This window comes from Argopecten irradians, chromosome 11 (genome assembly GCF_041381155.1).
Source record: "Argopecten irradians isolate NY chromosome 11, Ai_NY, whole genome shotgun sequence".
NCBI lineage: Eukaryota > Metazoa > Mollusca > Bivalvia > Pectinida > Pectinidae > Argopecten > Argopecten irradians.
Window position 1 is genome coordinate 20,959,788 of NC_091144.1, and position 207,714 is coordinate 21,167,501.

At 35.4% G+C, this 207,714-nt stretch overlaps 8 protein-coding genes and 2 long non-coding RNA genes across 22 annotated transcripts; 5 read left to right on the top strand and 5 right to left on the bottom strand.

Annotated features, from left to right (window-relative positions):
• The first annotated feature begins 3,836 nt into the window (after positions 1 to 3,836).
• LOC138335752 (uncharacterized) lies at positions 3,837 to 6,155 on the top strand. Its single transcript, XR_011210323.1, has 3 exons — positions 3,837 to 5,349; positions 5,726 to 5,876; positions 5,985 to 6,155. It is a non-coding gene; the product is annotated as an uncharacterized lncRNA (long non-coding RNA).
• A 7,438-nt stretch (positions 6,156 to 13,593) lies between these two features.
• On the top strand, positions 13,594 to 47,064 carry LOC138334983 (equilibrative nucleoside transporter 1-like). Of its 4 annotated transcripts, none has more exons than XM_069283865.1 (15): positions 13,594 to 13,742; positions 28,789 to 28,926; positions 30,191 to 30,311; positions 31,456 to 31,537; positions 32,313 to 32,452; positions 32,915 to 33,009; positions 33,300 to 33,350; positions 39,445 to 39,530; positions 39,741 to 39,789; positions 40,646 to 40,743; positions 41,108 to 41,221; positions 41,373 to 41,475; positions 43,628 to 43,713; positions 43,889 to 44,088; positions 44,588 to 47,064. In XM_069283865.1, the coding sequence occupies exons 2-15, from the start codon at positions 28,866 to 28,868 to the stop codon at positions 44,703 to 44,705; spliced, it is 1,404 nt and encodes a 467-aa protein (XP_069139966.1). In that variant the 5' UTR covers positions 13,594 to 13,742; positions 28,789 to 28,865; the 3' UTR covers positions 44,706 to 47,064. The 4 variants fall into 4 exon arrangements, with proteins under 4 accessions (XP_069139966.1, XP_069139967.1, XP_069139968.1 ...); XM_069283866.1 differs by lacking the exon at positions 13,594 to 13,742 and adding an exon at positions 17,280 to 17,539; XM_069283867.1 differs by lacking the exon at positions 13,594 to 13,742 and adding an exon at positions 18,201 to 18,221.
• LOC138334984 (uncharacterized) lies at positions 36,181 to 36,814 on the bottom strand. The gene is made up of 2 exons (XM_069283868.1): positions 36,513 to 36,814; positions 36,181 to 36,306 (listed from the first exon to the last, which is right to left on the bottom strand). Exons 1-2 carry the CDS (start codon positions 36,753 to 36,755, stop codon positions 36,181 to 36,183), a joined length of 369 nt encoding a protein of 122 aa, XP_069139969.1. The 5' UTR covers positions 36,756 to 36,814.
• Positions 47,065 to 48,055: 991 nt separating the features above from the next.
• Positions 48,056 to 48,608, bottom strand: LOC138334985 (uncharacterized). Its single transcript, XR_011210216.1, has 3 exons — positions 48,508 to 48,608; positions 48,227 to 48,403; positions 48,056 to 48,163 (listed from the first exon to the last, which is right to left on the bottom strand). It is a non-coding gene; the product is annotated as an uncharacterized lncRNA (long non-coding RNA).
• Positions 48,609 to 55,794: 7,186 nt separating this feature from the next.
• On the bottom strand, positions 55,795 to 66,317 carry LOC138334988 (CREB3 regulatory factor-like). Of its 2 annotated transcripts, none has more exons than XM_069283872.1 (7): positions 65,986 to 66,317; positions 61,195 to 61,369; positions 59,676 to 60,744; positions 59,192 to 59,281; positions 58,275 to 58,683; positions 57,592 to 57,782; positions 55,795 to 57,157 (listed from the first exon to the last, which is right to left on the bottom strand). In XM_069283872.1, the coding sequence occupies exons 2-7, from the start codon at positions 61,225 to 61,227 to the stop codon at positions 57,066 to 57,068; spliced, it is 1,884 nt and encodes a 627-aa protein (XP_069139973.1). In that variant the 5' UTR covers positions 61,228 to 61,369; positions 65,986 to 66,317; the 3' UTR covers positions 55,795 to 57,065. The 2 variants fall into 2 exon arrangements, with proteins under 2 accessions (XP_069139973.1, XP_069139972.1); XM_069283871.1 differs by lacking the exon at positions 65,986 to 66,317 and adding an exon at positions 65,166 to 65,719.
• Positions 66,318 to 68,178: 1,861 nt separating this feature from the next.
• LOC138334989 (phosphatidylinositol 4-kinase type 2-beta-like) lies at positions 68,179 to 88,657 on the bottom strand. Of its 4 annotated transcripts, none has more exons than XM_069283875.1 (10): positions 81,831 to 81,982; positions 79,007 to 79,558; positions 76,677 to 76,877; positions 76,066 to 76,197; positions 75,542 to 75,695; positions 75,231 to 75,295; positions 74,468 to 74,567; positions 73,257 to 73,390; positions 72,757 to 72,816; positions 68,179 to 72,135 (listed from the first exon to the last, which is right to left on the bottom strand). In XM_069283875.1, exons 2-10 carry the CDS (start codon positions 79,250 to 79,252, stop codon positions 71,965 to 71,967), a joined length of 1,263 nt encoding a protein of 420 aa, XP_069139976.1. In that variant the 5' UTR covers positions 79,253 to 79,558; positions 81,831 to 81,982; the 3' UTR covers positions 68,179 to 71,964. The 4 variants fall into 4 exon arrangements, with proteins under 4 accessions (XP_069139976.1, XP_069139977.1, XP_069139974.1 ...); XM_069283876.1 differs by having other exon boundaries at positions 81,820 to 81,978; XM_069283873.1 differs by lacking the exons at positions 79,007 to 79,558; positions 81,831 to 81,982 and adding an exon at positions 88,171 to 88,657.
• A 166-nt stretch (positions 88,658 to 88,823) lies between these two features.
• On the top strand, positions 88,824 to 112,707 carry LOC138334986 (transcription elongation regulator 1-like). 3 transcript variants are annotated; one of them, XR_011210217.1, is made up of 22 exons: positions 88,824 to 89,032; positions 89,589 to 89,904; positions 92,745 to 92,903; positions 93,241 to 93,409; positions 93,793 to 93,846; positions 94,154 to 94,287; positions 94,608 to 94,737; positions 95,226 to 95,395; positions 95,955 to 96,049; positions 96,560 to 96,699; positions 96,991 to 97,036; positions 97,410 to 97,569; positions 99,308 to 99,516; positions 100,849 to 100,999; positions 105,827 to 105,994; positions 106,311 to 106,520; positions 106,925 to 107,101; positions 107,562 to 107,645; positions 107,945 to 108,045; positions 108,501 to 108,561; positions 110,191 to 111,298; positions 111,563 to 112,707. XR_011210217.1 is itself a non-coding variant. In XM_069283870.1 (21 exons), the coding sequence occupies exons 1-21, from the start codon at positions 88,839 to 88,841 to the stop codon at positions 110,329 to 110,331; spliced, it is 3,069 nt and encodes a 1,022-aa protein (XP_069139971.1). In that variant the 5' UTR covers positions 88,824 to 88,838; the 3' UTR covers positions 110,332 to 112,707. The 3 variants fall into 3 exon arrangements, 2 of the variants coding, with proteins under 2 accessions (XP_069139971.1, XP_069139970.1); XM_069283870.1 differs by having other exon boundaries at positions 110,191 to 112,707; XM_069283869.1 differs by lacking the exons at positions 110,191 to 111,298; positions 111,563 to 112,707 and adding an exon at positions 108,895 to 109,567.
• A 9,445-nt stretch (positions 112,708 to 122,152) lies between these two features.
• On the bottom strand, positions 122,153 to 137,205 carry LOC138334990 (uncharacterized). Its single transcript, XM_069283877.1, has 3 exons — positions 136,883 to 137,205; positions 129,612 to 130,699; positions 122,153 to 129,102 (listed from the first exon to the last, which is right to left on the bottom strand). Exons 2-3 carry the CDS (start codon positions 130,680 to 130,682, stop codon positions 127,237 to 127,239), a joined length of 2,937 nt encoding a protein of 978 aa, XP_069139978.1. The 5' UTR covers positions 130,683 to 130,699; positions 136,883 to 137,205; the 3' UTR covers positions 122,153 to 127,236.
• Positions 137,206 to 137,217: 12 nt separating this feature from the next.
• Positions 137,218 to 154,898, top strand: LOC138334991 (serine-rich adhesin for platelets-like). The gene is made up of 6 exons (XM_069283878.1): positions 137,218 to 137,318; positions 139,300 to 139,514; positions 139,934 to 140,010; positions 140,843 to 141,625; positions 142,560 to 143,604; positions 144,440 to 154,898. Exons 2-6 carry the CDS (start codon positions 139,349 to 139,351, stop codon positions 145,450 to 145,452), a joined length of 3,084 nt encoding a protein of 1,027 aa, XP_069139979.1. The 5' UTR covers positions 137,218 to 137,318; positions 139,300 to 139,348; the 3' UTR covers positions 145,453 to 154,898.
• Positions 154,899 to 163,531: 8,633 nt separating this feature from the next.
• Positions 163,532 to 171,359, top strand: LOC138334993 (uncharacterized). 4 transcript variants are annotated; one of them, XM_069283881.1, is made up of 2 exons: positions 163,532 to 163,817; positions 169,316 to 171,359. In XM_069283881.1, the coding sequence occupies exon 2, from the start codon at positions 169,376 to 169,378 to the stop codon at positions 170,363 to 170,365; it is 990 nt and encodes a 329-aa protein (XP_069139982.1). In that variant the 5' UTR covers positions 163,532 to 163,817; positions 169,316 to 169,375; the 3' UTR covers positions 170,366 to 171,359. The 4 variants fall into 4 exon arrangements, with proteins under 4 accessions (XP_069139982.1, XP_069139983.1, XP_069139980.1 ...); XM_069283882.1 differs by lacking the exon at positions 163,532 to 163,817 and adding an exon at positions 164,073 to 164,412; XM_069283879.1 differs by lacking the exon at positions 163,532 to 163,817 and adding an exon at positions 164,074 to 164,326 and having other exon boundaries at positions 169,316 to 171,358.
• Positions 171,360 to 207,714: the final 36,355 nt, after the last annotated feature.

Here is a 207,714-nt window from a genome sequence, read left to right on the forward strand (position 1 = left end):
ACATGGTTTGCCTCTACTTTTTCGCCGATGGCCTTGTACAGTTCTTGGTGTGTAAGCCAGTCTTTTTTTCTGCGGCTGGATTAAACCAAATATGTCTTTTTCCATTAAGAAGATTGGTTTTGCTGAGCCATATCCTTCAGCTGTATTTGGCGTATCATTCGTTGATGCCACAATATTGGCGAAAAATGTTTCTCTCGGTCCGTTTCCCGCCATATTGTCTTCCATTGTCTGTGGGAGACTTTGTTTAGAATCCATTTTCCTCGCAAAAGGAGCACAGTTTTTCACTATTTTTCAGAAATCAGTATTTCTGAACAATGTATATAGTTAATACTTCACATATATCCAAGAAATATTGCAGTATTCTCAATATTTTCAGTGAAATTCCAAAACACGTTGGAGCGGAGAGCAAAAACCCGTCACCTTGGTTCAAGGGCGTTAACTCTCCTTCGTTAATACTAAGTGTTACAATGTTTGTGGTTTGGTCGACAAGTCACACGGTGTCATTTAAATGATGAGAGGGGTTAGTGTCGGTCAGTACGTTACCGACAGATACGTTATGGAAAAAAAAAAACCATACCGACAGAAATTATCACGCTTGTCATAAAACATTCTAAATTAGCTTAACCACGTGGCAAGTGTCCGAGAGTTTGTCATATTTACAAGCGGGAAGATTCGTTGCGTTCCCAGCGTTGGGAAATAAAGACAAGTTGCTTTCGAGACGGACAAATGGCTTTGAATAGAAAGAAAAGTCCAAAACCAAAGCAAAAATTCAGTTAAAGTGTATATTTTGTGGCATTTCTAATGACAAACCTCAATTTAGTTCATTTTAACAAAGTCACTTATCTGTTATTTCCCAAAATATGATGGTTGACTGTAACAATTATAACTTTTCTATGAGGAAAGATAGGAGCCAGCCCTTTTGGATTTAAAAAGTAGAGATATTTGCCAAACAAATGACAATACATATGAAGTTTGCTTTCAATTTTCATATTTTATGTTTTTATTTCTGGAAACATGCAAATTAGTGGAGAATGAACGTGAAAACTGATGCTGTATCCGTCCAGAGCGGGTAAGGAACGACAACTCTAGTCTAAATCGTTTTGCTGACTCTGATGCTGAAAATAGGAACCAGTCTAACGATCACCCTTGTCAGCGCCGGTAGCTGGGATGATTTTGTGTAAATCAGTTTCGTATTTGTAGGTATGCGATTCCCTGTGTGTCAATATACGAAAAATATAATTTAATGTTATCATTAAATTAAGCAAGAAATAATAATTGCCAACAATATGACAATTTATATATATAAAAGAATATAAGAATTCGTGTAAGTTTTACAATGGAAGAGTGCCGAGTTTTCCGAAGGAACGTCAATTCTTCCGAATGTCTCAGACTTCCTTTCGCGCTGCCAGTTTAGAAGCACGTGTTTGAGGGTAAGGTTATCATTGAAGTGTTCGCTGTTTTTTGCTATTTAGGCCCTTTTTCTTATTTAAACTATGCTAAGAGTTGCCATTTTAGGATCTTCGCACGTAAGGCGCATGGATCAATCCATTCCGTTCTTCTACGGAGCCACAATCTCCCGTTTTTTCTGGAGAAGTGGCGGGTTAGTGGAACACATGTATGGGTTCATGTCCGACTTACAGGCGTTTGGTCCGCAGGTCATTTTCCTACAAATCGGAGGGAATGACATTAAGGGGAATACATGTCCAGAGCATTTGGCTATGGACATTTTTTCTCTTTGTCGTGAACTCGACAGTAGGATAAGTGGCCTGAAATGTGTAATTATCGGTTCATTGTTTGTTAGACTTCGTCCACGTGGTGTGCCATCAGCTCAATATGAGTTAATGCGACAACACGTCAACGAAAGTCTGAATCGATTGGTGTACAATCGCTTTGTCTTCTGGAAGCACAAGAGGCTCGCACCTTCTTGTCTCAGTGATGATCAGGTGCACCTCAATGCTGAAGGGAACAGGCGTTTGCACCAGTCGATTAAAGGTGCTATATGTACCTTTTTAAGGGGTAATTTTAATTTTCAAAAGAATTAAGGTAAATTTAGGGGGTGTAATGTCATTTTAAATATCATGAATCTACTAGAGATTAGATCATGAATTTTAGTTTTAACACGAGGCAATACTGACTAACTGAGCAGCACATGGTATGTTACCCCACTAGTCACATTATACTGACAAATGTTGATGAACCAATAAAAAAGTTGATAGCTGAGAGTTAAGCTAGGACTCTGAGCAGTACATAGTTACCTTACGCCACTAGTCACATTATACTGACAAATGGTGATGAACCAATAATTAAGTTGATATCTGAGAGTTAAGCTTTAATTGCCATGATTATTTACTTTTGGTAATACAGAGATGGAAGTAAAACTAATTTTAAGAAATATATAGTTGTGGACCTGTGAATCGTGCAGACACAACTTGATAAAATGTATTCGTGAGGGAGGGGGAGGCTGAATGGTTAAAACAATGTTACTTCTAAGCCTGCACATCTCATTCAGCTTTAAACTGTGTTCGTATGGATTCTATAGTCTATATAAATGCCAAAGCTTTGTAGACAATCATGTCATAATGCATGCTAGGGCATTATAAAATGATTGTCTGCAAAGCTCACTGCTCTGGCATCTATATAGACCATAGATTCCGTAGGAACTGGAAAATAGCTTAATACTTATATTTACTTTTGTTTTATTAGTTTAACGTCCTATTAACAACCAGGGTCATGTAAGGACATGCCAGGTTTGTTGGTGGTGGAAAGCCAGAGTACCCAGAGAAAAACCACAAACCAATGGTCAGTACCTGTCAACTGCCCCACATGGGATTCTAAACTCGCGACCCAGAGGTGGAGGGCTTGTGGCTTGTTTCGAGACATCTTAACCACTCGGCCACCGCGCCTCCTGATTATAAACTCATTTGATGTTACCATGTCAGCATTAGTGACGTCATAATGGTCACGTTTTGGGTTTCAGTTATACCACCATAGACTTTACTTTGCCTTGTCAACTTAGATTGTCTCTAGACGGAATCATCACATTTGAGCCAGATTTCTACTGTTTTAGTTTATATAGTACAAGTGGCAAGTGAATGTAAATGTAACAAATCAATATTCATGACTATGAGAGAACTTAATTTTGTCTAAAAGTTGGAGAATTTCCTGGCTTTTATTCTTCAACTTGTAATTTTACCAACAAAATTGACAAACATGTAAAACAAAATCTTTTTCACTTGTGTTATCCTAGTACAATACAAATATCTTAACTACACAATAAAATATAATATTCTTAGTTATAGAGTCAGTTACTGTACTTACTGACCCCAAAAAGTTAAGCCATAGAATTTGAGTAAGATGTATAGGGACAAGGGCATATTTGGCAACAACCTGGACCTGTTAGAATCTTACATCAACCCTGAAAGTGATTGTAATGCCATGCAATGTAAGATTTCTGTATTTGGGTACATGATCTTTGAGAATTTTATATCAACTATTATATCAAGGAATTATTTAGTTTGGAATTTTCTGTTGATCCATTTCGTGTACATGTGCATTGTTGATAGAAAATGTAGTTTCAGCCCATTAGAAGTGAGTAAAACACAGCCATATTAGATATAATAAAACAAAGGACTATGTATGGTTTGGGCCCTTTTGGCACTCAAATCCATCAAATTTTCAAAACAGTTATTAAGTTATTAAATTGTTGTATTTGAAATATTTAGTACATCCCTGATTCAACTTTAATCACTGTTTTGTAACTATAGAACATCCTTGTACAAACTTGGTACTTACTGAGAATAACACATATGTTTGTTCAAGGATGTGCTCTATGGTTTCTGAAACAAAAAATGTCCAAAGTTGTCAAATTTTCATATTTTCATGATTCATGCAATTTTTGGATGGTTACCATGGAAACTACATCATGGCAACTACATCTGCAAAATTAAAAAGTAGTTATTATAGTTTAACTTAATCAGGGATGTACTGTGTCAAATTTAATAATTTAAAAACAAAATGACAGTTTTGAAAATTCAAACCATACATAAAGACTTTTTAAAAGTCCTTTATCACATTAACATTATGACAAAACTAGTATCTCAAGCCATATCTTAAGACACAATGTAATAACACTAGTATGACGTCACACTATAAAAATATTTCATGGGTTACTGTGCTCTAGTTCATAATATTTAACCCGAGGTGGTGGTAATCAACTAATGTTACATTGCACGAGGCCGAAGGGTATTATTGTAATCTAGGATTGTCTCTGTAGACGGAAACATCACATTTGAGCCAGATTTCTACTGTTTTGTAGTGACGAGATTAAAAGTTTCACTAAAGTTATTTGATAAATTGAATCTGACGGGCTCGTGGCATATCAAATTATTCAACTCATTTGATAAGTTTCGTATTACAATAGCAACTCATTTGAGTTCCTCTATTTATCACATCTAAGGTAAGAACATTTTCAAGGATATCTGATAAAAGGAACACAAAATTCAGATTATGTCTTTATATAGCTACCAGGTATATATCATTGACATCTTAAAAGCCAGAAGCAGTTTTCACATCTTTCAAATGATAAAACTATTATTTGGATTACTTTAGAAATTTATGTTGCTTTGCAGTCATTCAGGTCAAACTCCTTGCATTAATGTTACTATTGAAATGTATTCAAAGTCAGCGGAATGTAAAGCTTTATGTTTATTTGTATATTCTAGGTCTGCTTACATTACATATCTGCGAAATTGACATATTGATTTTGAAATCATAGTTTGCCATTGTTTCTTACAATAGTGTAATAGATATTGTTTGAAGATAATAATATTAAGATGGTGTGAATACTGCTTAAGGTAAGCTATGAACAATTGTATAAGGATGCCAAATGTTAAAGTATGTTAGAATATTATTATTTAAAAAATTGCCAAATTGAAAAAAAAAAAATTGAGATGAGTTTGCAAAAGAAAAAGTTTTGAATTTTGATTTACTATTTATTCAGTTCATAGCTTACTGCTAGGGGGCACTCTCACAAACCAACATAAAGTGGTGTCATTATGACAATATACATTAAGTGCTTAATATTGCACATTCCTCAGACATCATTTGAAGAGAGTGAATGTTTCAATAAAACCGAAACACACACCTGCTCAGTGATCATTTAGTGTATCTCAACACAAATTTATAGTGTAAACTATGTACAAAATGTACAATGACTTTAGTTTAATTGCACATTTATGTATGAGGACTTGATCATCTAATCCCAGTTTATTTTTGTTCACATTTGCATATTGCTGGTCATCATAATGGTTTTTCAACAGTTCTGAATGCTCTGTCTGGTGTCAGCAAAAGGTAAGGCACTATATATACTATGTACAGAACAAAGATTTGTGTGTACATGTATGTGGATTAACAGTGTAAGGTTCCCTCAGAGCACCTGTGTGTACATGTATATGGATTAAAAATTTATTTAAGGTTCTCTCAGGGCACCTGTGTGTACATGCATGTGGATTAACGAGCCTATGGGGATCTCAACCCTTGGGTTGGGCATTCATTGAATTACCCCTAAGGTTGTGATTTCATTGTAACACCCTGGTTCCCACAAGTAATTGACATGATTTTGAATAAAACCTTATCATTTTATACATACCTTTATCATTAATCAGCTACTTTCATTCATTCATTTTATTCATTTGATTTGTTTAATCATTCATTTATTTTGTTTCAGTCATGCTAATAATTGTACCGTTCGGTCCTGCATTGAGTTGAATTTGACCATATATTATTTCCAACATGTAGACACCATCAAGAGGAGTTAACTACTTTCTCGAAAATACCAGACACAGTTACCTGTCTATAAATGACCATAGTATTAATTGGTGAGCATAATTTGTCTGTTTTCTTTTAATAATTTTTCTTCTTTTTTTTTCAACTTTGGTTAGATAGTCAAGCAGAGTGATGAGTTGTCTCCCTTCCACTGTCTGTAGGTCTCTGATGAAGGGCAGTCATCCTGAACTCATCGTGTATTATCGCGGAAATAACCAATTCCCCCTATTCCCAGAGGAGTTCCGGATGATTTAGCAATCAGATGACCTAAGATGGTAGACCACAATTACATGCTTCCCGTTCCATTACCCACGAATGAAGTTCCTTCAGAAATGTATGTATTTTATGAAGACATGCAGCATGTCTCTGTGAACTTAGTATTTGTCAACTTTAATATAGTATAGATGTCTCCTATGCATGTTAATATTAGTAGTGTGAGATCACAGGCGTTTGGCTCTATATATAAGTTTCTTTTCTACCTAACTTTTTGAAGCTGAAGTATTGACATGCAGTGGTTTTCGAGCTACCCATTAGAACCCTGACGTGTTCATCGGAGGACAACACAGTATCCGACCAGATGAAATCTGACTGTTTTACGATGTTTCTGGATACCTAGTGACATTTATATGGCATGATATATTTTTATATATTATTGCCTTCTTTTGAGCGCACTATGGCCTCATAGTGACTGTGTTCTCGAGGTATGGCATAGTGCCCGAGCCGGTGTCATATAAAATTTTGACCCCCTCCCCCCCCCCCCATTAAATACAATATTTTATGCATAAAATATTAATACAATATTTTATGCATAAAATATTGACCCCCCCCCCCCCCCCCCCCTATAAAATATTGATCCCCCCTAATGCAGTATAATCATTGATAAACTGCACCCTAGATATATACATTGTAGTCCTGAGAAGTAAAATCATCAGTACCTATGGATTTGCTCAGGTAATACACAAGGTGTCACACTTACCTCTAAGTGTGGGGATGGCCCCCTGGGGCTACATGTACATACTTATCTATATACATATATAGGCCTGCCCCATGTATCATTAAAGGTGACAAGTTGAATGTATGGATTAATTATAGTGTTATCATGGGACTATTAATACAGTTTTTGTTGAATTATTATGTCGTTTTTAAAAGAAAGTTATTTATAAATATACATATTATATACAAAGCATATACATTTTCAGTATATATATAAATAACTGGGATTTACATGTACACTATGTATTTAACATTGCAGTATAAATGAAATGTGATATTAGGGAAGAAATAATTTTACATGTTATTATTTATATAAATGATCATAATAATTACGAAAATGTAAAGCAAAAAACAAAGATTAAATAAAGGTGTTAATTTGTTAAAGATGCTCCACCGCCGACAGAGCATAAATGATATTCATCATTTTAACAATAATAGGTGTTTAATCGTGTATATATATGCCTATCTATATCTCCTATATCTCCACCCATAAGATATTGACCTACCCTATCTATATCGCCTATATCTCTACCCATAAAATATTGACCCACCCTATCTATATCTCCTATATCTCTACCCATAAAATATTGACCCACCCTGTATTGTAATTGTATAAATTATCCATATAATAATCATCTACTCTATAACTCCAATCATAAAATACTCATCCACCCCATATAAATAAATGTATATCGATGATCAGTATAATGCTTCCATACATGTATCAATTGCCATTTATTTATTTCTTTTACATGTACTGACTAACTTATCAAAATCTATAATTAATTCTTGTTTTTTCCTTTTCCTCGTCTTCATAAGATAATTTGATTACATGTCTCCCTCAGGTATCATACGTACATTGCATCATTTATGTACTGTACGTATTTAATATATATTTGATACATTGTATAATAGATATACATAACTTTATTTGTAACATGTAATAATTCAACAGAAAAAAGTAGTAGAAGTTGCATGACCACACTAATAATTATTTTACACATTTAACTTGTCACCTTTAATGATACATGGGGTAACAGGGGTATACATATATAGATAAACAGTGTCAAGTCATATAGGTATATATATACATATGTGGCTAATTATATAGCCCCAGGGGGCCATCCCCACACTTAGAGGTAAGTGTGACACCTTGTGTATTATCTGAGCAAACCCATAGGTACTGATGATTTTACTTCTCAGGACTACAAATGTATATATTTTGTGTATAATATGAATTATTATACTGCTTTAGCTAGGGGGGTCAATATTTTATGCATAAAATATTGATACGAAGTCAATATTTTATGCATAAAATATTCATCCGGGTAAGTATTCTATGGGGATCAAAATTTTATAGGACACCAGATCATATAATTGACTATAATACATTAATATGCGAATGTCACAGGGGGAAATTGGATTAGGATAACTGCAGTTACCAAGATGTAATGTGGTGACTTAAGAAATCAATCACACTGTCTGTAAAAAAGTGTTCCCAGAATAGACAGCCATTTTTACGTCATCTGACCTGAAGGGTCAGGGTTGTTTTAGCACACCATCATCACGTGGTCGGGCTATTCAATCTCAAAGGTTATAATCTACACTTGTTGTAAAATTAATTTATCTCTTTGTTTTCTTCAATTTATGATAACATGGTTCGAAATAGACTGGATTGTATATATGATTATAAAATGTTCTGGTATTGAAATGAAATTTGAAAGTTATAGAAAAATCATAATTTACAGGAATGTGATTCTTCCTCTTTTGAGAAGCTTTTCTTTAATTGAAGGGTATGAGAAAAAATCATGTCAGATGTGATCTGAAAAAGGGGGAAGAGTTTCCTCTTATTAACCAAGAGTTTCCTCCCTTTTCTATATGATCAATCACATCCCTGTGGATACCTCTTGATAATGGATAGGTAAAAGCGAAGAAATTAAATAATAAACTACATTTGCTAGACACACTAGAAATTCATGATTCGTGCAAAGGATGAACAAGGATTTCGAGTTATTGTGGAATGTGATTTCTGTTTAATTCATCATTAGTATTACTAGCATCATGTTGGTTAACAAAATTAACAGTGCATTCTTTGGATTATTATTGAAAATAAAATTTGGTTATTTTGTGATTTATCATGCTTAATATTTAATACTTACTTTCAAACTGAAGGTAAATTGAAAGAATGTTTGAAATTATGTGATGTCCTGATTTTGAATTGAAGCACTAGCACTGTGCTTATAGAGCGACAGTTTTGTTGAAAGTTAAGGGATGTATGTCAAAACCATTTTAAAAAAAAACGTGTGGACGCCATCCAAACAGAAACTGTGATATCAGTTGTAAATTGATGTATAGGTTAGGTAGGAAAGTAGACCAAGGTCTAGTCTCTAAATATGGAAGAAATTACCAGATGGGCTGAACACAAAGTGAACCATGTCACAGTTAGTATGTAAGTGTTACTGATCATTGATTGGTTAGTGTTAACCGACATAAGATTGGCTGGTATTTGGTTAGTGTTAACCGTAAGTTGATTGGCTGGTGTTAATTATCATTGATGGGTGTTAACCATCATATTATAGGTATATGTTATACTGTTTTAATAGATACATGAAACTATGGTCGATGGTTGAATTTCTCTTGCTCTACAAGTGTTTAGCAGTTCTGTATCTCGAATGAAAGTGCTGAAACAATAAATCCTTTCAATTATATTAGATGTTTGTTGTCATTTGAAGGGCCAGATTCGCCATTAGCAGGATAAACAAAGGAAAGAAAAGGCATCCATGTCTTTCAGGACTAACCACCGAATTGCATTCCATCAAGCTGAAGATAGCTGTAAATAATTTTCATTGGATGCAGATGACTTGAATCTAAAGTCTAGCAACTTATTTCAAATACTGATGACGATTTCCTGAAGTCAACTGAAGATAGCAACAGTCATGAACTAAAACTAGTCGAATAGCTTCTCTAAAAAATGAATTCTTGACATGATCCACAATTTACAAGTGTAAGCAGAAGATGACGATTTCTTTCAAGCGGAAGTCAATGCCTTCCCAAATTTGGAATACATGTTGCTAACCCTATAACCCTCCATAGATGATGCCGATCCATCAAGCTGCACTTTGTGTAACCATGTGTACGATGGTCTGCTAGGTGGTGGTAGCCAAGGAGGTAGGGACCCCTAGCACCAATTTCTAACCAGCAGTATATAGTCTGATACCAAATACTATTGTTCAGAAAAAATTGCCAAGCCCCTGTGGCCGAGGATGCACCTTAAGCTTCGTTTGGCTAGCCTAGGATGAGTCGAAGAGCTTACCAACACGGACGAACGTTTTTGCGCCATTAGAGGAAGCATTGTATTGATAAAATGACTTAAAATTAGCAAGGAATACTGCTGATATTTTAAGTCGAAGAAATAGCCGATACCATTTTCAAATACATACACTATAGTGTAATATTTGTAAGAGTTTGATTGGTTTCGTTATATAATATCGACTAATTGAATGAACTATAAAACTGTTCGTCAGATTAACAAAATTGGCAAGATCTTTGCATGTCCGTCCAAATCTATTAATTGTTATCTAACTAAATGAGCTCATTAAACGGTTCATAGAACGCCATTATGCATTTAATGTTATTGATTCCCAGCTTTGTGCAGGCCACCGACCGCTATTAACCCCAATCTAATCCTAGCAATATTGGTAATAAAAACTTTCCCATCAGTGGTGAGACTCGGGACGCTCGACCTCTTGTTTGGTATACCATAGGGATACAAGCCTTGGGAAGGTCACCGCTTCCAATGCTTGATTTTTACAGGTAAACTACGGAACCACTTCGGAGAAATAAGACTATTGTTTTCGATAAATCTCGTTCCTTATGAGTTTTCCCTCTCATTGCGGCATTGTCTCGTTTTCGGAGGGTTTTTTTGTTGTTCTTGGAACCGGGATCATAGGGATTTGGCACAAACTTCTAACTAATATATATACACGTATATTGGTCTATTAAAGTGCTATATATTCATTGGCTGGATATTTGCGCCAAGTCCCCTGTGAACGAGAAGCGTTGATGAACTCGTTACTGTAGAGTAAGTGGTAATCATAATGTTTGCTAATGGATAGGCAGTAATAAAATGTACAATATATGGATTCATTCATTATTGGAAAGTCATATTTTATTCAACATTCAGGGAATAATTCAGCAACAAAAACGCCCGTGGGTTTGTTCTGCTACTCTGGTGGACATATATTGCTTTAACAACTAGGCCAACGTTCCCTCGTGTCCAAGGTTTTCACCACGCATCTTTTCCCAACACCTCCTTCCTTCCCTTATTACGTACCTGTATTTGTCTATTATGTCTCGGTGATTATCGCACCTATTCGTGAATTCCGACACCGCCAAATTATCGCCACGGATCGATATTGTGTTACTCGGAAAAGACGAAACAAAAAGAAGGGCAATAGTAGCACTCCTTTCCGAAAAAAGAAAATATAGCAATCTTGAAGAAAAAAAATGACTTCGGATTCATGCAAGTGGGATAGGCCTATACGTCCATGTAAAGGTGAAAATTAACAACCAGTCTTCATTATCATCTATTTTAACTGTTTGCTTGTTTTTTATTTGTCGAAAAGACGCCAATAAAAAGATCATGAAAATAAAACAAATCCATGATAACGCTCCTTTCCGAAAAGGAAAACATATAGTAATCTTATAGACAAAATTAATTCGGCCGATTTATAAATCGAAAAATATTTGAAGCCAATAATTAATATGGGAGATGTTTTAAAAGCCCACTACCTCTTCGAAATGAATTTTTAAAACGGGAATGTAAAATGGATTGATATTTTATAGTCGCAAGAGTTATTAGGTGACTGTTTTTACTGCAGTTATCATCTCCTTCTGAACAATTTAATTAAATTTATCAAATGTTAACTTTCAGAACGCGGGTCGTCTTATGTTTCCCGCCATCGTCTTATGTTTCCCGCCATCGTCTTATGTTTCCCGCCATCGTCTTATGTTTCCCGCCATCGTCTTATGTTTCCTGCCAGGTTAGAACTTTGACTACCGAGTATATCGCCGCGCTTTGAATTTTTTTAAATGACATTTAATGGGCCTTAAAGGCTTTGCATTTATGTCACTTCAAACAAATATTGATAAAATTCTGTTGGTATTACCATAATTTGAAGTGAACAAGTAGATCTATATAGGCCTACCAAAACATATATTAGAGCTATATATGTTGGTTGAAATTTGTCCCATATTTACAATTTCCTACAGACATACGTTTGATCGGATCCCGTGTCATCTGGAAAATCCTTGTGATATTAACGTTAGGCCTACTTCTTTCTGTATACCAGCTGGTACAGGTTTATTAATTTAAAAAAAAAATCATGCGCTTTAAAACTCCGAAATACAGGACTGCATAAAAGAAATAAAGGAAATTGTACTGTGTTTAAATTTGCATTTCTGTTGACGTGTAATTAAGTTATTGAGTTTGTCCTCATTGGTGAAACCGGAGACTGTCCGACGTTCATTCTCCACTAAATGTACCAATTCCATTATTAAGTGTCCTCTATCAATATCGAGACTTAAAAATCATGTTTGTTTCACACGTGAAATGTATTGATTGATCTTCGAAAATAATCAAGTGTGGTTCCTCAGACCAATTAAGATTTTTCTCATCATCACATTAAATATGGCTCTCGTGACGAATTTCGACTGTCCTCTTAAGCTATAATGTATTTCATAAATCATTTGTGACTAAGTAAAAGGGCAAATGTTTCATTTTTTTTCTATCATATCATAGATGTTAGCATACGCAATGAGAATAGACAAGTATTGACACACAAAATGCTTAGATATTTTTTATATAACTCATTTTATCATTGTCACAAATTATGCTGGCAGATACGTTACCAGCAAATAAAATCATGTACACAATTGATATATTATCAAATATCCACGTTTTTTTCGTGATAATTAACTTTAATATGTATACTAACTTTAACCTTTATGACATGGACACATCCATTAACAATTAAATGGACAGGTGCGATCTAATCTTGAAAATATACATGTTACGCAACAACATCAACAGATACGTTACTACTATGTACTTGATTACATAAGATGACACTTTCCCACAGAGATAAATTCACATCACAGTTTGAAAAGTATATAATACTAAGTGTTACAATGTTTGTGGTTTGGTCGACAAGTCACACGGTGTCATTTAAATGATGAGAGGGGTTAGTGTCGGTCAGTACGTTACCGACAGATACGTTATGGAAAAAAAACCCATACCGACAGAAATTATCACGCTTGTCATAAAACATTCTAAATTAGCTTAACCACGTGGCAAGTGTCCGAGAGTTTGTCAATAGTTTACAAGCGGGAAGATTCGTTGCGTTCCCAGCGTTGGGGAATAAAGACAAGTTGCTTTCGAGACGGACAAATGGCTTTGAATAGAAAGAAAAGTCCAAAACCAAAGCAAAAATTCAGTTAAAGTGTATATTTTGTGGCATTTCTAATGAAAAACCTCAATTTAGTTCATTTTAACAAAGTCACGTATCTGTAATTTCCCAAAATATGATGGTTGACTGTAACAATTATAACTTTTCTATGAGGAAAGATAGGAGCCAGCCCTTTTGGATTTAAAAAGTAGAGATATTTGCCAAACAAATGACAATACATATGAACTTTGCTTTCAATTTTCATATTTTATGTTTTTATTTCTGGAAACATGCAAATTAGTGGAGAATGAACGTGAAAACTGATGCTGTATCCGTCCAGAGCGGGTAAGGAACGACAACTCTAGTCTAAATCGTTTTGCTGACTCTGATGCCCCATGCGATTATTAGTGACGTCGACTGCATGTGACGGAGCCTATCTGTCCGCCAAAACCACGAGGACTGTGTTGGATCAAAGGAAAGGTAAATCAAACATTTCTTTGTTATATATATCATTATAGTGAGCGTGTGGCTGTTTTTCTACCGCTATTCATCGTTTGTTGTTGATTCGTGACGTTTATATCTTGTATTTACACGAAACATGAATATGTAAATGAATTATGCTCAGTTAGGCTTTAGTCGTGTAGTAAACAAACATCCCGCCAAATATGTATAATATTGCATTATTTGATAAAACAACAGACAGAGTCAAAATAAAATGCTGCGTTGTTGTCAGTATGTAGGTCTATGGTCGAACTCTCCTTAACAGGTCACGAGATACCGTTACACCGTGAACAATGAAACCTAACGGTAACTAGCCAGTGTTGTTTGTTATGTAATGGCTCTTGAGGCATGTGCCCGCAGGGCTAAAATTACCGTAACCGAAATGTTTTCTCGCAGTCCGGGACGTACACATGTTTTGGCTTTGTTTCAATAAATGTTTAATCAATTTAATGTTACTTTACCTTGTACTTCTTACAACGACAGGAAGTCCATTGTTTACAGTTTTAGCGCCAAGATTGTGATTGAGTGTATTGTTTTTTTAAATTTTAAATTATATCGTATATAAAGGTAATACTGTACATATCTAAATGAAAAGGCGACATGTTATTGTAGATATTATTGATATGAGTCTAATGAGAAAATAAAAGTAAGACAGTAATACTTCAACTGTATACATTTGACCTCATGCATGATAGAGTTGCTTTCTAGCTTCATGCTAGGGAGAATTTCCCTTTAGCTCAGCCAGTAGAGCCGGACTGGTAAGTCAAGGGTCAAGGATTCAAACCTGGCTGGCGACACACTTTTCTCGTCCTGTTACATTTGGTGCTGTAGATCACTCCAAGACCAATTATAGCTAACGGAGATTGAGAGGGTATGTTGAATATAAAATCTGGGTCGCCTTCTAGTTCTGTGCCAGGAGAAATTCCCTTTAGATCAGTTTGTTTAGCAACGGACCAGCTAGTCCGGGATTACGGGTTCGAGCTCTGCTGACAGCATACTACTCTCACCCTGTTACACATGTTGTAATTGAACTTGTCATGAATGTATATTTGCTTGCTAAGTTACTGTAGTACTAGAAGTTTCTTTGAGTGATAAATATCTAGTTTAAAGTTGACACCAGACGTTATACAGTGATGAGCTGTTTACTAAAAGATGCTCCACCGCTGACAAATCTAAAACAGGAGCAGACGATTAAGTATTTTTCTTCAGTTACAAAAGTTACTTACTTTACACCATTATCACCAGTGACAAGTTTGAGCTTCTAATTTTAGTAATAAAAGTATGAAAAATAATTAATTGCATCCCGAAAAAAATCTGTGGCACTATATACTATATTAAATGAAGTACTGATTGCGCATGCACCAAAGGCAAAACAAATTATTTCATATTATTTTCTGTGTTAATTAGACATATATATACATGATCAAACACCAATTATTGTTCATTTGATCATTTGTGCTCTGTTGGCGGTGGAGCATCTTTAAGGTGCTGCACAAATTAGAAAGTAATAATTTTGTGAATACTGGCAGACACTGCAACAAAGGCCATTAGAATGAGCTTTTTATCAATTAATTAGAAAGGATGAGCCTTTTACCTCATTTCAGGAAGATAATTGACCAGAAGTTCCAAGAGTGTTTGATCAAAACAGTATACCCAGTATGTAGTTAATTTCACGTTAAAGTTTGAAATCATTTTCATTGTGAATTTACTTCATTATTGGCCCCCAACAAAGCTACTAGAAAGAATTTATCTGCACAGGTTTTACAATGTATCAACACAGTTAAGCCAAGGTTAACATTAGCAACAAGTAACATTTGAATATACACTATAGCAGGGTATTAACTAAGATAAATACAGAGATGTTCACACCATACTCATCTTATTGTCATTGGACATCAGCCGTACATGTTTCGATTGAGTCAGTTCTCATATAAAGACATTGTTTACATATTTCCCAGTTTGTTTACATTTTCTTCCTCTGAAATTTCATGTGTTTCTCTGTTGTGGTGTTGCCAAGTATGTAAGGGGCATTAATTAGAAACAGACATCAACTTTATAGTCTCACCATCACCATCATCAGATGATGGCCCATCCAAATTGATCTTAAATGTCTCATCATCGCCCATAAACAATTTTAGTTATAAATGTTATTTCTCTATATATCATAATGACAATCATGTAAGGCTGTTTCTGAAACTTAATTTATATGTTTTAGCTCCTAGTTGTGCAAATGGCAATTTTGGTCTTATCCAAAACGAGATCACCAACAGATGGTCATCGTTTAATTTTTGCAATTGATGTTTGTTATAGCTATTTCACAGAGAGTAGTGAAGACATTTCATTTCAGCAAATAAATTTTTCCTCATTGTTTCTTTATCGGAATGATCTTTATCAACAATTTGACCCTGTTATCAGTTTGTAACCAAACACTATGTAACACTGTGATTAGTGACATGTTTGTTCAAGGAGAGCCCATAGTAAACATTCATTATTTCCTCTGTAAATATTGGAAGACTAGAGTGTAAAAAGAGTGATCGTGGATGAGTGTACAGACTATACAGGTTTAATGCCCTATTAACAGCCAAGGTCGTTTAAGGACATGCCAGGTTAAGTAGGTGGTGCAAAGCTGGAGTACCTTGAGAAAAATCACCGACCATTTGGTGATCAGTACCTGATAACTGCCCCATGTACACTTGAAACCCAATGGTTGAGGGTTTGTGGTAATATGTTAGGACATCTTTACCACGGCACTTGGTCCCTGGTGATGCCAGGGTTGCTTTTCACTACAATAGTATTAGTCATGTACTGGTAATATGAACAATGTTATAATATGAACTGGTAATATCAACAATAAAGCTGGCTGTTGAAGTCTAAAGATGGAAAAAAAATCTGAAAGCTCGCTGTTGGTGATCTGGAAATGCCACAAGTAATTCAGTGTTAAAGAAAAAAAATTTAAAATTAAAAAAAAAAAAAAAAATATGATGCTGAGAAGCAATTTGTGCCTCTTGAAACATGATATATCGTCTCGCAGGTTTTTGCTGCAGTCTAACGGAGTAGGTCAGTTGCCAGTGCACCAGTATAATGCGATTATGTGAATGTAAAGCTTGCTCGCTCTATCGGGGTAATGCATAGGGTAATGTATAGACATCAGGAGCCCAATATTGTAACTACTTTGTACCAGAAGCTGTGTTTGATATTATCTTGAATGAATTAAAGCAGGTTTCAGGTTTGCAAACATCGGCCTACAGGCAGAGAGGTCATCAAATGATATACGACATATATACATCCAGGCAATGCACATGCCTAGTTGACAGTGCATACTGTATCTTCATTACAATCTTCATATTACAAAATTTTGCTAAATTTACACCCAATGGTAATCCACAAAAATAAGTAATATGAACTTTAAAGTATAAATATAGTACATGTATCATGTGCCTGTTGCACTTTAAAACACCTTATATTGGGCCAAAGTCCATGACATGGGTTGGTGTGACTGAATCATAACACGTTGTTACTATTGATTGTATATGTACCACTGCTCAACAATTCATCATGGAACTCTGGTGTGCTAGTCAACCCGACTTATCTCATCGTGATACATTGATTTTGTCGTCTGTCATTTATTGACCGATGTTGGCTTTGTGTGGAGAGTGGCTAGCCAGTGGTCAACCTAGGCCTTGTTTGTGTGTACACAACTCGTTTATTTCTAGTGATATACCACACTATAGCTTGACCTGGAAAGCACATGGCAGGGTGGTTTTAGCTGAATGCTGGTATAATATAATTTCTATATTTGTAGAGTTTAATGCATGTGAATTACACATATAATAGTATATTAATTCTGAATTGTGTGGAAGCAGTGTTTCAGACTGTTTTCAAATTTTTTGGACATTTTTGGGGTTTTACAAAATTTTGTAAGGACTTCTTTATTGGAATGATTAAGGATTTTAAAAAACTTAAGTACATTTGGAAGAGTAGTGGCCTTAATTTAGCCCCAATCTCAATTACTGGAAATTGATGGTGATTTGATCAAGATGTCAGCTTCATTGCAGCATGAAATTACCTTTAGATTATCAATAGTCTAGCATATTCATTTACAACCTGCATGCTTGTTCTACTGAAAGAAGAATTGACAGCGATGAAAATCATACTGTCTGTAAATGGTTTCAAACGATCACCAGCTGGATCTGAGGGAAAATGACCAACCAAAAGTCCATTAGCATATAGAGAGAAATTCTGTACGGCATTATATCAAAATGAAATGTACTTGAAGGTCACCTCAGGCTCAATTGGCAGAAAATGTATTAAGGTACAAAATAATTTGTTTAGTAGGCCGGCTGTGTTGGTAGGCTTGGTATAAAAGGCATGTAATCGTATATAACTAAGCTAGTTATCTACTGCTGATAACCGGGACTATAACAGCCATATCGCAGATCAAGGTGAACAACCTACCAGGTACGTAGAAATCTGTATCCAATAGCTGTAGAGTATTTACCTTCCTGTTGGCATCAGTGGTCAGTTGAAGGTATCCCATTCAATGCCAGACAACTGTCCCTTGTTGGTTGGTCCTAAAACCTTGACCAAGAGTTGGAGTAAACTTGTTATTGAATACCTTGACACCTCAACCATTTGACCTCTTCAACAGCCTTGATTTGATAATTCCCATGTGTTATTTTAAGATAGTGAACAAATATCATATTGATACTTTATTCATGATAGTTGTAATGATTTTGAAAAAATGAAAATACATGTGTATGTAACTGTAATCCATCAAAGAAATTAAAATATAAACCAATCAATGTATGAACTGTATTCTAAAAATCACTATGTTTACATTATATATTATTGATGTCTTTAATTAATGACATATTTGTAATGGAAAGGGAGAAACTGAAGCTGTTAATCCTGTCTGGGGTTCTGTTACACAGAACCTCCTAACACATAAGCCATATGCTTTACTCATTGAGCTACCTGGTCACTGATCATGATTATCACTCGAGTTCAGTCCCACAACACTCCTCTCTGCTATATTAAAGTCTTTGTCTTCTAAGATACTGGATCCTATACCACCACCTTGGTTCGGCCCAAATTCTATATCAAGACAGGAGAAAATGTAGCAGTCAGACCAGGGCTCAAACCCAGGACCTCTGAACACTAGCCAGATGTTCTACTGATTGAATTACCTGCATGGTCACTGATGATCAATCCAGTTCAATTGCTCTACAGAGCTATACACAGATCTGAAATAAAGTTGGATGTTATTTGTTCAATCATTTTCTATATTACTACAGTATTTAATAAGTATTCACTGTTGAATACTTTTGACTTGGTTTCATAACTTAGGTAAAGTTGGCAAAAGTTCCAGGTTCGCGGTTATTTAGAAGAGTTATGGCCCATTGATTAACTAAAAATTATGTTGCTTTCAATGATGAAAAACATTTAACTTGAAATCTTATTTTAATGATTATTTATTCACGAACTAACAAATAGTATTGTAAACTATTTCTTCGGAACAAATATTATTGTTATTGTATAACTAGTACCAGTATGAACTCCTTTACCCCTGAAGATACATTTAAAATCGAAGACTACACCAGTCCATTATGAAATTTCAGGGGTGAATGAAATCAATATTGGCCAACCACAGTTACAGAGACCGGACAGAAGTATTCGGACAAAATGGCCGCCGTAACGTCATGTGTACATCTCGCTAGGAAAATAAAACTCTTTATAAAAAATATATGTGCTTTGATACTGACCTAATATTTGGTGATCTGACCCTTGGACTTTCGTACTTCCTTCAGACGATCGGGAATCGATTGTTATAAACCTTGAATGTATTCTACATCAATGCCTTGCCAGATGATTTGTATTGCGTCAAAAAGTTCTGTTTGATTAGTGATGTTGTTGACCACTGTTTTTAGTCGTATTTTAAGTTTTAACCACACATTTTCGATGATATTTAAATCAGGACTTTGTGGGGGCCATTCTAAAACGGGAATACCATGGTTTGTAAAATATTCAGACACAACACGAGCCTTGTGAACCGGAGCATTGTCCTGTTGAAAAATGTAGTTTTGGTTTGCGAAGTGTCTCGCTAAAACTGGCCACAAATTCTCTTCCAAAATTTCAACATATTTTAGTGAATTGATGGTTCCATTTACACTGCAAACAGTACCAACTCCATGATGGGTAATACACCCCCAAATCATCAAGGAAAGTTTCTGGTGTGACCGCGGACAGATGCAGGCTGGCCGGTATGCCTCGTCTTTTCGCCTCCATATAAAAATTCTGTTGTCATTACCGATCACGATTTGACTTTTATCAGAAAAAATAACATCTTTCCAATAGTTTTCTACAGTCAGATTTCTTTTATCAAAGCAAAATTGTCACACGTTTCCTCAAATTGACTTCACGCACGACCATGGTTTTCTTCACTACCATTCTACAGTATCCCTGATTTTTAGCCCACCATCATCAGATGGTGGGCTATTCAAATCGCCTTTCGTCCGTGGTCCGTCGTCCGTCCGTCCTTCCGTCCGTCCGTCCGTCCGTCCGTCGTCCGTTAACAATTCTTGTTACCCGCTATTTCTCTAAAAGTACTGAAGGGATCTTTCTCAAATTTCATATGTAGGTTCCCCTAGGACCCTAGTTGTGCATATTGCATTTTGGGACTGATCGGTCAACAAGATGGCCGCCAGGCAGCCATCTTGGATTTTGATAGTTAAAGTTTGTTACCGCTATTTCTCAGAAAGCACTGAAGGGATCTTTCTCAAATTTCATATGTAGGTTCCCCTAGGACCCTAGTTGTGCATATTGCATTTTGGGACTGATCAGTCAACAAGATGGCCGCCAGGCAGCCATCTTGGATTTTGATAGTTAAAGTTTGTTACCGCTATTTCTCAGAAAGTACTGAAGGGATCTTTCTCAAATTTCATATGTAGGTTCCCCTAGGACCCTAGTAGTGCATATTGCATTTTGGGACTGATCGGTCAACAAGATGGCCGCCAGGTAGCCATCTTGGATTTTGATAGTTAAAGTTTGTTACCGCTATTTCTCAGAAAGCACTGAAGGGATTGTTCTCAAATTTCATATGTAGGTTCCCCTAGGACCCTAGTTGTGCATATTGCATTTTGGGACTGATCGGTCAACAAGATGGCCGGCCAGCCGCCATCTTGGATTTTGATAGTTAAAGTTTGTTACGGCTAATTCTCAGAAAGTACTGAAGGGATCTTTCTCAAATTTCATATGTAGGTTCCCCTAGGACCCTAGTAGTGCATATTGCATTTTGGGACTGATCGGTCAACAAGATGGCCGCCAGGTAGCCATCTTGGATTTTGATAGTTAAAGTTTGTTACCGCTATTTCTCAGAAAGCACTGAAGGGATCTTTCTCAAATTTCATATGTAGGTTCCCCTAGGACCCTAGTTGTGCATATTGTATTTTGGGACTGATCGGTCAACAAGATGGCCGCCAGGCAGCCATCTTGGATTTTGATAGTTAAAGTTTGTTACCGCTATTTCTCATAAAGTATTGAAGGGATCTTTCTCAAATTTCATATGTAGGTTCCCGTAGGACCCTAGTTGTGCATATTGCATTTTGGGACTGATCGGTCAACAAGATGGCCGAACAAGCCGCCATCTTGGATTTTGATAGTTAAAGTTTGTTACCGCTAATTCTCAGAAAGTACTGAAGGGATCTTTCTCAAATTTCATATGTAGGTTCCCCTAGGACCCTAGTTGTGCATATTGCATTTTGGGACTGATCGGTCAACAAGATGGCCGACCGGTGGCCATCTTGGATTTTGATAGTTAAAGTTTGTTACGGCTATATCTCAGAAAGTATTGAAGGGATTGTTCTCAAATTTCATATGTAGGTTCCCCTAGGACCCTAGTAGTGCATATTGCATTTTGGGACTGATCAGTCAACAAGATGGCCGCCAGGTAGCCATCTTGTATTTTGATAGTTAAAGTTTGTTACCGCTATTTCTCAAAAAGCACTAAAGGGATCTTTCTCAAATTTCATATGTAGGTTCCCCTAGGACCCCAGTTGTGCATATTGCATTTTGGGACTGATCGGTCAACAAGATGGCCGCCAGGTAGCCATCTTGGATTTTGATAGTTAAAGTTTGTTACCGCTATTTCTCAGAAAGCACTGAAAGGATCTTTCTCAAATTTCATATGTAGGTTCCCCTAGGACCCCAGTTGTGCATATTGCATTTTGGGACTGATCGGTCAACAAGATGGCCGACGGGTGGCCATCTTGGATTTTGATAGTTAAAGTTTGTTACCGCTATTTCTCAGAAAGTATTGAAGGGATTGTTCTCAAATATCATATGTAGGTTCCTCTAGGACCCTAGTTCTGCCTATTGCATTTTGCGACCACCATCTTGGATTTTGATAGTTTAAAGTTTGAAAAGCAGAAAAAAGAATTGTAAGTTTGAAAAGCAGAGAAAAGATCCCTCTTTCATTTGTCAGACATAGATCAATCTTTGGTGGGCGCCAAGATCCCTCTGGGATCTCTTGTTTAAATTCCGGTCAATCGTTTTACTACTAACCTGTACATCATTTACAGTGTTCCTGTAGTCATTTAATTCGGCTGTTACTTCATCCAACGTTTTTCTCCTATTTCCGCGCACAACTTTTAAGAGCCTTCTCTGGTCCCGATCTGTCAAATATGGCGCCCTTCCACATCGATGTGTATTTTCAATGTTTCCTCGTCTCACATATCGTTTCCAAATATCAGAAATTGTAGATTTTGGTATGCCTAACCTATCTGCAACAATTGTTTGTTTTATCCCACCTTCTATCATTGCTACGACCGCTTTTCTTAAGCCTGATGTCACTTCTTTACCACGACGACCCATGTTATTTCCGTGAATTCCTGCGATTCCGTCAGCAGACGTAATTTATTTTTACCGCCACAACATTACGCATGACGTCATCTTTCCGATGACGTATACGATGACGCGAACCAAGCCGCCAAAATGGATTTATTTCGATTTTGACGCGCCGCGCGAAATTTAGCGGTATATATCACGACTCGTTTGTCCGAATACTTCTGTCCGGTCTCTGTATGTTTAACTACAGTACAAAGTACCTTTTATAAATATCTTTAGCAGCAGGGATATTATTACTATGTATATATCTGCTTGTTTATTTATAATCATTCAAAGCCATGACATGATGAAGTATCAAGTGGAAAAAAAACAACATTCCATTGGTCAGTAACAGGCCACTAAACTCTGTGGATGTTGAAGCTGTGGCCTAGAGGTTCTGGTGGAGGCCAAGTCAAAGGTCAAGTCATAGGGTGTGGCATATTGTTTATATTTAGCCTACTGTTGCTCCCTTTCCTGGATTGGCTATGTTTTTGTCATGTAATTAATAGTCAGGTTTATATCAGTTAATATTAATAGGTACATATGTCCACATTCATTCATAGGAATGTATGAATACTAGCCCAAGGCCAAGCAACATCAGAACTAGACGGTTTTAGGTTAAAACATCTAAAAAAAGATCGGTGTCAGACCTGTCAGTCTGAGAGTAAACTCAAAGCCAGCTCCTCGTTTCCCATGTTTATTCATGTTGAAAACAAAGAGTGTTTTGTCATTGTTTTGTTTACCCTGTTCCAAGTCTTGAATTTCCACAATTATCTGCAGATTTTCCATACCAATCTAATACTGTAACAATCAGTTAAAATTAGTTCAAAGGCTGTATATCATGGCTTGCTAAAACAGGCAGTATTTCATGGCTTGTTAAGACTAGATAAATCAAATCTGAAACCTTAGATCGATGATATATGTCCACGATATATGATGAGGTCTGGGAAGCCAGGACTGTCGCCATGGACAGAGGATCAGAACTCAAGCCTACATATGCCTCAGTTGTGGGCATGACATTTCCATAATGGATATAGACTTGCATAATATGAGAATATTATTTATAAAATGATGTCTATATTCTGTCAGAGCCACTGCAATTTGTTCAGTATGATATGCATACCTCTCAGTCTGATTGATTTACACAAAGTATCGTCAAGTGACTTCATTCTATAAATGGTTGAATGTTGTCAAAATATATGTTATATATATATTCTGGTATTTCATTCATGTACTGGTGTAAAATGTGTGGTATGTGTCAGGGCTTTTTTTCAGCATGATTTGGGGCCGAAAATCGGCCCCATTCCCCATGGCAAAACCTCTAAATTTTTCCCAATTCAACCCTAATATTTCTCAAAATCAAAGTTTCTTGAAAACTATCCAAAAATAAAGCATGAACTTAGTTGGTTAAGGCTAAATATTTGTGAATTGGCTTCAAAAAAGAATATAAACTACACTGGAAATAAAAAATCTTAATTGTTATGCTTTATTTCATATTTCATAATTTTCCCAAATCTTGGTTTTGGCGCTCCATTTTCCCAAATTCAAATCCACAGGCCCCATTCCCAAAGCAGTGAGAAAAAGCCCTGTGTGTTTTTGAAATTGAAATCTGCTTTTAGAACCAGAATGGTATTATTATTTTGGTTGATTCCAAATGTGTTTACTTTTTGAGTATAGTAGACTATAAGGTTACATGCAGGGCAGTTCTATATAAAGGACTTCTTAACCAAATATTATTTATTTGTTTTATGTCACCATATTAATGAAATTCTTGACTAAAAGCCAAAATACAAGTTTGAATAACTGACACAGTGGTATAAATTAGATCAGAATGCTAGAGGTGAAGAAATGAATTAGTTCAATATCTCTGTTTCAAACTATTTCTTTCAAAACACGTAGATAAGTTGGATTACCAGCGTTTTTACTCGGCCTATAGACCTGTATAGTACTGTCTATAGCCTATATAGTACTGAAAGTTAACAGATAGATTAGACAGCTTGGCCTGGGTCCAACACACTTGATTGATTGGTAAATTTATGCTTGTCTGCTAGTGGTGTTGTGTGGGTTGCATACTGTGCAGTTGTGTCATTTTGCATCATAGGTTTCTCACTGCGCTGTTCACAGAACGTTTAACCTAATAAACCAAACCAAAAATTAACATATTATTACATTTATATCTGCTAGACAAAAAAATGTGATATATATACTCAGGGTAGATAACTCACCACTATGATAAGCCTATCATGGTAACTGGTTGTAGAAAGGTATCAGATTTTCAATTTTCACTAGTGCATGTAGTTGCTGTATATCAGATATACCAGTATCATGTATTTAATGTAAATAATATATATGGCCTATTTCTCAAACAAATGGTTTATATATATGCATCTCTGCTTTGTGCTGACAAGTCTGAAAAGGACCATATATTGTATTACATACAATAGTTAAACATACAAATAAAAAGATTACATGATTGAAGACTCACAATGATGTTCTGTTAGATTTAATTCATGTGCAATGTATCATCTTTGTTGGTAGAATATTAAAATTCTACAATATCATTATCCCGGACGATCAGGCTACCATTGGGAAGCATTTTGTTGGATCTGGGCAATTTATTTATAATACATTCCTTTTCATTGCACACTATTATCGTTGTTTGTGTGGCATCTGTGTACTTTGGCTATGCGCAAATTCCAAATGCACACACAGCATATCATACAAATGCATGTACCGGTCACAGTATTCTTTTTAGGGCCGTGTTGGCCGAGTGGTTAAGGTGTCCCGACATATTACCACAAGCCCTCCACCTTTAAGATGCGGGTTTGAATTCCATGTGGGACATGCGCAGGTGCCAGGCACTGACTGCTGGCTGGTGGTTTTTCTCTGGGTACTCCGGCTTTCCTCCACCACCAAACCTGGAACTTCCTTACATGTCCCTGACTGTTGGACATTAAACTAATAAAACCAAAACTTTGGATACCTTCGGAACAATTCAATGCAACTCAGCCTTATATAGTCGATAAATGACAGATATATATAATTAAATACATAGTCAACAAATGAAAGGGATGAAACAGATATATATAATGATCAGTACCAGCAAAAGGCATTTACCTGCGATCTTGATTATATTTTAATTATTTCATATAGGCTTGTGGGTATATCTGCAGGTCATTATGTGCTGTTTATTCAACAAAGCTGTAGACTAAAACATAATTGATATACAATGATGACTAGAGAGTTCTAATTTCTGGTTTAAATCGTATAGGTGTGAATAACTTAAGTATTCATGCAAATTATCTCAAAGAATGGCCTTTAGATGCATGTACAGGAAATTAGGGTTCTAGGAAGTAGTTTGATCGTGAACATTTAATGTCTTACAGACACATTTCAACTTAATTTTTTTGTCTATTTTTTCTTAAAATGTTTGTTACACTGTTATAGTTGTATATAAAAACAAGGAAAAAATAACACAATAAGCTGACTTATTGCATTGAGTTTCTGGCATACAACCAATACAGTCAGTTCTCATTACCGGCTCATTAACTTGAGGTCCACCTGACCAAAGTAAAACTTTGAATGATGCAAATATTCTAGTTTAGTATTGTAAAAGGTGCATGTAGGTCAATGTACACTGGTGATCGACCCAGTCCAATTCCAATACACTGCTATCTTATGTCGCCCTAAGACCTTTGTAAAAGGAGCGGGTCATTGTGGTTTATACATAGTGTTATATACAATCTCTGTCACTTATCTGATGGAGCATGCTTCTTTGGCCCAGTTTGTATTGACAGAATTTTCAATTTCATGCCAGAGAATCAGTCGATTCCTGGTCAGGGCACTCAGCAGGAATGTGTATTTTTAGGTTGCCTTAGACGAAGTCTCATGTTGATCTATTCTAATCACCTTTTGTTCGTCGTCGTCCGTCATGCGACAATAAACTGTTTACATTTTCGACTTCTTCTCCAAAACCACTGAAGCAATTTCAATGAAATTTTGCACAAACCTTCTAAGGCATAAAGCCAATCAAAATTGATGACCTATAGTCGTCATGTTTCGTCCGTTGTCGTCCGCCGTCTGCAGTGCGCCGTCCGCTGTGTGTTAACTTTTCACATTTTGAACTTTTTCTCAAGTTCTACCAGTGCGATTTGGCTGAAACTTGCATGAAATGATCCTGATATGGTCCCAACAAAGTGTTGTTATTTTTCGGGTCAATCCGAAATCCAAGATGGCCGCCACAGCCGCCATCTTGAAAACACATTTTGAACTTCTTCTCAAGTTCTACCGGTGCGATTTGGCTGAAACTTGCATGAAATGATCCTGACATGGTCCCGACAAAGTGTTGTTATTTTTCGGGTCGATCCGAAAATCCAAGAATGGCCGCCACAGCCACCATCTGCCACCATCCTTGCGAAAACTTGCATGCGCCTGAAACTTCATTTGAAAATGATCTAACATTACTTTGTTGGCTGCATTGCTCTGCATGTGAAACTTGCATGAATATCTGATATGGTCCCAACAAAGTGTTGTTATTTTTCGGGTCAATCCGAAATCCAAGATGGCCGCCACAGCCGCCATCTTGAAAACACATTTTGAAATTCTTCTAAGTTCTACCGGTGCGATTTGGCTGAAACTTGCATGAAATGATCCTGACATGGTCCCGACAAAGTTTTGTTATTTTTCGGGTCGATCCGAAATCCAAGATGGCCGCCACAGCCACCATCTTGAAAACACATTTTGAACTTCTTTTCAAGTTCTACCATTGCGATTTGGTTGAAACTTGCATGAAATGATCCTGACATGGTCCCGACAAAGTGTTGTTATTTTTTGGGTCGATCCGAAATCCAAGATGGCCGCCACAGCCGCCATCTTGAAAACACATTTTGAACTTCTTTTCAAGTTCTACCATTGCGATTTGGTTGAAACTTGCATGAAATGATCCTGACATGGTCCCGACAAAGTGTTGTTTTCGGGTCGATCCGAAAACCAAGATGGCCGCCACAGCCACCATCTTGGAAACATATTTTGAACTTCTTCTCAGGTTCTACTGGTGCAATTTGGCTGAAACTTGTATGATATTATACTGACATTGTCCTTACAAAATGTTGTTATTTTTTGGGTTGATCTGAAATCCAAGATGGCCGCCACAGCCACCATCTTGAAAACATATTTTGAACTTCCTCTCAAGTTCTACCGGTGCAATTTGGCTGAAACTTGTATGATATTATACTGACATTGTCCCAACAAAATGTTGTTATTTTTCGGGTCAATCCGAAATCCAAGATGGCTGCCACAGCCGCCATCTTGAAAACACATTTTGAACTTCTTCTCAAGTTCGACCGGTGCGATTTAGCTGAAACTTGCATGAAATGAACCTGACATGGTCCCGACAAAGTGTTGTTATTTTTCGGGTCAATCCGAAATCCAAGATGGCCGCCACAGCTGCCATCTTTAAAACACATTTTGAACTTCTTCTCAAGTTCTACCAGGGCGATTTGGCTGAAACTTGCATGAAATGATCCTGACATGGTCCCAACAAAGTGTTGTTACATCACTGGTTGATACCAAATTGAAGATGGCTACCATAACACTATATCTAATTAATTTCCTACATATAAAAGGCCCTTTGGCCTCTTGTTTGAAATAAAATTTGTTGAAAGAAATTGAAAATGATCCTGACATGGTCCTGACAAAGTGACACCATATAAATTAATTTTACTATTGCCAAGGTAGTCAGATGACCGTTAAGGCCCTTTGGGCCTCTTGTTTGCTTAGTTTTTATAGGAAATTTATCAAACTGGGTTAGAATTATTTGCCTGAGATATTATGATTAGAAATTCAAATCTGATAGAGAGATGAAACTTTCTAGTCAGACCAATATTATGACTAGAAATTCAAATTAGATTCTTCTAGAAACACATGTTTCACTAAGAAATCAATAAATATCAGGTGTTAATCTTACTCAGCATTTACATTTCTGTGATACTGGTTTAGTGGATGTTTGAATTAAGGAACATTATGTACAAGCTAGGATATTGAATAGATTATCGCAGCATGTTACCATATACTGGCAGGTGATAAGCAGGTCTATCCTTGTGTAATGATATAACTTTATTGATATTTGTATCTCTGTCTTTTACAGGTATATGTTGTCAGTGTAGCTGAAGGGTGACCGTGTCTAAACCGTAACAACTGAACGTTTCCAATTATACTGACAAAATGACGAAAAACAGCTACGACGTCACTGATGCCAAACACAATAATGGTAACACTGTGAATGGTAAGTTGGTTGTGTTTTGTAACTTCCATAATCCAGAGTGTTAAACAATGTCACAAAGCAGAAAATGAATCCTTCAACTTAGTTAGTAACTTAAGAAGGCACAACATGAATATATCGCAGTCTCCCAAAACACACACCTCCCGCAACATACACGTAACACACCGCATACATGGGAGGCCGTCCTTACATGACCATAGCTGTTAATAGGACGATAATTAATCAAACAAACAAACAAATTAGTAAATGAACAATAAAATAAGCCCACCTACTTCAACTTTGCTAGCCAAGGGTATTCAGTCCGATGCTCTCCCTACAACGCAAGAGCAGCAGACTGAATTCCCTTGGCTTGCGAAGTTGCACCATCTTGAATAAACACTGAATATTAAATTCGAACAGCTGTGAGTAATTCTATTCCGTCATTGCATATTACAGAGTTAGCTCCCTTGTCACTTGTAGGTAAGTATTGATTGTTACGTCATTATTTTGTGAGTGCTATTCACGTCGTTTTCTCCAAAAAGTATGACGTGACGCTCACAAACACATGACATCACAAGCAATACCTACCCGCAAGGGCAGATAACTCTGTAATATGCAAATACAGAGTAACGTTTGATTGGTTATGCATCATGTCCTACTAACATCTAATTCATTTAAGGAAGGTTTCTCCTGTGTGCAATGTGTTGTATATGGTGCTGGATTGTATTGTTTCATTGTTTTGGGAGGCTGTGGTATGTTTGTTGTGTCTCTTTGTAATGGTGGAACTCTCAACCATTCTATAGTGGTGTCTCCTTTGTAATGGTTGAACTCTCAACCATTCTATAGTGCTATCTCACTGAGAGCAAACTGACAAAAAAAATCTCCAAATAGTGTACTACACCCAGTCACATTATACTGACAACAGGCAAAGTAGTTGTCCCAATCTTGTTCTTCTGATAGCCAAACAGGAGCAAAAATTACCACTTAGTCTGTGTTGTTCAGGGGATAATTCAATGTCTTCTCTATAGAGGTGAATACTTCACTCAATACCAAAAGTAAAGCAATATATAAATTCACAAAACAGCAGAAGTAGCCAATGAAATGAGTGTCATATTTACAAAACAGCAAAAATAGCCAATGAAATCTGTGTAAAATTAACAAAACAACAGAAGTAGCCAATGAAATCTGTAAAATTAACAAAACAGCAAAAATAGCCAATGAAATCTGTGTAAAATTAACAAAACAACAGAAGCAGCCAATGAAATTGTGTGATTTTCTACCGTTACAGGCCAGTATGATGAGAAGGATAAGTTTCTACCTCCGGTTATGGTGGAGCCAGGACTGGACAGTATGAACAAGAACCCAGACGACCTTGAACTTAATAAGGAGGGCATAGCACCAAAGGATAGGTCAGTACTACACATTGGTCAATATAGCACCATATCTTAAAATATCTCAGAAATAATGAATTAGTGTGAAACCGAGGTTGTGGCTATCAGATTACTGTAAACAAACTTTCATTTGTGTGAGATTTATCTTCGCAAATTTCACAAGTAAGGTAACTTGGTGACGATTTATTTCTGCAAATTAAAAACTACCTACAGTCAAACCTGGCTAAGTGTCACCCTGTTTATTAAGTCATCTGTCTAATGCATCACATCTAAAGTCCTCCCATGAGATTTTCTATATATCTCACCTGTTTAATTCGTCAATCTGTCTGACTCGTCTACGTCACTCATTTCTTGCGTATATTTTGTACAAATGACTTGTGTAATGCATCACTTAAATTACCTTTCCTAGACTTACCTTAATACCAGGCAGTTGGGAACTGGCTTGATAATTAATCAAACAAAAAAGGTGTGAACACTCCTTGACCAGTACCCCACTGGTCCTAATTAATTTGCAGTCTGGTGCTGTATTTTCCACCTTGGCTTTGTTGTGTCACTTTCGTTCTTCAGCTTTAACGAAAATTCAGTTCATTATTAATAATTTGGAATCATGTTTCACTTATTTATCAGTCCAGTGATAAGTCCAGTATTTTTATTTCAATATTCATGATGCACATAATAAAGTGTATATTGCTGTGCCGTGATCATTTGGTAACCTGTATATCTGTCTAATTAGACACATTTTTGTCTGTCCCTTGGGGTGTCTCATTACACAGGTCTAACTGTACGTGTTATTGAAACAATTTAAGTTCAATAATGTTATTCACAAAAATTAATCTCCATAAACTTGCTTTGAAACAGAAATTACAAAACCTAGTTGTCATGAAATAAAGTTGATTTACAGTCACGAAAGAAAATTGATTTAAAGAAAATGGGGTTTATTGACCAGTTCAGACTCACTAATTTCTATAGACAATATATAAAGTCATAGCAGTTAATGTGAATTTGATACATTCTATATTATTAGGTGCTGGAGTTTGATCTTTGTTATCGCATAACTCATATTTATGAGAATATAAAAGAACCATTTACTTTCAAGAGAAGTTAGTGGTCCAGAACTATTCGGCCTTTTGAAATGTACTGATAGAATCATTTCTTGTTGCAGATACCGAATTGTCTTCTTCATCATGTTGATTCATGGAATTGGTATTCTCATGCCTTGGAACATGCTTATTAATGCTAAATCGGTGAGTTTATCTTCAAATCTACATCAAGAGACACTAGTTCTTTTAATTAGCTATTGAACTTGTGCAGTATAATAGCTCTTTAGTCTAAACATTTTTGAATGCTAATGTTAAAAACTAGATAAAATGATAGGAGACAGTTTAATGACTTGTACCCTAATTATGACTAGTCTTAAATTTACAATATTTCTACAGTTCTTTCGACCTCCCCATAGAGACTTAAATTTGATTCAAATCAAAATAAGTATATATGCATACTGGGTATTTAGATTCAGTAGAACTCCTATAACTCGAACAGTAGGGTACCAGATCAATAGTTAGAGGAATACAGGATATTCGACTCATCCAAGGTTGGTCACGATCGATCATCAACAGTCAAAATGTCTGGTATCAAACTATAACAAACAATGCAAGTCAATGACATTTTAATTACTCTCATTTTCCGCATTTTGAAATTTTATTAAAGTGGTTTTTGACAGCAATATCAAGTTGAATGTTTGAAAATTTTGCAATGGCCCAACACCTGTTCAAAGAATACATGGTTTAATACTATGTAATTGATAAAATGGGGATATATTTCTGTTCGAGGATTAAGGGGTGTTCGACAGATAGCTGTTCAAGCCATCCTGGGTTTGGGTAGAGGAAATATATAGGGACATGGACCATGCAATCAGTTAAATGAATGAGGGGTACTGGTATTTGAGGAATGCAGGTTCAAGTTAGAGTTAGATTCTCTGTTATTTTGGCAATATTCTATTATCATTCATTATTTTGGCAGTATTTTGAGGACTACAAACTTTCCAAGAATACAACAGATGTCACGGCGCTGAGAAGTAACTTCATGTTTTACCTGGGAATCGCGTCACAAGTCCCCAACTTTATCATGAGTGGTATCAACACATTTTGTCACTGCGGAGGGTAGGTATAATGTGTTCTATTGTGTCCAAATTTCATTGTAATCATTTGATAATTTTATCTTTTGCATTAAAAAATTGTACCCTTGAAGGGATGAATAGGAGGAAGGATAAAAGAAAAAATAATTTCAATACATTGATATATATTTATGTTACTGTAAGTGCATTAGCATTTATCATGTGTTAATGTTGATATCAGTGTACTATTTCGATACCCTTATAATCAAACATATTTTTACATAGTAAAGATTTCGGCATGTCATAAGAAATAGCAAAGAAGCATTTTCAATTAGTTTTAGAGACTGTAAATTAAATCATGAATCTAAATTTTCATGAAAAAGTTAGGAAGGCATGAAAGGACAGAATTGCGTTGCCGAGATAATTGGTATGAATGTAACTAAAGAAGTGTTTTCACTGTAATGATTGCTAAAAGCACCATCAATTATTATTTGTATTTCTATTGCAGTATGCCGTCGTCACGGAGAATCGTGATTGCTATTGCAGTGGAGGTTGTTCTATTTATAGCTACAGTGATCCTAGCCATGGTGGACAGTACAGATTGTAAGTTAGCCATACAAGGTCTTATCTGTAAATGTGTGTAATTCAACCCAGGATTGTATGTATAAATGATATATACCAGTAGATACAAAGCTTGTACAAGTCAACTCTGTTGGAACTGCTTTTGCCCTATCTGGTATATACTGTATGTAAACTCTTGGAAAGAAAGTGACGTAGAGAAAGTCAAAAACTAATGAGAATGCCTAAAATACCATGGTAAATAGCCCTTCAAACCAAGATCATTTGTTCTTAAATAAGTATATGTATGATATAAACGTTGAATTCTGTTTTAGGGTCAAAGGAATTTTTCTACATCACGATGTTAACAGCTGTCCTCCTCAACAGTAAGTGTCCCTAATGCTCCAAATCTATGTCACAGAAAATCATGGTTGGTTCCACATCACTGGTCATCTTTAACTCAACAGCTGTGGAATAGTAATAGAGATCTTGGGCTGGTTGCTCGAACGTTCATTAAAAGTTAATGATGGATTAAATCTTCATTAAACCATCATTAAATATAATGACGTCATTACGAAATTTATGACGTTGCTCAAACGTTCATTAACGTTAATGAATGATTAAAGCTTCATTAAACCTTTATTAAGTCGTCAGTATTTAATGATGGTAGGTAGCATCATTAAACCTTCATTATACAACTGATGCAATGGCCGCGATGAATGTCATGTTTGACGTTCTTGGAAAACAGCGCATTCAGCGAGTCCATCAAGATTTCGGGGAGCTGGATTCACTTAACGACAGTCAAATTCGGGCAATATACCGGTTTAGCATAGAAAATATTGTGTACATCGCAGACTTAATAAGGGAACATGTAGAGAGACCAACCAAAAGGAGCAATGCTCTCTCTGTTGAAATGCAGGTAAGAAAATAATAATCTTGGCCTAGGATACACGCAACTCATTTCCAGCATACTCTTAATACAGTAATCGATATATTTGAAGAAAACATTGGATGTGTAATGTTTGTACTTGAACCGCCAACTTAAAATGCATGGCTAATACATATATAGATTATCGAATACATGATTAAATAAAATTACACTTTGTGCGTATTAACGAAAATTCTGTCTTGTACTATCTTCACCTCCAACAGAATATGTTACACAAACAGATATTACGCTTTGTTTCACTATAAAATGTCCTATGTGGAATTACTAAGTTTCTAAAACTTTTAAACAGAAACCGTTTAAATGTATATGCGCACATTTCCATTCATAGTCCGCATTATCTTACGATTATACATACATGTATACATGTACACACTGTATGTGCATATTATGGAAAGTAAAAACATATTACTTGCAATACGGAAATATTTTGACGATTCAGGTTTTGAAAGCTCTACGCTTTTATGCAAGTGGATCTTTCCAGCAAGTGCTTGGAGATGTGATTTGTGCAGACAAATCTACAGTATCGAGGGTTGTCCGGGACGTGTCGAATGCACTGACATCATTGGAATCTGTTTTTATCAAATTGCCAACAACTAGGGCGAAGAAAGAAAAGATTCGTTCTGCTTTCTACCAGCAAGGTGGATTTCCCAGTGTGATTGGCTGCATTGATGGAACACAGATACGTATACAGGCCCCATCTGAGGACGAACCCTTATTCGTCAATCACAAAGGATACTATTCTATAAACGTCCAGGCAATATGTGACGATGAAGGTAATTAATGAAACATGGTGATCATATTTCGATAAAATCTTTTTTTTTTTTCTCAAATGTTTATTAACCTATTAAATCAATAAAATATCAGCATAGAGGAAAAAGAAACATATTTCTTCTTGTTATCTACAGACGTATACAAGCACACTTCAAATATCAAAATACATATCTGCAGAACTTTTTATTACTCGAGTCCATCGATATGTTATTGGAAACACAAGGCACGCATGCATCCGATTTTCGCTATTAATCTACCAATTTGTTAATATAAATTTAAAACCAAATGCTCATGATGAAGTTTTCATTGAAGAAATTCCAAAATGTTTGGAATACTAAACTTAATATCTTTCATTATAGTAGCCATTTGCCTATAAAATTACACGTATCTCAAAAGGATTTATACATGTGATATCTTATCAAAACAGCTATGATCAACTTTACATATTTCAGCTTAAGTGTTGTAGTATGTACACTATACAATATATAAAGTCACGTGCGATACCAAGGCGATTTGATTCATTAATAGCTGTCGATCCGTCAATTTTATAGCTATAATCTTGTATATCTCGTGGCATTAATATGCTTCCGCGTTTTCCTTTTTCTGTAATATACAGGTTTTATAATAATGTGAATGATAACGTAATCAGATCAACCAGCGTTGTTTTGCAGGGAAATTTACCAATATAGTTGCTAGATGGCCAGGTTCCGCTCACGATAGTCATGTATTTCGGATGTCGAATATTAAACAATACTTAGATGCTAACCACAGAACGATGGCGGATGGTTTGATATTAGGAGACAGTGGATATGCCTGCTTAAAGTACTTAATGACCCCTTACCTAAGACCAACCTCAGCCCAACAGGAGCGCTTTAATGGATGCCACAAACGAACTAGGGTCATGATTGAGCGGACGTTTGGTGTTTGGAAAAGACGTTTTCACGTTTTACATGGAGAAATCAGAATGAAACCTACAAGAGTATGTGCAATCATAGGTAGGTGAGTTATAAGAACCGACGTCATATTGTGAAAATGAAATTCTTCTTTATCAATTATTAATTATTAACATTGAATAATATGCTTCTTATGTGGCTACAGTAATACATATTATTTTCTTAAACCAACAGGTGCTTGTGCCGTTTTGCACAATTTGGCAATAATGCTGAGGGAACCCAAGATGGATGCTGATGGCGTAATCGAGACCGATGACATCCCAAACAATGCTCTCTACAACGGGCACCAAGATGGTCAGTCTGTAAGGCGCCACATTACAGCAACCTATTTTGGTTAAAACTGAGAGACTTTACTAATGAAGTAAAATACGAAAAAGCGCTTCTAAAACTTGGAAGAAAAAATGATTTTTAGCAAGAGGAAAAAGAATCTATATACAATAAATCAATTCTAATTCTTTATTACAAGTTAACTTAAGTTTCAATCCAATGTTGTTCTCACTCCTGAAGCTCTCGTCTCAGTTTTTTGTTCAACAACTCAAGGTGTTAACATTGCAGGATCAGTTTTCTTTTCTGCTCCTGCAAAACCTCGAACTGCATCCGCTGTAAATCCGACGTCTTGATCGCCCTTCTGTGCAGTTGCGGCATGACTTGAAGCTCCTTTGCACGTTTCTAAATGCATGAAAAATTAGTGTCATGATTTACATTTCTCTATATAAAAGCGAACAAAATTATTGTTATCTCAATTGTTAGAAAACTACCACATTTACATACATATTTGATGGTAACTACAGTCTGAAAATGCCTATCGGAGGACGTCATATGTCACATATATATACAGTTACATATATAACAAATTGCCCTTTTGTCAAACTTACGTTTTGTGAGTAGCTGGGCCTTGGTATAGGACTAGGATCTGGAGAGACATGAGACAGGTCAGCTTCTACAGCTTCTGAACAGTTACCAGGCTGTATAGACGGAACTGATGCGTCTGTAATCGCCGCCGCCGCCGTCGCTTCCATGGTGTCAGCAGTCGTTGGAGAAGCCAGGAGTGAATCGAGCACCTGAACATCGCAAAATGATGTCGCTAGAAGATCAGATTCGCTGTTATACACCTCCATTACGCATGTTTGATCAGGGTCTGATAGGAAAAAAACGACATGTGTTAAGCATATATAAACTAAACATACACTTACAGGAATATAAAACTATAAAAACAAATCTATTAGACGAGTGAATATGGGTTTTATTATGCTGTATTAAAACAAAGAATGACTGAAAGTGACATATCAAAACTTTCGTTTCAGACTGACCACCGTACCAGTTGTATCGATACGAATCTGTTGTATCTCAAATGGAACGCGCCGTACCAGCAGAATTGTACCGGTAGGCTACAAGTGGTTCGTTTTCAGAAGCGTGCCACTTGGATCCAAGATGGCAAGACCGAGAGTTTCCATTTGTGATCTGAATGTTTTCTTCATTGAAAACCAGACAGAGATTATGTATATCCGATAAAACTATATGGATGATTTATTTCAGTGTATTCCGAAACTATGTATGTTTTACTTTTATATCAATTTTATTGTTAACACCGAAAATACTTTTAAATTCGAAGCGTATCTTTCATATGGGTGCCGCCATCATGGAAAAATCCAAACGCGTTCCATTTTGCGATGCCGTTATCACTTAAGTACAACTGGCACGAATCAGCAAATGGAACGCACGGTGAGTTATTCAATCATTTCTTCATGTAAAGAACCATACATGCAAATCGTACCGAAGTAGCAGAAAAATAGGGGTAAAAGACCGAACTGTTTGAAATCAGGCAGTGCCCTTAGCAATCATACAAGATCTGTCAGTATCTGTCTGATTTAAATTTTAAAACGTTTCAAGGCTGCAATCAAGGGTATGTTGAAATATATATAACATCTCCTGGTGAGCAGCGGATTTGGCCAAGGACACTGACAAAAATTGGAAAAACATACAATGTTTTGGATTGACCGAGATATATCAACACTTCGGATTTCCTTTCCAACGGTTAGTTTCATAAACTGTTGCTTAGTCTAGTTTTGTTATTTGTTCTGATAAACGATAGTTTGTTAGCCTAAGTGATACTAATGCATGGCTTTTTGTTTATAGGATTATGATTTGTTAGGACTTTTTCTCTGGTCATGACATCAGCGTGCGTATTTCTACTGTATTCATTATTCAGTAGTGTTTGAAATTCGTGAAATGTTTAGCCTACTTCGCTTAGGCCTCATTGAGCTATAAATAGAATCGCACTCCCATTGATCAGTAGAGGAGTACAGAGGTCAAAACTATCGCTGTGTAAACAGACGACAAATGTGTTTTAGTTGAAAGTTTGGCCTAGTGGCATTTTTATTCTATAAGTTAGGCTTCCCTTCTCTTTTTTGAAAAAGAAATGGAACATATAGATGTCTAAGTATCTCTTTTGTTTTTGAGCATTATCAGTAGGCTTTCTTAACTTTAAAATGTAACTTCCAAATGAGTGCTAGTCTAGGCTACGAGGAGATAGGCCTTATGGTATTTACATTTAGGCCTACTGCTCAGTATCATGGTATTCACACTCATAGATGGCGCTGGGTATTGACTTTGTAGACGTTTTAAACCCTTTTTAATAAAAAAAAAACAAACAAACAAAATCTTGCCAATCATTTTCATTTTCTAACATACATTGTGCCACACGCTGGCTTACCTTCTTGGACAGGTGTTGGCATTGATGATTCCATGCCTCCTAAACCGATGAAGTTTGGTGAATCCTTGAATAGTTCTACCACTCTCTCTGTAGTTGCGTCCATCGGTTTAGGTGCAGGTCCACCGCCAGTCCACTTGCTACAAGTTTTGTGCACCGAAAACTCCTTTTTAGCAGAAGTGGTCATGTTTGACCATTTTGTTTTCACATCTTTGACTGTTCTTACACTTTTTCCAAGGGAACTTACTTGGGCAGCAATGCTAATCCATACTGTTTGTTTCCGTTGGTTCGTGATGGTGTTGGTCAGTTTTGAGTTTAACAGCCCAATATTTTTTTCAACTAATTCCGTCAAAAGCATTGTCTCTTCGGCATCAAAATGTTTGCCTCTTTGGCATTTGATGCTGGCCATCTTGCTCCAGGAACTACACGTGCATTATGGGAAGAGGGAATCCCCACACTTAATGAAGCTCTAATTGCTCATTAACCATTAACCTTCATTAAACCTTCATTTATTAATGATCATTTAAATGACGTTTTGAACAACACCATTTTAATGATAGATTAACTAAATGTTCATTAGTGATTTAATGAATCATTAAGACTTAATTATGCTTTATTTAATGATTACTTTAATGAACGTTCGAGCAACAGGCCCCTGGATTTGATTTTTGTTGGATATTTTTATGGAATTGACGTTCATAAAGATGTACTATGTTATTAATGTTAATTAATATAACAGACATTGTTATCCAATATTTTTCACAATTTTTCACTACTACTAACTTTTTCATAACATACAATATTTTACCTCCTTGTTATTTTGACATATTCACAAATTTTGCGATCAAGTGCTTTTACTTACATGCATTAGTGCATTCATATATTATTCTTGTAACATTATAATTTGCGTTCAAGCTCTCTTGCAAAGGTACCAAGTCAGGTATGCAAAGACTTATATCTAGTGTGAATAAAGTGGTTAACAGTGCGCAATTAATTAAAACAAACAGTCATAGGTCATATTTTATATGGTCACTCTTTAAACTTTTTAACATTTAAGTTAGAATAGAGTTGCTAACCACTGTTATTGTAACCTTTAGTGGCGACGGGAGTCTATCAGAACAGTGCGTTTGGTTTGGCTGCCATTCTTCCTATGAAGTACACAAATGCCATTGTACTGGGAAATGTAAGTACATAGAAAACTTATTTAAATACAAAATGGCCGATGAGATGCCATTTTAAGTTTCTTAAATATGCCCCTTTGTTGAAGATTCTCTTTGTTTGTAAATGCTTTTTGAAAGGCAAGAAAGGTGCGAAAACAATGATGATAAACAAAATTGAGGAAAGAGCTTTGGTATATATCTATTTTATAGCTTTGTTTTCATTCTTTCCACAGAATTTGTCTGGTGTATTTATTGCTGTTATCAACTTGCTGTGTTCTGCTGGTGAGTGAGACCAAAAATCTATTTGAATTGTTACCTACGGTAAACCTCCGGTTAATTTGAACCGCTGGATAGTTCGAACATGTGATGTTTGGAATAAAGATTGTATAAATAATCATTATAATGACCATACGACAGATAAGTAATGAACATTTTAAGTCATAAATAAAAATTATTTATGCAGATATATCGAACAACAAAGCAGCAAGACCAAATGTTTAATCTGAAGGCCCCGACAATGTATATTTAAATTTGCTGTACTTGATGGAAACACTTGGAGGAAATCGCCAATGTTTGTTAAGTCCAATCTAGATACAGATATCGGTTTAAGTCGAAATTAAAATGTGCATTTAGTCTATCTTTAGTCAGCCAATCAAGGTGTTAAATTACCTGTAAACAGATGCCTCACGCTGGCATATGAGAAAATGATTAAATATATTATCTTCAGAAACAAAATACTCTTCCTATAGATTGTGTGCCTTACATTGCTTATACCAGGTAGGCCTACACCGCCAAAACTGATTTCACCGATTTCAACTCGGATTTTTTCCAGATGCTTAATTTTGGATAATTCGAACTGGTCCAACATTGAACAATATTTATTTAATTTTGTTCAAACTAACCGAAGGTTTAACATATATATATATATAAATATGTAAATTTGGAGGAGAGAGGAGCCAGTTATAGTTCAAAGAATTTCAGGAATCAATTAACTGTGGAATTTAACCGCTGCTAATATCTCCCTGTAATAAGCAATGAAAAATGACCCCGCAAATTTAAAGGGATTTACAGTATTGCATCTTCCAATTCCTTTTCCATTGTTACACTGGAGATAATGTGTGATTTGTTTCGTTTCCAGGGGCCCCTGACCCGAAGGTGCAGGCCATCTATTACTTTGTTGTTGCTATAGTGATTCTTCTGGTGGCCCTAGATGCTTACTTCCTCCTGCCAAACATGGTAAGCTGATTGGGTTATAATTCACACCTATTATTTGTCTGATTCATGTGGAATAACCAATCATCAGGTACACTGAAGATCAAACAAAATTTACCTTCATCAAAAATGGAAGAAACTCTTTTAAGTCACTTGTGTTAGCAAAAGTACAACTTTGAATGACAAAAAAGGTTGGGAAACAGACATTTCACTCAAGAGGTTCTGTTAATAAGAAGGGAAAAGGAGAGTTTATAATTATATGAACTCCCATTGGTTGTATTGTACATTTTGCTGTGCCTTTACATACATGCATTGGAAATTAGTATATTGAGTGTAATTTTCAAAGTAAGAAATAAATTAACTTACTTTTCTCTTTTCATGTTTACAGAAGTTTTACAAGTACTATGAGAGCCAGGTAGCATTGGCTATGACAAACAGTGAGTCACCAAGCTCCACATCCTTTGGTCAGACCATGGGACAGTTCAAAGATGTTTTCCTTAAGGTAATAACAAAACAAGGTATCACACTTGTTACAAGTTATAGATGTTATAAATACAAGACTTAATAATCAATACCGATATTAAACCCTAGCAGTATATCAGGAACAGGTCTAGGCATTATCATTTCATTATTCATTGCTGTGTTGTTTCCAGATCAAGGTGCAGGCTTTCTGTGTGTGGTTTGTGTTCTTTGTTACACTGGCCATCTTCCCTGGAGTCTGGAGTAACGTCAAGAGGATAGACTTCCCTCTCAGTGGTATGTATCACACAGATATAAATTTCTCCCATATATTACCATTGCAATAGCCTTTGCCTGTGAAAAGAATAAAAAGAACATTGACACCTTTGCTTTTTGAGAAAACTTAAATAATTTTATTTTATAAAATCAAATGTCTTATATAGAGCATCTTACATGAGTGGCTATGTAATATGAAATTTATTATATGGGTTTGATAATTTGATATACAATGTACAACAAGCCTTTATTATACGTGTGACATATCAAATTATTGAACAAAATTATGACAATGATAAACGGGCCAGTTATGTGATAAATATGCCGTGTCAGTGTTTAGGGTGGGGGGGGGGGGGGGGGGGGGGGGGGGCGTAATTTCTAATTTCTGTATTATTAGCTCACCTGGTCCAAAGGACCGAGGTGAGCTTATGGGATACCGCAGCGTCCGGCGTCCGGCGTCCGTCAACAATCGACTTCTTCTCCATAACCGCTGGTCGGATTTAAATAAAATTTGACTGGAAGCATCCTTATGGGCTACTAACTGAAAATTGTACAAATGATGGGGCTGCCCCCCGGGGGCCTGAGGGGCGGGGCCAAAAGGGGTCAATTTGGCTATTTCCATATAAACGACTTCTTCTCTGAAACCAAGCATGGGATAGCACCCATAATGCAATGGTAGTATCCTTATAGGGTGGGGATTAAAGTTGTACAAATGATGGGGCTGACCCCCCGGGGGCCTAAGGGGCGGGGTCAAATGGGGTCAATTTGGCTATTTCCATTTAAACAACTTCTTCTCTGAAACTAAGCATGAGATAGCACTCATAATGCAATTGTAGTATCGTTATAGGGTGGGGATTCAAAATTGTACAAATGATGGGGCTGACTCCCGGGGGGGGCTGAGGGGCGGGGTCAAAAGGGCTCAATTTGGCTATTTCCATATAAACGACTTCTTCTCTGAAACCAAGCATGGGATAGCACCCATAATGCAATGATATCATCCTTATAGGGTGGGGATTCAAAATTGTACAAATAATGGGGCTGACCCCCCGGGGGCCTGAGAGGCGGGGTCAAAAGGGGCCAATTTGGCTATTTCCATATAAACGACTTCTTCTCTGAAATTAAGTACGGTATGGTATAGCACCCATAATGCAATGGTAGCATCCTTATAGGGTGGGAATTCAAAATTGTGCAAATGATAGGGCTGACCCCCCGGGGGCCTGAGAGGCGGGGTCAAAAGGGGCCAATTTGGCTATTTCCATATAAACGACTTCTTCTCTGAAATTAAGTATGGTATAGCACCCATAATGCAATGGTAGCATCCTTATAGGGTGGGGATTCAAAATTGTGCAAATGATAGGGCTGACCCCCGGGGGGCCTGAGGGGCGGGATCAAAAGGGGTCAATTTGGCTATTTCCATATAAATGACTTCTTCTCTGCAACTAAGCATGGTATAGCACCCATAATGCAATGGTAGCATCCTTGTAGGCTGGGGATTCCAAATTGAGCAAATGATAGGGCTGACCCCCGGGGGCCTGAGGGGTGGGGTCAAAAATGGTCAATTTCCATATAAATGACTTTTTCTCTGCAACTTAACATGGGATTGCGCTCATAATGCAATGGTTACATCCTTAAAGGGTTTGGATTCAAAATTTTGCAAATGATGGGGCTGACCCCCCCCAGGAGCCTGAAGGGTGGGGTCAAAAGGGGTCAATTTAGCTATTTCCATATAAACGACTTCTTCTCTGCAACTAAGAATGGAAGAGCACTTATAATGCAATGGTAGCATCCTTATAGGGTTGGGATTTGAAATTGTACAAATGATAGGGCTGACCCCCGGGGCCTTAAACGGCAATAGATGCGAGGTCAAAAAGGTCAATTAGGCTACTATTTTCATATAAATTACTTTGTCTCTGAACCTATGTATTGGATAGCATATTTGTATGGTATCAATAGCATCATTGTATGGTTGTGATTCAAAATTAAACTTTGGGAGTCAATTTTGCTTATTTTTCTAATTGTCAGATTCTTGTGATAATTACTAACAAAAAACCAGGTGAGTGATACAGGCCCTCTGGGCCTCTTGTTAAAATTAGAATTCAATATATTATATGTCTAATATAACGTTAAGGATGATGATATGTCAAAAATCAGAAGAATTATTCACTCGTTACAGATGGAATGTTTGTGGGAATTTTCTGCTTCTTGAGTTTCAACTTATTTGCTGTTTTGGGAAATCTGACATCTGAGTTCATTAAAGTGGTAAGTATTTATACCCTATGTACAAAACACTTTATGATAGTAATTAAATACCACAGTAATACTGTGAGGCATTGCTAGTTTGTGCCTTGTTTTATTTTAAAGTCTGACCCTAAGTATGTGTTGATCAGTAAGTTGTACTAGTATAATACACTAATATTTTCTCTTTGTTTTGCAGCCTGGTCCTAAGTATGTGTGGGTACCCATCCTGCTGCGTGGCCTGCTCATCCCCTATTTCATGTTCTGTAACTTCCAGCCAGGTACAGGGCGAACAGTAGCCGTCCTCATAGAGAGTGACTATGCTGCTATATTTGGTGGAATCATTCTGGCCTTCACCAGTGGTTACTACAGTAGTCTGGTTATGATGTATGGCCCAAAGTAAGTACCATATGTGAATATTACTCGTCTTAGAATGTTCAAACATAACTTGTAATATTGCTTACATTCATTCACATTGTTAAAAACCAGTGTCATTGAAGAATGTATCAGATTTTGCGGGTAAAGTTGAAATAAAACCACCAACCTTGAGTCGGAAAGGGCTACTGGAATATCAAGAATGTCAAGACATCTGTACCACTGAAATTTGGATGATATTTTTGTGTAGTATTGATTGGAAGCATCTAGATTGCTATTTTGAAATGCATGATAAATAAGTGCAGATAAAAGTACAGTTAACCAGCTTATGTTCGCAGTGACATAATTTTGCGTTTTCATACATAACGACTTTTTCATGCATATTTGAATTCACGCTTGAGACCTCTGAAGTTCTACTTTTCCAGAATTTAAAACATTTTCGTATAAAAATAAGTTGATTTACAGTAATCAATGAAATCGATCAAGATAAAATTCAACAATGTTTAACATTTTCTGCTTGTAGGTTGGTGGAACCAGAGGTGGCTGGTAAGGCCGGCATGATTATGGCGTTCTGTCTGGTGACGGGTATCACAACGGGTGTGGCTTTCTCCTTCCTGTTATCAGTCATGGTCAACTGGTAAAACCGATGGAATCTCGGACAGCATAACCTACATGTCCTTAACATAGGTGTTTGTCCAGTGTCAGGGAAAAATGCAAAGCTCATCTGGTAGCTATTACTGCAGGAACACCGCTGGACTTTATCGACCCCCATTTTATTTGTGCAATCATCTCCTACCAATGATGTCGAACTTGCAGGAATCTACCCATGATGAAGTTTCAGCAATTTCTTCAATCCAAAATATTCATGTTGGAATCAAATAGGCCTACATGTACTCGTCTTAGATGAATTGTCTAGGAGTTATGCAAAAGATCAATATGATAGTGTGGCCTGAAGGTTCAGTCAATGAAATATCGGGATGAAGAATGGGTGTTAGTCTTTATAGATTTCTTTACCTGGGATAATCTATAATGTATCATGGGCATACATTCTTCCTTGATGTACTATCTTAAAAGTAAATACAGTTGCTTGAAGGCAATGTATTTAAATGATGATGTTTTAACATAGTCAAGATTTTGTTCCTGGAAAAAAGGAGTTATGAGATCAAATTTGATAATCATTAGCGCTAGTTATAAAATTCAACCTTTTATCTTAAAACTTTGTATAAAATGTTTGTTTGTTTCACCGTTTAAGGATAAAATGTTAAGTGCTCTGTTTACAGCAAACCATAGTTGTTGTATTTTCTAACTATGTACAGAGATGTCGTGTTTGTAGACATGAAACATCCTACTCTTTGTTACATGTTTGTTTTAATGTGTTTTGTTTCTGTTTTTATGTGTGTATGTAAGTGTGTGGCCTAATGAAGGATACTTACATATATCATCCTTCAGAACATTTTTCCTTGAAAGTATATACAAATATGCCAAAGTTGTGAAATACCATATTAGCTCATCTAAAGAAAGCCAAAGCTCCAAGATTAAATCATTATTATATATTAGCACTGTGGTCATCATTCTTGGAAACTCAAGAGTCACAACTCAAATGATAGAGCGGTGACTCAAAGGCTTACCACCATGCACTATGATTAACCCTGCCACATCCAAAGCTTCCAGGGTAAATGCTGGTTATTTTCACATCAATTTGATGTATAATTAATTACATTGCCAATATCTAAGTCTCAGGAGAAAATTTGTGTTCAAATCAAAACGTTTTTGATCCGAAATGAAACTGTTCAGGAATCCTGAACCTCACGGTACAGGGACCATTCAATAATTAATCAGGGTTGTTGGTCGCTCACTGCCGAATATTTTAATGTGTTTATACAAAAACCTTTACTGCCTTCTATCTATTGGTTAAAGGTTAAAAGTGCTCTTCCTGGCCCCATTTTCCATTATTTACCATAAACATACATATTTTGGCAGTAATCTTATATTAGTGATTTTCACGCCAGCATGATTGCACTAAAATGTAATTGTCTTTTGTATTTTATTTCTATATACATTGTCTATCGTTTATGTAGCCATTATGATGATTTCACGAACCTCATCATATTCCTAACTTGTTTATAGCTGTTCTTAAGTTTGATAACGTCAAAATATGTGTGTTTACAGTATCTTAAATAAATTAAATATTTCATTAATAGTACATCTTATTTTATAATGAAATGTATTTACTAGTTTTAAATAATCATTGATGTTTTTTGGTTTTTCCCCCATCTTTTAAACCTAATTAATAAACTACCTTTCTGATAATGCATGATGATGTGCTCCCTGCCTTAACTTTCAATTTACAGAAAGTATTGACAGTGCTATGATAACTAACTCAATGATGCGTAGCTTGCATGACTATTAACTATTTATTTCAAATTAATTCTGATGATACTTACATTAAATTTACTGCTTTTAATTTATTCATGCGCAGTATTGGTCCTATGAGATAGGTGGTGGTGATGCTAAGCTGTACTTAGTCTGTATTAATGTTTTGGTGTCACCAATCTGTACACAGTCTGTGTTTATGTTTTCTATCTATTATTTCATTTCCGATAATTTGTCCTCTCCTGTTCTGCTTTATCTCTAATATTCAGGTTAAGTGTTTTCTAATTTTTCATAGTAAAGTTAAGTGTTTAGGATATATTTGTTTTGTAAATATGGAGTCATTTGATGTGTTCAATTTTATAACTTTTTATTTTTTGGGAAATTCCAGGGTTTTCATGTAATTAACTGAGAAATAGGGAAAGATAACATCCTTGCCAATGAAATGATGTAATATTGAAATTGTTGAATTTTTTTTTTATTTCTGGAAATTTGGCTTTCTCCGAAAGCTTTTCTTTAAAGCAGTTACTGGCATACATGTTTGCTGTATGGATATAATATTATCATATATAATATTTGCCGAGTGTCTTTGTTAATATTATACTTTATCAATGCAATGTTATTCCTGACTGTTGAAGATGTTTGTTTTTATTATTCACCAACCTACATATATGCATGCTGAGTTTCCTATTCTGTGTTTGCATATTACAGAGTTATCTGCCCTTGTGGCTAGGTATTGATTGTGACGTTATCAATTTGAGAGCATGTCATGCAAAATGATGCAAGAATTGCTCAGCAAATAATGACGTCATGATGGATACATACCCGTAAGGGAGGTAACTCTGTAATATGCATAGACAAATTATTTTAGCAATGAATATTCCACATGGTTACCGAGTATATTCAATATTTATGTGTGCTTATCACGAGAGTTGCTATTGAAAGCCGTCTTGTCAACTATATGACACAGTGTACATAAGTTACTGTTTGCTTTAGGAGAAATACCTATAGTCATTTTAATATAGTCCTTTGTTATGATTGTAAGTTCTGTTACTTATACCGATAATACCTGAAACTTGGCCACAATGCTGTTAAAGCTGGTCTTGTAACCTTGTTCAGTCTTCCAAACTTATTACCATTTAGATTAATAATGAATAATTATAGGTTTTAATTAGAAATCCTTTAAGAATTCACTTTAAACCAAGTATAGTATTAGTGTTAGAAGTCACATATTAAATGTAAAGGAAAAGTCACAATTATTCTGAACATGTTAGACTTATAACTAGTTCTACTACTGTAGGAACACTGACATGGATCTGTAGATCTATGTTAGACTTATAACTGGTTCTACTGATGTAGGAACACTGACATGGACCTATAGATCAATGTTAGACTTATAAATGGTTCTACTGATGTAGGGACACTGGCATGGACCTATAGATCAATGTTAGACTTATAAATGGTTCTACTAATGTAGGAACACTGACATGGATCTATAGATCAATGTTAGACTTATAAATGGTTCTACTACTGTAGGAACACTGACATGGACCTATAGATCTATGTTAGACTTATAAATGGTTCTACTACTGTAGGAACACTGACATGGACCTATAGATCTATGTTAGACTTATAAATGGTTCTACTAATGTAGGAACACTGACATGGACCTATAGATCAATGTTAGACTTATAAATGGTTCTACTACTGTAGGAACACTGACATGGACCTATAGATCTATGTTAGACTTATAAATAAATGGTTCTACTACTGTAGGAACACTGACATGGACCTATAGATCTATGTTAGACTTATAAATGGTTCTACTACTGTAGGAACACTGACATGGACCTATAGATCTATGTTAGACTTATAAATGGTTCTACTACTGTAGGAACACTGACATGGACCTATAGATCTATGTTAGACTTATAAATGGTTCTACTAATGTAGGAACACTGACATGGACCTATAGATCAATGTTAGACTTATAAATGGTTCTACTACGTAGAAAGATATAGATCATGTTAGACTTATAAATGGTTCTACTACTGTAGGAACACTGACATGGACCTATAGATCAATGTTAGACTTATAAATGGTTCTACTAATGTAGGAACACTGACATGGACCTATAGATCTATGTTAGACTTATAAATGGTTCTACTAATGTAGGAACACTGACATGGACCTATAGATCTATGTTAGACTTATAAATGGTTCTACTAATGTAGGAACACTGACATGGACCTATAGATCTATGTTAGACTTATAAATGGTTCTACTACTGTAGGAACACTGACATGGACCTATAGATCAATGTTAGACTTATAAATGGTTCTACTAATGTAGGAACACTGACATGGACCTATAGATCAATGTTAGACTTATAAATGGTTCTACTAATGTAGGGACACTGACATGGACCTATAGATCAATGTTAGACTTATAAATGGTTCTACTAATGTAGGAACACTGACATGGACCTATAGATCAATGTTATTGAAATTTCATAATATAGCTGTAAAAGAAAATATTATTTACCTATTACCAGTACTTATGATTTTGCTCATGAAATTTTTGCAGCTATACCAACATCATGCAAAATGGTGAAAATATTATCCCCACGAAAATAATTCCCTACATTCAGCCAAAGATTTTTTTTCTCCTTCGACATGCAGCTTAACTTATTGGGCCTTAGTCCTTCACATTCCTGTCACTAACTTTTGATATTTAAGAGTATTAATCAAAACCTGAGAGCATAGCAGAGAAAACTTCAGTCCCATGTGCTCTGATATGATCTCTTAAAAAAAGTATTAAAAAACCTATACTGCTGTCAGCTATTGTGTTCAAGATATAAAAAACAAACCTTATATTTTAAATATTTTAAAAATGATTTTTGATTTTGTGCATTATATGTATATATTTCATATTACACCATCATTGTTTCATCCAACTGCTTTCACTTTCATGCCATCTTACTTAATGTACAGTCAGTATTTTTATTGTTGATTTTATGAGATATCACTGATATAAAGACTTCTACTTGAAGACATCTCATATTGTTCAAATAATGTTTTTTCTGTGTCGTTTGTCACGTGCATACACCAGTCCTGCCCAATCAAACAAAATCTTCATCACTGCCTATTCACATTTTACTGATGTTTGTTTTTATTGTTGCCTTAGACAGCTATTCTGCTATTGTCTATTACAGAGTTATATGCCCTTGTTACTAGTGATGGTGATGTAATTAGTTTTTGACCATAAATGATGCTGTTTCCTGTGAGAAATATGAGGTTATTCTCATAAACACATAATCCATTGTGACGTCATTATTTTTTAGCATAAATCATGACATTTCTTGTGCGGAATATGACGTCACAAACACATGACATAATAATCAGTACTTAATGCAAGGGTAGATAACTCTGTAGTACGTAAATGTAATAATGTACAGACCTAGCACTGATACATAGGCATTAGTTAGGTGTTAATTGATTAAGGAATGTTGATTAAAACGTTAAAAATTTATCATTAATTCTGATCAAATGATTTCATCGGCAAAGGACTTTTCCACTTGTAAATTTGCCAGAGATGAAATCAGTGATAATGATTAAAGTGGATTTTTACCTAATCTTGATATTATAAGAAAGGGGAATAACTCAATGCTAGGTTTTCTGTTAGCAAACCTAGCAATAATTACCTTTCACTGTTGATTTGAACATTTGTGGCCATCTGTTCAATGGCATCGGTTATGTTTGGCTGAACCAGCTTGGTATCACTGTAGGGACTTGGACCCCACCCTACTTGGCAAAAAAGCATGATTTACACAGCAAATGTAGAATTATAAACTTACTCACATAATTAATGTTCAAGCTTACCAAGAGCTTTCAATGGCTAGCTACTGTTATATATTTTTCGACAAAATATTTTACTTCAATAATGTCATTATAGTAGACTTATTATACATTGCTTAAAGCTGTGACTTGAGATGTACAGGACTTTGAATTGTTTGTAGTTTTTGTGCAGATTTTGATCGTTCATCTGTTTTCCTTGAAAGTTGGATGTTTTAATTATGTAATGTAACTAAAACTGTTTCAAGTTCTATCCGACAATTCCAGTTTATACATCAGCTGAAAACTTGCCAGAAAATTGAAAAAAATGAGGAAAGTGTTATTTAAGAATGTTACAATGTATTTTCAATGTATTTTCAAGTTCATTGTTCTCCAATTTGGATTTTTCTTGCAGTGCATTGATATTACAAGCATTAACCAAACCGTTATTAAATAAAGAGAATTCAACTTTATGAGTAATCTTGGATTTAAGAAAGACCACTAGTTGTCCTAATTAAATATCTGTAGTGTTCTTATCTAGTCTAAGATTTCTATGGAAGGATTACCCAAGTTTCTCATTATGTATCTTGTCTCTCTAGATTTTTATTCTGTAATGAAATTATCTCTATCTTTATTATATCCTCACCATACCATGTGTGTTGATGAATGTAATATTTGACATGTATCCATTTTGAAAATATCTGAATAAACTCATGATAAGGACATATGTGTTCTCTTGTGTGTTTATGTATTGTATAACATGTAGTGTATGTAAATTTTCATGACTTTTGATACGTACACACCCACTGTGTTGGCTGTGACTAGTGCCCAGGGCACCTAAAAATGTAATTTGGGGGAGGGGGTTCATGTAATACAGAATTGAAATACAGTTGTAGCTTGGTAATAAAGTATCAGATATATCCTTTGATATTTGCATCATATTGACCTCTGTTAATGAGGAGAATTCTAGGTTCTATTTCCTATTCTATATGCAAGGCATTAGAAATTAATACTTGATATGTGGACCAATCCAAGAAAAATGGTGTGTGTTGCATTCCAAAACCAGGTAACAGTGACCTATATTTTGACTCAATTCCTAAGAAAACTTGTGCAGGCTTTCGTCATTACGAAGGCACTAAAGCATCATATTTTGTATACAAGTTCATCTAGGCGAGGGGAATAAAACCTTAATTCTGACTTGTTAAACAAGAGGCCCATGGGCCTTAACGGTCATCTGACTCATGGCACAAAGCAACAAAGTCACAGTATAAAGTAGTGGTTAACAATTAATAAGCAAAGCTCCCATTTTGGACCCCTGGGCCCAGTTTCATGAACATTCCTTAACTTAAATTTCCCCATAGAAAAGCATTACGAAACTTAAGGAAAAAATCTTAAGTTAAGGAGCCTTCCTTAAAATCTGTAATGCTTTTCTATGGAGAATTTTAAGTTAAGGGATTCCTTACATTTAAGGAATGTTAATGAAACTGGGCCCTGCTGTTCTTTATAAAATATGTTTGTCCTCACCTAAAGTTCCCCCTTTTGAGCCCCGCCCCTCTGTCCCCTAGGGTCCGATGTAACTCGTTTATATTAAATATGATTGTCCTTCCCCAGTGATGTTGCACACAAAATATGGATGCATTATTCCACTCAAGGGTTAAGGAGGAGTAGGCTTATAAAGCAAAATTTAATAAAAATTCCCCCTTCTGAGCCCTGCCCCTCTGTCCCCAGGGGTTGGACTTATCTCATTTATAAAAATTATGATTGTCCTTCCCCAATGATGTTTCACACAAAATATGGATGTAATCCACTCAAGGGTTAAGGATGAGTAGGCTTTTGTATAAATAGTCTTACGCATGACTCACGACGATGGACGAAACACGATGACAATAGGTCATCCTGACCTTCGGTCAGATGACCTAAAAAGTTAATCAAATAAAATATCTTGTGAACAGCTACCCTAGCAAGGGTCACTCTTTGTGATGTTTTGATATAGAGGAAATACAATTGACCTGCCTCCAACACAACGTTTTGAGGTTAAGGCAGTCAAAACTTTTTAGATTACCTAATATCCAGAGGTGGAAGACTCCTAGAAGAACATAGATACCACTTCGGTTTTAAAAGTTCTTGGTAAACCCTTTGTTTTCTATTGTTATCTTTATATCATGTGACCATTTTTGTGTTCTGTGTGTGTCTTGATAAAGTGTATCATCTGAAAAGTATGGCAATCTCTTTGTCCACGTTGTTAAATTACTTCTTTGCCCCATAAAATTAAGAAAATAAAAAAACATAAAATTAGCATAATGTATCAATTTATTTTGAAATGCATTATTATGTTGATGTAGTGGCAATTGATCTTATGCATAAATTAATCATGCATTGTCCAACAAAATTAAACTTTCATATACATATAGAGCTCAAAAATTCTAAACATGCTTTAGATGGTCATAATATAATCAATATGATAATGGTTTACATGTATTAATATAAAATATCACTATGTAATAAGTCAAGTTGATTATGATTTGAAAGACATTAAAACTACCATACATGCACAGAGCTTCTGTTCTATAGGGTAGAACATGCTACTGCTGAAGAGACTTGGTGAAATGCTGGCCTTGATAACTTTAGGAACATAGAGAGATTTCAAACTTAACAGTAACAATAACAATATCAGTACAGTGGTAAATCACTTAATGTCATGTTGGTTAATGTCACATTTCTCTGAATATCACATTTTGTCTGACAAATGGAACATGACATTAAGAGGATTCCGCTGCATGAACCTTATACATGAATTCATTCACATTAGGATTCCAACAGAAATACTTCACTCCAATGGCTTTAACAATTCTCAGTAGCGTCATTGTTCTCCATAGGCATAAATTGTCACTAGTCTCACATCCACCTCCCAGACCAGATGAACCTTCAGCAACAAAAGTCTGGGAATGAAAGACTAGAATTGTTGCCAGTAAAGAAAACCAATTTATTTTCATGTGCAAATAAATTCAACAAATTATTCAAAATCTCGAACACATTTCAAGCACTATATGAACTTGGAAAGAGGAAGTCAATTAATTCAATTTGCAATATCTCGTAATCACTGTACCCTCTAAAGGTGCATTTTTTTCTTACGAAAATACCATGCATGCTTGCAATTTTTTGTGATTTTGTATTTCAAGAAATAATTCAGATTTTGAAACATTGTTTGAAATCATCATTGTGAGAAAAATTTGAAATCATCATTGTGAGAAAAATTTGAAATCATCATTTGAATTTGAAATCATCATTGTGAGAAAATTGGGATTTTTGATGATTTATTTGGATTCTTTGTTCCCATAGTATCTTTGAATATGACTGTTCAGAAAAGTCATGTTTTGCGGTCACCAAGTAGGTTAATTTCCATGAATTTACGGTAAATCTCCCCCCCCCCCCCCCACAATTAGAATCAAAGAAAAGATCACAAAATTTTCTATTTCTATTCAGTATTCTAGCTTGCAAAACTTAAGAAATTAAAAAAACATGAAGATACAAACAAATACTACTAGATATACAGTTGCATTGATTGGCACAAATTAAGTCTCCTTCAGATCCTGCAGACAATAAAATATTAATGAAATTTAATATATTCATTTTGTCAAAAATGCGATAATTGAAAAGGAAGAGATATAATAAGATAACTTTTTTAATGTGTTTAAACAGATCTTTATTTGATAGAATGACTTAGTCGGCAAAAACAAACTACAAGGTATTCTCTAGCTGTACAGAGCTATCCTAACGACTTTGAGGGCATGTTCTCTAGCTGTACAGAGCTATCCTAACGACTTCGAGGGCGTATTCTCTAGCTGTACAGAGCTATCCTAACGACTTCATGGGCGTATTCTCTAGCTGTACAGAGCTATCCTAACGACTTCATGGGCGTATTCTCTAGCTGTACAGAGCTATCCTAACAACTTCATGGGCGTATTCTATAGCTGTACAGAGCTATTCTAACGACTTCATGGGCGTATTCTATAGCTGTACAGAGCTATTCTAACGACTTCGAGGGCGTATTCTCTAGCTGTACAGAGCTATCCTAACGAGTTCATGGGCGTATTCTATAGCTGTACAGAGCTATCCTAACGACTTCGAGGGCGTATTCTCTAGCTGTACAGAGCTATCCTTACATCTTCATTGGCTTATTCTCTAGCTGTACAGAGCTATCGTAACGACTTCGAGGGCATTAGTGTGCTTAAATAAAAGTTTAACAAAGAATAAAACAAAATTATCTTCCATCAACATAAATATCACATCACACAAGAGCTGTTATTGCTTTGTCATCACAGATATTGCCACAAAGTGTTCAGGACGATATTTACAATGTCACAGATGATCAACTTCGCTAGCCTAGGGTAGTCAGTGTGATAATCTCTCGGTTAGCAAAGTTGATAGATGATATACAATCTCCTTAGCTCATCCACACCTCCAATTTCATAATGAACCATTCCTTCTTTATAAAGGGAAGAGTTCATATGTTTTTTCAGGGGTGAACGAGTTAAGTAGAACATGGTACATATCATTACATCCAAAATAAGTATGTTTACAGTATTGTCAGATGAAATAAATAAATACATTTTTTTTGTATTGTCTAAATTCTTGATTATCTAGATCCACACAGAATGAAGGTCAATAGATTGGGACATATATGAAATATCAACTCCTCAAAGATGTTCTTCGATTTCACAAAGCTAATACCATAATAGGTATCTGTCTTTTAAAAAACTCTTTCCTATAAAATGAATTATAAACTTCAAGCTTATCTTGGCTTATGAACATTCAGTGTTAAAGTATTAATCTTGATGGTACATTTGTTACTGAAAAGTAGTTCATTTACACAAAGTCTTTAACTGCTAGAATGAAGTCAACTGTCAACCACAAGTTGCTCCGTTACACTTAGATAAACTGGTGTACAAACTTTAATACTGTTTAGCAGGTAAAATATACAGTATATTTCATGTTCAACACTGATACACTGCTTGGGAGTCAAGTACACATGAGTACAGCTAGTGTAAATTTTCAGTACACACAAACTCGTGTACAATTTAGTTTGTGCACTGTACAACTGGTGAACACATATCTAATGTAACATATTTACACTGTACAATGTGCAACTTACGGTATGTACACTGTACAATGTGCAACTTACGGTATGTACAATGTACAATGAGCAACTGATGTACTCTGTACATGTACAATGTGTAACTATGTACAATATAATGTGTAAATTATGACATATGTACAATGTACAATGTGTAACTGATGTACAATATGTAACCTATGTACACTGTACAATGTGTGAATTATGTACATATGTGTACAATATGTAATGTGTAACACTATTATGATGTACATGTACAATGTGTACAAGTGATGTACACTATGTAACTTATATGTACATTGTACATATGTAACCTATGTACATATGTAACATGTACATGTAATTGTAACTTATGTCATGTATAACTATATGTATGTAAGACTTATGTGTACATTGTACAATATGTAACCTATGTACACTGTACAATGTGTAAACTTATGACATATGTACAATGTACATTGTGTAACTTATGTCATGTATAACTTATGACATGTACAATGTACAATGTGTAACTTATGTCATGTATAACTTATGACATGTACATTGTACAATATGTAACCTATGTACACTGTACAATGTGTAACTTATGACATGTACAATGTACAATGTGTAACTTATGACTTATGCACACTGTATAATGTGTAACTAATGTACACTTCATATAACTCGCGTGCACACTTCATAAACATGTAATGTGTATATTTCACAACTCTGGTACCCAGTTGTATACATTTGTTTACAATTGTACACATTTGTTAACTGTGACCTGTGTAAGAACCAGTTTTCTGGAGCAAATGTCAAGTGTAGTCAGATACAAATTACATTTTAAAGCTATATACCAAGATGATACATGGTAAAATACAGTGGACCTTCAATAATCCAGACACTTATGTTCAAACAGACACTTATGTTCAAAGCCAACACCAGTTGAATTACAAATGTTTCGTTGAGAAGAAATTTGTCTGCAAAAATACATAATCAAAATTGTTCCCTGACATTACCATCCGGTTTGTGAATTTTCCAAACAATCAAAGTCCAGATTACTACCGCTCCACTGTACTCACTTAACAGTCATGATTCATATCTAACTTTATATTGATATGGTAGCAAAACATAACCTTAAACCATGAGGTATATGGAACTACTAGAATGACATCTTTGTGTTGGTAGGTATTTTTCCCAGTTAATGACATCTTTGTGTTGGTAGGTATTTTCCCCAGTTAATGACATCTTTGTGTTGGTAGGTATTTTCCCCAGTTAATGACATCTTTGTGTTGGTAGGTATTTTCCCCAGTTAATGGATGATAAAAGCAATTACAACACAACATTCTGTATTGTAAAACATTGAACCTTACAGTTGTCAAATCATTGTTGAAAACATTTACAGTTATCATATGGTCATATAATCCAAGCCACATGATAACATATAGTCACTGAATGGTTGGACTTAAATCATGTAAACAATAAGATGTCAGTCACACAATCATATGATTAAAGTCATGATGTAACAACCTTGAAGACATGCTCACGGACAAGTCACATGATCACTGTATTGCATCACATAATCACATGATTTATGAACACTTGTATGGATGTGGGGCCGATATCGGTTTTCAGCCGCACCCAATGGGCTGATTCCTCCTGTCATATGTTGACCTTTGACATCAGGTTTCCAGACCACCAGTGGGGTCTCCATCCTCGACCTTTTTAATGACCTTGTTTACGAAGTCTGTGGTGTGACCAGCCACCATAACAGCTGAAAGTAAAGCATAGACAACTTAGTAAAATTTACAATTATTTTTCTTGATTTTATACAATAAATCTATAAATAGCCATAATATTGAGATTAATGACATTGTAACCAACGATTTCAAGGTTAGGCTCATTCATTAAAATTCCCTATTAGAAAAATATTTGCATGTAATTTATTTCATCAGGAAAATAATATTACATAAAGAGTATGGAAGTTTTACATTATCATGATAATTAATGGATCAATCTATTATACTGATTATTTTTGATTTGGCAGACAATTACAATGTTCAGACATTAATTTCTTGAAACAAAAGTGCAGACTTAAGTCAAAACTGAAGTTTTTCTCCTTATGAAACTTACATAAAAATTGAATGACTTAAGTCAGAATTTTACTAAAGTTTCTTTCGGGAAATCAGGGCCTGGCCTAATACATACTGAGGTGTTGTTTGATTAGGTTGTCTAGATGACTGGATAAGTTGCCCTCCTCTTCTTTCTTGTCGAGGACCAGACGTACACGGGACTTGATCTCGTCCATCACCGTCATCAGCTGTTTATGTTCCAGCTCCAATCCGAACAGCTTCACCTTGTATGCCTCATGTTGGGCCTTCTTCTTTAGACGACAAGCTCTGTAACACAAATATAGCAGATAAGTAAGGAGGGATAGCACAACTGTAGATCTACAGTGAAACCTGACTAAACTTACAAGATATGAGAACAAGTCAATTTGTAGTAAAATGTCGAATGACATTGGAACATGTGACTGCAGTCACAGTTCTGTTAATTAGAGCTCATCAGGTGATACTAGAACAGAAAAGTAGTGATGGAATAAGTTATATTTCATCAAAAGTGTGTGCCCTGGTTTTGGAAGAAAGGTTATAGCCTACCCTTTCTATATGAACATCAGTAGGGGTAGGCTATTATGTAAATTACATATTGAACATTCCTCTTGTTGGTTTCATAAGTGGTTTGTTTATATTGAAAGTGATCATGTACTGTAAAAATCTGAGCATATGATTACAACAACAGTGGAATAATTAAGTATTGGTAAGTAACCATAATTAACCATTAAAACATTTCTTATACTATTTAACATAATTCAAACTCAGAAGTGGCCTCACCTTGATGCCAGTTTGTTTTTCTCCTTCTTTGACTTGTTCCGAGTGGAAACAGGCATGTCACATAGAGGAGCAAAAGCATTGATCTGTTTGTTGATCTTTTTTAATTGTAACCCGATTGCCCCTAATTTTTTGGGGTTGGGCTCCACATTGTTTCCGTCTCCCTTGCGAGCCTTTCCACCATGTCTAATTGACTTACACAGACCAAGCTTTCTGCCCTTTTCAAGGTCAAACACAGGATCCTCAAAGTCTTGTAACACATGGGGATTTTTGGGCTCAAGGTCAAAGTTCATGCGTGTGCCTTTTGGCCCTTTTGATTGGATGTTGTACTGCCAGAAATACTGGTCTTTTTTACTCGTGGAGTCCTTCTTCTTTTTAGCCGACCAGGAGGAATCCTGATTGTTGTCTGAATCTGAAATGTGCAAAATAGCTTTAATTAGAAATATTCTATGTACCAAATATGTGTCGATCTGAATCACATGTAATTAGATCTATGTGATATGAAAATGCTAGAAATGGGACGGTGGGTTGTGATCAAAAGGCATTTTGAATGAAAAGTGACAAATGTTAAGGACACGATTCTCACACTTTTTATAATAAGGTGATCATATATTTGTGTATTCTAATAGCAGCTATGGTCATTGTCTAGATATGAGATGAGTTATCAAACATATGACACACAGTCTTACATGTCAAAATGTCTAGTCAGCACATGTTTAGCCCATGCTAAACTTACAAACTCGACCACTTGCATTGAAATAAATCTGTCCATCAACTGGGCCAATCTAATCTAAGTCACTTTCACGTACATTGTACAATTTTTATATTTGAACTCAGTAAAAAGAATCTTTGTTTAGATCCTGTATCCGTTTATAAAGTTAAACTTAACTTCACCAGAGAAATCTACAATAATTATCTACCTGAGTCTGAGTCGTTCCAGTCCTCATCCTCACTGCTGCTTCCAATATCACTGTCTCCCTCGTCTACAGAGGCCACCGACCCAACAGAATCTGTAAACAATCACAAGTTTATAAAGAAATGGTGCATTTGTCATAATCTGAAGACTTGTATAAACAGCATATATGTAAGGAAAAAAATATCAGTGATAGTCTATCTGTAAGCAGATTTTATATTTACTTTCAAGATGGAAATAATCAATAATAAGAGTCGTTTTCTGTCAAATTGCTAATTCCATCACATTTTGTTTTGTTATGCAGTTATGATATAAAATCTGGATATCACTAGTATAAAAGAATAACCTGGTACAGAGTACATCTGTATGTTTATATGGTGTGTTTCAATTGGAATTAATGTGGGCTTTTGAATTTTGACTTGTAAGAGAAATTTGATGATGAAAACACAATCATAACCTCAACAACTCACCGACCCAGTTACATCACTTACCAATGCTCTCTCTCTTTATCTTCGACCGTGTGGGCAGATTATGCATGTCGTCATGTATAAACTGTCGTATTTCCTCCCACTTTTGGTCTACGTCACTGGAGTCAAATGGGGTCGACACAGGACTTCGTCGTTTCCCAAGCGTAGTTGTGGACGTGGTGACGGGCGTTATGCGAGGAGGTGACTGAACTCTTTTGCTTCCAATCAAAGCTTTTAATACCTGGTTACTACACTTTTCAGTGCTCACACTGCCTCTGGTACAAATGTCTGGCAGGGGAGTTAACTCACTTTTCATATCCGTGGAACTTGACACAGTTTCAGATATTTGTCGTAATGGCACAGTGGGTTTATTGCTCATGCTTGAAGTAGAGAGTGTCCGTCTGTTTAAGTAAGTATCTGTTGTCGTGGATGGTTTAGTCAGGCCTCCGATTGGCCAGGTAGCTGTTGATGATGTTGAAAGTCCTGCCAGTGTCCAAGCAGATGACAGTGCAGAGGAGGCAGTAGATTGTGTCCCTTTCTTATCAACATTACTTTGCATGGATTCCCAACTTTTCAAGTAGTCTCTTGTCAAAGAACTTTGCATTGTTGATGTTGAACTTTTACCTCTCACCTCTGACGAGGAACAATTTGGCGCGAGATTCCCAATATCTTCCAACAATGGATGAAAGTTTAATTCAGCCAATGTTGGATCCTCGAACACATCATCACACTTACTCAGCTGTGACTGTAAAGTCTTGTTCTGTCCATCTGAATCCTGTGAGGTAGCACATGTCCCTTCCACTAACAAGTTATCTGACACAAGAGCGATATCCTGGGAGGTCTCATACGTGTCCTCCAGGTCAAAGTCATCCGAGAAAAACATGTTGCTGGAATTTGTACAGTTGGGCACATTCAAGGAGCTCTGCATGTCTGCTTTCTCCTGCTCATACATGTATAAGGAATTTGGACTTGATGCAAATATTGAGGCATCAAATGATCCCAGCTCTCCTCCAGCAAGGGAGTGTTCACCAAGCGTCTGACCAGTAGGCAAGTTGTAGCCATAGAAACTCGAATCCATCTTTCTTTGTTCTGGCTATAATTGATAAAACAATTATATTGATTAATACAATGTTTCATAAATGATATGGAGAATTTGAAATAGAGTTGTAGTCAAAAGGATGCATGGAGCTCACCTTCCCTTGACTTCAAAAATCCTTGCACTATTACTATGTGCATATGTTGACCTGCTTTTAAAATTTACATATTTTATATCTAATGAGAAAAAACTTAAATCAATTATATAAATCATTTTTGATAGCAGGAAATTGAGTGTGCATGTGGTCTAGAGTGAGAGGAAATCAGCTAGCTAAGAGAAAACTCACGTTAGATGACCACTGATGTTCATGCTGGGGATGAAACTCAGCCAGTTTGGTGAAAGGTAAATGCCAAACTCTAGGTAAACTACACCCATTTGATCACCTGCTGCTTTGACCAATTTATCATCTATTCTCAACAATAGACCAATACATTAATCAATACTAACCCTATTCCTGGCCTGCATAGATCCAACGGTCATCTGCCGTGTGGGTAAGGGCAGTTGTGATGACAGGATGCCCTGTTGCCTGGCCCAGCTGATTGGAGGGCGCTGCAAAGGGCCAAGGTTCCCTAAGGACTGGTAGATCTTTGATTGAGGCGCAGATCCTCCTTGCTGCGGTGCACTGTGAAAATTGTAAATATAAACGTTATATAAATATATAGTCAAACCTTATGAACTCAAAACAATGGTAACATTACAAGTTATTAGAGTTAACCATGGTTACACTCAAGTTATATGAGTTTTGAAAATACGCTTAGTTGACTTGATTATACAGAGAGTTACGTCGGGGCAATATTTGAATTAAACAGTATATTCATTATATGATCATGATTTTGAGTTAAAAAGGTTTAACTGTATGTAAGTTGCAATGAATGATCGAGTGTACGTAAAATGAAAACAGGCCATGGACAACAGTGGTTATCCTAAGTGTATTCTTCTATGGTATCATTCATGTTCTAGGTCACAGCCTTGAGGCCTATAAGCTGCCAATACACCTGTAGGTCTGTGGTTTTTCTTTGCATAATCTGACCGACTAATCCATCACCAAAACTACCAGGGAAGTAAACCTAAATGGTCAAAATATTGGTGATAGTGAGCTGCTTATAATATGGTCAAATATAGGTGAGAGTGAGCTGCTATTGATCAAAATATAGGTGAGAGTGAACTGTTATTTGTCAAAAGGTAGGTCAGAGTGAGCTGCAATTTGTCAAAAACGTAGGTCAGAGTAAACTGCTAATGGTCAAAATGTATGTCAAAGTAAGATGCTAATGGTCAAAATGTAGGTCAGAGTGAGTACTAATGGTCAAAATATAGGTCAAAGTAAGATGCTAATGGTCAAAATGTAGGTCAGAGTGAGCTGCTAATGGTCAAAATACAGGTAAGAGTGTGCTCCTAATGGTCAAAATGTAGGTCTGAGTGATTTCCTATTGGGTATCCATCATTGTGATTCTATCAACCAAACATGAAATTTTACAACCTATCAATTTAAAGTAGGAAAAAGTTTTTTTGGCTTGAATACTGTAGGTCAAAGGTCAATAGTAGTTGGAAAGACATTGCCCCACTAAGATCATGAACTATTATTAGACAATCGACAATATATATATCTTTTTTTAATAAAGTAGATTAAAGGTAACGAGATAGAAAATGGCGCTGGCCTGATTTTCGGACATGACACTCGGTTTTGCAGTAATGGAATTCTTATGGTAAAAATTGTTATAAGACTTATAACTAGTGTCAGGACAAGAACATTAACTCATATTTCCGGCCACATTCTGCTTTTGTCAGCTTGCTATCTTAAAAGAGCTAGCTCTCAGACTCTTCATAAATTGCATGTACCTGTTCAACCTTTTTGTTCACTTTGTTACTGGGCAGATCATGTATTAAAATTCATCTTCACCAAATTGATCTACATTTACATCCTTATCTTAACTACCTGATAATCTCGGTTATAAGATTTAAGTCTCCCTTTAAATCATTACAAAGACCTTGATGCTTATCAACGAATGTGAATTTTTCAGACCTTAAATAAACCTATAGAGTACATGTTCAGGTGCCAATACAGCATGTTCATGGGTTTATCCAAAAGATTAATGATAACATATTTTGTTTATGGGTTATATACATATATATTTACTTATCTGAGGCCTATCACTTTATCTAGCCACACCCATTACTTAACATCAAAAAATCTGCATAATTATACACTGCTGACGTAAAACATGTCTATCAAAAGAAAACAAACCAAAGCACCCTAACTATGTGTTGTTTAAAGTAGACAGACATGCACAGTTCTATACAGATCTGGACCTCAAGGTCATTAAATTTTGATAGACATACCCTGACTTAAAGGTCATTAAATTTTAATGCACAAACCCTGACCTCGAAGTAATTAAAGTTAATCTTGATGTGTAATTAAATTTTAATACAAAAACCCACATCTCAAGGTAATGAAACTTAAATGAGTACACTGACCCAAGTATGAAGGTAATTAAATTTTAGTATAAAGACCCTGACCTCAAATTAATTCAATTAAAATACACAGACCCTGACTTAAAGGTCATTAAATTTTAATGCACATCCCTGATCTCAATGTGTAATTAAATTTTAGTACACAAACCCACACCTCAAAGTATTGAAATACCTTTTGAAATTATTAATTAGTACTCACCAATCACAACTAGAGCTTACCTGGCTTGAATTTTTTTTTTTTTTTTTTGTCTGTGACATGTCTTAAGGTGAGATAATCTAGTCCTTAATTCTCAACAAATAAGGGCCAGGTCTAATGGTTTGATAATGCAGTCTATATTACCATAGATACACATATACCCGGATATATGTATCTGTAAATATACATACCAGTACTTTACTACATATAAACCAATACAGACCATTGCCTGTATAAACTGAACACATACTGAGACTCCTAAAATATATTTTCTATACACTTATCTCTATTGCCATATGATATATTCCACTATAATTATCATTCAGTATATAATTATTATAAGATTATACATATTCATATACATGTAACAATTAAAGTTCAAACTTTGAGAAAAAATAAAGATAAATGAACAAAGATTTGTAGACTATTTGCTAATATTGACAAATTATACATATCAGTGTAAATAACACACACATAATTTGCTAATGTATCTAAAAATCCAAATTTAAAAAAATGTAGAAATTGAATTATTCAATCGTAATTCTGATCATGTAAGGATCAAAACAAATCAATTTACTCATTTCAATAAACATGTTTATCTCTATCTGTTGTCAACTTGACCTTAGATGGCACTGCACATGTTTCTGTTTACAATTTCAGAAATCGGTCAATTTCAAGGGAAGCAACTCTTACATCCCACATGTTGCACATTGCATAAGCTAAAATTCAGTGAACAGTTTCAATATTGAGATACTTTTACATTCCTTACTATACAAAAAACTAAAACGTCAGAATATCATCACACATATTTATCTACATTTACCAATTAATAGTAAAAAAAATCCTTATTTAAAAAAAAGTGCAATATTGTATATATTTGTACTATAAACAACTAATGTCCCCTCACTTTCATTATGACAATGCTTCCCTGAGTTTTCTTTTGAATATATAAATTCATGCAGACATGATATATTTTTGGTACTTTATACTATAAATGTATTTTTTGTGCTTACATTCAATTCAGGACTTCCTGGTACTAATTATGCATCCATAATGATAAATTATTCAGTTTTTGTAAGATTAATGTGCCACATAATTAAACATGAAATTTTGTTGTGGATTTTTAATATAATTAGAAATCATAAAATTTTAGTGGTACTTTACACACCTAAACAAGGTTTTAATTCGATATAGAATTAATTCATAATTCACAGAAAACATCATTTAAATGGTTTCTGAGAAATAGTATGCTGGCCTTGTCATATGATTGGCTGTTCTACAAGGAACCATAAACATATGAAACCATCCTCTTCCTAAAATCATTCTCAGGTGACACCTTCCTAAAATCATTCTCAGGGGAATAGAGTACTTTTTTTTATTATTTAATTGTAACAACTTAGCCATTTCTAGATGAGTTCTAGCATAATATTAGAAAAAGCTTTAGAATTTAAAGAATCATTATATCCAATTAACCATGTATATCTAGGCCTAAAGGTATAATATTGATATCAACTTTTATATAAACTAAAGTACAAAAAAACAACTTTTGAAGTTTCAGGGTATCATATCTTTCATATCGCTTATTAAAAATAAAGTTGATAAAACAAACTAATAAAAGTCATAGATCATATTTAGACAAATCAAATAGTATGTATAAACTAGTCATAAATTTCTCTTATTAATTGTATGAGATAGTACACATGTATTATATAAACTCGTGTACTATAGGCCTAACCAAACTTTTTTGTCTTACCCTCGCTGATACAGTGGTAAAGTATTCCATCTCCGTATTAAATTCAATCGTGAAAGGTTAAATCCATGCCAGGGTGGTTTTCCTGAACTTTGAGACTTTTTATCCATGGGACTACACAGAACTGGGAAACACACAGCACTTTTTGATCGGATCACCATTGGTCTAATTACGCTTATATTTTTTTATCGGATGGGGAAAACCCCAAAATGAAACCACGAGATTTTCTTAAGACTAAATTACCACAATTTACAAATGAATAAAAGTAATCCCCATGGCGGCCAGTTCACGTGTGGCGCCGCACCCTTAGTCACAAACTGTACTGTACAGGATCTTTACGTTAGTCATCTGAAGTTACAGCGTGGTGCCTATCCCGTATTTCACTCGCAGCCCCATTCATTGACAGATGGTATCGCTACATACCACTCACTACGACACTGCTTACGTATATCACGTATTTACTGTCACTTAACGAAACAATTAAGGCTAAAAATAAACAATGTCTTTACCCCTGGGCGACCGATTACGTCCCGACCCTCCGACGTAAACAAACCCACCACAAAAGGTCAATAGGTCACGTTCCACTGGCAGATCACTTACTCATTATAACATCGCTAGATTTTGCAAATCAGCAACTTTCAACTATAAAAGATGCATAACAAATATTGGTACAAGCGTATTTTCAATAACTTCCCCTTCAATTATTCATATTAAATGGTTATATTGACGATATTTTCTCTGATCAACGCACAGACAACAGAAAAAAGTTACACAATAGGTCGAAATATTTCGAGTCAGTTTGTGACACTTGTGAACGACTCACCTTTCTAAAACTGACACAGTTTTCTTCCTTGTCTCTTTCTTAACGATATTATCCGAAGAATCCACTTCTTCACCTTGAAAAATCGCCTTAATCACGGAAAAAAGTTTCAATGTTTACATCAGAAGCAATCCAACATGGAGTTTGTTTTGGTTCTGTGGAAAGTACGGGAAATGTCTCGTGATTCTGACGTCAACCTTAACATTGACCAATGAAAGAAGAGTAATCTCCGCCCACTGCAGGTAGTTGACGTTGGGAGAATGCTGTCGTCAAAACATAAAATGTATCCTCTAGTAGTCGATCAAACGATCCTGTCCTTCTCGTGTTAGACTAAATGTATTGTTTCCGTGTGGCTATGTCTAGTGACAACAGAAAATATACGTGTCAAATGGGTCATCGCCCAAAATATTAAAACGAAAAGTCCCGTTTCTTAACATCTATAATTAGAATGATGACGTCTGCGCTATTTTAAGCGAATCAGAAAGGGTGAAGGTAGGATTTCGTCATATGTTTTGGTTCTGAGAAACACGCGTGGAGCACAACGTTGACTCTGCGTAAAGGTTGTTTTCTAGGACGAAAGTTCTGATTGGTCACATAGCGATGCATTACATAAGTTCAAGGAAAGGGCAATGAACTGATAATTTCAACTTTAAATAAAAGTTTAAAACAGACTCATTTTATCTAGACACGAGTGTTAATTTGATTCAGTGACAGACTCAAAATTTGTGCATATAAACTATAGATTTTTGTTATTCATCCCTTTACCACTTTTTTCACACTTCTAATGAAATAAATTCTTCAAATATGTGTTGGCAAGTGCACATTTTCATCAGACTTATTTTATTTGACTAATATGTCTGCACATTTGTTTCGAGGAATATCAGGACCATGATAATTAAACTTATTTAATTAAAGTTATGATATAAATAAATACATGCATATTTTTTTACATTGTGCGAATACTAACTACAATCAGAGATTTAAATGTACTATTTAAATCTCTGCTACAATTTATGTATTTTCACTTAATTTATACATTTTTCTCTAAAAGCAATATACCAGCTAGTAGACTAATGCACTTTGATTAATTTCGTCATTCTGCCTTGAAAATATGTTGGAGACACAATATATTGTGTATGCTATGACATTTTCTTCGACATTGAATTAGATGCACTTACATGTTGAAGACATGCTATAATTTGTATATATAAAAAATATTCAGGACACCGTCTATTGTCAATGTTGTTGATCATAATATGAGTCACTTCATGTGTTGACTGTACATTGTAGGTCAAGGTCATCCATTTGAACTAACTTTGTAGTAGATATTTGTATGGATCATCCCAGGTTGACTATAGCCTATCAGGTCTTTGAGTCTTTTTGTTGTGTTAAAATTAAACTGCTTCAAATAATTTTGAAGCAGATATTCATACAAACATGAATGCCCATTACCAACAAGATTAGCATGTGACCTTACAATTTGTAGAAGCAAATACATGACTTTGTCAATATTAGGAAATGTTAACAGTTCATTACTTTTTTTCCCATTTAATTTGAAAATTTTGTTTTTCTCAAGAAATTCAGTGGCATATGTTAGTGGATAGATATGATGGTTAAATAAAACAAACAAAATGGTAGAACAACCCTGGTGTATCCTGTTTTCCTGACTTATAACTATGTTTTAGCATTTTGTTTTTGGAAAGGCGTAAACATATAATATATATTATAAGGTTATAGCCTATCTAGGGGTTAACAAGTCCATATAAAGCTTGACATTTATCGAGTTTGAAGAAAATATATGCAGACCGGTTCCAGTTATTTCACATAAACTGCATAAAATTGTCATTACTAATTGATAAAGGGGTCAAATACAGTCAGTCAAAATTTTCAATCTTGGCTCATGCAATCCTTAAGCTTGTTGTATTTAATGACAATATGTTCATTTCATGTACAGTTGTAAATGAGGCATGATTAGCAAATGAATAAAAACATTTGAATTGAAGGACAGATAGTCATAGAACAGGTTCTGCATATTACATATATATAATCAAATTAATATTATCCATTTTGCTGAAGCAGGGGATATAAAAATGGATTTGAATATTTATCTGATTAAAAAAAACTAATATCATAAATCATTATAAATCAATGGGAAGTAACTCCGATTGGTCAAGAGAAACAAAATTGCGACACAGCTTTAAGTTTAATTCATAATTTATTCAATACAGTCGTACCATAAGTAACAACATTCACCATGCAGTAAGCATCTCTCTCTATCCTCACATTATAACAATGTACAACATTCACCAAGTTGGGTTTTCTTCCAAATACATGTATAGCAACTAATCAAGTTTAAACTGACACCCTGTTCACAAAGGCAAAAATTGAATGAACCAGAATAAAATATCTGGCATGTTACTAATAATATTATACTGATTCAAAATGTAACATCATTTTACAAATCATATAATCATTGCACAAAGGAAATACTTTTGGTATAACTGAAGAAAAAGAACATGAAATGGTTATGTGATTATGGTAATGTGTTTTTAATGATGCCCTCTTTGGAGAATTTCACCAAGCAATGCAGCTTTCTCAGTAAATTTATGAAGCTTCATAAATATTGTACATGTGAATGTACAGTCTATAGCCATGAAATATCTAGTCAGTGCTCACTTAGACAGCACAGTACCATCAAGTTTGTGTTTTTAGGGGACAGTCTGTCCCACTCATACAGCCATTGTGTCGGAGAAATATTTAGATTTCCTCTAGTGAATGTTCTATAAATCAAAACCCTTTTCAATTTACTTGTACTTGAAATAATTCAGACTTCAATCACTATAATTTGAGTCTGAATTAGTTTAGCAAAAGGAAAACTGCTCAATATAAATTATCTCATGAGCTTGTCATTTGTCTCGCGTATAAATTCTCTATCAAGCTTGGCAAATACCTGACTTCACACAGGTGATCTAACTTCTAACCTGTATAATGAGTAGCAAGTCAGTGATCCGATAATTTTTCAAGCAAAAGCATTTTAGTTACAACAGTAGAATCAAATCATTAAAGTACATGTATTTGCGAGCACAGAGAAAAAGTATACTAACATAAAAAATGGCATCCAGGGTTAAAATCTTACCAACAACTCATTTTCTCATCATAGCACAATTATTGCTACATGATTAGGTAGACCTTACCATACAAATCCAAAATTGTATCAAAATGACAGTTTTTAAGGAATGGCAGGTGTCAGTTTTTGTTTAAGAAAGCCCCACTAAGGCAGATATTCTGTTTAACACTGGTACAATTAGGAAATCAGACAATTTTTGGACACCTAATTTGACATTTGTAAATAGACATGCACATTAAAAATAATACATTCAAACTGATGTTTTCTATATGAATTAATCATAGCACTCTTATCTTTATCAAGCATGCAAGACTGATAAAAAATAAATGATTATCCCAAACACACAAGCCAAGGTACTGGCCTACTTATCAAAGATTACTAGAGTCATTGCAATCTTCCACTACATTGATTGTCCAACAAAAATGGATTTCTTATCCTAATTAATCTAGTATCCAGTCAATGGAACTTGTTGATGACCATATTTGGTGGTTGATGTTTATAATATGCATTGTTAATATACATGTACCTCAGATTTATATACATAACAGCAGCATATTTGTGATACTACATTACTGTAAATAAGTATCTATAACTTATTTATCATCTAGACATCACACATACCAAGAATCACATAGTAATAATTTTCTCTCAAAACATTACCAATATTTGATTGAGAAATGTTATTTTTCAACAAAGAATTTAAAGAGTTAAAGTATCATTTATTCACATTTACACTTCCATTTCAACAATATGATACACAACTTTCATGATTTCATTCCTAGTTTGTAAAACAAATACATTTGCAAGATTGATTTTGGCTTCAACGTAAAGTTGTGATAACTTATGAAAGTACATGCACCCCTTTATTTTGTATTATGTTATAGATATTATGAAATAACATTGTAATATGGGTGTACTACAAAATAGGTTATTTTGGTGATGTTATTTTTAAAAACGTTTGAAAATCAAAATTTGCAAAAAAGTTTCACTCAAATGTACACTTGGAATCTACAGTTAGAAGTGTGCAGATATATACCAGATATAAGACAGATTTAAATTCCTAAGAAAAAAGTCATCAGTCATGAAAAGGCAAAGTCACATGCACTGTGTATAATGTTGGTTTACAGATGTCAACATGTGCACCAAACATGCCAGTGTGCCACCTTCTCGTAGTAACATGTACGTAACCATAACAGGTTAGAAAGCTAATAGTACAAGCAATCAGTTCATCTTATCCATACATAACTTCATGACATCTTTCATTCCTGATTAGCCTAAGCAAACTCCACATTTACATGTATTTAAACAGTTTTACCACAGTTTCGCTGACTTAGAAATAACAAGCTACAAATGAATATTAAACCAGAAATACAGGGACTTGTCAGTTTGATAAGAAATATGAATCATAAATTTTGCTGACAATAAGATCAGCTAAACTGAGATTTCATTTACTAAGGTTGATTTACCTAAGTAATTATCTCCCCTAAATCAAAAATGTCATAGGATATGAATGTTTGGCCAAAACAAACAATAATTTTTTTGATACAATAAATATCATAATTAGACACTCCATCAAAGCTACCTTAAATCACTCACAGAACTGATAGCTGCGAATTTGAAACCTGATGACTCACAACAATATTGATCCAAAACTAATAAAAGGTCACTACTTAAGATAACATGCACTGAATCTTGAAAAGAGTCAGGTGAACAACAATGAAATCAACAAGAAAGATACGGTAACAAGAAAGTTTTCAGCAGTTACAATGTGAATATTCGCTAAGAACACCGTTTGGTATGATTAGCAATAAAATATATAAAGAATAAGTTAGATAAAGAATTTATGCTTTACAATGCAACCCAAACTCTCTGTAAAGACCATCTAGGGGTCATATTGTATTGAAGTTGCCAATTGAGACCGTAGTGGTCACAAAGACAGATTTTTCTGTTGATCATATCTGATTACAGATATGAAACAGGGTATCTGAAAAGTGGAGGGCACTTATAGGCACAGTGGAGCTTATTGGTCCAAATATGGTATATCTTAAACTAAACAGTGAATTCAGTATCTGACATAACTGTGACATGTTAATATTTACAAGTAGGAGGAATGTTCATGAAAATGATTTTTAATCAGAAGTGAAATGAGTTAAATTCTGTTGAAATAAGTGCTTTAACACATATATAATAATCCTGTTTCCTGGCGATCACTGTGATTCATCACAAAATACTTATACCACACATTCACACACAGGCGTGTTGATGTATCTAGTTATGATGATGACATACAAGTATGACCTTCAAGGTCATTATTATTCCATCTCACATTCAGGTATGAAAATAACATGTATTTATACTTTAACACATGGCCATAGAATATTGTAAACTCCCTGTTGTATTACATTATCATGATGATGTTGTCTTCCGCCTTCCAATAGTATTACATTGCGACAAATGCACATATGGCCACTTTAGCTTATTGTCCTGACTCCAAACAAGATAATGTGTCTCTATTTAATGCAAGACTTTTTGTCTTGTCTGTTTTATGTTGAATCAACACAAGACTTTCTGCATCGACTTCAGACTTACTGGCCCTGATTCTAGTCAAAACTAATTTTCCCCGCTTCAAAAATGACTTATTGTCATGACTTTAGACAAAACTTACTGTCATAACGTCTGACAGGGCTTATTGCCCTTACAAGTAAGACCTACGTACTTGTCCAAAAACGGACTTATTTTCCTTACTCCAAACAGGACTTATTGTCTAAACTCAATCCAAGGCTTATTGTCCAGACTTAATCAAAGGTTTATTGTCCAGGTGACATCGCTTATTGTCCATCGGCACTATGGGTAGCTCAGCACCAGGAAAAGAACGGTGCTCTGTGGGCGAAGCTCTGTGTGAAGGTCTCGCTCTCCGTCCGAGAACGTCCGCTGGCAGACTTGTTACGTTCTACTGTAACGACAGGCATCTGTACGAGCTGTACTGGTGACTTCTTGTCCTTCAAGGCTTGTGTAAGGTTAAGTATCTACAACACACAAATCAGCCTCACATTCATTTTACTTGTAAACTCTCTAGTTTAAATAATCTTTATTGATAAACAAACAGAATATCAAAATTTTGACATTATTCTGTACATGTATTTGGAAATTACAGAGTTATCTACCCTTACAGGAAAGGACCGATTGTAACATCATGTGCATTCAAGTGTAACATCATAATTATATAGAGAAAATGGCGTAACTTTTCTCCAAAAATAATGACTCACAATATATCATAAACTGGAAGCAGGGTGAGATAACTCTATAATTTGCAAAGAAAGAATAGAAGGACTGAATTTATCATTTCAATTAATAATTGATTGATTGTGATCTTGCTGAAGACTATCGATTGTGAAAGATAATAATCAACAAATGGGAAAAGTTATTTCAAATGGTTCTGAATCTTTATCATGTAAAATTTATGCAAAAACCATATTTCAAAATGTCTTAGATGTACAATTCATTAAAGTAAACCAAAAATTTATTTCTTTAAATTGCTGTTCAACATTCTAAATTTCTTCAAGGATACTAAAATTTCAAATTCATATAATTTATAAAGCATATGTATTTGGTAGATGAATAAAGAATATCTAAATGATTGATATTACCTGGCCTCGCATCACAGACATCTGGCATTCAAACGTCCTTTTATCAAAACCTTTGTCAGTCTGAAATATACATAAAGATAGGATGTTAGACTGTACCTGGTTGTACACTTGTAATCAACAGTTAATATACTGTGTACATATAAATCTGTGTTTAAGTTTTACACAAGCAAACATTGCTTCATGAGTGATCATGTTACTGTAATATGTCAGGTTGAGAATAGTCATGCTATGTTACAGATAAATCAGTTTTGTGGCATTGATTTGGAATTTACTATTACACATTATGTTTATTATTTAAATACCTGGACAATACAGCAATTTCAAGATCACAAAACGACCCGGGTCAAGTACAAATTACTGATGATTTGATTTTTGTGATGTCATCATCGGCAGAAGGTGGGACTAATTGACGGTATTTTACCCATTCCGTTTCGCGATCTTGAAACTCCCGTGGGTCTTATTAATCTCTATGCATTTTTAATGGTCATGTTTTTACATACCTTAAATAACTCCCAGAGGTCGTCACACAAATCCTGGACAAAGTTCATGTCTGATAATTGTGGCAGGACCAAGTCTCGGATCTCGTCGGAGAACGGTACCTTAGCCTGAGGTAGCCACGCCCAATGGTATGGGTCTGTAACAGAAAGTTTTAACTCTGTTCACAAAAAATATTTTAATGAATACAGAATGTAACAACACAATATATGTGGATATATGGTTAATCAATATTCACTTTCTTAGTCTACAACTTCTATATATATATATATTCTATATATATTCAACTTCTATATATTCTATACATATATATATTGATAGATAACTAGACAGACTCCCAGACTTAAGTTGTTAATTATTCCTTTGCTGAATTTGATTAGGGGATTATATCCCCTAGTTTGAAACTTGAAATCAGGAATCAGAAATGTCTGGAATTAAAGATAACCCAGTCAAAGTTAAGATTTTGATAATCTGACAGGGTAATGTTTAAAACGGTGGTAATTCATAGTTTTATTTCTGACAAGTTTTTTTTATATTTATGTTCTGCAATGAACACTTAAATCCTATGTATAGAAACTGATCCACAGAGGGATCACACTAGTGACCTGGAGGTGGTCAGCTAATGAGAGTATCAGACAACATACCATTTAGTAACTTACTGTTTTGCAGTACTTGATAGAACTGAGAATGTACAGTTTAAAGGCCCACTACCTTTCCGGAGCAAAATATAAAGATTTCTTAAAAACATTAATTACATCAGAGAATATATACCGATGGCCTAAGAAGAGGTTTCAACACCAAACATATGTAAGATTTACCGCGTAATATATGAAAACAATGGAGAGTCATTTCGCTGTTTTACCGTCTGGCATAGTGATATTCAACTACCGCGCCATATTTAGGACGACGGCGGGAAACATAAGACGACCCGCGTTATGAAAATTAACATTTTATTTATTTTGATTAAACTGTTCAGAAGGTGATGATATATGTAGTATTAACAGTAAGTCAATAACTTTTGCGACTCTACAAAATTATCGATCTCGTTTTACATTCCCATTTTAAAAATAAAAAGCCGTTTCGGAAAGGTAGTGGTCCTTTAAAGATAGATTTACCAAGAAGGATGTTCCATTTTTATTCAACATGCCAGTAACATTAAGGTAATACTTGTAAATAAACAATCTGGTAATAAACCATAAATGAGAACATTACTTACATGCTCGCCACTCGTCGGGATGCTTAAAAGGGAAAGCTAATCCATTGTCTATTGCAGCAACTGATATAACTGGGTTATCTACAAAGTTCCACTCACTTTCCTGTCAAAGGCAAAACAGATAATAAACATCATATACAGTCCTTAATACTGTCAAACACCAACAACTCAAGGTCAGAGACATGCTAAAATTTGGAGGTAAGCTAGTTGAAATACCAAGACGAAGTTTAGTAGGGACAACTAGAATTTTAATGTACTACAGAATTATGGTTTTTTTATGTAATTGTTTTACTAGACAATGTTTGGTTTGATATGGAGTGTTCTAATCCTTATTTGGTGAGATTTGAAGACTTTAGTTTTTCATCCTTCATTAGAGGCCCAATACCTTTCCAAAACAAGACAATTATAGCATCAGAAAATATGTATTGATGGCCTAAGATGAAGTTACAACACCAAACAAATGCAAGATTCTTTCTGTTATCTATTGTAACAGTCAAGGTTGCTGTCTGGCGTAGTTATAGTCATCTGACGGACTGTAATTTGGACGACAGCAGGAAACATAAGATGATATGTGTTATGAAATTTTGAAAAAAAACAAATTTCAATCAAATTGTGCAGAATGTGATGATAAGTGTAGTATTAATGGTAAGCTAATACCTCTAACAACAACATTATCAATCTCATTTAACATTCCCATTTTTAAAATTAAAAGCCGTTTTAAGAAACTTTAAGGTAGTCAGCCTTTAAGGAAATTTCACAAACTTACCTCCTCTGACTGTCCATGTGATGAGGCTGGCTCGTATCGGATTAACCAGTTATCATTTCCCCTGTCTAAATCACAATCAAATAAATCACAATGAAGGAGAAGAAGAAGGTTCTTCATAAATAATACATGTCCAACATATATTTGTTGGTAAATATTTGTATTAAAATACACTGTTAAATCACTTCTTAAGTAGATTTATATCTTAAACACATCCTAGTCACATTAATTCAATTAATTAATTTGAATAAGAAATTATCAATTTTAATTACTCAATCATTTATTCTGCCTATATTTTCAGTTGATCAACTAACCTGTGTTTCTGATGATATAATCTAGCACTACAAGTCGTTCAAATAGATGTTGAAGTCGTGTTGCCGTGGATATCGGTAAATCCTCGTTGTCAAATTTCCGTAACCAGAAGTCAGCATCTTTGTAGTTATTGACAAAAAATTGGAATGATCCCGTCTGTAAAATAATTATATTTTTTTTTTAAACATGGGTAGATTACAAAACTAGTGAAACCAGATTCAGTATCACATGTATATAAATATGACTGTTTTAGTCACTCAGATATTAAATTGATTTGAGTATACCAATATTACAGAGCAGCAGACATTCCAGCTATTCCTACTAGCATACTGAATAAACATAATCAAAATACACAAATAAAGAAGGTAAGATCAAGGTATTCAATAATAAAACTTTTAATGAGATGACATATTGCATAAGCAAGATTAATAAAACCCAAATATGAAATTAGTTATGAACCAAATATTCAGCTGATACAGAATGCACTATCATAATTTTTACATTCAACAGTAGTGCATGAACCTACCTTTGGTGGTAAGCCTATTCTATGAAAGTGTCGTCCTACGTTTGGCAGCTTTTCCAGAATATTTTTCTTTGTCCTAGATTTCGCTCTATCTATTGCATTATAATTAAATGTATCACTAGCTAATTTAACTACCTGGAAAAGAATAAAAGTAATTATAAGAAAAATTCAGTAATGATGATATAAGTTAAACCATACATCCATGGGAAAACTAATACACCTTCATAATTTTATAACAGGGATGTGAGAAGTTCATGGTAAATATGAAGGTCAAGGTCAGTCACTTGAACAAAGTTGGTAACCTTTCACTGCAACATAATTCAGGATCAGACTTCTTAGGCTGTTGGTTGTTGAAATAAAAATTTGACCTCTGATGAAAAAATGACCATTGTACACAAGATTGGTCAAAAACAGTAAACAAACCTATATTTACACCAATTATATTCTCTAAACTAATGCTATGATTAACTCTCACTCATAAATACAATACTTTCAACTCTGAAATATATGAAATGTGAGATTCAGTTGGTTTACAGTACAATTTATACAGGTTTACAGAAACAAGTTTTGTATCAAAGTAAACTAAGTTTATAAATGGGCACCCAATTACTTACTTTTGTTTTTGGTACTATATTTAACTGAAGTTTCTGATCAACTACACTGGCCCCGGCTTCTGATAAGTATCCCTGGTTTGGTACGAGACAACTACGTCCAAAACAACACGGACAACAAAGTTTATGCATCCATTTTGTCCATTTAGGATTTAACTGTCCATATGGTTCCTCATCTTTTGGTTTAAACACTCCAATGGTTTTCTGAAAGTAGAAAGGTCAAAGCTAAGCAAGTTAGTTTATATCATACTGTAAAGTGTAAACAGATTTTCTTTCCTGGCTACTAAATTTTGTGACTTTCATTTCAAAATAATTTAGGGAAGATTAATGTCTGCAGGCTACATTATGCCTTACCAGGTAAGTAAATATTTATTTGTAGAGATAAATCTTTGGGAATTTACCTTGATTACAAATATAAAACCTAAACAAGTGTATTATTGCCCCATCTCCATATACAATATCAAAGCATGGCAAAGTAGCTCGTACCCGGAAACAATTCATTAATTAAACCAACTCAAAATGGCAAAGTATGGAGATGAAGGTAGTGACCTTGAATTCCCCTCTCTTTGGTTTTGGTGACTTAAGTATATCTGTGGTATTTTGTTTGAATAATTGACAAAACATGGAGTGACAGTCAGTTTAGGAAGAATTCCCCATTCCCACTCCATCCCTTTCAATTATCTCTGGATCCCACTCTTGAGATGTCCCACGCAATGGAACAAATTAAGACAGAAAAATGGATTCATATAACTTAAGTTCCTTTATTATGAAATACCAGTGAAAGGTAAAGGTATGTACATTGTTTGGAACTTGTAATGAAATCACATGAAATGTTTTTTGATGAAACACACTTTGTGATTCACTGCTTTATTCTGTCTTTCAAATTGGTCGAAATAGAATAAAACACATATAGGGTGAAAAATGAAAACATGTGGTGTGACAATAAATAAACGAGCCCAGATAACTACCAGATATATAGCAGGTATTGATCAGTTTTATTACACACACATATGGTGTCCATACAGGAGCTGTATATATGGAGATGGTTTCAGATTTAAAAGTGGTGATAGATATAGTGTAAGTTGTTGTAGATATATGGATACATATACCAGTATATTGTTTTTCCAAAGCCATATGCATGTCGCATGTTATATTAATTGTTATCTTCTGTATATTTCAGGGGTCTTACGATTTACTGTTTAAACTTATTTTTTCTCAAATCATCATGTAGCTTTTGAAAGTGCCATTTACATGACAGTGTGTGCTATGCAAATCAGTGACTTTTGAAAAATTTTGCAAGGTACAAAATAATGTGTAAGAATATGCAAATTCAGTGGAATCCATAAATTTAGCAAAATTAAAATCCCCACTAAAATATTACAATTATACAGTAGTATGTAAAAGCAAGTGCCTCCTCTGGGTAGGGTTTTATCAAAGTTTAAGTTTTTTTTTCTGATACACCTTAACTCATTCACCACTAGAGACGTTTGAACTAATCAAAGGCTAGACATGAATTTCCAGGGGTGAACAAATTAAAAGTACAATAATGTCATGACGAATCATGTTGATAAATTTCACAAGTCACAATGATGATGATGGCAATTAATGATCTTATATAACCTTGTCTCAAATTGATGTTATGAAAATATGTACCATGTCTATGTACAACACATACACCGGATGATTGCTAATAATTACTTATTCTGGAATGAGACAGTAGATCACAACCCTCAGTATTATTACCATTAATCTGCCAAGCAGTAGCATCAATTTTTTTTTTATTTGGAACTTAAAACCCTTTTCATATAACACTAAATAGAAAATTTGAATGTAAAAGGAAATTTTTTGTCAAGAAAAATAGTTAATATTGACTATTGTCGACAACAGGGAAGAGGGAGGATAAAAAATCCTGTTGACAATAGCCAACAAGAGTATGGAAAAAGTTAACAGAATCTGGTGTGTGAGAGATTCTCTCATCACCAGAGACTCATCCACCCTTCCTATCTCTCACAAAGTAACAGAACCTGGGGTGTGAGAGATTCTATCATCACCAGAGTCTTCCTATCTCTCACAAAGTAACAGAACCTGGGGTGTGAGATATTTTATCATCACCAAAGATTCACACACCCTTCCTATCTCTCACAAAGTAACAGAACCTGGGGTGTGAGAAATTCTATCATCACCAGAGATTCACAAACCCTTCCTATCTCTCACAAAGTAACAGAACCTGGGGTGTGAAAAATTCTATCATTACCAGAGATTCACACACCCTTCCTATCCCACACAAAGAAACAGAACATGGGATATGAGAAACTCTATTACTCCAGACTTACTCCCTTCCTATCCCTCACAAAGTAACAGCCGCTGGTTCCCTTCTGACACAATGTTGGGGTGGTTCCGGCATCAATGGCTAATTCTCCTTCGTAAACTATATTGGCATATTCAGCATCATTAGGAAAAACATTTCCATACACAGATTCGTATCGGCTAAAGTTTGGTCCTTCCAGAGCACCATATCCTTCACCTATTTGTGTTTCTTCATTGGCGATAATCTTCACTTTATCCAAACTTGCTGCCATTATTGGTATCAAAAATCTTGCTTTGATACTTTGATATACACCATATACAACTGCGCAGGGTTTCTTATTTATATCAAAACACGATCACCTGAGGCTGTATACATAGGCAGTTTGATAATAGTATCACAGACTTTGTCACTATTTTATTGCACAGGTATATGATGAAAGCCTCTCTTTGTATAATCAGCCCAAACTTCACTGACTGAAATCTGTTCAGACTCCTTACAAAGGACACCTTGTAATCATCCCATAGTTTAAAGTTTGGTCACAAAGATGAGTAATTATAGAACAAAGCTCCCATTTCACCTGTAAATCAAAAATATTAAAGCTCCTTCATATATCCACAGAAATTTCAAAGACTGAATTTTCAACGCTGAATCATTTCAAGGCAGAAACTTCAAAATTCAATTCCACTTATGTTGAAAAGCTATGTTGAATTCTTATAACACTGAATTACCTAATGATAGAGTCCCTTATTAAATATTAAAATTTGAATTCACTTAAAACATACATTCTTTAATGATTAAACTCAGGTACTTAATTCCTAAATGTAAGAATACTTTTCCTGAACATAAAAGCTGAAACATTCCTTCCACAGTGAATGCACTCCCTAGCCCCACAACAGCACTGAAACTCACAACTCCTTATGTCCATGAAAATTCCAAACACAAATTTTTGTCCAACCCAGCCCTTAGTGCTATGGAGTCCGTTCTGTCTACAGTCCTGATTGTAATGCCATTACACATTAAATTGAATGCAGATATGAATTAAGTACGACTGATGGTCACGTGTCTCCAGGTCTTGGTAGACTAGACTGTCCATTTGTAACGGACACGAGAAAGTAGCAATCTAAACCAATATAATGTGACATAAGTGTGATCTGTACTGTACAGTCCCAGGTATGTTACAGGGCATTAAGAGCCGATAATGTATTGTAACATGTTGGCAGATGACTCACAGTAAACCAGTATAAACCACCTGTTAAGTAGCTGATGTGATGCTCAATGCAGGAATGTGAAGGTATACTGATTTAACTGTCACAGCATACAGGCTGCTTTTACTTTTGAAAATATTCTACTGTCAATTGTCAATTATGGACTTTTGGTGAGGTTAAAATCGTGTTATACTAACCTGATATGTTTTAGCTCAATGCAGGATTATTAATTTGAAGAACTGATTAAGTATATACCACAGCAGACAAGCTGCTTTCATGGTGGAAAATCATACTACCTATATGTACTACTAATTATCGATAGTCAATTATGGACTTTTGTTGAGGTTAGTGTAGTGTCATACTAACCTGAGGTTCATTACTGTAAAGAGGAAGAAGTTAAAGGTGTCAAAATGATATATTGTATAGTTGCTAATATTCGCGGGGTTTTTAATTTCACTAAATTTGCTGGTCCATCGAAAATCATGAAATTTAATACCTCACAAAAGTTATCAAAGTTTTGGTTTCACAGATTAAAGCCTGTCATAAGTATAGGACTTTAAAAGGCTAGAAATATGATTCGCGAAAATAAACCCCCACAAATAAGTATAAACAAGTAAATCACGAAAAATTTTTACACCAGCAAAACTGAACAACTATACAGTATGTAGAAGATAGAAAATAAATAAACTGTATAACTAAATTCAAATAATTAATGACATCAAACAAGGTGAAATATCAGTTAGATCATTAAAATCAATTTTGTTATGTATATAAAGTCATTAAAATCTACTTTCTCAATGTATGATTACCAGTTATCTAATATGGTACAATGTTGATAAAGAACTGACATTAAAATATTAATTATATACACTCAAGCATCATGAATAGACATTTTTTGAAAATGTAACTGTTTGCATATAGGAAAAATTCTCATACAAAGAATGTACTATAGCTATAGGTAACGGTTATATTTCTCTGTTTTATATTTCAATGTTTATGTATAGGGATTTTATTTTTAATTTGAACAGAAATCCGGTCCAAGGATTAGTGGTTTTATGATGCATCACATGAATATTATACCAACAAGCAAACCATGTATTGTATATATACATATGTGTGACGTGTAAACATCATTTCCTGAGGATGTCACTATAGAATTAATATCTAGTGTACAAACAAAGTCCTTGAGTTAACTCCATGTTACAAAATCTCACTCAATTTCAATTCTAATTTAAACTAACAATTTTGTTCTAAATTGATATAGATCTATATATTATATTATATATTGAAATTGTTGACAATGATTCCCGAATTGATAAAAAGGTTTGATTAAATTTAAATCAATCTGTCATCTGACACAACGACTGATGTACCCCTGGGCTGATATGTGAATTCAGTGAACAACTGTCATCATTGAAATATTAAACCACACCAACCGTAACACAGTAAACATGTGTGACCTTTAGCACCACGTGTAGTGTCCACAATCTACACACATACCAACACAATGTCACACATATACCACAACATAAATCAAACGGTATTTAAACCCTTATCAGTTTGACTGACTCTTGTAACCACAGTTGACTTGTATATATAAACATTATAAAATCAATATCAGAATTTTAACTACAAATATCAAACCAGCCTGGGTGTCCATTCCATTATATCCATATTACACTATTGACCCCTGGGATCACATCATGTTTGATCGTTAAAGTCTGGTTGAGATAAGTTTCAAACCAACTTTTGACGTGTACATTTTCTTCCAAGTGTATCTATTTTTAGTGGCATTGAGAGCCACTTAGGCACAAAGGAAGGGAGACTACTCTAGCTAGATTTTTGGATTTGAACAACTTTATTTCATGGAAACTGATATAACAAATACCTTTATATTACTTGGAGCCAGCTTAGAAATTCCTCTAGCGATCTAAATTCTGACCTATTTCGATTCTTCAACATGTTCTTGTGGCCTTAGTGATGAAACAGCAGGACACTATCTTCTTATATGTCCATTATTTAATGAACCAAGATCATCACTCAGAACCAAAGTAAATAACTCTTTTTTTTTTTACACAAAAACTCTACTACATGGCTGTGACAATTGTGATGTAGAAACGAATACATATTTATTGCAATGTGAATAAGAGTATATATCTGAAACTAAAAGGTTTTTTTTTTTTTTTTAGATTTTTCTACAGTGATAGGTTGGGGAGATACACTAATAATATTCATTCATGTTCAAATATTTTGTTCATTATTGTACCATATCGGATTTGTTTGGGGATTGCTAATATAGGCTTTGCCTGACGCCAAATTCATTTGCATATTATTTGCAATAAAATTTGTTTAAATGAAGTGAACAGGTCTTATTAATGATTTTTTTGTGATGATTCATAGACAAACTAACCATAATATTTCCTTCAACTCCGCCAGTTTATTATTCACAATCCATAAAGAACACTAATCAAACTAGTTTACCAAACAGATACATACTGGTACTGATATCAGGTCTCTGCAAATTATTCAGTAAATCAAAACATGGCGATCAAAGTTAAAAGCTTTCACTTAAATCAAATCACATATGTGTTTTTCCTGGAAAAAAATTAAGAATACTATTATTTGTCACCGATGGATTTATTAAAGATGCTCCACCGCCGACAAATGTTATTTTTTCACTATCAAAAACAGGAGCAGACGATTTAGTATTTTTCTTCAGCTACAAAAGATACTTACTTTACACCATTACCGCCGTTGAAAAGTTGAAGCTTTTAATTTTACTTCAAGTTAAAAATATGAAAAATAATTAATTGCATCCCGAAAAAATTCTGTGGCACTATATCCTATATGGAATGAAGTACTGATTGCGCATGCACCAAAGACAAAACAAATTATTTCATATTATTTATGTGTTAATTAGACATATATATATATATGATTAAACACCAATTATCGTTCAAATGATGAATATCATTTATGCTCTGTCGGCGGTGGAGCATCTTTAATAACAGCTAATTATTTTTGATTATCAAGTTGTTGAAAAAATGTTTGTCATAGACCCCTACTGAGTATCCCCTTCCTAATACACAAAAATAGTTTTGTGCATGTAGCTATCATATTCCACCTCATAAATCCCCCCATCCCACACTCCTTTAGTCCTTCCCCATTTTGGGCCTCAAATTCACTTATAATCATCTCGATTTAATTGCAGATTGAAACCAAGAAAACTGTGTGTGAGTTTCTATATCCGTTTTCTTTTGCAAATTGATTAATGGCTTGCTCTGTGCAATAATTTTGTGAAAGGTTAGGGGCCACGGTGGCCAAGTGGTTAAGATTTCTTGACATATTATCACAAGCCCTCCACCTCTGGGTCGTGAGTTCGAATCTGATGTGGGGTTCAGTTGACAGGTACTGACCGCTGTACGGTGGGTTTTTTCCGGGTATTCAAGCTTTCCTCCACCATCAAACCTGGCACATCCTTACATGACCCTGGCTGTTAAAAAGACCTTAAAAGGACATGAACCTTAAATAAGTTGTTCTGTATGCTTAGATATGGTTTTCAGATGTTTATTGAATATTTTATTACAATGATTGGTTATCTAAAACGACAGGAAAACGTGGGGAATACCTATCTCAAAAATGATAAAAATAGACCGTCATATTATATTTTTGGAACACAAAACGAAAGCTGGTTGAAAGCAAGGTTATAATGAACAACAAACTTGCTGACATGACAAGGAATATTAGTTTTCCACATTTTAAAATTATTTTCTAATTTACAATGGTTGACAAATGAAGTTTAAGCCATATTTGTTATAAAACAATTTGTATTTAGCGTAAGAATGATAAGTCAAAAGTCAACCATTCAACAGGGCACCGCAAAGTGAGGTTCCTGACTTATTGCACATATGTACATCACACAAGTATAAAGTGGGGAGTTGCTCCCGTCTCTTGCATTTCAGCGATCCATTTATATTTACATACTTTCCAAATCATGCATGTAACTGACTCATGACATACACTGTTTTCTATCAGAATTTGTTTGTGTTCGCTTCACCCCCGTTTTTGACCCACCATTTTGTTTATATTTGTGCAGTGCATTGTGGGAGGTCACTAAAGTTCAACACTTCTATACTATCGTTACAAAATTTGACCGGGCCAGTTCAAAATACTGAAAGATGAAATCTCCATTATAATTATTTTATTTGACACATTTGCACAATAACTGATATATATTACTTAGTAAGGTATCTGACACATCTTAAATGTGTATTTTACTCAAATTTACATGGTTTATCTAGGTTCATGTCCCTTTAAACTAATAAAACCCAAGTAAAAGGTTATAGCCCAAGGTCTTACTTTTGTGCCATTTCATTTTTATTTCAATTTTTTTAAGTACCCTAGGCAGTCATTGGGTCAAATATGGCATGTGTAGCCGGTAATCCATTCATACAGGCATCTCTAAATCAGACTGTTCAGTGGTATAGCTTTAGCATATTATAGACCAACTGAATGGTACTCAGATAGCTCATATATAGCTATAGAGAGAGACTATAGAGAGACTTTGAAAATAAAATTTATTGTCAACTAAATAGTGATATCAAGAATTTTAAAGAGATGAATGTACAGTGAGACATGACTTTACTGCTCGGGTTTTCTTTCAATCAAAATTATCTTAGACAGTATATATATACATGTACATGTACATATGTGTGTGGTTAATTACCATCAAATCAATAGAATTTCCCTTAAATATGAATCATCAATTTATAAAAAGTAAATTTTCTTTGATGTCAGGTGAAAAAAAAACCTAAACATGCAACTACATCAATTCAACAGACAAAATAAAAATTTATGTAGCTTATGAATAATTCAAGTCTGATATGACTTCGTCATCAACAAAGGAAATTAGATTTGACGTCAGTAGAAAAGAGCTTGATATGAATAAATTGATTGAACACAGACAACTTAGTGAAGAGAAAGTAGCTGGAGAGTAAGTGAACGTCTATATTGAATATCAATGGTCACAGCTGTAGTTGCTACACCTAGACTTTACACATGTCATCTCCTTAGCTTTATATTCTATATCAATCCTACACCTTTTAGTCATTTCAGAAGGCTTTACTGTTATTTTTTTTCTTTTAAAAGGTACACATATAATACATGTAGAAACTTTCATGTGGAATACAAATAAGCTTATTTGCACGAATGAAAAAAGGAGGAGTTTTTTCTTCTTTACATAAGATTCTACGCATACTCAAATTCTGTTTTCTGTGATTGGCAGCTGAGTAAGAAATAAGTAATTTTGTAGCAAACCAATCACAATTGTTTATAATTACAAATATGTTTCTATTTGTGTTTAAATGTTCTTGTTGTGAACCTTGTCTTGAATTCAATAATGAGAGAGGATGACCAGCTACAACTTTATTTACTGAAAATCAATTTTTGAATGATTTTTAGGCAATATACAGTAAGAACTCTAAGAGGAATGTTTTTTTTATTAATTAATCTTTTAAAATACATAGATGTATTCAAATATTTAATGCTAATCAGTGTGTAAGATAAATTGCAAATCATTGCTAACTGTGATAATGAGAGCTTCATAAATTGGTCATTTAAGCTAAGCAAATATCCCTTATCATTTTGATTAAGAATAAATATACCGAGCAGAATTTATTGTTCAAAGCTTCAAGTTAGTATGCCAGTGCATTTCCTTTTATTGACATTTGTTTTATTATATTAAGTTTAACAACCTATAAACAGCCAGAGTCAGGTAAGGATGTGTCAGGTTTGTTGATGGAGGAAAACCTGAGTACCTTGAGAAAAACCACCAACCAGTTGTCAGTACCTGGAAACTGCTCCATATGGGATAAGAACTCGCAATCCAGAGGTTGAGGGATTGTGGTTATATGTTGAGACATCTTAACCACTTGGCCACCATGCACTTCCTCTACCTGTTATTCCTGATTATATCTTAAATATATATATATATACCGACCTATAGGGCCTGGGGCAGGCTGTAAAGCTACTAACATGAGTATGCGGAACTCAACCTATTACTGATTTCTACATCGAATGTCAGTTATCAATTATCAAACAGTGTCACGATCAATGCTCGTGTTTGACACGATAGTGATACATTTTTATCATGTAAATGTCAGTTTTATCAGGAAAATATTGTCTTTTTGTCGAAGTTTAGATAGATCATAGTTTTAGTATTTCCCTGTAAACATTCAAATGAAGCTGCAGCAGTATGGGTCTGTTTTTAAGAGATGGTGGCTACTTTTATTTATGATACAATTGGTCTTGTAAATGTCAGTTTTATCAGGAAAATACTGTCTATTTGTCGAAGTTTAGATAGATCAAAGTTTTTAGTATTTCCCTGTTAACATTCAAATGAAGCAGTATGGGTCTGTTTTTAGGAGATGGTGGCTACTTTTATTTATGATACAATTGGTCTTGTAAATGTCAGTTTTATCAGGAAAACACTGTTTGTTTAATGTTTGATATAATACCGGTAATTGTCCGGATCAGGTCCGTTGATCCTGGCTTTGAAGTTTGGTCAAACCACTAGTGCATTTTTAGTTCCTACTACAAAAATGGATTTTAATTTGATTCCTATCCTTAAACCTTAATTGCTGTAGCCAAAAGACGCATAGATAATTTAAAAACCTGACCAACTAAAAACCACCTGACTAAAATTGTTTTATTTCTTATTATTTTTAATTTCAAATTTACTGGCAGTTTTCTATTTATTCTGGAAAAGAATGGCCAGTCCTTCTTTCATTGATGTAAGATCTTCAGTTGGTTTTTTTTCTATTTTATTGGTATTTGATACATGTATTTGGAAATGTGATAACCAGGAACATGAAGGAATGTGATTCATGACAAGAGAATAAAGTTGTTTTAAAGGAAATAGATGAAACATTAAAAGTAAACTTTGTAAAACAACATAATACACTGTATATTTAAAATAATTAATCTTGGTCTGAGTTGAATACATGTACTTAATAAAAGGAAATCAGAACCAGGGTAGTCAGTAAGCAGAGTCCAGGGTGATCGGGAGTATTAGTGGCTCTGGAACGGGTTAAAGCATCTCATTTGGTAGAGAACCCAGCAAGTGTTCAAATGTTCAGAGATCCAAGACTCAATCAAACCAAAGTCTACTTGCTACAAAATATTACCCAGATATTTCTGATAAGTAATTTTGATCACAAGAGGTTAGTCTCAAGTCTGTCATCTGTTTGAATGATCAGAACGTCAGCTAATAATATAATAATATTATGGTATAGAAAGACAGGGAAAAACACATATTCCTGTCAAGTGCCCAGACCAGGAATCAAACTCCTGTCTCCATGCAGCGTGTGACAAACTATGATTTAACCAACTTACCAAAGCAGCATGCATATGCTTTATCAGCTGAGTGATCAGTGTCAGAGTAAACAGTAAACAATTAAACCACACCAAAACAATAACTTATTGGCGGATCAATCTGCGTGCAATCACAGTAGACCCCATATCTACTGTAGTGGGATGGATGGGTCGATCATCGGTGACCAGTTAAGCTCAATGGTAGAGCATTCGGCTAGTTTTCGGAGGTCCCAGGTTCGAATCCCAGTCTGGCCGCTATATTTTCTCCTCTCCTGTTACAAAATTGGCGCCCTGAAGAATTCCCATGGTGGTAGTGTAAGGGTCTCAATGTCTTTGAGGGTAAAATCTTTGAAAAAGGAGGGTAGAGTGCAGCGGGATTGGACTGGGTCAGTCATCAGTGACCAGGTAGCTCAGCGGTAGAGCATTCGGCTAGTGTTCTGAGGTCCAATATTACTAATAGCATATGTGGGTTTCATATGGATGTCTATGCCATATAGTTACTGACAGAATGTCAATAAAACTCTTCTGCAAAGAATATTTAACTTTAAATTAATGGGTGTGATTACACAGAACCATTTGGTTTATAAAAGTTTGCTTCCATTTTATTTCTTACCCCTTCCTGATTTTTCACAAAGTAGCTGCCACTTGAACCCTGAAAGATCCTTTCTGGTAGAAATCCCTCTTCAATAGCAGATTCAGCAACTCTAATCACTTCTTGATAATCGGGATCATCTGGGAAATTGTTTTCAAATTGTCCGTACTCATGTTCAACTCTTGATGCTAAGAGTGGAGAATGTTCCTCGTGCCCTCGTCCTGTCCTCGTCGGAGAACGGTTCGGGGCAAATGTAACATCAGGTGGTAATGACCGACTCATTTCATCAAGTTCCTTTTCAGAATCACTATCCAGCAAGTCTATCAAGTCGTGCGACTTGGCATTTATATGGTCGCTCATGTACTTTTTGATTTGAGAAGTTTAAACACACTATATTTCAATTAACAAATAGAACAACCTCGCGAATCTTAATTAAACGAAGTATCAAAATTCTACATTTACACACCGGTGTGTTATTTTCACATGACAGGTGATTCCTTGATGACGTCATTTCAGCTTTGTGATCATTAAAGCTAGCAAGTAAGTTTGGCACTTTTTGTTTCTAAGCTACAATTTTGTACAGGAATAAAACATCTTAATGAAAACCTTAATTCATCCGATATGTTTACCATTTTAAGACTTACCTTACATTTACAGCATAATGTAAAATACGAAACTACACTAGAATAATGTTGCTTGATAACGAAAACGAGGCTGGACGAAGCGTGTGGAAAATGGCGGACGAAACAGAGACCACAGAACCAAGAGAACAAGATGAATTTAAGGCCGATCAAGAAAACTTTCACGACAATTACAAGATGCACAGGGGTCCACCATTTCCAGGTGGACCACCACGTGGAAGAGGATTCATGAGAGGACCAAGGTAGTTGCAAATGAAAAGCACTTTGCACGACTCTTTTCTCAGCTTTTGCAACTTTGTGTGTAAAGTACTTGGCTGATAACCTGGGTAAAAATCCCTGGGTGCATACGTACTTGGTGGCATTGAAGTACTTAAAAATATTTAAAAAAACTAAGTTGTAATTTTCCTCGGACCTAGATGTAAATGAAATAATTCAATTAAATTACTGTATTCAAACATAGGTCGACCAAACTTATTTTCTACAAATAAAACAATGTCAAAACCAAATACCGTATCATCACAATTTTCAATATGAAAGAAAATAACCTTTTGGTAGCACAGTTCTTAATAGGAGAGGATAAAATTTAGGAAAGGTCAGAACTTGGGATCACCAAACACCAGATATTCTACCAATCGATCTCTCTGGTCACCATTTCATAGACCCTGTCTAGTCCCACTTCAATTTCGAATTCATTCTCCCTCCTTTGCTTCAAAATCACTTTGAAGAACATAAGTTTTGTGCTACTTACATATATATGTATATTCATGAATGAATTTTAAACATGCGTCTTGTTATTAGGCCACCTTTTGGAAGAGGACCTCCAGGACCTGGACATGGACCTCCCAGATTCCGAGGGCCTCCTGGACCTCCTGGTATGAGAGGACCTCCCCCACCTGGCATGCGAGGTCCACCTCCCCCAGGAATGAGAGGGCCACACAGAGGGCATGGACCTCCACCCCATTTTGGAGGACCAGGTAGACCTCCTTTTGATCCAAACTATGGCCCACCACCACCTGGAATGGGTTCACAGGGAATGGGGCCACCAGGCATGCCCCCTCCCCCCGGTATGCAGCCTCCTGGCATGCCTCCACCGGGCATGCCTCCACCCGGTATGGTAAGTAGGTTAAGATATCCTTGTCAACTATTCTGAAATAATGCTGGATATCAAATAGATATTGTTTGGTCATTTTTTTACAATCAGAAAATATTAATTGGATAAACTAAGTTTGGAGATAGAAAAAAAGTGTGGGACGAAACTGAGCTTGAAATATCCAAAGAGTATAGGAATTGAAAAAGATATTTGAATATTTTGAAGCAAACATGCCCTGGCATTATATCCAAATGGCTTAATTGGAAACCATAATCCATCTGTCAGCTTTGCATACATGCCATATTTTTCTAGGGGTGGTAAGGGAGATTGATAACCATTTTAAGGGATTTTGGTCTCAAAAGAGGGAGGTATACGCGCGACATATATGAATAAATTAAATGTCTGTTTTTTTATGATGAAATTCTGCATTCATATTGAATTTTACTGAAATAAAGGAATGTGTGGTTTTGCAAAAGTAGTCACATCCCTATATACACCCAGTTCTGGAGCAGTTTTATTGTTCGAAATATTAGACTGGGCTTTTTAATAATCTTTCACAATAACGGATAATTAACTTAGATAAAGTTCTTAAATTTACAAGCACTAAATTAAAAAAAAAAACAGAATCGTTACAGTAGTATTCAAAATGTAATTTAATCTGAGAGAAAAAAAAAAGTAAATTTCTTTTTAATTTTATTTATTTAAATTCAGTTACTACTGATATTTTTTTATTATTAATATATTTTTTTGAATAAATTCACACAGAAATTATAAAAAAAATAATACTTATTCCATTTTTAAAAATGTGGTTATTAGGAAATTCGGAAATTCTATAAAATCTGAATCATCTATTACAATTACCCAAAATGGCGGCCATTACGTTTGCAAAGTTTGTGACATCCATCAAATACAGATAGGCCAGGGGTGTACAATTCTGAAAATTTTGCACTAGCCCAAGGGCTAGTAGCATCAATTTTTCACTAGCCCTGATCAGAAGTCTACTAGCCCTATTTTTTGTTAGTTTTTATATGTGCATTTTACTCGATCTGGATTTTTTACAAACCTGTACAGAACAAGTACATGTCTAACAGTGTGTTAAATACCATTCTGCTAATAAAGATATCGCACAGATTGTTTCACAGGTACCAGGTATTCATTTAGTAAAAACATTCTTGATTCAATATTGACAAGGCAACAATGCCATCACATGCAAAATACTTTAGATTTAAAATTATGGTTCTTATTTCACTCAGATATTTCCTTTAAAACTATCAGTAGAAAGAAAACATAATCCGTATATATCTAATAAAGTTTAACTTTGATATTAAAAGCTTAGCAGGAAAATGTAAAGTGAACAATCAGTATTTATTACCTACTGTTTTCATTTTATAGGTATGATGAATTTAGTAAATAGTACAGTTCATGAAAATTCTGTAAAAAAATCTTTAATTGAAACTACTGTTTTACTGAACACTTACCTATTTTCCCTAATTTTCTGAGCATTGAAAAAAACCTTTATCTAGTAACATTTGCATGATACATTCGTATTTGAATCAAATAATGCCAATTTCATATAGATTTATTCCAAGAACTACACAAAATCAATTTTACAATTTACTATGAAATATTTTGTAAATGATTATTAATTAGTACTGCTGATTTTCATTTACAAGTTTTCAATATATCATAAAAATATGCGAAAGATAGATGAAAATATGCAAAAATATTGTACCTATAATTATGAAACCATTATTAAAGTTATTTTGAAAAACATTCAGTGGGTTAATTTGTGTCAACTGTGTTAACTAAGCATACCTATGTATCTGCAAGTGTACATGACAACATTTTACCGTGTATTTTAATCACTTCAAAATGATTCGCTATCCATCTCACAGCAGTAGTACTTTCTGAATCCAACCCTCATATACTCAAATTTATAACACTAAAATGATAATGATGCTAGATAATAAAACTGTCACTTCATAATTGATTCTTATCTAGAGTCAAGAAATCTAGATTTTCCCGTTCCCTGTCTGTCAGCAACATCGGCAAACACATGGCCATCTGGGTCACTCAAGCGCTTAACTTTCATCAATTACATAACAAAACGTTTGATGCACCTAGATGAAGAATGTTATTTACGTTTGGGAACCACCTGTGGTATGCATCGATATCGTTTGCTTCAGTTTTGACGACACATTTACTGCTAGTAGAATTCTAATTGGCAATAAAAAGCTAAACTGCTGATTTACAACTGAAATTTCAATGTGAATATAGGATTTTAACAGAAATTTTCACTAGCCCACGGGCTAGTAATGATCGTGAAGCCACTAGCCCTGACCTGAAATTCACTAGCCCCGGACGTCGGGCTAGTAGAATTGTACACCCCTGTAGGCCTATTTAACATTAAAAACGTGAGTAAATCATTCACAGTTGTAAGCAGTATTTGTTTTGCTGTAATGCTCACTAGCTGTAGTCATAAACTTTATTGAAAGGCCAGCTGATTGTTTTCTAGGCGGCCGATCGGCTGCTTGACTTCAGTTTACGTAATACATAGACGTGAGTGAAAGTGACACCTTAAGCGAAGGTGGAAATAGCCCAAGGCTGCTAATTAGGGCCACTTGGGTGTTGGTCAGGGGGTCAGGGAGTGGTTACTCTCGTGCTAAAATTAACCTAGCATGTACACAAATGTGGCGACGAAAATAAAACGGAGGGGTTTATAGAATACGGGAATTTAGACTCTCCTGCCGGGAGACAATAAAAGGCTTTAAAATACGAGAGGTTTTGTCTCACTCCGGAAGGTATGGCATGTATGGCTTTGTTAAAGTTTTATGTTTAACTTTTGTTTCCTTTACAATCTGCAGCGACCACCTATGATGCCACCTCCAAATATGCCTCCACCAAATTTCTCTATGCCACCTCCAGGATTCATGCCTCCCACCTCAGGTGGAAGTAGTCCAAACGTACCAGGGTCTGATCTGAACCAGGAACTGTGGGTAGAAACTAAAACTGCCGAAGGAAAGGTACATTACCATAACTATTTATTGGGGTAGAAACTCTACCCAGTTGCAGGTGTTTGTGATGAGTTCCAAGGGTCTATATATTCTTCTGATGACTGAAAGATTATGTAAAAAAAAAATTAATTGCTTTTGGTTAAGAATTTTCTCCAATTAAGCATATTGCTCTTTAATTAGATAATATCAGTGCTACTGAAAGCAGTCTCAAAATGTAGAGTACAGTGTAGTCTGAAAGCTTCACCTTGCCCTGCATCCAAAGTTTAATTTCTGACTGTATGTTTACTTATGCTGTGTACGTTTTCACATCGTCTAAAATAAACTGTGAACAAATCTTTTTTCACAGGCATACTTTTACAATGCTCGCACCAGGGAGTCGGCATGGGTAAAACCAGAGAATGTTAAGATCATAACACAGGCTGATGTTGAGGCAATGGCTTCCCAGGCCCTACAAACCAACACCCCATCCACTATAGGTGGTACATCAACAGCCGCTCAGGCTGCTGTGGCCCAGGGTGAGATAACTTTACATAAAATTCTGACACAAAAAGTTATTATAGAGCACAAAGGTTTATATTTGTTTGCACATGTATCTCTATGGGATGAAATTTTAAATTGTTTGTGTTTTTAATTTGAAAATAATTTTCTTATAACTTGTATATTAAAATCTTTTCTATCGTAATTTGAAAATAATTTTCTTGAATTTGTATGAAGTATTTTCTACCATCGGTATGTTATTTTTCTTCAAATTAAATCTTTCCCCAAATGGCATCTTATAAGTCATCTACCAAACTTTTCCTAGTATATATGGGTTTACGCCATATAATAAACCAGAGATGTGACAGGAGTAGAATAAAAACTTATCTTTTCATGATCAATGAATTTTAATTTTTTTCAGCACAAGCAGCTGCTACAAACCAAAACCCTGTCAGTGCTACTGCAGACATGGCTGGTAAGTTCTTCATCAGTTCAGATTAAAATTGAACTGCACTATAAAAAATCCTTCACCTCAAACAATATACAAAGTTGTCTTTTAGGACTAAGCAAAATCTGCTCATGCTTATTTTGCATTTTCTTGTGAGAATCTTGTATTTTTGTACATGTTTATTTTAAGTAACACACTAACCACAGTATATGATTTCAATGTTTCCAACCATTTCCCCATTCCAGAAATTATGTTTCATTTATAGATCAGTAAGCAATTGAACATATATCTCTGATTGTGCTACACAATATTGACTTTAATCACAAAATTTCAGGATTTAATCAGATGGGCCAAGGTTTTGGGGCAGTTCCTATGAGTCAGGCTACAGCACAGCCAGTTGCCAGTCAGCCGGAAACACAGCAGGCTGGTGCTGACGCAGTGGCAGCTCAGAAACCCCCAACTACACAGGTAAGACTGAAAGAATAGCTGTCAGATTGAGAAACTTTTTCTATGAAAAAAAGGAATAGCTGTCAGAAAGGGACACTCAATCATTGGTGGCTTAAATATGTAGTAACATATCATGTAAATTCAGAAATCCTTTGAGATGAATATGTTCAGCTTTAGCTATTTCTTTTTACATTTCTCAACCGACAGTTGCTATTTTGACCTTTTGATGATCACTAACTTCAGACGGTGAGCACGGCAACACTTGAAGATATCAAATAGATTATGAGACGAACTTTTTTTTTTGAACATTTGTTGAGTGATTAACAATCTGTTCCTCTTAGATGCCACCCAAACCTCCAGAGGTTGCTGAATGGTCTGAACATAAGAATGGTGATGGCCGTTCATACTTCTATAACTCCCGCTCTATGGAGTCTACATGGGACAAACCACAAGTGTTGGTGGACTGGGAAGGTATTGAATGCTTCTGATCAAAATTCTATTATATGATATTACGTCTCAGCTGTAGTGAATATTAAGATAAAGCAGTACAAGAAATATTCTTCAAAGAACAATTTACCTATAGATTCAAATCAACTGGATTTCTGTCTTGTCTATCTGGAGAGTTAGAATATATAATGGCTTCATATATAATTGTGAAGTAATTCAGTTAGGGTACAATGGTGCAAAATGATTTTCAGTTTGAAATTGAATATTAATTTTCATTTCAACTTCTACATTATGGTTTAAATTTATGTTTTAGAATGAGGTTGTTCTATTGTACATGTGTACTAACAAGCAGTGATCATGATTAATCAAGTGATTTCTAATCACCAAATCTGTTCACAAAGGATTTCTTACCCCAAAATAACTTGTTTTACTGCATGCAACTTTAAAACAATTAACATTGGTTTTGCTCAATGAGGAAAGCAGTCTTATCATTTTCTGCATGTTTCTTCCAGCTACAATAGCCCAGAAACAGCAACAACAGATGCCAACCCCAGTGGTACCCCAGCAACAACAACAACAGGTACAGCCCATGCAGACCGAGACTTCACAGGTCAATGGCTATAGTGCTGCAGTTGAGGAAACATCTACCGAGGCAGAGGAGAAGGAGGAAGAAAAGGAGGAGGTAAGCAATGGCTTGTCATGAGGGATGAGACAGATTTTACACACATCTGATAAAAACCGAAACTGATTTTTAGTAGCATTAGTAAGAGTAAGCCATCACAGCATTTAGCTTAAAGTGAACAGTCGGGCAAGAATGGCTAAAGTCGGTAAAAATGGTGTGAATGTATCCAGTATAATTTCTTATGGAATAGAAAAATAAACTTTCTCGTCAAAATCTGTCTGCGTATGTAGAAATTAATTTAATGTATAGGAATCCTAAAACGTCCTCCCGACTGACTATGTCCGTGGTTACATTTCCACGCAGCCTCGCTTTCAATGCTTTCAACTTTTCTTTATTTCAATGGTCAGAACTGGGAAACGTAAGCAGACCTTGACCGTCGTATTAATATGTGAGAACTTTTGGAAGGCCAATGAACGCATTTAGACTGGTTTTCTTTGCCCGACTATTCACTTTAATGTTAACAGTTAACTGTTAATATCCTTATGCTATGTTTATCGATTCTCTTAAAATCCAGTTATACATAATTTGATGTACTAAAATTATCACTTCTTTTCATTAGGAGAAAAAAGAGGAGGAAGATGAAAAGACAGAGGAACAGAAGGCAGCAGAGAAAGCACGTCCAGTGTCAAGTACGCCTGTACCGGGTACACCATGGTATGTATGTTATAATCTGTACAACCAACCAAAGTATTTTATTCTCTAAGTAAAGTTATGTAAGAAGGAATCTGTACAACCAACCAAAGTATTTTATTCTCTAAGTAAAGTTATGTAAGAAGGAATCACTAACTTAATACAATGTTTGTGATATAGTGTACAATACAAAATTCGTATTATCTTATGTGGTCTGATGGAGGAGGAAAGCATATTAAATGATGCAATAACCTTCATCAATAATGTCTGGAACTAAACCCATATTATAAATATGGTCTATAGTCAAAAAAAAAAAAAAAGTTTCGACGTTTTCTGTTAAAGTTCAAGAATAAGAGGCTCTGACAGATGTGTGTAGTTAAAATAGCAATAAGTTTTGTTGCAGAGTAGGAGAAAGACTTTAAATCTAATGAGGCTGTCTTGAACGAGTTTTACTTCTGCATGTGAAAATACAAATGGAAACACTTGAAGAAACACTTAACAGGATAATACGAATATACATTTATGTTTTTACAGGTGTGTAGTATGGACTGGAGATGGACGTGTATTCTTCTACAACCCAAGTCAGCGCACTTCCCTGTGGGAAAAACCAGAGGAGATCCAAGGACGTCCGGACGTGGAGAAGATGCTTCAGGCCCCACCTGATGCAGCCAAAGGTAACTAGGACTGTTAAAAATTAATAAAAGGAAAAGTCTCAGATATGTCTGGTAATCTTTATGTGAGGAAGGAGGGATTTAGAGAGATAAAATAGACCTATTTGAACTCAGTCACAGACAAAAATAGTGTTATTTTCCTTTTTCTTCATACTGGATTTAGTTTTGAGTCTACACTGATACTGGTTTTGAAGATTATTATTACACATGTTATCATAAAGATTTTAAAAGGTATCTTGTGTCTGTAAGTAATATTCTGTTATTTTATGCATATGATCTACATAAATGTTGTAGCGGAGAAGAAGGAGGAGGAAGGCGAACCCCAAGCCAAGAAGCAGAAGTAAGTACTAAAGTCCAATTGACAGTGTGAAATAGTCAGTGGTATTTTCTGTATAATCATTAGGAACTTACCATTTAAGATTTTGAATGTTGAGGTGTATCATCTATGAGTGTACATAAACTTACTATACAGATTCAGTTCTTTACTTGATGTTGAATATGTGTATGCTATAAGATAACTATTGATTACCTTACTACATGTGGTGAATTAATATTGGTCAACACACCATAATGAAACTGATGAAAACAAACTATAAAAATTGATACCTCAGCATAACTTACAAGCTCTGTTACAGCAGTTGTATTGTTGTGAAATCATTTGAATGGATTAACTGTATCCAGTTGGAAGTACTAAGTAATGTGTTTGTCTGTAGGATGGATGATATGGCAGAGGACAAGAAGGACGAGGTGAAGAGGATAGATGTAGGTAAGGAAGCGGCCATTGAGGCCGAAGTTCAGGCAGCCAGACAGCGAGCCGTCGTCCCACTGGAGATCCGCATGAAGCAGTTCAGGGACATGTTGGCAGAGAAAGAGGTCAGTGGGCGAGAAATTAGGATTTTCCTTATTAGTTTTCAAGTTTTAAGATTTTCAGTATGTACTGGTAAATATCTTTTTATCCAATTTTAAACACAAGTTAAGTATGCATGTTATCTACACTGTTGTACTGTGAATCATTTATAGCATTAGTAGTGTGTCTGTTGATTCAAATGTCTTTACTGCCGTTCTATCATAAGATTGCACGATTGTGTTACAGTACTAGTGTATCGACTCACTGTAGTAGATTACATCGCTACATGGTACAGGTGAAGTGTCTATGTAACACGCATTGTGATTGGCTGAAGTGTGTATATAAATAAACATTACACAATGCAACCTATTTGTGCAATCGGGACGTTGTAAGTACGTCGAAACAATTACAAATGTTCATAGATAAACATCTGAAAAATTAATATTTGTAAAATAAAAATATTACGCTGTAAAAATAAATAACGCTGATATATAGAATTCGCGCTGTAATATACATGACTGTTGGGTGTTTTTTTCCGTAGTACACCTAGCACATGTGACGAACTTGACTGACAGAGTTTCCTGAAATAGCTGTTGTAAATATATAAATAAGATGATTGAAAAAAAAAATCAAACATGGAAAGAGATAACACACAATCAGGTTATACTAGCTGTAGAAGAATACATAATATTGATTTAAACATGATAATACTGGTACCGTTAATGAATAAATATGAAGGTCAAGAAGAAAGTATCTGCTAAAACAACTGTTCAGTTTCATAATTATGGTAAGGTATATTTAAAATGTCAATTTAACTCTGAATTTGAACTTTATACTGAATAAAAAAGTGTGGAAGTACTAAAAATCGTCGATCGCCAAGCTGCCAACGCGTGCATATTATAAGTTACCGGTAAGATGCATGTGAGTTTGCACATGTGTAACGTTACGTTACTATTTTAATCTCTCGCTAAAATTGCGCCAAAATTAGAAGCGGTTCAACCGATCACAGCCAAAATTAGAAGCAGTCCTCAACCGATCATATGTCGACATGTCAAAGCCACGAACCGATCTAAAAGTACGCGAAAGGGTAGTGAAAATGTACAATGATGGCATGGGGTGTCCTATGGAAATATATCTAAAGCGGCCGACGTTTGTAAATCCACCTGTCGGAAACATCGCAAAGTTGTGCGAGGAACAACATGGTTCTCTGCTTCCACGTGTTCGGTCTATCATGACACCAACAAAGGTCAGTGAAGAAGTTGTTAAATTCGTCGAATATCGGAAGAAAATGAGACCAAGCATGGCAGGCTAAAAAAACCAGCTTTACTGTGCACACACGTTTTTCTCTTCTATTTTTAGATCAACTCAGCCAATCACAATGCGTGTTACATAGGCACTTCACCTGTAACATGTAGCGATGTAATCTACTACAGTGAGTCGATACACTAGTACTGTAACACAATCGTGCAATCTTATGATAGAACGGCAGTAAATCAAATTACCAAATTTTATATCACTGAATTTTTTAAGTGAAAAAAAAAATTATTCACTTAAAAGTTCTTGAAAGATGGATTTAATCTTGATTCATTAAAATTTTGTGAAATTCAGTTACATGATAAATAGAATCTCACTGGTATAGATAAATGGAATTTCAGACTGTTGGACTAGACCAAACTTACAGTACTTAAATCTTGATTAGCAGAGAATTGTAGGCATAGTTTTGTGTTTTTTAACCTCTGGTATAATTAATTGTTGTCTTTCCAGGTGTCTGCATTCTCTACCTGGGAGAAGGAGCTGCACAAGATCGTGTTTGATCCCCGCTACCTGCTGCTGACTTCAAAGGAACGCAAACAGGTATTTGAACAGTATGTAAAGGAGCGAGCAGAGGAAGAGCGGAGAGAAAAACACCGAAAACTACGTGAAAGAAAAGACTCCTTCAGACAACTGCTTGACGAGGCGAGGCTTCATGGAAAGTACGTATTCATATGTCTATATTTAAAACATAAATCACATATGGTATAGCTGGTTATATTTGCAGGATATTTTTCACGGTTTCGTTGGACATTGATTCCCAAAATATTGAGAAATTATTAATATACCTTTAAAGCCAGATCATGAAAATTTAAAACCACTTAATTTAATTTTTCTTAAGTTTAAAAAAAATATTAATTGCCATGTGTAAATAACCGGCTATATAGTATTAGTACATATTGTAATGTTTCTTCCTTAAAAGGATTGTAGAGGTGAATCTATGTCAATACCATCGATTTCTTTTTACTGAAAGAAAAATTTTGAATTCATTGAGTTTATGATACATTTAGAATTTTTATCATGGTGAAAACTTATCTTTTTTTCCATTCTGGATAAAAGTATTAGATTGCTAAAATACTGAAGGCTGTAAATATTTTTCAAGTATGATTGGTAAGATGGAAAAATAATATGCTTTCAGCTGCAACATCAATTTCAAAAAAAAAAAAGTATTCTTGGAGGTCATTTCATTATGAGTTGAAGTTACTGAATCAATTTTTACTGCTGAATGTGTATTGTGCCATATTATGTATGAAAATTTTATGCCAGCACCAAAGTATCTTCTATAAAGACCAAGAGGAGAAGTTAGCTAGCTGGATTACGAAGTGCGACAGGTCTACGGCTACATTAGAAAAGTAACCACAGGAGCTATTGATGCTTAGACTGTGCTAAACGACCTGAACATGTTAACATCAGTGATATTAAAGTCAAATACGGAAAAATTTGAGAATTTTAGTGTCCTATACAGTGTTTTAAAACTTAATGTTGCAGTTTTTCTGTATGAATATATCACATTTGGGAATATTATACATTTGTATAATGCAACAATCAATTACAGATTGTTTTTTTTTAGTGTAATTCTGGTAATGGGAACTTATTTGATCAACTTTCATTATGTTTATTCATAATTTTTATTTTCTCTAATATCTTGCATGATGTCAAATAGGAAATAGGAAGAGTATAAAAAAAATAGTAGAAAATGGTAAATATCGGAATTATTGAAAACATTAATTTGTTTTATTCCAAGCTTTCTTGGTTGTTTGATAACAATGTTAAAAGTATTGGTGATTTTTAGTGTTGGAAATGAAAAAAATATATCAAATGATTCAAAACAAAAAATCACTAATTATGTAATAATAATACATGAGCGAAATTTATTTTTGCGCACAAATTTTATGTTGCCAGCAAAAAATTGAAGCTTAAGTCACTTTTGACTATCATTTAAACATGTATGATGTGTTACAAATATTTGAAGTTTTTGGGTGTGAATTTTGTAGATCCTCCTTCAGTGATTTTGCTGCTAAGTATGGCAAAGATGAGCGCTTCAAAGCTATAGACAAGATGAGGGAAAGGGAGGCCATTTTCAGCGATTACTGTTCTGACCTGAGAAAGAAGGAGAAGGAAGAGAAATCACTCCAAAAAGAAAGGGTATGTTATCAAAACTGTAATTTATTCGACCAATTAATACATTTTCTTGATAAATCCGAGATTTGCACAGAGCTGATAACTTATGCTACATCTGTTTCTCTTGTACACTTCACTCAACTTCTCAAAAGTGTAAGTTTTATTACATAGTCACAGGTGTTTAGTTTTGAATCGGTAAATTATTATTTTCATGATCTTCATACGAGAATTTAAATTTAGTATTTAGTAGATAACTTGTATAGAGACACCTGTGTGTTAGTGCAGCAGTGTTTTATGTACAATTTCAACTTAATACAATTTTCATAGAAAATAAAAAGGAATCAAACTAGTAAAGAAAAGATCAATTTCACCTGAGTATCCTTTCCTAAATATTGACTACCTAATATGATAACAACCAATGTCAAGGTTTTATTCAAAGATCAGATAAAACAAATTAAGTGACTTGCCTGATCATATTAAATATATTCGTTGAAACTTTTTCTTTGCTTTAATAATTAATAATTTAAGGGGAAATGTCTTCTTTTTTTTTGGACATATTTTTTTTACATTGACCACTTAATAATTCATATTAGAAGTGTTTCATTGTCATGTGTTGACTCTAGGTTAGGTTATGTTGGGGGTAAGAGAAACAGATTTAGTGTAAAGCTCTGTACATAGACATCTCTGAATATAAACAATTTGTGATGTCATTGTCTGTGCCCAGTATATTGTGTTTATATTTAATTAAATTCTTTATATTCTTCAACATAATTTAATGATAATGCATACTTAGAAGAATGGTTAAAAATATAAATTGTCTTAATTAAATAAAACAGCATTAACTGTTAAATTGGACACATGATTGAACTTTTGCCTGAAGAATACTTTTTTTTTATATAATATTTATGCAATCAGAAATTCACTATCATGTTCAGTTTATATCACATGCATTTCCTTTTTCAGCTTGATTTGAATTTTTGTTTTCAGATCAGAAAAATTCTGTTGGTTTGATATTTTTGAAACCATCTAATCATTAGCATTACATTTTAAATTGCACAGAAGGCAAACACTATCATTTCTCTGAAAGTCATTATTATATTGTTTATTTTTTGAAATTTGGAGGGGAAAATAATCAAGAAAAAAAAATAAAAAAAACAAATGAATGTACCAGGTAGGTGAAGTCAAGGAATATCTAACCAACAGAATTTCTCTTAATAATATTTCAATTATTTGCAAAGATATGTTGTCATTATATCATTACAATAAAACTTCTGCTTCTTATATTGTGATATTGAAAATATCAGCATTTTTACTTGAATTGGTTCTAAATGGTAATACATTGAATAAAAATGTCTTTTCCTGATAACAAGTACATGATTGATTGATTACGCTATTGTTCTTGTAATTGAAATGTTTTATTTCTTATATCAATCTGCTGATAAATGATGTTATTAAAGACCTTTAAATGCAAATATTTAAATATTTTTCATGTGATATGATCATAATTAATGTCTTAATGGTAAAAGTATATTTTTAAAAATGTTAACGATAACAATGTGAAGATAATAGTCATTGATTATAATTTAAAGCATAATTTTATAATTATAATTTGATCAAAGAGAGCCACAAGGCTATTATCAATAATTATTATCAATATGACATCATGTGCTTTAATTCCTTGATTTGTCCCTTTTATGAAAGTGGCTGAAAACGGCAAGAGAGCCAAGCTCTAAACTTGGAGGTTGAAATGTGAGGAAAATCTCACCCTATGTGTTAAGCGTGGCCGACACTCGACCCAGAACAGCTTTTCGGTGTCTGACACTAAGACTATAAAGCATTATGGTATTTGATTAAGTTTCTATTTAAAGTTTGCCTGTTACATAATGTTGCTATACTATCATATAGGTATCTGAAATCATTATAGATTTGAGACGTTTATTTCTGGATGTTAGGTGATAGGGGATGGTGGTAATTTCTTGTTAGTGATATAATTGCCTGGTTAATTGGTTGTTGAAAGAGAAAGTAGACTCTCTTGTGATATATTGTGAAAGTTTAAGGCTTAAAACTACCCTTAAGTTAAATATGAATTTCCATAGGTTTTCAAGTTCTATTTATACATTTTATATAGAATTAATTTGGATGTTATCATACCCCGAACGTAACGGCAAACAGTTCTGTTATCCTGGGAGGGGATGCAAATATATACATAATCCTTATTGAAGCAAGTTAAAATAATTAAGTTATATTGCAGTCTTTTATAGCAAATGCAAATGTGTAAAGCTGAAATCGGCTGAATATCAAAACTGGAATCTGTGGTAATCCATATTTAACCAAAGGCAAATGGGAATTGAAATAGCACTATCTTGATATGAGATATAAAAGGCAAAAAGAACAAAAGCTGATATTTCTTTCTTGACAAAAGTGTTCTGTAGATTGGTTACGAAATGTCTTAGATATTGATACTTTTCATTACCTGCTCTTGTGAGCAATTATTATAAGGTTAAAATATTCATTAATACCAAGTTAACAATGCTCCTATTTAAAACAAATGACGTGACATATGATTCCTGCTCACAAGAGCAGATAACTCTGCAATGGAATGACAGAACTGGGGACACTCTCTACTGTACTAGGCTAAATGGGGGACAGTTCTCTACTGTACCGGGCTAAAAAGGGGGACACTCTCTACTGTACTGGGCTTAAGTGGGGGACTGTTCTCTACTGTACTGGGCTAAAATTGGGGACAGTTCTCTACTGTACTGGGCTAAAATGGGGGACACTCTCTTCTGTACTTGGCTAAAATAGGGAACACTCTCTACTGCACTGGGCTAAAATGGGGGACCACTCTATGTACCGGGCTAAAATGGGGGACAGTTCTGTACTGGGCTAAAATGGGTAACACTCTCTACTGCAAAATGGGGGACCACTCTCTACTGTACCTGGCTAAAATTGGAGACAATTCTCTACTGTATTGGGCTAAAATTGGGGACAACACTGGGCTAAAATGGGGGACCACTCTCTACTCTACTTGGCTAAAATGGGGGACCATTCTCTACTGTACCGGGCTAAAATGGGGGACAGTTCTCACTGTACTGGGCTGAGTCTGTTGTTAACGAAGTCAGTTTCTGACAAAATAGCATATGTTTGAAATGATGGAAGAATGGTATATTCAATAATTGAATTCTAAGTTGATGAAATGTTCTTTCAATATGTGGAACCAAGGAAGCTAGAGATCAAGTCAGTTGTGTGACAAACTGAACAATCATTTCAGTTTGTTCACCTTTTAGATTTCATTTCTAAAAATTGATAGCAAAGGCTAATAACTGTTGGCAATACAAATTATCAATTTTGTGTGTTTAGGAGAAATGTATTCCACAATCTTATGTTAAATCACACAAGACTATAATGAACATTTTGATAAAGATAAGTGATTAACTTGTGATGTGATATCAACACAAACAGCATAATGTTATTGAGTAGAAATGTTATCTATGTGTGGTAACAATGTAAGTTTTTTCCAACAGAAATCAATCTACTGGGTATGCTATCTCGTACTTTAGTAAATTGAATGAAATATACAGTAACTTTTGCTGTTGTGTGTTGGTATCACATGGAAACATTTCATCATTGTTCAACAAGTTGAATTTGATTAAACTGAAAATCGATGACCAGGGAACAATTTATGGACTTGTTGATAATGAGGAAATATTTCCAGAAGTATTCTTTAAAATAATCTGTTAGCGTTTGACAAGTCAAAGTATGTTAACGGTGCTGATAACTGGTGCCATCTTAATTGTATAATTTTGTTGAAAGTTTTAAGTTTAAACTTCGTTCAAGTACCCTGAACAACTTTGACTTTTCAGACAGCTTATGGATGAGAACAGAATGTATTTGCATATCTTTACTAAAATGTCAAGCTGAAACCATGCTCTGTCTAAGGTCATTTACATAGTCAAAAATTGTTCCACAAATACACATCATGTATAAAGATAATACATAATGTATTTACGAGAACAATTTTGACATGTAAGTGACATTCTATGTCTATTCCTTTGATTTACAAAGTCTTATGTATATTAATTCCTTTGCACTTTTTAGTAGAGGATATTTAACTAAATCACTCGTGTGATTTCACATTGAACTATTCCCGTCAATGAACTAGAAGAGTTCAGGTGTGTCCAGGGGTGAATGAAATGGGGTATCTTTTCTACACATGAAGAATTTATGTAATGAACATTTTATGTTATTTTCATAAAATGTTCAGTATATAATATCTCATGTGTTCAAATGTTACCTTGGAAGATCTAGAGCAGACAAAATGATTAACCTTGATTTAAACATTCATTATTTAAGAGTCACATGTTGTAATGCATTTCTTTCATGGTAATAATTTCTTTTGTAAAAGTAATTTTATAATTCATATTATGCCCTCATGATAACATTGTGCTTTTTTCATAACTTAAATATTATCAACAATTAAAGATGTTCAGTATTAAATGCTGATAAAGAGATTTCTGTCTTTTCACATAAAGGAATGGCTTAAAGCTTTTATATTTATATTGACTTATACATTTAACTTACTGCTAGGTTTAAGTTTGTAATAATATTTTCTTTCAGGTATGATGATTAACCAGATGTTGTGAAAATGCTACACAAAATGCGGACAAAATACACTGTATCCCATTGCAATGTTCAGAGTTTTATTATGGTCTTTAGATTATAGTTATGTTTGATATTATTCAACAAAACAAAGAAATTTTGTGTAGCATTTCAAGTCTTGTATTACTCTATGTAATTTCTCTGTAGAAATATTTTGTGATTTACTCTATATTGTTGTCTTTTTCCTTTCAGCTGAAGTCTGACTTCCTGTCACTCTTGAAAGAAACTACGGAAATTGAGCGACACTCTCGTTGGAGTGAGATCAAACGCAAAATTGACTCTGATCCACGTTACAAAGCAGTGGACAGTAGTTCTCGACGTGAGGATTGGTTTAAAGACTATGCTAGGAAGCTTGAAGATGTAAGTCACTGTACTCCTATTTGTTAAAGAATAATAGAAACAAATTAACTCTCGTCTTTGTAAAGATAATTGGGCATTTTCTAATTGTTCTGTGTACATCTAATGAACTTGTAATTCAGTTTGTTAGCTTAGTTATTTTAGTTTGAAATAAACTGAAAATCGTAGAATATAAAAGTTTATGAAACTTAATTGCCTCGATGACTATAGTTGCCTTAGGTGATTTATGACTAAATTGCCTTTTAAAGTGCATTACTTATTTCTGAAAATGTTTCCATTAAGACGTATTTAATGAGACGGTTTGCATTTATTTGTGTAGCCTGTGTCAGAAGACGATGATGACAAAAAAGACAGAGAGAATGACAAGAAAGAGCGAGAGAAACAAGAGAGAGTGGAAGCCAGCATCCGTAAGCGAGAGGAAGAAGTACAGCGATCATTATCAACATCTCTACGTGAACGTGACAAAGAAAGGGAACAACATAAGAAGGATGAAGCCATGCAGCTCTTTAATGCTCTACTCTCCGACTTGGTACGGAATACAAACATCAAAATACTTGTCATGTCACAGAAATGTAACTTCATTACATGGTGCTATAATTCTACTGTGTTCGTATTGTACCAATAATCAGATGACCTTTAAGACCTACAAGTCCTATTGGTTTTATGTAGGTAATTAGTGGAAGTTCATTAAAATGCTAGATTTGTCAATACCACTTATTTTCAAGTTTCTTCAGGAACAATTTCATATATTATTAATTAAAGGAAAAATTTTAGTCGGCCAGATTGCAATTATAGTCCAATGAAGGCTTTTGTATCACAACTTGATTAATTAGTGTTGGGATGAACCAAAATTGTAATAAATAAGAGAAGTGTATTGGTGCTAGAAATGTTCAAGATTACACTCGTGGAATACAGATGTCTTACCTACTTCAGGTGCGGAACTCTGAGGTAACTTGGAGAGACACTCGTAAACAGCTTAGGAAGGATCATCGCTGGGACTTAGCTGATCTACTGGACCGTGACGAGAAAGAGAAGCTGTTTGAAGAACACATTGATAATCTTAACAAGAAAAACAAGGACATGTTCCACAAGTTGATGGACGATACCATGGTATGGAATTACACTGAAACCTGTCTTTATAACCACCTCTGTTTAAAGACCACCTGCTTAATAAGACCACTTTTTAGTGTCTGAAATGGTCATTTACAACACAATTTGACTTATCTATTAACACCATTTGGCAATGAAGAACATTTTTTCCACTTTTTGACTGAGTCAAATTGCAGGGTAATTAAGTAACAGTGTTAGATTATTAATTTACATAAATCAGTAGAAAGTTTTGACTTAATCAAAATGCAGGGTTATTAAGTAACAGTGTTAAATAATTAGTTTATAGAAATCAGTAGAAAGTTTTGACTTAATCAAAATGCAGGGTTATTAAGTAACAGTGTTAAATAATTAGTTTACAGAAATCAGTAGAAAGTTTTGCCATAGCAATACCCAGAGAATGTCTTCTTTTGTGATGTTTTTATGCTAAAGGTTATACAGGTGTAAAATGTTGAAATTTCAGCCCAGTCTCACTTCTACATGGAAGGAAGTGAAGAAGCAGATAAAGGAAGATCCACGGTACATAAAGTTCTCCTCCAGTGATAGGGTAAGACACTCGTTATTGGTATTGACGAAACTGAATAAACAGCTTCAATTAATTTTGGATAAAAGTAGGAGATAGATGTTCTCTTATGTGAAAGAAAATTGTTTAATGTATCAAAATTAACAGAAGTTGATAATGTTATGGTACCAAGAAGCCAATATACTCAAAAAAGATAAAGATAAAGCCCTAGATTAAAATACTTGTCAATTTGAAATGATATGTTCTTTAATGCAAACATAATTGAATTTTTTTTTCAATTTCCTTGTGATTTTGAATCAAATGATTTATAATTTCTTTTACAGAAACGTGAAAAGGAATTCAATGATTATCTTCATGAGAAATACGTACAAGCAAAGGCAGACTTCCGTGAATTGTTGAAGGAATCCAAACTGATTACCTACAGGTAAGACAAGAGACTGCCAGCAGGAGAATTAATTCATTGATTTATGTTTTGATACTTTAATGCTTTTGCCATAATATACTGTAAACCATCTTATTTCCTTGTGTTCATGCCTGACAATGATATTCACTTCGATTTAATTTCATGATTTAGATTGCAATAGTTCTACTGTACCTCTACTCAGCAAATTTCATAATTTAGATTGCAATAGTTCTTCTCAGGAAATTTTGCAGCTATTTATTTTTTCAGATTCTAACCATCCCAGAAATATGTGAAATTGATTTGCACATGAATAATACTTCATTTATAGTAAAGGGAGAGAACTATTCATACTTATGCCTTCCTGTCCCATGATATACACAAGGCGTGTGCATTTATAAAGTTTTTAGTTTATTTTGATATCTGTAGATTGAAATTTAGCACATAGAATAATTATTAAATTCCTTTCCTCCTGACAGGTCTAAAAAGCTGTTAGAAGAGTCAGATTCCCACATGAAGGATATCATCACTATACTACAGGTACATTAAGTTTGATCTTTTTAAAAAAAATTCATAAAAATATTTTATATTCAAGTCTTAAATTGCTTACATATAAATTCATTTATATATGGCATAGCAACTTCTGAGTTGATGAACAACCTTTCATAAATTGACCTTGTCTAGATATGTCTAATTAGATATTTTGAGTATTTCTTTATGTGGTTTTTAATACAGATTATCTTTAGCAATGTTGGATAACTTTTTCTTTTGTTGCCATAATGTTTATCTGTCCGCACTTCTTTGTAGAAATCTTGGGCAGTTTTGTTTTCTGTCTGTTTAGTGCTCATGTGATTTATATCTTTGTGATTTCAGAACGACAAGCGCTACCTGATCCTGGACTGTGTGGAGGATGAACGTAACAAGATCCTAATGTCCTATATTGATGACCTTGACAGGAAGGGTGTGCCCCCTCCCCCCACAGCCTCAGAACCTTCCCGTAGGTCTACCAAGTGATCAGAATGTTACACACACACACTTGTACTAGTGTTTTAATATGGTTTAGCCAGCATGAGATTGAATAGACAACTACACATCTTCACACGACCTTCAATGTCGACTCGCTGCTGGTGACTCAGAGAATGAATATTGTTTGTCAACTCTACCGCTCATGTTTGTGTGACAAGAAAGACTTCTAAGTCGACTACTTCTTATGTTTGTGGGAAAAGTCTAGTTTTGTTTTGTTCAATAATATACAGTAAAACTGACAATTCATGAGTAGTATGGTACGGTGTTACACCTCATTGTTTTTAGAATTAATTGATGATAAGACAAGATTAGAGGTGTTTTATACTTGGTCAGCTTCATCACTTAGAATGTAAATAACCTTTGTTTCATTCACACACAGAAATGTCAAGTTATTGCTCTAGAGAATACTAATCCTCTCTCTGATAGTACCCAGTATCAAGTGAAGAGTGTTCACCTGCATCACAATCTGGATATAGTGCAACATGCTTTTGTTTAATACATGTAGTTAAAAATTGATAACGATTGAACATGTATCTTTTATTTTTACAGTGATTTTTCGATGTTTAAAACTTTTACAGTGATATTTTCGATGTATAACTTTACTTGCTATTGTGTTGCGCTAGTAAACAAACACGTTTCAGTCGGCGGATTTTCCTTGAATTAAACAATTTTACGAATGAATATGCATCTGATATGTAATCATTTTCATCGTTAATATATTTTCATTGCATATTTTATCTTTTAAACACTTTTACAGTGATTTGTTCGATGTATAACTTTACAAAACTGGCGAGTAAAACTTACGATTTTCACATGTGAATCACGACGTAATAATACCAAAACATCGTCAGATTTTGGTTTTCGTCCACAGATAAGTGGCACTGGTGTATATGCCGCACTCCCGATTTTCAGGGAAAAAAGTCCTGAGTTGATGCACACTTATATAAATTGAAAATGTCTAATATGTCTAATTAGATATTTTGAGTATTTCTTTATGTGGTTTTTAATACAGATTATCTTTAGCAATGTTGGATAACTTTTTCATTTGTTGCCATAATGTTTTGCACTTCTTTGTAGAAATCTTGGGCAGTTTTGTTTTCTGTCTGTTTAGTGCTAATGTGATATATATCTTTGTGATTTCAGAACGACAAGCGCTACCTGATCCTGGACTGTGTGGAAGATGAACGTAACAAGATCCTTATGTCCTATATTGATGACCTTGACAGAAAGGGTGTGCCCCCTCCCCCCACAGCCTCAGAACCTTCCCGTAGGTCTACCAAGTGATCAGAACGTTACACACACACACTTGTACTAGTGTTTTAATATGGTTTAGCCAGCATGAGATTGAATAGACAACTACGGTACACATCTTCACACGACCTTCAATGTCGACTCACTGCTGGTGACTCAGAGAATGAATATTGTTTGTCAACTCTACCGCTCATGTTTGTGTGACAAGAAAGACTTCTAAGTCGACTACTTCTTATGTTTGTGGGAAAAGTCTAGTTTTGTTCAATAATATACAGTAAAACTGACAATTCATGAGTAGTATGGTACGGTGTTACACCTCATTGTTTTTAGAATTAATTGATGATAAGACAAGATTAGAGGTGTTTTATACTTGGTCGGCTTCATCACTTAGAATGTAAATAACCTTTGTTTCATTCAGACACAGAAATGTCAAGTTATTGCTCTAGAGAATACTAATCCTCTCTCTGATAGTACCCAGTATCAAGTGAAGAGTGTTCACCTGCATCACAATCTGGATATAGTGCAACATGCTTTTGTTTAATACAAGTAGTTAAAAATTGATAAAGGTCGTCATATTTATATGAGATAAAATCTCCTTCAATGAGGTCGTAAGTTTACATGCAGAAATTGCTTTATACAGTGTCCTTTACTTATGGAATAGAGAAACTATGTCCAATGCAATTCAAAGCTCTGGCTTACATTTTAACTTTAACACGTTGAAAAACAAATCTTGAAATTTGAGTTTGAATGAGATATATTGTTTGGAATCATAGTGGTATCTATAGCTTGATTTTATTCGTGACCACCACATTGATTTTAAGTGTTATATAAACAGACAAATCCACATTGTGTATAATTGTGAAGATCATTACCATTCATTGTGTGTTAACTTTCACTTTGACTTTGAATCATGATATTGGAATGTTCATTATAATTGTAAAACATTCCTAGTGTAGGAGTAAGGAGGATAAAACAAATGGACCTGGATATTGTTAGTTTGGTAAGAATGTTTTGTTTTAACCTGTAAACAAGGTACCAGAAGATCCAGTGGATTTTAATGTGTATGAAATAGGGCGATATAAGATATTCAATTTATCAAAACATGCTTTTGACTCCTTTCTAAATAATGTATTCATTCTGTTTTCTCATGTTGAAATTTTGTGCCATTATAATAATCCATGGGTTTGAAGTAATTATTGGCTCTGACAATAAATATGTTTTTGAATATCACCACATTCAGTACCTATTTGAAAATTTTCAGTAGACTGTTGATATTAGCCTGTTTTTACCTAAAAATTAGTCAGTGCTTTAGTGAATATACATGTACAATTTAACTGGTATTTTAAAAGACTTAATTAATGCTGATATAATTGTGATACTAATACTACTGATTTGTAACATCTTAAACCGAATCTGTTCCTTTAAATGGAAAATACTGAAATACATTATACACCTTCAGTTTTAGGCAAATTGTTTTTAGTCATTTTAAAGCGATATTACCAAGTACTAGGAAATGAAATCCAGTTGTGTTTTAATACTGATTTTAACAAATTATAGTTGAAATTTGTACATATACTGTGTAAAAATACTGAAAATCGTGTAAATATATGGCTTGATGTTGTCAAGTTGTACATTCAATATGAGACAACCGACAAAAGCTTGATGGCTCGAATAAAGGTGTCTTATTATATATACCTGGTAGTCAACTTTACACATACAATTTCAAAACACAGATTTAATGACACTTTATATATAGGATTTTGGTTGTTGTAATGGACAAGGGGGGAGAGAGAGTGAGAGAAAAATCAGTATCTGTAACTAGTGTAGCATATTGAGGCTCTGTTTTCTATGGTAAGATGTACCAAATAGTCGTTAAAATCAGTGTTTGTTAAATTAGGTTTCATTGTAATGGAGGCACATGTCATGAGAGAGATTGTTCGCCTAAAATGTTGAAAGGCACATCATGTAAGTTGTGAGTGTACTGGTGTTTGTAAAGGATGTGAGTGATATTTCTTTTGGTGAAAGATACTACATGTAGAGTGAATCTTAAGTGCTTCTTTGGCCCAAAATGGCATCATATGCTAACACATCTACCGTGCTACATGGGATCATTGTTGGGAAAGAGATGCATGAGCTAATTCATCAATCATGGAAATATCTGATGCTCAATTAAGTTTTGAGAGCATTATGATAAGGTGTATGACACTTTTCAGAAATCTTAAAAATTTTCATTCATTGATCTTGACCATGTCTGTGTGTGGTATGTATCGTGTAATAGTTGTGCCCTCTCACTTTGAGATGATTTTAGATGGAACCTTTTTGTCACACGAGAACTGTTAGATACTGTTTGTGTACGATTGGAATAACAGTAAATGTTTGGATGGGACACAATAAATGTACTGTCTATAATTTATAGAGTTCAGTTTTCTTTATGCATCTTTCATAGTTGTGCAAGCTGACATTAAAAATTATGTGCGATATTGTTGAAAATGTATGCAATACATATATTTTGAGTGACAACTTGAGCCAATGACCTGTTGTAATCAGTGGCGTAGCGCCCGTGCATGCTTGCATGCTGAAGCATGCAAAAAATAATCTGACTTACATTTTTGTACAGTCAGAAAAAACACAACATTTGAATACACGTAATGCTGCAGAATATAAATTACGTATAAATACATATGATATGTCCAACTGTATGCCTAACATAACTTTGTGCACATTTTTAGCCCACCATCATCAGATGGTGGGCTATTCAAATCGCCTTTCGTCCGTGGTCCGTCCGTCGTCCGTCCGTCCTTCCGTCCGTCCGTCCGTTAACAATTCTTGTTACCGCTAATTCTCAGAAAGTGCTGAAGGGATCTTTCTCAAATTTCATATGTAGGTTCCCCTAGGACTCTAGTTGTGCATATTGCATTTTGGGACCGATCGGTCAACAAGATGGCCGACAGGCGGCCATCTTGGATTTTGATAGTTAAAGTTTGTTACCGCTATTTCTCAAAAAGTACTGCAGGGATCTTTCTCAAATTTCATATATAGGTTCCCCTAGGGCCCTAGTTGTGCATATTGCATTTTGGGACTGATCGGTCAACAAGATGGCCGACAGGCGGCCATCTTGGATTTTGATAGTTAAAGTTTGTTACCGCTATTTCTCAGAAAGTACTGAAGGGATCTTTCTCAAATTTCATATGTAGGTTCCCCTAGGACCCTTGTTGTGCATATTGCATTTTGGGACCGATCGGTCAACAAGATGGCCGACAGGTGGCCATCTTTGATTTTGATAGTTAAAGTTTGTTACCGCTATTTTTCAAAAAGTGCTGAAGGGATCTTTCTCAAATTTCATATACAGGTTCCCCTAGGACCCTAGTTGTGCATATTGCATTTTGGAACCGATCGGTCAACAAGATGGCTTGGATTTTGATAGTTAAAGTTTGTTACCGCTATTTCTCAAAAAGTACTGAAGGTATCGTTTACAAATTTCATATGAAGGTTCCCCAAGGACCCTAGTTGTGCATATTGTTAATTGGGACTGATCGGTAAACAAGATGGGCCGACCGACGGCCATATTGGATTTTGATTGTTAAAGTTTGTTACCGCTATTTCTCAGAAAGTACTGAAGGGATCTTTCTCAAATTTTATGTGTAGGTTCCCCTTGTACCCTAGTTGTGCATAGTACCTTTTAGGACTGATGCATAATGCCTTTCGGGACTGATCGGTAAACAAGATGGCCAACCGGCTGCCATCTTAGATTTCATTGTTGAAGTTTGTTACCACTATTTCTTAGAAAGTACTATAGCGATCTGTCTCAAATTTTGTATGTCATGTGTTTGAAAAAGTTTGAAAAGCAGGGAAAAGATCCCTCTTTCCATTGTCAGACATAGATCTTTCTTTGGTGGGCGTCAAGATCCCTCTGGGATCTCTTGTAAAGACTTTAAATTGGCCATTCTGGAAATTTATTAGAAAAGTCTATAGATATATTTCCGGTTACCAAGTTGTTAAATTTGATTATGTTTGAATCTTGTCAAAGACAATATTAGACATAAACTAAAGAAGAAGACTTCTTCACCAAAATCCCTCAAGCAAATGTGGATTTTGAATCGGGGAAACACTTACGAATAACAAAATAAACAACATTGCATGAAAAGTTAGAAATATTCTAAAACCACATAATTATATTAAAATGATAGCAAAACAACTAAAATAGCAATTGCAACATATTCTTGGCCTTAGTAACGGAAAAGTGGATTTTTCAATTTTGGTTCACTTCCCGTTAAAACGCGTGTTATTCTGTGATTTCCGGTGTCTACTCACGAAAAAGTTGACTTTTATTTTTGTGGAATATGAACAGATTTTTGATTTAGAAAAGAATTTTTGTTGTTGCAATTGTTAGAAATAGAACAGAATAGGTAGAAAAATAGGTCATTAATACAATGTTTAATTTTTTATTGAGGTGGTCGAGTACTGGTCCCTTCTTACACAATTTCTGCCATTTTGACAGTGGTCTTTGACTCGCTGTCATAAACAAACCAACACGTAAACTTAATTTTAATTTTGTTTAAAATATTCGCCATAAGTTTTTCATCAGTTAAAATAACACAAAATTCTCCCATTACTTACTAATCTTATTTTTACAGCCAAAGTCCATGTTTTTTGTTCGAGCACTTGTCAGGAGAGTCTAGTATAGTACGATTATATGTATATAAAAAAATCACCACTGTTCTAATTTTGTGTAAAGTTTTGCATGGTTATCACCTAAATATTGTGACCTCCATTTAACCATTGGTATATACGTTAAAAGTTACCATAGAAGTAAAATGGTTACTACATTGTAATAATTTCCTGTCAGCTTCTGGGGGGCTTCGCCCCCCTTACCCCTTTCGGGGCTTCGCCCCTGGAACATTGATCCCTGGCCAGCTTTAAATTGTGGTTAAAGGCCTAAATATAGGTTACAGTGATCTGTGACATCATATCACCTACTGGTTACCATGTGATTGCTATGGAGCCACAAATGATGTTAGTATTGCTGCATCAGCTAACCATGAAATGAATTGAAAACTCCAAACCACAAAATGAAGTACACACAAATATTTGTGTTATAGATTAGATGGAGCCATAAACCTAGTATGATGTTCTAGTGACTTTATGACATACAAAAGGAGATAAGTCAAGGTCAAAGGTTACAAGAAGCCCATGGGCCTTAACTGTTATCTGACTATTGGCCAATACAACACCTCAAAAATATAATAGCGGTAAACAATTAAGGCAATACAAAAAAACTCTTTTATAGTAGAAGTTCAGGTTCTGATATGTTTGGTGAATTCGACCATGAATGAAGGTCCTTTCATCCACTCCATGTTACAAATCCAATATCCAGTCCCTAGGCCTCTTTTTAAACAAGAAGTTGTTTAAAGATTTTAGCCTGTTTGATCCCTGTGACGTTGAATGAAGGTCAAGGTCATGAATTTGAATAAACTTGGAAGTCCTTTATCCCAGCATGTCACAGGGTTAATATCAAGTCTCTAGGCCTCTTTGTTATTCTCAAGAAGTTGTTTAAAAGAGTTTTTGCTTATTTGACCCTGTGACCTGGAGTGAAGCTTAAGGTCATTTATTTGAACAAACTTGGTAGCCCTTCATTCCAGCATGCTGTAGGCCCAATATGAGTACCCTGGGGCTTTCGATTATTGAGAAGAAGTTGCTTGAATGAAAGTTTAGGCACAGAGCACAACGATGGACGATGCATGATGACCTAAAATTAGAGGTCACAATAATTTTTCGTACACCACACACTGCTTCCCCTGGGTGGAGTCATAAACCTAACACAGTATAACTTATCTGTACCTGTATATTTTGGTATAATTGTATGTCATTCTCCTTACTTTATTGTACATATAATTAAAAGTTAAAACTATGATCGGGAAGAGTGGCTATACCAGCCAAATATACTTCTCTCGGTTTAAAATTAGATAGGTTACACTATGGAGTTTCAGTGGCTTTTTGAGATTGAGACTGAATGAACTTTTTAAAATCAAGGTCAGGGGTCAAAATATACATTGTTATAAACATGTAGGTCACAAACATGTTGTTTTGGTATGGTACACACCACCTCATCTAGATTGAACTATAAACCAGGAGATAATGTGCTGAGAGATGAACATACAAACGCAACAAATCTTCATTAAAGTATGCTAAAATCTTACAATAAAACTACTCACTAACCAATAGCCCCACAGACTTTAATAATATATTGGGTCTGTTGCATATTATTTAAATAATGTATGACCATGACAATGATTTAAAGGGATAACATCCTTCAAATGTATTCTTGTATAAGGAACCTCATATACATGTATATTAAAATGTAATGTGCTGGCATCAATAACACCAAAGTTTATTTAAAATAATTCATTGACAATGATATTGGATCAGAGGTGTGATGTATGCTTGATTTGATTTGATTAATTTAACGTGTTATTTACAGCCAGGGTCATTTACTAACTAAGGACTGTCAGGTTTACAGGTGGAGGAAAGCCGGAGTAACCAAAGAACCAGCGTTCAGTACCTGGCAAATGTCCCACTTGGAATTAAACTGTCAAACCAGAGGTGGAGGGATATGTAATATGTTGAGACATTTTAACTACTAGGATTAGACTATAGTAAATTACTGTCTCTACTAGGAATAGACTATAGTTAATAACTGTCTCAACTAGGAATAGAATATAGTAAATTATTGTCTCTACTAGGAATATGCTATAGTGAATTACTGTCTCTACTAGGAATAGACTATAGTGAATTACTGTCTCTACTAGGAATAGACTATAGTAAATTACTGTCTCTACTAGGAATAGACTATAGTAAATTACTGTCTCAACTAGGAATAGACTATAGTAAATTACTGTCTCTACTAGGAATAGACTATAGTAAATTACTGTCTCTACTAGGAATAGACTATAGTTAATTACTGTCTCTACTAGGAATAGACTATAGTTAATTACTGTCTCAACTAGGAATAGACTATAGTAAATTATTGTCTCAACTAAGAATAGACTATAGTAAATTATTGTCTCTACTAGGAATAGACTATAGTAAATTACTGTCTCTACTAGGAATAGACTATAGTAAATTACTGTCTCTACTAGGAATAGACTATAGTTAATTACTTTCTTCTCAACTAGGAATAGACTATAGTAAATTATTGTCTCTACTAGGAATAGACTATAGTAAATTACTGTCTCTACTAGGAATAGACTATAGTAAATGACTGTCTCTACTAGGAATAGACTATAGTTAATTATGTCTCTCTAGGAAAGACTATAGTAAATTACTGTCTCTACTGAATAGACTATAGTAAATTACTGTCTCTACTAGGAATAGACTATAGTAAATAAATTACTGTCTCTACTAGGAATAGACTATAGTAAATTACTGTCTCTACTAGGAATAGACTATAGTTAATTACTGTCTCTACTAGGAATTTACTATAGTTAATTAATGTCTCTACTAGGAATAGACTATAGTAAATTACTGTCCCTACTAGGAATAGACTATAGTTAATTACTGTCTCTACTAGGAATTTACTAAAGTAAATTACGTCTCTACTAGGAATAGACTATAGTAAATTACTGTCTCTACTAGGAATAGACTATAGTAAATTACTGTCTCTACTAGGAATAGACTATAGTTAATTACTGTCTCTACTAGGAATAGACTATAGTAAATTACTGTCTCTACTAGGAATAGACTATAGTAAATTACTGTCTCTACTAGGAATAGACTATAGTTAATTACTGTCTCTACTAGGAATAGACTATAGTAAATTACTGTCTCTACTAGGAATAGACTATAGTTAGTTAATTACTGTCTCTACTAGGAATAGACTATAGTAAATTACTGTCTCTACTAGGAATAGACTATAGTAAATTACTGTCTCTACTAGGAATAGACTATAGTTAATTATTGTCTCTACTAGGAATAGACTATAGTAAATTACTGTCTCTACTAGGAATAGACTATAGTTAATTACTGTCTCAACTAGGAATAGACTATAGTAAATTATTGTCTCTACTAGGAATAGACTATTATTGTAAATTACTGTCTCTACTAGGAATAGACTATAGTTAAATTACTGTCTGTACTAGGAATAGACTATAGTAAATTACTGTCTCTACTAGGAATAGACTATAGTAAATAACTGTCTCTACTAGGAATAGACTATAGAATTAATTACTGTCTCTACTAGGAATAGACTATAGTAAATTACTGTCTCTACTAGGTATAGACTATAGTAAATTACTGTCTCTACTAGGAATAGACTATAGTAAATTACTGTCTCTACTAGGAAATAGACTATAGTAAATTAACTGTCTCTACTAGGAATAGACTATAGTAAATTAACTGTCTCTACTAGGAATAGACTATAGTAAATTACTGTCTCTACTAGGAATAGACTACATGTATAGTAAATTACTGTCTCTACTAGGAATAGACTATAGTAAATTACTGTCTCTACTAGGAATAGACTATAGTAAATTACTGTCTCTACTAGGAATAGACTATAGTAAATTACTGTCTCTACTAGGAATAGACTATAGTAAATTACTGTCTCTACTAGGAATAGACTATAGTAAATTACTGTCTCTACTAGGAATAGACTATAGTAAATTACTGTCTCTACTAGGAATAGACTATAGTAAATTACTGTCTCTACTAGGAATAGACTATAGTAAATTACTGTCTACTAGGAATAGACTATAGTAAATTACTGTCTCTACTAGGAATTGACTATAATTAATTACTGTCTACTTAATAGACTTTAGTAAATTACTGTCTCTACTAGGGTGACGGCAGGGGCAGAGTGGTTAGATATCTTCATATATTACCACATGGACTCCAACTCTGTATTGCAAGTTTGAATTCCATACCAGGCAGTTGCCCGGTACTGACGGGTGGTCGGTGGATTTTTCTGGGTACTTCGGCTTTCCTCCATCAACAAACATAGCAAGTCCTTACATGACCCAGTCTATTAAACCCTGTCTCTACTAGGGATTATCTCCTGAATTACTAGTCTAGCTAACGCTCACCCAATACCAGCTAAAGAGGAGTTCTTTCTGGTTGAAAGGTATATTACTGCATACTTCCAACCTCTCACAAAGGAAAAGAGTGGCCAATAAATGCCTTGCTACCACAGTTGACTACACAATAATCCTCTTTCATGGCCAATCAAAATTATTTGACCATGAAAGTGGCTGAATCTCCCATTCATGGCCAATCAGGATTATAACCTGACCATGAAAGGGGCTGGACATGTGTGCATTCAACCATGGTAACAAATGCTGTAACCAGGGGAGGATTAATCATTACTCACCTTGTTCTAATGATTAGATTAATCAATAGACCAACTAACCAATGCTGACAAGATTTAAAAAAATACAATGCAATAAGAAAATCACATTTATTTAAATGTACATCAAAAAGCTTCATTAATTATTATTTCAATTAATTATTATATGATAGCAACGTGGTATAGTAAGGAAAAGTTTTGACTCCTGGTGAACCTTTATATCAACAAATGATGCCTTGGTATTAATATACATGCATTTTATCAATGAGAAAGCACTTATGGAATTAATTTTAAATAAAATTTACTTACATTTAAAGTTTCCGACAGTTTCTTTTTTTCATTTACTTATTTTTCTTGCAATCGCTGAACAGAGCTTGATAATAATCCAATTGTTTCATATTGTACTTATCTCCTAAAAACATTTTGATGCAGCATTTTACAGAATCAAAGTTTTTATCTCTACACATGGCAAAACTCCCTGTGCTTCTTGCAATGGACAATGACAAACTGATGTATTATGAGTAACATATTGAGCAAAGAACCTCTAATACTGAAAAGTGTTCACAAGCATAATAAGTACAGGTAATTCAAAACAGAGAACAATGGGAGAGTTGGGGTATAGGGATGGAAAGGTGTGGGTTTTTTTCAATCAAACTGTTGTTTTGTTCGAGGTTAAGAAGCATGCAGTAAGTCAATTATTGCATGATTTCTCATCACTCGGGACTTATTACCCCCTCGCTTCGCTAGGGTGTAATAAATCCCTTATTACTTGAAAGCCATGCAATAACCTCTACTTGCAGCTCATTGCAGTTTTACAAACATTTCTCTAAAGGAAAGCATTACAAAAGTTATGTAAAGTTCCTTAACTTGAGATTTGTTCCTTAGCTTCTGTAATACTTTCCTATAAAGAATTTTAAACCAAAGAATTCCTTAAAGGCCCATTACCTTTCCGAAACGACTTTAAATTTTTAAAATGGGAATGTAAAACAAGATCGATAATTTTGTAGAGTCGCAAAAATTATGAACTTTCCGTTAATACTACATTTATCATCACCTTCTGAACTATTTGATTAAAATAAATGAAATGTTTATTTTCATAACGCGGGTCGTATTATGTTTCCCGCCGTCGTCCTAAATACCGGGCGGTAGTTGACTATCAATGCGCCAGACGGCAAAACAGCGAATTGACTCTCCACTGTTTTCATATATTACATAAGAAATCTTGCATATGTTTGGTGTCGTAACCTTATTTTAGGTCATCGGTACGCATTTTCTGATGTTATTAATGTTTATTAAGAAACCTTTATATTTTGCTCCGGAAGGGGAATGGGCCTTTAAAAGGCTATTCCTTTTCCGAAACAAAAAATAAAGGTTTCTTAAAAATAATGATATCAAAAGAAATTGTATATCGATGGCCGAAGATAAGGTTACAACACCAAACAAATACAATTTTTCCTGCGTAATCTTTGTTTACAGTGAAGATTCATTTCGCTGTTTTGCCGTCTGGTGCCATGATAATCAACTAACACGTGGTATTTAGGATGACTGCGGGAAACATAATACGACCCGTTATGAATATTAACATTTAATTTTTTTTAATTAAATTTTTTAGGGGGTAATAAAAAGTGTAGTATGAGTGTTAAGTTAATAACTTTTGAATCTCTACAAAATGATAAATATTATATTACATTCCCATTTTAAAAATTACAAGCCATTTCAGAAAGGTAGTGGGCCTTTAAAGTTAAGAAATATTTGTGAAACATTTAATCTTATCCTGGTATTCATCAAGATACTTTTTTCACTATTTATACCCATGAACAGCAAAAGACTGATTAATCAACTAAATTTTAATTGCTATTATACTTTGTCGTTTGTTTACTAGGTATGACAGGTATCAATGGTCATTATGAAGGCAATCACAAAAGGTCTACTGAGAAATAGCATACAACTGACATGAGACTAAAATGAGAAAAAAACACCTTTATTAACTTTAAAGAATATTACAAATTCTTCAAAACAACCCTCATTATATTAGGAAAAACAAACAACAATGATATAACAGTTCTTTGAGTGAATGATAATCCTAGAATTTCTTACTCCTAAAACACACACAACCAGTTCATAGCTATAAACCACACAACCAGTTCATAGCTAAAAACCACACAACCAGTTCATAGCTAAAAACCACACAACCAGTTCATAGCTAAAAACCACACAACCAGTTCATAGCTAAAAACCACACAACCAGTTCATAGCTAAAAACCACACAACCAGTTCATAGCTAAAAACCACACAACCAGTTCAAAACAACCAGTTCATAGCTAAAAAACACACAACCAGTTCATAGCTATAAACACACACAACCAGTTCATAGCTAAACAACTCATACTAAAACCACACAACCAGTTCATAGCTAAAAACCACACAACCAGTTCATAGCTCAACCATTCATAGAAAACCAACAACCAGTTCATAGCAAAACCACACAACCAGTTCATAGCTAAAAAACAACACTAGCAAACAACCAGTTCATAGCTAAAAACCACACAACCAGTTCATAGCTAAAAACCACACAACCAGTTCATAGCTAAAAACCACACAACCAGTTCATAGCTAAAAACCACACAACCAGTTCATAGCTAAAAACCACACAACCAGTTCATAGCTAAAAACCACACAAAGTATTGTTTTTAGCATATCAATCTCCAGCACAAGACATTCACACATGTAGGTTCAATGTTTAAATGTAAATCTTACATCAAAAACATGAATGTGCACATGTGTACCAGCAAATATGTACATGTGTACATGCATACAATATACATGTGCAATTGTACATGTACATTATACGTCTATGAAGAAGGCAAATATCTCATCTCAAACTCTTGTGAATTTCATTTTAAACCACAACATCAATAAGAAATTAAAAAAATGAATAAAAATGGTCATATTTGATATGGATTTAGTATAAAACAAATCAAAGCACTCATTAGTATTGCGTATATAATGAAAACTCAAACTAAAACTTCGGTTTATATAAGTTCAGTAGTTGTGGAGAAGATGAAATTGTACTAAACCCAATAACAAATACATGCTGAAGGATGGCAAAGGCAATAAATGAATACATTGTACTTATATACTAAAGAATCAGATATCCACATATATAACAACATAGTATAGAAGCTACATCCCTTATTGTGCCGTACTAAAATATTACAAATAAAATCATATTAAATTTTCATAACATGTATACATATACCAAATATTTCATTTCGCCTACAGGCCACTAGATTATAGGGTGTGGGATTTCAGCATATATAAAATTGCTAAATTACCGGGTATAAAAAATAATCTTTTATTAGGACTACAATACAACAAGAGGCCCAAAGGGCCTTAACGGTCATCTGCCTACCTTGACAATAGTAAAATTAATTATATATGGTGTCACTTTGTCAGGATCATGTCAGGATCATTTTTAATTTCTCTCAACAAATTTTATTTCAAACAAGAGGCCCAAGGGCCTTAACATATAGGAAATTAATTACATATAGTGTCATGGTAGTCATCTTCGATTTGGGATCAACCAGAAATGTAACAATACTTTGTCGGGACCATGTTAGGATCATTTCATGCAAGTTTCAGCCAAATCCCTACGGTAGAACTTGAGAAGAAGTTCAAAATGTGTTTTCAAGATGGCGGCTGTGGCGGCCATCTTGGATTTCGGATCGACCCGAAAAATAACAACACTTTGTCGGGACCTTGTCAGGATCATTTCATGCAAGTTTCAGCCAAATCCCACTGGTAGAACTTGAGAAGAAGTTCAAAATGTGTTTTCAAGACGGCGGCTGTGGCGGCCATCTTGGATTTCCGATCGACCCGAAAAATAACAACACTTTGTCGGGACCATGTCAGGATCATTTCATGCAAGTTTCAGCCAAATCGCACCGGTAGAACTTGAGAAGAAGTTCAAAATGTGTTTTCAAGATGGCGGCTGTGGCGGCCATCTTGGATTTCCGATCGACCCGAAAAATAACAACACTTTGTCGGGACCATGTCAGGATCATTTCATCCAAGTTTCAGCCAAATCGCATCGGTAGAACTTGAGAAGAAGTTCAAAATGTGTTTTCAAGATGGCGGCTGTGGCGGCCATCTTGGATTTCGGATCGACCAGAAAAATAACAACACTTTGTCGGGACCATGTCAGGATCATTTCATGTAAGTTTCAGCTAAATCGCACTGGTAGAACTTGAGAAGAAGTTCAAAATGTGAAAAGTTAACGCACGGCGCACGGCGCACGGCGCACGACGACGGACGAAACATGACGACTATAGGTCATCCTGACCCTTCGGGTCAGATGACCTAAAAACAAAAAACATCAATTCCATGTTCAGTCAAACCTCTATATAATTTTTAGACCACCCACAGAAAAAAATTGGAATTTATAAAGTTGTCTTTAAAAACTGGTCATGTGATGTGGAAATTGGTCATTGAGAGTCTCCAAGAAAGTGGTCTTATTGGGCAGGTGGTCTAAGGAGAGAGATGGTCGCTCAGACAGGTTTTACAGTACATGGTGATATGTATTGTTGATAATTATATTCCTCTAAAATAATCAAAACATACAACAACCTATTTGCATATGTAATATATTCATATAAATATTATATCAAATATAATATAGTTATATATATAATACAAAAAAATAAGCCTCTAAAAAATAAATTTTAATTGAAAATAAAGCACATGTAATTCTTAAGTTCTACATTATTATTGTTATTATATAAAACCCCTTAACAAAAACGTGGAAATTAATTGGATCATAAATATCACAAAATGAAATTTTCGCTATCATAGCAATATGCCGCGAAATCGCGAAAATATCATCCTTGCAAAAATAACCGACTATACAATATTATCTAGGCACGATCTTTTTCATCCAATGTCTCTAAAGTAAAATGTTTTATTTAGGGGAGATACTTTGTTTTTGAATATTATTGCTATCCTATCGTTTACATTAATACAATTTCATTTGTTATTTAATGTTTATACAATGTTTGTTGTAAGAATACAGAGATGAAATACAGAGTGTGTGTTATTTCATTGTATGTATACGACACTTAATAAAACTTCTTGTATCTTTTAAGAGCTCAAATATAAATTCAAATATTTCCCAAATAATTGTACAATTGTGTATAAAACCGACCCTAATTTTTTTTCCACTTTTCTACGTAAAAAAAATTAAAAGTCTGCATTTCGATCACAGACTCTAGTTCTGGCTATAACTTTAGAGTGATTAATGTAACCATAAACAGACATATTTTTTTTGCCAGTTGGAGCCCTTGAACATGAATTGATATGTTCACAAATATGTTTAAAATGATTAAAATGTGAAGTATTGAGTACATGAAAAAATGGTGGTTTAAAACTTATGGCAAGTATAAATTAAGCAAACAAGGAAAATTGATTAGATTATGCAATCAGTATCCCTCTTGAAGAAAAAAAAACCTGAACTTGTAGATTAAATAACAACAAGCAAGTACCCAAGTAAAGACATCAGAAAAAGTTTGCAATCACTTGAAATTCACCCTGGTCTGTCTAATGTACAGGCCAAATAAGTGCACTTTGGAGTGGTTCTTTATACTAAAGTATACAGATATCTTGATCTTAACAATTCTTAGATCATTCGAAACAAAAATTGACAGTATGTTAAAGTAACTGTGTGTTAAGTAATGGAATATTGGGAAAAACAAAAGGTCATAGAAGGCCTGTATTGCTCGGTTGGCATTTAGTTATGGTTACCTGAATGACCTACAACTTTAGACCAAATTTTAGCCAAGGATGTACTAGGTACCAAATTTGTCCAATGATGAAAGCAGTAGTTTATGTAATGATAATGTAAATCATTAGTATACCAGATTTTCAGAAAACTTATAAAGTATATACATAGGACATGCTCTCCGATATCTTGGGAAGCATATTAGCTCGACAAACCTTTGGACAGCTACAATGATATATCCATAGTACTTACATGTATGAACAAGTCAAAATGTGCAGAAGGAAAATTATGAGAATACATTAACAAGTATGTGTCAATCCTATTGCTCCTGTTTCAAAGTTTCTGGATTTCAAAGTGGAAAAAAAAAAGAAAAAAAAGAAAATATCAGAAAACAAAAAATGTTAAATGTCCACAATATTACTAATTTTACACAATGGCACAAAAAATTACAAATCACATTTGATTAATGATCTATGATGAAATATGGTACATATCTAAACACCAGTCATGGCATTGAGCATTAGTGTAACTTATTTATGATCTACATGATTTTGTGACACTTGAAGGTCACTCCTATATAAAGAGTTAATATGGCATGTATTTGTTTTTTAATTATATCATAATTCAAAAACAGAATATACTAGTAAAATACGATAAAAATCATAAGTTAAATTCAGAAATCTCATTATGTTATGAAATTCAAACAAACAAATAAACCAATATATATATTCCATATGTACTACTAAAGCTTTGAAAACGTTGTTAAGGAATGTCTATCCAACAAGGAATGTGTATTTATATATATACAGTATAGTTACAATAACAAAGTCTGTAAAAAATGCCCATCTCATTCATAACTTCCTTCAAGGTGGTTTCAAGAATAACTACATCTACATTAAAAATATGGCTTCACGGTTTTGACTTACACTTATAAAACTATTTTTGAGATTCAAAACAGAAAAATTCATTGTAATTAGGATAACAACTGTAGTTTACAATTTACACCAACATACAAGAATTTCCGGGTAACTACTGTGAAATCATTTACCTGTATTTCTGTTTGGCTAAATTTTCGGGTTCTATAAAATTTTACAACTTTGTTAGCACTTAAATTTGTGGAGAAGGCAAAAGTTACCGGATATTTGTATATATATTCATTAAAAAGATAAGTTTTCATGGAGTTGTAAATTCCTTAATTTTAGTCAAAAAATAATATCCATGAAAATTAAACCCCCATGAAAAAAATTATTTCACAGTAAGCTCCTCTATTGGTGTAAAGTGTATAATAATTTTACTGTAAATATCCTCCAAATACAGGTATAAAACTTAGTATCAAACTTAGTGGACGGCTTCATTGTGCATCATTATTTTTATAACAATCATTTTGAAGAAGGATGATAATTAAAAGGCTTATAATCATATAGCACATTTGACCCAATAAGCGCCCCATCTCTAAGCACCCCTCGTCCTTTTTGAGGCCTCGATTTCACTTACCTTGAAATAAACACAGAGTGAAAATATGTAAACTGTAGGTTTCTTTATTTGATTTCTTTTTCAAATTGATTTATTGCTTCCTTTCTGCAATAATTTCAAGGATAGTTCAAATTTCATTCAATTATGCCCCCCACCCCTTTTTTTCTAGTAGCCTGGCGGCGCTTATTAGAATGGAATATGATACCTGTACTTAATGAAGCACTCTCATCATAAAAAAAAAAAACTTGTGACAAAGGCATAATTCAATTGTTCTCATATATATATTTGATATTATTCCTACACACAGTCACCACACATGTTATTTCCCTCTCACATCTAACATGTTTAAACTATCCTAAATCACCCTTCCATCCACACCTGATGAGCGAGATTTCCCAAACGTTTCCGATGCTTTTCTCTCGATGTTTGCATCCTCTTTTCTTATTCCTTCTTTCACTGCCCCTATACCAGGTTTTCCTTCCATCTGTGACATCTTTCTCCTCATTCCTAAAAGATCTTTATTAATCCCTTCATCAACCGTTTCTCTTTCAACTTTCCTTCCCAATTCTGACATTTTTCTCTCAATGCCTGTACCATCTTTAGTCAACTCTCTATTAACCCCTTCCATGCCTGATTTCCGTTCCATCCCTGTCATTTTTCTCACTCTGTTGGCACTATTTCTATTTATCCCTTCATTAACTGTCCCCATACCAAACTTCCCTGCAGTATCTGACATTATTCTACCCATTTCTGTACCGTCTTGATAAAGCCCCTTATTAACTGTTCCTTTTTCAACTTTTCCTCCCATCTCTGACATTTTTCTCTCGATGCTGGTACCATCTTTAGTCAACACCCTACTAACTCCTTCCATGCCTAATTTCTGTGCCATCCCTGTCATTTTTCTCCCCATATCGCTGCTACCTTCATTAATATCTCTATTGAGCCCTTCCATGACCACTTTCCCTCCTATCTCTGATGTTTTTCTCCCCAAAACACCTCCATCTTTATTCATTCCTCTATTGGCTCCCTCCATGCCAAGTTTCGCTCCCATTTCTTTCATTTTCCTCTCCACATCCATGGCATCTTTATTCTTCCCTGCATCAACTTGTCCTATTCCAGGTTGTCCCATACCTGCCAGCATGTTACTATCTCGATTGGGATTCAGAAACTTTGTAAGCATTTCTTTTTGTTTGCCAGACATATCTCTTTGTTTGGTCTGTTCTAAATTTGCCTGATTAAATCTACTTCTTATCTTCATCATCTGTTGAAGGGGACTTAATTTTCGCATGTATGTTTCCTTTTTCATTCCCTGATCTGGTTGTTTTACAACTTCGGTTTTCTGTTTGTCTGAACCATCAACTTTGACCTTTTGACCTGACACACTGGTATCATACCCGGGACGAGCAGCCCACGTCTTTCTCTTTGAAAATTCTGCAATTTCAGTGATTTCTTGGCTGATTTCCTGTACGGTCTGTTTGATATTGATTTCAACCCATTCATTAGCTGTCATAGAATCAAAATAAGTACTGATCTCATGCCTCATGAAGCCTGCCATGGCACTTAAACTCACATTCAACATCACCAGACTGGCATTGATGCGCTTCAACTCATTAGGATTAAAAAACTGATGTTTGTAGTTAATCTCGCTGGCGAAACTGTTGATGTTTTCCTTGACTGCACTGTAAGTCTGAAGTTTCCCCCACAGCGTACGTAGTTTGTAGTAAACAGAAGATCCAGGAAACATACACCCGTCATTATCCCTGTATTTTTTAAGCAGGTCCAACTTGACAGGTTTTTCACACTGAAGCTGTTTGGATACAAGTCTATGTATGGATTCGTTGAATCCACCAAGCTGCATCACCTTAAGAGAAATAGCTAGTGATGGGATACCAGCCGGGAGGAGTTCACACAACGTACCAAAGTGACTATACCGCTGACGGCCTGTGATCCCAATCCCCAGAATGTTCACAGCTTGTTCCTGGTCCCCGGCCCCCGGGCCAATGGCCTCGATCAAACGGATCCAATTCAGGTGATTTTTCAGATGGTATACAGCATCGGTCATCACACGTCCGCTGCCTGTCGAACCTTTGAATGATGAGGCTACCCACATAAATCTAAATGTTGTCCGATACTTACTCCAGAGGTCACTGGTCAGTGTCTCCGCGGGATTGGTCATGGTACTCAACACCATCGGCTGTACATACTGACCTAACTGTGATTGCTGTGGAAATAAAAAAACGTCAAAAAACTGAATTAAGTTTCAGGTAAAGTCATTTGTTAAATTAGAAGCTTGTTAAAGAGAAATGAATCTATCTAGGTAATTTTCTAATTATTCAGCACCATATTATTTACACTTTAGCCTTACTTTTACCATGGTTACTTTACATTTATGAGACAGTAACTGCCAGCAGCTTATGACTTCATTATCGTTAAGATAAACTGAGATGACACAAATGTCATACATGAGATGGCTGTTGAAATTTACATTAAACTCTGATCTTAGATATGATTATACATTACAGCAGAATTTCGATGTCATCTGTGTGGCCAAACATAGATACAATTTAAGCAATGCATGGCTCCTATAGTTGGTACTGAAAGATTGATGAATACCAACAGGAGGAAAGAATTACTTATTCTGCCTAAAAATTGGCATTCATCAGCCTATATTTGCCAACTGAAACCTGCTGTAATAATATTCCTATGTCAATAATTGTTTGAATTGTTTACCTGAAGTTTCTTTGCATCTATGTTGCGTAACAAATCATCCCAGACAATTGGCTGTTTGTCCAGCTTCTCCTTTACCATTCGACTAACTTTGAGGATGTGCTCCAGAATAATATCTTCCCTGGTCTTTCCTTTGTTCAAAAGAGAAGCAGACAAGCCAACGCCAACCTCTGTGACTCCGCCAGCCCCTATATGGATGTAGGAGGATTTGGGGTGTAACTGCATCACCTGTTTTATCATCTCCATCAGTATAACATATGTAGAATCTAACGCTGGTGTTATGACCAAAGGAGACGAATCCAAGTCACGCATCATTCGGAATTCTTCATGCTTCAGCAGAAACTCGAGATGACCGAAAGTTGGAATGAGTGGTATAACATCAAGTTCACTCATCGCAGCATAACCTAGAATTTCTTTGATATCCTCTTCCGTGTAGGAATTTTTTGCAGCAATACTGACAAATCGGCCTTTATAAGGAAACATATCTTCATATTCAATAATTACACCTGTTGCACCAAATTTTCTAAACAAGGGGAAAAGTTTCTGGAGATAAAGTTTATTCGGAGGAGCACCTTTCAGATCAAGGTGAACAAGACGTTTCATGCCATGGAAATAGTCAGAATAGTCACTCATTGGGCCATAGAAACGCGACTCATTTGTGATTCTCCACACATTTAAACGCTCGTTTTTGGAGGCCTTCCTGGTCATCTCTGTGATTGGGGGAGAATCTGAAAACCCATACATCTTGTCATTAAAAGAGATACCTGGCACATTGTCTTGAACTGGTTCTTTTCTCTGGGGCTTTAAAGTCTCTGATAACCTGTTTGGATAATTCCTTTGTTGTGTCCCGTCTAATTTCAAGTCATTGTTAGAAATGAATTTGTTCTGTTTCCATAGTTTTGCATGTTTTGCTGCTTTCAGGTGCTGCTTAGCTTTGAGAGAGTTCGTGGAGTGGTTATTCGGTGCTATATTCATGAAATAGTAGGACACAACTGCCACAACGATCAGCAGTGCTCCAGCTAAGTACAGTCTGTAGCGAGACACTGTCCTTCTTGCTATCGTAGGGTCCACCATTGTAGTTCTATAGTCAACTGAAAGTAGAAAAGAAAATCTGGTTAATACAGTGTAAATGTAGATTACTAAGCACTATCTTTAAGCATTGATGTTACTATTTTTTAACTTCATTGGGGTATGAATGAAATTTTTTGTTTGCAAACTGTGTGAATCCGCTCTCATAAAAGTTTGCAAATAAAATTTCATTCTTAACTCGATGAAGTTTGGACCTGGGAGCTCTGACCTGAGGGTTTTGACCTAAGAGCTCTGGCCTGAGGGTTTGGACCTGGGAGCTCTGACCTGAGGGTTTGGACCTGAGAGCGACCTGAGAGCTCTCACCTGAGGGTTTGAACCTGGGAGCTCTCACCTGAGGGTTTGAACCTGGGAGCTCTCACCTGAGGGTTTGGACCTGGAAGCTCTGACCTGAGAGTTTGGACCTGAGACCTGAGGGTTTGAACCCGGGAGCTTTGACCTGAGGGTTTGAACCTGGGAGCTCTGCCCTGAGGGTTTGGACCTGGAAGCTCTGACCTGAGGGTTTGGACCTGAGAGCTCTGACCTGAGGGTTTGAACCCGGGAACTCTGACCTGAGGGTTTGGACCTAGGAGCTCTGACCTGAGGGTTTGAACCTGGGAGCTCTGGCCTGAGGATTTAAACACTGAAGCTCTGAACTTTTGCTGGAAGCTACACTAAGAGTCATCTGAGTTATTAATCCAGTCATGCTACTGATACCCAGCTTTATAAAGAGGATATGCCTGGGGGAAGGTTGGTGTGACAAACAGAACATATCTGCCAATTACTCACATCTGCTTAATCAACTTAATTGGTGGCAATTTGATAACATATATATATGAGGTCAACACAATTTGATGGATATGGAAACATGAGAGTTATCAACTATTCCAATAGTCTCTGGTATCCATGTATGTTACTAAAAGCACACATAATTACTCAATATTAGTATTTCTGTTTTTACACACCTATAATCACACAATGGATTCAGCAATTACCAGCGACCTCCTCTGTAATGTCTTTCTTAGGATACCAAATTTCTAAATGATCACATGAATATCTAAGACAATTTTTATGTGTCCCAGACTCCTATAATGGTTGCCATAGACAAGTTGGTGTACAATATATAATGATGGTCGTTATAGACAGGTTGGTGTACAGTACACAGTGATGGTCGTTATAGACAGGTTGATGAACAGAATATATATAAAAATGGTTCTTATAGACAGGAAGGTATACAGTATACAATGATGGTCGTTATAGACAGGTTGTGTACAGTATATACACTGTATAAGTAATGGTCTTAAGACAGGTTTGTGTACAGTATACAATGATGGTCGTTATAGACAGGTGGTTACAGTATATACACTGTATATAGTAATGGTCCTTAAAGACAGGTTTTGTGTATACAGTATACAATGATGGTCGTTATAGACAGGTTTGTGTACATATATACAGTGATTGTCGTTATAGACAGGTTGGTGTACAGTATATACAGTATATAGTAATGGTCTTGTAGACAGGTTGGTGTACAGTATATACACTGTATATAGTAATGGTCCTTAAAGACAGGTTGGTGTACAGTATACAGTGATGGTCGTTATAGACAGGTTGGTGTACAGTATATACACTGTATATAGTAATGGTCCTTTTAGACAGGTTGGTATACAGTATACAATGATGGTCGTTATTGACAGGTTTGTGTACAATATACAGTGATTGTCGTTATAGACAGGTTGGTGTACAGTATATACACTGTATATAGTAATGGTCCTTTTAGACAGGTTGGTATACAGTATACAATGATGGTCGTTATAGACAGGTTGGTGTAGAGTATATACACTGTATATAGTAATGGTCCTTAAAGACAGGTTTGTGTACAGTACACAATGATGGTCGTTATAGACAGGTTGGTGTACAGTATATACACTGTATATAGTAATGGTCCTTAAAGACAGGTTTGTGTACAGTATACAATGATACTCTGCAAGGCAGGTTGGTGTACAGTATACAGTGATGGTTGTTATATACAGGTTGGTGTACAGTACACAGTGATGGTCGTTATAGACAGGTTGGTGTACAGTATATACACTGTATATAGTAATGGTCCTTTTAGACAGGTTGGTGTACAGTATACAGTATACAGTGATGGCCGTTATTGACAGGTTTGTGTACAGTACACAGTGATGGTCGTTATAGACAGGTTGGTGTACAGTATATACAGTGATGGTCGTTATAGACAGGTTGGTGTACAGTATACAGTGATGGTCGTTATATACAGGTTGGTGTACAGTATATACAGTGATGGTCGTTATATACAGGTTGGTGTACAGTATACAGTGATGGTCGTTATAGACAGGTTGGTGTACAGTATACAGTGATGGTTGTTATATACAGGTTGGTGTACAGTATACAGTGATGGTTGTTATATAACAGGTTTGTGTACAGTATACTGTGAATGGTCGTTATAGACAGGTTGTGTACAGTATACTGTGAATGTCGTTATAGACAGGTTGTGTACAGTATACACAGTGATGGTTGTTATATACAGGTTGGTGTACAGTACACAATGATGGTTGTTATATACAGGTTGGTGTACAGTACACAGTGATGGTCGTTATATACAGGTTGGTGTACAGTATACACAGTGATGGTTGTTATAGACAGGTTGGTGTACATTTATACTGTGAATGGTGTTATAGACAGGTTGGTGTACAGTATATACACGTTATAGTGATGGTGTTATAGACAGGTTGGTGTACAGTATACAGTGATGATGGTCGTTATAGACAGGTTGGTGTACAGTATACAGTGATGGTTGTCCTTAAAGACAGGTTTGGTGTACAGTATACAGTGATGGTCGTTATAGACAGGTTGGTGTACAGTATTCAGTGATGGTTGTTATATACAGGTTGGTGTACATTATACTGTGATGTTCGTTATAGACAGGTTGGTGTACAGTATACAGTGATGGTCGTTATAGACAGGTTGGTGTACAGTATAATACACTGTATATGTAATGGTTGTTAAAGACAGGTTGGTGTACAATATACAATGATACTGTTTATAAGGCAGGTTGGTGTACAGTATACAGTGATGGTTGTTATATACAGGTTGGTGTACAGTACACAGTGATGGTCGTTATAGACAGGTTGGTGTACAGTACACTGTATAGTGTAAATGGTCCTTTAAAGACAGGTTTGTGTACAGTATACAGTGATGGTCTGCAAGACAGGTTGGTGTACAGTATACAGTGATGGTTGTTATAATGTACAGGTTGGTGTACAGTACACAGTGATGGTTGTTTTTATAGACAGGTTGGTGTACAGTATATACACTGTATATAGTAATGGTCCTTAAAGACAGGTTTGGTGTACAGTATACAATGATACTCTGCAAGACAGGTTGGTGTACAGTATACAGTGATGGTTGTTATATACAGGTTGGTGTACAGTATACAGTGATGGTCGTTATAGACAGGTTTGTGTACAGTATACAGTGATGGTCGTTATATACAGGTTGGTGTACAGTATACAGTGATGGTTCGTTATAGACAGGTTGGTGTACAGTATACAGTGATGGTTGTTATATACAGGTTGGTGTACAGTATACAGTGATGGTTGTTATATACAGGTTGGTGTACAGTATACAGTGATGGTCCGTTATATACAGGTTGGTGTACAGTACACAGTGATGGTCGTTTATAGACAGGTTGGTGTACAGTACACAGTGATGGTCGTTATAGACAGGTTGGTGTACAGTATACAGTGATGGTTGTTATATACAGGTTGGTGTACAGTACACAGTGATGGTTGTTATATACAGGTTGGTGTACAGTACACAGTGATGGTCGTTATAGACAGGTTGGTGTACAGTACACAGTGATGGTCGTTATAGACAGGTTGGTGTACAGTATACAGTGATGGTTGTTATATACAGGTTGGTGTACAGTATACAGTGATGGTTGTTATATACAGGTTGGTGTACAGTACACAGTGATGGTCGTTATAGACAGGTTGGTGTACAGTATACAGTGATGGTTGTTATATACAGGTTGGTGTACAGTACACAGTGATGGTCGTTATATACAGGTTGGTGTACAGTACAGTGATGGTTGTTATATACAGGTTGGTGTACAGTACACAGTGATGTTCGTATATAGACAGGTTGGTGTACAGTACACAGTGATGGTTGTTATAGACAGGTTGGTGTACAGTATACAGTGATGGTTGTTATATACAGGTTTGTGTACAGTATACAGTGATGGTCGTTATATACAGGTTGGTGTACATTATACAGTGATGGTTGTTATAGACAGGTTGGTGTACAGTATACAGTGATGGTCGTTATTGACAGGTTGGTGTACATTATACAGTGATGGTTGTTATATACAGGTTGGTGTACAGTACACAGTGATGGTTGTTATATACAGGTTGGTGTACAGTATACTGTGAATGTCGTTATAGACAGGTTGGTGTACAGTATACAGTGATGGTTGTTATATACAGGTTGGTGTACAGTATACAGTGATGGTTGTTATATACAGGTTGGTGTACAGTATACAGTGATGGTCGTTATATACAGGTTGGTGTACAGTACACAGTGATGGTTGTTATATACAGGTTGGTGTACAGTATACAGTGATGGTCGTTATAGACAGGTTGGTGTACAGTATACAGTGATGGTCGTTATATACAGGTTGGTGTACAGTATACAGTGATGGTTGTTATATACAGGTTGGTGTACAGTATACAGTGATGGTCGTTATAGACAGGTTGGTGTACAGTATACAGTGATGGTTGTTATATACAGGTTGGTGTACAGTACACAGTGATGGTCGTTATAGACAGGTTGGTGTACAGTATACTGTGAATGTCGTTATAGACAGGAAGGTGTACAGTATATACAGTGATGGTCGTTATAGACAGGTTGGTGTACAGTATATACACTGTATATAGTAATGGTCCTTAAAGACAGGTTGGTGTACAGTATACAATGATGGTTGTTATAGACAGGTTGGTGTACAGTATATATACTGTGTAATGGTCCGTTATAGACAGGTTTTGTACAGTATACAATGATGGTCGTTATTGACAGGTTGTGTACAGTATACAGTGATTGTCGTTATAGACAGGTTGGTGTACAGTATATACACTGTATATAGTAATGGTCCTTATAGACAGGTTGGTATACAGTATACAATGATGGTCGTTATAGACAGGTTGGTGTACAGTATATACACTGTATGAATGGTCCGTTATAGACAGGTTTGGTGTACAGTATACATGATGGTCGTTATAGACAGGTTGGTGTACAGTATATACACTGTATATAGTAATGGTCCTTATATACAGGTTGGTGTACAGTTACACAGTGATGGTCGTTATAGACAGGTTGGTGTACAGTATACAGTGATGGTCGTTATTGACAGGTTGGTGTACAGTATACAGTGATGGTGTTATATACAGGTTGGTGTACAGTACACAGGAGTGATGGTTGTTATATACAGTGGTTGGTTGTACAGTATACAGTGATGGTTCGTTATAGACAGGTTGGTGTACAGTATACAGGACTGTTGTTATAGACAGGTTGGTGTACAGTACACAGTGATGGTTGTTATATACAGGTTGGTGTACAGTATACAGTGATGGTCGTTATAGACAGGTTGGTGTACAGTATACAGTGATGGTTGTTATAGACAGGTTGGTGTACAGTATACAGTGATGGTCGTTATAGACAGGTTGGTGTACAGTATACAGTGATGGTTGTTAAAGACAGGTTGGTGTACAGTATACAGTGATGGTCGTTATTGACAGGTTGTATACAGTATATAGTGATGTTCATTATAGTCAAGTTGGGGGGTATACAGTGATGTGATTATAGTCAGGTTGGTGTTCAGTATATAAATGTATATAGTGATGGTCGTTATAGACGGGTTGGTGCAGTATAGTATATAGTTACAGAATCCTTGAAACATCACGAGACATTATTAAACATTAAATCTAACATCTTATATATTGTTATCCGTTTAAACAACACAGTACCTCTACAGTGCACAACCCCTAGATCAAACACACATTATTTTCAAAAAATGGAACGGGAGATTCGCGGAAGAGAACGATGGAATCTGTACAGTAGGCCTCGTTAACAACACAAAATGTAAGTTTAGACATTAAATTCAGAAAATAAATGACATTTAAAACATAGCATACCTTATTTACAACACTCCAAAATTATGGTATCACAGCAGAAAACGGATGCGTGGGTAATGTAAGTTGACATGCATGTAGTTGTGTATATGTTCCTACACGTAGTACGAACCAGTGCAGTCGACCACGACCGGGTAGCCACTGACAAAGATTAAATATTAATTACTCGAGCTTGTACACTGGGAATACGCTCACAACGTTCTCAAGGACATGTTTATAAATTTCATTTCAATCATCAAAACGAAACATGTACTATATTTGAATTTTAAAATGCGAAGAAAGTATTAAAAATAATGAGTAAGTTTTGCTTCCTTTCCTGTTTTCTTGAGTGTGCAAGGGTTGTCTTTCTTGTTCGAGCTCTTCGATGTTATTTTCTCAATCAATCAACTTTCGTTTTGAAGTTGCTATACGATGCAAACATTCTTCCGTGTTAGTTTGGGTAAGAAATTGTTTTTCGTTATTTCTATATGATAACACGCTTTATAAAGAATACAGTGACATATATTGAAAACAAAGATCAGATCGATTTTTGAAGACTGAAACGGGCACCTGCCAACTGATCCAAGTACAAATCAATCATGATCATCAGATCATTTGTGTTCCTTGTTCAATGTTCACTACTAGCCCACTCCATGTTTACTCACAACTAATAGAGCTTAATTAAAGGGCACAGACAGATACTTTTGTAACCATATACAAATTAACAGAATTCATGCAATGTGAAAAAATGTATTTTATGGAAATGATAGAACCAATTTTTTAAAATTTTGTTTATATTATATGTGTAAAAGAAGCAGGTCGATGTGGTTTGTACTAGGTGTTAGATGAATCTTTGTCACTCAACTGATGGAGCATGCTTCTGTAGCACAGTTGGTTGAGTTGTTCATAGTTTTTCACATCGAGACCTGGGTTCGATTCCTCAGGTCATCAATCGACAGGAAGGTGTATTTTCCTTGTTGCAGTTCATCTACATATGTATTTCACACATTGGTCCCTCATCCCCGTTTGAGAAGAAAGAAATGCTTTGTATTTCTGATTTTCCATAACAGATATTCTGTTTTCAGCTGATTAATAATCATTGAAAATATGCTGGAAGCTGGTACTGAGAAAGTGTATTATTGAACACCACTCTTTTTTTTCATCAAAAGCGTTGAAAAAAATGCGAAAAAAAATATTTCTGATTATTTGAACCACTTGATCAAACATGTAATGAGCTTATTATGAAAGCATTGTATCCATGATAATTTTTAGTCACAATCCTCCATGTACGAATCCAAAATGGCCCAGAAAAATTAAGTTATCAGTGTGCATTCAACTGAGTGTTGAAGATAAGAGTTTTCTTATATTTTCACGTATAAATATATCACCTAGAAGTACTTAACCCTTGCATGAAGGGCTATGGTGTTTTCTTCTATTTTCACATATATATATATGTTACCTGGAAGTGTTTCACCCTTGCATGAAGGGCTATGGTGATTTCCTATATTTAATATGTATATATATTTTACCTAGAAGTGCTTCACGCTGGCATGAAGGCCTATGGTGTTTTCTTATATTTTCACGTATACAATGTATATATTTTTACCTAGAAGTGCTTCACACTGGCATGAAGGCCTATGGTGTTTTCTTATATTTTCACGTATACAATGTATATATTTTTACCTAGAAGTGCTTCACACGCTGGCATGAAGGCCTATGGTGTTTTCTTATATTTTCACGTATACAATGTATATATTTTTACCTAGAAGTGCTTCACACTGGCATGAAGGGCTATGGTGTTACAATTGGTTACATACTGTTCAACATATACTGGTCCCACTACATTAAATCATGTGCACATCTTTGACAAAGCATGATGTCTGTTAGTAACTTGTTTACCCCTGATGACACATTTAGGCTCTTCTAAATCAAAGACTAGACCAGTTCTAACATTATGAAATTTCAGAGGTGAATGAATAAGAAGATAATATACACAAAAAATGTGGCAAATGATAAGATGAAGGGAATGGATGACATTTTTACTAAAAGGTGTTATGAAATTATAAATTAGACTAAAACAACAAGTGCACTTTTAAATGAAAAGACAAGATTAACCTTGAATCATTGGAACCAATCAAATGACTATGGTTTGTGTATGTAATCGTACAATAAACAGTGAAATTGAATGACCTAATTGGTATCATAGGAAATTTGTGTACTGTAGCAAAATTACATGTATATAATACCACAATACAAAATACAGTTCTCTGACTGAAACAGGTTTTGTTTGTCAAGTTTCGTCATTAATTTTCTTCAGATCACCTGATATGATCCCTTTGAAAGTGTTTTAAGTAAAACCAGTAAGAACTGACTGTAACTGGTAATTTATAAGATAACATTGTAATACGTTTTGATTGGAATAATTTTCTTTTCAATCACAGGGTAATATGTTATGTAGTGGGTGCTGACTCATTACAGTGGTGAAACAAAATGGCTGCCCTGTCTGGGATTCGGGTAAAGGGACTGGACAAACACTTAACAGATAATGACCTGAAATTGTACTTTAGAAATCCAAGGCATGGAGGTGGACATATCAGCAAGATATACTACCCTTTGTTGGACAATGATGCAGTCATTTTATTTAAAGATGCTAATAGTAAGTAGTTATTTATGATGTGTTTTGGTAATGGGAGATAATTAATGATTTTGTTTAACAATTAAAATCTATATGTCTCCACATCAAACAACACAATTTTCTTATTTTCATTTGTCATAGTACTGTAAACCAAATATCATGATCCAAGTTAATTCGCAAAAGTTTATCTCCGTGAATTAACATTTACATCATTGATGCAGATAGGAATTCCGGACAATTTTTAAATCCGGGAATGTTTATCTTTGCAAACCTGTTTTTAAAATCACGAAACTTTTTGAGCCACAAAAGAAAATTGATTTACAGTATCAGCTAAAATTTTCTATATCAGAGTTTAAAAAGGAAAGAAGGGGAAAATTTTTTTGAATGACCATGTGTATCATATTGTCACTGTATTTGTAACAGACTTTTGTCTTTTTTAGTTGTACACAACATCCTGTCTATATCTGAGCATTTGTTGCGTGGATCCCACATGGTTTTGTCAAGACTACCTCCAATGGTAAGATTTACCTTTCCTGATCAGATTTACCTCCCCTGGTCAGATTACAATGGTGACTTACCTCCTTTGGGTAATATCTAGAATATAGTTGAATATTATCATCTCTTTTCAATGAAGAATGGACTCTCCCAGTCAACACTGATGAGCATTTGATATGGTTGTTTTACCTTCATCTGAGCTGTAGAACAATTTCACTTTTATTGTTCAGCTAACTTTCAAGACTTATATTTCCTCCCTGTCGGTTCAACCCCCTATTTCACAAAAATGATTTATGATGAAAACATATTTTACACTCTTCTTACGTTGAAGATTTACATTCCCACAAGTATGCAGAATATTTTTAAGAGTTACCTCCCCTAAGCAGTGCCCAATAATGATGTACCTCTCTTTATCAATATGAAATGAAGAGTTATCTCTCCTGCCAATTATACAACCAGAATTGGATAACTCACATGAGCAGTATCAAATGAAGATTATCTCCCCTGAAGAGTATTCAATAAGGAATTGCTTCCTCTGAACAGTGTTCAATGAAGATTACCTCCCCTGAACAGTATTTAATAAAGATTACATCCCCTGAGTAGACATTAGATAAATATTTTCTCCTTTTCAAATAAATATTATCTCCCCTGGGCACTATATAACAAACATTTTACCTGCTTTCTTTCTGTACTACATATATGAATTGATTTCCTTTGTTCAGCATTCATTATGAATTTTACTTGTATTGCATTTACCTTATATTTTATCAAGACACTTTCACAATCTGTAATGTAACAATCTGAAATTTTGAAGAATAACTTTAAATTCAGAATGTTTTGTCTTATGTTTGTAGGTTTTCACATTGATTGAAGCCAAATTAGAACCAGATATAGCCTCAATTGTCCTGGGCAGTGAAATCAGCAATGAACTTCAGTACCTGGCTGATGTGGAGATCTGCTCTCATAAAGGAGACACCTGCTGCAGTCTTAAGGGAGACTGGTATCAAATTGAACGTGCATGGCAGATAATACACAAAGCGATGGGACGGCAGGAGAAAATACAGTATCGCCTTCAGAGACAGTTCTCATCTGACGATGGCAAGTCACGAGCACGTTATCGTCCACAGGGCAAGTCTACTGATCTGGATGATGAGAGTGATGATTCCATTGATGAAACGTCCTCAAAACCAAATCCAATCAAATACTCTTCTGGGAGGAAATTGCAAGACTCGCGTTTTAGTGATGTCAGTGACAATGTTACAGATAGCATTATCTCTGCGACACCTTTTGAGGACGAAATCTTTGAGGAAGTTCGAAGAAAGCAGCAGAATAGCTCGTCAGCAACAACAAAGTCTCATCATTTACAAGATGACAGTGATGATATGTACACATCGCATAGGTACACACAACAGAGAGTTGGCAAGAACAAACTCAAATCAGACTCAAACAAGGGAGGTCACTCTTCATCCAGATCAGGCAGCAACAAGGGAGATCACTCTAACTACAGTTTAGCAGACAGAGAAACTAGTTCCGGACATCGTGATTTACCGTCACCTTCAGATAAATCAATAACTCACGATTACTCTACAAATTATTCATCATTGAGGGGAACAGATTATGACCATCTGTTTCCAAAGGTAAAATTTATGGAAAAGGCTACTACGTGTGAAAATATGTGTATTTTGGTACAAGATTATCAACTTCACTATCTGATATTGATTATATGAAAGTCCTTTGGGAATTGATAGAGTATCAAATTATCCTGATTTTTATATATCTTGGTAACAAGTGGATAGACATTGAAAACATGTGTTCAGGGATTCCATTTAATTTCGATCTGATTTGCGTGGTGGTGTAGTGGTTAGGATGTCTCAACATATTACCACAAGCCCTGCCCTTATTGGTCACAATTCCAAATCTCATGGGTGGTAGTTGTCAGGTAATGGTTCCTTGTCGGTGGTTTGACTTTCCTCAACCATGCATCTAAATTTAGCACATCAGTAAATAACTATCTAATTAATCAAACACAAATCAAATTGGGCCATTGTGTCATGGATATTATGTAATGTTGTTTGGAAAAATATCTTTATGTTCCAGTTCAAAAGGGACTAAGGGTTGGGCAATGACTACCCAGGGTTCACTGTGTTTTGTGTTTTCTCTGCTGGGTCAACCTTTAGTTCTTTTAATTATATCCCCAAGTTAAGGAGGAGGGGGGGTATACTGGAATCGAGTTGTCTGTCCTTCTTTTTGTGTGTTTGTCTGTAGATACAACTGTGTTTGGTGAAATCCTCCTAAACTACTTGACAAATTTAGATCAAATTTTGTACACACAGCCCTGACCTAAAGGGGAGATGAGTAAACTAAATGTATATAGGGTTCTACAATCCCCCATTAATGGAGTAATTAATTACTAAATTTGTGCAGCAGGGAGGGAAGGTATTAGTTTTCCACTCTGGTGACAGTTCTAGTTGATATATCATATTTCACCTGGCCCAATTACAGCAAAGTGAGCGTTCCTAGTCTGCCTTAACCACTTAACTAGTAATTTTTCCTTTTCATTACTAATTTCAGGTAGATATTGTTTCTTCCAACCAGCCAACACAAACAAAATCATCACATCTGGAAGGACGGGGAAGCAAAACTTACACAGTAACGAAAACTCCAACGCGGTCGATGTTGGACGAGGTACAGATGCATTCTGATGACTCGGAAACAGAGGTGATGAGTTTGACTCCATATCAACAACACAGGCTAAAGGACCAAAACGACACCTTCAAACATTTCTCTCAGATGAGTCTGACAGAAAATTCAGATTCTGCTGAAAGAAATTCATCCGAAGGGTTTTCTATGAGGAGAGGAAGTAATGACTCAGAGACCCAAGTTATGAAAGTTCATAGTTCGGGGGAGAATTCAAGATTAAAGCAGACACACAATGGAACTGGTACTTACAGCAGAGATACAGAGAGTACTAGATCTAGAGGGATGTTTGATGGGGATCGAAGGTACACTAGTTTACCAGTGGAAGCTTTACATCATGGCATCTCAAATGGCACAACACCAGAGTTATCAGGATCAAGGACGTCTGGTCCACGGCTCTCTGATGAATATGAAAAGCCTTACGGTGCCACAGCACCCTCACTGGACCTAGAATTGGAAAAAGCTATTTCAGCCTCTTTAAAGTCAAACGGCCATGCTGAGGACTATCCTGTGGTGGACTCGTTTGAGTTTTATGTGGGAAGGATAAAAGTTTTACTAAAACGAGGTAACATTACGGATGTGAAAACCTCTGGTATTGCAAATGCAGCCAATGGTTACTTAGCCCATGGGGCAGGCATTGCTGGGGCCATCGCCATGGCAGCAGGTGCAGGAATGCAGCAGGAATGTGAGGAGCTGAAGAGAAAGTACGGAGCGTTGGAAACAACAACTGTCGTACATACTCAGGCAGGAGGGAAGCTGAACCACGAGGTATCATACATCCTCCACGCTGTCGGACCTATCTGGATTGAGGCTATCAAGGGCAGGTGTACGTTTGAGTTGATCCGCACCTATCTCAACTGCTTCCATTACGCTGAGAAAATCTGGCTGGACTCCATCTCAATGCCGTGCATTAGTGCTGGTATGTTTAACAGTGTGTTGTTAAACACCATTTAACCATTTAATATATTATATACTGCATTCAACCCAATAAGTGCTTAGGGCATCTTAAAAATTGAAAAAAATGAAAAGGTGCTAATAAGATGAAATTATTACAAATCTATACAGTTTTGTTTAGTTTTGGTCTTTATTTATACCTGGGAAATTGAAATTGAGGCCTCAAAAAGGGGAGGGGTGCTTATAGGGATATGGGTGCTTATTGGGGCAAATAAGGTATATATGTAGATGACATAAATAAATCTTCTCTGTAACATAGATGCATCCTCGATACTCCAGGGGTTACTATCACTGTCATTATATCCACTCCTGAATTATGTCATAGTAAATTTGAAGGCATTTCAAGAGAAAAAAAACTGACCAATCAATACAGAGACTTTCTTTGAAGACGTCTTTAATGTGTGGTTGAAATATCCATATCTAAAAGTCAATAGGAAATTGTGAAAAAAAATTGCTGCGAATATGTATTAAAGACAAATAAAGAAGGATCCTTAAAGTCTATATAGTGAAATTAAATCTTTGTGAAAATGTCTTTAGACTCGTAAATGTGAATTAAGGATGCCCCAAGAGGCAACGTTTTCGTTGGTGTCATGGCTAACCAGGATTTTCACGAGAGACAGATTTTGCTCACAGGCTGTGACCCATAATGGAGTTACCCTATCTCTGTTACTCTGTTTACATTCATCTGTCAAGTTCTATTACCAACTTCTGAAGTTTTCAACCCATTCATTGAGCTCTGTAATTCCATATTATGCAAGTATCATTTCTATATTATATGACTATTGTTTTGTGTATTACAGGAATTTTTGGTTGCCCTCTGGATGTTTCCATACAAAGTTTCCTGGACGGTCTACTGCTGTTTCACAGTGAGAGTGGAGAGAGTTGTCATTTACGGGAGGTCCATCTGGTCAACAATGACCTAGATGGTGTGGTCACTTCCATTGTTTTAATTAAATCCTTACTGGAGAGCGGTCAAGACAGCGCAATGGCACAGGCGCTTGACCGTTATGGAAAGTTATCGAAGACTCATGGCGGTGCTATACGTGAAACAAAAACATTGAGATCACACTCTAAACTGATATCAAAGGATGATGACATCATCAAGACTAAGACCAGTGCCGATTCAAAACGACTTCCTGCACGGAGATCAAGCTCTCTTCAGAGAACGGACAGAAAATCTACAGGTGTTTCAGGTTTTGGATCCTCTAGTAGTCGCAGTGTGATTGGAGCTAGTAATTCGAGGCTCACAAATGATGATAGACTAGCTGAGTCAAATTCACGCCAGTCTCTGAGAGATAAAACTACACCAAGAGGCAGAAGTGAAGAAAAGTCTTACACAAGACCTGGTGACTTGCCTTCATCTAGTGGAAGACTGGAGACACCACGTAGTTCAAGTTCAAGGTCACAGTACCCAGGAAATGATTCCTCAGATAATCGTCCAAGATCAGGTAGTGCATCCAAAAAGAAAGTCAGTGAGCAGATACTGGCCTCTCAGAGTAGTTCAACAAGTTCTCCTACCACAGGTTCACAGAGAGCTACACCTCAGTTGAAACAGGCACTGGTCAACTCATCAAATGGTGCAAGACCAAAACAAAGCAGTGTCCGAGCAGGAAAGTCTTCGCCTGTGAAGGCCACCACTTTACGGTCAGATAGCAGTAGTATCTATGGAGATGGCAACTCGAGGTCCAGCTATGGTAGGAGTTACGACAGGAATTCTTATGTAGATGGATCAAAAAGCCTGCCAATGAATGCTAGCTCATCTCAATTATCTTCATCTTCTCGACTGAGAGGCAACAGTCCGCGAAGGTACTGAGTTTATTGTACAGAGACTATTTCTTATCTACTATACTGAGAGGTAATAGTCCACGAATGTACTGAGTTTATTGCACTGAGACTATTCCTTATCTACTCTACTGAGAGGGAACAGTCCACGAAGGTACTGAGTTTATTGTACAGAGACTATTCCTTATCTACTCTTCTGAGAGGGAACAGTCCATGAAGGTACTGAGTTTATTGTACAGAGACTATTCCTTATATACCCTACTGAGAGGGAACAGTCCACGAAGGTACTGAGTTTATTGTACAGAGACTATTCCTTATTTACTCTTCTGAGAGGTAATAGTCCACGAAGGCACTGAGTTTATTGTACAGAGACTATTCCTTATATACTCTTCTGAGAGGTAATAGTCCACGAAGGCACTGAGTTTATTGTACAGAGACTATTCCTTATATACTCTTCTGAGAGGTAATAGTCCATGAAGGTACTGAGTTTATTGTACAGGGACTATTCTTTATCTACTCTTCTGAGAGGGAACAGTCCACGAAGGTACTGAGTTTATTGTACAGAGACTATTCCTTATCTACTCTACTGAGAGGTAATAGTCCACGAAGGTACTGAGTTTATTGTACAGAGACTATTCCTTATATACTCTTCTGAGAGGTAATAGTCCACGAAGGCACTGAGTTTATTGTACAGAGACTATTCCTTATATACTCTTCTGAGAGGTAATAGTCCATGAAGGTACTGAGTTTATTGTACAGGGACTATTCTTTATCTACTCTTCTGAGAGGGAACAGTCCACGAAGGTACTGAGTTTATTGTTCAGAGACTATTCCTTATCTACTCTTCTGATAGGGAACAGTCCAGGAAGGTACTGAGTTTATTGTACAGAGACTATTCCTTATCTACTCTTCTGAGAGGTATTAGTACATCACATGATAATTACTAGGAATGCGATTGGATAACAGCCATGATCTATTTTGCGACAGTTCCCTGTCCTTCTTGACTACGGGAGACTATACCTGACTACGGGAACTATACCAAAGTATAGTCCCCCGGGAATGAGCATGCGACCAAATATATGACGTCATAATGAATGTCATGTGACGTACTAAATCTATTATGGCCCTTTCCCTCGGGAACAGTTCTCCTATAGTGTTGTCTGGCGAGGTATAGTCCCCTCGTCTTCGACTCAGGGACTATACCTCGCCAGACAACACTATAGAAGAACAGTTCCCTCTGAAAAGTGCCATAATAGAATAATAGTCCACGAAGGTACTGAGTTTATTGTACTGAGACTATTCCTTATCTACTCTTCTGAGAGGTATCAGTACATGAAGGTAATGAGTTTATTGTACTGTGACTATTCCTTATCTACTCTTCTGAGAGGTAATAGTCCACAAAGGTACTGAGTTTATTGTACTGAGACTATTCCTTATCTACTCTTCTGAGAGGTAATAGTCCACAAAGGTACTGAGTTTATTGTACTGAGACTATTCCTTATCTACTCTACTGAGAGGTAATAGTCCATGAAGGTACTGAGTTTATTGTACAGAGACTATTCCTTATTTACTCGTCTGAGAGGTAATAGTCCACGAAGGTGCTGAGTTTATTGTACAGAGACTATTCCTTATATGCTCTACTGAGAGGGAACAGTCCATGAAGGTACTGAGTTTATTGTACTGAGACTATTCCTTATCTACTCTTCTGAGAGGTAATAGTCCATGAAGGTAATGAGTTTATTGTACTGAGACTATTCCTTATCTACTATACTGAGAGGTAATAGTCCATGAAGGTACTGAGTTTATTGTACAGTGACTATTCCTTATCTACTATAGTGAGAGGTAATAGTCCATGAAGGTACTGAGTTTATTGTACTGAGACTATTCCTTATCTACTCTTCTGAGAGGTAATAGTCCATGAAGGTACTGAGTTTATTGTACTGAGACTATTCCTTATCTACTCTTCTGAGAGGTAATAGTCCATGAAGGTACTGAGTTTATTGTACTGAGACTATTCCTTATCTACTCTTCTGAGAGGTAATAGTCCACAAAGGTACTGAGTTTATTGTACTGAGACTATTCCTTATCTACTCTACTGAGAGGTAATAGTCCATGAAGGTACTGAGTTTATTGTACTGAGACTATTCCTTATCTACTCTTCTGAGAGGTAATAGTCCACAAAGGTACTGAGTTTATTGTACAGAGACTATTCCTTATCTACTCTACTGAGAGGTAATAGTCCACGAAGGTACTGAGTTTATTGTACAGAGACTATTCCTTATTTACTCCTCTGAGAGGGAACAGTCCATGAAGGTACTGAGTTTATTGTACAGAGACTATTCCTTATCTACTCTACTGAGAGGGAACAGTCCACGAAGGTACTGAGTTTATTGTACAGAGACTATTCCTTATCTACTCTACTGAGAGGGAACAGTCCACGAAGGTACTGAGTTTATTGTACAGAGACTATTCCTTATCTACTCTACTGAGAGGTAATAGTCCATGAAGGTACTGAGTTTATTGTACAGAGACTATTCCTTATCTACTCTTCTGAGAGGGAACAGTCCATGAAGGTACTGAGTTTATTGTACAGAGACTATTCCTTATCTACTCTTCTGAGAGGTAATAGTCCACGAAGGTACTGAGTTTATTGTACAGAGACTATTCCTTATCTACTCTACTGAGAGGTAATAGTCCACGAAGGTACTGAGTTTATTGTACAGAGACTATTCCTTATCTACTCTTCTGAGAGGTAACAGTCCATGAAGGTACTGAGTTTATTGTACTGAGACTATTCCTTATCTACTCTTCTGAGAGGTAATAGTCCATGAAGGTACTGAGTTTATTGTACAGAGACTATACCTTATCTACTCTACTGAGAGGTAATAGTCCACGAAGGTACTGAGTTAATTGTACAGAGACTATTCCTTATATACTCTTCTGAGAGGTAATAGTCCACGAAGGCACTGAGTTTATTGTACAGAGACTATTCCTTATCTACTCTTCTGAGAGGTAATAGTCCATGAAGGTACTGAGTTTATTGTACAGAGACTATTCCTTATCTACTCTACTGAGAGGTAATAGTCCATGAAGGTACTGAGTTTATTGTACAGAGACTATTCCTTATCTACTCTACTGAGAGGGAACAGTCCATGAAGGTACTGAGTTTATTGCACTGAGACTATTCCTTATCTACTATACTGAGAGGGAACAGTCCATGAAGGTACTGAGTTTATTGTACAGAGACTATTCCTTATCTACTCTTCTGAGAGGGAACAGTCCACGAAGGTACTGAGTTTATTGTACAGAGACTATTCCTTATCTACTCTACTGAGAGGTAATAGTCCACGAAGGTACTGAGTTTATTGTACAGAGACTATTCCTTATCTACTCTACTGAGAGGTAACAGTCCATGAAGGTACTGAGTTTATTGTACAGAGACTATTCCTTATCTACTCTACTGAGAGGTAATAGTCCATGAAGGTACTGAGTTTATTGTACAGAGACTATTCCTTATTTACTCTACTGAGAGGTAATAGTCCATGAAGGTACTGAGTTTATTGTACAGAGACTATTCCTTATTTACTCTTCTGAGAGGGAACAGTCCACGAAGGTACTGAGTTTATTGTACTGAGACTATTCCTTATCTACTCTTCTGAGAGGTAATAGTCCGCGATGGTACTGAGTTTATTGTACAGAGACTATTCCTTATATACTCTTCTGAGAGGTAATAGTCCATGAAGGTACTGGGTTTATTGTACAGGGACTATTCTTTATCTACTCTTCTGAGAGGGAACAGTCCACGAAGGTACTGAGTTTATTGTTCAGAGACTATTCCTAATCTACTCTTCTGATAGGGAACAGTCCAGGAAGGTACTGAGTTTATTGTACAGAGACTATTCCTTATCTACTCTTCTGAGAGGTATTAGTACATCACATGATTATTACTAGGAATGCGATTTGATAACAGCCATGGTCTATTTTGCGACAGTTCCCTGTCCTTCTTGACTACAGGAGACTATACCCGACTACGGGAACTATACCAAAGTATAGTCCCCCGGGAATGAGCATGCGACCAAATATATGACGTCATAATGAATGTCATGTGACGTACTAAATCTATTATGGCCCTTTCCCTCGGGAACAGTTCTCCTATAGTGTTGTCTGGCGAGGTATAGTCCCCTCGTCTTCGACTCAGGGACTATACCTCGCCAGACAACACTATAGAAGAACAGTTCCCTCTGGAAAGGGCCATAATAGAATAATAGTCCACGAAGGTACTGAGTTTATTGCACAGAGACTATTCCTTATCTACTCTACTGAGAGGTATCAGTCCATGGAGAGTTACCTCTCAGTAAGAGTAGATAAGGAATAGTCTCAGGTATGTATAATAGTGCTTCTATCTTGTAAGGGTTTTGATGATACTAAAACTTAGTTATAACAAATGTAATGGAAGGGACCATCGGCTCGGCATTTACTTCCATAAAACTACTTATTATTATCTGACCATTTATAGACATATTTAAGATGGAGCAAAGTTTTAGAATTTTATCTAATACTTTAAGGGACAGAAATTTGTTCCAAAAGTTTTTCATCGTATAGTTAAGTACATTTTGAAGTGTGTACAAAATTTAGTTGAAAGATCTTATGAATATGTGTAAAAATCTTGTACATATATTTTTTTATTTGTTTTATTTTTGTAAGTTTTGTATTAGTGCCATATGCTGTGTTACACAGCTGTGTTACACATAAACATTTTTAGCCCACCACATATAGATGATCCACATTCACAGCTGTCTGGTGTCTGTACATTTTCAACTCTTCACAAAAAGTAAAGAATTAATGATTGCTTGAGATACATATGCCATCTTTGGTAACCAGGAGATATATACATGGGCGTTAATATATTAAAGTTTGTGTATATATCACCTCAGTTACCAAGAATGGATACATATGTCGCTATAGGTTCTTGAGATACATATATCATCTTTGGTAACCCAGGAGATATATACATGGGCGTTAATATATTAAAGTTTGTGTATATATCACCTCATTTACCAAGAATGGATACATATGTCACTATAGTTTCTTGAGATACATATATCATCTTTGGTAACCCAGGAGATATATACATGGGCGTTAATATGTTAAAGTTTGTGTATATATCACCTCAGTTACCAAGAATGGATACAGATATCGTTATAGTTTCTTGAGATGCATATCATCTTTAGTAACCCAGGAGATATATACATAGGCTTTAATATATTAACGGTTGCCTTGGTTACTGAGGAGGGATACATATGTGTAGTTATATTTATAGTTTCTTGAGATAGTTAGTGGTAGTCGGTTATCCTGTAATAACTAACCTTTAATTTTACAGTTATGTTTGTTCTGTGATATTGATTTTTTGAACAATCCGATACATATGTATAGTTATATTACTATAGTTTCTTGAGATAGTTAGTGGTAGTCGGTTATCCTGTAATAACTAACCTTTAATTTTACAGTTATGTTTGTTCTGTTTCTGATATTGGTTTTTTGAACAATCCGATAAAGGGTAGCTAGTTACAGATATTATTGATTTTAATAAGTATGTTTGAAGTATCTGTAATTTTAATCTGACTGGGTGTTACGGTATTGGGAAGTTGGTATAGTGTATACAGTTTTCTCTTTATTTATTTGTGTTTGATATTTGGGTACCAGCATTAAATGTATATATGTAAATGGGATGGCTTGTATCTACACATAAATAGTGTATCTAGGTGTACAGATTATGTAAGTAACATTATACGTTTATGTTTTAGAACTGTGAAATGGCATATTGACAATAATTCGCCATGAATTGAAAACCAAAGGGTTTGTATTGTGTACATAGTAATATTAAGATGTGCCTTAAAGATGTTTTTCATTTAAGTCCTGGGGTGGGGTAGATTTTTTACTGGAAAAGCCCTTAGGGGATAGAATGTCAGTTTTCATGAACTTACCAGAGATTAGATGATGAATTCTAGCGTTAATATGAGATGAAGTCAAGTTTTAAAACGGCAAAATTCATGATCTGATCACCGATAGTTTAATGAAAAATTGCATTCTTTTCCCATTCTAAAATTATTTAGGATGTAGTGATGTCATGTATATCAACATTATTTTAGAATGTTTATTTCATTCTGGAGAAACATTTTTGTCATATGAATATAATATGATAGATAACCTTGAATGATTAGAACATATTTTCATTTATTAAGTTATTTTCTTTTTCTATCAAAATACACATAATTTCCTTTGCCAGTCTCAGTAACCCTCCCTTATAGTAAAACTCTTTGGTAAGCTATTGTGTGGTTTGTTTGTTATGGACAGATGGGGATCTTTTTTTGTTTTTATGACAGAAGATATCCATTTTTATTGAAATGGGAATTCTGTAAACGAATCAACTTTCTTTTGTTTGCCATTTACTTTCACAAATTTTGCAATCAAAGTAAATTCATGAAAGTTTATCTTCGAGAATAAACATCTTCATCATTTACATTGATAGGAAGTTCCATTCAATTTTTAAATCCACTAACGTGTTTTGAAGTGGAGATGGTGAAATTTCCTAGCAACAAAAGAAAGTTTGTTTACAGTTATTTAAGATTAATTTACTTTAAGTTGGTATTTAAAGTGTATAGCCACCTGATTAATATATCATCTATTGTAAGATATAAAATATGATTTTTGAAATATGACATTTGTACATTTTGATGATAAATTTGTTATGTTTATCATTTTGATGGTAGCTTTGAAATCAAATGATTTCATGATTATGGTAACTAAGGTGATGTTTATATGGTTAATGTGTCCTTACGGTACTTATTGTATCGTAAATATAATAAGTACCGTAAATACCGTAAATATGTAATAGTTTACTGCATGCAGCGGTTTTCATGACAGAATTTTCACTGTGACTTCATTTTGCTTATACCTGCAGGTATAATGTTGACTACATTTTACAGTAACTAAGTTAGGGGTAAATTTTGATCATTGATTTGGCAATAGTTTGAAGGTAACTTCATTTACATTTTGACTAAAAGGATTTTGATTACAGTACAGTTGGTTATTTTCACAGGAATGGTATTTTTCTTAATTTCATGGCACACTGCCTTGATCACGAAAAATTTTGTCTGCGAATTGTTAGAATATGGTTGAATTGTATTTATCATTATAGTCAGATTGTGAAAAATTAAAACCACTTAAACCTGAATTTTTCTTGTTTTCAGCTGAAATTGTGAAAATTTTTGACCCACGGTAATAACTGGCTGTTTGGTTTAATATTTTTTTAAGTGGTAGCTATGTTTTTTAATGGTGAATATGGGCACAAAAGATGGGATACCTTTTAATGGTTGATAAAACATGTTTGATGAATGTGTTTTAAAGTATTTACCAGAGTCACAAATGAAATATATCTTGCATACAGCATTTGTTATGAAATATTTTTTAAAATTTTGAGTTTTTGTTAATGAACCAGTTGTTTATTGATGCCGTCCTACGATATTTACTACATTTTGAAGTTTTCTGTTAAAACTTTTATCTTTTACCCTGATGCAAATCTTTAGTAAAAACCTGCTTGTTGTTTTCTCTACATAAAACACTTTCTAGTTATATCAGTGTACTCTTCTTGCCAGTATAGAAATTTAGATGCGGTAATTAGTGCCCCTCCCCATATAAACACCCCTCCCCTCTTCTGGAGAAGAAGTTGAAGATATATAAATACCCCCACCCCATGAATTTAATGGTGTTTTATCATCCTTTGAGTACAGGAAGAGTTGAGATATGGTTGACTTTTTTTTAGAGATTTTCGTCCACAACTTACATTTTGGTTCCCCAATAAGCAACTCCCCCATTATCTTTTGGCCAATAATTGATGTTTGATTGTGTGCATATTGGTCTAATTAACACAGTTTATCATTTTGATGGTAGCTTTGAAATCAAATGATTTCATGATTATAGTAACCAAGGTGATGTTTATATGGTTACTGTGTCCTTACGGTACTTATTGTATCGTAAATATAATAAGTACCGTAAATACCGTAAATATGTAATAGTTTACTGCATGCAGCGGTTTTCATGACAGAATTTTCACTGTGACTTCATTTTGCTTATACCTGCAGGTATAATGTTGACTACATTTTATAGAAACTAAGTTAGGGGTAAATTTTGATCTTTGATTTGGCAATAGTTTGAAGGTAACTTCATTTACATTTCGACTAAAAGGATTTTGATTACAGTACAGTTGGTTATTTTCACAGGAATGGTATTTTTCTTAATTTCATGGCACACTGCCTTGATCACGAAAAATTTTGTCTGCGAATTGTTAGAATATGGTTGAATTGTATTTATCATTATAGTCAGATTGTGAAAAATTAAAACCACTGAAACCTGAATTTTCTTGTTTTCAGCTGAAATTGTGAAAATTTTTGACCCACGGTAATAACTGGCTGTTTGGTTTAATATTTTTTAAGTGGTAGCTATGTTTTTTAATGGTGAATATGGGCACAAAAGATGGGATACCTTTTAATGGTTGATAAAACATGTTTGATGAATGTGTTTTAAAGTATGTACCAGAGTCACAAATGAAATATATCTTGCATACAGCATTTGTTATGAAATATTTTTTAAAATTTTGAGTTTTTGTTAATGAACCAGTTGTTTATTGATGCCGTCCTACGATATTTACTACATTTTGAAGTTTTCTGTTAAAACTTTTATCTTTTACCCTGATGCAAATCTTTAGTAAAAACCCGCTTGTTGTTTTCTCTACATAAAACACTTTCTAGTTATATCAGTGTACTCTTCTTGTCAGTATAGAAATTTAGATGCTGTAATTAGTGCCCCTCCCCATATAAACACCCCTCCCGTCTTCTGGAGAAGAAGTTGAAGATATATAAATACCCCCACCCCATGAATTCAATGGTGTTTTATCATCCTTTGAGTACAGGAAGAGTTAAAATATGGTTGACTATTTTTTAGAGATTTTCGTCCACAACTTACATTTTGGTTCCCCAATAAGCAACTCCCCCATTATCTTTTGGACAATAATTGATGTTTGATTGTGTGCATATTGGTCTAATTAACACAAAAATACATATAAAATCATTTGTTTTGCTTTTGTTGTCTGAGCAATCAGTACCTCATTCAATGTAGGGTAGCGTGTCATGGAAATATGGATTTTTTTGGTTTGCAATTAATTATACTTTTAATCTGAAGTACAATAAGAAGAGCAAACTTTACAATGATGATAGTAGTGCAAAGTAAAGAACTCCTGTAACTGAATACCTGCTCCTGTTTTAAATGGTGTAACATCTGTAATAGCTGAATTAGTAGATCCAAAACATTTTCTGCAGAAAAAATGTACAGGATGTATTCTTCATAGAGTCATAAATGCCGTACACTTTCAGTTTCAATAGAATGTTACCATTAAATTTTGTTTTACAGTAATGTTTTTGACCTACAGGCCTAATACAGGGGTGTTAACTCATAATCAAATATTGATACTTGATTACCCCATCAGTTTTCATTGACCTGGTAGAACTTTTAATAGTTTGAATATAAGATTAAAAACTTGGTAGAACTTTTATCAGTTTGAATATAAGATTAAAAACTTGGTAGAACTTTTATCAGTTTGAATATAAGATTAAAAACTTGGTAGAACTTTTATCAGTTTGAACTTTTATCATTAAAAACTTGGTAGAACTTTTATCAGTTTGAATATAAGATTAAAAACTTGGTAGAACTTTTATCAGTTTGAATATAAGATTAAAAACTTGGTAGAACTTTTATCAGTTTGAATATAAGATTAAAAACTTGGTAGAACTTTTATCAGTTTGAATATAAGATTAAAAACTTGGTAGGACTTTTATCAGTTTGAATATAGGATTAATAACTTGGTAGAACTTTTAATAGTTTGAATATAAGATTAAAAACTTGGTAGAACTTTTATCAGTTTGAATATAAGATTAAAAACTTGGTAGAACTTTTATCAGTTTGAATATAAGATTAAAAACTTGGTAGAACTTTTATCAGTTTGAATATAAGATTAAAAACTTGGTAGAACTTTTATCAGTTTGAATATAAGATTAATAACTTGGTAGAACTTTTATCAGTTTGAATAATATAAGATTATTAATAATAACTTGGTAGAACTTTTATAAGTTTGAATATAAGATTAAAATAGACGGAATAGATCGGAGTTTTTGGTAGTTGGTATATACAGTTTGAAAGTCAAAGGACTATGTATGGTTTGTGGCCTTTTTGGCCCACAAATCTATCAAACATTCAAACCTGTTATTTAGTGATTAAATTGTTGACTTCCAAATATCGAGTACATCTTGATACAAGATCTTGATCTTGATCATTGCTGCTGCATTGCTATGGTAACCGTCTTAAATATGCATAGATTATAAAAATGTGGAAATTTCGTCAAATTTAGCTTATTTATGCAAATTTTGGATGGTTATCATGGCAACTAAAACCGCAAATTCAGGAAACATCAATTACAATTAAATCGAGGATGTACTGAATATTTCAAATAAAACAACTTAACTTCTTAATGATGGATTAGGGGCCAAGATTTGGGGCCAAAAAGTGCCCAAATCATACATAGTCCTTTTATTTATTTTTAAGTAAACATGTATTTTTTATGTAAATTCCAATTTACGTTTAACTGTTTGTACTCAGTTTGATGTGATAAAGTAATATCATATACTCAATGCATCATTTATTAATAAATAATTTAGTGGTGGATGTTTGGTTTTTGTTGACAGAGAAATATTTGTAACATTAATGTTGAATAACAAAAGTTGAACTCGCTGCACACTTTGGCCGTTCTGTCATCTATTAATTGACTGTGTGCAAATGACTAAGTATGTTGCAAAAAAGAGCTGTAATTTTCCCTGAGCAAGTTAGTTAGAATGAAGATTTCGTAAGAGTTATCTCCCTTATATATATTTGAGAAGATGATTTTGGAAAGAAATCTGCTATACGCAAACATAGATGAAGTTGAAATCTCTGCTCAGCATACACTGATCTGCTCTGAGACTATGTTTTTATTGCTGTTTACGTGGTACTTGTTTCTGCATAATAATGAATTGTCTACGATTGTAATGAAAAGTGAAACGCTTTGCCACTGAAGCGTTACCTGCGATGGTTGTCTGGTAGCATGTACGTAATGGGCGTACGCCATAAAGTACTGAAGAAGAGGTGCGTACCTGAGAAGTCTACTCTGGTTCTCCAAGACCAGCAGTATATCTGATGTTCGTGATAGATGGGGAGTTGGGCATGTCCACCATCTCAATGGTTAAGGTTGTGCCAGGGGTAGTCGCCCATGTGTCTTTCTGATCATTAGTATACGTAGGACGACGGTTGCAGATCTGGTGATTCCGGAGAGGCTGAAGAAGCTTCACCTGGTTCTTTGGATAAAGACTTTGTGTTGCCAGCGATACTAATCCAGTGATCGGTACACCACAAGACGCGGTACCCATCATAGATTCGACAGTAGGTGGCCAGTACCAGGCAAATATCGTTCTGTTTTCCAGAGGTATTAAACAGGAAATCTCTCATTCATACATTCGTTATTCTAGGATATTTTGTCAATGTTCTGTAACGTAAGGAAACTCCAACTCAAATTGCCCTTTTTAGCCCACCATCAACAGATGGTGGGCTATTCAAATCGCTTTTTGTACGTGGTCCGTCGTCCGTCCGTCCGTCCTTCCGTCCGTCTGTCCTTCCGTCCTTCCGTCTGTTAACAATTCTTGTTACCCGCTATTTCTCAGAAAGTACTGAAGGGATGTTTCTCAAATTTCATATGTGGGTTCCCCTAGGGCCCTAGTTGTGCATATTGTATTTTGGGACCAATCGGTCAACAAAATGGCCGCCAGGCAGCCATCTTGGATTTTGATAGTTAAAGTTTGTTACCGCTATTTCTCAGAATGTACTGAAGGGATCTTTCTCAAATTTCACATGTAAGTTCCCCTAGGGGCCTAGTTGTGCATATTGCATTTTGGGACCAAACGGTTAACAAGATGGCCGACAGGCCGCCATCTTGGATTTTGATAGTTTAAAGTTTGTTACCGCTATTTCTCAAAAAGTACCAAAAGAATTCTTCTCAAACTTCATGTACAGGTTCCCTTAGGGCCCTAGTTGTGCATATTGCATTTTGGGACCGATCCATGAACAAGATGGCCGACAGGCCGCCATCTTGGATTTTGACAATTGAAGTTTGTTACAGCTATTTCTCAGAAAGTACTGAAGGGATCTGTCTCAAATTTCATGTACAGGTTCCCCTAGGGGTCTAGTTGTGCATATTGCATTTTCGGACAGATCGGTGAACAAGATGGCCGACAGGACGCCATCTTGGATTTTGATAGTTGAAGCTTGTTACCACTATTTCTTAGAAAGTACTGAAGGGATATGTCTCAAATTTCATGTGCAGGTTCCCCTAGGTCCCTGGTTATGCAAATTGCATTTTGGTACTGATCGGTGAACAAGATTACCAACAGGACGCCATCTTGGTCTTTGACAATTGAAGTTTTTTTCCGCTATGTCTAAGAATGTACTGAAGGGATCTGTCTCAAATTGTATGTGCAGGTTCTTCTAGGGGTCTAGTTGTGCATATTGCATTTTAGGACCGATCGATGAACAAGATGGCCGACAGGTAGCCAACAGGACGCCATCTTGGATTTTGACAATTGAAGTTTTTTTCCGCTATTTCTCAGAATGTACTGAAGGGATCTTTCTCAAATTTCACATGTAAGTTCCCCTAGGGGCCTAGTTGTGCATATTGCATTTTGGGACCAATCGGTTAACAAGACGGCCGACAGGCCGCCATCTTGGATTTTGATAGTTTAAAGTTTGTTACCGCTATTTCTCAAAAAGTACCAAAAGAATTCTTCTCAAATTTCATGTACAGGTTCCCTTAGGGCCCTAGTTGTGCATATTGCATTTTAGGACCGATCGGTGAATAAGATGGCCGACAGGTAGCCGTCTTGGATTTTGATAATTGAAGTTTGTTACTGTTTTATATTTCAGAAAGTAGTCAAGGGATCTTTCTCAAATTTCATGTGTAGTAATATGTAGTAAAAGCTTGAAAAGCAGAGAAAAGATCCCTCTTTCCTTTGTCAGACAAAGATCATTCTTAGGTGGGCGCCAAGATCCCTCTGGGATCTCTTGTTATATATGTTACCTAAATACAACTGTTTGTGTTGCTGCTCAACCGTCGTCGTCATCAGCCAGGTCCATCCATCTTCAAGGGTTTCAACCCTTATCCTGGAACTCTCTCCGGATGGTGGGTCAGTAGGGGTGATCAGTCCCTACTCTTCAACCGTTGGCTTCCAGCTACTATCGCCTCTGCGTATCCACAGCCAGCGGGATGTTCTCTCTGCCTCCTTCCCCAACTCTTTAATGGCAGTCTTCATCGACTTTCCCGTGATGCCGAGGGCTCCTAACATCCTCCAGCATGACTGACTGGGGAATCCCCAACAGCCTACCTTGACTGGGAAGTTCCATGCCTGCCAGCCTTTTCTTCCTCACTTGTCGGCCAACTCTGCATACTTAGTCCTTTTCCGCTCATGCGCCGATTCGCATCTTGTCTCCCAGGGCACAGTCAGTTCCACCATTACCAGTTTCTTCTTGCTAGAAAATACAATCACTATGTCTGGTCTTAGTGCTGTCTCCACCACCTGTGGGAAGGCCAACTTCTTCCCCAGGTCCACACGCATCTCCCAGTCTCCTGCACATCCTAGGATGCATAGGTTTGTCTTTCTAGTTGATTTCGTTGATGTTTGCCCCTCCTTTTGAAACCTGTATTCCCTTTGCCTTTTTCCTCTCTCTTTCCAAGGTGTTCGCAAGCTTCCTTAGCACCTGGTCATGCCTCCATGTGTATCGCCCTTGAGCCAGTGCCACTTCACACGAAGAGAGAATGTGCTCTAGGCTTCCAGCCCTGTCACACTGCTGACATGTTGGATCTTCCACCAGTCCCCATCTGTGAAGATTGGTAGGTGTTAGAAGAACATCGTATACTGCTGTCAAGATGAACTGGAGCTGCCATGGCGTGTATTTCCAGATTTCTGCCCAGGACAATTTCTTCTCTTCTGTTTCCCATCCAATTTCTATTGCTTTCACTCTCCTTGCCTCTCTCTGTACTTGCTGTCTTCTCTCAGCTACTATTCAACTACTTGACAACATCGCCGAGCAATCACAATCGAACTCAGTTTGTACATCTAAACTGATAACACGACAGGCAACTGAAAGTACGAGTTTATCAATTGCCATCTTTAATATTTTCACGATGACTATCATAAATCCCCCAGTTGCAGTGTGCCATTTACCTAGAATGCCAAGTTATCACCACGCTATCCCTTCTACGTTCAGCTGCGAGACGATAGCTTCAACTATTTATACAGAAATTATACCCGTGCCATGACAAGTACTCATATACAATAACCTATTGAAATTCTGAACATTGGGACATCAATTTCGACATCTGCAATCAGGTCACGATAGTTGTTTGGCCGTTATATCAATCACAGTACCAGTGAATTAGTTCAAGGAACGCAACAAAGGAGACTGCCATTGTCATATTTTATTCTCAAAATACGTTTGACATCGTGCCGTGTAACATGATTCTACATTACATGTGACAATACAAATCCACCATACAAACACCAAAGGATGGTGCATCCTGACACAATATACAACGAGATCAATTCTCCAGTGAGATACAGGTTTGACACTGAGACCGGTAATTAAAGAAACAGACTTATTTCTTGTTAATTCCATATCAAGAAATCAACAGACGCTGACATCTGAAATTCGACTTTTCGGGAGACTGCCATACAATTATGTTGAAATATAAAAGAAAGGCCCAAAGAAGAGAAATTAATAACACACTTAAACACTAAAAGAAACTTTATCATAGAGAAACAGTAAGTATCAACAAAAATGAATCATTTACAAGCCCCAAAAAACATTTTCTAATATCAATATATATCGCACCGTAACATCTCTACCATACCCAGTCTGTGATAGGTTTGAACACATCCGATGCCGAACAGAAAATTACGAGACCAGCTTAGCTTAGCAGAATACATCAACAAAAATACACAATGAGATGACTGAAATATTGGGTTCCAGTACAGATACCAGGTACAGCAAAGGCATATTGAAAATCTTAAATCATTTTATTTTCTCTGTAAAACGGATATAGACTTTGCAAGGTGGAGGAAGACAAACTAGCACAGCAGTATCATAACAGAAGCACACGGTTGGATTTCGTTGGTTATCTATCCGAAGATGGAACACTATAACATCATGAAGTGTGTGGTTTTAAGCATGTATGTATAATTTGCGAACAATGTTGAATAACTCGATGGAACTGATAACAGCATTTTCTTGACGCCCATGTTTGGTAGTTTCTCTTCATCGCTTCACAATGGCGATTCCCTGACTATATTTGATGTTTCCGAAGATAAGGATCCACGGTCAGTGAAATCATGTAACTTTACTTGGGATAGCCATCAACACCATTCCTTTCCAGCCGATGGAACACTTTTGTCTTCTTTGGTGGGGATTAATCGTCGTTCCTCCATTGTGTAGACTATGGTGTAGCATTTGGAGAAAAACCTCCCAAGAAAAGTTACAGAATCTGTCTATAGAATGTTCAAATTAACACACGACACATTCCTTATGGTGTGTTTCTGTAAGGAGTCGTGGTATAGAACTGCACGAATTCCAGTTAGAATAGCGCGCACATTTCCCTGTCGAGTCATTCTGTTATAATCTATTACTAAGTATCTCTTTGATACATTCCTGACAGCCATAATAATACTACATATTTTATTTGAAACCATTCTGGATCCAACATTTCCAACATAAACATGTTTTCCAGAAGGATTTTCAAAACCGGGACTTTACTTCAAATACCGGAAGTTCGCCGCAAACATTGTCTCTTTTATACGAAGATGATGTGGTATTGCTACAATACCAGTGGCAAGGTCTAGCATATTGCTAGATGCTAGGACATTTTGATTCAATGAAAATGAGCCATTGATATTTAAGATTTTCTGTCTAGTTTGCGATAGTCTCTTGTCTTGTTGACTTTAGGGTGTTGTACATCTTTGACATAAACTGACTAAATTGTAGTGTCTCTGGATACATAGTCCTAAACAGTCAGTAAATACAGTAAGAACAATCACTCACTGGAATTCCTTACCAGCATCAGTAGCAAGCTGCCCTGGACCCTTTAAGGTCTGCCCTTGCTTAACGCTGCCACCATCCTTTCTAACGTCTCCCTTGACACTGCCTCACGTTTGGCCTTTTGTTGAGTGCTCGCCCTTGTGAGGTAGGCTCTGAGTTCTGTTCCCTGGCCGAGACACACCAAAGTCTATAAAAGTGATAGTTTCTGTTTCTGCTTAGCGTTCAGCATACAGGGATTAAGACGCTGGTTTGTCCGTTGTCAGTATAATGTGAATGGATGGGGCGTGTTGCTTGGTGACTTCACGCATGCTTAAGTGATATAGCGGGCAAGAGTTCCATTGTTCAAGAAGACACGAACATACTGCAGTCTCCCAAAACACGCACCTTGCACTTCACACACGCTACACACTGCATACATTACATTACCCTGGCTGTTAATAGGACGTTAATTAATCGAACAAACACTGCCACCATTAAGTTACAAGTAGTTTTATAAAAAAAAAAAAAAAAAAAAATCTGAAGTTATCATGTAATCAACAATAAATCTGACGCCACCTCCAAGAATCAGATGCACTCACTTTTGAGCCTGACACTCGAACAGATGGAGAGAAGAGTTTGCATTATTATTTTGGACCATTGTTTTTTATACGAGTTCCTTCCCTTCTAATGGTATCCACTTGTACGTCTAGTAATGGTATTCCGCTAACATTGAATGGTGATACGTATAGAAGACATGTCGGATCCAAGAGATATTGACCTATTATATGAGCAAAAAAACCTCCCTTTTCATACTAAATCAGATTCGATTTTTAAAAAAGACTACAATACTGTATTCAGTTGGACTGAGTCAATATAATCATTAGTTCAATTTTCACGAGGAACATTTTTCAAACTTTGAGTACGTAAGAAAAAATGATGAAAGTTTTCAAAAGAATTCGAAATTTCGGAAGTAACCTTATTGCTGATATCGTAGTTTACTGATGTATGTTAACATAACAAATACTTACTTCAATCCATCTATCAATTGTCTGTAAAGGATAACACAGATTCTGTAATTTTTTGTAAAATGTTATAGCAATGTGTGTCATCTTCAAAAGATCAACTTTATTACGTGTTCAAGGTGCTAGATCATTGTACTATAGACGATATAACCTGTAACAATATCGTTTTACAGATAATAAATTGCTGCAACATTCCACATATACTAGATTCTCATGGACGGAGTCATCAACCGACGAACACAATCAACACAGAATAGCGAAGAATATGGTAGATAGTGTTTTGTTACTCTGCTACACAATGAGTCTGAGGTACCTGATTGTACATACTCGCTGTTAGCGTAGACTACTACCCTATCTATATCAGGGAGTCATAAGGGAAGCTGTTCTTGACATCCACAACACCTAGGAATTGGCACACGATAAAGTGATTTCATATAAAGCAAAACTAAGATATGCATATTCTTTTCTCTTGAAAAACTGTATTGCACCCTAGTATTAGTTGTGGCTTTGGTTTGGATATTTGTTGCATATCGTATTTTTGACCAAATGATCTATCAACCCTAAGTTTTCAACTATACAGCTTAAGACAAACTCAACAGAGAAGCAATTCAAAACAACCGCGGTTTTCATAGGTCTTATGTAAGTACGTGGATTCATAAAAATGTGTTCTAAAATAGTAAGCGACCCATGCTTCATTGATTCATCGATGTCATTCGCTTTGTACAAATGAGTTTTTCCTGTGTTTTAAGTATTTCTAGTATTGTTAAATTGTTCGGAAGTTATATGAAGCATACTAAGGGAATTTTCATTGTAAAATCTGATTTTTCCTTATCTAATTAATATATATCATTTGCGTCTCTCGTCAATTGTTCGAAGAGAACTCCATGGCAAAGTAGACAACAATCCGACAGGGCGGACTGAAAGGAACACGAGCTAGGCCAATGATTTACGAAAGTGTAAAAGTACAATCTATGACTTAAATAGATTTTAAGTTAACTATCAATCGTCAAAGTAAAAAGGCCGAGTGGGGTGGCCAATAAATCCTGATTAACGAGTGGCGTTATACAATAGTTAACACTCGGACGATTAGCGGATTAGCCTGAGTAGCATGGGTTTAATGTTCCTAGACGTAGTGGAGTAAGCAGGCCCCAGACTTACATGGCACGGACGTAAGGTATGTATTACTAACCACATACATACATACATACATATAGTACACATTTGTAGATAACACTGGTTTTTATTGATTCTGTTTATTTATCAAAACATTTATGTAAATAGATAAGCGTGACATTTAAATAAAAATATATAATTACAGGTACACTTAATTGAATTAAATATAAATATTTATAGGGTAATTTGGCATTTTAAAGACTGTTTAGAAAGCATAGCAACCTGTACACACACGCATATACTCACTGTGTATTGAAGTTTTAAAGGTATATGTACTGTGTGCTTTACCGACATAACTGTAGAAATTTGATCCACTACGGGACATGGATCATCAACTAAAGCTTTGTGTAGACTTTAACGTAACATAGTCTCCGGACTTGTGATTCCGGTATTCTGACTGAAAACATAGTCGTGTCAACAAGACTAGTGTTGGAGTATTCTAAAGACGGGAAGTTTATCATGTGTAATGAGGCTACTCTTTTACCTCATAATTAATGGAGTTCTAGTAACGTAAGTATGAAATATGTGTAATGAAGATACTTCATTTACTCAGTTTATAATCCCTAATGGTCTTATGTAGATGGACTTCTAGTAACGTAAGTATAAAATATGTGTCATGAAGAATGCTCATTTACTCAGCGTATAAACCCATAATGTTAGTGGACTTATGTAGACTTTAATAATTATAGAACATAAATGTTAGTTTGAATATATTAATCCCAATTAGTGTTGGACTTCAAGCTTTGTAAGTATGAAATATGAGTCGAAGCACAATCTATTGTTGTTCAAATATCTTGTAACGTTGATAACACAAACTAGTGTCATTTAGGGAAACTATCACCATGGTTAAATTGTTTTTTCATGTACTTAAAATATAAGTAGGTAAACATATATTGTGAGTATGCTTGCCCGACAACACCAAGGGGGTAGTTCTTTCCTCTATGATATTTTTTGTGTACGAACATTAAATACTATTGTTCATTTCCTACAGTGTTACTCTGACAACACAAAATGGTTTTGTTCTCTCCGTTATGTGAGTTTTTATGACAAACATTACATTATGTTGTTCATCTGTCTGAATTGTCTCCTTGACAAACTAAATGGTATACCTTCTTATACGAGTATTTATAGTTGTTTAATTATCAATTATTGTTTATTCATTTTCTTGTAACCTATGCAACAAAAGGCCTGTTTTGTGAACCCATATAAATAACCCCAACCCCTAAAATTCAATATTCAAAGTTAGTTTAATAGTAATCAAGTTTTACAACTGTATATTGATGTCGTTTTTGTCTTCTCGTCAATCACTGTTTCTTTCTGTATTTGTTACTATTATAGTCTGGTGACTCCAAACGTTCTAAAAGTTGCTTTAGTCAAGATGTAACTATGTACTGGGACCCTACCAGTAGTCATGAAGGAACAACAGTCGCGATTTGGGGGAAAATAATTGTTTGCATTTCATAAAACATATTATTTCCACATAAACAAAACAATACCATCATGAAGCATTCGTCTGCAGCTCCAGACAGTCAGAAATCTAGACACACAGTAGAATATGCACACAACCACAACTACTGTTTCTGTCACGACTACTGGTTGGGTCCCAGTATAAAACTAAGGTTTGAAGTGTGTTAGGCGATGGTGGTGGTTCCATTGGGATTTGTCAGTTTTGTGGGTGATGTTGTAGTTAATTCTACTGTTAACAATTTCTACAATTATGAGATGACATGGTGTCGTTTGTTTATTTTTTTATCAGCTGTGCGATGATGTCAATCATGATTTTTCATTGTCATGAGAATATTGAATCCTCAGGTGGAATGTTTTTTTATTTATTATTTAATCTTGTGAAGAAGTTATTTTATTGATTGTCATGTCGTCGATTTTTGAATGACAACGTTAGTTTAATTTTATTACAAAAATCCAATTTCTGAGAAACTGCAGCTTTTGTTGAATGAGGTTTTGTGAAAGTGAAAACTCTCTAAGGTATTTGCATCAGTGACTCGGTCTCTAGTAAGAGAAAATTAGCGTTATCCAAGTTTGCTTAGCTGTAATATACACAACACTATAAGTGGCCAGCAAACGCTCCGGATATGGTACAAATGACAAAACAATTAACTGGTCAATATTCTATAACCGTAATCCTTTAATCTGACTACCGTTTTCGATTTTGTGTTAAAGTCTTTATCAACATGATTACCCCAAACAATCGTACAGCCCCTATACCTATTGAGGATTATCGACTTGTACGGGTAACGCTACACTAATCCATAAACCACCGACTGATGGCTGATTCTGTATCGGCTGATCTCTCACTGTAATTAAAACGTTGTTTACATGGCCTTTTAGTGAAGTGGAAATTGACTGGTAATGATGCCATCAGTGTTTATAATTTCATATTGGAAGTTTCAAATAGTATTTGTAACTTATTTTTAGAAAATGCAATAGGAGTATGAGAAAAATATGGAAAAGGAAGAAATGGTCACACAGACAATCAGTCTGGGCCCAGTTTCGTAAACATTCAATTTTACTTTAAGGAATTTCCTAACTTCAAATTTTCTAATAGGAAAAACATTTCCTAATAGGAAAGCATTACAGATGTTAAGGAAGTCTCCTTAACTTTAGACTTTTTGTTAACAGCTGTAATACTTTCCTATGGAGACTTTTATATTAAGGAATTCCTTAAAATTCAGAAATGTTCGTGAAACTGGGCCCTGCAATCGGCGTCATGTTTTATTTTCAAGAATGCACTTTTAATGTTATTTGATAATATGAAGAAATTGTTGGATAATATAAAAAGTATATCAGTAAATTTTATATTTGTAATTCGATTTAATCATTAGACGTTTGATAGTTCTTTGACTCGTCAATGAATTTTTGTATGCGAGTCATGGAAGCTGAAATTCAAACGAAAAGCCTAATATGTATAGAAAAGAAAATTCAAGCGATTAAACGATTAAAATCCGAGAATGTATTAAATGAAGATAATGAAATAAATACAGTGAATACATTCAATACATGTTTTGGTTTTGATATGATGGAAACATGTCTGTTACTATATAAAGGCACACTGATAACTTCATATCGACCTAGCAGTATTCCTCAATCTAACTCTCAACGTTAAGTACAAGTCCACTTGAGCATTACTTCTCACTTACTTGAAAACACGCTTGAAGTAGTCGTCTAATGTTGACTGATCGTGTTTCGGTAACCCAAACTTTAAACATTGGGAACATGATAGCTTACATAGGAATCGACAGTGATTTTTTTTTATTATTCCGTGTGCCTACATTGTGAAGCCTTACGGTGTATATTGGTAGGGCCAGGTACACTTTGGAGTTGAAATAGGTAATTATCAAGCTATCAACCGAGTTTAAAGTTACCATACACCATTTAGGATAGCACGAGCTTTAAAAAAAGCGTTATAGATGGCAACGAACGTGAAAAAATATATAAATGCAAGACACAATTTTACATGTCGCATATTTCCCATTTGTCGAAAAAATCGGCATTGTAAGAATTCAATGCATTTGTCACAAAATGATATAGACTCAATTTGGATAGCTCTGCGTTGCTTGAAACTAATCTATTTTTTCAAAATAGCTTTTTTTAAGTTTAAAAGGTGCGATAAAAGAAGAAAGAAAAAACCCAATTGTTTTGTACAGTAAAACTACCTTAAATACTCAACACGATCTTTTTATCTATGTTACATTTTTGATTTATTACTCTGTCTGAAACTAGAGGCAAAACCTTAATGCTAACGCCGCCGTCATTATTCTTCCACTTCGCAATGCCGTCACAGCCAGCCCTCAAAATCATTTTCACAACTAGGAAAAGACTTAAATATGCTACATCTTCGCTTTCAAATATGCAATTTCCTATTTTCAATTTGCCAATCATTTCATTCTATAGAACATATATCCCTAAATACGATGTGGTATGTTAAAATGCGTGATTTTTTCAAGAGGTAAATTGCTATAAAGACACTTCAGACTTTCTCGTGAAATCTAGAATATTTAAGAAAGAAAACATTTAGCAAGTTTATAGTTCTTACTTTGGATTTGAAAAATAATTTTCTTTTTAAAAATAACAATTCGTAACAAAGGGAAGCCAAGCATAGTTTTAATAAATCTTATCCACAACATTTATTAGTATAATGGATAGAAATGAATTCAAAAGTAATAATGTAATAATCAATGTAATAATCATACAGAAAATACCAAAAAATAATAAGTTTAACACGATTTCTTTATTACATAACTTAAAACGTTTATCATTGCCATTTAGCGTTGTTTTTTGCACTCATACTGTCGACACTGGGTCCTAAGATGGAGTATTGATTAGTACCGAGCTATCAACTTTTCGACTCACAACCTCAGGAGTCTAAACCAATATTTTGAGATATAAGTGGACCGACAGCTTTCAAATCTTTAAAGTATTTTCTTTTAACAAATATGAACCTTTTTAGTCTCTTTAAGTTCGACACTTTTTTCGCACAGAATTGTTAGGGTCACTTACATCATGAATAATATTTTTCAAAATCTATTAACGAATGGCTTTTGTACATTCGTAACATAAAGAATATTTTGTGGCGATTTAAAATGTTTTACAATGGTTTATAGTTAGAATTTCAATGAATACACACATAGTAGCGGTATTCATTATCTTATTACCTTGATAAAAACACTCGTATCTACTCATAACTCCTTACATACATATGTATATGACAATATCGCATATTAAAGCGGTAATGTCGAGGGATTATCGCCCCGTATAACTTATAAATATCATATTCAATAGATGAATAGCAGATTTTAAATATCATTGCATATAGGTATAATAGGTATATAGCTTGGGTGTACACCTGTATTGTGTCCATATATAATTCATTTGACATCGTCCTTGATCGATCAAGATTTATTCGGCTATTTGATACCATCAAACGTTAATACATTACAAATTAACCGCATGGGTTCTTCTCAAATAAAAATCCTAAATCGGTGAAATTCAATTACCATCCGAGCGGTATTTAAACTCGGGAGAATGGCCTATACTTTGTGTGTTGACAGAATGACTTATATTAGAGGCTTGTCGCTAAAATCTTTTACACTAACGTCCTTCCAGTGTAGCTCTTTAGACACTAGCTAGGCGATCCCTCATACACTGTATACACTGGCATCGTGTTTCGTGGATTTATCTATATCATAACCAAACGTCTTGAATCCCAGTACGGACCCAGCATTATTGTTTTAAAGTTACCAGGGAATCTACAGAGCAACGCCCACTCTGTGCTGAATTCATCAGATGTATTTTTTGTGGATAGGTATCTATAGTTTATTGGGTTTTTTTGGGAATTGAAGTTTGCGAGAGATTGACGAAAAAGACCAAAATAAATGGCGTAATACTTTATATATATTCCCACAAGAGGACTACATGACAGCAAGACATCTTTATACACTTTTTACATTTATTTAAAAACTTATTGTTGTTTTTCTCTTTCAGAATATCGACGTCCAATGAAGGTCCGCGCGTGTCTTGGGTGAACATGTGATTGATATCAAAATGCCGGGTTACGAACTACATACGATTGAAGGTCGACCTAAAACAAGTCCTAGCTATAACAGGTCTAGCAATCCCTCACGTGCTGCGTCCTCCAGGCCATACTCACGCGGAACGTCACAAGGCGTTATTTCACACGAGACGTCGAATGACGTCGAGGAGGAAGATGAAGACTATCATGTCGAACTGTTAGAGTATGAATGGCCAGATTTACCTCCCCTTCCGCGATTAAAGGACGCAATAACGCGTCAAAAGGTCAGTAGAGGGATAAGCTATTTACTTCCTGTGGACAAGGGGAAGAACTCTATAAATAATCGATACCGTACAGACCTGCGGGCGATGTTCCAGGAACCGTACGCTAATGATGACAATGGCTATGATGATAACAAAGTTAAACTCAGTGCTCAAGTTCATTTTGATACAAATACAGTCAACACAAAGTGGTCAAAAAAGCATTTCGATTCCATCCCGATAAAACTGAATTCTGATTCGGAGAAAGCTAAGCGACTGTATGTGCGTTCGGCTCCGGCTCGGGGTGGTCGCCAGTCGGGGATAGATCCCGACAAAATGAGGACACGTTCAAGTTTGTTTCTTCCAATGAAAAAGGAAGAACATCCAGAAGCTGCAAAATTACGTGAGGAGGTCAAAGTGATTCTACAAAGTGTTCAAACAGATGGTGAATCTGAGGCGGATTCGCAGGATGCAATGAACTACCAGCGACGTAAAAGTTCAGTATTACGACCCCGGAGAGGGACAGTGACGTATAGGGATAGTATTGCGGCTACTGTTAACAAACAACCGCGAGTAGTACTCACGGCGGAGAACTATAAATCATACGAGGACCTAAAGAGAACTAAAACGCCAAAGAAAACTATTCCAGAGCCATTCCAATCCAAATATTTAAGTTTAAACGAAAACCAACAGATTTGGGAATGGTTACATCATGGCGAGGAAATGTCGGATTTCCAATTTTTCCTTTCTGTGTGTGGTTAGAGGGTAACACCTGGCTCTGGTAAGATTAAGATTCTGGGTACTGCTGTTATATGTATTGAAACTTGTATCGCTATGGTTGTATAGTTTCTCATCTCAATAACACGTTCATTTTAAGTACCATTCATTACGATAAAAAGAGGAATTAATCTATGATGGTGTCTTTTAATGTTTAAACTTCGTATTTAAGTAATTTTCGCCAGACTACCTATTGTTTTTGTAAAATAACCGTTACTGTTTATAGAGAAAGTGTAAAGTTCTATCTCGTTTACTATTGCTTACCGTTCAACATGCAACTTTCTTCTTTCAATAATCCATATACCAGCATTTCTGTAACCTCAATGACCTTTTGCTTTAATTCTTCATCAAACAACTTTTTAAAGAATACGCCACTTTCGTCTTAAACCATTACATATACATCGTATTTTTTACTCATATCTACAGCTTCATGTACAGCACATGTATAATATATTGATATTATTATTGTGTTCCGTAGCGTATCAGAAGCTAAAGATGTTTTATATCTTGTGATGCAAAATGTGGTCATTTATTACAATTACTGTTGAATTCGTAATACGTAAACAGATAATAACGATTAACTGTTTTGTTCAATGAAAACACATCGGTATATGTTGTATAACAACGAAAACCTCACTATTTATTAACTAACGTGGCAGAAAAGTTGTTTAGATAAGAAATTCAGTTATTATTTTATTTGTCATAACCTAATTAATTATCTAAGATACCAATGTGATCTGCCCTTACTCGCTCGATGTTCAAACCTTAGAACGAGATGGACGTTTGGTTATTTGGTTGACTAGACTTAACCTATTCAGGCAGGTTCATTTCAGAATGGCCTCCCTGTATTCAAAGTTTTGGGAGGCCGAGACAAAATATTTGTGTTGTGTCTCCTTTAAAGTGAATAGTCGGGCAAAGAAAACCAGTCTAAATGAGTTCATTGGCCTTCCAAAAGTTCTCACATATTAATAGGACGGTCAAGTTCTGCTTAGTTTCCCAGTTTGACCATTAAAGTACAGAAAAGTTGAAAGCATTGAAAGCGAGGCTGCGTGTAAACGTAACCACGGACATAGTCAGCCGGGGGACGTTTTAGAATTCCATACTTTAATATTTTTTTCGTACGGAGACAGATTTTGACGAGAGATTTTATTTTTCTATTTCATAAGAAATAATACTGGATACATTCACACCATTTTTACCAACTTTAGCCATCCTTGCCCGACTGTTCACTTTAAATATGGTATCTTGCCCTTTGTATAGTGCTATATTAATGGAACATGGAATAAATGACAGTGTGGGCGAGATCCACACTGTCATTTAGAACGAACGTCCACGCTGTCATTTAGAACGGAAGTCCATTTAAAAAATCATTTTTATAATTGTTTGTCCATTGAGTTATAAACCTCGCTGTGTTTGTTATTAATGTATTTGTGCACTTATGGTTGTAAATCACCAGCTGATGCTAGTCCAATAAACAACAATAAATGTTTCACTAATAAGTTGTTGTTTCCACGCACGACATTATCTCCCCTTGAATAAAGAGTATGTAAATGATAGACGATTTAACATATTTACTTGACTTTTCGTTTATTCCTCTCGTATTATGATTTTCGTTTAGATCTAGGACCGATGGATATATATGGCATTCAACGTCAGACAATTGTTTGCAAGAAGTGAACAATGACCAAAATGAATGCTATTTATGTGTAAATTCGTTACACACTAAATTATAAACGTTGTATTAGGATATTAGCCCTGTTTAAATAGTGATAGTTTGTATGCTTATACATCACTTCTTATGTGTATAGTTGAACACAACTAAGATGATAAAAAGTGCGAAAGCGTCATGACTTACTTATGGTATAACTGTTGACTTGCAAATTGTTGTTTAGCTTGTGCAGAATTCGGAATATATTTCTGTCACCAAATAATCGTACCGTTATGTTTACCAGTGTCTATAGCAGGTAAAAGAGGCGCTTGAAGAATGGATTCTACTTTACAAAACATACATATCGAATCTTTTTTGACATTGTCATACAAATGTACGGATGTAAATTATATCACACAAATGCTGCATTTATGCTTTCCAATTGATACCATTGCACCCATTCAATGTTATAATGTCACCCCAATTCGCTAGCCAAGAGTATTCAGTACGATGCTTTTCAAAACTTTTGTGGTATATAAAAGGAATATTTTTAATGATTGAAATGCCTTCCTATATATACCATATTTGTATGATATGTACAATCGCCATTTACACGACGAGGTCTACTATATGCTTTTACAAATTCAGGTTAATCGGTCTTTGTACCTGCTTAGACACTAGTTCACATAATGGCATGTTTATTTGGGGATATGTACCGCACCCTTTGGACTTGTCTTCTTGAAATGTATACAGCTTTTCGCTATTTTGTAACAACAACAATTTACGAGTCAACAAGAATACCTAAATTAGCCCCGATACATACACACTTTTTATCAACTTATGTTCAACTACACATAAGATGTGATATTTAGGTATACTAAATATCATCAGTTTTAACAGTGGCTAATATTTCAATAGTTGTACGGTTGCCTATTCTGTAGTGTTATCCTAATGAAGCATACTGTCACATTCAAATTCAAATACGTCGTCCCTCTACCTTTATGGATGAGCAACTTCTACACAGACACAATCGGTCAGCCAAAAATTTAGTGTGTCTTTTTTCTATCCTGCAAAAAGCATTTAATTTGGACAAAAGTCCTACATTAACATTCTCCATTCAACCGTGTCGTGTAGAAAATATATTTATATATCAATTACATAGAAAACATGCACGCACCTGTTGTGTTATTTGGGGCGTAACTTTAACTAAACATCATAGATCTCATTAGGCATGAAAAACTGTTTTCACACAAAATATGTTAATTTACCAGTAATAAACCAGCTATTGTGTTTTTCACATCATAACGGACATGTTAGATATTGTTCTCACTTCGCGGGGGACCGACTTTATTTGTCTTTAATTGCTCTCCTAGGGTGAAACCTTATAATGTGAAGTGTAATACACAGAATTAGTTCCATCATTAGCATAACTTATAAAGACATGCGTGCGGTAATACGAATTCCACGCGTAGATGATAATTGTGTTTTTATGTCATTTGTATAGTAACAACAGATACGACCAGCCGTATGTTCATACGTTTCTTTCCATGTGGTGAAAATGCAAAATACCCCAGCCATCGACAGAACCATGTGAACAAAGAGTATTTTATTGCGTATCTTATTTGTCCTATCCTAAAATATGTATATTCCCTACCGTAATCACAGGAATACAGTGTGCACAACAATGTCTATGCCTCATTAGTAAAGGAACGCACTAATTACAAAATGTAGTAGATGATTTTACCGAGACCCCTTATTATAGTTCGCAATTTACTTACAGACAGTAACATGTTGTAATGTAATAATATATAAAACTGTCATGAATATAAACATTTTGTGAACCTGATTTATATCAACTTCATGATAAAAATCTTAAAAATCATTTATATCTATTAAATGTCAATGGAAATATAAACATCATAATAAGCAGAAATTAGAAATGTTCGTGTCTCTGATCACGGAGCTATGTCCCTATTATTGGTTATGCCTGGCGATAGAGTAGATACACTTAACATCGTCAAAAGAAAATATGTTTTTCAGTTCCCAATCGAATAAACTTGCTTGTCGTACTCACTGTAAGGCAAGCTTAATTAGACGGACAGTCAAAGACTTAATAACTTGAACAACAATGACAGGTCAATGTCATTAGAAAGTCAGACAATCAGAGAAACCAGGATATACAGTCGATAACGTTTGTCTGTGGTAGAAGTCACTGATTTCAGCATTAGGGAGATCATTTATCAGAGCTCTAGCCTTATATACCATTGACTCCGACGTTGGAGTTAGAAGTATGTTGACTCTGGTTTGTTTAACGTAGATAAACTTAGATAAAGCAGAGTGAGAACTGTATTGATTAGTAAACATGTGTATAGTATGATGATATACCAGGCCTTTATAAGTTCTCTCTATAATCAACATAAGTCGTGAAAGTCGGGAGGTCGTAATGCTAAGCCGAGCTACAAACAGCCAATTTCGTTTAACGACCCTGGCATCCCTAGAAGAAGGGGAATAGAGTTTTTTTTATAAAGAAGGGCACAGCCTAATAGGGGTAATAGTGGTGATTCCTTTAAATCGCTACTAGTCGTAAAGCTGTGGACGGATTTCAACTAAGGCTGTAGAGACATAGACGCTAGAATATCAGACCCATTGAATATCACAGACCAGAAGTGATTGAATAGTGGATATAACAGCCATACATTGCAATGATTGTAGAATTTTAGACAACTTCACCACGCTGCCATTGCGGTCTAAAATTGGTTAGTTAGTTAGTTGATCGAGCTTATCGTCCTATTTACACTTGAGTGTTGATGTGTTTTAGGAGGCTGTTGTATTTTTGTGTTATAATGGGAATCTTCCCGGTGTTTAAAGTGCTAGTTCACTGAATCATGCCTCTTAGACAACACGCTCCATCCAGTCACATTATACTGACGACGGGCAGCAAACCGGTCATCCCATCTACTTCAAGACAAGCGCTCAACAGGACCAGAAACTAACCCCTTTATAGCTATGAATGGTCTTGAGAGAACCCAGAGTTTTCATCACGAGCATAACTCGATTTGCTTTCTTCTACTTAAATAATTTCCGGGCGCTCGTTTTGTAGCTCCTCTGCTAATGGAAGCTCTTCCGTCTATGAGGTCGAAGATCTTCTGAGATGACTTCTCTTCTTAGAAGAGCGCAAATCTAGTTGAGCTTGGTGGAGAGCGCTTTACTCAACGGCATAATGTGAGATGGTGTCAAGGGAGACGTAAAGTCCAAAGCTGTAGATAATGCATGACTAACACCAGCGTCACTTCGTCACTCATTCAAGCAGTAAGAGACAGCGGTAGAATGTAAGATACTTCATACAGTTATCAATCGCTATCCATAGGTTAAGGGATGAGGTGAGGGTAAGGCTAATGTATGCCTTATTTATACAAATCAAATACGACATTAAGAAGCTGAGAATGTGGGTAGTTCATAGTCGCATGCTAACCTTGGATGTTCGTTGATCTTGTCCCCGATCTGTATAAGGTTGATATCACGATTGTATACCATGATCAGATTTAATTGGCACATACCCCTGTTTTGTAATATGAATACATAAATAAAACGATGACCTTATGTCATTGAATAAATCTGACACTATTGTCTATTGTATATACACCATATTTAATACATTAGGTCTGACACTGATTAGAGGACAAATTGTTTTCAATAGGATCTCAGACAGTGTTTATGGTGTATATAATTACATAAGTATCAATTCTAATCAGGTGTATTAAACAGGTCATTTAATTAACCACACCACCGCTCTCTGACGCTGCCACAATTCACATTACGAAAAAAATGAAATATATCAACGTGATGATACCAGTCTTTTAAAGCACAATCATCATATGTTCCTGGCACCAATACAAGAGACTATTTTTTTATAAAATGATAAAATTCTTAGCGACCTTTACATGAATCCTAAATAATTATCATTGCTTTTGTTTCCTCCTTCGTGGGGATTACAGGTAGGGAACACCTTTTTCTCTTGTGCATATAATAATACATGTACAACTATAAAAAAACCGTTAAGAAATACGGTAAAGATTCTACAAAAAAGTTATAGTTTGGTTTGGTTTATAAATTTTAAGAATGGCATCCGATATGTACCACTTTTATAGACTATTGTGAGTCTCGGTCAGGGGACAGAACCCATGTTTGATTAATTAACGTCCTATTAACAGCCAGAATAATGTAAGGACGGTCCCAAGTATGCCGTTAGACTGTGGTATATTCGTGTTGTGTCTTCTTGTACAGTGGAACTGCTGCCCTTTTATTTAAGCATTGATGTCACTATTTTTTAATTTTATCGGGATATGAAAAAAATTGTTTGCAAACTGTGTGAATCCGCGTAGCGGATTCTCACAAAAGTTTGCAAACAACTTTTTTTTCATACCCCGATAAAATTAAAAAATAGTGACATCAATACTTAAAATTAATTTTATACTCCATTTGATGAAATGACGTATGTTTAAATGTACCATTATAGTGGTTTTTCAAGGGATTCTTTTTCCGAATCAATACGCAACGTCAATGTCTCTATTGTGACGTCACGCTAACGTCGGGGTTTCGCGCCATTCTCGGATTATTTTTTCATAGTGGTATGCAAAAAAAAATATTGGCCAATCAGAAAGCCGAATTTGGTATGAAAACAAAGAAAAATTAATTATAGTGCTGTATTACTGAAGCATGCCGCCGAAGACACCAAGCAACACATCCCACCCGGTCGAATTATACTGAGCCTTCCTCACAGCGTCGAACGCTCAAGCAAAGGCCAAAAGTGAGATGTTGTCAAGGGAGACGTTAGGAAGAAAAAAGTAAGTTTGGAAGAAAGAAAAAGATAAAATCCTAAATTTAGTCGCCTTTTACGATCATGCAATAGGGGCAGCAGGCACAATTCTAACGCCCTACCTGCAGGGCAAACAGAACCCAAAGCCTTACTTACAGTGGTGAACGCTCAACAATAGGCCAAAAAGTGAAGCTCTGTCAAGAGGGACCTTAAGAAATGAAGAAAACAAAGTAAAGAATTTTTAAGCAACTGACTAGTAAATATAGTGTATATATGCTCATTAACCAAAACAATTTGCTTTGCTAGAATACTAGTTATTTTTTCTCGTAGAAAACTGAAGACCAAAACAACAAACAGATTACCATCCCATCTATAGTAAATGATAACATTATTATACATTGATTGCTATCGTTTTAACTCTAGACCAGCACTATATTTTATTAAGATAAACTTGATCAACTGAGAATTGGAAACAATTGATTGAATTCATCAACCTCTAACAAAAGTAGTATATAAACGTCCACATCATTCGCGCAGCAATGACTTATGGAAGTGTGGGTGGAGGATTACACTCTAAAGATGAAAAACTGTTTATAGAAGACCACAAGTTAACTAAAGGAAAGGTAAAGCAATGACTTTCGTTCTTCGTTAATGGGTAAAGTATCCATTGCAATTATCCATAGCATTTGGTAAAAAAACAAAATATCCATAAATTTCAAGTGTTCTTTTTTTACTTGCTCTCGTTCTTTCCAAATGTCACTCTAAAGCATTTTAAAGAAAACGTTTTTACGGCTTACATTTCTTCGACTTCGATTTTGCGCAATAAATAAACCACTTTATTTTCGCGAGATACAAAGTTTTACGTGATTTTACGAGAGTCCAATCGTGAATTCAAACGTCTCGCGAATAATCATTGAGAGCACAATTACAAAATGTAAATCAATAAAATAATTTTCAAAAAGAAAGAATAAGAAAACAAAAACAAGATTAAACAATCATGATATCCTAATTATGATGTAATATCTTTACACACTCCATGGGTATCTTAGCAGCTAGAATGATTTCCAGTAATTGAAGTGTTCAATTCAAATAACAAGCACCTGCTTGTGAATTCTTAATATCATGGTGATGATTTATTACCTTATCAAGTGGTCTGTGATCCTGAAAAATACTACTGCATTGTTATGTGCCAAAGTCCCATAACCCCTTATAGAATAGGTGCCAAATACACAAATGATATATGCGCAGTACCGATGAATTAAATTGTGATATGGCAGCAGTGTCCGTAACAAGCATTGACGCATTGGAATTGCCATTAGGATAGGACGAGTTGTCTATCTTGTTATGTGGTTGGCCGACAAGAATGGCGTTCATATTAAGAGACTAGTTGTCCTTTTTCTATAACGTTGGTCGACATACACCATCTAGGAAGAGAGAAAATATATACAAACAATGCTGCTATCTTATCCCATTGACGTTTGATATAGATCTAGAAAAATACATAGTGCGTTGTGAAATCATGGTGCCATTCTTTTTATAAATAAATTACATTAAACAAATTATATAACCAAGCTTTGAACTCGTTTTCACAAAATCTGGCGAGTGGCGCTGAATGAGCTGCCACCGGAGTTTGACAATGATCGTTATTCATAGGTCTGGGTTGAATGCGCTTGGATTTATTTTTTACTTCACAACTGAATTGGATATGAATGCTGAGCCATTATTATAAATTGGAAAACAGATAAGATATTATAAAAATATATGTGCTTTTTGATCGAATGATAGACATATCGTTTAGTTGATTGATGGGAGTACTTGACTTCAACGCACTGGCATTGGTAACTGCGTTGATATCTTAGTTACACAACAGACGTGCACGTTCATGCTTAATGCACGATTTGGCTATTTAAAAGAAAGACACAGTTTTTCTGAATATAGAAACTGTATACGACTGCATGCATGTTTAATTATGTAATGCTTTGGTACAATGCGCTGCGTCACAGTCTAAAATTATTTCTTCAAAGAATATTGTATGATTGTATTTTTAAAACTGATTTTATGATAAGATGTTTGATGTAGGGATGACAAGCGGATGTCCCCGGTGAGAGCCAGTATAACATGCACTTTGTTGCCCTCACCAGACAAATTGTCATCAACTCTAAAATTTAAGCCAAAATCTGTTTAACAAACACAAAGCTCAAAATGTATAGTTATTGTAATTTAATATTGTCCTGAAGTATCGTAAAATGCCTTCATTACTATAGTTTTAATGATATACATATCAAATCTATCACTCCCCCCACAATGACTGAGAACTGGCACAGTTGCTACATCTTAATAATTATCTAAAAGTTCACTCTGTGTATGTATTACTTTGAATTTTCAATTTTTCGAGTTTATGTCTTCGACAACGCCTAGCTTTCTGACTGAAGTTGTGCATCCGACCGGTCTATTTAACACATGCAAGTATCTGATGCATTAAGATTTATTCATTCCACCCTCGACATACTTTCTTTGCTATTTACAAGTTATACATCATATACGCGCACCTATACATATTTATATTAATGCTTGTCACACGATTACAGTTAATTAGATGATGCTTAACGGTATCATAGTCTTTAATTGTGTTATAAAGTGTGGGGGGGGGGGGGGTTGTGAAATCATTGTGCCATTCTTTTTATAAATAAATTACATTAAACAAATTATATAACCAAGCTTTGAACTCGTTTTCACAAAATCTGGCGAGTGGCGCTGAAAAAGCTGCCACCGGAGTTTGACAATGATCGTTATTCATAGGTCTGGGTTGAATGCGCTTGGATTTTATTTTTTACTTCACAACTGAATTGGATATGAATGCTGAGCCATTATTATAAATTGGAAAACAGATAAGATATTATAAAAATATATGTGCTTTTTGATCGAATGATAGACATATCGTTTAGTTGATTGATGGGAGTACTTTTGACTTCAACGCACTGGCATTGGTAACTGCGTTGATATTTTAGTTACACAACAGACGTGCACGTTCATGCTTAATGCACGATTTGGCTATTTAAAAGAAAGACACAGTTTTTCTGAATATAGAAAATTGTATACGACTGCATGCATGTTTAACTATGTAATGCTTTGGTACACAATGCGCTGCGTCACAGTCTAAAATTTTTTCTTCAAAGAATATTGTTATGATTGTATTTTTAAAACTGATTTTATGATAAGATGTTTAATGTAGGGATGACAAGCGGATGTCCCCGGTGAGAGCCAGTATAACATGCACTTTGTTGCCCTCACCAGACAAATTGTCATCAACTCTAAAATTTAAGCCAAAATCTGTTTAACAAACACAAAAGTTCAAAATGTATAGTTATTGTAATTTAATATTGCCCTGAAGTATCGTAAAATGCCTTCATTACTATAGTTTTAATGATATACATATCAAATCTATCACTCCCCCCACAATGACTGAGAACTGGCACAGTTGCTACATCTTAATAATTATCTAACAGTTCACTCTGTGTATGTATTACTTTGAATTTTCAATTTTTTCGAGTTTTGTCACCATAGCATGATAACGTAAAACACGATTTAATTTGGGATATTTTTTCCTAACAGATTTTCGTTCACTTAACGTCTTCTTCGACAACGCCTAGCTTTCTATCTGAAGTTGTGCATCCGACCCGGTCTGGAAGGTACAGGGTGCTATTTCCTGGCCATAAACAACCAAAGCCTGCTACCAAAGTCCGTTAAACAGCACACACTACACCCAATTACAACGTGCAAATCAGTCGTTCCACTCCATTATTATTTCAGTTTTTAGGTCACCTGAGACTTCTTCTCCAAAACTACTGAACCAAATTTGTTGAAATTTTGCAGAAACCTTCCATAGCCTAAGGTCAACCAAAATTGTGAATTATATGGTCCCAGCCCCAAAAATCTTCTTCTGAAATTCTAGAAATGGTAGAATCAAATACTCTTCATAGATTGAAAGGTCTTGGGGTCCTTTACAAAAAATGTGAATTTTATGACCCTGGGGTCTCACGTTCCGCCCTGGGGAGGGGATAAAGTTTGCTATAGTTTATATGGGGAAAAGACATTTTTGAGCATTTATTTGGTCATTTGTAATAGGAAATAAGTCAAATGTTGTCAGAATTATCAGTATGAGATGGCCATTGAATCCTATTAACAATTTTTTCCACGACTGACCCCTAGCGGGCCTGAGGGCGGGGCCAAAAGGGGTCAAATAGGCTAAAATTTCAAAAACTCTTCTCTGAAATTCCAGAAATGGTAGAATCCAAATACTCTTCATAGATTAAAAGGTCCTGAGGTCCTTTACAAAAATAGTAAATTATATGACCCTGGGGTCTCACGCTCCCCATAGGGATGGGGGGTCAAGTTTACTATAAGTTTATACAGGGAAAAGACATTTTTGAGCATTATTTGGTCATTTGTAATAGGAAATAAGCCAAATGTTGTCAGAATATCAGTATGAGATGGCCATTGAATCATATTAACAATTTTTCCACGACTGACCCCTAGGGGCCTGATGGGGTGGGGCCCAAAAGGGGTCAAATAGGCTAAAACTTCAAAAATCTTCTTCTGAAATTCCAGTAATGGTAGAATCAAATACTCTTCATAGATTAAAAAGTCTTGAGGTCCTTTACAAAAATTATGAATTATATGACCCTGGGGTCTCACGTTCCGCCCTGGGGAGGGGGGTCAAGTTTACTATAGTTTATATAGGGAAAAAAAACACTTTTTGAGCATTATTTGGTCATGTGTAATAGGAAATGAGTCAAACTTTGTTTAGAATTATTAGCCTGAGATATTATTTTTAACATCATATCCATAATTGGTCCTGGCCGACCCCCAGGGGCCATAGAGGGTGGGGCCAAAATTGGTCAAAATGGCTTAAATTTCAAAAGTCTCCTTCTGAATTTACAAATTTGATGGAACCAAATACTCTAACTCATAGATTGGAAGGTCTTTTTAAGGCCCTTTAACAAAAATTGTGAATTTCATTGCCCTGAAACATATTCAGTCTTTCCCCTAGAATATGGGTCAAATCTATTTTAATTGATATTGGAAAACTCGTTTATGAGCATAAGATGATTACTACAGTGTCACACATTTCTTTCACTAGTTCTTAATGCTAATCATTTTCGTTGTGCGTGCTTTCTCGCCAAGAGTGTTGTCTTCGACCTCGGTGACCTGATGTGACATTACATTACCGGGTTACCATCGTGGTTCTAACTTGTCAACTGTCCATGGTCAGAGTTAAGATCAGAAACATCGGCTTCAGGGATGTGGGAGCTCTTCCTGTTTCCAACCTCGTCACACCTAGATTCACATATCGTATATGATGTTCCAGACTTCCCAGTCATGATGGAAAAGACACCAGATCAACATTCTACGGAGGGTTGAGTTGGGTTCTCCTTAATTCGTATGAAGCACAATTCTTCATTCTTGTGAACCTCAGTGACCATAGGCGGCACAGGTGGATTCTTTGAGGTCATAAATGAGGTCTGCAGTGAAGTTTCACTCTTTGCCAAGTCTGGAAAGCATTTTCGAGAACTTTTTACTGGAGAGTCTTCAATGGTCTCTTTGCGCAAACACCAGATGTGACACAACAAGCACCTTCAAGGGAGTGGGAAAAGTCAGACTAATGAAAAAAACATTTAACATTTATGCCCTCATTAATGACCTCGATGATATCACCTCTGCCATTTATGGTTGCACGAGGGTCCACACGATTGATGAATAGTACTTCATACGATTTATGGAGTTATGTGCTAGGAGAACCAATTCCACCATTGGAAGAATGTGCATCTGGTGTAATTTCCATTATGCCGGAGAAGTCTGAAACAGCATATACGTACGATATGTTAGAATATGAAAGAGATCCCACATCCCTCAACCTGTTGTTCCTGATATGAACTTTGGCCATGGATGGGTCATAAAAGGCTAGAACAACACTGGTAATGCAGTGTCACATGCAGACATCGAAGACGTCGATCTCTTGGCTTTCGACGAATTGGATACTGATATCTCGAGTACTCTGATTCGGACTGAATGTACCAGCTACCAGATATGCCGAGTCTCTTCAGTGGATAGGTCAGTGAGGCGAGAAAGCACGCACAATGATAATGGTATCATGAGAACCAGTGAAAGACATATTAGTGACATTGTAGTAACCATCTGACATTTTGCTTATGCTATGCATAGGAAAAAACAATGAATGTGCTCATTTTCAAAGACACAAACGCTTTGGGAACTGTTAATGATATTAACGGAAACACAGGCTTAGCTTAGGTTAGATTTGTTACGCTATCAGTAGGTGTTGTGTTATTTTTGAGACGCTGCTAATCTACAAAATTGAGGGTATAACAATAATTCTTTTTTTTTTTTTTGCATTTCTATATATTTTTGTTGTTGTTTTTGTTTTTACTGATTGATAGGAGTTTAAATAACTGATTACGAGTAATAATTTGTTGTTGGGAAACATTTCTGCTGCGTCAAGCCAAGTATGAAAAATTTGCTGAAAAATCACGATTTTTTGAGCTTAAAAGCTTATTTTTTATTTCTTCCGTACAAATCACTACACATATTGGATTATTTGGTCCTGATATGTATTTGTCGTTCTATTGTGGTCATTTTGATACCACATTTGTCTACTTTAGTTGAAAATATCAGTGTTATGACTATTCTTCATTTTTTAGTGAAATTCGAGATGGTGGCCATCTTGATGACGTCATAACCGGAACCTATACAATGTTAACATTGGTTTTGTTGTTGTTGTTGTTTAAACTTATTGATAAGTGGTCAAAAACTTATTAGAAATAATAGATTGTTGTTGGGAAACATTTTTGCTGCGTCAAACAAAATATGAAAAATTTTTGCTGAAAAATCACCATTTTTGTGGATTTTTTGTTCCTTGTTTAATGTTTGTTTGATTGGTTCGGAGGTTTGGGGGGGGGGGTGCATGTGGGACCCTCCTAGCCCATGGCCTATATGTTTGATGTAGGGATGACAAGCGGATGTCCCCGGTTATTTGTTTGTTTGTTTGTTTGATTATTAACGTCCTATTAACAGCTATGGTCATGTAAGGACGGCCTCCCATGTATGCGTATGTGTTGCGTGTATGTTGTGCGATGTGCGTGTTTTGGGAGACTGTGGTATATTCATGTTGTGTCTTCTTGTATAGTGGAACCATTGCCCTTTTTATAGTGCTATATCACTGAAGCATGCCACCGAAGACACCAAGCAACAAACACCCCACCCGGTCACATTTTACTGACAACGGGTGAACCAGTCGCCCCACTCCCTGTTTGCTGAGCGCTAAGCAGGAGCAGAAACTACCACTTTTATAGACTTTGGTGTGTCTCGGCCAGGGGACAGAACCCAGAGCCTTCCTCACAGGGGCGAACGCTCAACTCAAGTCCAAAAGTGAGGCGGTGCCAAGGGAGGCATTAGGAAAGATAAAGTCAGTTAGGAAGAAGAGAAAAGATAAGATCCTAAATTTAGTCGCCTTTTACGATCATGCAATAGGGGCAGCAGGTACAATTCTAACGCCCTACCTGCAGGGCAATATTTTTGATCGAATGATAGACATATCGTTTAGTTGATTGATGGGGAGTACTTGACTTCAACGCAATGGGATTGGTAACTGCGTTGATATCTTAGTTACACAACAGACGTGCATGTTAATGCTTAATGCACGATTTGGCTATTTAAAAGAAAGACAAGTTTTTCTGAATATAGAAAATGTATACGACTGCATGCATGAATTATGTAATGACCCTGGGGTCTCACGTTCCGCCCTGGGATGTAGGGATGACAAGCGGATGTCCCGGTGAGAGCGGGAGGGTCATCAACTCTAAAATTTAAGCCAACATCTGTTTAACAAACACTCAAAATGTACAAGTTTACTATAGTTTTAATGATATACATATCAAATCTATCACTCCCCTCTCCAATGACTATAGTTTATACAGGGAAAAGACATTTTTGAGCATTATTTGGTCATTTGTAATAGGAAATAAGCCAAATGTTGTCAGAATTATCAGTATAAGATGGTAATTGAATCATATTAACAATTTTTCCACGACTGACCGACTAACCCCTAGCGGCCTGAGGGGTGGGGCCAAAAGGGGTCAAATAGGCTAAAACTTCAAAACTCTTATTCTGAAATTCCAGAAATGGTAGAATCAAATACTCTTCATAGATTAAAAAGTCTTGAGGTCCTTTACAAAAATTATGAATTATATGACCCTGGGGTCTCACGTTCCGCCCTGGGGAGGGGGGTCAAGTTTACTATAGTTTATACAGGGAAAAGACATTTTTGAGCATTATTTGGTCATTTGTAATAGGAAATAAGCCAAATGTTGTCAGAATTATCAGTATAAGATGGTAATTGAATCATATTAACAATTTTTCCACGACTGACCCCTAGCGGCCTGAGGGGTGGGGCCAAAAGGGGTCAAATAGGCTAAAACTTCAAAAATCTTCTTCTGAAATTCCAGTAATGGTAGAATCAAATACTCTTCATAGATTAAAAAGTCTTGAGGTCCTTTACAAAAATTATGAATTATATGACCCTGGGGTCTCACGTTCCGCCCTGGGGAGGGGGGTCAAGTTTACTATAGTTTATATAGGGAAAAGACATTTTTGAGCATTATTTGGTCATGTGTAATAGGAAATGAGTCAAACTTTGTTAGAATTATTAGCCTGAGATATTATTTTAACATCATATCCATATTGGTCCTGGCCGACCCCCAGGGGCCAGAGGGTGGGGCCAAAATTGGTCAAAATGGCTTAAATTTCAAAAGTCTCCTTCTGAATTTACAAATTTGATGGAACCAAATACTCTTCATAGATTGGAAGGTCTTTTTAAGGCCCTTTACAAAAATTGTGAATTTCATGGCCCTAGAATCTCAGTCTTTCCCCTGAATAGGGGTCAAATCTATTTTAATTGATATTGGAAAAACTCATTTATGAGCATTACTTGCTTAATTTTCAATAGGTTAAACTTGGTTAGAATTATTACCCTGTGATAGCATTTTAGCATCATATCCATATTGGTCCTGGCCAACCTCCAGGGGTAGATGGGCGGGGCCAAAAGGGGTCAAAATGACTAAAATAAGAAAAAAAAATCTTCTGAATTCACAGATTTGATGGAACCAGATACTCTTCATAGATTGAAAAGTCAGTTATAAAATCACTGACTGGTTTCAAGGGCCTGATTGACCAATATATAGTGATTTTGTGTCTTTGTTTCATTCTGTATCCGAACTCAGGTGACCGCTAAGGCCCATGGGCCTCTTATTTAAACTATAGTGACCCGGTAAGGTGTGTTATTTTTGCCCTGAAGTATCGTAAAATGCCTTCATTACTATAGTTTTAATGATATACATATCAAATCTATCACTCGCCCCACAATGACTGAAAACTGGCACAGTAACTACATCTTAATAATTATCTAACAGTTCACTGTGTGTATGTATCACAACGTGCAAATCAGTCCACTCCTTTATTATTTATTATTTAAGAAAGTCAGAATCTTATGACCAGGTAAGGTGTGTTGTTCGGTGTCTTTAGGAGGTGGGCTTCAGTTTGATAGTATACAAGTGTTTCAATCATAATCAATTGACAATCTCCATTTTACCAAAAAAGCTGTACATTTATCACGAGTATAAACGACCATTGTTATATACACTATCAACATTGATATATGTCGGTCAGGAGAAATAGTTTTCGAATCTTCAACGCAAATGCCACATTGGGACATTGTCAAATGTTTCTTTATTTGATTAAATTAACGTCTTATTAACAGCCAGAACCATTTAAAGACAGCTGCCATGTATGTGGTGTGTTGCGGGTGTGAAGTGTGTGGTGAGTGTTATGGGAGACCGCAGCATATTCGTGGTGTATCCTCTTGCTGAAGATGCCAGTGTCAAAAGATACATGTTGAAGAAGGCAGTTGGTTGCGTCAAAAGAGTAAGGCAAGTTTCGCATTAAGCCACAGGGTGTTTTTTTTATAATAATGTTTTTTATTTGGGATTTTGAATCAATACAATATACAAATACACTCAATAGACTCTCAAACACATACACATATACTGTAGAAAAAAACACCTATATTTAACACATGCAAGTATCTGATGCATTAAGATTTATTCATTCCACCCTCCACTTACTTTCTTTGCTATTTACAAGCTATACATCATATACGCGCACCTATACATATTTATATTAATGCTTGCCACACGATTACAGTAATTAGATGATGCTTAATGGTATAATGGTCTTTAATTGTGTTACATAGTGCGTTGTGAAATCATTGTGCCATTCTTTTTATAAATAAATTACATTAAACAAATTATATAACCAATCTTTGAACTCGTTTTCACAAAATCTGGCGAGTGGCGCTGAATGAGCTGCCACCGGAGTTTGACAATGATCGTTATTCATAGGTCAGGGTTGAATGCACTTGGATTTTTTTTTACTTCACAACTGAATTGGATATGAATGCTGAGCCATTGTTATAAATTTGAAAACAGATAAGATATTATAAAAATATATATGTTTTTTGATCGAATGATAGACATATCGTTTAGTTGATTGATGGGAGTACTTGACTTCAACGCACTGGCATTGGTAACTGCGTTGATATCTTAGTTACACAACAGACGTGCACGTTCATGCTTAATGCACGATTTGGCTATTTAAAAGAAAGACACAGTTTTTCTGAATATAAAAACAGTATACGACTGCATGCATGTTTAACTATGTAATGCTTTGGTACAATGCCCTGCGTCACAGTCTAAAATTATTTCTTCAAAGAATATTGTATGATTGTATTTTTAAAACTGATTTTATGATAAGATGTTTAATGTAGGGATGACAAGCGAATGTCCCCAATGAGAGCCAGTATAACATGCACTCTGTTGCCCTCACCAGACAAATTGTCATAAACTCTAAAATTTAAGCCAAAATCTGTTTCACAAACACAAAGCTCAAAATGTATAGTTATTGTAATTTGATATTGTCCTGAAGTATCTTAAAAACCTTATTTCTATAGTTTATCTACATATCTTCAAATCTATCATTCGCCCCACAATGACTGAGAACTGGCACAGTTGCTACATCTTAATAATTATCTAAAAGTTCACTCTGTGTATGTATTACTTTGAATTTTCAATTTTTCGAGTTTATGTCTTCGACAACGCCTAGCTTTCTGACTGAAGTTGTGCATCCGACCCGGTCTATTTAACACATGCAAGTATCTGATGCATTAAGATTTATTCATTCCACCCTCCACTTACTTTCTTTGCTATTTACAAGCTATACATCATATACGCGCACCTATACATATTTATATTAATGCTTGCCACACGATTACAGTAATTAGATGACGCTTAATGGTATCATAGTCTTTAATTGTGTTATAAGGGCATTGATGCTTAATGAACTATGTAAACATCTTATTCTGTAAATGTATTGCTTTATTATTATAATGATTTGATTGTCTACTCTATTACGATGGAGATAAATTTCATGCAATAGTCTAAAAAAGGTTTAGTCACAGTCATCATAGATACATTTCTAACTTATCGCTTTCCTGCTTTTTTGGTATTGCCTGAAAATCAAAATGCTATTTTGATTTGTGTTACTGTGTATCGTTAAAGTATGATCGCTTTCAGAAAGAGGCGTTTCCGAATCGATGGATTTTTATGGTCTAACAGCAAATATATGGTGATTTGTACCCCAGAGGTAAACTTTGTAAGGCTATTTTAGGTAAATCACGTCGGCCTATATTAGGAGTAATGTGTCTGGTTCATAGCGACTATTATACAGAAAAAAACTGGAAATCGGTTAATGAACGAATTATGTTTACTCTTTTTTGTTTCAGATAAATAGCCGATAATACCTTTAAAATAAACACTTGTTCTGTCTTACCTACAGGTGTTGTACTGGTCGTAGGCAATACATTAATATCACCTGAGGCGGTATTGAATGGCTACTCATGCTACACATGCAATAAAGGCTCTTGACAGCGTTAAAAAAGTCACTATTTTCTCTGTGAAATTTTAGTTATCAATTCTAGAAACGAAGCTGGTTTTACTTTGAAAGATGCAATCAACGGAATTTGCGATTAAAATATCACGGAATTTGCATGTATGGAGAATTGACTTGCAATTATAGTTTTTTAACTAATTTGAAAATGGTGGCATGTTATAGTTGTAAAATTGCAAGAAAACGTCGTCGAGGTATGAGTGAGAAAAAAAAAACTTTTTCAAATGTGGATATGAAGGATTTTTCTACTTTCGAGATCACAAAATTTTGTAAAACCCCCGACAAGTCTCGGGTTTTACAACATTTTGTGACACTTGAGTAAAATATCCCGATACTTCTAATCCACATATGGAAGAGTATCGGTAGTAGGCTTATAACCGAACGATATAATAAAAGTTAAAGGTTGTATCATTAGTTAGCGTAAACTATAATACCTTTATATTTAAAGTTTTAATTGTTATCGGTTTGCTTTGTTGAGGTTTTATGTAACGTCGTTACGTTAATGGTAATTAGTAAGTGTTGTTTTACTGGTGAGTTAGTATTCCACATTATATTGTTAATGTTACTCGTTACCTTTACATTGTACATTGTATATATGACAAATGTGATGATGTCTCGATTGTTCCTCCCACGGGCCTCACGTACACCTTACACCGCTCCAGAGACACCCAAGTAATCTTTGTGTCGATTGTCTCAGGGAAATAAATTCAGCACTCACCTAATTTAGATTGAAAGCAATATGACTTGAGCCATAGAGCGCTATTCCAGCGGATGCGAGGTAAAGCCTTGTCACGACAATAGAAAGTAGGCTCTGTCAGGGATGTGATGTCTGCAGGGCTAAATGGGGAGAGAATGACGTGTTACATTCAGACATATCTGCGACATTCCTATAAAATACTTAGTTGTTTACACAAATGTTTCTATATCGGTAACAGGATGTAAAGAAACCGGATGATTTCTCCTTGGCAGAGGAGTTAGGTTTTCAATTGTATGTAGAATGGTGTCATAGTTGTCAATGTAGCAGATATTTAAATGTTACATATTCAATACATAATTTTTAATTTTTACAGATAATGGAAATGTTTTTGGACTACTGCAAAAAGTCATTATATTTACATATTTAATGTTGTGAAATGAATACATACTGTCAGACCATGAAGCCGAATTGTGGTCTATAAATTCATTTCACATTTTTACAGTGTTATTTGGTATTATAATGTGAAATCTGTATGATTTTTTAAAATATTAAATACACGACATAATATCAATTTGCCACAACGGGTACTTCCTCGCGACAGACATGCAAAATTACGTCATTTAGAGTTTACGACAGTGCACGACTGTCGTAAATTGGTCATTGTCTTTGCCATTTTGAGTGCAAAATCACGGGCATGGCCGAGAAACGCTTAGAAGAAACTGAGTTATACAAGGACGCTCGTGAAGATGATCAGTCTAAATTAACACCACAAGATAAGAGCCGATTATGTAAATAACTAGATAACAGATAAAGTCGATTCGCATTACCAACAAGGAAGTACAGCGTATATTAAAAAGAAGCCATAAAGCTTAAGAAGGAAACTAGGAAATACAAATGTCTTTACAGTGTATATTTAGATCTAATTTAATGTATTAGGATTTTTTGTTTGTTGGTTGATCAGATAAACGTGCTACTAAGAGCCAATGTCATTTAAGGAAAACCTTCCGTCGATATACGGAGTGCGTGCGTGGTTTGAGAATGAATGTTAGTGTTGTGTCTCTCTTGCAATTGTAGAACTATTTTTATAGTGCTATCTCACTGAAGCAAGCTGCCAGAGAAGAATGTTTTAGGATGTCTACACTGAAAATTCATTTAACCGAAACGAATGGTATCGCCATTTAACTAGTTATTGAGGAGTAGATGTACAGAGGTCTCGGTCCATACTGGGATACCAAAAAAAAACAGTGCGTCTTTTTAAGAGTGATGTCTCGGTGCGAGGATAAATTTTATAAATTCGGACCAATTAATGTAGATTCTTCTTGTCTAAATGTATAGTTTATATGTAAAAACATTTTCCACACAGTTCAATAGAACAGAGAAGGAATTGTGTTAAGTTCAATCAATATTTAAGATATAGACATAGAATTAATTCTTTTGCCTGCGTCCATAAATTACTAATATACACACATTCGTGTAGATTGTATTTACATTTTCATATAGGACCCTCCACACACTGTGGCATATATTCTGTATACTGTAACCATATATTCTATTTATAATACAGGTAATGAATTAGGCTCTGTTCACTGTGACAGTCTCCTGTGTATTGTGTATGGGAGGTAGGTATCATATTATATATATATTCAGTCCCCTGTGTGTTGTGCGTGGGAGGAGATGAGGTATCATATTTTAGTTGTAGTTTAATATGTTCCCCTGTGGCTAATGAATATTGGATAGTGTGAGCGATCATCTTGTTTGTTGCTAGGAAGTTTGTGATCTGTAATTATATCATCAAACATAGATGTAATATCGTCACTGTGCCGGTATCATGATTTATGGAAACTATTGAGGTGGTCAATATTCCTACAGGCAGGTGTTGGAGTAAATATGGAGATAAATAAGGACTGAGGGACAACACCAGATACACTTAGCCTCTTCCGATTTTGGTATCACAGCTTGTGGACCAATAGTGTTTCAAAAAGGGTATTTAAAAATCGGTAAAACGGGATGGGGACCACAGACCCAAACCAAATATAGACTTCTAGAAATTCTCATTTGGACAGAAGATTTGTAGAGGTTATTGCTTCGGAGTCTGCTGTTGGTTGGTTACTTAGGTAGCATCAGTTTTAAAAGTTTAATGGGTAGGTTGACATGTACAGTGTGTAAAGAAAAGTTACGTCCCTTTATTAGGATAAGGTCTCTTGGTTAAATTCAAGTCGCTATATTCTAGCAAAGGATTGATGAATTCGTTCTCTGTGGTAATCAATATGAAAAAAATGTTTGACACAAGACTCATTTTATGAAATCTTATATTAATGTATTGTTGTGAAGCAAACACTTCCCAACGAGTTCTGTTTCAACAGTTTACTGTTGGTGCTGTGAGGTCTGATATTGATTCATACAAATAGTCCCAGCAATGTCACTATTTCGAAGTACATTGTATTTGAAAATAATAATAAAGCGAAATAAAAGTTGTGTATGTCAATTTCATTTTTTGTGCGCTGGAAATTCCAATATCGTTCATCAAAGAACAAATAAGTAGTTTGACCTTCAAATTGAAATTGACAGGAACATATTTCATACACGATAACATTATTGAAGCCACAGTTAAACACAATCTCCGTCATTGAAGTCAGGTATCGTTCTGTTCGCCTACTTTGAAAACTATCAATTTAGTCAGTATTGCAATCAGTGACGATTAAACTGCTCACTCCATGAAAATGTTTTATATGCTCGGAGACAATCAGAGTAATAATGAGATAATAAAAGCGTAACATTAGTTCAAATTAAAAAATAAAACAATTTTAATTGACACTTAAATTTCCTATATTTAATTTTTTGGTTTGGTTTGATATATTTACGTCCTATTAACAGCCAGGGTCATGTCAGGGGATGGCCTCTCATGTATGTAGTATGTTGCGTGTGTGAAGTATGTAGTGCGAGTTTTAGGAGACTGCGGTATATTCGTGTTGTGACTTCATGTAAAGTGGAACTGTTGCCCTTTTTATTGTGCTATATCACAAATCAAAATGATATTGGGGGTTAGTCAAAATACATATTTGAAGTTGCATTTAAATATTATATAATATTGCTATTTGAATTCGGTAAAAGTTCCACGATTTCACCAATCACCTAAACAGTGATGGAGTGTTACAAACACATTTCACTGTTTCCTCAAAATAAGTTTGTATTTGATCTAAAGAAACAAGTATAAACTAGGTAATCAAAATTCTATTGAACTTATTACTGACGATATCAGGCACCATGCCACTAACCTCTATTTTGCACTTCTTACACACGTAATGCGACGGCCTCCCGTATATGCGGTCTGTTGCATGTATGTTGTGCGAGGTGCTTGTTTCGGGAGACTGCGGTATATTCATGTTGTGTCTTCTTGTATAGTGGTACTGTTGCCCTTTTTTATAGTGCTATATCACTGAAGATTGCCACAGAAAACACCAATCAACACACCATATATATGTGGATAGGAAGGATAGGATATCTTATCCGATGGTCACAAAATGTAGTAATACCCGAGAGTTGTCGAGGAATTTACAACATTGTTTAATCCTTCATGCCTCTACGTCCTTTTTACTAATGTGCTGCCATATTGATGTTTATCATGTAATAGGTTATATGCTAAGAGAATATTTATATGTTACAAAATAATGTGATAGGCATTGATTTACTGTTGCAAGAAATACAGACATGATAGACGTTGTCTTCTTAACTAGGAATATGTTATTAAGGGCAAAACAAATACATGATTATTTCGTGCATAACCTCGTTAGGAAAAAGGAAAGAATCACTGAAAACAGAATATTCCAATGAGATCACATACAGACGAATGTGGAGTCGGTAGTACGCTATATCTCGAACACACAATCTGGTTTTAATTAGACTTTTAATTGATGAACCTACTTGTCGGATCAGATCATACTCATTGATCTTGCCCTTTTGTCTCTATAGGTTTGTATCGTATAAAACGTGGCGCTCTCCCCAGCTTACGATGGCACATCGATTTACCGCGAAGATGTGACGGAACACACAATGATACGTTTCCGAAATCATTGCATTATTTAATTGTACACTTCTACAACAAATGAATAGGCACAATGATATAGGTGTATTAATGACATGGGAACAGAATTTATAGATGTTATAAAATATACATAAAGCTTAATGACAAGGGTCTAGGTGTCTCGAAAGACCTATAAAGGTTATTCTGTCAGTGAAGAAGTAATATATTGTTTTTACCGACTTATTATTATCCGGAGGCAATGTTTAATGGACTCGGTAACCAATCGATGTCTTTGAAGATGCACGAACACTGGTTACAACTTAAGTCATAACAGGATCAAGTCCAATATCAAAATCTAATCTTTCGTGCACCGATGCCTACTTATAAACATGAATTGTTATTTCTATTCTTGAATTCAAACAATTGTTTTGAATGAACTTTCTTTACAATTACAATTCTTTCAAATTGTGCTGATGAAATAATACTGCTGTAAAACAGTTTTTATTTGACAGCATTTACGATTTTCACGGTTATTCGTGTCGTATTTTGTCAAAGGCAAATATGTTTTTTTCGGCTCATATTTGCCTTTCGATTTTTTTATGCATTCTTGACTTTGGTCACCTTAGACAAGTCCACGTGACCAATTCTAATCGCCCTTTGTCTGTCGTCGTCAGTCGTACAGTGTATGTCTGTAAAAGATTTAATTTTCGACTTCTTCTCAAAATCTGCTGTAGCAAATTCAATAGAATCTTGCACAAACTTTCTAAGGCATGAGACCAATCATAATTGCGAATTATATGGCCCCACCCCCGTGGGTCGTGGGAGGGGCCAAAAGGGAAAAAAATACACTAACATTTCAAATATTCTCAACTCACAGACATGGTGGAATTAAATTTCCATCATAGATATCATCATATCCAAATTGGTCAAGGCTAACCACCAGGGGCATGAGCGGTCGGGTCAAAATGAGTCAAGATGACTAAACTTTCAATTATCTTTTGAATTCACAGATGTGATGGAATCAAATACTATTCATACATTAAAAGTTCAAATTGATTAAATCACTTCCTTTCAGCAATTTTTCACATTATTATATGTCTCTTGTTTTGTGTGTTTTGTTGCTTGCGTTGGTGCATCAGAAAATATTATTTAAAAATTTCAAAAGTTTATACCTCATCCTCCCAAAACATACAGACATTTACAAGTTTATACCTCAGCCTCCCATAACATATAGATATTCACAAGTTTATACCTCAGCCTCTCATAACATGTAGACATTCACAAGTTTATGCCTCCCAAAACATGAAGACATCCAAAAGTTTATACCTCAGGCCCCAAAAACACATAGACGTTCATAAGTCTATACCTCAGCCTCCCAAAACATATAGACATCCAAAAGTTTATATCTCAGCCTCCCAAAACATATAGACATTCACAAGTTTATACTCAGGTTCCCAATACATAGACATTCACAAGTGTATATCTCAGCCTCCCAAACATGTAGACATTCCAAGTTGATACCTCAGCCTCCCAAAACATAAAGACATTCACAAGTTTATACCTCAGCCTCCCAAAACATATAGACATCCAAAAGTTTATATCTCAGCCTCCCAAAACATATAGACATTCACAAGTTTATACCTCAGCCTTCCAAAATATATAGACATTCTCATGTTTATACCTCAGCCTCCAAAAACATATCGACATCCAAAAGTTTATATATCAGCCTCCCAAAACATATAGACAACCAAAAGTTTATACCTCATCCTCCCAAAACACATAGACATTCACAAGTTTTTACCTCAGCCTCCCAAAACATATAGACATCCAAAAGTTTATACCTCAGGCTCCCAAAATATATACACATTCACAAGTTTATACCTCAGCCTCCCAAAACATATAGACATACACAACAAGCAACCTATCCCATACAGCCTTGATTAATAAGTCCGCTGCATGATAGGCGACTTAATTTGAGATAATATATTTTCTCTGCTTTCTACCTTGACCCCGTCTCCTATTTGTGGGGAAAACATTCGGTTTTGTTCCCTAGCTGAAATTAACTGTGGTCATAAACTTAGTAAACTTAAACATGGGAGTGGGTCGACTTGTTTATCCTTTGTCGATATAATGTGACCGTGTCTTTGTGTTGTTGTATCTTCATCAGTATGCTTCAATAGTTTGTTTGTTTGATTAATTAACGTCCTATTTATAGCTATGGTCATGTAAGGACGGCTTCCCATGTATGTGGTGTGTTGCGTGTATGTTTTGCAAGGTAAGAGTTTTGGGAGACTGTGGTATATTCATGTTGTGTCTTCTTGTATTGTGGAACTATTGCCCTTTTTATAGTGCTATATCACTGAAGCATGCCGCCGAAGACACCAAGCAACAAAACCCATCCGGTCAAATTATACTGACAACGGGCGAACCAGTCGTCCCACTGTATGCTGAGCGCTAAACAGGAGCAGAAACTACCACTTTTATAGACTTTGGTGTGGGTCCGCCAGGGGACAGATCCCAGAGCCTTCCTCACAGGGGCGAACGCTCAACTCAAGACAAAAAAGGAGGCGGTGCCAAGGGAGGCACTAGGAAAAATGAAGTCGGTTAGGAAGAAGAGAAAAGATAAGAGCCTAGATTTAGTCGCCTTTCACGATCATGCATTAGGGGCAGCAGGTACAATTCTAACGCCCTACCTGCAGGACAGGTATGCTTATTTTCCATTTTATAGTGCAATCGTATGCTTCAATAAGATTGCACTATGAAATGGACAAGAAGTCCACTGTAACAAAGAGATCGAACACGAACATACTACAGATTCCCAAAACACAACGTCAAGCACCATTAACTGTTAATACTAAAAGGGAAAGACGATACATCTCATCAATCAACCGTTTTTTATTCTTGAGAAATTAAACACACACGAGGATTGCAATAAAAAATTTCAGCATGTCACGAAACATCAGCAATGAAGACTCGTTTCAATTAAAAGTCGTTAATAATTGTCCCACCGAAAAGACGCATAACTACAATATTTCTGCTATTTCTGCAACTTAAACATCTTATTTGCTATTAATAACACTAAATTGAATGTATGTTGTTTCTGTTAGATACTTTACTTTACCAAAAGCTTGACACCAACGCGGCTAATTCAGAATGTCCCTTGTGGTTACATGTGATGTGATGTTCGAAGTGGTCCTAACGTGGTGGAAGGAACAGATAGATGGTAATCCTGTAGGCGATGTTTTGATAACATCAGCATTAGTATTGGGTTTATTGGAGGAGATTGGTGATGTTGATAGCATTATCTATAAATGTTATAATCCAGTAACACGAGATGAACGCTAATCCCGCCCACAGAATCCCTGTGACAGGCCAAATCCATTAGTGAGGTTATATAACTTTACACTATTTAGGTATGTTATTCCATATAATCCGGTCACCACGACTACTTTATCTGAAATATGCACTTCAATTGAAGGGTTAAAGAAATCTACATGGGAGACCGTCCTTACATGACCCTGGCTGTTAATAGGACGGAAATTAATTAATAAAGCAAACAAACCCATATCATTGAAGTTACATGTGCCGTTACTTTCATACTAACGAATCAAGAAGAGCTTTTAATATTTTATTCACCACCAAAAAATACCCATATTTTGAGAATTACAATACTTACAGTGCATAGGTTTTTAAGAACAAAAAGAGCCGAAAATGATTTTGGCAGTTCTGCTAAAATCATATTTACGTCTGCAGTGCAGTAAAATGACAACATACAAGCAGACCATAAAGGCAAGTTGTGATTTACAATTTCATTCACATTGTCATAGTGTTATTAGTAATTGTAAAGTGATTTCTTTAAAATGTTCATGACGTGACGTGTGAATATATAATGCGTAAGAATGTTGAGCGCATCACTTCCTGTGTGAGGAAAATTTATCCTATTCTTCTTTTGGTGGAGTAATTAAATTATTTTCAGCATGAAAATAGTAATATCTATTAACTAGTTCAATACCCAATGCTCAGAAAAGTTCGAGAAAAAGTTACATTTTATGGTTATTCGAATATATCTTCCTGAACTAGGGTTTGATTCCTGCTTCCGTAGTTACCTCACTTAGTAGGACATTATTTAAAAGGCTTCGATAACCTGTATCGCTCACCTGGATATTGCAGTGAATATGACAAATCTTTTTTTAAAGAATGTTAACAGATGTCCATTTCTCCTACAAGGAAACCACTCTTCAGGCCAGGGAGAACAAAATAATTCTAGACAACATTTGATACAACGTTATCGCCATATTATTTAAGTATTATTCTCGATAGAGTAAAGATCTATGAAGTCATCATCAAAAACCAGAAGGGCATTCTTCATAAACAAAATGAGTTTAGGCGCATTGATATCTTAGCCAATAGTTTAGTTTGGCCAATAGACCTTTCTAAAATTATATGCATGCCTGACATTCCAAATTCAGATCGAGGCTTAGTGAGCACGAGCACCGTAGCAACGTATATACAATTAATGCAATATATCTTACAAAACAAACCACATTGCTGTTCAATGTCATAAAAATAGGATTAATTGCTCATTTTCATCAAATTCTTAATACTGAAGTATCATACTGAAGTGTAAAAGAAGGTTGATTATCAATATAGGCAGAGAAAAAGTCCATAATGTTGAAGAACATTGTAGATTTATCTGTATAACATTATATTATATATTTTTACCATCAAGTTTTTTTTCATGTGTAGTTTGTTTCCACACATTTAAGTACAAGAGTGGAGAATTTCATACAAGTGTTTTACATAAATGGAACAAATATCAAATTAAGTGTTTAGTACTTTACCGTAATTTTCTAAGTGAACGTGCCGGTTGATATAAACATGCAAAACCTTTTCCTAAAAATGAAACAACATTTTTTGTGCATTATCACACTAGGACACTAATTATAGAGCTGATATATTTAATTGTCAATTATTAGAGTGAATTATTTCTAAAACTTACATCTTAAATTCATATTTATGGTAGATATTGAAGAGCTGAAATAAAGAAGCTGAATATAATGATCTATGGACATCAATAATCAAATCTAAACAAGGGTTCAATTCTATAGAAGAAAACCAAATATTTTCACTGAAATGATCATATTTGCGATGTTCTATAATTGCATGAAAAATTAAGGCTTTCAATCGCAACCCCTCTTTTTATTATTCATATTATTTAAGTTTAAATGGGTGGTATACTGATGTATATTTATTTGTTTTCCTATGCTTATGACAGATTTGTGCACTGATTTTATAGGATATGTATTTTGTGATCACAACTTCAGGGAGAATTTTAGAGTGGTCCTTTGGACTATGATCCTTAGATTTTGAAAATGATCCCTATGTTTCAGGAAATTTCTTAATATTTCTTTGTTAATAGCCCCTCAAGAATGGTCAAACGCTTAAAAATGACCCACACATATTTCAGTTAAAAAGATCCTTGCAGCATCCTCAATATATCAAGTACAGTGTACTTTTATTTTGTGATACATACAAATGAGGAAATTAGGACAACACATATATACAGGGAAGCCTATCTAAACCCAGAAGTGCAATGAGAAAAAGGGTTCTGTAGCCAAGTGGTCACAACAAAAGGTCATATAATGTAAAATTGACCATTTTGTTTGCGCCATAAAGAAATTGGTCTTATTAAGCAGGTGGTCGTTATGCAGAGATAGTCATTAAGGAATGCTTTACTCTAATTACAAATAACATTTGTTTGCAATATCGTGAACATAATTGGTGTTTGTCATTGTTCACACGTCATAGACAAAGGGTTCCAGTTAAGGCAACGAGTACCAACACTGTAATATAGCTTGGCCTCAATGAAGGAAATCATTGACATGGATACCTACATTTTCTTTCCTGTCGGCTCGGGGATATATTATACATGTTTATGCCATAATTTAGCCACTGATGTGACGAAATTGACCAATGTACTCTATGGAAATGTAATGTTAACTTAAATTTGTTTTCCATCTAATCATAAGGTAATCAAAACTATTACAACACATTATACTATTACTGCACATGTATTACTACCACCGCTATGCTCACTAAGCCTCGTTTTGGCTCAAAGATGAATATTCATGAGTTAATATTAAGAAAGGTCTATACTCGGTGAACAAATCTTTAAGTCTATGCAAAAATAAATTATTCAAAGATGGCGTTGTTTTGGTTTATTACAGTTTGAAGATTTGCGTAGTCAAAAATTATAATTTCAGTTCATGTAGAAACCTCTCCGTATCGCGCGCGATCGAAATAACCAGTAAGCCGTCTACATCGAGGTCAAATTATCTTACCCCGGATTATGCAAATTTTGTAGACCTAAACCGATGGTAACGTAATTATAGTCCTTGCATAAAAGCCGTCATTTCATATCACTTTTACTGATGGTCACACGAAAAGATAAGGTAAGATCCTTTTTCTATGTTTATTTTTTAGTGAATTTAATCATACATTATATTTAGCTGGAATGTAAATAACTGAAAATGTGGAATTAGATGTTTCAAATACTTAAATTTGGGATGTAATAGCAAGTATCTTTATTTTATTCTGATGGAATATTTACACAAAATTTTTAGAAATGTCTTGTCGAGGAGTTAAGCAATATTTAAAACAAGTATTAGCTTCCCAAAAAGGGAAGAACACTGCAATACAGAATTATTTATTAGAAAGCATTTATAGGAAAGTTTGACGAATAGTTCGGTACACAGAAGATGACATAGTTATTCTGACAATTAATTTTTGAAGAAAAATAATAAATGGTGCTTTCACAATCAAAGATAATCAACTTTATTGCTACGTCGCTTTAGGCTTAGCAGATAGATTCATAAGCAAATCACGCCATCTTGCAGTTTGGTGCCGAATAAACATGTAGCTAGAACGCTTTGATCAGAATTTGATCAGTATGTTACAACTCATTGCCTGTTGAGGTAAACGAATTATGGAAACAGACACATGAATCTGTCCGGTCTGACGCCATCTTCCGTATAAATCATGGTCACTCAGCGCTTTCATCCGCTGAGATGTATCATGCCCTTGTAGATGTAGACCCATGTCATCAGTCATATTTAGGACAAAAATCTGTTTTCCTCCTCCAAGAATATTTCTGATCAAATTCAGATAATAGCGTATAACGTTTTAAAGGTGACAGACGATGGATGCCGCTCCATGACGTCACCATGACGTCGGCCCAGGTGTGTTACATTGGCACCTTCGTATACATTTTAATGAACACGTAAAGAGGGTATCAAATGTTATTGATTTTTTTTTCAACAAAAATGGCTATTACAAACAAAACAATAGAACTTGACGTGTGTTCCATTTGCGGATTCGTACCAGTTGTACTAACTTGATACGGCACAGTCAATTGGAACGCGTTTGGATTTTTCGATGATGGCGGCACCCATATGAAAGATACGCTTTGAATATAAAAGCCAAGAATTTTCGTTGTTAACAATAAAATTGATATACAAGTAATACCTAAATAGTTTCTGCATACATTGAAATAAATAATTCATGTAATTAGAATTAGAGTCCGACATCTTGGATCCAAGTGGTACGCTTCTGACAACGAACCACTTGTACCGGCACAGATCTGCTGGTACGGCGCGTTCCATTTGAGATACAGCAATTTCGTATCGATACAACTGGTACGCATCTGCAAATGGATCGCACGGTTGGCGTACAAATTAAAATTATAGGAAAATACGACTTTTCGAATTATTTTAATTCATGTTCTTTAAAAATCAAATGTCTTCCTCGTCAACGCTTCATTTCGACCTGTGACATCATCGTCTGTTAGCTTATACATGTTTTTTTAGCTAAAAACATGTATAAACAGGACCGCAGCACAGAATTGTGGATTATTGTAAACTATGAGAGGCAAATTAGAATTGGGCATGTGAAGTATAACCGACGTTTCTTCTGTAACTGACCGAAATCTTGCTTGATTAAAATTAATTGCACAGTTCATGAGAAAATTTGGCTTTTAAAGAGCTTTAGTGAAAGACCAAATGTAGTTGAAGATATGCAAAGCAGTCATTTGACAGAAGTGCCACTTGTATAGTCAAAGTTCCCTCTGATCGCCAGTCATAAATATTTTTACGACATTTTAATCCGGTGTCCTTAAACTTAAAGTCTGGTTTTTAAGGACGGAGGGAACCTCAATCTACGTCTAGACGTCTTACTTACAAACAGCAAAATGTCTCCTCTTATCTATGCCTTCACGTCCACAGTAGTGGTACACCTCCAACCGGAGGGATGTGTGGGGAATACAAATGAACTAGTTTGTTCATTAGCAAGTATAATTTATCCTATACAGTCCTTGGCAGGCTGCAGTAATTAACTGGGAGACTTGGGAATATTTCAGAAACAACAGACTTATTATACATAAAGGGTATCATACTCGGCGATAACAATATAAAATTGCAACTAATGCAGCGTGTTTGTAAGGTAAATATTGTACCTTCGTGATGGGGGTCTGACTTGTGTAACAGTGAGTAAACAATGCCTCTACACGTGACATACAACATGCATATTGAACATGTGCTCTAATTAGTAAGCAACTTTTTCTCTATACAGCCTTATGAATAATTTAGAAAGAAATAGACGAGTATTCTATAGGTCAGCATAGAGGTACTGTCATTGTGTTTCAATCATTTTATACGGTTTTACACTTGGGATTTGCACGGCAGGCAATCAATGACCAGGCGAGGCCAGTTCAACACATGGGAGCGATTGGATATGATATTGTATGTGAACAGGAACAAGTTCTGTTCCACAAATGGTTTGTTTTGGCCATTATTGTTAATTCGGCAAACTTCGTCCGATTTTGGTAAATCTCGCGAAATATGTTTATTACTGGCGATTCACTCTGCAACTGATCATGATTGTTTGTTTGTTTTATTAATAAACGTCCTATTAACAGCTATGGTCATGTAAGGACGGCCTCCCATGTATGCGGTGTGATGCGTGTATGTTGTGCGAGGTGCATGTTTTGGGAGACTGCGGTATTTACATGTTGTGTCTTCTTGTATAGTGGAACTGTTGCCCTTTTTATAGTGCTATATCACTGAAGCATGCCGCCGAAGACACCAAGCAACACATCCCACCCGGTCAAACTGATCATGATAAGTAACAGATGTATAACAGACGTTTTGTGTGCTTTAAATGTGTAGTTTGAGGTATTGATTTCATGCTAACTTATTTATTTCTCAAATCTCCCGAATACCGATTACTTCTGATTGTTTCTTTTCCGACTAAAGGAACTTTTTTATAAATATATGCATGTTCGTAACTAAAATGCCCACTACCTTTCAGAAATAGATATAAAACTTTCTAAAGAAACAATAATAACATAAAAAAAGTTACATCGATGTTCTAAAATAAGGTTACAACACCATACAAATGTAAGTTTTCCATTGAAGTTTAACAGTGAAGATTCCTTTTGATGTTTTGTCGTAATTAGTATGACTGCCGGAAACATAATACGACCCGCGTTATGAAAATTAACATTTTATTTATTTTAATTAAATTGTTTAGGAGGGGATGATAAGTGTAGTATTAACGTTAATTATTTATCTCATTTTACGTTCACATTTTAAAAATCTAAAACCAATTCGGAAAGAGTGGTCCTTTATATATGTTGAAATATACCATGTACAACTTTCTAACAGCCAGGGAACGGGTTCCTGTTAGCATGCCCTGACACGCCTTTCACGTTAATAGAAAAATGCTTAGATTCCTTAATAATCCGTTCATTAAATGTCGCTGCTCCGAAATGCTCTGAAATTCTTTGCTTCTCTTTTAAGTATTTGGTTTTATTTAAAAATAATAATATCAACATGTTGTTTTGCATGTCAGGGTTAAAAGGTCACTTAATTAAAGGCCGATTCTGATGTGATGTTATAGAAACGGAAATTCACATGCAACAACCTCGACGCTAGTCTATTGATATTAATGTAGTTAATTGTACAGGTCGTTAAACATGAAGTGTATGTCTGTATGACTTATGGACAGGAGTCAACTTCATACATCTTTTTTCGTTGATCTCAAAGGAAAATCGGTTGGACATGAAAGAACCATAGCTAAGAAATCTCCAATGATCGATAAACAAAAAGAGAGGTCACAAGTCAACAATCCTCACAGAGGACGGTGAATTTACTAGGGTAATATACAAAGTGAACAAAACATTTTGCTTCACTTTTTCAGCGAGTGAATAATGGTAATACATTTGCATACATGTTGAAATGGTTTTTAACATAAAGGACCACATTGCCCATGTACAAACTCTCTTTGTGCCTTCTCTCTTTTACTTTCTCACTCTCCCCATCCCGTTTTGACCATCGTACAATGTAACAACCATGGTTTTAGTTTTGTATTCGTAGGTTCATAGTAACAGCGAAAACAATAAAAATGATTTCTACACATAGAACATGCCATGTTATACAGTATATGATTGAGTATGTATGAGCTCCGATAGCAGATACTATGCTACTTTGGTGGAGCATACTGTCGAAGGCAGTCGTGTTACTCTATTACTGCTGAGTGTAAAGTGGGAACTTCACCTGCCATTTTAAGAACGGTACAATTAAAACACAACTATATCTTTATTGAGGCGAACAATCAAGACAAAGGCTAACAAATATCATACATGGCCAAATGGCACAATTGGAGCAAAATACCATTCACATAAAAACAAAGATCGTAAATTAAGTTGCTTCTACTTTGACGATCATGAGAGAGGGAGCAACAGGACACAAACAATTTAAGTAAATTATCAAGTTTGAGAAGATATCAGATAGCCTTGTGTATTTTGCGTATTCTATTTCTTCACCTACTTATTTGTGAGGTCATATACCTTGTGTGTCATTGCATAATCGATCTTTCCATGAGGAGGATCATCGTTGGAATCTCTCTAACTCCTCTTCTTGCGTTAAGTGGGCACGACTGCATTAACGAACCCGCCTATAACATATCGATGTAATGAAAATAAATTAACATCCTATTTACAACCAGGGTCATTTAAGGGCGGTCACACATGCGGTTTGTTGAATGTGGCAAGTGCGAGTTGTGTCTCCTTGTAATAGAGAAATGTTTGTCCTTTTTATAGCCCTGGCCCAATGAAGCATGCCGCCGAATATATCATACAAGCACACCCACCGATCACATTACACTGACAAAGGACGAACCAGTCGTTCCACTCCTTTTATGCTGAGCGGTATTTTGACTGTAGTCCTGTACAAATGATAAGACTATACGTGATGCCCGACACCCATAAACACATGACGGTCTAATATACAATAAACTTTCTCGAAATGATTTTTGTCGATCCGATTATGTTTTCGGATGATCACACTAACAATACCATGGTTGCATACATCCATTCCTTGTAAAGATGTTTAGGCGGAGCACTTTGTTAATGGACAAATTGCCGGTTAGTTTATCGGCCATGTTTAAATTGGAGTTTTGGACGGCAGATTAGACATCTGTAATTAGGTTTTTATACCGAAATACACAGGCCTATTTATACACAACGATGTGACGAGACATACCATCTACATACTCAGATCGATGTGAATTATATAGTGATCCTCTGATGAGGAGAACTCTTTACGTAGTTAACCCATCATTGAAAGGGCCAAGCCGGGGGATATTAACAAAAGGGTCTAACCAACTAGCAGAAAATCTAACAGCAAGTCTAACGGGCATTTCAGTTCCTTGATAATCAACAGTTTTGCCATCGTCTGGGTTATTTTTACCTTCAACACATTTAATTTTACCATCGTTTCAAAAAGTTCCTTTAACCTCCTCAGCCATGGTCATTTAAGGACGGTATCCCAGATGTGCAGTTTAAGGATGTTTTTGGAGACTGTGGTATAATTTTGTTGAGTCACCGTAATAGCGGGGCTCATGCCTTTTTATAGTGCTATTAAAATGATTTATTACCACAATGGAAACTTAGATTTGTGTTTGCTATTCCTACAAAGACAGTTACATGATCTAACCCACCCACACGTCTGTCTTCCCAATGTTTGAAGTGACATGATTCGTCTGTGGTACATCACACTTTTGCTAAAAGCATTCTAGACATATTGTCACAATCTTTCCAGGAGAACACTCACATTGCTCCCATAACCCGACTTTAATCGTGCGACCGGAAACATGGAAACATTTCTAACGAAAATTTATATAAAACATTGTCTGCATGCATTGTTGGTACCTTTCAAATAAAAGACTGAATCTCCATATATAGACTTATATATAGATATATGATGCAATTAGTCATTGCCACATATTGTTATGTAAGCATTAACAAATGATTACACCGACAGGACCTTGGTAGTCACACGTACAGTGCACACACCCATGACTCGTAACTTTCATGCAAAACATAACAATATGTTATGTCCTGATCAATCTGATTAAATTCCGGTCGTTATTTGCACTCCGCAACTCACAGAGGGCGCGTTGCTACATCATAGACTATGTTTTGGTGAATGTAAGTGAGAGTGCAAAAAGTTTATTTGATTTGTGTCTGAAGTGATTAGGTAATATCGATTCATATTTTATGTATATAATTTGAATTTATGTTACTTAACGCTGTATTAACACCCGAGCTGAAATAAGAATGACCTCGCGTCAGTTTGTGTGATGTATGCGTGATGTATGTGTGATGAATTTGTGTTGCCTGTGTGAAAAGTGTGTGATGTATGTGTGTTGACTGTGTAAAATGAGTGTGCGTTTTGGAAAACTATAGTATGCTCGTGTTGTGCTTCGTTGGAGATGAAGGAAAGCAAGGATACCCAATACATACGAAAAATATCGGTCATTGCCTGCGGTCCAGGAGGACAGTTAGTGGATACTGACATTTATCCTACAACTGTCCTACATACTGACGGATAACTACTGCCGGATAAAGTTGTGCTTTATCCGTTAATACGATCACGTGAATTTGTTCCATATCTGACGGAACTTTTTTTAACTTGACCCAGAACTTGACCCTCCCGATGAATGAAACGTCATTCAGTCCCGCTAAAACGTGACGTCACATTCACCGGAATGACGTCATTTTTACGACATCGAAAATCTGGTATGGCGGTGTAGTCTTTTTCTTGGCTCATGGCAAAGCTATGTATTGTAAAGTGATTCTTTAATGGGTGTTTATTGGTTTTTTTAGTATTTTCATTTTATTTCAGTGATATTACACACTGAATTGAATTACGGATATTGTTTGCGAATGCGCTTATTTATTTCCCACGGCTGTAAAAATGAGTACACTCTCATACGTTTTAGTGAATGAATCTTTATCTCCGCATCGAAGAATCGTCCCGCTTCGAGCGAAATAAAGGAAATAATTGGTAATTTGCTTTCGTTTTGAATGTCATAATGGTTGCAGGATAAGCAGAATACACGAGCAAAACAACCTGCAGAAGAAACCAGACTTTGATTGTCTCTGCCAGGAGACAAAAGCTTTCATCACAGCCTATTTGACGCAAAAAAGCCAAGGATGAGCATCACTGTTCAATGAGACTTTGGAAAAGATCATACTATCATTTTTCGGAAATGCATTCTTCAGATGATTTTTTAAATTTGATTGAATAGGTTCACCTTGTGATTTTGGAACTCTTGTCCATTCTATAGTGCTATCCTATCTTACGAAACAAGGTTTGATTATAATACCCCCGCATCGTAGGTAAGGAGGATAGTAAAGTGGAATCGATTGACGTCTGTCGGTCATATACATGTATTTTCATTGCCTGATCGTATTGACCAAAACGATCAGGTTTATTATGTTTTCTTCTTTTTGTTTCTTTCTGTTTTTATTCTTTCAGAGTATTTTAGAAAAACAACCACTTAGGGCACTGCCCCTTGTTATACAATTGCGCTGAACATTTCAGTAACAAAGTTTAACTACAGAGTCGAGAAAAAGTTTATCGCAATCACCAAGAGACAAACATAAATCATTGCATCACAAAACATGTCGCACACGATGAAGGCCATCCTAAACTACACCAGCCTTTACTCGGAAATTAAA

What these genes read in the sequence shown, in the direction of transcription:
- LOC138334991 (XM_069283878.1), top strand. Translation starts at nt 139,349, where the DNA reads ATGGCTGCCCTGTCTGGGATTCGGGTAAAGGGACTGGACAAACACTTA. An exon ending in TTTATTTAAAGATGCTAATA is followed by an intron (nt 139,515 to 139,933) that starts GTAAGTAGTTAT and finishes TGTCTTTTTTAG; the next exon opens with TTGTACACAACATCCTGTCT. An exon ending in TGTCAAGACTACCTCCAATG is followed by an intron (nt 140,011 to 140,842) that starts GTAAGATTTACC and finishes TTATGTTTGTAG; the next exon opens with GTTTTCACATTGATTGAAGC.
- LOC138334988 (XM_069283871.1), bottom strand. Translation starts at nt 65,323, where the DNA reads ATGGTGATCCGATCAAAAAGTGCTGTGTGTTTCCCAGTTCTGTGTAGT. An exon ending in AAAAACAAACTGGCATCAAG is followed by an intron (nt 57,783 to 58,274) that starts GTGAGGCCACTT and finishes TTTGTGTTACAG; the next exon opens with AGCTTGTCGTCTAAAGAAGA. An exon ending in CCTAATCAAACAACACCTCA is followed by an intron (nt 57,158 to 57,591) that starts GTATGTATTAGG and finishes CTTTACTTTCAG; the next exon opens with CTGTTATGGTGGCTGGTCAC.
- LOC138334983 (XM_069283864.1), top strand. Translation starts at nt 33,671, where the DNA reads ATGGCCGCGATGAATGTCATGTTTGACGTTCTTGGAAAACAGCGCATT. An exon ending in GGCAATATGTGACGATGAAG is followed by an intron (nt 34,687 to 35,355) that starts GTAATTAATGAA and finishes GTTGTTTTGCAG; the next exon opens with GGAAATTTACCAATATAGTT. An exon ending in CAACTTGCTGTGTTCTGCTG is followed by an intron (nt 39,790 to 40,645) that starts GTGAGTGAGACC and finishes TTTCGTTTCCAG; the next exon opens with GGGCCCCTGACCCGAAGGTG.
- LOC138334990 (XM_069283877.1), bottom strand. Translation starts at nt 130,682, where the DNA reads ATGGTGGACCCTACGATAGCAAGAAGGACAGTGTCTCGCTACAGACTG. An exon ending in TAGATGCAAAGAAACTTCAG is followed by an intron (nt 129,103 to 129,611) that starts GTAAACAATTCA and finishes TTATTTCCACAG; the next exon opens with CAATCACAGTTAGGTCAGTA.
- LOC138334989 (XM_069283873.1), bottom strand. Translation starts at nt 88,509, where the DNA reads ATGAGCGACCATATAAATGCCAAGTCGCACGACTTGATAGACTTGCTG. An exon ending in TTGTGAAAAATCAGGAAGGG is followed by an intron (nt 76,878 to 88,170) that starts GTAAGAAATAAA and finishes TTCTACTTTCAG; the next exon opens with AAAACCATTGGAGTGTTTAA. An exon ending in ACCTCTGGGAGTTATTTAAG is followed by an intron (nt 72,817 to 73,256) that starts GTATGTAAAAAC and finishes TGTATATTTCAG; the next exon opens with ACTGACAAAGGTTTTGATAA.
- LOC138334984 (XM_069283868.1), bottom strand. Translation starts at nt 36,755, where the DNA reads ATGGAGGTGTATAACAGCGAATCTGATCTTCTAGCGACATCATTTTGC. An exon ending in GGCCCAGCTACTCACAAAAC is followed by an intron (nt 36,307 to 36,512) that starts GTAAGTTTGACA and finishes TCATGCATTTAG; the next exon opens with AAACGTGCAAAGGAGCTTCA.
- LOC138334993 (XM_069283881.1), top strand. Translation starts at nt 169,376, where the DNA reads ATGCCGGGTTACGAACTACATACGATTGAAGGTCGACCTAAAACAAGT.
- LOC138334986 (XM_069283870.1), top strand. Translation starts at nt 88,839, where the DNA reads ATGTTGCTTGATAACGAAAACGAGGCTGGACGAAGCGTGTGGAAAATG. An exon ending in CCCACCTGATGCAGCCAAAG is followed by an intron (nt 96,700 to 96,990) that starts GTAACTAGGACT and finishes TAAATGTTGTAG; the next exon opens with CGGAGAAGAAGGAGGAGGAA. An exon ending in AGTTCTCCTCCAGTGATAGG is followed by an intron (nt 107,646 to 107,944) that starts GTAAGACACTCG and finishes TTTCTTTTACAG; the next exon opens with AAACGTGAAAAGGAATTCAA.